General features: G+C 41.4%; 2 protein-coding genes and 2 long non-coding RNA genes across 56 annotated transcripts; 1 reads left to right on the forward strand and 3 right to left on the reverse strand.

The window, feature by feature from the left end:
* Positions 1–4,008: 4,008 nt before the first annotated feature.
* LOC102549772 (uncharacterized) lies at positions 4,009–6,740 on the reverse strand. The gene is given in 3 exon segments (NR_110714.1): positions 4,009–4,116; positions 5,195–5,315; positions 6,157–6,740. It is a non-coding gene; the product is annotated as an uncharacterized LOC102549772 (long non-coding RNA).
* A 17,077-nt stretch (positions 6,741–23,817) lies between these two features.
* On the reverse strand, positions 23,818–46,019 carry Meltf (melanotransferrin). Of its 3 annotated transcripts, none has more exons than XR_015632661.1 (17): positions 45,853–45,996; positions 44,482–44,636; positions 42,450–42,549; positions 40,524–40,706; positions 39,394–39,550; positions 38,208–38,275; positions 35,533–35,720; positions 34,778–34,958; positions 34,048–34,199; positions 32,429–32,525; positions 31,434–31,628; positions 30,585–30,741; positions 30,421–30,488; positions 28,541–28,728; positions 26,663–26,861; positions 25,930–26,122; positions 23,818–24,134 (listed from the first exon to the last, which is right to left on the reverse strand). XR_015632661.1 is itself a non-coding variant. In NM_001105872.3 (16 exon segments), coding segments are annotated over 16 exon segments (2,217 nt in total). In that variant the 5' UTR covers positions 45,902–46,019; the 3' UTR covers positions 24,179–26,042.
* Positions 34,909–37,282, forward strand: LOC120095672 (uncharacterized). Its single transcript, XR_015633533.1, has 3 exons — positions 34,909–34,971; positions 35,454–35,727; positions 36,368–37,282. It is a non-coding gene; the product is annotated as an uncharacterized LOC120095672 (long non-coding RNA).
* Positions 46,020–51,598: 5,579 nt separating the features above from the next.
* Positions 51,599–243,182, reverse strand: Dlg1 (discs large MAGUK scaffold protein 1). 51 transcript variants are annotated; one of them, XR_015632602.1, is made up of 28 exons: positions 242,241–242,423; positions 241,732–241,783; positions 240,919–241,050; positions 228,288–228,454; positions 179,538–179,702; positions 152,392–152,490; positions 142,104–142,157; positions 132,590–132,640; positions 130,088–130,212; positions 128,202–128,371; positions 126,332–126,468; positions 123,093–123,237; positions 114,257–114,377; positions 106,869–107,025; positions 97,971–98,073; positions 90,217–90,331; positions 88,309–88,485; positions 82,650–82,719; positions 78,407–78,506; positions 77,703–77,736; positions 70,777–70,818; positions 69,958–69,993; positions 68,464–68,514; positions 67,497–67,598; positions 67,001–67,173; positions 61,063–61,172; positions 56,383–56,474; positions 51,601–53,233 (listed from the first exon to the last, which is right to left on the reverse strand). XR_015632602.1 is itself a non-coding variant. In NM_012788.2 (27 exon segments), coding segments are annotated over 26 exon segments (2,739 nt in total). In that variant the 5' UTR covers positions 241,751–241,783; positions 242,241–242,659; the 3' UTR covers positions 51,599–53,126.
* Positions 243,183–250,412: the final 7,230 nt, after the last annotated feature.

The raw sequence follows: 250,412 nt of genomic DNA on the forward strand, positions 1-250,412 counted from the left end.
CTGAAATCCACCCCAGCACAGCTCTCTACCCAACTTGAAAGGCATCTGCAGTGTATAAAACACGGTGATCTGAGAGCCTAAGGTTATTTCCAAATAAAACTTAAGGTGCCCCTTATTGATAGAGCATGCATTTAGCATTCAAAAGGCTCTAGGTCGGGGGTTGGGGATTTAGCTCAGTGGTAGAGCGCTTGCCTAGCAAGTGCAAGGCCCTAGGTTCTGTCCTCAGCTCCGGAAAAAAGAAAAAAAAAAGGCTCTAGGTCCAATCCTATACACAGTATACACATGCATGCACATGCATGCACGAACACAGGGGCACACACACAGAACTTTAAATATACAGTATGTATTTATGAGAACCTGTTCTGGGATGTTTGTATTTGTAGGCAATGAGAGAACTTTAAAAATAAAGAGGAAAACAGGAAAATGAAAACATTTCTTTTAGGGCTGGAGAGACGGCTCAGCAGTTTAGAGAACTGGCTGCTCCTTCAGAGGACCCAGGTTTGGTTCTCAGCACCCGAATGGTGGCTCACCTGTCTATAACTCCAGTTCTGGGGATTTGATGCCATCTTCTGGCCTACGCAGGCCCTGCACACACTTGTGCATATACATGCAGGTATGCAGGACACCCATACTCAGACAATAAAAATAAAGTTAAAGAAAAACGTCACAGTGCCAGTCTGACGCAGATGAGGAGAGAAGTGGATGCATGAGAACTGGACTAGCAAAGGGGAAGCCCAAGGAAAGACCAGGGATGGGGACACGAGAGGAGCGCAAATTTGTGTGTGTGTGTGTGTGTGTGTGTGTGTGTGTGTGTGTGTGTATGTGTGTGTGTGTGTGCTGTCATATGTGCATGTGAGAGAGAGAGACAGAGATCACACACGGAAAAATTGCAGGGTAGAGAGACTCGAAACCTTTTATTTTAAAAAAGATTTATTTATTTTATGTATATGAGTACCCTGTAACTGTCTTCAGACACACCAGAAGAGGGCATCGGATCCCATTACAGATGGTTGTGAGCCACCACGTGGTTGCTGGGAATTGAATTCAGGATCTCTAACCACTGAACCATCTCTCCAGCCCTGCCCCCCACCTCCTGCTTTTGAAAACTTTTAAGACTTAATTTTTTTTAATATAATGACTCATTATGTAGTGCTGGCTATCCTCTGACTTACTATGTGGATCAGGCTGACCCCCCAACACAGAACGCACAGAGATCCATCTGTTTCTAACTCGTGAGTGCTGGGATTAAAGGCTCGTGACACTGCACCTGGCTCTACAGATTTTTTAAAAAGACTGAAAAGCAGATCAGAGCCCCAGGAATACTAATGTACAGCAAATAAGACAGATGAAAATAAGCCCGTACCCATTTCTTCATCAAACCCTCACCTCAGGGGTCAGGGGTCAAGGTGGAAGAGGAAGCAAAGAGATAGAGAAGCCGAGGGGAAGGCTGGCGCCAAAGAGCACCGTCACAAGACTGACCGAGACTGTGGCAACTCATACAAGGGCTGCACAGATTCAAGAAAGACCGGGGCCCAGCCCTGAAACCGGAAGTGGACGCGAGGCCCCACCCTAACCAGGAAGCTAGCTGCAATTGATACCTGGGGACAAGGCAAGTCAGGTTCTGTCAACAGGGACTCCCTGTACACCCACCACACTGCGGGGCAGGCCCATGCCCAGGGGTGGTCAGCCAACAAGACCCCACCTCAAGAACAAAACTTAAAAGGAGGAATTGCTGGGCAAATAAAGGCAGAGAGTGCATGCAAGTACCAAAGCCCTGTCAAAGACCAGCTTTGACACCAAAGGGTAAACTGAGGCAGGCAGCGAAGTGTGCCGGTGGTGTTTGGGATCAGTGCCGATGGCAGTGGACAGGCGTTGGTGCTGACGAGGACTGCTATGGCGGATGGTGATTAGAGAGAGAAAAGGGAGGAAACGCAAACATGCACACGTATACATATATACACATATACATAGAGTAGTTGAAACTCCAGCACCTTTACATAGACACATACATACATATATACATACATAATACATACATACATACATACACACACATACACATAGAATAGTTGGAGCTCCAGCACCTTTACAGACACACATACATAATACATACATAATACATACATATACATTCATACACACACACACACACACACACACACCCATGCGCGCGCACAGGAAAACACATACACATTCAAAGATGGTTGGAGCAAAGACTCCAAGAATTTCACATATACATATATACATATATGCACATATACACATATACATATATACCTGGTGGGTAGATGAAACAAAGTTTCAAACATTCTTACACAAACTTCATACATATGCACACACACATACATGTACACACATACACACATGTGTACACATATGCACACACATACATACATGCATGCACATATACATGTGTACACATATACATATAAACATATACGCATATACACATAGTTGATTTGTGGAACAATGTTCCAACAACTTTATTCTTTCTCCCATGGCTTATATATTCCAGCAAAATGTTTCAAGCAGTATAAAGTTATGATGTGATTACCTTCTAGATTTCTTCTAGTGAATGACTGTGAAAAAACACTATGTTCCCCAGTAATTTTATAAGAAATAACATTACTTAGTACAGGTAAAGAAAACAATTATTCCCAAGAACCCGTGTACATTCATAACTTAGCGCCTTGGTACAGATTAACAAAGTGTAGGCAAGCAAGACGGTTTTCTCAGTCAGTTTCCCTTACTGGGAGGCGGCAACTTTTGGTTACAAAGAAAGGGTTATTTTAATTATTTATCTTTAAAAGTAATCTAAGAATCCTAAAAGAATCACAAATCTAAACTTTTATATAAAAATCAGTCAGATCTACCTTAAATCCTCAGAACGCTCATCTACTCATCAGTAATCCCTAATTAATCACACCAGGGAGCTGAGGGCAAAATGGGAATAAGAAACCCATCATCACCTGTCCAGCCTCAGTGAGAGTCGAGTCAGCCAGTGCTGCCATTGCTCTTGTTTCCTGACCACAAAGGTCCCCATCTTAACTAACAAGAGGGTGCCTTTCTGAATTTCACATTGTTCCCTAAGATTTCTACATCAGAGCCAGTAGTAAAAACATCTCAACCTAGCTTCACTAACGATTTTATTCTTCCAAATGCTTTCTAAGGCTGGTGGTCACTGCTGACAATCTGTGTCTCTAAGTTCTTTCCTCAGATGGTGATTGAATCATTAATCAGCTCCGGCAGCAATACTGAGAGAGATCAGGCATTATCACTGTGATTGCCAGAGATACTGTCCAGTGAGGGGCTGGCAGTCCTTAGAGTTTTCACACAGTTCTTAGAGAAGAGGGAGGCGAGGGCAGCAAGCAGAGCATGAAGTCCTCTGGACACATGGTCCTCAGGGCCCTGCCATACTCAAGTGCTGTAACCTATCCTGGCTGTGCTGACCAGGGGGCTGCATTCCCTGAGTTCCAAAGCCGTTTATCACTCCTCCTGCAGAGTAAGAGGAAGCTTGGCATAGTAGCATTAAGGAGGAATCTGAGGCAGGAGGATCAAACTTCAAGCTCAGCCCAAGCTCTAAAACAATGCTTGTCTCAAAAATAGATAAATGTACACAGTGATTTTGTAGATAATATCACATTTCTCTGCCCAGGAGTTGGGAAATTTGCTGTATAACATAATAAAATCCCCCACTCCAAGCTGGTGGTGGTGACACACAGCTTTATTTCCAGCACATGAAGGGGTGCAGAGGCAGGGGGATCTCTGAGTTTGAGGCTAGCCTGGTCTACATAGTGAGTTCCAGAACAACCAGGACTACAAACAAAAAAACAAAACAAAACAAAAATGATCCACTCCAGTCAGGCCCAGGGTTTCACACCTCTAAGCTCAATCCCTCAGGAGGTAAAAGCAGCAGCCTTGAGGGCACAAGGCCAGCCTGGGCTATTGTACCTGTTACTTTTCTCTTGCCACGATAGAACACCATGACCAGGGAAATGTGTAGGAGGAAGGGTGTACTAGGCTTTTGGTTCCAAAGGGATGAGAATCCACCGTGCCGGGAGAAGGAGCCACCAAACAGAGGACACAGTAGCGGGAGCAGACGCTGGGTGCTGACGTCTTGAGCCAAAGCAGGAAGCAGAAGGATGAAGAGACAGCAAAGTAGGATTGACACCGTCTTTAAACTCTCAAAACCCTCCCCCAAGCAACTTACTTCCTCCAGCAGAGACATCACCTTCCCTACTTTCCTAAACAGTGTCACCAACTGGGGACCAGTTTCAAATGTCAGAGACTGGAGGACGCTTACCATTCAAACCGCCACTGCTGTGTAGCGAGACCCTGACTCACACAACAAAACTCCTGATGTCATTTGTACTGGGCTGATATTAAATGTATACATCAAGTCAGGGCTAATGGACATCCTGACAACCTAATGTGTATTCTGTATGTTTCGATTTCTTCTTTGGTAGAATTAGACTTTCTTTGGAAATATTTATTTTACGTCATGCGTGAGGGTTTTGCCTGCATTATGTACGTGCACTACGTGCCGCGTCTTTGGAAGTCAGAGGAAGGTGTCAGATCCCACGGAACTGGAGTTACAGACGGTTGTGAGCAGCCATGGGGGTGCCGAGCGTTAAACCCAGGCCCTCTGCAAGAGCGGCCAGTGAGTACTCTTAACCACAGAGACGCCTCTTCAGGCCTTCGGTGGAACTGTCACGTTTAATTCATAAGAATATTACATACATACATCTCATCGAGTTTATTCCTAATTGTTGAGCTTTGACGCTTTTGTTCTTCTTATCATGTAACGGACTTGAATTTTTCTTCCATCAGCGTTCTAATAAGGTGCTTTGTTTTGTTTTTTTCTTGTGAGACGAGGTCTTACTATGTAGCCCTACCCCTCCTGGAACTCACCGTGTGCTTAAAATCCCAGAGCTCTGCTGGCCTCAGCTTCCCTTTGCTGATATGAATGAAGCACCCTGCTGGTCTGATGTCTATAGTTAACACATTAAATCCCAAATTACTTTACTGAATTAGTTCATGTGTGTGTGCATGTGTGTGTGTGTGTTTTAAATTAGACCAGCGTAGTAGCATGCATACATATACACAACCCAATAAATGCATACATAAATACATAAATTAATTGTCAAAAGTAATTTTAAAGTGCTTTAAAAACAGAAGAAAGACCCATCTGTACCTGAGGTGCTATGGACTGTTGGTAAGGATGGTTAGTCTTCCTCTAAGGGTGTGGTCCGGCAGGCCTACCATGTTCTAGTGCATGGCCCCAGACTGATGACATGGGAAGCACAAACTGGACTCTGTAGGTTATAGAAGAAGGAGGAGGACGAGAAGGATGAGGAGGGGGAGGAGGGAAGGAAGGAGAAGGAAGGAGAAGGAAGGAAGGAAAACACACAAAGTTGAGATGAGAGAGGGAGCTCATGGGTGGGTCCGAGAGAAGCTAGGGGAGAAGTTGGGGGTGAATATAGTTAGGGTCTTGTTGCTATGAAGAGGTGCCATGACCAAGGTATGTCTTATGAGGGCAAACATCTAACTGGGGCTGGCTTACAGTTCAGAGGTTCAGTCCATCATCATCATGGCAGAAGCACACAGACACGATACAGAAGTCAAGAGGTCTACATCTGGATGTGCAGGCAGCAGGAAGAGAGAGAGAGAGAGAGACAGAGAGAGACAGAGAGAGACAGAGAGACAGAGAGAGAGACAGAGACAGAGAGAGACAGAGAGAGAGACAGAGACAGAGAGAGACAGAGAGAGAGACAGAGAGAGAAAGAGAGAGAGAAAGAGAAAAAGAGAGAGAGAGAGAAAGAGAGGAAGAGAGAGAGAGAGAGAGAGAGAGAGAGAGAGAGAGAGAGAGAGAGAGACAGACTAGGCCTGGCTTGAGTTTCTGAAACCTCAAAGCCCACCCCCAGAGACACACTTCCTCCAACAAGGCCACACCTCCTAACAGTGCCACCGCCTATGGGCCTATGGGGGGGCATTTTTATTCAAACCACCACAATGATCAAAACACATTCCATGCAATTCTCAAAAAAGAAAAAAAGAAAAATATATTGGGAAAAGGAGAGAAAAGAGAAGGAAGGACAGGGAGAGGAAGAAGGGAGAGAGGAACAAAGGAGACATAAAGGAGAAGAGAGACCTTACCTCTATTCAGTGAGTTTCCCATACTCCTGACTTTCCTGAGCTCTATACTTTCCCGCCCTGCCGTTCCAGCCAATGAACACACAAGGATAAAATGTTGTCACCTGAACTCATCTACTGCATGGCTTTGGATGACCTGACCCACATAGAAGGGTTCCATGGCTCCCCAGCAAACACTCATCTTGTTGCCATCTTCAAAGCATTGTGTTAGCCAGAGGCTCACACAGTCGGAAGTGATGCTCTGCGATCATCTTCACTTAATAATATGTACACAAGTGTTCCCCGGTCACCGTGACTTGAATGTCATTTCTTCTTAGCACCGGATGATATTCCATTGTCTGGAGAGATGGGTCGTCCATTCGTCAGCTAAAGGTGACCTGACTATTTACTGAGTGTTGGCAGTTTGGATAAAGTTATTCCAAACATGTTTGGTTGAGGTTTCGTGTGCTTTGAGATTTTGGTTCGTTTAAATAAGTGCCAAGGGGCATGGCTGCTGGATCATCCGGTCACAGGATGCTTACTTTGTGTGGAATTCCTGAGGGGAATGCCAGCCAGGCTGCGCCATTTTGCCTTCCTGCCAGCAACGATTGGGCCCTTCTGCTGCTGTTCATCCTCATCAGATTTTGAGGCTTTTCAATCCAAGTCCTTTGGGTTTTTCCAGGTATAAATGACGCCATCTGGTTAGAATTTTTGGTTTCTAGTATCTCTCACTTCTAGCTCCTGCCAAACCAGAAAAAAAAAAGGTTATATAATATCTGTAATGTGCTTATGTCTCCCTTGTTCATAGCCTTGGCCTGGAGAAATCTTTTATTTTGTGCCCATAAGGATGATGTTGGCTTTGATATTAAGATAAACGTATCTTATAATGAGAAATATATACTTACTCCTATGACGTGTCTATTGACAATAAACTGTTGAATTTTCTACAATCTATATAGAGAATAAAGTGGTGTGTGTGTGTGTGTGTGTGTGAGAGAGAGAGAGGGAGAGAGAGACAGAGACAGAGAGACAGAGAGACAGACAGAGCAGAGAGACAGACAGAGACAGACAGACAGACAGAGACAGAGAGACAGAGACAGAAAGACAGTGACAGAGAGACAAAGAGACAGAGAGAGAGAGAGAGAGAGAGAGAGAGAGAGAGAGAGAGAGAGAGAGCGAGCTCACATGGTGTATGTCTTTTGTGTGCACAGGCTCTTGGTGCAGGTATGTGCATGTGTGCATATAGAAGCCAGAGGCTGGCGTCAGACACTTCCCTCCATCCCTCTCCATGTACACAATTGCTTTCTTTTCTTTGCTTTTGAGACAGGGTTTCCCTCTGCAGCCCTGGCTGAACGGAACTCACTTTGTAGAACTGGCTGGCTTAAGATTCCTAGATCTGCCTTCCTGGGCCTCCTGAGTGCTGGGATCAAAGGTGTGGGCGACCACCGCTCAGCTATGGGTTTTAGTTTAGGACATGGTCTTACTGTGCAGTGACCTCTAGTTTCCAGGCCTCTTTCCTCTGTTTCCTGAGTGCTGGGATTACTGGTGTGTGTCATTATGCCGAGCTGGTAAGTTTCTTTGCTACTATGGTAAAACAAATGCACAATTTAAGAGTTCTAGCTAGATATATGAGGCTTAAAATGAGAATCAGCAGCATTAGATATACACAAGCGCATTAGTTTGAAGATCTGGAATGAGCCTTTCTCCACGGGAAGACTCGAGCAGCCAGCTCCGAGGGTTTCTCTAGGTCAGGCAGCCTCACTGTCGTCTTCTGTCAAGGAACCGACCTTCTCCTTCTTGTTGGAAGTCCCGCTCCCCTACCTTTGCCCTTCCCTTCTCAGTGGGCTCCCCTGCCTTTGCCCTTCCCTTCTCAGTGGCTGAGCTCCAAGACTGAGGCCTGAGGCAGAAGGCTGGCAGAGCCATGCGGCAGGCGTCTCCCACCCCTTCTTCCTCTCCTACAGTTGCACACGAAGGGGCAAAGGCCTGGAATCATGCCAGGCTCAGGAACAGCTGACCTTCAGGCTCAGGTCCATTGCAGTTTTCCTGCCTCATCTGGCTAAAATAATGGCCGCAGGTCCGGCTCCTCTTAGGGGGTCTGGGAGGAGTTGGGAGGGGTCAGACTGGGGGCGGGGTCATGTCCTAGCGCTACACCAGCTCTACCTGGGACCCTAAGTGAGCTGTCTTTTTCTGAGTTCTTTGGTTTCCCCATCCGCCATACACATTGTCACTTAGAGAAGTCCCACAGCTCAGTGTCCTGGAGGCAGATCACGCGACTCACCCTGGCCTTCGTGGGTCATCAGATCCCTGACAGCGTGCTGACGACTCAGCCCACAGGATCTGTGCAGAGAATGGCCCGCGGCTCTGACTGAACCACAGGGGAGTTTCCCTGCCTGGAGCACAGCTTTGCCAGCCCTCAGTTAGGCCAACTACAGCTTCTTTCGTTTGCCTGGTTCACAGGCTGCCAGCCACAGCAAACAGGACCAAATGTCCGGACATTGGGTTAGAGAAGGTTTTCTCTTTTGAAATCTGGGATGTTTTATTTCTTTTTTTCGTAAACCAGCTGGGACAAAGCATCTCTTCCTTCTTGGGCTAGTTTGACCTTTGTTTCTAGAATTGTAGACTCTTGTGCTTTAGACCAGGGCAAGCCTGTGTTTCGGTCTCCTCCGCAGCAAACCTTCCTGTATATCTGTGTCCATGGTTACAGCAGACTTCCTGGGAGATGGGCGGGCGAGCCGGATCTGTCCTAGGCGGAGTTGAAGACCCGAAGGAAGATGGGGGCCTGTTTTCTTGTTTTAATCATCAACAAAAGATTTCAATTAAGAGCATTCAAATTAATTGAATGACACCAAGCATTGATTAATCTTTCAATGAAAGATTTATTTATTTTTTCCTGCATGTGCATGCAGAAGTCAGAAGAAGGCATAGATGCCCCAGAACTGAAGGAACAGACGGTTGTATACCAACATATGGGTGCTGAGAACGAACCCTGTTCCTCTGCAAGAGCGTCAAGTACTGGTTAACTAAGCCATCTTGCTGGACCATATTTTTAAAATGTAAAAAACACATATGTATGTATTACATATGTATGCATATATGTATTTAGAATGTCCGTGTTCTCTTCTTCTATCATGTGGGTTTGGGGATTGGATGGTCAGGGTTAGCCAGAAGCACTTTACCTAACTAAATGATCTCACAGACTCTAAAAGCTATTAAAAATATTTATTTATTTAATATGTGTGGATATTTTGCCTGCATGTACATCTGTGCACTACAGTTGTGCCTGGTGTCTGGAGAGGGAGTAGGAGCCACTGGAACTTGAGTTATAACAGTTGTGTCACGTAGGTGCTGGGAATTGAACCCGGATCCTCTCGGAAGAGCAGCCAGTGCTCTGAACTACTCAGCCCACTCTCCAGCCCCTTCTAAAGCCACTCAATAACGCCCACCTTAATGGTTCTATCCATACCTTGATGTGATGGAGAACTGAGACATTCAGGTGCGTGTGCCCTTTATGGGACCTCACAACATTTAGTGTTTGTTGGAAGCCCGTCTCATAGTGGGTGAGCCTTGAGCTCACGACTGGCTCTGCCTGGCTGGGCTGGAGGACCTTGCTGGTCCTCACACATCACTGAGGACTAGATTTTTCTCATCATTAAAATGAGATTAACGGTAGTGTTTCCCTTTATCTCAGGAAAGAAGCTTGTATCACATAAGTGCTGTGACTGTTCCCGTAGTCCATGCCCCGTTCAATCAGCTCAGAAAACCAGATTCCCAGTGGGAGCGCCACAGGTCAGCTAGCCATCATCAATGAAGCGGGCTGTTCTCTTCTTATGACCACAAGGTGGCAGCATGGATCCGCTTCTGTGAGCGTTTCCTTCGCAAAGGCAGTTCTGGTGTCTGGCTGAATCTGCTCCCATGGCTGGTTTTTATAGGCCATTTCATACGTCTTTCCTAATGCGTGTCTGGTCTCCTGCCCTAGGCACCTTTTCCCTGTCTTTATGTCAATTAAACCCTGTCCCCTTTCTGTGGATTCACCAGTCGGTAGGATTCTTTCTTGTGCAGCCCTGGTTGCAGGGTGACCCAAAGACTCTTGGTATGGAGGGCTCTGGCCTGGAATCCTACCCAACCTGTAGCCAGCAGATCGTGCTGCCAGAGGCATGGGGGGACCCTTGCTAGGAGGGGAGAGCTAAAAAGACTGCACCCACAGAACCTATAGGGAGAGCCGACCATCGCTGAGGTTTGATCGGGTTTGATCCACATCCCGAGAGGTCTCCCATTTCTCAATGGAGCAGATTTCCCTGATTCCAGATATTTCTTATCAGACTCCAAGGACAAGCCGTGCCCAGGAGACCCTGACTTTCAGTCCCTGCTTCCTCGCGTCCCAGCATTGTGAAAGAAGTCGAGACACGTCAGGAAAATCTCAAATCATTAACAGGATTGCCCGGTAACCCTAAGAGTGGGGGTGACTCACCAGAAGGCTGGGCACATGGTCCTCAATAAAGAGCCCCTGGTTTGGCCCGAAGGTTAAATGTGCATTTGTGATGAGACAGCTACCTTTAGGGGACCGCCTGTCCCTTTCCTGCAGCGTGGCTGAAAACACGGAGCACTTTATGCACACACAGCTCTGCCACACCGGGGTTGCCTTCAAAGGCTCTTGTCATATATGAAGGCTCAGATAAGAGAGTTGGCTGCTCCTTGTTTGTCTGTGGGGAGGTCTCTGTTCACTTGTTCGCTGGCAGGAGGATTCTTTACCCTTCTAGGGTCCACTACATTTCAGTTCATAAGGCCCCTTTCCTATTTAAAATATTTTTAAAATTTCTTTTTTTTGAGATTATAATATAATTACATCATTTCCCCCTTTCTTTCTCCCTCCAAACCCTCCCATATACCCCTCTCTACTCTCTCTTTCAAATTAACAGGCTCCTTTTTCATTACACACACACACACACACACACACACACACACACACACACACACACACACACATTGCTAAATATATAGATAGATACAGCTGCTCAGTCCCTATAATGTTCCTCATTTGAATCTTCTCATTGGCATTGGATAACCAGTTGGTCTCCCACTCAGATTCCTTCCTTGCCTACAGGTCTCTGTGTAGGGTTGAGGCCTGGTGGTCTTTCCCCATCCACGTTGGAATGCCTGTAGATGCCATTCTTGCTCAGCTCTGGTTTGAGCAGCCATGATGGTGAGACTCAATGGGGGCAGGAGATAGAATCTCAGAGCAAACTCTCTGGTCTTCTGGTTCTTACAATCTTTCCTGCCTCTCTTCCACAGTGTTCCCTGAGGTTTTGTAGATGACTCTGTTGGGATTCTGTGGCTGCTCATCTAGGAGCCAAGAAAAGAAAAGCTCAGGCAATTGCCTTGTTTCCTTTAGGACATGAGGTCTTCCTGCATAGAGAGACAGCAGGCCTCGCTTCACAAGTGCTTATAGGGACAACAAGAAGGGGAGGCAGCTGGTACCCTGCCAGGCTCTCAAAGACAGCTTTTTAAAAAGTAACCTTAGCCAGGTATGGTGGCACACACCTTTGATCCAAACACTCTGGAGGCAGAGGCATGTGGGTCTCTGTGGGTTGGAGGTCAGTCAGGTTTACAGAGTTCCAGAGCCTCATAGTGAGACCCTATCTCAGAAATAATATCTCAATAAAATAGAGACAAAAGTCACCTTAGAGACATAAAATGGTTCAGCTGTGTGTAACGGCATAAATCTGTGACCTCAGACTCAGGAGGCAGAAGGATTGTAAAAGTACCTTTTATTATCCTGAAACTGTTGTCTCTAAACCTTACTGCCCCAGTCTGTTATCCTAGGCCTAGTCCTCGGAAGCTTCCAGACTCCTTTCGATCTTATCTAGGCCTAGAATGTTCTCAGCCTTTGAGACTTGCTGCTGAATAAGCTCACCCCTCCTAGTTCTTTCTGATTTCTGACTGATTCAACTCAGTCGTTCCAGCTCAAGTTTTCCAAGCTGACTGATTCAACCTGGCTTCTCCTGAATTGCTCTGCTTGGCCTCATACTAACTCTGGCAACTTGCTCTAAGCTTCTGACTCCTTCTCATCCTCTGGCTTGTTCTCTCTCAGCAAACTGGTCTCTACCACTGTCCCGGTAAAACTGCCCCTTCCTCTCTCCGGACTCTCCCTTAAGTAGCTTCCCTTTCCTCTCTCTTGGGCATATCTTATTCTGTCAAAGATTTCTTGGATTCGTCACTTTGCCACTCAATTAGACACCACTTTCAATCATGGCTGATTCCTTCTACAAACTAACTTTACCTTCATTGTTTGGGATTAAAGGCTGAGGGTGTGTCTGCATGTCAGCCAGAGAGATTGTAGGTGTGTGCTAAGGGCTCAGAAACACAACCTTGGGGTTCACAGCATGATCAAATATCCTGCAACAAAGAATTACAAATTTGAGGCTATCCCTGACTAGAGAGTGAACTTCAGGTCAGCTCGGACTATAGATTGAAATGCTGTCTCAAATATGAAACAAAAATATCACTGAAAGACCCCCGGAGTGGGGAGACCCTCACTCAAGTCTCGGGATGACGCAACCCCCCAAGAACTCACACAAGACCGTCCTTGTTGTAATCACATGAGGTTTATCGATAGCAACCAGTGCACTGGGGTCGAGACTCGTATCCCACGCAGGGGCAGTGGAGTTTGACCTCGAGAGGTTGGGAGAAGAGGTATTTAAAGGGAGAAACCACAACTCGAGGGGGCAGGGATGGCGTCATTGGAAAGTGTGTAGAATAACAGTGAAAAATCACAAGGAAGAACTCTCTGTCCCCCAAGATTGTTTCCTAGGAGAAGCTGTCTCCTACTTCTCAGATTGTTTAACTTCATGGTCCGATAGTTCCTAGGAGAAGTTGTTTCCTGCTTCTCAAGATTGTTCTCTAAGATTTATGGTCAGTTAGTTTCTGGGAGAAAGCTGTTGAGCTGGCCAATGTAATTATCCATTCTATAGCCCTAGGAGAGGCTTTTTGGAACATACAATTCTGGGGCCTAACCTGGTTTTTTCTTCTGCTCTAAACTTTGTGTCTAGGGGGGCAACTTTAAAACTTTTATCTTTCAATCACTACCAGCAGAGCGGTGTAATTTATCATACATATTACCAAATAAAAGGTCAGAGCTGGAAGACAGTGCAGTGTCTGCTTCAAAGGCCTGAGAACTTGGGTTCAGATCCTCGGCAGCCACAGAGGAAGCCAGCTCTGGCAGCTCATTGTGGCAGCAGACAAGCCTGAGACTACCACTGCAGTGGTGGCGAAGGGGAGACAGGCACCTTGGCCAGTTGGTCTATCTGAGTAAATCACCATCAGGTCCAGTGAGAGACTCTCAAAAATAATAAAATAAGCCAGGCAGGGGTGGCACATCCCTTTAATTCCAGCACTCAGGAGGCAGAGGCAGGGGGATCTCTGAGTTTGAGGCCAGCCTGGTCTACAGAGTGAGTACACGGAGAAACCCTGCCTCAAATTACAAAACACACACACACACACACACACACACACACACACACACACACTACCATCTATATGAATTGTAGAAAATTTAACGGTTTGTTATCAATAGACACTTCATAGGAGTCTTAAAAGGTTTCGAGTCTCTCTAACCTGCAATTTTTCCGTGTGTGATCTCTGTCTCTCACACACACGCACACGCACAGATGAGAGAGAGAGAGAGCGTGCGCACACACACACACACACACACACACACACACACACATTTGCACTCCTCTCGTGTCCCCATCCCTGGTCTTTCCTTGGGCTTCCCCTTTGCTAGTCCAGTTCTCATGCATCCACTTCTCTCCTCATCTGCGTCAGACTGGCACTGTGACGTTTTTCTTTAACTTTATTTTTATTGTCTGAGTATGGGTGTCCTGCATACCTGCATGTATATGCACAAGTGTGTGCAGGGCCTGCGTAGGCCAGAAGATGGCATCAAATCCCCAGAACTGGAGTTATAGACAGGTGAGCCACCATTCGGGTGCTGAGAACCAAACCTGGGTCCTCTGAAGGAGCAGCCAGTTCTCTAAACTGCTGAGCCGTCTCTCCAGCCCTAAAAGAAATGTTTTCATTTTCCTGTTTTCCTCTTTATTTTTAAAGTTCTCTCATTGCCTACAAATACAAACATCCCAGAACAGGTTCTCATAAATACGTACTGTATATTTAAAGTTCTATGTGTGTGTGCCCGTGTGTTTGCGCATGCGTGTGCATGCGTGTGTATACTGTGTATAGGATTGGACCTAGAGCCTTTTGAATGCTAAATGCATGCTCTACCAATAAGGGGCACCTTAAGTTTTATTTGGAAATAACCTTAGGCTCTCAGATCACCGTGTTTTTTTTTTTTTTTTTTTTTTTTTTTTTTTTTGGTCCTTTTTTTTGGAGCTGGGGACCGAACCCAGGGCCTTGAGCTTCCTAGGCAAGCGCTCTACCACTGAGCTAAATCCCCAACCCCCAGATCACCGTGTTTTATACACTGCAGATGCCTTCCAGGTTGGGTAGAGAGCTGTGCTGGGGTGGATTTCAGGTGAAGTATCCTTTAGTAACAGCAATGCCCCTGCAGTGAGGAAACTGGGGTAGGAGATCAGCAATGGCCCTTCTATAACAATTCCTCCCATAGACTTTAGAGAGGGGGTCTCTGAGGTTAGAGGGGAGGCGTCTCTGTAGCAGCAAGGGGACTTTGAGTTTCACAGATCAGCGAGGGTGCTACATGGGGTGCAACAGCATAATTTGGAAAGCCAGTCTTTTTGTCCCACTCTGCTCTTGGGACTGCTGCATGCTGGGAGTTCAGCAGTTCAGGGAGAGTCCTAGATGGATCCAAGACATGCCTGTTGTCTCCACAGAGGAGGCATCTGTGAGAGGACATTGTGAAGGGAGGAGAGGCTACAGCATAGTTTCATTTCACACTGACATCTCAGATAGCCATGGGATATCTATGACTAAACAAGAGAGAGAATGAGATTAATCTCCACATAACAGTGTATATCAGCTGAACATACACAGACACACATATACACAGACACACATAGACACACACATACACACAGACACAGAAATATACACTTAGACACACAGAAGCACACATACACAGACAGAAACTCGCATACACAGAGACCCACAGATATAGACACACAGAGACACAGATGCACACACAGACTACTTACACACTCAAAGACATAGACACACACACAGACACACACTGACATATCAACACACTTAGAGACAGACACACACACCACCCACACACGCACATACACAGGCACACATCGAAACACATGTTATGAAGATGTAGGGATTGCCCCAACCACAGTAGAATGGATGCCTGTGTTGGGACCCAGGAGGGACAGGAAATAGAAATGGGCTTAGGGGTGACGGGAAGAGAAGGACTCTGAAGGGCTGTAGGCTGCTCATAAACTGGGGCAGATGCTTCTCCTGCCTGAGCACCTGCCTTCCAGTCCATTGCCACGGCAATCTTTGCTGTCAGCAGAAAGGTTTGTATGTGTGACCCTGTCATGTGGCCTGTGGATAGCAAAGTCTTCCTGGGAACTGCAAGCAGCCGGGGGCCCAGAAGAGAAGCAGCTGCACACTCCCCTTTCTCACGGTGTCAGCTGTCCACCCAGCCCCGTCCAGGTCCCCCAAGTTGGAATCACTGTCTAGGAGAGACACAAGCCACCATGCAGATGCTGGTTCAGCTTAGCCTGTGCTTCTGGGATTTTTAAGCCCGAGGGGCTGGAGAGCTGGCACTGGCTGGTCTTTTGAGGACCTGGGTTTGATTCCAAACACCAACACGCTGGCTCACAGCTGTCTGCAACTTCCGTTCCAGAGGATGTGATGCCCTCTTGCGGCACCCATGGGTACTGCAAGCACAAACACAGACGCAGGCAAAGCACCCATCCGCATAAAATAAAAACTTAAATTTCAAAAGAAACAGGCTTGAATCCCATGAGCAAGGATTTCCAGATTATTCCAAACCTGGCCAGGGCACCAGGGGTTCCATGCTTCCCACCGTGCATGTAAATTCGCCCAGGGACCAGGAAGCCATGTCTTCAAAGACGATGGATAAATGGCGCCGAGGAGCTGGAAGCAGCAAGGAAACCATACTCAGGTTATACAGAACGAAAACGGAGAGAGACAGAAGCATCTGATGTCCGTGCTGTGGACACTGTCAAGTGTCCATCAACAGAGAAGGGAATTGCCCCACTAACCACCAGGGGAATGCAACCCCAAGCCACAGCGAGGTGCTGCCGTGCATCTGTTAGGAAGGGTCCCCTGCAGAAGACAGCAGGGACCGAGGGTGTGGCTCAGTGGCGAAGCAAACACCTGGGATGCGCACGCCCCGGGCTACCTTCGGGCTCGGCACTGCACAAAACCGAGCAAAGCAGAAAAACAGTCGTTGGCTGCAATGTGCAGAAACTGGGGACTTGGACAGTACTTGGGGACGAGGAACCGAGGAAGCACACGGATGCTGTGCAGAACAGTCTGGTGAGTTGTCAAGGAACCAAAATAGAATACTGTAGGAGCCGGCAATTCTACTTCTGAGCGTATGCAGCAAAGTTTTAAAGACAGGGACTGGAACAGATGTTCGTGGAGGGACGAGGGGGACAAGGGGGAGTACAGGAAAAGGCAGCTAAAATTAAGGGCCATTTGAGGGGTAGTGTGGGAACCTAATACAGTAGGAGTTTCCCAAAATACATACATATATGAAGGCGACCTACATGAAATCGCCAACTAGTGGGGGAGAAAGAGTGGCATCCGGTCATCTTTTGCCGCCAAATGAAGCTTCCGGGACCGAGAATGAGTTACATTTGACTGAGTTGTTGGCCACAGGGTCCCATGGGAACTCCCAAGCAACCCAGGCTGTTCCCAAGGCTCTAGGTTGCTCTCCACCAACTGACAGGAAGCCCTCTGCTGAAGACAACACCTACACAACTCACTGACCACAGAGTCAAGTTGGTGCCCGCCTGGAGCCTTCACCCCTACCGGACTGCGTTGCTGGTATCAGAAATGCACAGCGCAGGCTGACAAAGGAGAAACCAGGCTACAAACCCTTTGGTCTACAGTGCTGCCCTGCCTGCGAGCTATGCTGGGCCATGGTGTCACAAGCTTGTGGAGAAACCAACCCATGTCTGGCTGGGCTTAGGGTCCACTTTACAAGATGGAAGCCATACCCAGTGGTGCTTTGGTGACCAAGAACCTGAGACTAGACACCCCAGGGACCTAGGGTAAACCCACACACTACTGTTCTGTTAAGGCAGTGGTTCTCAACCTTCCTAACGCTGTGACCCTTTAATACAGCTCCTCATGCTGTGGTGACCCCCAACCATAAAATAAAATTATTTCATTGCTACTTCATAACAATGACTGTCATCAATTGTCCTTTGAGTAGACATCAGAGTTCCAGTTACAGTGTTCTTGGGGGATTCCTGGGTGTGAGAACTAGCGGTCTCTGCTTCTCTGTTTCTTGTGCCTTTTCTTGGGTTCTTTTCCTCCTGTTGGTTTTGCTCTCTTCTGACATATTCGTTTTGTGTTCTATCTTATTAGATTTTATTATTATTCCTCAGATGTCTGTTTTCTAATGAGAGGCAGTGCAAGAGACAAATCATGTTTTAAGTTTTAGTTGCTGTGCCTAAGAGATCCATCAGACAGAAGTGCGTCAGATCCGTAGGCCCCTTGCCCAAGGATAGACACTTCCTGAGATTGAGGAGGCGGCTGCTTGGGAGATAACAAGCCACGGGTTTTCACTTCCCTAAGCAAGTTGGTGTGACCGAACTGCACCAGTATGCAGGAGGGGAGGAATGCAAGGGTGCTTGCCCTTGATTGGACCTGACGGGAACCGTGGCGAATGGTGGGTTTTGCCCTTTTAAGTCCCTGCAAACCATGACTTGGGGTCATTTTCCTGGGAACCTAGGTATGAACTTGACTAGACTATAATCAACCAGGCCAGTGTTTAATTAGGGCTTAGTCGAAATCGGTTGAAGAATGGGGTAGTGGCCCTATTCCAGCTGGTGGAATTCACAACAGAGATGAGATGTATCCTGATGGGCAGGGAGGTGGAGAGGAACTGGGAGGGGGGAATGACCATAATCAGGATATAGTGAATAAAAAATTCTATTTGCAATAAAAGAGTATTTAGTCTTGTGAAGGAAGGAAAATCTAAGAAGACATTATGATTTGGGTGAACTTTGAAGACACTTCAGTTGCAACAACCTAGGACAAACAACTCCGCCTATACGATATGGGAGTAGGAAGTGACTGATGGTTGCCGGGGCCTGGAGAGGGATGGGGGCCATGCTGAGCGACCCTGTTAGAGCTCCAGCTGCAGGTGGAGTTGTAGAGACGGATGGTGTTGGCCCATACTTGGCAGTGGCGTTTGCCTCGCTGCCACAAAACTAAGTGGCTCAAATTGTAAACTTGATGTTATCTAAATTAGGAGAAATCAGGAAAGTAGCCCAGGAAGAGTGATTCCGCAGAGCAGGGGCGTGGCAGGACAGTCCCTGGTGAGGTCTAAGGAGAAACCCAGGCTGCAATGAAAATTAGGCAGGCTGGCCTTAAAGTCCGTAGCCTCTGATGGAGCTAGCAAAGGAAAAAGACACTGAAGCCTTCACGAGACAGGAGCCTTGGGACTTCCCTGGGTTGCTGCAGGAAGAAAGGCTGGGGAAGGAGGTGCAGATGTCTCAAGGCTGCCACACTCCCATGTCCCCGTCCCTGTATCCCCACAGTGCAGCTGGGAGCTTTGCTGAAAGCAGTAACCAGCTCAACCTCTAGGCCACAGTAGCTAGGGCAAGTGGCCCTTTTTAGTTCTGCAGGCCATTGGTTCCCATAGATACCCATGCTATGCTATGAGGTGACTGTGAGATGGCAGGCTCCCTCAGCCAGGAGGCTGAAGGCAGGGAGAGGGCTCTCTCTTCCTGGAACCCTGGGCAGGAGGGAAAGAGGACCTCTGGCTCCGCCAGCCTAGCGTGGCAGCCAGCTCAGGCTATGAAAAGTGTCCCGTGGAATCCTGTCCTTGAAGAGATCAGCTGGTGCCCAGCCCATCTGGAAAGGGCAGGGCCAGCCCTTCTGTTATCAGGGAAGAGCCTCCTGCTTCAGCAAATGTTCTCGAGGCCTCTTTGCTGTGGGGGCGCCTGCCTCAGTGGCCCCCAGATGATTGCGGAGATGGAGAAAGAACAGATAAGAGCGATTGCACCCGGACTTTGGCCACAGTGTCCTGAGGGCCGTCAGCAGTTATCATAGGCAGCCCTGCCGAGGATGCTGATTTCCCAGCAGCTCAAATCCCAGCTCCTGTCTTCCAGCCTCATTCAAACTCCGGAGAGCAGGAGAACACAACGTAGCTCCCTGCGGGAGGGGGAGGGGAGCGGGGAGGAGGTCACGCAGCTGGTAATTGGTGGTACTTTTCCTTGGGAAACGCCACAACCTCTGTTTACTTTCCAGCTCTGGATGGGTGACCTGGGTTCTAACAGCTAGCACCTGGTACCACAGGACATTGGAGCTGGAGAAAGCAGATGCAGGCTCTGCCCACGCTACCTCACAAAGCTGCCAGTATGGTCTTACACTGGCTCTAGGGTCAAGCTGCCTGTCTCAATCCTGACTTGTTAACTGACTGTGGGCAATGTATCACATCCACACCTCATACTTCTTTCGTGACATTGTTTTGGGAGCTAAATTGGCACTCACCAGTTGTGTCTAGTATGCCAAAGGCAAGCCTTTAAGTGTTAGACGGGCCTATATTTAACCCAGGCGTGTGCCAGCTCGGCACCACCACTGTTTCCAGCATTATGAACTTGCAGGTTGCTTCCCTTCCTGTAGGGGGCGCTGTGGGGCACAGCCCGGTGTTCTTCCGGGACTGAAGTCCCATTCTTCCAGCTGGCTGCTGGCAGTGGTGGTGGCCATTGATGGTGCCCTGCTGGGCTTTTCTTTGAGACTTGTCCTCTGCTGAAGGTCATGCCACCCCAAACCTGTATTTGATGGAGGGGTGTTATGTGGGGCAGGACAGCCAGGCGCTTTTGCTGAAGGTGGAGTTTTCTGGGCAAATCAACCTATGACAACTGGTACCAGGGAGGATTCTGGGAAAATGGGATAAAGTGGGTTCTGAAGCTCGATCATCTACTGGTCATCTGGCAATGAGGATGTCAGGCATGCAGCTGTGGCACCACTGTTAAAAACTCTTCAGAGTGTGGCACGGCTGGTGTGGTGGCTCACATCTGTAACCATAGCATTAGGAGGCTGAGGCAAGAGGACCTCAAGTTGGAGGACAGCCTGAACTACATAGCAAGACCTGGCTTCAGAAAAACAAACAAGCCAGTCATCTCCTTAGCACTGGGTTAGCAAAGGCAGGAGGATCCTCATCTATACAGTGAGTTAGAAACCAGAGTGGGCTACACAGTTAGACTCTCTCTCAACAAAAACAAACGAAAAAACCAAAAACCCCACAAACCAAACCAACCAAACAAAAGCCATCGGGAGAAGGCCCTGCTCGCTGTAACCTTGGTTTCCTGCAAGGCGAGGGGAGAGGACAAGCTATTAGGACACACTGGTTCATAAAAGTGTGTCACATAAAGCTGTGAGCTAGGAAGGTAGGGGAGGAGGGGTGCTGTACGTGAATAAGTCAGGTAAGGGGTGGGCTTGGGTGCTCTGGAGGTTTCTAGTGTCCCTGCCTCCTGTGTAATCTGATGCTGGCTTTTCCCAGCCTCTCCAAGGCCCATAGCTCGCTGCAGGTTGACAGAGGGCTCAGGACCACCAGCAGTTGCAGGGGAGTTGGGGTGTGTGTGTGTGTGTGTGTGTGTGTGTGTGTGTGTGTGTGTGTGTGTGCGTGAGTGTGTGTGTATGAGTGTGTGTGTGTGTGTGTGTGTGTGTGTGTGTGTGTGTGTGAGGGTTGGGACATAGCTCTGTTGATCTGCAGGGCCTTTGTGATTGTCTGGGCAGGCGAGGGCCCTCCTTCTCTCTGGAAGATTCCTTTCAACTAGCAGATGATTAGGGAGGAAGTGAAGGCCCTAAAGCCGGGGTTCTCAACTTCGCTATCGCTGTGACCCTTTAATACTCACGTGGTAACCCCCAACCACGGTAATTCTGCTACTGTTGTGGATTGTAGTGTAAATGTCTGACGTGCAGACTATCTGATATGTGACTCCTGTAAAAGGGTTGGTTGACCCCCAAAGAATTGAGATCCTCAACTCCCAGGAGTAGTGACTTCTTCAAGGACGCGAGTCCAGTGGCACAGCTGCTCGCACATCTGGGCTGAGTGGCTCCAGGTCTGGGCGCCTTCAGCAGAGTCAAGGCCCCTGTGGTTGTGGCCGTGGAGGCTCTGTTGTCATCTCTGTTAGAGCTTATTTGTCCATTCCAAAGCAAATGAACTCGTCCATTCGTTTGCAGCCGTGCTGGGCTCCTAGGAAGCCAGTACAGCCACTGGGCTATGGTCCTCAGCAATTTTTTTTTTTTTGTTCTTTTTTTCGGAGCTGGGGACCGAACCCAGGGACTTGCGCTTCCTAGGCAAGCGCTCTACCACTGAGCTAAATCCCCAACCCCGGTCCTCAGCAATTTTACTTTAACCGTTTTGCAATTCAAAACTTAAGAGTTTCGAGAAACTAAAAATAAAGTTTAAAGAAAGTTTCCCTTCGATCCCACCAACTAGAGAGTGTCGCTGTTAACAGTTTGGTGAACAGACTTCCAGACAGCATTGTGTGTGAGTGTGGGGACTTATGGTAATGGAATCACATACTGTTTCATAACCTGCTCTTTTTACTCAGCAGTATGTCGCAGGGATTTTCCCACCTCAGTGGAGGCAGCCCTACCCTTTACATAATGGCTGTAGACGTCCGAGGCAAAGGGAAGTGCCAGGGATGCATTTAGATGCTTTTAGAATTTGTTCCAAAATTATATAGTGAACAGTATACTGCTGTCATGGCCGCGAACCAAGCTGCTGTTTTAAGTGTATTTTAGCAGGCTGGTTATTTTTATTTATTTATTTATTTATTTATTTATTTATTTATTTATTTAAGTTTATTTACTCTGTGTGTGTGTGTGTAGTTGGAGGTGGATGAGGGAGGGCAGGAGTGTTATAGATACAACACTCATATTTGATATTCTTAGGAAACGAAATTATTAAATGACAACTAAAATTCTTCTAAAGTTTATAGCCTGTGATCTCCACTCAGTTTTCTTTGGCTTGAACTTAGCTGTCTGGTCAGACCTAGTATGTGTTTGACTGGAACTTTTGAGTACCTAGAACAGTAGTTCTCAACCTTCCTAATGCTGCCACCCTTTAACACAGTTCCCCAACCATAGAATTATTTCCATTGCTACTTTGTGACCATAATTTTTCTACCATTACAAAGTGTAACACAATTGTTTTTGGAGATGGATTTGTTGAAGGGGTCACTGCCCACAGGTTGAGAAATGCTTACTAGAACCTTGTGCATACTAGGCGAGTGTCCTACAATTGAATTTCCTTCTCAGCCCTAGCCAACCCTCATCACTTCTTTTTCTATACCGGGGAATGAACTTAAGGCCTTGAGGATCCAAGCGAGGGTTCTACCCAAGAGTTACACAAGCCCCTAGGGTTACTTTTACTTTTACATTTTGAACCAGGGTTTTCTTAATTATACAGACTGGCCTTGAACTTAATATACAATAGAGGCAGGTCTTGAACTTTCAAACTTTCTATCCCAGTCTTGCGAGTAAAACGGACTTACTGGCCTGTGTCAGCAGGCCTGACCAAGTGGATAGTTTAGCTGGGTATATGGCCATATACCAGACATAACCAAATTGTGAGGGCTGGAGTTAGTGGCTGGAGCGGGACAGGTCTATGCGGGCCCTGCTTTGCAGCTGACTTGTTGCTATCCACAGCTGAGTGATGCCATCTTCCAGTACATCTACACACACACACACACACACACACACACACACACACTCCCCAGGGATACTGCATAAGTCACAGTTCTCTCTTCAGGTTGTACTCAGCTTCTTACACAAGGGTCTTTGACTACTCATCCTCCGGACCAAAGAAACCCTATGCCCTACCAGGGCAGGAACCTGCTAAACAGCTCTGAATGAATGAATGAATGAATGTTGCCTCTAACTGCATTCTGCAGAGTGAAAAGTTTGCCAGAAATTCTGTTCCTATCCCAGATCTGTGGAACAAGCAGGGCACAGCAGCTTGTTTTGACAAGGCCTCCAGGTTATGCTACTGACAGACTCCAGAGTGTAGGATGCCCTGAAGTGCAATAACTTTCAGGTGGGAAACAGCTTCTGCATTTGGAGCAGCCGTTCTGAAGGCTGTCGGGGAAGAAGAGATTACCTGATTCTCTGTCCTTTAGTTCAGGCCATCCACGCTGTGAAGACTGAATTTTCCTGGTGTTGCTTGTTTTGAGACAGTCTGGCAATATACCCTTTGCTGGCCTCAAACTTCAATCATTTTCCTGACTGTATTACACGTGCCCAAATATGGATTGGGACTACACATATATGTCACCACACCCAGCTACATTGATATATATGTACCCTAGGCTGGCTGCAAACTCTAGCTCATCCTGCCTCAGCCTCCTGCTGAGGGAAGTGCAGTAGGGGCCCATAATTCATGAGAGAGAGGGGCACAGAGGTCAACCTGTATTTCAGCTCAGCCCAGGCCAGAAGTGCCCACTGTGAGGACTATGGGCCTCCTTCCCCACCAGTAAGTTAACAGCGAGCTCGCCAAACAAACGGTGTGGGAATTTATTTCGGAGACACAGGGCAGGGGCAGCAGGATGTTCTTATCCTCCTCTGCATCCAGTCCCCAGAGAAGCGGACACCCAAGAGACTGAGGGGGTGGTGGCAGCTGGCATGAGCCAGGGATGGGGACAGTTAAGGCATTGCGGGGGCCAGAGAACCGGTCCAGATGGGGAACCGAATGGAGGCCGGGATGGCTGGAGTGCAGAGTGGTCCCTGACTCTCGATCTCAGCCAACGGGGCTCTAAATGAAAATGCGTCATCGTGGGTGAGGCAGAGCAGGGCCTGAAGCAGGTAGGTTTCTGAGCATGGAAGAAAACAAGCTGAGTCAGGTGGCAGACAGTTTCTACCAGGATCCAAGCCTCTGCGTATGCAGGGATATTTGGCTTTATTTAAAAAGAAACCAATGTCTTTCTTTAGCACTAACACGGCAGTGGCCCATGGCAATCAGACGTCATTTACAGAGCGCTCTGGAAAAATCACACCTGGAAAGCACACGGTGCAGACATCACACTTTGGGCAGCACGGTCGCCCACACACAGTACACTTCTCACTGTGAAAGCCCTCAGCTCAGGGAAGAATGGATGGCTGTGTACTGAGAGGAGGGGCTTGCTCTCCGAAGCAGCATGGTGACCGGAGATTCCTCAGGACTGTGTGACTCTGGCTGGGACACTGGTGAGCCATGTACGGATCTGTCCCGGCACCCACAGGTGGGGGCGAGCCACTGGGAACCTGGCCTGTCATCAGCATCCTGAGGCCCCCCACACAGACCAAGACGAAAATAACTCCAGGCCCACGCTGCTTCCAGTGTGCTGACGAGGGCTGCTTGATCCTATTTCCTCCCCGTTTTATTTATTAGTTTTAAAGGAACACGATTTGGAGTAAGAGTTGGTAGCTTTGGAAAACTTTTTCTGGTTCTCGAGAGAACAATGGCAAAATGGTGGAGAAGAGGCTCTTCCCTAGGCCTTGGCTCTTACAGCTCTTGGGAACCAGGGACCCTCTCCAAAGATACAACCGGTCAACACGCAAGGTCAGGGGAAGACAGGGTTCTTCCCAATCCCTTGGCTCCGTGGTGTGTCCTAAAGCCCAGTTCATGAAAGGCTCTTATTTTGGGTTAACTCATGCTTCTTCAGACAAGCAGATATGCTCACACAGAGATAAGGGACGTGTGTCCATGTGCGTGCATGTGTGCGTGCATGTGCGCGTGCGCGCGTGCATGTGCCTGTGCATGTGTGTTGATTGTGGGAAGGGGTATATGAAGCAGAGAGAAAGGTAATGTTGAGATTGAGATCAGGAGAGCGAACGGTAGATTCTAGGCGACAGTTTCATTGTGCAGTGAGGTCCAGGCAGGGCAGGGCAAGTCCTGTTTGAGGCAGGAGCTGTTAAGCAGGATAGTTCTCTCCCTGCATCAAGTTCCTCACCCATTAACATTCTTACTAGGAGGGGCACTTCCGTCCTCTGAGGATTTTTGGAGACTTCACCCCCTCAGTACAGCTCTGGCTTTCCTCCCATCCCAGTCTGGCAAAATCTGTTGTCCAGTGGGCTGGGGTCCTTGGTTAGTGTCACAGAAGACAATGACAAAAGCTGATGTGCTCGGCAACCCTGCTCTTCCGAGGGCGTGGCCCGAGCCTTGGTGAGCAAGTGTCCACAGGAGAGTGCGTGGGGTGGGGCAGCAAGAGCAGGGGCTGCTGGCTGGTCAAGGAAGTTGGTGTTGCGCTCCTTCCTTGGCACTCCCCCAACCACGTGACCAGTTCAGAGGCTGGAAGCAGCTCCACGGTTGCCATGGCAACCAGCCTTCTCTCTCTCTCTCTCTCTCTCTCTCTCTCTCTCTCTCTCTCTCTCTCTCTCTCTCTCTCTCTCTCTCTCTCTCCCCTCCCCCAATCCCCCAGCCAGCCGGGAGGTTCCAGGTGGGAGGGAGGCACAGGTTCGCTGCAGGCGCCACCAGTGTGGGAGGAGTGACTGGGCTGCTCGCCAGTCGCCTCAGGTACTGAGGGCTCCGGCAGGTGGGAAGACTTGGCGTTAACAATCATCCTGATTCTAGAAATTTCTCTTTGGGTTAGAATCGCACATCGGAGGGTTGTGCGTGTGAATTCTCACCTTGCCTCTCGCATCGCATCTCGCGCTCTCCTGCAGGGTTAGCTGATTTCCTGGTTTCTTGGGTTGGATTCTGTAGCTTTTCCTGGGCAGGGCGTGGCCTGAAGCAGCCACCTTCAGAGAACTCGCGGGAGGAGGCCTGCAGCCAGGGCCAGCAGGAGCAGGGCCGGTGGGGGGACTCGGTGCACCGCGGCCCCTGGGGGTGGAGGGGTGGGGGGATGACAGGTAGTTAAGGCTGGAAGCACCGGGCCTGTGGGCGGCAGGCTTGGTGCTCACACACAGGCAGCGCTATTTCTGTGTACTCTGCTAGCTCCAGACTCCTTTCTACCCCGACAATCTTGCCTTTCCCTGGGTCTTTACATATGTATTCCCTTCCAAATTCTACTGCATGCATATTTATGTCGTTACCTCAGATCCACCAAAGACTATCATTTCAACTTTTATGTTCATGATCCCAGTCGATTCGGGTCCTCCCTCAATTATCTGCAAGCCTCCCTGTTTGGACCTGGGAGACTTCACCTTGACAGGTTGTTTTTTTTTTTTTTCTTCCCTCCTGGAGCTGAGGACCGAACCCACTGAGGTAAATCCCCAACCCCGACAGTTTTTGAAATAGGAACCTCTTCCTCTGCTTCACTCAGGCCTGGGATATCCTTCAACTTCCTCAGAGTTTTGATTCCAAACCCCTTCATCCCAACGATTCTGGGGTGTCCCAGGGCAAGCGCTGACACAGGCCTACCTGCACCCGAGCACTGCTGAGATAGCATCCCCTCCAGAGCAACCACGTAGTCAGGACCCAGCCAGTCCAGATACGTGGTTTTCTCCCGGACGGGCACTGCTCGGACCGTAGCATCTTTGAAAAGCAGATCTTGGCTGTGGTATTTGGAGGAGTCAAACATTTGGAAACCGTTCTTGTTGTGGTCGTCTCCAAATAGGTCCTGGAAACGTCAAAAAGCAACTGCTGTGTCTAGGCTTACAAAACCTCAGTGGGGTCCCAGAGAGCAAGCACTTCAGGGCTCCGAGTCTTTCAGTGGAAGCCACCCACTTAGCCTCTGTCATAAGGAGTCTGGGAAAAGATTTGCATGGAGGTGCCATCCAAAGACACCCAGAAATGTCCCACCGGACCAGTTCTTGAATAAAGAACTGAAGCAGGAGACATATATAGCAAGAAGGACATGGAAATGGGAGTCGGTGTGGACGCAAGGACTAAGGGCTTGGCTAGGCTTGCGCAGCCCGTCTCAGTCTTTTTGGCAATGCTTTCTCACCATTTTTATGGGCGTCCTTCCCAGAGAGCCAAAGCAAGTTCAGAGGCTTTTGTACTGTCACCAGGGAGTTGACAGTGTCATCTCTAAGCCCCCTCAGTGTCACAGGGGTGACGCCACTTCCTTCCCTGATGGGAATCCTTCCACCAAATGTGCTTTGGACAGCCCCAAACAGCCAGAGGGAGGAGCGACATAATACCAGAACATCTCCATAACGTAATACCCCCACACCGCCAAGCCAGGCGTGGCGGCCTGCTCCTACAGTCCCAGGGTGCAGGAAGCTGAGGCAGAAGGATTGAGAGTTGGAGGATATATCTATATCTATATCTTGGGATATAGATAACGCTGTGAACAAAGGTCGTCTAGAAAATATGCATAGCGTGTGCCCACCGTTAGGTAGTGATCAAGGGGAAAGGACGACGTGGCCATGGCCTTCATCCTTTTTGGAGGGGACTTGTAGGTTCTCCTGAACTCATCAACTCTTTCAGAAAAATATACACCCACACAGTATTCTTCCCCATTTAACTAGAGAGCGTGAGGGACCAGTCAGGGGAGCCATGGGGTTGAAGGAGTTGCTCCTAGAAGAGACTGACTCTGTCGGGAGAATGAGCAGAGCACGTATAATTTCAGTTTAGGAACAGTCCGGCGGCTCCGCTAGTCTATAGTCCTGGTGGCCAAAGGAGGTTGAATTCAGCCTAATCAATGGAGTTGAAAGGGGAGCCAGCAACATGGGGGATCTGAGAGACAGAGGAGATGGTGTTTCAAAGAGAAGGGGTTTGAGGCTCAGGAGAAGAGAGCTGTGGTGTGAGGTCAGGTGCAGTGAGGCCCTGGAAAGTGACCCTTGGATTCAGCAATGTGGGTCATGGTGCCCTTGACAAGAGCGTTTTCAGGGATGTAGTAAGGACTGTCTGGAGTGGTGCTATCCCCAAGAGACCGGGAGAAGAACCGATGGTCTAAGCATGGAGCCAGCTTAAGGAGTTTTACCTTCCAAGGGAGTGGAGGAAAAACTCCAGGGAGGGGCTCTGGGTTTGAGCTCCTGGGCCACCCACCAATAACAGCCGTGTCAAGGGGTGGGGTTGCAACTCTCAGAGATGCCAGGCCAGGAGGGTTAGTTGGCCGCATGTGGCTGGTGAAGCAGCTGTTTATATGTTGCTGAGAATGATGGCCCAGCTGAGAAGGAAAGTTAATGTTGTAGGAGACAGAGGGATGATTGCTGGGAGAATGTCCTGGCTGGAATGAAAACCAAACAATGCCCCCTAGCCTCCTCAGTTTCTTGTGAGTTCTGCTCCAGGTAGGCGGAAGCCACCTTGGGGCTTGGACCCGCCCCTCCCTGAAGTCACTGTGGCTTGGCTCACCTGGGCCTTGTCCAGAAGTCCGTACACAGTGAAGATGTTGGTGTCTGGATGAACCATGACAGCATGGGATGGCATTTGTGCCAGGTTGCAAGCTTGGAACTGGTCTACCTCAGCCCGTGCCCCATTGGGGCACAGTAGTTCATAGTCTTGCCACCTGAGGTGAGAAGCCCAGGGCTCAGGATTGTGACCTGAGGGACAGCATAGGGTGGGAAGAAGGGGGAGAGAAATTCATGAGAGCCTTCACTGGGACAAGGTGGTGATGTCTGGGCATATCCCAAGCTCTGTGGTTGAATGTGACACTGAGGACTCAGTATGACAGGCATGGGTTGCAGCCCCTGCCTATGACACAGGGTGGGGGTGAGGTGGGGGACTGTCACCTCCACTTTACAAAACTTTAGAGTTACAAAACCAGGGAGGGCTCTTAAGAAAATCGTTTTTGAGACAGGCTCTTGCAATATGGCCTAAGCTGGCCTCGAACTATGATCCTCCTGCCTCAGCCTGCAGAGTGCCAGATCTTGATCTCTTTATGGTTCCCTCCCCTCCCCCTGAGCAAGAATTCCTATCTGTGGCTTATGTATGCCCTTGAATCTAGGCACGGGGTGACTCTGAAAGCTAAGTTCTCAAAAGATAGAGGATGTGACATCAGCCATGTGTGTAAGGCACAGTCCCAAGGGCACTGTCTGTGAAGAAGCTCACTCTAACTCTTGGGTGGAGATGGAGACAGGAGTATGCATTTTCTTGCTGGGGACCGAACCCAGGGCTTTGCAGTTGCTAGGCAAGCGCTCTACCACTGAGTATACATTTTCAAGCAGCATGCGGTGATGTTGACGCTGATGACTGCTCTCAGCACTTCCCAAAAAGAGCTACTCCTGGGACTCAGTCACATCATCTTTGTCACTCAGTCTCCCTTTCCAGAGGGAATGCCAGGTGGGTCCCACATAGAGCCAAAGACACTAAAGGGCCCTGGGAGTCACGAGTGTCATGGCAGGTGATCTCCCACTGCCTTCTCCAACACACTACCAGGCTTGGGGAACCAGGCCAGCTCCCTTCTCTAGAGGGTGGGCTCTATGGTTCTGGGTGGGAGGTTGGGCAGGGAGGCCGGGTTATGTCTCTAGCTCTGTTGGGACCATGTCCTGTGACCTCAGTGACCTCTGAGCACTGCATATCAGATCTGAGTTTTAACTACTGAGTTTTCCCCTCAGTGTCTAATTCCTCCCTGCTCAGGGCTGCAGCTGTGCCCTTTGTGGTATCTCTGGAAAGACAGCATGAAGAAAGGGCAAAGACAACTGAGCGTGGGTTTTTGGAATGTCAAAGCCAGGGCACAGCAGGGCAGACAGAAGCGCTAACACTAAGGTGCTGTGGGCACAGACTCCAGCTTTAACACAGACGTGGCTTCTCCACTTGAGTGGGTGCGGGGTGGAAGCCGAGAGGTTCTGTATGTTTTGGGGGACCTGAATGTCTGGGCTTGGGAAGGTGACTGCAGGAAACCCAATCGTTTGTGTGATAAACCTGGTTGGGCCCTGCCTTGGGGAGACTTGAGTGGAGTTCCCTGCCCAGGGTGCTGACCTGCTTCTGACCAGTGATCAGAGGAGAGAGCCCACAGGTCTCAGGGCCCCGTAAATACCTGCAGACCCGCCGAGACGCAGGTGTCACACTGCAGCAGGACATGAATGTGAATTCTGTCCCCAAAATCTGTAAGAACAGACTGTGGCTCCTGGGGGGGCCCTGAGCTCATGGGGTTAGAGGGTTCCAGACTCAGTTTCTCTTGACTGCTGCTCAGACTCTAAACCCAGCAACACCCCATGCCTGGACTGCTCTGGAGGCCTCAACCCCTCACCCCCACTCTTGCTTTTTGCTCCAACCCAAGCTCCCTTGTGTACCATTTGTGTTCTCAAAGACAGTTGTGTGCTTGAGGAAGGCAACGTCCCCTGCATTCTCCACAAGGCACCTGTCACACAAGAGGGTAGGCTAGCCGTCAGAAGGACAGTCCTGCTGCAGGCCCAGGCTAGAAGACCACCTCTGTGCCACAGCTGCCACCAAGTACCTGAAGGCCCCACTGTAGCCGTAGTATCTCTCCTGGCTGCTGCCCACACACTTGTTGCGGCCCTTCTCATCTCCCACGCAGAGCGCGCACAGTGAGGAGGGGTAGTTCTTAGGGTTGTTTACAGGCACACAGCTGGCATTGAAGAACTCGCTCACCGCTGGGGCAGGGTGGAAAAGATGGGGTGAGGGATCAGTAGAAAGATGGCAGAGAGAAGAAGGAGATGGGCAGGCTGCGTCGCCATCCCCACCTTCCCACAGGCCTTGGCCTGAACTTCCTCAGGCATGGGGAAGTCATAATCTTATGATGTAGTCTCCCTATTAGAGCAACTGCCTGCTGTCGGGAGAGAGAATGGCCAATTCTAGTGCTTTCTGTGTGCTTCAAGATAAGAAAAACTGTTTATTTTTCTCTGAGTTATCAGCCAGGAGAGGTGTGTGGCCAGTCAACTCGAGGACCTCACTGGCTTTGGACTGTGAGAACTCGGGTAGAGCTTTGCGTGAGACGTGTGTGGTGGACAACTAGCAAACCTTTCTTATTCTATCCCTGTCTTAGCACTTAGATATTTGGGCACAATAGTGCATATCGAGCTACTTTCCAATGAGGTTTGTAGATGCCCCGGGGCTGCTAGGCATGGGGACAACCCAGGCCCATTCTTGTTGTTCAGTGTAAATGCTAGTTGGATTGAGGGAATGGAAATCATGAAGCTATGGGGGTGGGGATTTCTCCTAGGACCATGTCAAGAACAGGTGACCTGTTAGGGTTGTTTCACAAGGCCCCCAGCCCTCAGAGCTGACCACCTCCCCCATCTGATCCCAGAGAGCTTCAGGATCCGTGTCCCTCAGAGGGAGATACCTGTGAGCACATCACAGTCCTTGGGCCGGATGAAGCCCCGCTGGATGAGGGAGCCTATGGGCACCTCCCAGCCCGCAGGGCTGCCCAAGCCTGGGTGGCAGGAACGCTTGCTGCGAAGCTCATCCAGGGTGAAGGAGTAGGAGCTGTCCCGCCTCACCACAGCCACCACAAAGTAGGAATTACTCCTGTCCTCCTCTGCAGGGAGATGAACATCTTAAAAGGGACCCCTTATCAGAGCTCAATTCATGCCTCAAGTGTCCCCTCCTATTTGTTTGAGAGCTGTGCTGTCTCATCTTGGGGCTGCGTAAGCCCAGGCTGATGTCCCGGGGTCTCCAGGGGTCAGCTGGTGTCTCCACTCTTCACCTGGAACACCCCAGGAGCCCTCACCCATGGCCTTCCTCACACCCAGTTGCTATTTTTTTTTTTTTTCTGTGAGAGGAAAGCAGGCACAGCTGAGACCTGCAGACACATTCTCAAAGCCCGGAGATTTCTCATAGCCAAGCAGAAGGGACTAAATGTCCTAAGGTCTATCCGTAATAGGACAAAGTCAAGCCCAAACCACTGAGGTGTGAATGAGTTCACAAGCAGAGGGCTCCACACATCATGTCAGGGAGAGGGCAAGGTCACCCTTGCAAACTGTGGGGTGGTCTCTGTGTATAGCCTGGGTTGGCTAGTAAGAAGGGCTTTTAGAGTTGTTAAGGAGTTTGAAAGTTAGAAGACTATGACAGGGCTCTGCAAAGACTAGAACAATTCCTTGCCCCTGTCCAGAAAGTCTGTAGACGTTTTGAGTTATGCAAATTGCACAGATGGGTAACTAAGGCCTGGGGTGGGAGGGGCTGGCTTCTCAACAGAAGAGGCCTGGGGTGGGAGGGACTGGCTTCTCACCAGGAGGCTGGCAGAGTGCTCCAGACAGGCACTGAAGCCCAGTTGGAAGTTCTTAGACAGCTTTAGAGTTACAAAAGAATCAGCTACCAGGCAGGGACAGGTATACGCACCAGCATACAGCTCCCCAGCCGCCGGAACCAGGCCATATGCCTTTCCTGCCCTGTAAATGTCTTCGCCCCTCAGAGTCACAGCATCGATGTGCCCAGCCTGCAGGGAACAGAGGGAGGCCCAATATGGCAGGAATTCCTGAAGGTGGCAGGGCTCAGCCCTTATTGGGGAAAAAAGTGAGCCCAGCCTCTCTTCCTTTGGGAATCACTCCAGTTGGGAGAACTCCATTCTGTCCCTACCCTATCCCTTTCTGCATTTGTGAAGATGCCAGGCACAGCAGTTGCTGAAAGGCTAAGGGCAGCCAATACAGGTGGGGGCACCCAGCTCCCGGCAGCTTCTCCAGCTTTTCAAGCATGGCTGCTGAGATTTTCCTACATCCCTCCTTTGCACAGCACCGTTCTTGCCCTACTGTGTAGTCCCCAGGCCTGCGGTCTATCAGCACTCTTCTGTGGGTAGCACACTTCAGGGACAAAACACAGCTGCAATGGTGGACTGGCCCAGAGATTAAAAGATGACAGCCCTGGGGCCTCTGGATTCTCAGGAACAGACTGTACGAAGAAAAGGTGGCAGGCAACTCTTCTCTCAGAACACACTGGACCTCTCCCCCTCCAGGTCACCTACACCCCACCCCACTTGCTCATTCTAAAGCTGTTTGACCCTAGCCTGGGGGTTGTGTGGTAATAAAGCCACAAGTATGACAAACCACAAGAAAGGGGCCAGACTGGGGAAAGAGGGGTCCAGGCGCCCTGAGGGCACCCTGTAGCTGTGGTGTGGGCAACAGGTAGAGGCATTTGTCCCAGTGGGTGCATCTCTAAGGCTTTCTCCTCACTCAGAGAGGCTTTCTGACACCTTCTGTGATACCAGTGAGGACACAGAGGCTAAACCCGTAGACCCAGTCCCAGTCACTGTGTAATTCAGTGAGAGAAGTGGGCGCCCTACTGGACACCATCTGCAGAGCCTGGGATGCCGGAACTGAGGCTTGCTGGGCCTCTTGCTGGGTTTCTGAGGGTGGCTGGGAAGGCTCTGCTCCTCTCTCCACAGGTCTGGGTGCCTCCTGTCGATCGTGTGAAGGCTGTGCAAGGTGGCATTCAGAAAGAGCTACCCAGAGATAGACCAGTCTGCTGGGCATCAGGGAATAGACACCCTCTCCTCCCAGCCTCCCTTTGCCAGGAGAAAGAACTGAATGGGACGGAGCAAAGGCTAGAGTTTTCCTCGTGGGTTAGTGGGTGTCTTAGCAAGTGCTCGGGGAAAAGACCAAAATCAAACGCAGTGAAAAGTATTCTTTCTATCCCTTCATACGTAGGACTCATAGTCTTCCTAGATTCCTCTTAAATTCCTATTTTGTGCAGTAGATCTTCAAACACAGATCTATTTCTAAGTGTGAGTGGCCATGAGAAACGTCTAGCAAATGGTGATCCCCCATTCGCACCATGCATGGGGGAAACAGGTACAGAAGGGAGAAGTGACTTTCTTGGACCGAAGGTCTGTTCTCAGCCAGCTATGGTCTTTCCTCCTGCCTTCCTCTGTGAGTTTGCCATAGGAACCTCTCCAGCCCTGACCACAGAGGCATGAGAGGTGGGGATTATACAAGGTGCCCCCTCCCCAGCCCACAGCAGTGTACCTGGATCTGCTGCATGCAGTGCTCAGGGGACTCGGCTGACACACACTGGATCTCTGGCTTCAGACTCTGGCGGCTGAAGGCCACAGCCATATCGCCACACTTCTGGATCTCGGGCACCGACAACACACACCAGCGCAGGTAGTGGGGCAGCCCTGTGTAGGGTGCACACGGGGGCTAGTACATCAACAGGAAGCCTTTCAAATCAGGGCTCGGGGAAATTCTGGGTCTTCTTAGCCATGTGCCCAGGATATGTTATTCACCCATTTCCTTGTATGGAAAGCTGAGACACTTGAGGCAGACTGGCTGCTGTGTGTTGAACTCGGTCTCACATTCTATTTCCCTGGGTGTAGGTGGGAGATATGTAGGGATGAGGGCTGGAGGCAGGAAGCCCACTTATAGGCTACTGTAATAATCCAGGGACGAGATAACCCCTAAGCCCATAAGGTGAAGGAGGAGGAGTAGGAGGTTGTGGAATGAGAGCCGACAGCACACGATAGTTCTACAACAGGCTCCAAAGACCTGAAGAGCCTTGCAGGGTTCCACAGGCCTCACTGTAGGATTGCTTCCCCTCCACACCTCCAAGCAGCAAGGTAACAGGTTCTCCAGGGGCCACAGGGCACACAGCAGACTGCCTGGATAGGTGTTCTGCCCTAGCAAGCCTCATAGAGAATCCCACCATGTTAGGTCCAGGCAGAGACTCAGCGGCAGGGGAAGGCACAGGAAGACTCACGGTTGGGATCACAGAGCAGCCCCTTCATGGCATGCAGGTATTCCTGGCCCAGCCAGGACTCATAGTTCTGTGTGGCAATGGGCACGAGCTCTAGGGTGGAGTCTTTGAACAGCAAGTTCTTCTGGCCGTAGGCTTTGGAGCTGAACATCTGGAAGCTGCTGTCTTCATGGCTGAACAGAAGCTGCACATCAAGGGTAAAAACCAGGGTGGCGAGGCTGCTGCGGGCCACGTCCCTTCCTCCAGAGTCTATCACCTGTAACTCCTCCTTGTGACCTCAGGCCAGGTGCCCGCTCTGCTGCTTCTCCACAGGGCCTTCCCTGCTGCTGTGCTCTCTCCACCTCTACCTCATCAGCCCCCACCATTAGATCACAGGGCTTGTGGTCCAGATGTAGACGGTTGGAAGCCCCAGTGATGGCTGGGCAGTGGCTGGCATTGCAGGGTCTCTACAAAACGCTGTTCGCCACAGTCAGCCAATGGCACAGTTGCTCTCTTATTTGCTCATTAACTGTGGTTTTGATTCTCGGAGGCACACGTAGGAAGGGCTTCTACTGAGGGCTGCTGAGACTGAGGCAAGCCCACGCTCTGGCTATCCCCCTGCCCTGCCAGCTTGTAAAATACCCACCTCTCACGCTCTCACACTGACCTCGGCTGATGGCCTCATCTGGGTCTCTTCCAGACCGAGCCCTTTTGAACCTTGGTCCTGAGCCCTCACCCCGATGCCCCAGGGTTATTTAGAGCACAACTTTCCGCCTCACCTGGCCTTCGTTGAGCAGCCGGAATATGAGGCCTCCGTCCATGTCATCCCTGACCACCACAGCATGAGCAGGCACCTTGGCCAAGTGGCATCGTCTCCACTCAGTAATGTCAGCCCGGCTGCCGTCCCTGCAGAGTAGCTGGAAGTCCTGTGACATCAGGGCCTTGCCCCAGGAAGGCAGGGTTTTCCCTGGAAGGTAGGAACTGGGGAGTCAGCTCCTGCATTCATAGGGGTGGTGGTGGAAGGGGTCTGGAGGAGGCTGGGTATTTTGGTGGTGGGGACCTAGCACTCATTCGGGGAGCTGTACACCCCGCCTTTTCTGTATACGTTCTCCCTTTCTCCAGTTTATGTTAAGGTGGATTTGAGGGAGTGTGCCATAATACAGCCCACAAATATGGCTACCTAAGGATGGTAAGAGTAAGACTAGAGCTCCTTTGGATGAGAGAGTTAAATGTAGCAAAGAGGCAGGTTGTAGGGGCAGGGGGCCAGGGGCAGGGATCCAGGTTCGGGGGAGAGGGTGCATGGTGCAGGGGCAAGGGGTAGGTGTAGGTGTAGAGGAGAGGGTGCATGGTACAGGGTCAGGGTGCAGAAGGCACAGCAAATCACCTCTGACAGACTCTCCTCAGAGCTGTGGCCCCAAGGGAGAAGGGTAATCCCCCAAACTTTGCCCAAAGCTCCAAAGGTTACTATTTTGGTTTATTCTCCCTGATGGTCATTTTTCTAACCCACTCATGCTACAGTGTTGATTGAAAAACAAGGTAGAATATAAATTTTACATCTATCATGTGTGTGGGTATTTAGCATGTGTGTATGTCTATGTGTCACATGTGTACCAGGTACCCACGGAGGCCAGAAAAGGGCATCAGATCCCTGGAAGCAGAGTTATAGATCAACACGAGGCACCATGTGGGTGCTGGGAGTTAAACCCAGGTTCTCTGGAAGAGCAGTGATCTCTACGGTCCCTGAGACTCACTATGTAGCCTCGCTTGGTCTGGATCTTGCTATGTAGACCAAGCTGGGCTATAGTTCCTGAGTGATGGATTGAAGGCCTGCATCAGCCTGTCTGGCTTGGTTTCCTTCTTCTTTCTTTTTTGAATGCAGAAGTGCTGAGTGTTGGACAGTGTTTACATAATTGAACCTGGCATGTCTTTGGCCAATTATTTAAAACACAAAGAGAAGGAAGAGCAGGCCATGGTGGCAGCTGGACATGCCTACAACCCTAGCACTTGAGACCTGCCCTGGGAGGTTTATAACCTAGACTACACTTTGTCTGTCTGTTCGTTTTGTATGACTAACCTCCGAGTCTGTATTCAGGATATTTTGTTTTTGTAGGGCTGACAATTCTTTGTGCTTTAAGACCCCCCGTTTTAGGGCTGGAGAGGTGGCTCAGCGGTTAAGAGCACTGACTGAGGGGTTGGGGATTTAGCTCAGTGGTAGAGCGCTTGCCTAGGAAGCACAAGGCCCTGGGCTCGGTCCCCAGCTCCGAAAAAAAGAAAAAGGAAAAAAAAAATTAGCGATTTCCATTAACTGGTGAGCCATGATGAGGAATGGGATTACACTTGAGATAAATGGTTAATAGAAACAAAAAACAAGCAAAAACTTTGTAAGGTATTAATATGATCTCCAAAGTTAACTCTAACAGAAACAACATTCTACTAATCTGAAACTAATTCAACAGTTATACTTGTATGTGACCTGGTTCTTAAAGTACATCTAATTTAATAAAAAAATAAAAATAAATAAAAATAAAACTCTAGAGGCTGATAACTGTTTCAGCGGTTAAGAGCACTAGCTGCAGGGTTGGGGATTTAGCTCAGTGGTAGAGCGCTTGCCTAGGAAGCGCAAGGTCCTGGGTTCGGTCCCCAGCTCCGAAAAAAAGAACCAAAAAAAAAAAAAAAAACCAAAAAAACCAAAAAAAACAAAAAACAAAAACAAAAAAAAACCACTGACTGCTCCTCCAGAGTCCTGAGTTCAATTCCCAGCAACCACATGGTGGCTCACGACCATCTGTAATGGAATCTGATGCCCTCTTCTGGTGCGTCTGAGGACGGCTACAAGGTACTCATATATAATAAATTTAAAAAAAGACCCCCATTTTAGAAATAGACAAAACGACTCCCGAAACCCAGACAACCATAAAAACAAGAAATGCAACCAAAAGCAAAGAGGGTAAGGCTCGCACATGCTAACCAGGCAGAGTTGGTGGGAGAAAGCTAAATCTTGCCGCACATAATCTCAACTTGAGTTTAGGAGGGAAAGCTGCCTACTGATCTTCAGGTTCCACACCGAGGGACTGTTCCAGCTACGCAGGTAATCCTAGCACTTGCCTGCAATCCTCCTGCCTCGGCCACCCAAGGGCTGGGATTATAGTCACATGGCACTGTCTGCCTGAGAGTTCTAAAGGTCAGCTACTACAAAGTTAAAAATGAAACAAATAAGAGAAACCATATCAGAACAAACCATCTAAAGCAAGACTGTCCAGGGAAAGGACAGGCCACAGGGGAAAGGCCAGGAAGGGACAGGACAGCCTGCTCAATGCCACACAATTAGAGCAGAGCCTTGCTTGCCCGGACCAAGCAGGACTGCCGACGGTGAGACCGGCCTTAGCTCTGTTGGTAGACTGTGGGACTTGTCCAGAGTTCCCCAACCTGGGCAGCTGAGCCCGACCCTCCTCACCATCAGTGTTCTCCAACACTGTGCTGTGCTTCACGAAGGCCACATCACCGGCTCCTTCCGCCAGGCACCTGTGTAGGAGAAGCCGTGAGCCCGGGCGGGGCATGACTCCTGCTACTGCCGCTCCATCCCGCCTGACCCTGCTCCGGCCCTTCAATCCCTCCTAACTTCTACCCTGGGGGTTTGAGTAGCGCTGTAGGGGGTGACCCTAAGGGGTCTATTTTACAGTTCTGCAGTTCTGGGGCCTGCTCCCAGATGGTTGGCTGTGTGGCTTTGCCAGGTTGTAGACTCATCCTAGCCATCGTGTGTCCTGTGGGCCAGGAAGGCAGGCAGGGTGGGGCTTCTCTGAGGATTTGGGGTCTCTTACAGTCAGTGCAGGTTCCGTGCTGCCTCCCTTGGCCTCCTTTGGCAATCCAAAGTCCAGACAACCCAAGGTATTTAGAAGAGGATTCTGATACAGGGGACTGGACTAGAAGGCTTCTCATGCCGTACCCAAATATTCCAAGTTAAACAAAAAACGGCGACTTTCATATATTCTCCCAATATGGGAGGCAGGTTGGGAACTACTGGTTAATGGTACTTCTTGGGTCCCCACAGACAGAAAATTAGCAGACTGGACTGGCGTGGGGGTTGATATCAGAATGGAGGCCTTGGAGGGCACAAAGTAGAAGGGGCAGGGACATGGGGAAGCCAGGGACATGGGGAAGTAGTAAGGACTTCTGTGGTTAAAACCGTGTTTCCTGGCCACCAATAAGCCTCCCACCCTGGGTGTGGACTGACTGACTGCTACAGGGACTGGGAACCCTCCTGGAGACATGGGATTAGACACGAGCCCTTAAGACTCTTCAGTCATGGAAACTAATGTGCCTGTCAGGACCAGCATAGAGAAAGGCCAGCTCTGGTGTCCAGTAACATCTCACTGCCCTCCCGGATGCTCAGACATCAGAATGGGGCCCCAGGAGCAGCCTGAGATGGCTTTTTCCATTCTCCTTGGTCAGAGACTTCCCTTTACTAAATACACCAAACTTGTTGACTTTGTGAGCAAATTCAGCCTGGACCCTTCCTGTCTCATGTTTATAAACGAGCACAGTTCTGCACAAAGGGCTCTTTGATGCCCTGCAGCCCACAACCACTTCCCTGCACCCCTTAGCTTCTCTTGCTGCACCCTGCCTCCCCCAGGCCCCCTCACCGGAAGGCTCCGCTGTAGTCATAGTATCTCTCTAGGGGACTCTTGTCACACACATTGTGCCCAGAAGAGTCACCACGGCAGAGGCGACAGAGGGACTCGGAATGGCTGGTTTCTCCCGCTCCAGGGACACAGCTGCCCCCAAAATAATCGCCAACGGCTGTGGAAGGAGCAAAGAGAGGTCACTGACCCCACCCTGGAGAGTCAAGAACGGCATGAGCCCAGTCACCAACTTTCAGAGTCAAGTGAAGAAACTGGGAGACTGGGTCACATCAGTGTTCCCAGACTGGGACCTGGGTGGGGCCGTTGCTGTGGCTGAGAAATAAAAGAGTTTTCTCTAAATGTCTTCACAGGACAACTGAATGCGAACTGGATTCTGTTCTCACTGTAGAGTTCATTTTGAAACCAGGGGCCAGCAATCTTACCAAAAGACGGGGAGGGGTTGGAGAAGCCGCCTGGGCAGTTAAGCCTCTGAACTGCAATTTTCGTGGAGTTTGCTTTGTTTTCTCTTTCCTTCATTAATAAGGCTCCAGAAACACGTTTCCACAAATGCTTGCCCTCATGACTGGTAATTGGCCACCCTGAGAGGTTACGGATTTAGGATATCCCGGGTTGTCAGTTACACCATGGCTAAACCCACAGTCACTTGGGGCTTTTATGGGTGAATTCAGCAGCTTGTCTGGGTCCTGAAAATGTAGTTCTCTCCCGAGAGCTCGGGATACATGTCTAGACAGAAACCACCCTCAGCAGCCCACACCAGGTCGATCTCTTCTTGGTCCTGTTCCTATAACTGTGATTGGGTCTTGCACCAGGCTGTGTTGCTTGGGACAAGGGAATAAGCTAGCCTGAGTCCTGCTCTGTAGTAGCCAATCAGTAGAGTAGAGGGCGTGGCTTCGCTGGTGGCAGTCAAGGAGGCTCCTGAAGGAGGTGGGGCTTTGCAGGTTCCCAGGGGGCGGGGAGGGGGCGGGGGAGAGGAAGTGAGGGATGGAGGGAGGGAGGGAGAGACAGAGAGAGACAGAGACAGAGATATAGAGACAGAGAGAGAGAGACAGAGAGACAGAGACAGTCAGACAGACAGACAGACAGAGAGACAGAGAGAGGAGCTGGCTTCAAGCTGGTCCTGAAGTTCTCACCTTTGAGCACATCGCAGCCCATCACTGACAGATGGCCAGTCTCTACGAGGTAGCCGACAGGCACATTCCAGCCCACAGTCCGGTTAATGCCAGTGTGGCAGGACTTGACGCCCTTCAGGGTGTTGATGGTCACATTGGAATTCCTCCTGACCACAGCCACCGCATAATAGGAAGTCCCAATGTCTAGGAGGCAAGAAGTGAGGGGTGAGGACAGCAAGGGCTGTGGGAGACGGTCTTCAGTGGAAGTGTGTGTCTGCGTGCGCATGTGTGTGCATGCGTGTCTGTGCATGTACAGATGAACACGCACATGTGTGCTTGGTTTTCCATCACACAGCTGACAGGCAGGATCTATCTCATCTTACCACAAGATCCACCCCTACAACGCCCCTCCTCCTCCTCCTCCGCCTCATGAACTTGGAGAGAGACAAGTAATTCATTCGACCGCTCCCGTTTTCTTTCTCAAGCCATCTGGCCATAGCTGGGTCTCCATTTGCTCAAGTCAGGGGCGCCTTCGGTTCCCAGAAGCACTTAGGAGAACTTGGAGGTTTGAAGGAGGGAGGGGCACCGTGGTTCTGGAGAGAGGATGGCTGAGGGAGAAGCCCAAGGTGCTCCCCGCAGTAGGACAAACTATGTCAAGGTGCTAAGCAGTGGGGAGACACAGGGAGTGTGGTGTGACCTTAAGTCACTCAAGACCCCAAATAGCTCTCACTCTGTTGGTTCTGCAGCTGCACGAGACCCCGGGGCCGCTGTGGAGAAAGACCAATCAGAAAAGGCATAACAACTCCAGAGACTCTCCTCCTCCCTACCTCCTCTCTTACACACTGTGTGGTCATGGGACAATCAGAGCGCACTTGGGTTTGAGAAAATAAAGCGGCGGCCTCTCTTGTTAGTTTCTAGAGCCATCAAGGCCTCATCCAAGCTCTGCCCCATCAGGCTCCCCTCTGCCCTCCTCTGGAGGCTCCCTGGCACCTCTTTCTTTTGGCTTTTGTTCTTCATAGCCCTTGCCCTGTGAGGAACTGGGCTTTGGGGTGCATGTTGGGTCTCTAACTCTTGCCTTTGAATCAGGGCTTCCCAACCGGGGAACAGGTTAACCAGGGGACAGTAGGTGCTCAAAGGGGTGCCGAGCTAACCCCTATGCTAGGGGCCAGTGATCCAGGGCTGTTGGTGGCCTTCAAGGAAAGACTCCCTGTGCTGGACTATGTGCCACGGGACTGTCACAAATTCAATTAGCAACCAGCCGGAGGGTGAAGAGGCTGGGCAGAGGCTCCATTTGGGGTCAGTAAGGCAAAGAAATCAGGAGGCCTTAGGCTCATGGAGGTGAATCAGAGCTTTAGTGACAGTTCAGAGGCCTTTGCAAAGATGGGAGGGGCCCAGGAGCGCAGGAGAGGACTGCATCGCTGACCGCAGAGGCTGGGCCTTGGATGAGCTGAGGAAGACAGACAGAGCGGGTCCAGACAGAGGGTCTAGCATGGAAGGTACATCTGCTGTGAGACATGGGTTGGAGTGAGGAGCCTGCTCCAGCTGTGGTGTTCCTGCTGGGTTCTGCCCTCCCCCTCCCCCCTCCCCGCCCCCACAAGCTGCCTCTGACAGGGGCACTGAAGTAAGTGTATATCTGGGAGCCTTGGTCACCAGGCAACTGCCTATTGGATTCCACCTAACTCTGCCCCAGGCCGGGTACTGCCCCTTAGTAAGGACAAAAGCAGGGGTGGTATTGTCGGGCCACTCAGGGAAGACAAACTCAGCTTCCAAGTCCCTGGTTCCCCCACCTAAAGGCTCCAAGTGAGAACGAGGGGGCTCTCAGAAGGGTTTTCCGGCTGGACCCCCAGAAGTGTTCTATGGAGCTAATGACCAGCTAGGGCTTCAGGGTCACATGGCTGGCTGACTTCTGTGAGGGAACTTTGCTTCTTCCTGCCCCTGACCCCTTACCTTGGTCATAGACTTCACCCACCACTGGCTTCAGGCCATACTCCTTGCCAGCCTGATAGATGGCTCCTCCATCCAGGGTGATGGCATCCGCTTTTTGGTCCTAATGGAGAATGAAGGTAAGTCAGTCCACTCAGCCAGCACTCCGTGCGTGACACCCTTAGGCAGCCCAGAGCCCCTCAAGAAGCGTGGGAGGGCTACATGGCTCTCTTCATCTGGCCCAGGAGCCTGGCCTTGGCCCTACTCTAAGGGTCCAGGGCTTCCTTTATCAGGCCAAGAGCTCACGCTGCTGTGGTAACCTGTGCTCTTTAAGAAGTCAGCTGTGGGCTGGAGAGATGGCTCAGTGGTTAAGAGCGCTGACTGTTCTTCCAGAGGTCCTGAGTTCAATTCCCAGCAAGCACATGGTGGCTCACAACCATCTGTAATGGGATCTGATGCCCTCTTCTGAGAGTGACATTGTATTTACATACATATGTATTTACATACATAGAATAATACATAAAAAAAAAAACAAGTCAGTTGTTACAGGCTCATGACTGATGTGCCCAGTGAGGAACCAGTAGGTACAAAATGAAGCTATAGCAAAAAGTCGTCTCTTCACGGTGATGTTCTCAGCTTCTCGCCCCAGTCCCTAGCCAGTCTCCCGCCAAGATAGCTCATGAAGGAGAAAGCTGAGAGGAACTGTCACTCATTGCTGCCTTCTGCCCTCAGAGAGGGTTGGCCTCACTAGATGATTAGTTTGCAGAGGCCTCCCGGGGGCCAGACTGCAATGGAGACCTCAGTACCTGTTCCGTGGTGCCTACCGTTCGCCATCCCGTCCTGCTGAGAATGGTTAGTACTATTTTTTTTTTTTCTGGGACCTGAGGACCAAACCCAGGGCCTTGTGCTTGCTAGGCAAACGCTCTACCACTGAGCTAAATCCCCAAACCCCTTGGTTAATACTAACTTAACAGGTCTCCCATCACCCACACTTGCCTACCCATCTCAGTTTCTCAGGGCTCCGGAATGAGGGTCTCTTCTCCTGGACCTTACAAATCTCATTCTGGAAAGTTCCACGCAGTGAGCGACCACTATGGGACATGACGTCACTGTGTTGGCTAGTTTTTTTTTTTTTTTTGTTTGTTTGTTTTTTTAACTTGACACTAGCTAGTCATCTGAGAAGAGGAAAACTTTGCCATCAGATTGGCTTGTGGAGCATTTTCCTGATTGGTGGTTGATATGGAAGGGCCAGCCCAGTGTGGGCGGGGCCATCCCTGGGCTGGTGTCCTAGGTTGTATAAGAAGGCAAACTGAGCGAGGCCAAGAAGAGCAAGCTAGTAAGCCGCATTCCTCCATGGCGTCTGCTTTAGTTCCTGACACGAGGTTTCTGCCTTTAGCTGCTGCTCTGTCTTCCTTTCATAATGGACTGGAAGCTGTAAGCTTCCAGGTTGCTTTTGGTCATGGTGTTTATCGCAGCAGTAGAAAACCAAGCTAGGCCTGGGAGGTGGTGGCACATGCCTTTAATCCCAGCACTGAGGAGACAGAGGTGAGGGTGGGGGGTCTATCTCTGAGTTCAAGGCCAGCCTGGTCCACAGAGTACGTTTCAAGACAGACGGGGTTACAAAGAAAAAAATCCTGTCTTGAAACAAAAAATGAATAAATAAATAAATAAATAAATAAATAAATAAATAAATAAATGGAAAAGCCAGCAAGCAAGGACTGTCACTACGACTTGCTCTCTCCCCCACGAGGGGGTAGCATCCCTGTCCTCATCCTAGAAGGGCCATTGTGCAAGTGAAGTCCCACCAGGGGTTTTCTCCACTTCCTCCTTCCGCCCCTGGTGCCCATCTGGACTACAGCCCCTCCTCACCTCCCATTTGGCAGGAAAAGTTCAGGCGTTTGCTGCTAGGGAAACTCGGGAGGAGATTGTATCAGCCAACCCTGGCAGAGGAACGTGGCCTCTTTCCCAGTGAATAGGACCGTTGTGCATTCCTCCTGAGTCAGAGCCCTCTTGTCTGGGCCAGGAGTGGGGAACAGTCAGAAGGGAGAGGCCTCACCTTGATGAGCTGGACGCAGTGGTCAGTGGAGGTGCCCTGGACGCAGAGGAGGGAGGGCTGAATTCCAGCTCCCTGGAAAGCCTTGCTCATGTCCTTGCATTTCTGCTGTTCCGGGTCTGAGATGGTACACCACTGCATCTCCATCACACAGAGGACTGCGGGGCAGGACAGCGTTTCCTCATGTAGCCCGCCTACCCGCCATGCCACTGTGACCCCACCAGCCTGTATGGCCAGTCCCCTGACACACAGCCTTGCACTCCCAAGGCAAGGCAATCAGACAGAGGCAGGGTAAATCTGTGCTATGGGCTCCAACCACAGTGCATAGTTTTGCAGATGGGTGGCTCATACCCTAGCCCACCACAGGGCAGTGGAAAGTCCCTGTCGAAGAGTGAGCACTGTCCCCATGTCTCAACAGGGGGTGATGGCCAGCAAATTCCTGTCTCTTTCTCAATGGTGCTGTCCCAGATCCCACCCCAGCTGTGTCCCTGTCCCTCCACCTAAGAACTAGGCTTCATACAGAGGGAATAACTGTGGTGCCCTGACATCTGCGTTGGGGCAGAGTCAGAGGCCCCTGTGCGCAAGCAAGGGAGGCTGAGGGATGGGTAGGTGGTTCAGGTTTCTGCTCCTGTAACTGGTGATGTCAGGAGACTTATCAGGTCAGACCCCACCTTCAGTTAGAAGACAACGTATGCAGAGCTGGACACACAGGTCCTATGTGTAGGCTTCCTTTTGCTCCCCTTGACCTGACCAGGTCAGAGTCCTAGGGCGTGTCCCAGCAGGGGCCCAGAGAAAGGGGTTCCAGAGCTCCTCGGGGTTGGTGACTGCAGTCAGGACTTTCTGGAGGCCTATGCATCTGCAATTTGCCTTTGGGGCTGTATTTTCATCCGGGGCCAGGTCCTTTCTGCTAACAGCCTGCCTTCCATCTCCATCAAGGGTCAAACTGTAGCTGCCTCAGTCTGGCGACCACTTGGACATTCCACTGCCTTAATCCGCAATGGGGCTCAGAGCATTCAGTCCTTGCCCCCGAGGCTCCTCCCCTCCTCCTCCTCCTCCTCCTCCTCCTCCTCCTCCTCCTCCTCCTCCTCCTCCTCCCCCTCCTCCCCCTCCTCCCCCCTCCTCTTTTCCCTCCTCTACCATCAGGGTTGCCTGTGTCCTGTCCCCTAAGCTCCCTCCCACCTTCCATACCAGATTTCCCCTCCCCTCCAGGACTTCTTCCCTGACATCTGGCATGAGTTTTTGAGGCCTGGCTCAAGGCTGCCTCCTTTAAGAAGCCCGCCTTCGGGAAGTTGCACTGAGCCCTGGTAGGTGCGAGGGGACTGCAAGCATAGCACCACTGCTTTGCCCCATACCCTCCCTCAGGGACACTCTCACCAGTGCGCAGGGACAGGAGTAGCCAAAAAGTCACGCTCAGGAGCCTCATGGCAACGTTGGGTTGGCTGGGGTGCTGGCGGGTCCGTCCTGGCTTCCTCCTCCCTGGTCTCTTTGGCCCTTCACTATTTAAGCGCAGTCCTGGAAGAGTCCACGCCCCTCAACACACCCTGCACTGAACACCTAGGCTGACCAGCATGGCCTTGGCTTTCTCTCTGGCATCCCCTGCCTCCTCCGCCCCCTGCCGGCCGGTACAAGAGTTGCTGACCCGACTTAGCTATTCCCTGGCTTTCCGTCCTCAACAATTTGCCTTCCAGACCATCTTTTTCTCTGCTAGAGGACCCCAATGTCACATCCCTGCTGGACAGGGACAAATTCAGAATTGGAAGGAAAAGAAGTCGGAAGGTCAGAGTCTGAGCTTGGGGAAAGCTGGTCATCTGATTCACTGCCGCCTCCCTTCACACGCAATGCACACAGGATCTGGAGACTGGAGACTGGAGGATGGATCCAGGGTTTTGTAGACATTCTCGGAGACTCATCTCTTAGGTGACTCTAGACCATGTCAAATAGGCAGTTAACACTATTACAGAATTTCTCAGTGTGGGTGGTGACACTTTATAACTGTTAACAAGCTGCTGAGGGGAAAGTGATGAGACCAGCGTAGACTGGGACCAGGCTGCTTGCTCCCTGGGGCATTCCTGAGCAGCTGCAGTAGTGTGGTGAGGGCTAAGGCCTGACCAGGGATCTAGTCCTCTGTGTGTGTGTGTGTGTGTGTGTGTGTGTGTGTGTGTGTGTGTGTGTGTGTACGTGCGTGCACCTTTAGATATTTTTCATAATTTTATTTACTTTTCTCTGTGTCTTTGTGTTTGTGGAGGCCAGAGGACAACTTGTGGGAGTCAGTTCTCCCCTTACACCATGTGGATTCCGGGGATCAAACTCAGGTCATCAGGCTTGGCAGCAGTTGAGAGCACGGAGGTCCTTGTGCTCACTGAAAAGCACTAAGAGACCCAGGCATGTTAATCACACAGGGATGTCTCCTTAATGGGAGAGATAAAAATCAAATACCTGCATTCCATCCAGAAAGCTGAGAGTGGACTTTGTTAATGACCTGGTGACCGTTCTGCTATCTATGGAACACCTGAATTCCCCAGAATGACTATCCCAGACTCTTCTGGATGTCCTAGGCTGTTACCCATTCTTAGGGGAGATGTCACATGCACTTTATGGCCTGCTGACCTTTATGCTTCAGTCTGGCTCTCTAGGCCTTTTAGCCATAGAACCCACCCTCGTGTTCAAATGTACTTTGTAGAACGGTTTCTATGTAGTCACACCTTAAGCTATCTTGAACACATGGAATTGGACGGATGGGACTTGTTGCCTGGAAACCCTTTCCCACGTTGTACTGTGTTTAAATGTGCTGACAATGAGGCGCCTGGCATTAGACGCCCTGAAGTCTGAGTCAGGTTGGTGAAGTCGATTTGCACTGAGTGTTCACTCTTCTCTCTTCACACAGTTTTGTTCCCTGGATGGCACCATCCCCCACACTTCTGCTCATGGTTCAAGACCAGGTAGCCTAGATTTTGGCTAGGCAATCTCACAGAAGCATGGTCCCCGAGGTTCTGGGAATGGGAATTTACAGAGCTGGGAAGTGACGAATGAGTAGCCCTGTTACCATCACAACAGCTCTCAGTCCTGTTTTACTGGACTCGACCTCCAACGCTTCAATCAGCAGGGCACCATTCGACCTGCCCAAGTCTGTTATTGTTCTGCTGGTCTAGGCTGAGCGCAGAATGTCAGAGTGCTATGCCCTCTTGGTCCCTACTGCTACCTATGCTAAAATATCAAAGGATGTGTTAGAGGGACAGTTGGCGGAGAAAGATCCGTCCACCTACAAAGCCCCATCCAGCTGTAGATTTGCTCTGACCCTCCCTGCCCTCCTTCCTCATCTGGTGGCAGCTGGATCAGCCAGGGACAAACTGTGACCCCCTTGGTGGTTTAAAGGTCTGTTGCAATCATTGCCTGGGAGCCAAGATGGGTATGGGCCTGGATCACAGTGATGCCAGCAAGAAACGTAGGATGCTTGGGAATAGTTAGTAGCATTTGGTGACTGAAAAGTTGGGACACGTCGAAAGCACCTGTTTGAAGTTGAGGTCCCTGGAAGAGCATCTGTGGATGGGGCCATGGTTAGTCCCAGGGAGAGAAAAGCTGAATTAGTGTCAGGTAAAGCCGACCCAAACCAAGCATGAACGTTCAGAGAAATGGAGCTATCCTCAGAAAACTGTCTCTTCCAGTCTTAAATACCACTAGGGAAGTAGATATTTTTAATTAAACGACTCACAAGGTTTAGAAAATCTTTTTGTAGAGACTCCCACTGTGGGGCATATGGAGCGATCAGGCACACTGCTGTAGCTGCTCCATTCAGCCCAATTCCAGCCCAGAGAGTGGCTCAGAGATTAGATCACTCATCTTCCTTAGAGAAAGTTCCACCGTGCACTCATTAGCAACTTTCACATGGCAATTGTCTGGGAACTGACTTCCACGTATTTACATTACCTGTACAAGGTAATAATTTATGAGTTTTTGTTCATATTCCATATAGTTCTTTAGAAAAAATTTACAGTACAAACTGTTCAAACAAAACCTATTACTGACCACTTACTGTTTGAGGCAGAGGTTAAGTGTAAGTGCAAATGTCTGTGTTGGATAAATACTAAGATTCCCAAGGGTCAGTCCAGAGCCAAACTGAAAAACCAAAACAGAGGTGGCTGAGGACTGTGTCTGCAAACTGTACTGTTCGCCAGGGAGCCAGCTGATGAAAGGGTCCTTAAATACATGGCAGTTGAGTCCTAATGCTATAAATCATGTAGTAGAATATTTAAAACCCACAGGGTTACTACCCAAAGAAATCAGGCAACTAATATGTATGGGAAACAAGGTTTAACCATTGGAGTTTTTGAACTCCAACAAGTTTGCAAAAACAAATTTACTGAAAAACAAAACAAAACAAAACAAAACAAAAAAAACAACAAAACAGACCAGTCTCTCGGGAATGGTTTTCCTAGTGGGATGCCTTGTTGTTTGTTTGTTACTTTGACCACAGCCACCTTCTGGCATCTTTGGGAATTAGCTCCTGGATCCCTGTGGGGTACCGAAACGGAACAGAGCTGGGCGTTCCAGTAACCCAGGTGACCTGAGTGCTTTGGAAACTGAGCGATATGCAAATGCAGCACCACTTTCTTGGGACTTGGGCACCCACAGATTCTCCTGTATCTTGGAGGAACCCTCTCCTCAGATACTGAGGCAGGAAGTAGGAAAAGGGAACAATTGGCATTCACAGCCATGTTTCTGATAGCCACGGTGTGGCCTTCTGAAGGCATATGCATGCTTTTCACTGGAATTATTTCAATGTACTGACATTTTTTTCATGTGTGTGTGTTGTGAGCACAAGTGTGTTTGAACGTGTGTGGAAGCTCCTGCCGCTATGGAGGTCAGAGGTGGATGTTGGGAATCTCCCTCTGCACCCAGGCAGAGTGCCACTTTAGCCAAAGCTAACCACTTGTTCTAGGGATGTTGCTCCAGCCCTCACCGTCCTCTGGTCTTTCCCCAGTCCTCTGCTGACCACTTCTATTGGTTTATAGACACTAGGAAAACCAGTGTGAAACTCCACCATACTGGTACCTGCCCTGCAGGGTTTCAGTATTATCAAGCTGTCTGACCAGCTCTGCTCAGCAGACAATGTTTTGACAGTGTTCAGGTAACGATTTTCAAAGGAAGAACCGTGATCAACTGATGTGTAACTCACAAGGGAGTCGACGAGGTAGTGACTAGTACTGACGTATGAAAGGCTAATTTGATAGTTTCAGTGTATTCTACTCTACTGTCTGGGCCTTACTTGTTCAAGCATCAACAGTTCTGGAGAATTCGTTAGAAATATGGTTAGGAAACTGCAGGCATGAAACCCAGATCTCTTCCAGTTCTGTATTACAGGCTGAGTTAGAGGATAACCCACAGCGTCTCTGACTAGAAAGGTATTCTCAGACAGGAGGAAACGACCGACTCAACACTTGTAACAGTTGTAAACAATCTAACGTATCTAAGAAAGGTCCTCCACACCTGACGGGCAGCAGGCGGCACTCTGGTTACCAAGCAGGAGCACACAGGAGTGAAGAACCCAACACATGTCCGGTGTAAGAAGCTGACTATGCTGTGGACCCATTGCCGAGCCCTTGAACAGCTCTGCAGGGTGTCTAGGCTCCATCTCGGCTCCACTGGTCAGGTCCTTGCATAGAGCATGAGTGATACTAGGTTTCAGGAAACGAAGTGTACTCTGACCTAGTGCACCTCAGGGCTTACTGATCCCAAAGTTTCTCCATTTTAGGAAGTGCAAAGAAAGCAGCAGGCTTATACTGTGATGGCTGCCATCCAAACCCAGCCACCCACACATGGTCTCCTTCACCCTGCACTGGAGAGCTCTGGATGGAGAAGTGGTGTCCCCTACACTGGACCACACAATCGGACAGTCCTAATTTGAGTCAGGAAAGTGACTGCTATGAATATTTTCTCAACAGAGTATAATAAACTTGGCATTTACTTCAGTAATTCACGTCTGAGGATGGGACAAGAACCAGCATGGTAAGAAAACCATTGCAGGAGGCATCAGGTAAGGGGCTCTAACCCAGCTATGCTGAGTTGTAGAACTCTGGGTGACAAGACCTCTAGGCTTCTATTTCATGGCATACAACGTTACTAAGGAGATCGTTGGCTCTAATCAGAAAACAAATTTTGCTTAGTATTAAATCCCCCAAACTGCCATCCTTGGAGCTAAATATTCCAGTATTGAGCAGGGCTTGGAGGTCTGTGTCTCCTATTTACACAGAAGCCTGAGGCAGCTGCAGTCCAGGAAAGGAGCAGACAGGTAGTCAATCACAGTTTAAATCATCGCCCCTCAACCTAAGGACAGTATGAAACAGATTCAAATATGGAATATTTACGAATATATGAAACTCCGAGGCAAAGGAAGACACTTGTGAAGTCTCCAGAGTGTCTGAAGACACTCGTGTCACCACCATGTGACAGCGTGAGATCCACGTGTATTCAGAGTTCCTGTCAGCCACGTGCTCTCATCGCTAACTCTGGGTGTGGGGATTCCTACAGACACCAGTTTGCAATGTGTACCAGTGTGCCGTACCGAACAGGGGCTAAACAATGAAGCAGCACAGAATTACCAGAAAAACACATTATTTGGAGAGAGGCCGCTCTGAACTCCACACATCACTACTTTCCAGCCACGTCACGTCAGGTAATTCCATTTTAAGCCTTAGGGTGGGGCTAATGACATTTGGCTTTCTTCAAAATAATTGTAAAATCCTAACGTGAATACAGTAATTGCATGATTAATACTTATGCAACAATCTAGAAAACATTATGGATATATTTTCTTAAAAAATCTCTTAAAGACATCTGGAAAGAAATCCAGCACAACTTCTTTGCGTATGAGAGTGACACATCTTCACGATTCCCTCATGTTCAGTGTGGAGCACCGCCACACTGCAGAATGGCCTCGCTGGGCCTCACATCGTAGGTGGCTCATTTTTCTCCCTGAGTTTGTTTTTAGCAGTTTACTGCATCTCGTGTAAGAACTACATATACTGCCCATGTCTTTAAACCTAACTTGTCATGTAATGTGGTGAACCATCCCAATAAATGCCAGCTTATTTAAAAAAATCTCCAAAATTCAGACACATTAATATATGGATTTTACAATAAAGTTTATTAACTGTTCTCCTCTTTCTCATAAATGGAATGGATAATTCTTTACAAACCAGTACTCATTTAAGAAATTTTAAGGAGTTGCCAAAATCACATATTGAATAACAATTCCAAAGAGCAATGGGAAGCCAAATGATATTAATAATGGAGTAGAGGACTGACTTCTGAGGCATTCTAGTTCAGTGCAGCTATGCAAGATGAAGTGTTTGGGGAATCTCAAAAATGGAGTTTGTCTGTCTAGTAATAAAATGAGGAGAACTCGGAGGAAAGGCAGAGGACCCAAATCAAACTCCACAACAAGAACACAGCACTGACAGAAAACCTAGGAACCTCTGGAATTCTGTAGGAAAGAGGAGAACAGGCCTGGCGTCGACTCGCAATCCAATCTCCCTAGAGGCTCCTCCTCATCGCCACCATACACTTGCTTCAGTTCACATGATTAAGGACGGTAAGTCTCATCAATTAATATTTAATTTAAAAACCAAACAAAAAGTTAGAAGTAGGTGGCAAAAGAAAAATATATTTTAAATATATATATGTTTGTGTGTGCAACTATGTAAAGAAAATAATTCCCATAGTTACAGTTTAGTTAAAGAAAGTTTTATATATATTTATATATATTTTATTATAACAAAATAGGCAGTTATTGTGGGTAAAATAGTCATTAAAATCTGACCCCTCAGCATACATCAACATTTTAGGCTATGAATTGGGCTCCTTTCTGCTGCCATGACTGCTACACACCCACCAAAACGCCTTCCGTCTACAGATCTGTGTGTGAGGTGGGCTCTCTGCGCCTTGACAGAGCTGTGACCACAAAGTATACGGACAACTCGCTGAGTCACTCTCCACAGAGTGCAGAGGCCGACTGAAAACATTCTATGGTTATTCCTGGCAAGTGTCCCAGGGGAGGGCACACATGATAAAGGCCTGTCCTGAGTAACGAACAGCCCTCCTGAAATTATGAGTTAACTCAGACATTAATTCTGAAATAAATCCCTATTTTTCTTATGTTTTTAATGAAATAATTACTTTAAGAGCAGAAGTCAATTGAGGAAAGAACTTGAGAGCTAATACACTGGCCAAACCATGCTATTAGAGTTAAGCGTGCACAGTTGCTCAAGGTCCACTGAATCACTGATTAAAACCACTTCTCTTTCGTTGGTACTGAGATTGGAAAAGAATGTATACAAAGCTTTTCTGAAAATCTCTTAGAAGTTAACTTTCCCTTAAACATTAAGGAATTTTACAATTTTGCATCTCCCCAAACCCTAGATAGCTGGTCAGGCCATTCATCCATTCATCTTCAGTTCTGAAAAGTGGCCAGAAACCAATAGTAACACAGAGTAGTATAGATGACGCAACACGAAGGGACACAGATGTCAGAGACGGCACAACCGCCGACCGTGAGGAGGGGTCTGCGTCAGTGTGGAAGGAACGCTGAAGACAGACTCCAGAGCAGGGCAGAGAGATGAGACCATGGAAAAAAGAAAGAGCAACATCTGTCTTCATAATTTTTCTTTTGCTGGGACCCAGATGTAAGGACCAGACTGCTCTTCTATGATCTGCTTCACTTGATTGTAAATGTCCTCCAGCGTGTCTCCCTGGACAATAGCTGCAATGACAGAAAGTCAGAAGCGCCCATTAGTCGTCCTCCTTCTCCATCAACATTTCCCGTGAGGTGGGTGAAGGCAGTGTACTGTCTATAGCTACTGACCTCAAGTAAGACACGCCATCTGTATCTCAGTATTGGAAACTATTCAAACAACATTACAAAGTTTATTTCCTGCCTGAAATAATGTGTAAATAAAACCATAGCATGTGTCGTGATGCATACTTCACATTTTACAATTTGGAAGGCAGATGCAGGAAGATTATAAAGTCTAGGTCAGCCTGGGCTACACAGATTGATCCTTTTTCAAAAAACACACTAACAACAACAACAAAATGGTAACTAACTATTTGGATGACTGGATCTCTAGATCTGTAAGGCTCAAAGGGTTAGTTAATACAACTAAAAAGAACTCAGTATGGAGCCAGGCAGGTGCTTAGAGCAACTCAGCCCAGCACCCAGGAGCCAGGCAGATGTGTAAACCCGAGGCTGACAAGGTCTACATCCTAGAATGAAGACAAGCAGCAAGTGCGAGCAGGGTGAGAATCTGGGGTAAATGACAAATGGAGATGTTAAGTAAAATTTCCAAGTTGGTGAGTGAGGTTATGGATACCGTCAGGAGGAACATTTATGGACATAAAAAAAAGAGCTTCTATGTAGCTAAGAATGTCTGGGTAATCGTTTTAAGTTTTATAATGTTTACGAGTAATGTTCACTGTGAAAGCTCACATTTTGAACTACATATAGCTATCCTTTAATATCTGCGAAGACAGACATTTGGCCAATGCCAGTTTCGGTGACTGGGTCACAGTGCTAACAGGGTAGGCCGCAGTGGCAAACTGAATTATTCTGGGGAAGAGCAGCTGCAGTGGGAAAGACACACTGTTGACTACCACACTGTGCTTCTTCCTGGGTTGGAAGATCAGAGGTCAAGTCCAAGATACCTTAGCCATTACAAGCAACACCACTACATGAATGGTCCAGTCTGGTGTCATATACACTGCATGGCACAGAGAATGCAATGGTACTTCTCTGACATGCCTGCCTTAAACTAACCCAAATCTAAGGAGAGTCCACAAGAGAACTGGCCTTCTTGCTTAAAGAATGTCAAGGAGACGTAACTTGGCTTGGTGGCACATACCTTTAATCCCAGTGCTTGGGAGGCAGAAGCAGGTGGAACTCTTCTGTGAGTTTGAGGTCAGCCTGGTCTACAGAGTTCTAGGATGGCCACAGCCACACAGAGAACACCCCCCCCCCCCGCCCCCCATCCTAAGGTCAAGGTTGCCAGCGACTGACTAGTAGATAAGAACGGGCTTGACCAATGATGAGGCAGTCCAGTGCAACATGTATTCCTGGATTGGATCCTGTGAATATTTTTTTTTTTCCATCTTACTTTAACAACTGCCACTCCTGGAAAAGTCTGTATGAAAGGGTGAGATTACCCATGTTAAATTTCCTGAGTTTAATTAGCAAACACTCAAATCTCCTCTTTAAAGGAATTGCTAAAATCCTGAAATATTTAGAAGTAAAAGGTATCTATTTGTAACCTACTCTCAGATGTTTTAGAGATCAAATGTTAACATTTGGGAAATTTGGGTAAAAGCCATGTCCCCCTGCCCCACACAAGGTTTCTCTGTGTAGTCCTGGCTGTCAGAAACTCACTCTGTAGACTAGGCTGGCCTTGAATTCAGAGATCTGTCTACCTCTGCCTCCTGAGTGCTGGGATTAAAGACCTGTGCCATTTTGTTGTTCCGTTAATATTCTTATGGTTTCTCTCTAAGTGTGAAATAAAAAGATAGCTGCCCCCCCCCCCCCATTCAGCACATGGCTCATGTATCAGAGCACTTCCTGGAGCTCACGTGGTCATTATTTTCAATGAGGTCAGGCACAGTGTGCATATATGGTCCCAGCTACTCAGGGAGCAAATGTAGAGGGTCACTTGAGTCCAGGAGTTCAGGGCCACTTTGGCACAGTCAGAGCCTATCTTTTCTAGTTGTGCCTAAGCTGATATTACAGCAGCAGGCTAGCTGTTGACAGAACGAGGCTGTTGGTCACTCAGTCCCTCCAGCCCTCTGTGTGCTTGTCACCCTCTGTAGGTCATTCCTCTCATCTAGGGATTCCCAGTCCTACCCACTGTCATCTAAACAACTCTTGCTCATTCCCAGTCTACAGAAAGCACAGCGAGAGGTATAAGCCGACCATCTCCTCTCTGGGTATAGATCCAAATGGAGAGGAATCAGAGTCAATGAACACCTGCAGTTTTCTGTTTAACCTCATTACTCGCAAGAGACAAAGCAACGGAAACCACCTAAATGTTTGCCAACAAAGAAAATATCTAAATTCCTATACTGAGAACATTATCCAGCCATAAGAAGGAATTTGGTCATTTCTGACAACATAAATGAATACACAAGACCTTAAGCTACATTAAACCAGACACATAAAAATAATTCCGACATGGCTTCACTTCCCTGTGGGACCTAAAGTGCACCCCGAGGCAGGGAGCACAGTGATGGTCTCCAGAGACTGGGGGCGGGGAGTGGAATGGGATAAGATGATGGTGGTCAGAGGACAGATATTTCTTTTTCTAGGGGGAAATGTGCGTGGCCACAGCTCAGTGCAGCCTACTATGTGCAAGGTCCCAGTGCTGGAAAACCCAAGACCCTAAAAGAACAAATTTCTGGGTATCTAATGTACAGATGGTAATGACATTAACAAAAGCAGATGTCAAGTGACCTCACCAATACACACACACATAAACACAAGCACACAGAGCCACAGCAGGCAGGACCTGTAGCCATAGATGTACTTCTATGACTGCAGTGATCAACTCATGAGGTACACGCATCCTGCTGTGCACCCTGAATGCCTACGGAATCTGGCAGTTCTATCTTGGTAAGCCTGGGAAGAGTGGTAAGAATTTATAAAGGGTGAGAGAAAGCGAGCGCCTTCAACAAACTAGTGAAATCAACCTATTTTTCTCTGATCAGGAATCCTTCCCACGCACAACCCTAGGTACACTAAGATTCCCCATTACCAGCAGGCTGACCTCTGAGCTCCCCATAGGACAGAACCACAGATCTTACATGTTTGTTTTGCAAACTACAGGGCTAGTTATTGCCAGTAGCTGTGGACACAGCCAGTCCTCCCACCTGTGAAATGCTCAGTGAACTCCTGCTCCAGTCTCACTGCTCTCTCAAACGTTTTTCTGGCCTGTTCGTCTGTTAGGCGTTTATTCATTTCCCTATGAAAATAAATTTAGAAATAGATTAGTATACTGTAATACTCTTTGAAAAAAGATGTCAGGGGACATATAAGGCATAAAATAAGGAGCAGTTCAAGCCTGTGCAAAAACCATAGCTATCACTGGGAACAGATGCGGTCACTAGGCTGCTGCCTGACCCTCTAGGGACAACAGGACCGTGCCCCTCTACACTAGCTTAGAGCAACAAATGCATCCATCCGACAGTTTCCCTGTGCACTTCATGTTAAGATGTGATTCACAGATCTATATACCAATTTGTAGACCATAAATGGACACATTAAACAACCAATCAGAAAGCATAATTTGGGGAAAATGAAATCACCTAGTTTCCTTATCAGTGAAGTGGAGTGGGATGAGAAGAATGAAGAGAAAGACTTAATCTGGTGCCCTCTTCTGGTGTGTCTGAAGACAGCTACAGTGTACTCATATGCATAAAATAAATAAATCTTTAAAAAAAAAAAAAGCTTAACGTTCTCTCCTGAGGAAACCTTAGAACTTGGCTAGAGGAAATAAACCTGTTAAAAACAAGGAAGGAAATCTGATGTGGCATTAAAATATTGCTGGCAAAATGCCATATCCTCAGTGGGGATGCTTTTAATTTAGCAACTACTTTTATAATATATGATACATGTGACATTTACTTCCCAATAATCTGGGTATGTGTGGACAGAAGCAAGCCAAACGTAAGCTCAGTCCTCCTGCAGCTGATGGGTTGGTGGGAAGAGCTCGTCTCTGACTTATGAGACTTGGCAAGCTCGCACTACTTCAGCAGTAAGCATGGCACTCTGCATGGCTATGGCGTAGTGCCCTCTCAACCCTCAGGGTTCCCTGAGCACTGCTTGTAGGGAGATCTAGTGGCAATGAATTGCTTTTGTCAATCTGAGAACACTTTCATTTCCTTTTTAATTTTTTAATATTATTCTGTATGTGCATGGTAAATGGGCAAACACCACAGCGTTCATGTGGAGGGCAGAGGACAACTTTGTGAAGTTGGTTCTCTCTCTCCTCCTTCACATGGGCTCCAGTGATCAAATGCACATCAGCAGCGTATGCCGTGGGCTCCCTTCCCTCGTCCTCACTGGGTACATAGACAGGTTCTGCATTTGCAGGCTTTATTTCCTCTGGGCTTTTAATGTACCAATCCTGCCTTCGACCTCCAATGTTTCAGAAATGGATTCTGTTGATAATCTTACAGGAAGATCTCTTCTATGTGAGGAGTCATTTCTCATGCTGTGTACAGCACTGTCTTCAACATTCTGACCGTAACTCGGCTCAGTTAGGGCACCGCCATCTCTTATGCTTCGACTTTACTCAACATCTTGGATATTCATGACTTTTAAACAAAACCTGGGAAGTTTCTTCAAATAATCTCTGTCCCGGCTCACATTTTTAAATTCATAACATATGTTGACCTACTCAATGCCATCTCCCAGTTCCTTGAAGCTCTGTTAACTTTTCCCCAATGTTCCTCAGATTCGATAATTTCCATTGTTCTATCTGTAACTCTTGATGAGTCTTCTGCATGTTCAAGTTTGCCTCTGACTCTCCCTACTGAATTTACTTCAGTAACTTTTTTTTCCCCTTACATCCAGAACTAAAAAAAGAAAAGGAAAATTTTAATTACGTGTGTGTCTTTGTGTTATGGTGTTGGTATGTGTGCAGTGTGTGTGAAGGCCAGAAGAGGGCATGGGTCACTTAAGAGGAACCTGACTTGGATCCTCTCTGAGAGTAAGTAGTCTGTGCTCTTAGGGGTGAGCCATTGCTAGCCCCCCAGAACTCTAGTTTCTCTTTATCAATAATTTCAACTTGTTTAGATACACTTGAGTTCTCAACTTTGACCTTGCCTTTTAGTTCTTTTACATATCTTTGAGGTGTTATAGATATTATATAAGGACAGAAAGGATACTACCAGGGTGGAAGAGGGGCAACACAGATGAATATGAACATTGATTACATATGATATAAATGCATGAGAATGTTATATAGAAACCTGTTATTTCTTACTTAAAAACAACAAATTATACTAAAGTGGTTTTACAGTGTGTATTGAGTTTGACATCTGGTCTGTCTCAGGGAATTTATTTGAGTTTTCCTTTGAATGAACCATTTTTTGCTGTTTCTTTGTATACTTTTTGTTTTGTTAAAACTTCTTATTGGATTCTTATGGTTCAGCAACTCTACAGACTGGATTTAATTACTTATTGTTTTAGAGCATTTCTGTGCTGAGGCAGCTTGATATAAGCTGAAGATCTTACTCAGGGATTCTCTGAGACTATGCTTCTTCTCACCTTACTATACTTCCAAGTCAAAAACAGCAACAGCCGGCATGGCCACTGCTGGAAGGGTCTTCATCGTGTCCTTTGCAGCATCTTAGAGACAGAGGGCAGACCGCTGAAGAGGGGCATGCATGGCTGCTTGCTATGGGGCTAACAAAATGGGAGCTGACATCATGCCGAGAGCTGAAATTAACCTTTTAAACCAACCCTAGGAAGCTGTAAGGCGTCAAAAGACTTCAAAGTTCCAAAATAGGTTGAGCAGATGGATCTTGCCGGTGAAGCCATTGTGTAGGTGGGGCGGCTACTGGTGTGCTCCTTATTCAGGGATTCTCTCTGATGTAAGTCCAGCCTGTGTGATTCCTACACTCTTCGTTTATGCTGGACAAGTGCCCTACTCTGCACCTTTAGTCTCCTGATAGATTTTTTTTTTTTTTTTTGGTTCTTTTTTTCGGAGCTGGGGACCGAACCCAGGGCCTTGTGCTTCCTAGGTAAGCGCTCTACCACTGAGCTAAATCCCCAGCCCCGATAGATTTTTAAATATTAAATCAGCCTTATAATCTAGGAATAAACTCTGCTTGTGGTTATAATGTAAGACTTTCTTTCCTTTTGTCCTTTTCTAGTTGAAGTTTTTGAGGTGTAACCTTAAAAACATGGAAGTGTAGTAACTTACACGTATAGTTGACACTGTCACAAATCTGTGCACTTAGCACTCAGGTCTAACAGAGCACCAGTGCTCTGGGACTCAGTGTGCCATCCTCACGGCTAGATTGCATTTGGGTTTTGAAAGTGACGATCAAACTTGGAATTGTAGAGCATGCATACTTCTGAGATCTTTTACTTAAGTATACGACTCTTTTGTGTTTGTGCATAGATGGAACTGCTTGCAATTATTCTTGCAGAATGTTTCATTGTGAAAATGTTGTTATTGACGTATTTGTCTGGTGGTGGCTATTTAAATAGCACTTTTGCTGGCAAGGAAGTACTTAATACAAGCAAGCATTTCTGTTGTATGTATCTAGGAAGGAGAGTACTAGGCTAATCATAAATTCTGCATGTGTCAAGCTTTTGAAGCTACTAGAAAATAATCAATGTAGAGTCACTAAGTGACACTTGAAGACTGAGTTGTTTCAGATGCTCTGTATTCCTGTCAAAGATATCCTCTTTTTCCATTTTCACCCTCCTGATGCACGGGTTAGTAACATTATGACATCATGGCTTTCAATTGAAAGCCAGTACCACACAGTGTCCACGGCTGAATGTCTTCTAGGTCACCTGTGTCAGACCATAGTGACCTCTGACGTACACTGCTCTTCCTTTTTCATCCTGGTGTCACCATGCAAATGCTTGCTTTTGTTTCTTGGTCCTTCTTAATGCTTATTATATTTTCAAAGAACATCTTCACGTTGACTACTGTTCTATGCTGATTTGACATTATATTGATTTCTCTTCTGGTTTCTTTGAATTTATGGTTGACTTCCTACTTCTCTCCTTGCTTATTCTTTTCTGAGGCAGTGTCTCTCTCTCTGTAGTTGCAGCTGGTCTTGGATTCTCAGCAGGCCTGAGCTCCACAGGCCTAAGATCAGGGTTTGGCAACCGTATGTTTAGTGTCATGTTTATAGGTTATGTAACCTCCTTCACCAAAGACATGACACTAAGTTTGTCAGCTTTTATATGTAGTTCAAGACATTTATCAGTTTTTCTGTGATTTCTTTTTTAATCTATTCAGAAGTATGACGCTCAGTTCCTAATATATAAGCATTTGAGTCATACTTTTATTATTAATTTCCAGTTTAATTTGGCTATGGTCAGAGGACATCTGCTCTCAGTCATGTGAAAATTGTACTCCAGCAGACCTGTCCTACTTGTTTGTAATTGCATTTTTCTTTTCTTTTTTACTTAATTCTACTAAGAAAATTAAACTATATTCATGTATGCAAATGTATGTGTATGGTGGGCAGAGCGGCTTGCTCTGGCTCCTCCTCTTTTGCTGTGTGGATCCAGGCTATTGAACTCAGGTGTTCAGGCTTGGTGGCAAATGCCTTAATGGAGCCATCTCACGTCTTGTCAGCCAGGGAGCTACCATCCTCCTTTCTTTTTAATGGTTACCATATCGATGCACTGCCAATTCAATGAGTGATAACGATGATGTTGATGGTGGTTAATGTCACACGATGCCCTCTAGGATAAACACTACTATCTTCATTTTATAGATGGAGAGAATGAGGACAATTAGGTAACTCAAGGCTGGTTGATCTGCATTTAAAGGGGACATTCTAGACATTTACACTTACATGATATTTTCCATGGATTTGGGTTTAATAAAAATAGATATTGGATAGAGCTGTGCAATCTGCAACCTCTTGATGGCATTTCCAGACACATCAAGGATACAATGCTTGCCCTACAATAGAGACAATAAAGAAGACAATTAATAAGTGGGCCACATTGTTTCAATTATACCAAAGGAGTTTCCCATAGGTCACAATCTGAAAAGTGCTTCATTTAGATCCATTTTACTTCAAGCAAAATTGTCATTTACCAGTAAATTTCAGAAGGGAAATGAAATGAAGACAATGATTATGGATTTTTCCATTCTCAAAGCCAAAAAGAATTAAGATACAGGTCTCATATCCCTAATTTTTTTTTTTTTTTTTTTTTTTTTTTGGTTCTTTTTTTCGGAGCTGGGAACCGAACCCAGGGCCTTGCGCTTCCTAGGTAAGCGCTCTACCACTGAGCTAAATCCCCAGCCCCACATATCCCTAATTTTTATAGACCAACAACTTCTAAATGGGTGGCGAGATGCCTCAGCAGTTAAAAGTGTGCACTCTTCTTTCAGAGGATTTGCGTTTAGTTCATAGCCCCCATGTTGGGTAGCCACCTGCTACTGGTCAAACTATGGCTTCAGGGGATCCAACACCCTCTTCTAACCCCAATTGGCACCTTTACATATTCATGTGTACAGAGCCTCGCAACCCCCATGTATACATACATATAGGTTAAAATATACAAGTAAATCAAAGGGCATTAATGAACTTCATTCCATAAAACGGCACACCCAGCAGAAGGTGAAAAGATACATGGATTGTGGCCTGCCTTTTACTCAGTAAACCTGTAAGGCCTCACTACCACTATTCTTTAAAAACGTATTTTTATTTAAGTACATGACTGTAAGTGTCCAAGGAGACCAGAAGAGAACAATGGACTGTCTCTCTGGAGCTGGAGGTATAAGAAAGAGGCAGTTGTGGGCTACCTGATGTAGGTCCTTGGTGAGAGCAGTATACACTCTAAAGCACGGAGCCATCTTGCTAGTCCCTCAGTACCACTATGCCATGCTTCCAAGGCTCATTATAGTGGGGGTGGGGGACTGGAGGATGGGAGATACCATAAACTTCAATTTGGAAAACCCAATTCTGGATTTACATAACCTTTTTGACAAATCCACTGACACAAAAGATCATTTACATTTTATTAGAGCTGTGTATTTCCAAGATACTTAGAAAGGCATATAATGAAAATTAAGTTTTATTAGAATATTTAAAATCAGGTCCCTGGTCTCATAAAATACCTTGCAATTTAAAGACTAGAGTTTATGTTAAGAAATGATACTCAAAAAAAAAAAAAAAAAAAAAAAAGGGCTGGAGAGATGGCGCAGTGGTTAAGAGCACTGACTGCTCTTCCAAAGGTTCTGAGTTCAAATCCCATCACATGGTGGCTCACAACCATCTGAAGACAGCTACAGTGTACTTATAATAAATGAATAAATCTTTAAAAAATGATACTCAATTTAATAGGCATGTTTACAATAAAAATATTGCAAAAGACTCCAAACATACAAAAGAAAGTAAAGAAAATAATGTACTCACAGTATTAAAAAAAGTTGATAATTTTATTTTTTTATGTGTATGTGTGTGCATGGATGTAGGCGAGGGGCCGACATTAGGTATTTTCCTTAATTGAGCTCACCTTACTTCTTGAGATGTGGTCTCACTGCAGCTGAGTCTTGTTGCCTAGTGGACAGACTAGCTGTCAGTCACTCCTGGGGAGCTTCCTGTCTTTGCTTCCCAGGGCTGGGATTATAGGTGCACATCATCAACACGCTCCGCTTTATGTAGTGCTAGGGACCCAACGTCAGGTATTCATGTTTATGTGGCCAGACCTTGACGGACTGAGCTATCTCTCTAGCTGTGTTAGGCTAAGGACGGATTTAGTAGATAGGCTCACTGGAAGTGACTGAAGGGATTTCTGTGCATTTCTATTCCCTCCTCCCTCCTCTTTGCTTCCCCACTATGGACTGAAACCAGGAGCTAAGGCAAATGGTTCCCTGTTTTCCTTCACAGTGACAGAAAACTAACATGCTGGCCCCACTCTTCACACACACAGATCAGTTCTGTTAAACGGCAGAGATAATATTCCTTTGGTCTATATTTCCCAAAGATAATCAGTATAATTCTAGCTGGTCATCCTATGCTCCGTACTGAGCCAGCTGTTGCTGGCTGAGGTTGTGATCTAGAATATATATCTGATTTACTGACAATGTCCAAGTTGCCAGGAGCTGGGCAACTCAGTCCTTGTCATTCTAGGTCTTGGCATTTTACTGTTTTTTGTGTTGTGTTTGCATATTGAGCACGTGAACACAGAGGGCAGAGGCCAAAGCCCAGTGTTTTTGCTCCCTACCTTACTTGTTTTTTGACACAGGCTTTCTCTGTGTAGCCTTGGCTGTCCAGGAACTCTGTAGACCAGAATGGCCTTCAACTCACAAGAGATCCTAAAGTACTGGATTAGGATGTCCCCTACCCCACCCCACTCAACCCCATTTACTTTAGGATAAGCCTGCTCACTGACCCCTCATCACTGTACATGGACTCACCTGTGTCCACCCTGCTCAACCCAGCCTGCCTGGCTTTTACACCAGAGTACTGGGGATGGAACACAGGTCCCCATTCTAACCAAAAGCACTGCACTTTATCCTGTGAGCCAATTCTCTCTAGTCCTGACCTTGGCAACTTTGAAGAGTAGAGGTCATTCATTCATAAAGTATGCCTTATTTGGCTCAGCCTGCCTCTTGCCCATCAGAGGGCAAGTTACACATGTCTGGAACACCTCTCACAGGTATCCTGTTGTTAGAGCATTTTATCAACAAGGTATGTGATATTTATTTTTCCCATTTCTAGTGACATGATTACATGCAAACTTCTGTTAGTGCCTTTTTAACTATTTTCTGGGTAGATGCTTTCCTGGACTGTAAACAGTCTTGTTTCTCACAAAATCTCATTTATTAACTGTGTTATTTTAAGATATAATTTTCATGATCTCTTAATGTTCTTGCCTGAAATAATTATTATTTTTTTAAAGATTTATTTATTTATTTCAAGTATGTGGGTACACTGTAGCTGTCTTCAGATACACCAGAAGAGGGCATCAGATCCCATTACAGATGGTTGTGAGCCACCATGTGGTTGCTGGGAATTGAACTCAGGTCCTCTGGAAGAGCAGTCGGTGCTCTTAACCGCTGAGCCATCTCTCCAGCTCCCTGAAATAATTATTATCACGAGATTTTTTCAAGAAAGATTTCCCAACTCTGTCATTCCTTGGCCTTGATCAGCAGCAGACAGTACACTAAGTAAGGCTTCTCCTCCATCTTGTCATCCATGGCCTTGCTCACGCCTTCATGGACTACTTAATTTTTATGTAGCACTGTGTTTTCTAACCAGTTATTAACTTACTGACAATTAAATGTTACACTCTTTGACCCGCCTTCCTCGTCCTCTGTTAGTAACTAGTCTCACTGGTTCTGATTAGTCCTTCCTGAGTTTATACACAACTGAGTAAATGTGTTTTCTTATTCCTCCTTTTAAATACTAAGTCACAGATCCTCTGCATGTTGCACATCAATTCATAGATACGCCACTGTCATTTATTAACTGTAAAGAACAACAATTCATGGGTATTTCTGATTTTCAACCACTGTATCTTGGCATTGAATAGTTGACACTACCTCACACTGATTAAGGCCACAATGACAACGAATTTCCTATCACTGGAGTGTGTGTTTGGGAAACTCCCAGAGGTGAATGTCTCAGTGGAGGGCGGGAGTTTACCAGCTGCTGCCACGTTTCTTTCTGACCAGTGTTTTGCGGGCGCAGAGTTTTACCTTGATGAGCTCCAATCACCCTTTTCTTCTGTGGACTGTGCATTCAACATCTTTGTCTAATTTAGGGTCACCATTTTTCTTGATAAATTACTTATTTTTATTTTATTTTATGTGTAAGTGCCTGCATATATGTGTGTAGCATGTATGTATGTGTATCATATGTGTGCTTGCTGCCCTTGGGGACCAAAAGAAGGCCCCAGATTCCCTGAAACTGGAGTTATAGGTGGATGTGAGCTGTCAGATGTGCTGGAACTGAACTCAGGACCTGGAGCAGCCAGGACTCCTGACTCCAGTGCGCCAGCCTCTCCTCATGCTTTTTCTCAGAAAGCTTATAGTTTTAGAATTTAGACCTATGACTTACTCTTTGGTTAGATTTGTAAATAGTGTGAACTGAAGGTACTTAGTTGTTCTGGCATCACATGTTCAAATGCTATCTATCCCTTCACAGAATCTGTTCTTTTCTCCATATGACTGTGTGGGGGTCTAAATTACAGGATTACATTCTTTTTCTTGACTGAGACAGAGTCTTGATATGTTGAAAGTACTGGCCTTACTTCCTGGGTTCAAGCATCTTTTTGTTTTACCCCTGAATGGCTGACATTGCATGTGTACACCCAGTTAGGCTTGTTTCAGGGACTTCAGTGTGCAGCCCCTTTGGTCTGTAGGACTCTCTTTATACTGAGATGTTACTACTACTACTACTACTACTACTACTACTACTACTACTACTACTACTACTATTGTTGTTGTTGTTGTTGTATTAAGTAGTATGAGTCCCCCAACTTTGCTATTTTACAAAATTGTCTAGCTATTTGTGATGGTTTTAAACATCATTGCCAAATGTGGAATCACCTGAAGGAGGAGCCTCACCTGGGGAAATCAGGTTGGCTGTGGCCTGGCTATGGAGGGATCGTCTGTTAAATGAGATGGGAGGCACCGACTTGAATGTGGGTGGCACAGTCTTATGGACTGGGCCCTAAACTCTAGGAGAGGAAAGAAAGGCAGCAGGAAGCAAAGGTCTCGACCACGGACATGCTGTCATTAGGTGCTTTGACTTCCTGCCACTGAATCCCCATTGATTAAAGGATCATTGCAAGTATAAGCTAATTAAAGTCTTAAGATGCTTTGATCAGGGCACTTTATCACAGTGACAGAAATGACACCAGAACACTATTCTAGAATTTTTTACATAGAATTTTTTTTTCTTTTCTTTTTTTCTTTTTTTTCTTTTTTTTGGAGCTGGAGACCGAACCCAGGGCCTTGCACTTGCTAGGCAAACACTCTACCACTGAGCTAAATCCCCAACCCCTTACATAGAATTTATAATTATGATACAAATTTCTAAAAAAAATGTCTGTTGGGAATTCAGGGATGTCTGATATTTAAGTCGTATTTATTGGGACCTTGGTAAAATGTTAAGGCCTGGGTAACAGTTACCTGGCTAGCCTGCCATTATAAGGAAACTTTCTGCTATGTTTCTGCCATTATAGGAAACTTTCTAATGCCAAGATTGATTACATAGTCTGTTATGTTCTGTGACTTGGAAATCAGTCAGGACAGGAATCAGCAGAACGGTTTTGTACAGTTACCCACAAGAAGCTCGGACCTGAACCAACCACCCAGCAGCCCTTCCTGCACCTGTATATGAGCTTTTATGGTACTTGTCTTGATGAGCTGCCCCCGGGACGGACCTCTCTATAACAGAGACATCTGCACCAATATAAGAATCTATTTGGAACAAGACTTCCATTTTGAGTAGTGGTGAAGTAAAGTTTAAGTTCCAAGGATCTTCCTGGGATCTCTCTTTTCCTCAGGGACACGGTGACCTTAGCCAGGACAAGGCCTTAGGAAAACCATCCCCTGCTTTATGAATGCCCATAATCACCCCATTCTCAGACTTGACAAGCTGCTATTAGATGAACCTTTATAAGCCACCGAAAACCTAATATTTACTCAACTAAAGCAGTGGTGTTAATAAGCTATCAAGGCTATGTCAGCTGTATTATACTTTTTAATACAAATAAAGTTAAAAGCAGCCTTTATTAGAAACTCCACCTTGGGGGGGCTCCGGTGCTTACCTTCTCTGCTACTGCTCGCACAGATTGGACACTCGTTCCGTATAGATGGTTGTTATACTGGCCAGCTTCAATGAATTTATGCTCCTGGATATCTTTCTCCATCTGTTCTCTTGAAGTCACAAAATGGTAATCTCGTCCATCCACCTCATAGTCACGCTTTGGTCTAGTTGTATCTTCAATAAAAAAGAACTTGGGGAAGTGTTTAATATTTTTTTTTTTTCGGAGCTGGGGACCGAACCCAGGGCCTTGCGCTTCCTAGGTAAGCGCTCTACCACTGAGCTAAATCCCCAGCCCCGTGTTTAATATTTAAAAACAGGATAAATACATCTTCTACTTAATTCCTTTGAAAAGGTTTAACATAATACTTTTAAATCTAAGAAAGAGAATATTGAGGAAGGAGAAATAATAAAACAATTAACTGTAATCTTTAAAGCAGTTACATTCACTTCTAGCAAACACAGTGACAGAAAATGTTAAATAGTTTTGGGTTACTCACGAGGGACACAGGATCCAAATTTGTCAGGAAATTCTGAGATTAAGTCATCATTTACTCTGTCTTTCATAGGTCCTAATATGATGACTGGTCGGGTATAATTAACTACAAAAGTAAACATATTAAGAAGAATAAACACTTTACAAGCAGTGTATTTCAGCAGAGAACAAAACCATTCTGAACTGTTATTTAGAATCTCTTCTTTATTCTTTCTCTATATCATGTTCTCAACTAAGTACTACTTTGTAAAAAAATCCTTATTAAAATCTTGGAAGTCAAGTTATACTTAGCATCTTAGACATTTTAATAGATTGCTAATACCTCATTATAACTAGAAAACAAAGTATATTGTATTGATGGTTTCTGAAGTTAAAAACAAGCAAGCAGAGCAAAGGAGACAAAAACAACTAGGCACAGGAAGGGATGTGATCGATGCCACTGTGATCTAGAATGAGCTGCCCCACAAGTGCAGTGGGTCATGCTGAAGGAGGGAGATCACTGGGAAGAGTCGGACCAGTGCTGTGGTGGGAGGGATGGAAAGGTAGACACAGGATCTTGGGACACAATACCAGTAAAACTCAGCCAACATAAAATGACTTGGTTCTAATATTCTATAGGTTTAATATTTATATAGAAATTTTCTACATACATAGTTAAAAACAGCATAATTCTGATGTAATATTTTTGCATTTAATAGTCTAATTTTTCAAACTAAGCATATTTATTTTTATTTTGCATTAATTTATTTATAATAATTAACTTTCCTGTGTGTGACATGGTGTGTGTGTGTGTGTGTGTAGGTCAGAGGATAACTTGTGGGAGTTGGTTCTCTCTTTTTACAATGTCATTTCTAGGGTCAGAACCGAGGTCATCAGGTTTGGCAGTAAGTACTCTTATCCACTGAGCCATCTCACTGGCCCTGAAATAGACCTTTTAATAAGGTGATAAAATATCAACAAACTTCACAAACCTTCTTGCTGATTCACCGGCTCATACGATAAAACATATTCTTCTTGACCACCTATTGGAAAGTTAAAGCAAGGAAGAAATCTGTAAAGAGAGCTAATGCCAATGCAACCTGCTCCACAAACTCATCTATTCCTCATGTGTAAGACATTAGGACTCATCTATTCTTCATGTGTAAGACATTAGGACTTTCCGAGAAATAAACATAGTACACAGAAGGTACTTATGTCAGAGATATCCCTGGCAAGACTTAGAACACAAGGGGAAACTATTAAACCATAAAGGTAAATTTAATATAAGACAAATATACTATTTTTCCATAAGTTAATGTTATTATGTGCTTATTTATACATCACCAAATCCATTAAAATCTTCACTTCTGGCTGGAGATTTAACTTACTAGCAAGCTGCCTGAGTTTGATCCCTAGTACTTTAAAAAACAAACAACAAATCTGTCTCCCAATGGCAAAAAACCAAACCAACAACCCCCCCCCTTCATTTAGGCTCGAAAAAACTTTACTATAAATGGCTGGATGTGGGGCTGCTTGCTTAACATTCCAGCACGTGAGTCTCAGGCAAGAGGACTGGCATTTTGAGGTTGGCCTGGACCATGTAGTGAGACTCTGCTTTAAAAAAAAAATAAAATAAAAAAATCAGAAAAACCTAGTAGGTTGCTGAAGATACTGTTTCTGTTCCAATTGAGTATATTTATTTAAAGCTGTATTTATTTACAATTTTGTTTTGATCACAAAAGCACTTCAGAAGTTAAAGCGTCTTAAGTTAAAGGAACTTTGGAAATATTATGAAAAAACAAACCATCAACATGAAAAGATCTGAAACTGTGCTTTGAACATGTACTACAGAAAAGGTTCTCTTTATCACGTGTGTAATAACTCTACTACCGTGGGGCTGGGAAGGTTCCTGCACATCCCTAAGCGAGCAGCTGTTGGTGCTGGGTCTGTAACCGTGGCACAGACAGCTGTCTTTGCTTCATGGGCTGCTTTGCCTGTCTGTCTGTTTTTGTTTTTTAAATCACTAATGTATCATGGTGGCTCAGGCCTTTAATCCTAGCACTTGGAAGGAGGTCGAGGCAGGTGGATCTCTGAGTTTGAGTCCAGCCTGCTCAATGGAGAACTCCAGGACAGCCAGGGCTACACACTTAGTGTCTCACAAAACAAACAAAACAAAACAAAACTACTGATAGAAATGTGGTTTACAAACTACAGAAACATGCAGCTGGAGACTCCACAACTGAGGAACATGCAGACGGTGAGAGGAGACAGTATATACTTTCATGACCTCTTTGTGTTCTAGGCCGCCACCCAACTATCTACAGTGGATTCTGGTTATAAGCAAATAAAATGCTGAAATGAAAGAAATTATCCCCCACTCTTCCTCACATAGCTATCATGTAGAGAAAATATCCAACAAATGAATGAGGATTAAAAGTATATATTGCCAACATGAAATATCTGGGACTTGTAACAGGATTATTAACCTTTTGAGCAGCCATATTCATCTGTAATCAAGATTACTTTCATTTTAGACAGCAGTAAAAAAAGTTAAGAAAACAGTTTTAATTTTTAAGTTGCTACAATTGGTATTCACATGCTCTTCCCTCTTTCCATGCCCTGTTCTGTACAGTTTAATTAATATCAAGAACATAACGCTAAGCATCAAGGGAATAAACTGTACTGCTTTTTGAGCAATGGTTGCATAGAATAAAAAGAAAATAAACTAATAATGATTTAGTGTTACTAAAAAAATATCCTTTCAGTGTTTATATTAGAAAACAAAATTACTAAAGAAAATAGGAAAATACAGTTTATTCCCCAACAAATATTTACTTTTTATAAGGTACACATGAATCCATATACTAAATATAGTATACAAAAATAAGTTGGTAAGTAGGTTTGTTTTAATTTAAACCTTGAAATTAACCTTTCCGTATGTGGAATTGGAGGACCCTTTAGCCAAAATGCTTACAGCAAAAATGTTTCAGATTTAGAGTTTTATGCATTTAAAAATATCTACACCGCCATCCCTGGCTGAAGAATGCTGAACTGAAAAATTTGAAATATTAAATGTTACAAGACCTGAAGCCTTTACATCATCATACTGTGGCTTAAACTTTGTTTGGGCTTTGGGTTAGAGATTCTCAGCCTTTGGTGATTACCCCTTTCAAGTCTATAATCTTACCTACCTCATCCTGGTTTAACACTTTTAGGAATCTGAGTCATAGTTTTTAGAGAGTATCATTTAGGAAAAAGCTACTCCGTAATACTTAACAAAAGAACAAGTAGCATCAAACACTTACGGTAACTACTTTCGCTATCGCTGGCATTAGAAGTTACGTGCTCTGAAATTGAAGGAAAATGAAAAGAAAATAAAGAAAACAGTGTCATGAACTTAAAAGCTGATAAAAGCAAATTATCAAAATTAAACAAGATGGTATTATAAATGTTGACATATAAACCAAATATACCCACAGAATTTTTACAAAACATTTTAGATTTTCTATGAAAAAATTAATTTTTCAACTAAATTAACATGAATTGCCATGGGAAAATGCCTGTAGTAAAAGAAAATGCCTTTTGTTTCCAATATAGCTTATGAACAAAATTCTCAGCAAAAATCCAGGTAGAGTGTGGCACAGATACAATGTAATCTTGTATCATTCCAAACATACACATAAAATCTCCAAAGAGAAATAGAGTTGGTACCCAAGGGCTTCAATGCGCTTGCTTGCTTCCTGCTGGAAAAGGTGCTTTTGTGATTTACAAACTGGTCGGGTCTTACCAGAACATCTTTCCTCTCAGGCCTAGGTTTCAGAGGCCATCCAAAGCTCTGTAGATACAAACTGTCTCAAAAAAGTCATGACAAGGGAACCGGAGATGCTGAGTGAGGCTCCGTTCTAACAGGTCACAATTCCTTAGCAACTACCCTTTGACAACAAAGCAACTCCCCCAATACATATTAGTAAAAAGCTGCCTAACCTGGTCAAAAGTGGCCCCATTTCACTAACTTGATCATGAGAAACAGGCACTCACTCATCTCTCAATAATTATCTTCCTTGAATAAAAGAGCAAAAAATTTCATTCAGAAAAAAAGGAAAAAGGAAAACTTTCAAGGACAGAGGGAAACCCAATTTTCTAATGTTAGGGAGAAGGGAAGAACAACAACATTTCAGGGAGGAAGGTGTTGAGGCTAAGGTTGGTTGCGCCTGTTCTGGAAATCGACACCTCTGTTAGAAGGCAGAACAGACCTCATGAGAATGAGAAATAAACCGGAGATTCTCTAAAAACCACTGTGCATGTTCATGCGTGTGCGAGGCCAGTGGTCAGCAGCAAGTGTCTTCCGCCAGCTCCCCATCTTATTTCTGAGATGGTTTTCCACTAAGCCTGGAGCTCACTGACTGGGTAAGACCAGCCACGTCTGATGAGTTCCCCACTTTTACTCCTAAGGACTAGGGTTACTTCATCTCATTAGGCCTTCTTTGTTTTGTTTTTCCTTGTTTCCTCTTAAACATCAGGTCCCCATGTTTGTGAGAAAAACACTTTGTTTCCCAGCCTTAAGAATGCAGATGTCTCTTTAGTCACAGTTTACATTTTAAATAAAGCACTTACAACTTTTAAAACAGAATTAGGGGAGGGAAAGTTATTGCAAGTTACCTACCAAATGACCCCTCTCCCCCCATGTTCAAGGAACCCTAATAAAGTCAATGGGTTGTAAAAAGGGAACAAAAGACTATGAAAGAGAGACTTGTGGGAAGAAAAAAGGGTTCAGTGGGATCAGAGAAGATGATGGGGTGAAAATGTATATATGTAAAAAACTGCCAGGGAATAAAAGAGGAATTTGTAATGACTTTTTTTTTTTTTACAATTTAAGAAACTTCAACAAAATAATTATATCTAAAAATTAGAAATAGAATTGACAAGCACATGTAAAAACAGGTAAAGTTTACATTAATCTTTTCCTTTTTCCACTTTTCTGTGTGCATATGCATGTTTTACATGTGTGTGGCTGTGTATGCATGTGGAGGCCCCAAGTGGATGCTCTTCTGCCTGTTCAGTGTGAGATCAGACCTACAGCACACTGACACTGCTGGTCCCTCTTGCTTGCCCTGGGGACCCTGTTTTTGCCTTTAGAGGTTGGAATTACAGGCAGGCTGCCATACCCACCCAACAGTTACATGGGTCCTGGGGTTCGAACCATGCTTCTTATAGTTGTGGGGGCAACTGCTTAACCACTGAGCTAGCTCTTCAGCCCCCTCCCAATTTTTTGTCATGTTAGTATAATACAATACAATCATTTGAAATTCCCAAATGCTATTCAGTTTAACTTATAAATTCCAATTCACCTGTTATTTAGACATTTCAGTTTGCTTTAACTGTTTTTACAACGTTACTTCTATAGGTCCTCATTTATATCACCTTTTACCTATCCTGTTTTGCAGTGAGAGACAGGAGTGATTACTGCTGAGCTGGTGACTGTGAAGTAAGGAATGAATACTGCAGGGTTTATGTTTACTGTCCTACCATTCAACACATCTGACACACCGCACAATAAAATGTTACTATTCTCTATTTTATATTTTACTTACTCACCTCAAGCTCTTTAAAACTGCCAAAAGGTACACTGTAACAAACTTCTGTGTTCTTCACATTTTCTGTATGTGGTTTCTCTATAATAAAGCCTTGCTACACTCAGAGGGTAGGGTGGGCCTCAGACTAGGATAGGCACTGGTACTGCTTGAGCTTACAAGAAAGGAAGGTAAAGTACCTCTCCTCTACTTTGGGGCTGGGGCTGGGGTACAGCTCCGTGGTACTGTGCTTGCTTAACTAAGTGCCTGGGTCCAAGCCCCAGCTCTGCCTGAATAAAAACAAAACAAAACCTTGAATACAATTATCAAAGGAAGCTAGACAGCTGGTACATAGATTCAAAAGGGTTTAAACCGGATGTCAAAGGGAAGGCAAGGATACGAAGCAGCCAGAGCCATCTACTGGGGTTAGGCATGTGGATAAAGACACTCTAGAAAATTATTTGCCAGAGCCACGATCCCTAGATATCCAAGGAAGGCTGGTTCCTGGACTCCGCTGAGGTGTGTTGAAGTGTGAGATGTGACTGTCCCTTCATGGAACTTGGAGGATTCGCATGTATTTCCTGCTCTCCAAGTTCTTTCCTTCCTAGATAGAGCCTCACGGAGTGCAGGCTGGCCTGTAACAGGCAGCCAAGTCTGTCCTTAAACGCCATCTCATGGAGCCTCTAAGGTCCTGAATGCTGTAGGTAGGCACAAAGCAGCCCCCATATATTTTGATCATTTTCTGCTTCTATAATACCCAATATAGTGCAAATGATGGTTATGCTGTGTTGTTCAGAGTATGAGAAGGGAATTAAAGCCAGCTCAGTGTGCCGCTGGAGGTTGTGAGGTGAGTATTGGTAAATAAAGTGTCTTGGAAAGCCCGAGAATCTGTGAAATGCAGACACTGCAGGAGATGCCATTACTTCATGTCTGTTCATTTACTGCAGTGCTTTGCAAATTCAAGTTTCTCCCTAAATATTTTCAATCTGCAGTTGGTTCAACTCATAGATATGGAGACCATGCACATGGAGAGACGACTCTGTAGAGCTCAACAAATACATATGCACGACCTACAAAGTTCTCCCCTTCCTATACATTCCCCAAAAGAAAGGCATATATCTGAATATCAAAAGACGGGCACAAGAGTATTCAAAACATTATTTCAAAGTGCCAAGCACATTTTGTTTGCATATCTGAAATGTTATTCATCCTTATTTGCTGTGTGTACTGTGAGCATTGTCTATACCTTGTGTGTGGGCCAGGCTGATCTCCTCAGGCCTGTGATGCTCTTGCTTCTTCTGTCTTCCCAGGGCTAGGTTACAGGCATGGGCCACCATGCCTGGTTCTTATTATGACTTGCAAATGCCCTATAATTCTATACGGATAAATTATATTTCACTAACCATTTCCAAATTAAGACACTCCAGAATGGCTTCAATCTCCCCCTTTTTTGCTTTTGCTTCTAAAGAATGATAAAATTTATCTCCATCTCCAATTATATCCTGAGGATAATCTCCTTGAAGTGGATTTAATGAGTCGAGAGAGAGATTTTTTTGAGAAAAGATGCATTAATTTATCGTTGTACTCACAGCGCATTAAAAAGTTACTCTACAGAATGCTTCCATCACGAATGTGTCTCCAGAAAAAGGTAAAACATTACTTTGTATATGCTGACTACTGTGGAAACAGTATTCTTGAGTATACACACATGCTTGTTGTATCTACTTATGAGAATGGCTAGGGCTGCACTTGTGTCTTCTCCTAAAGGTTCAGAATTAAGGACCTGGCTCCAGCTTGGTGCAATCAGAAGTTAGTAGATACATCAGAAGTGCAGCCTAGGGGGCAGCTTTAGGTCACTGAAGGTGTGATCTTCAAGAATACAGTAGGACCCTTGCCTTTTCCAGGCCTTTTCTGAACTTTCTGGCACTAATAGGTGAACATCTCATTGAACTACTCATTGTACAATGATATGCTGCCTCACCACAAGTCTTCCAAACAACAGGCCAAGGGATCACGGATGGAACTTATAAGCGGAGTAAAAATGAACATTTGTCTTTAAAGCTGACTATCGTAGGGTTCTGTTGTTGTTGTTGTTGTCAGTATCAGAAAGGCAGCATACTTGTATTATCTCTTGTCCAGTTATCTAGTAGACAGTCGGTTTCTTACTGATCATAAGAAACATGTACTTGATGAAGATATATTCTTCCAGGTCTAGGGCTCTGTGTGAGGTACCTGATGCAAATTTAAGACCCCACATTGACCCTTACTCTAGGAACAAGTATTCTCTAAATCTTCTCTCTTTCCCATCGCCGCCTCCTCTTTCTCCTCTCTTTCCCACCTCTTGTATTTTTAAGATGCCTGGTGAACACAATTATTTCAAATGTAACCACATTTTACCTATCTTCTCAAACATTCCCTTCTGAGTAGGTATGCATATTTATTCTTTTTCCCCCCAAATCCTACATTGCCAATCCCAAGCAACTATTTGTAACACAAGTACAAGTGTGGCTTTGGCACTTGAGAGCTTTGCACAACTCTGTTTACATAAGAGGAAAGTAAACAGATACAAGAAACCTCTGTGGCTATATGGAGGAAGTTTTTGAGTTACTTTATACAATTGTAAAAACAGAAAACAAATGTTTTCAAACTGTGTTATCACTTTCCTTCTGAGCACCCGCCTACCTCTTACTGAGTTCTATCGCCTTTGGTCTGACTTTGAGTCAGCTTAGACACTAGGGAAGTGTCAGTAATGTCCTGCTGCACCCTTCTTCCAGAATTCCCTCTATCATAACAAGAAGCCTGCGATGCTTTATGTATCTGTCTTATGTGATAACCTCCTTCATACCCAGTTTTAGGATTCTACTGGTATTTTTCTGCTCCTTCAATATTTTCTGAATAAAACCTTGACCTTTAGGTTGCCAAGTTAATAAATTCTTTCAATTTCTGTCCTGTGAAATGAAGCAGGTACTCATAATTCAATGAGTTATACTGTGTAAAAAATTAAATCTTTACCCAAGTGACACTGCCTGATAACCTGTTATTTTTCATAAATTTTCCTTAAGGAAGTTTTCATTTCCAACTAGAGACACAGGGCAAGGTATAGTCATATATACCTGTAAAAATGGGATCCATAATTACATACAGCAGTGTCAATGAGATTCAAAGATTCCAAGTTGACTCATATAACCTTTAAAACATATCAACCTCAAGACAAACCCCAGAGCCCTGGTAATCTGTGGGGTATATTTTCTAGCTATTGAAGGTTTTCATTAATTTTTCCAAAATGTAAAACACTAAAAAGAAGGTACTGCTAGTGATAGGAATCTGTGGTTACTACCAATTGTATTTTTAATTAAAAAATTGCATACAATATATTTTGATCATGTTTTCCCCCTACTTCAAGGTCTCTCAGATCATTCCCATCTCCCTACCCACCCCACTAACAAAACACAAACATGAACGAGCACAGCCTGCCCAGAGCAGAGCGAGCACAGCCTGCCCGGTGGAGGCATGTTACACCAAGGCCACTCTCTTCAGCTTACTGCAGCCTATGGTGTTTAGATCAAAGTAAAAGTGTCTACCTAAAAAATGTAATATAATGTTTATTATTTAATGATATAATTCTTGGAAGGTTAACTAGCTAATTATCAATGAAACTACAAGAAAGTTTTCAAAATGCTTAATAAGTCAAATGAAATAAACAATTTAACAAAAAAATTTAGCCTGAATGTTTATTTCTACGAGTAGAGATCACCTAAATTAACTTAGTAATTTTTGATGACTTTTCAAACTTAAGCAATTAGAAAATATTCAAATTCAAAACAGCATGTCATAGCAAATCAGGCTGGCCTCGTACTCATCCTGTCAGGGATGGGGTCATGGCGCCTGCCGCCATGCTCAGCTCTTTCTCAGTTATTAAGAGTCTGTCTATGTATCAGAATCCACTAATCTTTATACGACGCTATCAGTTGAAAGTTGAGAACAGCAAAAACAGGAACAACAAATCCAAATCAATAACCTCTTGGCTGAGGGACACTTAATCAGTTAACTGTAGTGATTTAAACTTGTTTTTAAAAGGGAGACACAAAACTCCAGAGCTGTACATATCTATATTATATTAAGATGGACAGGTGATATTACTAAAAAAAACTTAAAAATTTGTACTTAAAAGAAATTTATACTAGAAAGTCTATACTTTTTTTTTTAAAGATTTATTTATTTATTATATATAAGTACACTGTAGCTGTCTTCAGATACATCAGAAGAGGGCATCAGATCTCTTTACAGGTGGTTGTGAGCCACCATGTGGTTGCTGGGAATTGAACTCATGACCTCTGGAAGAGCAGTCAGGCGCTCTTAACCGCTAATCTCTCCAGCCCTAGAAAGTCTATACTTAAAAACTGTCTAGCAAAAGTAACTACCAGAAAAATTATGAAATTCAAAACATAACTGGGTTCTCAAGTGGCATTCTAAAAGCGGAACATGAGAAAACCAAACTGGTGTCACAGAAGTAAAAGTCCCAAGCTTGTTCTAACATGGAAAGCCTGAAAGCCATCTAAAGCACACACCTCCTCATGCCAGCAAGGCACTGCTGTGAACCTCAAAATGTCCCTGAATAGGTAGGAGGCTAAAAATAACTTGGGAGTATTTTGATCACTTACTCAGGCCTTTTGATCCCATGTCGTCAGGGATCTCCTGTAGAAAGTAGTCCCCAGAGAGCAAGCAATAAAAAGATAATCAAAGAAAATAGTTGTCAGTGATGCACAGAATTGGTGCTACAGCAAGAGACAGTTCCAAGACCATTACAGGTACACACAGCCTACAAAGCATGGCTGTAGACTTTTCAAAGTTGAGAATGAACTACCAACTATAAATGGTATCTACAAAAAGGATGAAAACTGGAGCTTAGGGGTTAATTAGAAAAGGAAGGCAAAATTTCAGGCCATTTTGATATTTTACAAGCAAACTTTACATTATCTATATTTAATGATGAAAAAAGATAAAATGGAGCGATTCCAGATGACTTAATAGTATCAGAAACTGGCAGTACTATGCCTACAAACCAGGCACCTTCATGTTCCTCAGACATATTCTTTAATGGGTAAATGTTAAGTGCTTTTATGAACCCTTACTTCAAGGAATCTATTTTATGTTATAAACAGATAAATATGTGGTTCAAGAAATCCTAGGTGCCAGAAAGTTAAGACTGGCATGCAAATTAATTTGTGTGTATTAAATTTCCCTGGTGAAGAGAATCAGTAACCTGTTGCAGCTCTTGAAACTGTCTCCATGGTAACAGCCAACTGCAGGGCAGTAGGTCCCTCTACATTCTATTATCAGTTGACCAATGAATCCACATACTTACGGTCAGCATCACTTGTTTCCTGCTCACTCTGGTCCTTGTTCTTGTAGAAGGGAAATTTTCGGGAAAAGAGGTTCTTTTTACGCTTGTCATTGAATGACTGCTGAAGAAGAGAAGGAGGGGCAAAACAAAGGGGTGTCTACTTCTGTGTGCACAAAGGCCCAGCCTAGCAGCTATGGAAGCTGACTCCTGGGACCACAGACTGCATGCAGTTTGCATGAATTTTATACTGCTCACATGAAAAATTAACTTCTAATTCTGTATAAGGTTTTATAATTCTATTATTTTGCAAATGGTAAATATTAAAATTGTAGAGCACATTCAGTTTTATCTTAAAGAATAAATGCTACTTGACAAAAATGTTAAAAAGGGTTGGGTTAATCAGATTACTATTATAGTATAAACCAAGTTAATATTTATTTATATGACTGTATTTTTCTAGGAAATTTCCAAGGTGGAGTACTAGATAGGTGATACCACCCTATTTTTCACGTTACACTGCTGCTCCATTATCTTTTACGTATATCAAGCAGCAATCTTGACTTTACTTTGTCCTAATTATACACTGTCTTTTATGCCTTTCTTTGTGGCTACAATGAATTAACACAATAGCTAATCTTAACAAAGCCAACCTAAATAATTATGAGGACGTTCCTAATTACAAGCGTTTCTTTTTTTTCAAGAGAAAAAGGTAAGTGCTGAACTCTGTGACATACACATGGAAAGACATTTGTGTGGTCACTGACTGGAGCTCGTGAGGCACAAAGGACAATGACACTTACTGCAGAGGAAGAGCCCCTGCGCAATTCTTTTGTTCTGGGCTTTCTGAGCGGAAATGACCTTAAAATCTGGAGTGGGGATATATGGAAGGCAGTGCTAGAGATGGCACCCGCTTCACCATTAAGCCAAGTCACTAGCCACAAAGACAGAAACTGTGCTTTGATTGTCCAAGTTGCTCTGTGCCAGAAGATGTTACATCAGCCCTTTACCATCCACCATTTACTTCTCAGGGCTTCAGTTCCTGTTGGTCAGTCTGGCTTGGAAATAGAGTGAACTATCTCAGAAACGAACAATTCCCAAGTTTTAAGCTGCATGATTTTTAAAAGCTTGATATGAGTATCATGATGAAATCTTATGCTACACTGGCTCCAACCTACCCAGGATGTGAATTGTCTTTCTGCCCAGTGCATCTACTTTGTACACCCTACTGACTCAGGAGTGACTGGGTAGCCATCTTTGTTATCAGACTGACTGTCTTGGTATCAATGCGTTTATGTTTAAGCAAACATCATTTTATTTAATGAACCCAAAGCACAAGGGTAGCAATAATGGCTATTCTATTCTTATAATCACTGTTACTATTAATTGCATGTGCTAATTTATAAATTACATTTGTCACAGACATGCATCTATAGGAGAAATGCAGCATATATGGGTTTTGTCCCAGCCATGGCTTCAGGAACCCACTACAGTCTTGAAATGTACTTTTCTCAGGTAAGTGGGCATTACTGTGTGTCACTGGAAGCACACGAACACCAGTCTGTACTGTATGTCCTTGTTTATAAACCATGCGGTGTGAACACTTAGGGAATTATTATAAGTGAAGTTTGATGAGTAAATTCATAAACCAAACAGATTATCTCAGAACATGAAGGTCTGGAGGAAGCAGAAGAGAGAACTCTGAAGCAGGGGTAGGGCTGTGCTGCAGAGGGGCAGGGCTGCACAAAGCCTGGGTCGGCAGTTACTTTAGAAGCTGTCAAGTGCACCATGGGATTAAAAATACCTGCCTGAAGGTTGGGGATTTAGCTCAGTGGTAGAGCACTTGTCTAGCAAACGCAAGGCCCTGGGTTCGGTCCCCAGCTCCGAAAAATAGAAGAAAGAAAAAAAAAATACTTGCCTGAGTCTAAATTTTAGAAAGGAGAAAATTTAAGTTTTAGCTGGGAAAAAAGGTAATCTCTCTTTTTTGCATAAGAATCGCTGGCTTAAGCTTACAATTTTTTGATAGAATTGATTTCTATTTATTTTTGACAAAGGTTATTTATCTACCCTGTTTACTGGACATACAGTGGTCAGGGTCAGCTTCCTAGCACAACCAAAGAACATGAAGTTTAAAATGCTTTGATTACTGTTATCTTCCCAGTTAGCCAAAATGAGATATCTCAAGGACACTAATACAGGATAGAAAGATGTGTGTTAGTTTAGAAATGTATTAATTATACTAATTTAATATCACCCAGGTGGAAAACTTAGTAAAAGTGCAAATATAAGTAGCATAAGCAAACAGTTAAAAAAAAAGTGTATGGAAAATACAAACTGAAGAGCTTTTTAGAAAAACCTTTAGTTTTTCTGTATTTTCAATAAAAATTATTATCTTTAATTTTTTAGTATCATTAATGTCATGTTGTAAGAGTGCAATAAACACAAGAAATGATACAATGCCACAAATTCTATGTGTATTAAATGCTGAAAGCAGCATTTCGAAAATAGTCAAATGAGTGCTAAAAATGTTAATGAGGAGCTGAAATGTTAAAGGTCAGTATTGAAAAAAAGTCTGCAGATCGTCATGTAAGGAAAGGGAAGGAGGAAGGGAAAGTATTACGGAAAGAAATGCAGTTCTGTATCAATGGCAAGCGTATTTTTACCCCACTCAGTACCATGCAGACTTCTGGTGCTGTGTTAGAACACAGTGACTGTGTACAAAGTCGGTTACAGTCAACAAACAAAGACTAAGACTCAAATGTCGTTAATTAAGTTAACTTCTCACAGAATGAAAGGAAAGTTAAAACATGCATCCTTTTTTTACAATTCACTGATAGTTTACTATACTGACTTCTTTTTAAATACACATATAAAACAAGTACAGAAAACACTGTTATTTAATATCCTGAGTATTTACTTTGGATTTTTCTTCCAATAAGAATTTCTAATTTAAACATCACTTCAGATTATAAGGTGTAATTTTGATTCTGAATTTTATAGAAATTTATCATTTTCAAAAATTGAATTATATTAAATTCATCCAGACTTAATTTCTTTAGAGTACTAAAGCTTTAAGCACTAGATGCTTGGTGACATCTGATGTCCAGGGATGGTAGTATATAGGAAGTAACTGACTATAAATGTCTACTTCAAGTATAATGAAAAGCTTATAAAATCTGCTTTAGATAAAAAAAACCCCAAAGAGGGGTTGGGGATTTAGCTCAGCGGTAGAGCACTTGTCTAGCAAGCGCAAGGCCCTGGGTTCGGTCCCCAGCTCTGAAAAAAAAAAAGAAAAAAAAAAAAAACCCCAAAGATATAAACATTATGAAAACCATTTCAATACAGCGTGTGTAAAAGTTCTTTCTTCAGGCTCACTTAAGAACACTTCACTGCAGGAGGCTATGGGTAATGAGGAATTGTACAGTCGTCTACCTGAAACCTGTACTATCCTTCTGATCTATCAGCATGTTGTATTTTCACACATCCAAACAGATTTAAACTAAATGAAAAAAAATAAACCTCTAAATATTTAAGAAATTTGATACATTTCCCCCACTATCTATACAACTTCTTTTGACTTTCTTTATTCCCTGTTTATAGCTTCATGTTGATCTTAATGTCAAAAATTGGATTCTAGTAAGAAATTTATAAAGGGGATACAGAACAAAGACCTCTCTACATGGCTTCACCTTTAACAACTTGTAAACTTACACTATGACTTAAATTAAAAAACATCCCCAACCCCACACATCCAACCAACCCTCTCTAATGACAGGGTCTTACTATGGAACCCCAATACCCTGAGATTCACTATGCAGTCAGGCTGGCCTCAAGCTCACAGAAATCTGTCTGCCTCTGTCTCCTAACTGCCATGTGCCACCACTCCAGGCAGGTAATAATAGTTAATTAATTAAACTAGCTGCCCCATAATACATGCAATTACAAGCAGGCTTGTTCCATTGCCTATCTGCTTCTCTGTGGCTTGGGATTGTAAGTGTACATTATCAACTCAACAAACACAGTTAAGTTACACCACTGAAAGCTAAATTCATATCATTTATAAAAATAACATTGACCCAAAGTTACTAAGAATCTATCAAATGACATAATCTGAAAGGTCTGCAGAATAGGTACTTTGTAATTAGTGATGACACTATTCTAATCTGTGGCAAGAGCTGTTTATAGTTAATTATTATGTAAGTCTTCTCATTTTAACAATAGAGCCAAAATAAAAATTATGGAAATGTAAGAGATTTTGTATACTCACCCCTTTGTCTCCTCTTGTTTTAGAATTGAATTTGACTGTTTTTAATCGGGCTCGTTCTTTCTTCTCAACTCTGTCAAAGTACAGAAGGTTATTGTCTTTGTTACTGGAGACTGAACTCTAAGCCATATATATATATATATATATATATGTGTGTGTGTGTGTGTGTGTGTGTGTGAGTATGTATGTATATAATATAAGCCATATATATAAATATATATATAAATATATATATAAACATATTTTTTAGCATCGAGTCCTGATTTCTAGAATTTTTTTTCTTTTGTTTATAATTTGGAGTTTTACTATGTGTCTAAGACTAATGTGAAAACTTTGATTCAAAACCTTACCTTAGTCTTCGGAGTAGCTGGCTGGAATTTATAGGTCTACATTACTATTCCTAGTTAAAATATTTTTCTCTTAAAGATTTTTGTGTGTACATGTATAGAAAGGACAATGTTAGGTGTCTTCCTCATTTGTTACCTATCATTAGAAAAATACATTTAATTGTATGTATGTATGTATGTATGTATGTATGTATGTATGTATGTATGTATGTATGTATACGTATGCATTCATGCCTGCCTCCCTGCCTGTGTGTAAAAATGAACAAGTGTGTAGGTACCCAGGAAGGATAGAAAAGTTGGCTCCTCTGGGAACTAAAGTCACAAGCATACATGACGTAGATGTTGGGACCCAAACTTGACCCTCTGTAAGAGGCAACACATGCTTAACTATTGAGCCATCTCTTCAGTCTCTGTCCTACGTTTGTGAGGCAGGGCTTTCCACTGCATCTACAGTTTCCAGTTTGGACAAGCACACTCCAGAGAGCTTCCTGTCTCTGCTTCCCCCAGTGCTGGAATTCCTGGTATGCACTGTCCCGAACCTGACATTTTTATGTGGGCGTGACACTTGTGTGACACTTTACAGACCAAACCATCTCACCAGTCCTTAGTAAAGTCCAATACAATTAAGAGCCTTGCTTGACACCACTTATTCTAAAATTCCTTAAACTTGCAGATAAATGATATGACACTTTACTGTGAAGTAAGAAACCTCTGAAGATGTACCAAACCACAGCATACAAGTACACACTGACATGCACTCAGTTTCATAATTATACTAAAAACAGACATCATTTCTGACTTTAGTCAGTTTCCAGGGTTCGTTCTTTCTTTCTCTTTTCTTTCTTTCTTCTCCTTCCTTCCTTTCTTTTGTTTTTAAATACTACCTTAGCATAGAACACAAATGATGAAAATAAAGCTTGAGGAAGAAAGTAAATGTAGCAAAGTCAACAACTAGGATGTATATTGTATTATCCTGAAAAATTCTGCACCGTTCTGTAGCTCTGAAACATAGAACTATGTGGAAAAAAATTAAGTTAATGTCAATAATCTATATGTATAAAGATGTAATAGTCTACAAGTCAGAGTTGAAAAGTATTTTGGAAGGGAGACCACAGGTAACCTTCCTTATGTCTTTGAGGGTGAAAGGTAACTTTGGGAACAAGTTAACAGGTATCAGAAAGACTGAATCTTCTTGTATCTACATACTGAGCATGGAGGCCCATGCTCATAATCCCTAGATGCAAGAAGCCGAGGCAGGAAGATCATTGTGAGCTTGAGGTCAGTCTGTATGACAGAGTGAGTTCTACTTAGGTTGGACTACAGTCCTGTTTCTCAAAGAAACAATAAACAATAAAGGGTCACCTATTCAAACATGCAAATTAAAACCCCCCAACTCTATAGACACAGTGACATCAATCAGAATCCTGCAGATTTGGTTTCATATAAATTAAATTTTTTATAAATCTTTAATTTTCAGCTTTTAAGTATGACAGCATACTCCAGAAAAACCTACCAGAACAGCCTATTAAAACTATATAGCGAATGTTTTATTGTGGATACAACAGAATCTTTTTTTTTAAAGATTTATTTATTATATAAGTACACTGTAGTTGTCTTCAGACACACCAGAAGGCATTGGATCCCATTACAGATGGTTGTGAGCCACCATGTGGCTGCTGGCAATTGAACTCAGGACCTCTGGAAGAGCAGTCAGTGCTCTTGACCACTGAGCCATCTCTCCAGCCCAACAGAATCTTAATACTCATAGATTAAAGCCCTATGTTCTTTGCTATTCCAGAAGAATACTTGGGGGTCTACAGTATGAGTAATTTGTTAACTTGTTCTAGTATTTACTGAGGGTACCACTAAATTAGAATTAATTAAATAAATATTTACCATTCAAAAATGGACTTTTTTAATCATTGTCTTATTCAGTAAATAAATAGTATTTGTAAATGCTACCTGAAATAAAATCAAGAAGTGTGAGAATTGTAATTTTTAATGGTATTAGATTTCTGGATAAAAGACAGTTAAGAAAATATAAATTTTAAAAATATTCAAGAAAAAAATAAAGGTGCCTGAATCTCCCCGAAGCTGGTGGTTATGAACTGTGTCTACAGCCGACCAGGACACTATGGAAGGATGCCATGCCTTTCTTTAGTGTGCAGAAAAGGCTGGGCATTAGCCTAGACGGTCATTTGATGAGCCCTCTCAGGGCCAAGCTTTTGAGAAACAGAGAGAACGTGCACGTGGAATTGGTGCTGGCTGGGGTCAAATGAGTGCAGTGTAAAGATGAAGATTTTGAAGATTTTGCGTGTGTGTATGTGGGCACAAAATGATGAAGAGTATGGGTGACATCAAGTGGCAGTGAGTTAATGGGAGGGAGGCTCCCCATCACACACCCACAGCTTTTGGTCAAGGGGAAACCCAGGCCCTAAGCAGAGCAGCTGAAGGCTGCATTTTATCTCTGTTTTCCACAGGAAAGACTGCTTAATGAAAGCTTCTTCATGTGTGTATAAACAAAAAACTACTCTCTTACATATAAATATGTAAATGCAAATGTGTTGTGTCTTCCTCTGTATTTTATGGTAGAAACATAATATTCTGTAGTATTATTTATAAACTGGAGGACGGATAGACACTTCAAGATGTATTCTCCTGTGTTCATTCTTTCCACCCAACTCAGCATGTTTCTCACTGGTTGAGAGCACATGTAAAGACTTTGTAGGGTGTAAGGCCCCAAAGGACAAATTTTAGAAGCTACAACTTTGATATTTAAGATGTGGGGTTCCTACTGAATTAAGAAGGCAGAGAGGAGTTTCTGAATTAAAGCATATGATATTCTAATACAGGAAAGAATGCCAAAGGCTGCACTCCTAAAATAAGATTTTCCATCAAACATATGCTTATACAACAGATGGGTCTTGCTAAGTATACAGCTCTAGCTAACGACAGCTATACCCCTTCAATCGTAATTACAAATCCTGGCGATACTTTTTTTTTTTTTTTTTTTTAAAGTTGATATATTAGACTTTAATAACATGAGTTGGGAAAGCACATAGTATACGGTAGTTGATAACACATACACACAAAATAATAGTCTTAAAAGTTTATTCCACTAGGTTTGTCAAACCTTTTTAAAGTTATTTTCTAACTATTCCTAATTTTCTAATAGTTTCAGAAGTCAACTGCGCACACTGAATAATCTCAGAAAATAATATAATTGGAAATTTTTCAATAATCAACAGTAAAACTACTGGTAATTTTAGGTTTATGTCCTAGCAGTGTTTGCTTCATAATTCAATAAAAGTTACATATATCTACCTTGTGCTGTTTTGTCTCCATGTTACATCTTACTTATACTTTATCTAAATCTACATTGTTTTACTATGTAAGCCACTATTTATCTTTCCACAAACATGGGCATCAAATACATTCTAGACTGTCTGGTTACCTCTGTGCCTGCCTTCAACATGCCTGCAGCACCAGCAACATATAGGTTAGATCCCTTACCAGACCCCCAACTCCCCTGCCATCTGAGTCCTCCTGGGCATACCCAGCTACCCTGAGCTACAGTCTGTACCTCTGAGTTCCACTGTCCAGTCCAAGGCTGCCCATCAGAGGCCTGCTATACCAGGATCATCCAGAGACAACCAGATGGTTAATGGCCAGCATAAGAACACAATCAACAAAAGCCAAGGCAATGTGGCACCTTCAGAGCCCAGCTGCCTACTACAGCGAAACCTGGATATCCTAATACAACTAAGCACAAGAAAATTACTTTAAATTCAATCTTATAAAGATGATAGATCCTGGCGATACTTTAACATTGTTCTTGGGCCTAAGTAGTAGTTGAGGGATAGAATGGGTGTGTAGCATGCACAACGCCTGGGAGCTTGATCCCTAATAATGTGAATAAAGTATTTCTATGTCTGTGCTACAGAAGAGAGACAGATGTGATTTTGGAGTATTTCGATTAGAAGAAGTATAAACCCAACTCGTGGATGAACCTGATGCTGGATGAAGTGAGCGGCTGTAGGAGCCTGGGCATCACATCTGCTGGTTACCTTGACATGTCAGGTGAATGAGATAAGAAAGACAGGGAGCATATTACAGGAGTCTCCTTTCTCCTCCTCCTCCCTTTAAAAAAAAAGAACCTAATTTTTACTTTCTTTGCAGCCCCAGGGATTGAACCCAGGCTTCATGCATGCTGGGTAATCAAACCTAGTCCTCTAGAAGAGCAGCCAGTGCTTGCTCTTTTAACTGCTGAGCCACCTCTCTAGCCCCTCAAAGACAATCCAGTGAGGGTATTTCCTAGTTGGATCTTTGATTACTTTTCTGTTTGTTTGAGACAGAGTCTCAGAATGTAGCCTAGACTGGCCTGGAACTCACAGAGTGTATATGTTACCTCACCAGACTTTCCATTGGTTACATTTAAATGTGACAGAATTAAATGGTAATGAATCACACCCTGGAAGACAGAGCATAGAGTCACTATTCAAGAAAAGGTATTAATTAATTTATTCAGCTTTCTTAACTTTAAGGCTCAGACAGAAAGACATATTGAGAATTCAATGTCAGCCTGTGATACACAACAACACTATGTCTCAGAAAACAAAGCTGAGGAGATGGCTTGGTGAGTAAACAAAGCGCTTAATGCATAACTCGGATCCTCAGAACTGCAATCCCTGCAGTGCTCCTGTGGTGATGTGGAGACAGGAGGATGTCTGAAAGCTCACAGGACTAGCTAGCCTGATAGAAGCAATGGTAAACAAGAGACCCTGCTGCAGACAAAGTGGAAGACAAGGACTGGCACATGTGTGCAATTCACATGCGTGTCTATACACACATGCACACACTCACCCCCTCTATATTTTAATTTGTTACACATATTTTGATATGTACAGGTAAAACAATTTATAAACCATGCTAATTAATTTAACAAACCTCAATAACCTCTCACCTCATTCTTTTGATGGTGAAAAACTTAGGCACAATTTTCTTAGCAAATTTCAAGTACACATTCAGTCTTGTCACCTATGACTCACCACAGAAGCACTCTGGAATTTATTCTTTTATAACGGACACTACCTTATCTCCTGCCAACATCCTCCCATTCCTCTTCTCCCTCCCTCTTGTAACTCTAGTAACTGCCAGAATAGTTTACATTTCACATAGTGAGATACAGCATTTGGATTTCTGGGTATGGCTACCTCTGCTGAGCATCATGTTTCTACACAGCAAGGTAAAAGAAATGCCGAGTAAACAATTCATTATTAACGCCATATTTTGAGGTAGTAAGACAAACCATTTACCTGCGTTTACTAGGAATTACTCCAACTTCGTCACTCTCACCATCTGGGGTCACCTGTCTGGCCTGCCACCACTCGTCATCAGAAGCATTGATAACATGGAGAATATCTCCGAATTTGAAGTTCAACCCTTGACTGGGAAGGCCACTGTCTTTAGTCTTGTCGTAATCAAAAAGGGCTCTAGACTCAAGAAAAAAGTTCATAAGAAGTTGTTATTGTCATATTAATCAATTTTAAAAATTTATGGGACCCCAGAAATATATAATTTGTACAGACAAATTATTAGTATAGGATAAATAGGTTAGGCCTGATTTTACATTATACATAAGGCAGTAACAACAATAACAAAAGAAGTCACAGCAATCACTCTGAAATGGAAACAGTCTAAGTCTATTATTTACTGCTTTCAGTGTTTAGGACAGACTGCATGCTCGGTTATTTATTTGATAACTGGAAACTGCTGTATTGAATAAGAGTATGTATATGAATTGCTACGGGCACAAAACTCAGTCTTCTTGCCTCAGCCTCCTCAGTGCTGGGATGTCTGGCTTTTTTATCTTACTGCTTTCTTACTGTGTCATCTAGGAAATGAAACTGACATACGTGGTTCAGTCACCCTTTCTACTGGACAGTGACACAGAGGGCCTTAGAGCGGTGGTTTCAGTACTGGACCCAGCACTTCCTGGGATAAGCTGCCCTTGGCTTCCCTTGGCTTTGTCTTTCCTATTAGAAGGGGCTAACAATGAACACTGTAGAGTTGTTCTGAGGACTCCATCAGATTTAGTAGAGAGTGTAGGAGAAGTGTACTCCAGCCACCACAGAGGACTGCTTGAATCTGGTGCTTCTGGTGAGCTTTGCTAATATATTGACACTCCATCTCATGATACAGAATAAAAAAAATCAAAAAATTGGCACCCCAAATTTTATTAAATATAACAAATTATATTAGATTTGTAAATGTGAAATTATATAGCTATTCTAAAAATTAAAATGTAAACATTATTATCTACTTTGATTAGATATTTAGAAAAAAACCTCTCAGTCATAGATTAACTAGCTAGATATGCAAGTATATAAATTGGGTACTAATACAATGATTACTCTGCCAGCTAATTACTACTTCTACTTGTTTGCAAGTGTAGAATTAACATCAGTTTAAAAGTCATTATCAGTGAAAATTAAGTACAAATTGCCAAGTTATTTTTAAAAGATATTGTATTAATTTAATTTACAGCAGTAAAATATAAAGTATCTCAAAATTTGTTAAAAAGAAATTAGCTAATTAACATAATATTTAAACTTAATTAAGTCCAAATAAACTCTCTTAGAAGTTCTTGGACTGAAGTGCACTGGCCCTGCATGCACAAGGCCTTGAGATTCTTAGCCCTGGGAGTGGGGTGGGGTGGGGTGGGGGTGGAGAGGGAATACTGTGATCCCCAAGCACTTTCAGCAAACAAGTGAGGAGAGCCAAGGAGAACTGTGTCAGTCAGACTGGAATACTTAACAGTTATTCTTTTATCTTAATCTGAAAATTGAAAATTAAGGTTAAAATATTTCCATGTTACTCAACACTTTCATAGTATTATTTTTTATTTTGTTATTTTATGTGTAGGAGTATATGCAGGGAAATATGATCTAACCAAGTTCATATAGTCACTACTAAAACATTAACCTAAATTCTCTTTTGTAGCCCACATTTGTCTTTTTTTATACCACTATTAATTCAAAAGGTCACGTAATTTATGTTATTAAAATATTCCAACTCTTGAGAGTATGTCAGAAAATCACTCATGAAAATGTTCTTATTGGTTCTATAGTAAATCCAAGTCAGTCCCAGTAAACAAACAGACAAGCAAACAGAATCTGCTTACACAGCCCATTAAGTGATACCCCTTTCCAAGTGACACTTACCTGACATAGAGGGACCGCTTTTGGCTGGTTCGGAGAGACCCTGACCCTGAGCTGACACTGCTGTTCATCATCTGCTCCCGCAAGTCGTGAATTTTAGCTTCAAAACGACTGTACTCTGACGGGGGAAAAGAAATGAACTAAATACTACTAAAAACAAGCTTTTTTTTTCTCCCCTGGAGCTGGGGACCGAACCCAGGACCTTGCGCTCGCTAGGCAAGTGCCCTACCGCTGAGCTAAATCCCCAACCCCCAAAAACAAGCTTTTTAAAGATAAAATGTACACTCTACATAGTGTCTTAAAACTGACCAAGTAGGCTAGAAGTCTAAAAGAGTAATAAGCTACTAAGAAATTAGAACTGGTTGGTCGAGGAGATCTTTGTTCAAATCACATTTAAGACAACTCTATGAATCAACTAACTAGCAATTTTATATTATTTGGATATAAAATTTAAAATAGGAATTATTCCAGTTTTCAATTAAAAAATGAAATTTACAGTAATTAATGTCAGATGCTTTGATGGATGAAATTTTTCTTAAAACAGATAATCTTAAACGTAGAACTTATGTAGAGTTAATAACAATGGAAAAAAAGCCAAACCAGCCAATAGAAGGAAAATTACAAAATTATTTTCTAAATTTTAAATTGCTGAAATGACAAAAAAGCAATCAGAAGTATATTAATAAAATTTAAAAAAGCAGTAAAATTTTTTTGACAATGGCTATTTTAAACCATATCATTATGTTAAAGACTACTAAATCCCCTGAACTGTAAGCTGGGTCAGAAGCTGTGACTCACAACAGTACCTCTGTTTGATGACGTAAAGTGTCTTCTCATTTGTTTCTTCCTGATGTGTCTACAGACTGAGGCTATAATCCCCACAGAACCGACCTAGGCTTCCATTTGTCTTCTCACTAAGTCTAATGTTACTGCCTTTGACAAGGGGTGTCTGGTGGGTTAAATATGTATACATCTCTTAATTCTTAAAACAGAAAAAGCCTACTTATTTATTGTGTGTTGAGGGAGGTGTAGAGATCCCATGGACCTGTGTGGACCCAAGTTGTCAAGACAACTTGAGGACTGGCTCTCTCTCAACTGTGTGGATTAGGACTGATCTCAGACCATCAGGCTTGCTCAATCACTCACTAGCCCATTAAGCTTTCAATTAGTCATTTAACTAACATTAGTAAGGACTCCTACTTTATTTAGTATGCTATACTTAGTACTATTTCAGTAATTTGAAGCAGAAACTGTTTATTTGTGTGTCTTGTTCCATATTGGATTTTTTTTTTTTTTGGTTATGTTTCTATCATTGCTTGAGTATTTTACTTTTTGGCACAGAGTATGAGAAAATAACAATATTTTCCCTGCCTGAATCTGGAAGCCAGCCATCTGTTCAAAAAGCCTCGGTTTTTAAAGAGGAATACACCTAGATCAGAGGGCAAGTTCTAAGGACTATGAACGCTCATTACTGTTGGGGTGTGACTATGGTATCAGGGGTAAGGTGTATCAGATAGTTATATATGCACATAAAGATGTTAGATGTTCTGAAACTGAGTTCATACTAAATATTCAAACTAACCCAATCTCACAGAATACATACTTAGCTTTTTTCCTCTTTGTATTTAACTCATAAAGATAATGGGTAATGCCAGCCTTATATGCATATTCACTCTATGTTTTGAACACAACCAAGCGTCCGTTCTCATCAGTATTCACCACTTTTCTGAATGTGCTTAGTGCTCAAACTAGGACATAACCTGACAGGAAGCCCTTTTCATGGGCTAGGTCCAGTGGGTCACTACAGCACGCCTTGGCCCCCTACCCCTGAAGTGGGCCTTGCTCTCTTCTTTCTAATGGCTGTGGGACTTAAGTGATCAAGCTATGGAAGAGAAAGCTCTCTAGCTTCAATTCAAAAACCTTTCCCCAGTTTCCTTCTTCTCTTAGGAAATACTGGTCCAGATTAAATATAGTGGTCTATCATTTTCAGTACGTTTCTGATTCTACAACATAAATATGTTCTGTAAATACTAGTGTAACATCAGTTAATTATTTCAAGCATGTGTTTTCTGGCATGCACTTGTTGTTTGTAAAGAAATTATTTTGATTCTTATTTTTAGTTTTCAACCAGTTTTCTGTGTGATTCAGTCTCGAGCTGTTCATTTTTATCTAAAATTTAAGTTTCTAGAAAAAATTTTTTTTAAAAGATAGGGTTTCCTGTAGCCCAAGTTGCCATGGAAGGAGGAAAAAGGGGAGGGGGAGACAGAGAGACAGACAGACAGACACACGTGTGCACGCGCACACACACACAGCTTTCCCTAAAATTTTGGGTAAGTTTTTATTTATTTTTTTTGTTTGTTTTGTTTTGTTTTTTTTTTTTTTCTTTTTTTCAGAGCTGGGGACCGAACCCAGGGCCTTGCGCTTGCTAGGCAAGCGCTCTACCACTGAGCTAAATCCCCAACCCCAGTAAGTTTTTAATGGCTTCACCTTTCTATGGCTTCACCCTTCGAGACTGGAGCTTCCTTTTTTGTTATTTCTGCCAAGTGTTCAAAGATATGATCTAATAATGCTGAGATTCTCCTAGTTATCATGCATTTGTCCTACTATTTCAGGCCTCTGATGTCCTTTGGTCAGAGCACCCCAACAATCCCATTCAATTGGGATTTTCTCCCAGTAGTCCTCTCCGAGCGTGGGGTTTTAAATAGAAAGTGAGCTCAGTTGGCTGCTGAACGCATTGCACTCAGTATGCAGACTGCACAGACCTTGCACTGGGATTACCTTACCCCTACTTCATGGTCTCCTACTCGCCCTGCGCCTCTCCTGTTGCTTCGCCCTGTTCTGTGGGTGCCATCACAGGGGTTGGTAGCTCTTTATGGCTTGCTTACATCAGTGTTATTTTGAGACTTATGAAGAGTTACACCTAGTTTTGTTGTAGACTGTTAATAAATTTTAATTTCATTTGTCCTAATAATTTTGTAAGTGCAGAGAAGTTATGGAACACGCAGCATTAAATCTACCATTTCATTTTGCACATTCTAGTAGTACCATTGATTCTATGCTTCTGATATAACTATTGTGAGTGCACACACGTGCCATGACGTGTGTGAAGGTCTTCTCCTTTACCTGTGGGTTCTGGATTAAATCTGCAACTTGCACAATGAGTGCTTGGTGTGAGTGAGCCACTCTCCTGGGCTTCGCTTTTCCCTGTGTTGCTTATCTGGTTTTGGAATAGAGACTCAATATGTAGCCTAGGCTGACCTCAAACTTGCTATCTTCCTGCCCCAATGTTCCAAGCAGTAGAACCAAGTAGGCGCTATAGCCTGAGCTCCAACTGTTCTGTGCTTTTATGTTTTTTGCAATTAGCCAAAAAAAAAAAAAAAAAAAAAGAAAAAAAAAAGTGGGATTTTTCAATGTACATTACCTCTGTTTTAAAAATATTTTAGCATTGCGTATTTTTATAGGATTTACTCACTCACCCACCTACTCACCCACTCACTCGCTCACTCACCCACCCACTCACTCACTCACGGACTCACTCACCCACCCACTCACTCACCCACACACCCACCCACACACCCACCCACCCACTCACTCGCTCACTCACCCACTCACTCACCCACTCACCCACCGCTCAACCACTCACACACCCACTCACTCACTCACCCACTCACCCACTCACTCACGCACTCACTCACCCACCGCTCAACCACTCACACACCCACTCACCCACCGCTCAACCACTCACACACCCACTCACCCACTCACACACTCACCCACTCACACACCCACTCACTCACGCACCCACACACCCACTCACTCACTCACCCACTCACTCACCCACCCACTCACTCACTCACCCACTCACTCACTCACCCACTCACCCACCCACTCACGCACTCACCCACTCACTCACCCACTCACTCACTCACCCATTCACCCACTCACTCGCTCACTCACCCACTCACTCACCCACTCACCCACTCACCCACCCACTCACTCACTCACCCACTCACTCACCCACTCACTCACCCACTCACACGCTCACTCACCCACTCACTCACCCACTCACTCACCCACTCACTCGCCCACTCACTCGCTCACTCACCCACTCACTCACCCACTCACTCACCCACTCACCCACTCACTCACCCACTCACTCACTCACCCACTCACTCACTCACCCACTCACTCACCCACCCACTCACTCACTCACCCACTCACTCACCCACTCACTCACTCACTCACTCACCCACTCACTCGCTCACTCACCCACTCACTCACTCACACACTCACTCACTCACTCTATTGAGGACAGCTTTGAGCTCCTGATTCGTGTCTCTACCTTCCCAGTACTGGGACTATAGGGATATACAACTAACCCAGCCACAATTTTACTTTTAGCAGAAGACTATCTTTAACAATTAGTTGGCAAAGTCCCCTAAAATAGACCCACCCTGCTCTTGAAGCAGAGTGACTTACTGGCTCCAGGTTACCATCTTTTCATCATGGTTTGATAAGCCTTACATCTCTAAGAGCTCCACAATATTTAAAAACACGTTCACTACATTTCATGTAGGCACACTGTTAGTTCTCACTTTGAGGGACTCTGAGAAACCTTGGGCAATTTTAAACAAACAAACAAAAAAAGCACATTTTTATAGTGAGGCAGGAGAGCACTTTTTCTGATAAGTAGTAACAGTCTCAGATACTATCAAATATTTACGATTAGGGTGCTAGAGTGATTACTGACAAGTTCTTAAAAGTGTGATTTTTTTTGGGTCATTTTTATGTTTATGGTCCTCACTACTAAGAATTCCTTGTAATATTTTCTTTATGATCATTTCCCACACATTTCTCAATGTTACCTCTATTTTTTAAAAAGATTTGTTTATTTCATATATGTGGGAACACTGTCTCTGTCCTCAGACACACCAGAAGGGGGCATCAGATCTCATTACAGATGGTTGTGAGCCACCATGTGGTTGCTGGGAATTGAACTCAGGACCTCTGGGAGAGCAGTCAGTGCTCTTAACCGCTGAGCCATCTCTCCAGCCCTCAATGTTACTTTTTAATTTTCAATTTCCTTTACCTTGTGAAGATTACTCTCTTTCCTTTAGTTTCAATCAGTTCACAGCTGTCATCCCCTTTCCACCTTTTAACCACTCTGTATATGTTTCCTCACACTTTCTGGGGAGAACTCTGTCTCCTTTTAGGCTGTGTGCACACGGTTAGAAATCCATCAAACTCAGCAGAGTTGCTACTGGGAAAGAAGAGGCTAGGTGTCACACAGGAAATGTTCGCCAGCATTTCTGAAACTGCTGGACTAAGCCATTTTATTTCATATAAAATATTAAAGTTATTTGAAACAACTAAAATAGAATGTGCATGAGTATTGAGGAGAGATAATGTTTAATGCCACCCCATCCCCATTCTTACGTTAGGACCCACAAGTTTGGTATTCAGGAAATTTTGGAAAATACTAAACATATATAAGACAAACCCATATAAAGAAACCATATACTAAATAGTATTTGAATAACCAAACACAAAGAATTCTCTTTTATTCAAAACTTCCTTTTAAAATTGAGACTGAATAGTACTGTCTCTCAGCAGTCTTCAGATTAGCATTTCACCAGACTGCCCCTCTCAAACAAAAGAAAAGGATCAAGCTGAGAAATCACAAAAAAAGGAATAAAACCCAAAATAAGATTAAGAATCAGCACCAAAGGAGGAGGAGAAGGGAAATTCCTGGGGGCACTCGGTGACGACAGAGAAAGGCTGAGTGGCAGAGCGCCGGCTCCATCTGGCGTGTGTGCTAGGCTTAGGTAGGTCAATGGTCATAAGACTCAACTTGTATATGCTGCACTCCATCATAGCAACCCTCTCTGTGTTAGCAGAAAGTTTTTAGGAATGCATCAAATTGAAATTCCAAACATGTATTTATATTATAAAGGATTTTTAAGTAAAAGAATTAAATTAGAATATGATTACACCATTTCCTCTTCCTTTCCTTTCCTCCAACCCCTCCCATGTCCTCCTTTTACTTTCTGTAATTGATGGCTTCCTTTTATTATCCTCACACACAACACACAAATATAGTAATACAATCTGCTAATTATGTGTATATTGCATAGACATTTGTTTTCCTTTGAAAACATTGCCATTCTTGGCAGTTCTCTGAGAGTTCAAGGCCAGCCTGGTCTACAAAGCAAGTCCAGGACAGCCAGGGCTCTGTTACACAGAGACCCTGACTTGAAAAGCCAAAACAAACAAACAAACAAACAAACCCCAAAACACTGCCATTCAAATATTTTAGCCTTTCTCTCTGCTTTACTTTCCTATTGTACCCACTGAAGTGTCTGTGTCTGGGTTTGCCAGCTTACATTAATGTCTAACTCCACTCTTACACTTTTACTTTGTGGGTTTCTGTCCACATGAACTGTTAAGGAAGCTGAGGTTGAACTTCATGTCATATGTCCCTGCTGCCAAGCTACTCTGTGCTCTTTATTAATTATCTTCCTAAGAATAAGATGAATACGCAGGCTAGATACTTTTAAATTACTTGTTACTCTGAGTCAAATTTTGCTGGACCAATAAATTAGAGTAAATAAAATAGCTTGGAATTGTTTCTTTTCAATGCTAACTTACAGACTATTTCATTTAAAGCCTAAATTATAAAGCACTTCACTTTGCGCCTTCAGCCACCTCATTTCTCCTTCCTCGTCATGTTGTTTATGAACATGTTTCTATCCCTCGTCATGTTGTTTATGAACATGTTTCTATGTTTTCTTCTGGGTTCTCAAAGGCATCAATCTCACTGAGGCTCTACTGCCCACCTGGTATTGTTGATCCTACTGCAGGCTTACACATGCTCACTACGGGATTACCTCCAATTTTCCAGGATCACTTTCTTCCCCTAGGAATCTAGTCCAGTTACGCCATGATGCTTCACTGCCGACAAAGACAGTACACCACAAACTTTATTCTTCTGTTCTAAATAACAATAAAGGCTACTAGAAAGTATGAATTTGGTATTAATAAGTATAATTTAAAAGAAAAGAGTCTGAGTAACTTCATATCCTTGGGCAGCATTACTACTTTTACTTACAGTTTTTATTCCTCTTTCGAATCAATGAGTTAGTAAAAGGAATACTTAGATGTGGTAAACTGGAAGTCAGATTAAAAAGAAACTTGGAAATTAATTCAAATAATGGTACAATCTCAACAATTGGCAGATGAATGTTCTAATCCTAATGAAAAACACTACTGATCTCGAAAATGAATTGGTTTAGACTGGACAAATACTAAATTGACAAATAAAACAATACATAAAACAGATTAAATTAGAAATGAGACATCACTAAGAGCTAGGAGCTTAGCTCACACGGCAGAGTGCTTGCCTGTTATGAATAAAAAATTGTGACTTGATCTCCAGTACAGTATGAAAACAGGCTTGGTGGCATTCAACTACAATTCCAGCATCTGGGAGGTAGAGGCAGGGGGATCAGTTCAAAATTATCCTTAGAGCACACTGAGCTCAAGGACAACAAAGGCTACATGAAAGCTTGTTGTAGAGGAAAAAAAGTTTAAAAGGAAGACTTTAAGATCATTTTAAAAAATAACTAAGTTGAGGATTTAGCTCAGTGGTAGAGCGCTTGCCTAGCAAGCGCAAGGCCCTGGTGAACCCAGCTCCGAAAAAAAAAAAAAGTCAAAAATAACTAAAATGTGCAATATTAATAGGCAACAAAATGTCTTACCTTCAGGCCGATACTGTGCGACAATAGTGACAGCTTGGCCTGCGTTTTTTAATGCGGCAGCTGCTTGTTCATGACTTGCAGCTCTGAGGTCAACACTGTTTACCTGTAAATAAAATTAGATATTAATTTGAGAATAATAATCTTTGACTAGACATCACAGTGGCCCATCATGGAAGCAGGCACATATTAATTACGGTACCTTAATTGCTTAACTAGATCACTCAGTAAAACAATACGTAACTATTTCAAATAATCTGATTCACCAAAAACACTTTGTTTAATGGTAAGAGAAGTCAAGCATTTCCTCAGAAGGATGTCAGAGGCTGGCTACCCAGGTAATAACAAGTGTTATTATTCTGCATAATTCATTTTGCTAGCAACTCAAGCAATAGGAAGGAAGTGGATTTCTATTTATATTTAGCTCTCCAGTTCAACTCCGTTTCATTTCTTTCTTCCTCTCAGACCAAGACTTCTGTAACAGGAAAGCAACTGCTAAGCACAGTTCAGATTTTAGGGACCAATTTAACCAACAATAAATGTAAATACTCTCAGAAATAATTTTTAATAAAGGAACTTGCATTGGGTGCAATTTGATTCCTGAAGAACATTCCATTTTATTCTTACCTCTGAACCCCACTACTAACTCAGTTTATGCAGCAAGGCGTCACACCGTCAGAGATCACTCCCTTTCCTCTAAGACAAATGTGAACACTGGAACAGACATATTATTGAGGGCAATAAAGCCTTAATATTAAAAACTAAGAACCAACAACAATGAAGAGACCACAACTGTGTTTAGGACTTCCACTAACTATTACTGATCGGAGGCTGGAGAGACGGCTCAGCAGTTAAGAACACTTGCTGCTCTTCCAGAGGACCCAAGTTGGAGTCTCAGAAGCCGTGTCAGTGGGCTCTCGGTTCTAGTTCTAGGGAGGATCTGATGCTTACGGCTGCTGCAGGCACTTGTACTCTGCACATAGCCACATGCAGACACATACATGCCTACCCATATTACAAAATAAAAGCAAACCTTTAAAATTTAATTTTAGCCTTGTAAAGCTAAATGCAACCGAGTATGGCTAATAGAGAGTAACTCCAGCTGCAGGGGTTAACTTACCCTTTATAACAATACAACGTACTCTGCAAATTCCAATTGCCAGAATAAACTAGAGAAAAAGTCTAGAGAAAGATAAACTTTTATAGATTGTAGGAGACGAATTAAAGCTCTTTGGAGGGAGGGGAGCAGGTCTTACTCTGCAGTACAGGCTGCCCTGGAACTCACTCTGTAGCTCAGTTTGGATAAAACTGACCATCCTTCAGTCTCAGTTTCCTTAGTGCTGATTATAGCCTGACTCGAGAGGAAAAGTTCTACTGGGTAAAAGTGCTTGCTCGCAAACTCAATAACCTCAGTTTGGACTCTCGGAGCTCACATAAACACTAGTAGGTACAGTGGCACTCATGTTTATGGTCCCCATGAGCCAAACAGAAATGGGAAATGGAGAAGGGAGAATGTCTAGCTCACAGGTCAGTGAGCTTAAGAACAGCAGAGACCCTGCCACCACCTACATGGAAGGCCAGGCCTGACCCGAAGACTTGTGTTCTGACCACATGCCATGCTGCTTACACACACACACACACACACACACGCACACGCACACGCACGCGCACACAAGCACACACACAAGCACACACACAAGCACACACACGCACACGCACACACACACACACACACATCACACACACACACACACGCGCACACACACACACACACACGCACACGCACACACACGCGCACACAAGCACACACACAAGCACACAAGCACACACACAAGCACACACACGCACACGCACACACACACACACACATCACACACACACACAGTTTTTGACTACAGGCAGAAAACACATTCTATCTCTCTGACTTTTTGAGTATATTCAATAAACTATTTTTTTAAAAAAAAGTTTTAGCTTTTTTTGCTTGGAGAAGATTGGAACTCCATGTGGACTCAAAAATACACAATCTGCTGGACAAAAGTAAAATTACACTTTCTCAAATATTAGTTAATACTTCAGTGAAAGTATGATGTCTTATCAAGGTTTTCTTTGTTTGTTTTTTGAGACAGGGTCTTACTATGTAGTCTTGGCTAGCCTGGAGTTCACCATGTAGACCAAACTGGCTAGAACTCAGAGATCTACCTGCTTCTCTGCCTCCAGAGTGCTGGAATTAAAGGTGTGAGCCACCACACCTTGCTCAATGTTTTTTTCTTGTTTGTTTTAAAAAAAAAAAAAAACCCTATGTACTGAAAGACATATATACATATGTAAATAGCCTTAAATAAACTAAAAAAATTCAAACATTTTAAGCACTGGGAAATACTTCAAATACCGTAAAACATAAAAGTGCACAGTTGGGTGTTTTTTGAACACTGATGAGATATATAACTATCACAACTACCTAAGGCCAAAATACTTCCTTCACTCCAGAAAGAAACACAAATCAAAAACTGAAGCGGGGGCTACCCCAAAAGCAGCTGCCTGTCTGTGGGACAAACAAAACAACAAAATTCAAATGTGGTCAGTGGTCTTCTAGCTTTAAGAAAACCCACTAAGTCACTTTGAGCTCCCTTTGGCATAGATCCTAATCCTGTACATTTGAAGTAAGTGGGCTTCTAGACTCTCTGGCTCTCTCTTCCTGGTGTTTCTAACCGAAGGCTCATGCCTATGGCATGTTTGAGCACCTCGCCTACATGGGTCATCAGAGGCCACACAGGGGTCTTGTGTCCTCTGGAATAGGTGGGTGCTGGGAACTCAGGTCCTCCGGAAGAACAGCAAGTAGTCTTAATCACTAAGCCATTTTCCACTCTACTCTTAACTTTACGCTTAAGCATCTCACTGTTTTTGACAGTGACAGAAGGGATCAAACCTAGGGTGTCGCCTCATGCGTGTCCAGCAAGCCTTCTGTTTCTGCCCATCGGCTCAGCTCTCCACGCTCACCCTGCATGTGTAGTTCCTGGTGTGGAGCAGCTCTCTCCCATTGACTCCTGCTGGCTGATTGGCTCTCCTCCTTTTAACACAGAGGATTTGCTATTTGTCTTGGCTAAGTGCTTCAGAACAAAGCTGAATCAAGTGGGAAAAAGATGAAACACCTTTTTTTCTTCATTTAAGAGATAAACTTTTAGTTGTTCATTGTGAGTAGAAGCCACTGCTCTTTTTTTTTTTTTTTTTTTTTTTTAGCTACCAAGGTGAGGAATGTCCTTTGCATTTCTAGTTTCTTAAATGTTTTTAACCATGGAACGGAGCGGTCCTATTACAATCCTTTCTCCTGTTACTGGTTGATCATGTGGCTGTGTCATTTACTGTACTAGGATGGCTTCTAACTCTTTTTTCTCTGCAGAATCAACCATGCGTTCCTTGGATTAAGTCGTCTTAGGTACGCACATGACTTTATTTCTAGATCTAGCCTATTAGTTTGTTGAGGATCTTACAAATGATGTACCTTTCTTGTTCTAAGTATGGTCTCACAGACCAAGTTGGGAAATGTTATATTTCTTCTGATTTGCAAGAGTTTCTTAACTTTTTTAAGTTTGTCAGTGAAATTGTCTGGTTTTTGGCTTTTCTACTACAGTAGGCTTTTGATATTTCTTTTTTATCCCACATATACAATCCATATGCCATAAGATATATATTTATATTGGTATTAGGATCAAGTTCATGACTCTAATGAATGCTTTATCACAGTCAGAGCCCAAGCCTTTGATTGTCAGTGCCTTGGTGGCCTTGCTAGCTGCAGGCCACTTGGTTTATATGCTTCCATGGACATGGACAACGATGTATGTGATTGACAGCTATTATTTTAAGTATATAAGCAAATACATTTTCTTTTTAGTAACAACTTTTGTTTTAAAGTATACTTTCTTATTTGTGCTTTTGAATTTCATCCAATGAGGTACTTAAATATTTGTCCTGGAGTTTTTAGAATTTGTTGATTTTTGAAGTTTTTTTTTTTTCCCCTCATATTTTTCCTCTTGCACCTAAAGATTTTTCTCTTTTGCTTTAACAGTATTTCCCCGGAGAAGTCAACTAAACACTTACATTTCAATGTTACTGATGAATACTGCCAAACAGTGCTGTCTTCAAGCACACCTTAGGCTGAGCAACACTGTCCTGCACTCTCTCAAATTCTCAGTGCCAACACTGGGGAAGTCTTGAGTGAACTTGGCTGTGCTGCTGGTCTAACACATTTTGGTAATATTGTGTCAGTGACACGCTGGTCTCAGATGGGCTACTTAAAATCATCTATTTTTGCTCTGAAGTTTTCACACCAAAATCTAAGCAAATTAAAAATGTACTTTGACAGAAGGTATGAAGTGAAGAAGGTCCCAAGCTAATTTTATTCTCCTTACTAATTTGCCTGACAACACTTACCACCAATTTATCCTTATCACATTACAACTTTTTTTTTTTGGTTCTTTTTTTCGGAGCTGGGGACCGAACCCAGGGCCTTGCGCTTCCTAGGCAAGCGCTCTACCACTGAGCTAAATCCCCAACCCCACAACTTATTTTTAAAAAAACTAAACTACGGCATATCTTGAAAAATGCAGGGGAAAAAGCCCTATGACTAATTAAGATAGAAGGATCTAACAAACATATACCATCCCCATGAATCTAGAGTTAAAGAACATATATACTGTTTCCATTATCCACCCCAAGAGTTCTAATAGGCACTTTATAGTCAGTACAAATCAATAACAATCATCTTCCAAATTCTATTACCAGAAATTAGTGCTCATGATTACCCACACGGGGTACTGCACATTTGTGTGGGGTCTCTGTGTTTTGCTCAACCTGATACTTTCTTTTAGAGTGACGTGTTATTTTGTTGCATTTTCTTGAAGTGTAGTATTAAATGCTATAAGTATCTCACTATTCACTCAGTTACTTTCCTATTAACAGAAAGAGATCATTTCCAGATGTGAATCACTATGACTAAGCTGGCACAAACATTTCTGTGGATAAGTTTCCACAGCTCTTGGGCAAAGAGATAATAAGTTACCTGCATGTTTAAATCAATGGCTTTCACATCACTGTATGAGTTACAGTTTCCCCATTGCTCTTCTCCATTAAGTATTGCCCTTAATAATAATAATAATAATAATAAATTAATACCCTTTAGCCGTCCAATTCAGTGGGATATATATTTGAGATATCCCCAAATTCCTTGTTTACTGGTTCTGTAGCTTTGTGCTGTCAACTCTTAAATCTCCTTTAGTAAAATATCTAAGTCTGTTTTGTGAGTTAAAAAAAAAGGATTAGTGTTCTAGTTAGGGTTTCTGTTGCTGTTATGAAACATCATAACAATAGCAAGTTAGGAAAGGAAGGGTTTATTTGGCTTACACTTCCATATCATAATCCATCATTGAAGAAAGTTAGGAGAGAAATCAAACAAGGCAGGAACCTGGAGACGGAGCTGATAGAGGCCACAGAAGGTTGCTGCTTATTAGCTTGCTTCCCCTGGCTTGCTCAGCCTGCTTTCTCATAGAGCCCTGGACCACCAGCCAAGGGATGGCTCCCCTACAATGGGCTGGGCATGCCCCATCTATCATTAAATAAGAAAATGTCTTTTAGCTAGCCAGATCTTATGGAGGCACTTTCTCACTAGAAGTTCCCTCCTTTCAGATGACTCTAGCTTGTATCAAGTTGACATAAAACCAGGTAGCACAGTTATTTAAGCTCTTTATTGTGGATTATATATTTGTGTATTTGTGGGTACAAGTCTTTTGTGAGGTATTACTGAAGATATGTTTAGACCTCACACAGCTTGCCTACTTGTTTCCAAGTGGAGCCTTCTATTAGTGTCTTCTATGCTTTGCCCAAGAAATTGCTGCCTTGCCCAGATAGTTTTTCAACATTTTTCCCCCAGAAAGATCTGGCTTTAGGTTTTAACATTTGAGTCTAAATCTACCTAGGATTACTTTTTTTTTTTTTTAAACTTTCAGAGTAAGACTTATTGTGGCTCATGCTTTTAACTCTCTGTCCAATTGATCCACTGTCTTTTGTTAAACATTTTCTTCCTATGGGAGCATCTTTGTTCCCTCCTCTCTGTTTCACAGTTTAGCTGCAGAACTATGGCATTGTCAGAGAATACGCTGTTATAAAATCTGCTTTTGCTTTCTTACAAAGGTCCAGTCTCTTTGGAAATGTGCCTAAGATGCAAATGTAGTCTCTGACCTCTGTCACAAGTTTATTACTTTTGTCTTTATTTATATACTATTTAGTACTTGAACCTGTTGTTTGCTTGTTATATTACTAAAAGTCTTTCAAAGGCTGATTTTATGATGGTGGACTAGCAGCCTATCTTGTTGTGGTTGTATTTAAATTAGAATTCCCACGCCTTCCTCACAGGTTTGCCATTTTATGATAGTCTCTTATTGGACATATTCTGAGTTTGAGATAGATTTATGATTTAGATTAAGATATATGATTTTTTTTTTTTGAGCTGAGGACTTAACCCAGAGCCTTGTGCTTGCTAGGCAAGCGCTCTACCACTGAGCTAAATCCCCAACCCCTATATGATTCATCTATCTTAGGTCACTAGTGCTATACATTATTGAGATTTTATGTCATTTAAAAACATGAATCAATATGGAGACCTTTTTGAGTATAAATAAAGTCAGAAAATCTCTTTGAGGTGAAAAATGAATGTGGCTAGCACATGACAGAAGAAACATACCAGAAATGTAATATTCTTTTTATGCAGTTTTCAGACTTATCTTTCTTACTATCTGACTGAGCACCTGACATACTAAAGATTTATCAATATATTCCTGCATATAATCCTTTGAAGGTCTCATATAGTTCAAGGGCAGAGTCTAGTATAGAATGGATGATCACTTACAAAAAGAAATAGCCATCAAATTTTGTTTTAGTTGTTCTAGAACATTAGAGTAACCAGCTATATGACTATTTGGGTATTTGATATGTGGCAAGCAATAGTTTATTAAGGATTATATACAACCTTAGATATTAAAACATTAACATACGCAGTATTGCTAAAAAGAAATTACCTTTCTATGTTTAAAGGCAAATGCCTCAAAAGGCAGGGTTAATCAAGTAAGAATGGAGATTACTACAATATATTCTTAAAGATAAAGTAGGGCCTACTGAATAGGACTAAATCAGAGACGTCTCAAGAATCGCTGCTTCTGGGGTTGGGGATTTAGCTCAGTGGTAGAGCGCTTGCCTAGGAAGCGCAAGGCCCTGGGTTCGGTCCCCAGCTCCGAAAAAAAGAACCAAAAAAAAAAAAAAAAAAAAAAGAATCGCCGCTTCTACCTCAGTAATCAAAAAAACCTTCAGAGTGAGTTTATAAAAACCCGCGAGGGTACTGGACTTTAAAGAGACTTAAGCGAACTAATATCTAGAATGTCACAGGAAGACACCCATGGACACGCCCGTCCTTGGCAGAATGGTGAGGGAAGGAGGACCAAATGACAGTGGGAAGAAACCAGCTATCGCTTTACTCAATATTTTATTGTGTTCATGGAACAAAAACCACAAACAAACAAACCAGTAAACTGAGGCTGCAACGAAATGCAGCTCAGATACAGATGGTGTTCACAGAGCTTGGCTCCTGTAGCCTAGGGCATGAGCTATTCCCCATTCCTAGCACAGTCCCTGACACAGTTACTCTGTTCCTGAGTAACACAGTAGCTCAGGCTCAGTGCCTTCCCTGGGAATCATCCTATGTGTCCTACTCCATCTATTACGCTATCATCTATGACGCTATCATCTGTGACGCTACCATCTGTGACGCTACCATCTGTGACGCTATCATCTGTGACGCTACCATCTGTGACACTATCATCTATGACGCTATCCAGAGGAGCTCATGAGGTAAGACTGTAAGACATGCAGAGGTGGAAGAAGACCTAACCTGTCAGTCACCGCACGAAGAAGTAACCTCGATACTTAGGAAACCGAGACCAAAGGATACTCAGGAGTGGCTTGCCGTGCTGGACCACATCTGAGAGACCTTGCTACTAAAAATAATGATTATTATGATGGAATCATGACAGATGTAGAGACGATGTGAATATGAGTTTGGCATAAAAACTTCCCCCATCCCCCAAAAAAAAACAAACCAAAAAACAAACAAACAAACAAAAAAAAAAACAAACCAAAACCCACATGAAATTGCTAGGAAAAAAAATGAGAGATTTTATTTGAAAGACTTAGTAGTATAGTAAAATTAGCTGAAGAAAGAAATAGGAAATTTGAACCTAAGTCAAAACAAGTTTCCAAGCTGCAACTTACAGATAGGGGAAAACCGAATGTGAGGACAAAATAGACCACACATCATCGTCTGGGGACGGTTAGACTCGTGGAGTCTTCTACAGAGATACTAACAAAGACCTTCCAAGACCCATCCAGGAGATGCGGGAGGGCAAAGCAGGTAGGCGCACTTGTCAAGCAAGCTTGTTGTGCATTACTGGGTATGACTGGTGGTGAGCATGCATGGGTGGTGGCCAAAAGACAGTCTTCAGAAGTCAGTTCTTTCCACTCTGTCTTCAGGAGACAGCTCTGTGACTGAGATCTCCAAGGGTTACTCACTGTACTCCAGCTGGGGATGTAGCTGGCGGCAGAGCATTTACCTTATAGATATTATAGATATTATGCCCTAGCTTCAACCTGAGGACCACAAACAACAGTAACCACTGTACAACAATCAAGACATGCAGGACAGGTCAGCTTGGTACAAAAACAAAACCAAAGACACCCCAATAACAAGTCTGAACTCTACAATGCTTATCAGAAATATACTTTCAAGTTATTTTAAAATTCATTCCTAGTTATTAACAGGTCATAATAAAGATAATAAAAACATCCAAGTATTAGGCCTACCGATATAATGCGATCTCCTTTTCTGAGCTCTCCGCTTAGGTCAGCAGGTCCCCCAGCAAGGATGAAAGAGATAAAAATCCCTTCTCCATCTTCGCCTCCCACAATGTTGAAACCAAGTCCCGTTGAGCCACGATGAAGAACAACTTTTCTAGGTTCCCTAAAAATTAAGAAAAAAATTAAATATCTTATAAACTTTATGTAGGACCTGAACTTCACTAGGAGAGCATCCTTCTGGTGACTCCTATGACAGGAGGAAGTCCTACTGTGGGGCCGCGCTGAGCTTCAATTCAATGATCTAGTCTCAAATTCACCGCAACACCATCCAGTCAACTACGTACTGAGATGAGAAGCCTGTATCACTATACCAAGTTGATGTATCACCAAACAATACGCATAAGATAAATGAAAAAAGACAAAACAAAACCTAAATGTTACATAAAAACCTTATCAAGATGACAAGGGAAAGAAATAAAAGGAAAAAATCCAATTTTATATAAAAGCAAAAAAATTAATGGTTAAAAAAAAAAGCAAGCAAGCAAGCAAAACCACAGCATCACCACGTGAAAGTAAGAAATAATACAAATGGACGCGGGGAGAGCAGGGAGGGAGTAAATTTTATCAAAACACATTCTGTGCATATTGAAAGAATAAAAACCAGTATTAAAGGTAATACAAAGTAACATTTATTTAAAGGTTCTGTCAAGAAAATCTGACATGTATGCACTCCTGCCTGAGAAGTCAGCAACACCACTACTTCTTAGTTACAAAGACACCATTCAACTGGTCAGCAGAAACCACTGCCTTTTGCTAAGCAGAGGGCTTGACCCTTTCTGGCCTCTGACAAATGAAAATGCTTTGTCATTTTCCACAGAAAAAGAACACATTCCCACCCTCTTTTCTCATATCGCCCATCTTCATCAAATACATAACCCCTTAATGGAATCTCCTTACTGGCTTAGATATACTGCAATTATGGAATCTCCTTACTGGCTTAGATATACTGCAATTATGAAGGTCAAATGATGGGCGCCATGCAACCCTGGAATCTGCCCATCTGCAAACTTTTTAGGTAAAGAACTGCGCTTTAACATCTGGGTGTGACTGCATGCACCTGTGGCCCTGGCTCCCTGAAAGGTCAAAGCATGAGAATGACTTAGGATCAGGATCTGATAACACTCGGGCATCATAGACAACGCACTTCCAAACAAGAGCAGCAATAACAAAAGAATCTTTCATTTTACTTTTTCCTTGCACTGGCCTCTACATCTATGTGTGTTAGAGTGTTGGATCCTAGAACCCGAGTAGTTGTGAGATGGAGTTGGGTGCTGGGAACTGAATGAATGTAGGCCCTCTGAAAGAGTGCTTTTAACCACTGAGCTATCCTCTTTCCGCCCCAAACCAAACAGTTTCTGTTTTCTAAGTGTTTTGAGACAAGGCATCACAGTGGAGTTCTTGTCTGCTTGCCTCTGCCCTTGAGGTACTTGTGGTTAAGGCCAGCACTATTACCCCGCCGGTTTATGACTTCACATTCCCTTTCTCCCATACATCAAAACTCTCTGGCTTGTCTGTCTCCGTTGATAATTTTCACAACTCTCAGCATAGAAGAGGTATGTGAAAATCACTCACATCTATCTTCTGGTAAGATAATGGATGTGCCAGAGCAGATTCTTTTAAATTTGTTGGAATGGAGAATATCACTTGGCAGACATTACTCTTAAATAGAATAGAGCATATTTGGCAGGCAATTAAAAGTTTTAATATAAACTTTTTCTAAAACATAAAAGGAAACAATTGGGATCCAGCTATACCTCTCCTGGGCATATACCCAAAAGATGCTCCAACATATAACAAGGACACGTGCTCCACTATGTTCATAGCAGCCTTATTTATAATAGCCAGAAGTTGGAAAGAACCCAGATGTCCTTTCCAGAGGAATGGATACAGAAAATGTGGTACATCTACACAATGGAGTACTACTAAGGTATTAAAAACAATGACTTCATAAAATTCACAGGCAAATGAAATGGATGGAACTAGAAATTAACATCCTGAGTGAGGTAACCCAATGATAAAAGAACACATATAGTATGCACTCACTGATAAGTGGATATTATTAGCTCAAAAGCTCAGAATATCCAAGATATAGTTTAGAGACCACATGAAGCTCAAGAAGAAGGAAGACCAAAGTGTGAATGCTTCAGCCCTTCTTAGAAGTGGGAACAAAAATACTCACAGGAAAAAATACAGGGACAAAGAATGGAGCAGGTACTGAAGAAAAGGCCATCCAGAGACTGCCCCATCTGGGGATCCATCCATATGCAGCCACCAAACCCAGTCACTATGGCTGATGCCAACGAGTGCTTGCTGAGAGGAGCCTGATATAGCTATCTCCTGAGAGGCTCTGGCAGAGCCTTTCAGATACAGATGAGAATGCCTGCAACTAACCATTGGACTGAGCACGGGGACCCCAATGGAAGAGTGAGAGAAAGGACTGAAGGAGTGGAAGGGGTGTGCAATCCCATAGGAAGAACAACAATATCAACCAACCAGACCCCACCAGAGCTCCCAGGGCCTAAACCACCAACCAAAGAGTACACATGGAGCGACCCATGGCTCAGCCGCATATGTAGCAGAGGATGAGCCTTGTCAGGCATCAGTGAGAGGGGAGGGCCTTGGTTCTGTGGAGGCTTGTTTCCCCAGTGTGGGGGAATGCCAGGGTGGGGAGGTGGGAGGGAGTAGGTGGGAGGGGGGGTACCTTCATGGAGACAGGGGGTGGGGGATGGGATGGGGGGCCTCCAGAGGGCAAATGGGATAACATTTGAAATGTAAATAAAGAAAATATCCAATAAAAGAAAAAAAAGAAACAATTGGTTATAATCTTGAGAGTTAAATATGAATTTTAGTAATTGTATAATATGGTAAATCAATCCTCCAGAGGGCAAATGGGATAACATTTGAAATGTAAATAAAGAAAATATCCAATAAAAGAAAAAAAAGAAACAATTGGTTATAATCTTGAGAGTTAAATATGAATTTTAGTAATTGTATAATATGGTAAATCAATTTTGCTAACTCATTTATAGTATTTATGAATTATTTTTCTTATCAAAATGGGAAATTAAACAAAATGTAGGTGACATGTAGTGATTGTATTTTTTTTCCAAGTCAGGGTTTCTCTGTAGCACTAGCTGTCCTAGAACTCTCTGTAGACGAGGCTGGCTTCGAATTTAAAAGATTCTCCTGCCTCTGCTCTTGAGTACTCAGATTAAAGGCATGTGCCACCATTGCCAGGCTCTGACTGTAAAGTATGTTTGATGGTTCTGCACAAAGCTAACTCACAGAGAAGTTACATATGGTCTTGGAACTCCACCCAGGATATTTCCCAAGTAACTTGCTCACAGCATGAATAAAATTACATGAAAGTCAGTATTTACCATAGAATTATTTATAGTGAGAAATAAAATGTGGTTCGAAAGTGTGTGAATGGGCCTGCATGAACATACATTCTCTCTCTCTCTCTCTCTCTCTCTCTCTCTCTCTCTCTCTCTCTCTCTTTCTCTGATATACACACAGAACTACTACTCAGTTAAGAAAGATGAACAAAGATTTTATATATGCTAACTCATGAGTGAACCCTGAAAACACTGTGCTGTGAAATGTCAGTCACAAAAGACTTATCAAATGGTTCTACTTACATAACTTATCTAGATGAAGCAAATCACGGGACTGAAAATAGCCTCAAGTTATCAGGAGTCAGGAATAGAGTGGGTTCTGTGACTATGAAAAAGGTTTTGGAAATAGCCAGTACTAATAGCACATGTGGAATACAATGTACCTGAAATATACACTGTGTACATGACTAAAATTTAAATTTTAGGATATATACATATTTTATCACATAAAAACTAATAACATATGCTACAGATTATAATTATTAAGCCTCACATCTGACTTATTGCAGTGGTATAGTGGGTAGTCACATGTGCAGGTCTAAGCAAAGTCTCAGGTCACTCCTCAGGTGCTGTCTACCTTGTATACAGGATTTTCTCACTGGCTTGAACTAGTTCAGTGGGTGAAGCTGTTGGGCTTAACAGCCTTAGCAGTTCATCTGTTTCTGATTCCCCCATGCTGGGACTGCAAGTGTGCTACGAACACACTTTAAAATGTGGGCTTGGGGGTGTGTGTGTCAGCTGAGTCATTTGCCAGCTCCATCTGTAAACTAATATGTATAGAATCCATGGTATGTAAGTATTTGAATAAAACTACCTTTAAATTTTTTTATTTATTGTTGTGGTTGTTTTGTTTGTTTGTATTTGACACAAGATCTCACTCTGTAGACTAGACTGGCCCCTAACTCACAGAGATCCACCTGCCTCTGCCTCCCAAGTGCTGGGATTGAAGGCCTGCATCGTTCATGCCCAGCTTCTGAATTTTAGAACTGTTAACCGGATGCTGTGGTACTGAAGGGGAGCTGAGACTGTGAGACACACAACCTCTCAAGGAGTTTAGCTCAAACTATGGAGGACATACAATGTTTGGGCAAAGATTTCTGTGGTTTGTAATCTGGGCACAGGACCATATTTATCAAATGGGATTATACAATGGGCACCATTTTAAAATCTATTTAGTAACGGACCAACTGGGTTCACATTAGTATGGAAATAGGCAGGTCTGTTGTGTTCAATGTTCAACAGATACTGTCGATATGACATGCACAGAGCCTGGATGGGGCAGGAATGAAATTCAATTACAACTTACCTTTAATTTATAAAATGTGTAAAGATATTAAAGCTACACAGATCATTTTCCCTCTTCTAGAAATAGGCACCATTAGCAAGTAAAGCTAGAGAGCAGCTGAGGAGGGAGGATCACAAACAGCAAACACTACCAGCCCAACTAACGAGCATTGGCTTTGTTTCCAACCCTGCTGACTCAGTGACGAGATAAACGCTTCTGTACGGAGACATCACTGCTTCTTTCCCTTTTAAAGACGTATTTTCATTTTATATGTATGAGTGCTTGCCCTAATGCACGTTAAGTATACAACGTGTGCTTGGAGCTCACAGAGGTCGGAAGAGGCCATCAGATCCTCTAGAACTAGATGGAGTTAAAGGAGACTGTGAACCACCGCATGGGTACTGAGAACTGAGCCTAGATCCTCTACAAAAGCAGCAACTCCTTTTCAGCACTGAGCCATCTCTCCATCTCTAAGCCCAGTTTCTTCATCTATAGGTCCCAATCCTACATTGAGGGCGCGATGACTTGGAGGTGAGGAAAACTTTGGCAAAAGTAAAAGTAAAAGACTTTTGAATGCACAACAACTAAAAAGTTAATTCAAAATCAAATGTGTAATGAATTTCCATGTTTCTGGTAGCTGGGACCCACGTTGCATCATGGGATAACACTGCAGTCTTGCTTCTGAATATACTGCATGTGCATCCTGCACTGTACATGCTATACATACTACTAAAAATACTGCTTAAAAAATCTCATCCAAGATTTGAGACTGCTGTGCACTTGAAACCCAGTGCTCTTAGAGTTCTGCTCTTACAGAATCACAGTGCTTTTCTGACAGAAACAAAGATTTCAGTATTTTGCAATCATTCTTCTTTAGTTAATAAATATCAAAGTAGTGTTATCTTTGGATTGTATAGTATTAACTATTTGATTAAAAAACTGGTATTTGAATTGATAACTTGAGTTTCATAAAAACCAACAAGCCATTAAATAAATTCTGGCGTGAGCTCAGGACAGAATGTCCAGTCATTCCTGAGATGTCCTTAAACACAATTCCCTCATGTGCTGCATTTCCACGGACAGTTGTGTTCTCAGCAAGCAAAATGTTGACCAATGCTGAAAAATATTGAGAATACTCTATAGCCTGCAATATCAAACATTTAAACAAGATTTATTTATTTATTTTTAGTTAAATTTTAAAAATTACATTTATTCATTAATTATGGCCTGTGTTGGCGGGGGAGGGGAGTTATACACAAAGGCAGTCAAGGAAAAACTGGCTCTCTCGTTCTACCATGCTGGTTCCAGGAACTGAACTCAGGTTGTGAGGCTTGATGGCAGTTTCCATCACCTGCTAAGTCAATGTACTGGCACCAAGACTTAAATTCTTTACATTGTAAGCACATACATCTATCTGATTAGTATGGAGTCCTGATCTTTAATTTTTTTTTAAGGGTTACTTATCTTCACTTCATATGTGCTTTGCCTACATGTATGTCTGTGCACCATGTGCATGGAGTGCTGGAGGAGGATTCCCTTAAACTGGAGTTAAATGAACTTGTTAGCCGTAATGTGCTTGCTGGGAATTGAATCCAGTTCTTCCAGAAGGGCAAACAGTGCTTTTAACCACTGAGACCTCTTGCCCAGGTCTTTAATAGATGGCAAAAATTGTACGTACGGAAAAAAATATTTATCAATAAATGTTTGATGCATATATCTGGGAATCATATAAAATTTCTGCTGAGAAAGGGGTTGTGAAGAGAAAAAGCTTAGGAACTAAGGCTGGTGTTTATAGTCCTAATAAGAAAAGTCACAATTGGGGTTGGGGATTTAGCTCAGTGGTAAAGGCCCTGGGTTTGGTCCCCAGCTCTGAAAAAAAGAAAAAAGAAAAAAGAAAGAAAGAAAAAAAAAAAAAAAGAAAAAAAAAAAAAAGAAAAGTCACAGTTAAACACAAAAGTTCAAAGTCAAACAATAATGAAAGTAATAAAAATGTAACAGACATCACTGAGGACACATGTAACACTAAACGCTACAGTTAATATAAAATACTTGTAAAAATTACAAAGACCTAATTATATACAGTGTCTCATTACTACCATCAATAATGTAAAATACAGCTAAAATATTTCTACCTTATCAGAATCCTATGGCACTCCTTACACACAGACTCTAGTGTGGTTACTATTGTTAGATAAAAGCAAACTTTTGGTGTCAGAGTTTCAACAATATATATCAAGCAAAAAAAAAAAAAAAATCACTTGCTGATTTCTGGATTTCTAAACACAAACTAAAAGCTTGCTAGAATATTCTACGCCATGTATTGAAACAGTATACAAAGTTAGCTTAGTGGATGGACCAGTGTAATTTTTAGTTTAGCTTTATGTAAACTAGTTCCCCCCACCCCCTTTTTTCTTCCTGGCAGGGTTCTGTCTGTAACCTGGACTTGCCTTGAGCTCACACCTTCCCACTTCACCCTTGTCAGGGCTGGGACTACAGGCGCACGCTAGCACACCAAACTACTGAAACTAATTTTGGTATGACGACTTACCTCACCTCAAGAGGGTAAAAAGCAGTATTTTAGAAAAGAGTAGAAATTACTTAATATTAGCCCTAAAAGGCCTGGCTCTCTATATGAAGATGAAGTTCCTTACCTAGTGATCTCATCATCTCCAAGCACTGCTTTAGAAATGGGTGAGTATCTGGCTGGTGACGCTGGAGTCTGGCCCAAGTATGAAGACGGGCTAACATGGTTGTCAACAGACTGAGAAGAAGCTTCAAAATAAATTGAGAAAAAATATCAAAGGTGAACAACATAACTTAATACCACACTGTGAACTTTAAAGCAAAGGTAAATTTATTTTTGCTGCTTAGCATAATAGAATTTAATAAATTCTGTCATCTAGGATCGATGGTGCGAGCTCAGTTTTCAGGTAAACACTGGTTTTAACATTCAGATCAATGAAATCAATTTATTTCACTTGTACTCTTTCGAGAAAATACAACCACAAAGGAATTTCATGTAAGCTGATTTGCAAAATTAAATACAGGAAAGGTCAAAGATTGTCATAGAAAGAACTAAAATACGATGTCTAATAATAAAAATTTTAATAATAATTATTACTTTAATGTGTATAGCTGTTAGCCTGCATGTATGTTTGTGCACCTTGTGCAGGCCTATTGACTGTGGAGGTCAGGAGAAGGGGCCAGGTCCTCCAGGACTGGAGGGACAGTTTCTGAGCTGCCAGTGCTGTTAACCACTGAGTCATCTCTCTAGTCTAGTCAATTTTGCTAGGAAGTCATTTGGAGACTTAAAACAAGAAAAGAAAAGAAAAGAAAAGAAAAGAAAAGAAAAGAAAAGAAAAGAAAAGAAAAGAAAAAGAGAGTACACAGATTCATAATTTATCATGAATGGAGACCAGAGGTCTAAAAATATTTAAGAAAAGCCTTATATCAGTTCATAACTGTCATCCTAATCTGTGCCTATTTTTAATATTCCCACAAACAGTAGAAATCTGGTAAAAAGAAAATAACCTAAAAAGTAAAAATTATGTTTCACTCCTATAACAGTATCATATGCACACAGTTCTCTTGAAAACCTGTAGTTCAGAGGTAACTGCAGCGCTCCTGACCACACTTTACAAATACCCAGGAAGGAAACATTTTAGGTGGAGGCCCATGGGAAATACACAGACATGTGCAGAGGTCATTAGTTCAAACAACTATGGTGGCTGTGAAGCCAACTTTAAATGAAGAAATGAAGGGATCTGATAAAGGACAACTGAAAATAACCTGTAAAGTAAAAGGAGAAAATGCATTTTCTACTAAAAAGGAAGCGGCGTCTCTATAACATACAAAAGGAAGCGTGTTTGATGTCTCCTGGCAGTACAATCTAGGGCTGGTGGTGCGCAGACCCCGGCAAGCAATAATTCATAACTAGTTCCTAACTAAGCAAATCTTTTATATTTGTATCAAAACACTAGCTACTAACAGTTCTCTGCTTTAAAGCCCAAAGTCTTTCCTGGGTGATATATATGTTGATTGATTTTTGACCCTTAAAGGTTTTATTTTTCATGTTTGTACACAACAAAAATCTAAACTAAGAGTAACAACAGAACAAGTGAACATAAAATTCTAATAAATGCCAAAATTATAAAAAAGTAACTTTCCCCTGACAGATGAAAACTGCTCTGTTGGGCAGTAGGATCCTTAACCTACGTCAGTCTCTCTGACAGCAAGGGCTAAAAATTTATGTTCCTATCGATTAAGCCAAAGTTTGATTGTATAAAACATTGCTACCTCTTATACCTGAAAATCTTGTTTAAGAAGATCCCACAGAGAAATGATTGAACAAAGGAACCCAATTTATTATAAAATATCAAACATCAAAACCAATGGCCTAAGACCTGCCAGGTTTGCACAGGAAGAAGCAGACCGTGAAGTGAGAGTGAGAAGACACTAGGGCTGGCCCCTGAGTATAACAGAAAGAGTCTGCACTGGAAGGGAGAGGGCAGAAGCGCACGGCCATTTCAGAACTGTAGACAGGATGATGAGCCTGCTCGTTAGCAACAAGCACAGCTTCACTCCTGCAGACTGTGTTTCAGTCATCTCTATTCTGGTTGCCTTATCTAAGGTAGAAATATCGATTGTGCCTCCTCAATTAGTGCACTTCCATAGCCATCACTTCTTGTTCCCTTCCATATTCTTGTCAAAATTTTGTTCTATGTAGCAATCAACTGTCTCCTAACTTTGACATCTGTTCACTTACACACTCCCTCTTCCAGAAAATCCTTCGCCCCTAATCTTTGACAATCACCTCTTAAATCACATGTGGTCTAATTTGCTTTTCTGCAGAAGTAACAAATGACTATATGGATGCTCTCATATTTGCCGTTACTAAATGTAACTGAATCCTAAACTAAAATCTTCCCAACAACAACAAAAATTCCAAATATATACAGATGAAGTCATTGATAAATTACAGTATCAATGTAGTTTATCATGTTAACAGAAAAAAAACAACAGTCTGTAAATAAAATATTTATGCAATTTTAAAACTTAAAAACAAACCATAAATCAGAAGTAAAAATTAGCTGTATTAATCTGACAATGTGAATATGCAAAAGTCCTGGTAATATGCTGTTTTCCTAGAGTTGAGACTGTGGCAGTGATATGCATCATCTTTTCATTTTAAAATTTAATTATGTGTATGGGTGCTTTGCCTGCATATATGTGTGGGCACAGTGTATGTGCCTGATCCCTTAGAGGCCAGAAGGTGTCATATCCTCTGGAATTGGAGTCACAGATGGCTGCCGGCTGTGTGTGAGCTGGGAATTGCACCTGGGTCCCCTGAAGAAGTAGTCAGTGCTCTTAACTGCTGAGCCATCTGTCTAGTTCCTGACATCTCTTTTTAACAGTGACCCAGAAGTTCTATCAGTCAGCAACAAAGGAAACAACTGTTTTAAGAACAAGGAAAAAGGGGTTGGGGATTTAGCTCAGTGGTAGAGCGCTTGCCTAGCAAGCGCAAGGCCCTGGGTTCGGTCCTCAGCTCCGGAAAAAAAAAAAAAAAAAAAAAAAAAAAACAACAACAAGAAGGAAAAAACCCCTGAATTTTATATACAAATCACATCGTTGAATAAACTGGCCTTTACAAGACAATCTAAGGTACTTTTAATGAGCTTAGCAATACAGATTATACAATCAAAATAAAGAAGTTAATCATGTTTTTGTGAGTGAAAACTAGAAGCATTTAAAAAGCAGTATCATTTATAATAGTCTTAAGTATTGGTTATCAAGTATTTTGGACTAAATGTAACAAAAACAATTATAAAATCTCTATTATACTACAAAATATTGTGCAGATAAATTTTAAAAATATCTATGTAATTAAGACAAAGCTATCATTTATGGACTGGGTGAAAGTCAACTTTCACCTGTTGCAGAACAGCACAGTACCTTTCTATTCTCTTCATTCTTGGTTGTTCCAGCCACAGTCTTACTCTACAGCCAGGCTAGCTATGAATTAGAAATCTTCCTATATCAACCTAAGTGCTGAGATCATAGGAGCAAGATTATCAAGCTTAGCTTTTTTGTATCTTTGTGTGGTGCATGCACATGTTTTAAACCTGCACACGTGGGCATGACTGTGTGAGTGTGTGTGCATACAGAGGCTAGGAGACTGATACTGAGTCTTCCTCCACTTCACCACACCTCACTGAACCTAGAGGTAGCCAGCATGGTGACTGGCTAGCCCTCCTGTTTTGGCTTCCCCAGCACTGAGACTGCAGACACTGCTGCTGAGCTGGCTCTGACATGGCGCTCATAGTTGGATTTAGTACCGTATGCTTTTGTAACAAACACTTTTGCACTGAGCCATCTCCACAGCTCTAAGACTTATTTTTATTCTAAAAACCATCAAAGAACTTCAAAGAAGACTCAATATAATCTTGAAAAATAACAAAGTTGAAACAGAATACAAGCGGAAATCAACATGTATTATAAAGTTATGTCAACATAGATAATGTGCTTGTTGCCACAAAGATTGGTAAATATGACAACAGTTAGAACTAGAACCATACATATATTCTCTTAGTATATAATAAAATCACACACACACACACACACACACACACACACACACACACACACACGGCTGGGTGGTAGTGGTAACACATACCCAGCACTTGGGAGGCAGACACAGGTATACTCTGGGAGTTTGAAGTCACCCTGGTCTATAGAGTGAGTTTCAGGACCACTAAGGCTACACAGAGAATTCTTTTGTCTCAGAAAACAAAAACAAACTCACCAACATAATACAGTGCTAAAAATCATAATCTGTTTAAGAAATGGTGTTGGGTCACTGGGATATATGTTTGAAAAAAAAGTTACATATAAAAATTAGATCAAAACACTTAAGGCTTAGAGGTTACAGATAAAACTGTAAAGTTTCTAAAGTCCCTTCATAGGACTGTAGGATTTCAATGAGTTTTGAAATAATTAGTCACATAAAATGTTTTAGAGATGGTGTGAGCAGCAGCTGGCACAGGCGAGGAGAGCTGTGCTCAGGCTGCCTCCCTGCCTTCCTTTCATGACAGCCAATAGAAGGCTTTTTGATGCTTACGAGGGCTCGAGTTTGATATGCAAGATGCACAGATGCCATACAAATACTGCTGTACTGCGGCCCGTAGCATGGTGGACGGAGACAGGAACTCTAGCCGTGCATGGAGGCATTAGTATATTGTCATCAGCATGCAATGTTCCAGGAAGGGAAAATAGAATTGAAGAAATTTAGCATAAAACACTGAACACTTAATGACGCAGCTTGGGGTCCAAAACTTAATGTCTTGCCTCCAGTAATCAAACTCTATACTTCAGATGCTGGTGTGAAAATCAGTCTATCTATTGAGATCTTCAAGATAAAAAAGAATGTAAGGTTTTGAAGGGCCATCCAGATTTCATGAGTTTGGTATTCCATCCCAAAGAAAGCTATGAAATCAGAGGTCTAAGTGATGAGCTCAGATGCAGGGTTTGAGGCTTGAAATAAAAGCAGAAAAGTCATTTCCTCTTCATTTTCCTGGGACAAGAACTGAACACCCCGGATGCTGCTAAGTTGTGGATGTAAAGAATGAAGCGATAGGCTTTATGGTCTGGGCTCCAGAGACTACTCTGTCTCTTCAGTGAGAACAGGCCTACGCTTAAAGCACACCTGCAAAGTTGGTGCTCTTGCAGGCAATTATTAGATAAGTTAGCATCTCACTTTGTCTAGTTACCCTCAAGAGACTAAGCCTGTTCTCATGGAGCAATACTTACTTAAGTGAAATCAGTGAAATTTTGTTTGCAGCCACCAGTTATCCTGGAAAATGAGGTCAGTGACAGATTATCACGTAGGGCACTTAGCCTGGCCTCCCTGGCTTTGTAGCTACTGCATCTGGTTGTTCCCATTATGCACAGCTGAAGGCCATCACGAGTGTTGTTTAGGTTGATCAAAATATAATTTTTTCTGTGTTTTTGATCCTATACTTTGTATTTTCAGTAGACATTTTGACCAAGTCCTTATTTTTATACCAAATATACCATAAACTCTAGAAATAACTCAGTTGTCTCTTCTGTTAAGTAAAATAATGAAGGCTCAAAAATAATTGTTCAATTAATTAAAATTTAAAATTTAATTCAATAAAAACTACTGACAGGAAAAGTATAAAACAGAAACTCAGTGAAAACAGTTGTAATTTATTGAATTCATACTACCGACTTCAAACTACTAAACAAAAAACCATACCAACCGAAGAATGCAGGGTTGAGGAGATGGCTCAGTCAGTAAAGTGCTGGCCATACAAGTCTGAGGACCTGAGGATCTGAAGTTGGATCCCCACACATAAGGGAAGCATTGTGCATGTCTGCAACCAAAGCTTTTTGGAGCGAGTGACCAATGAGTCCCTGGAGTTCAGTGACCTGCCAGCCTAGACAAACTTGAGTTCCAGACTCAATGAGAACCTTCAAAAGGCAGGGTGCAAGAGTGACAGACACCTGTCATTGACTTCTAGCCTCACACATAAACCTTACATGCACATATGTGGGCGCCCAAACATAAAAATGTAAAACTTAATTTCGTGGCATAAAAGCAATAATCACAAAAGGTACTGAACATAATTAATTACCTAGAAAATACTCTCTGGTTTCTCCTTAGATAATATATAAATCTTTAGCCTTTTCTTATCACCAGGAAAAATAATGAATAAAGAATAGGGTGAAAATAATTACTTAATAATGCAATCCATAGGTATTAATATCCGTAATTAAAGAGTGGTGATTTCAAGGGTTGAAGATGCAAAAAAACCAGAATACAAAGTTTTTCAAGTCCTTCCTTTGCTAACTGGTTATGGCCATACCACCCTAAACTCACCTGATTTCATCAAATTCTTTGTAAACTGTTTAGCACTATCAAGACCACACACACACACACACACACACACACACACACACACACACACACACCAGCTCTGTAACACAGAAATGTCAACCTTAAGAGAAATGGGGTGCATAAATTCAAGAGAAATGTATAAGCTGAGCACGGTGGCACAGGTACATAATGAGAACCGAGAAGGCCAAGGCAGGAGGAGCATGAATTTGAGGTCAGCCTGGGCTACATGGCACAATTTTGTCTGAAACAAATAAAATGAAAATGGGATAAAATGAGGGCAAAGACAAAAACCACAAGAGAACAGGCAGGCGCAAAAGCATCCACAGCAGCTATATTCCTTACACATCCCAACTGCAAATGACCCAGCTGTGAGAGAAAATGCGCTGTACACGCATGTAACAGAATACTACAGAGCACTACATCAACAGAAAACAAATCACCAAACTGACAACTACACGGACCTCACACACATTTACAGTACGCAACAGCAACAGACTACAGTTAGACACAGACATTTAAGAACAAGGAGCAGTTCTAAAATATTTACATATGACAAAGTAACAAATACTACATATAGACATGATCTCTCTAAGAACAAGCAGATTTAATGCTATTTCTTCACTCCTGGCCAAGGGAGCCTCAGGCTTGCCTGGTACTTTTTCCTACTCATTCTCTTACTGAGGATTCTTTCCTCGACTTAGTTTACTTAATCTCCCAGAAGAGAACTCCCTTATCACTGTACTTTCAAATCTCCAGCTACATTCTGCATTGAAGGAACGTGAATGAAGAAGGCAGCTATTGGGAAGGAAGGATAAAGAACTGGAAGTACAAAAAGTATCATTAACAAACCACAGGACCTGAGATGAAAAACCCATTAGGAAAACCAAGCTATAAGGATGCAAAGAAATGAAGTTGGCCTGAAGGTCAAATGAGGTTCAATGCACAGAAAAGCAGTGACTGAAATAATGGTTGTGAATGACTTAAAACTGCTGTGGCCACTGAAGGGCTTGCCGATGACTGAAAAGGTCTGTGTGGGAAGTGCTTAGGTACTCAAGCTGAAGGAGAGGGCAGGAGAGAAAGCAAGATATCAAGACAGCAGAGAGCCACGGTTTACATGAGCTAGAGTGCTTTCCTTAACCTCTAAGAACAGCGATGTGAAGCAAAGCGGCAAGGAAGGTAGTGCAGCATTCATGAAGAAAGCCAGCAGGTCTGCACGGAGACCTGGAGACTTATACATGGAAGAAGCAGTTGAATGCAAGGTCTGGAACGGGCTTGAGGCGGCAAAAACTATGAAAAATAAATACAAATGCTTAAAAAACCCACAAAATGAATTCATGTGTTTCACTACTAAATAAATATAACTTATAAGTATATCCAAAATGTATAATTGCAATTGCCTAAGATGGGGAATAGTAATGAAATATAAAGTTGAGCTAGCCAAGGTGAACTACAATTTTCTTATCATGTCCTATTAGTTCACAGAACCAAGAACAAACAGTGAAGCGTCCATCAATCCTGTACAACAGACATCAGTTATTACTTACTGCTCTTCAGGGTTAGCGCTTCCACTTAAAAGATGCCAGGCCATTATCAAAAAAGAATTAATTTCATACAAATATTTTTTGTTTAATGCTTTCCTAGGTAATAACCTGGATATTTGTAATGTATATCTCATAAAAATTAGGACATCAACTATCAATTTGTGAAAAGCTGTCCCAAATGTGCACATGGCTGTCCTAAGGAGGCAGTATTCAAATTGAGACTGATGCTAGAATTGATAAGCTAGATTCTTTAAATTCAAGTAAATACATATGAAGTCTTTATGTAAAGTTTATGCACAAAACCAAGGACATGCAAGAATTTCAAGCAGTGACATGTTTTCTTTGTTAAAAAGAAGCATAAAGTCAAAGCCTAGTCAATAAGCCCACCAGAAGCATCAGACTTAGTTCCTTCACACACAGAATAAACTACTTGTTTATTTTTGTGCTCAAGCATATAGCATGAGCCTCCACTATCTCAAAAATACCTTTAGTTAATTGTTATTTACAGAAAAGCTTGAGAATCAAGGTGAAAACGATTTTTTTATGATGATTATGACTTAACAGAATAAAAAAATTCAGATTAAATTTGTGGTTCTCTTAGAATATTTATGTTTTAAAAAGAATTTATTTTGAATTTGTGTGCTGTGTGCTGTGTGCATGGATGCAAGGGCCTGAGGAACACAGAGGCGGGCAGTGAATCACTGCAGCTAGAGTTCCGGTGACTGTGAGCCACCTGAGGGCGCTGGGCACAAAAGTTGGAGCCTCTGGAGGAGCAGTGCGCTCTCCAACTGCTGAGCCATCTTCTCAGCCAGCTCTCTCCTTGCAGAGTCTGTACCCCAGACTGGCCTGAAGTTATGTCTGTAATGCTGGTCCTCATGTCTCCACCTCCCCAACACTGGGTCTATATGTGTAGAGTACTTTTATGATGTTTAATCTTTTTTTAATACACTGTATACTGGTAACATTATACAGAGCATATTTGTGAAAATAAAACACACGTAAGCAACCTTAAGCTAACAACACACTTACAATTAGTGATGTCGGGTGGTGCATAGCCATCATTTATATACATACTTGTTGGTTTTGCCACTTTCAAATAAACAAAATCAGATGTATTCTTTAAGGCAGTCACTGCTTCTTCATGAGTAACTTCTTCTAAACAGACACTGTTCACCTACAAGGAAATAACAAGAGATAATATTTGAAGATGCTTTTACATGCCTTTTGGTTTTTAGAAGGAAACAATTACCCAAATGATATGGGATATGAGAGAGTGATTCATGGAAAACCAAGACGTGTGGGAAATAAGATAACACATCTTTACTGTCTATGATACATGGAAATTGTTTTTACAGATTCTCATGAAATAGACAATTTTGATTCTAGCTTCCTTCCCCAGCCTCCACTTTCTCTCTAATTAATAGCGCATCTGCGCTATTGCAGAATTTAATTCTTTTAAGGAGAAACAGTGTTAAAACACAAACTAAAAGTAAACTACTTCTGTCAAGCGCTATCCTGTGTGTTGAAATCAGCACAAACGCCATGACTATTGGTTTGTGGGTTATGTTAACTTATTTAGTCTTAGATCTGTAACGTAAGAGCTGACAAATTACTCTGATAGATATACAAGGAAAGAAGATCTCAGAGTTTTAGACTTGGGCAAAAATTACCTGACATTTATCAAAGAGTCTTTCTTTTTTTGCAGTTTAAACAAGGAATTTTTGAGTATGTGCTAACGTAACAGGATGCACAAGGCCAATCTAAATCACCTTCATGACTAGAAGCTAGAGAGAGTAATGAGAAAGGAGAGAGAACTAGTGACAGTGACACAAAGACCAACACCAAGGCAAAGAGAAAAGTGAGGAATGATGAGGTCTGTGAAGTGCCAGGTTAAAGTCAGTAAAATGAAGCTTCGAGTTGGCCAATTTCGCATAGTTGTAAGAATAAAGGCTTTATTAACTTTTTTTGAGACAGGATTAAAAGTCTTGTTGCTTTTGAAAAAAATCAACACAGGTTGTTGGTTTCCTGCTAACGATGCTGGTTCTGGACAAACAATAAAGCGTTGTATATGTAAGATTAAAAAATAAAATTGATGACTCTGTGGGTAAAAGACTAGTTATACAACCTCGACAACCTGAGTTAGATCCCTAGACTCAAAAACAAACAAGAAACCACTCTGATGTGGTGATACACATCTGCAATCCCAGCATTCCTAAAGCTGGCGGCCGAAATGGGAGACTCAGTGGGACACCTGCCAGCCAGCCTGGAGTGCACGCAGCACAGCAGCAGAAACTCAGACAGACCCTGCCTCAAGAAGGTGAAGACAAACCTTGGAAGCTGTCCTCAGCCCTCCACACAGTAGTGGTACACAGGTACCTGCACTCCCACACATAGAGAATAAAGAATACATAGGAAAGTGAGAAATCTAATGGAAGGCTGTTTATGCTGGCTGGTGGGTATTTCTGGTGAAACTATCACTTGTAGCTTAGGGAAAGGCTGGCAATTATGCTATAAGACAAGAGGCGAGAGTAAAGACACTGTTCCCCATTGCCAAGTTGCTAATGTTGGGAGAAAAACGTTTTACAAGTGTCTAGAAAACAATAGGGTAGTAGCCTTAGTAATGTTACCAACAGAATACCCAATGAGCCCATAAGACCAATGCTTAAGTGGTCAATAAAACCTTTGTACAACAGAGCACACAGCAATTCTTCGTACTATAACTATTTATAGCACACTTCCCAAGTGGAAATGTCATAATTACTACTTACTATACTGCACTATTTTATGTCTTTACAAATGTCTCTGAGCCTTTGTCACTAGGCCTTGATGGTCAAGCACAGTGCTCTGGCCATTACTGCTGTCTTTCTGTCTCCTATCATTACCAGTGTGCTTAGCCTATTCTGTTTAGGACGGGGACAGATGATGGAGTCCATATTTGTGAAAGTGTTAACATATCTGACATGTTGGATTAGCTAGTTTTATGTCAAGTTGGCGTAAGCTAGATAGAGTCAACAGAGAGCAGGGAGCATCAATTGAGAAAAACACCTCCCTAAGATTCAGCTGTAAGGCATTTTCTCAATTAGTGTTCAATGTGGGAGGGTCCAGCCCATTGTGGATGGTGACATCCCTGGGCTGGTGGTCCTGGGTTCTATAAGAGAGCAGGCTGAACAAGTCAGTAAGCAGCACTCCTCTATGGCCTCTGCATCAGCTCCTGCCTCCTGGTTCCTGTCCTGCTTGTGTTCCTTTGGTGATAAACAGCATGTAGAATCCTAAGCTGAATTAACCCTTTGGTCCCCAACTTGCTTTTGGGTCATGGTGTTTCACTGAGCAACAGAAACCCTAAGACACATGTCTAGCTTTCTCTTCCCTTCATAGGACCTTCACCAGCACCTTAACTTTTCCTCAGATTTTATTTTCCTAGTGAGCATGAGGACTAAGTAAGGCCTACTTACTTGAACACTAAATAAACGGTGATACAGGCACCAACTTAAATCTTTCACGAAGGGTTTCAACCCTAGGAATATGGATCCATCACAGTACCACCATATTGAGTGAAAAAAGTATCTGTCGGGGCTGGGGATTTAGCTCAGTGGTAGAGCGCTTACCTAAGAATCACAAGGCCCTGGGTTCGGTCCCCAGCTCCGAAAAAAAGAACCAAAAAAAAAAAAAAAAAAAGTATCTGTCAAAAAACTACAGTCCAGCAGCCTCAGAAAAAGTTTCCAAATAAGATATTTATACTTATGCATGTGATTAAACATTTTTATTATTATTTTATATATACTGTGCATGTGTGTATGGGTCCTGTAAGAAGGAGCAATAAGCATTCTCAGCCACTGAGCATCCCTCCAGACCCTGTTTAAACAACATGAGATGAAAAGAGAAAGAGAAACACCACAAAAGTCTTGGTGTTCTTGTTTTGAGCAATGACTTCACTGGTTTTCCTTATGTTATAGATAGCTCAGTTAAAACAAAAGAGGGTCACACATGACCACACACTGCACTGTAAACTTAGACTGTGATTTAACAATAACAAGTCTGTGCATTTCTTTAACCAGGAAAGAGCGATAGGGAAGGAGTTAGGAGAGGAGACAGAGGAAGATGGAGAGGAAGAATCAAGATAAGTGTAGGGCTGTTAGAGGAAACGGTAGTAAGACCAAGAATCACTGCGGTTTGACGAGAGCTGGCTAGAATCCACTCACTCAGACTTCAATGGTTTCAGAATGGACAGCAGACATCAGAATGGCTTTCAGGACAGGACTTATACTCACTGCTAGAAGCTTGTCTCCAATCTGAAGTTTGCCGTCCTTGTGTGCTGCACCTCCTTCAATTATTTTGGTTACATAGATGCTGTTATCCCCAGGAATGTGCTGGTTTCCAACACCTCCAGCAATGCTGAACCCAAGACCTGTTGGAATACATTTGTTCAGATTCTCATCACGACGGTAAATTAAAGCCCAGAGGGAAAAGAATAACAATTAGAAGTGATCCTTCCATCCCACAGAAAATTATTTTACTTGTCTTTGCTTTTAAAACCTTAAGTTTACAGAGACCAGAGAGGGGCCAGTGTGAAGAGCACTGAGATTGCCACTGAGGTGTTCCCAGCACCCACACGACGGCTCAACCATCTGTGACTCCAGTTACAGGGCATCGAACACATTCTTCTTGCCTGGTACTCATGTGGTACACAGACATTTAAGCAAGCAAAACACTCATACACATAAAATCTAAATTATCTTTAAAACCTTAGATTTTTTTTATATAAATGCATTATTTTATAGTTACAGATACTCCCTTTTCTTTGGATTTCTTCTTAAAGTCTTCTGTAAATGGATTTGAAAATCAGCAGAAACATAAAATCATGCTTTATGTCTACTCCCATCATTTACTAATAACTTTAATATTTTCATAAGACTGAAAAGGAATAAAAATTGTGTTTATCCTAGGTAGAACATCAGGCTTTAAAATGTAGATACTTTCCCCTAATAGTCTTGAAGTGACAGTTTAAAATAAAATAACAATTTCTGCAGTTCTGAAATCCTGTTTCATTTCCAAATTCTCTGCTTTTTTTTTTTTTTTTTTTTTTTGGTGGAATCCTCCTTCCTCTAGGAAGTCAAGTACTAACTAGAATTAATATTTCTACTTATCCCATCAGTGTTTTCAAATTCAGAAATCAACTTCCCAGTCCTCACTAGAGGTAAGTGCCATGACACACACTATACTATCCTTTTTTAAATCTGACCTACACTCTATTAGAGTACTTTGTAGATAATCAAAAGTTGGTATAAACATTACGTATGATGTCAAGAGACAAGTGTTTAATAATAAAAGTCCTTAACAACAACAGCAACAACAACAGAAAAACCCAACTTAGCAGCAAAAAAAAAAAAAAAAAAAAAAAAAAAAAAAAGAGTCCTTAACAAAATGACATTAAAATGGCTACAAACAAATGTATCCTGACAGAGGGCTGGTAAGATGGCCCAATCCGCTTGCAAAGGTGCTTTTCTACCCAGCCTGACAACCTAAGATGAAGAGTCCTTAGGAATTCACGGGGAAAGAGAGAACTGACTCTTGCAAACTGTCCTGATTTCCACATGCACACCAGGGCAAAGCACTCCTTTCCCACCAAATAAATAAGATTAAAAAAATTTTAAAGTAAGTAGAGATTCTGTTCCCTATTGTTTAAAAGTATTAAGGACAGGTTCCCAAACACCAAGAGAGCCTGTCTCCAAAGGTAGATGAAAAGTGACTGAGGAACACACTCCCCAAGTGCATGCGTGGGTGTGCATACGGCACGCACACAAACACTACATACACACACCACCACACAGAACATATTCTTCTTCAATGTATATACACAACAGGTTATAAAATGGGAATTCCTATCAGACTGCAGGAGTACAGCCACTGCAACTGTACTGGAGACCGAGAGCAGTGTGAACAGCATGCTATGAACCAACCCAGAAGACAACGGCAGGACAATCTTAGAGTAGAGCAATGTTTCACTAATATTTCTTTCTTTTTTTTTCTTTTTCTTTTTTTCAGAGCTGGAGACTGAACCCAGAGCCTTGTGCTTGCTAGGCAAGCGCTCTACCACTGAGCTAAATCCCCAACCCCTCACTCATATTTCTTAATATGTACCTTTAGGGCCTTTAATAAGTTTTATTTCCATGATTTTTTCTGAGGCTGGCTTCCGCCTTTTCACATATAATCGCACTATCGATCCAGCTTCTTTCAATGCTTCAACTGCTTTGCTGTGGGTTACATCACGAACATCTGCTTCATTTACTCTCAGTATACAGTCATTTACCCTGATAGAAATGGAAAATATTAAGACATTAAGTACCAATTTTTCATTTTGATAAAAATTATTTATTCAAGAAAGTATAAATGAAGAAGTATATGTTAAATTCCAACATATAAGTTTCTCAAAAAACAGCAAAAGAAAAAAAATGAAAATAGATTATTTTAAAATATTAGTATATTTCCTATGTACAGATAATGATATGTGATAACATTAGCAAACATTTTACACTAACCACATGCTAGGTACTTCCTTGTATTTTAATCCTTAAAACAACTTGTACCAAGTTTTTTTTTTTTTTAAAAAACTATCTTAGACATGGAGAAAATGAGACATAATAAATTTTAATACAGTGCTCCCAAGGCTATAAATAAGTGACAGAACTCTATTTAAGAATAAAAAAAATGGGAGCTGGAGAGATGGCTCAGCAGTTAAGAGCACTGACTGCTCTTCCAGAGGACCTGAGTTCAATTCCCAGCAACCACATGGTGGCTCACAACCATCTGTAATGGGATCTGATGCTCTCTTCTGGTGTGCATGAAGACAGCTACAGTGTACTCATACATTAAAAATAAATAAATCTTTAAAAAAAAAGAAAAGAAAAATGAAGCTCAAGAACACTTAAGGTCAGTTAAGCTAGTTAGGTAAGAAGATAGTGTCAAAACTAATTAATTTAATTAATTTAATTAAGATGAAATTTTTGTTTTGTTCAAACTTCAGGTGTAGAACTAAAAAATTACTTCTTGAAATGTACATGAACTTAAAGATCATTTAATTCAGAGTTCTTTTATGTAAATAACAGAATTATTATTATTGACATGGTAAGTAAAAATAAAAATGTTTTGTTCCTATTCTTAACATTTTCAGCTTAGTTCTGGTCTTGGCTCTGACTGTCTGGTACTCCATTAGAAAAGAATGGTGGTCATTTCAAATTAGCAGAAAGAGAACAAAATACATTTAAGATATTAAAACTTGTCCTGACAAGTGTCTAATCTAGTTAATTTCGTAACGGTATCTCATACCCAAAGGAATGACAAGTACTTTGAATGTGTTCTTCAGTTAAACAGGAACCATATTAATTTTCACATAGGTTGCACAAACAAAAAGGCAGTAACGTAAGAAAGACTAGGAAGAAAAGGCATGGATGGTCTAATTCCTAACTGTTACGGCAGATCTCACTAGTATACTCTCTGCCATACCAGTGAGAAGTTCAGTTTAAAATCTAAAGAGCCACATAAAGTACTAAGAACCTTCACATAAAATGCTGATTTAATAGCTCATAAGATTATAAAATCCTTAGTTCCAACATGTCATTCTGTACTTACATATAAATACAAACGTAGACAACCAAAGAGATAGAAAAATGCCAGAATTTATGGTCCAAGGAAATAACAGTTTTGTAAAAGACAGTTTTCAAAATAGAACACTATATAAAACCTATGTAAGTTTGCTTCCCAAAACAGAAAATAAAAGTTTTGTGACTTTATTTGTAAACACCAAAGACATGACATCTATAAAACTTGTTACAGACATTTAAGCTATCAGAATGCATTATTCAGAGTATTATAATACCTAAGATAAAACTAAATTCCTTAAAGACAGAAACAATACAAAGAGCAAAATTATCTGAGAGTTGGTCATTTCACTGTAGCCTAGCATCCACCTCCTGTCTCCTTTATGTGTCAGTGCTGCCTTTTGTCAACGTCACACATTTAAGACATACCGCAATCTTCCATCCTGGGCAGCTGCTCCTCCCGTGATAATTTTGGTGATGAAAATACTTGAGTCATCTCCAATGTGTGGGTTGTCTGTACCTCCTGCAATGCTGAAACCAAGGCCTGAATTTCCCTAAGGACAGAGAGGAAAATTCCAGAATGTAAGATCTAAGCATTTAGCCTCTAGAACCCATCTGAGATAGGAACCACACCACACAAAGGAAATGAACAGGTAAGAGAAAGATTCTACACCAAATACACATGCTCTTCCTAAGGAGAGATGTCCTCAGAGGTATTTATTATTGCTTAGTGGGTGAGGCTGAAAAAAAAATGTACTGAGTTCTTCAGAGGCCTAGTTCTTAGTTCTCTTCTTACAATTATGTGTAATTTGTTAATTACTCTACCCACAGAGGTGACACTACAAATTTCCTTTAAAATGTATCTCATTCATGTTTGATAGAGCAAACCTCTCCCAAGAGACAAAGTGTGTGGTCTTTTGCTTAATTAACTAGTGTGTTAGAGAAACTGTAGCCCAGAGCACCTCAACCCCGAAGTAATCCTGGCCTTGGCCTCCTGAACCTGGGAAACAGGTGCCATTATGCCTCCTTTCTGAACAGGACAAACATTTTCACTTCTTTAAAAAGGAGCGAGGGCAGTGCTTTCTTCCGACCACTTAGCCAGGTGCTGACTTAAAAACAACCCAACTGGAGCCGACAAGTAACAGCAGCATCAAACTCTGAGATGTTTAACTAATATACCTGATCACCAAATGGTGTGTCCTACAAGCCAACCTGACGATTTATGTCAGTGGCTCTGCTGGTGGCAAGTGAGCTTTAACAACCGCCACCTACTTCTGTGCTTATTTTATTAACAGGAAGACTGAACTTCTAATATTTGCACACAAAAGAGGCTTTACTGCTTTTAAGTCTATAAAGAGAAATATTACTTTGAGCTAAGAAAAGATACTTAGGAATGTTTATTTTCTGCATGTAGCTTCCCACCAACTCAAATAAATAGGTATAGCTGATTTATTACTAACTATTCATACTCAGTAACTTAAAAATCCAATTTCCCACAATTTGTCCCAAATCCCAATATAATTAATTTTTTTAAAGGTTAAATTCTTTAAAGAATTAGTAGAACTTCAACATGAATAAAAGATTGTGGAAAGCTGCCAAGAAATTTAAGTATTCAAGTTTTCCAAGCAGTGGAAAATAAACAGTCCATAGACTGAATGTAAGAAACTTAGACGGCGGGGTTGGGGATTTAGCTCAGTGGTAGAGCGCTTGCCTAGCAAACGCAAGGCCCTGGGTTCGGTCCCCAGCTCCGAAAAAAGAAAAAAAAGAAAAAGAAAAAGAAAAAGAAAAAGAAAAAAAAACCTAGAGGGCACTGGGCGAGGATTAAGGGAGTGAGTCCATCAGCAGCGATGTCTTACGATGCCCATGAAAACATACGCCAGACCGACACTGAGCACGCTTGAATGTCACTGAGGAACCTGCTAGCCTGAGTGGGTGACCTGAAGTTAGCAGTTGACGATGAAGTTTACTACATGTGGGAAGACCCTTCAGTCCTACTCACTTTACTGGGCATCTGCTCTGGCTTCAAACTCAACAAAATACAATTATCTAAGATTTTAGTTCTTAAAATATAGATATTCTGGTACTTAGAAAAGTTGCTTTTGTAGAACATTTAATCATTTAATTCCCTGGAAGTGCTTGCCAGACAAAGGCAATGTTTCTAAAATAGACAGATGGACAGACAGACAGACACACACACACTTTCATTCACCTATACTAATGTGTGTGTGTGTGTGTGTGTGTGTGTGTGTATGTATGTATGTATGTATGTGAATTTGAGACAATCTTATGGAGTTCAAGCTGCCTTGAATTCACCACTGAACTTCTGATCCCCCTGCCACCTCTTAGGCACTGGGACTACAAGTCTGCCACAACCCAGATAGCATACTACTTTTTTAGAAAAATTAAAAAGAGAATTTCAACAAACTATAATAGTTTAGAGTACCATAAAGAGATAACTATATGGAGGGGGTTGGGGATTTAGCTCAGTGGTAGAGCGCTTGCCTTGTAAGCTCAAGGCCCTGGGTTCGGTCCTCAGCTCCGAAAAAAAGAAAAAAGAAAAAAAAAAAGAAAAAAAGAGAGAGATAACTATATGAAATGCTGTTTCCTGGAGGGAAAAACGAAAACACCTTAAAAACTAAGGAGTAAGAAACACGGACTTCAGGTAAACAAATACACGGTAACAAAGGCAGATGTAACCATAACATAACTGGAATTCTCTGTATCACCTTATGCTTCTTCTGTAAATCTACAAAAATTTAAAAGATATGGAAGAAAAAAAAGAAATAAAATGCCATGGCTAATTTTATGACCTGTGAACTTAAAAAAGAAAACATTTCATTTTTCTGGTTTTAAAAGACATTTCATCCTTGGATTCCATGATTGAACAAATATTTAAAAGTTCAAACAACAGATTAAGATAATAGATTTTACCCTTTCAAGTGTGATTTCCTCATATTCATAATCTGCATCAGTACCATTAACCTGGAAAGAAAAAAAATAGCTCAGAAACTCAGAATGACAATTCTGAAATGTCAAGATAATTCTACATGATTTATTAATGAAAACCTGTTAAACATGATGATTCAAAAACACAGCTCTAGTTTAGTGACTTTAGACAAGATTTATAAGGCATGGAAGAGGACAGATGTGACTATGCTATAGTATTATATCATGTGACTATGCTATAGCATTATATCATGACTTTCAAAGACAGGAGGCGTGCACTTAGCTTTTACTAGTTTGAGTGTTGGTAATGATTTCTGTGTATAGATGTCTATGTATAGATGAACCACGTGCACCCAACTGTCCCAGGAAGCCAGAGGAGAGAGTGAGTACATTGGATCTCGGTCATGGTAAGCTGACAAGTGGGTGCTGGGAACTGAACCTAGATCCTATGTATGCTCTTGACTGATAACCAATCCCTTATAGCCCCCATCTTTCTTGTCTTGATCCACATAGCCAATCAGCTGTCAGCTCTTTCTAATTTAAACATTTTAACTTCTGAAAAACTATCACTTCTTCATTCTCATTGTTATTACTTTGATTCAGGCCTTGTCTAAACTTCTTCTGGAACACTGCAAATGAATGTCATCTAGTCAATCAAACCTAGATTAGTGTTATCCACTTTTATATTTTAGTCAGACTAGTCTTTTAAAAGTCCAGGATGTTAACATATTTCTTTCAAAGCTTTCAGAAATTCTCCCTGCCTAAAACTTAAAGTCTGTGGCTTTAAAACCAAGGTTCTGTATGAACTAACCCCACTTACTGCTTGCTCCCATCTGAGACACAGCAAACATGTTCAGTTTATTCTCTAGTCTCTTTAGAGGCATTCTCATATTGAGTGCCCTTGAATCAGATTAGTCTAGGCTTAAACTCCTGCATTACAATCTCTAGTAACTGGGGGCTAGGCAATATACAAAATGTACGTCAGAAGAGTTATTTCTGAAAATGACTCCTATTTTCCATCCCACTCACTCTATGCTGACAGGGGATAAGTCTATTTCCCTTCCCCTAGAACAGTGAGACTGAGTGCTTCTGAGTCTTAGGTACTTGTAGTACATGGCTTTGCCTTGCAACTTAGCATTCCTTACAGCTTAGCAGATACAGTTTGAGGAAACTCAAATTGCTGATGACCAGACCCAAAGGATGGAAAACCAAGGTACTTAGCCCTTAGTCTTAGACTCATTTTTAACTGAGTAGAGCCAGTACCAACTGTCATTCAAGCTCGTGAGGTAAACTTAGACTTTCTAATCTTCACCAGTAACCCATCCAAAACTCTTGTCATTGGGACCCAGATAGTTATTAACCTGTGAGATTTATGAGAAACAATGAATAACTGTTTTTAAAAAATGATACCAGTGGAGCTGGAGAGATGGCTCAGCGGTTAAGAGAACTGGATGTTCCTCCAGAGGTCCTGAGTTCAATTCCCAACAACCACATGGTGGCTCACAACCATCTGTAATGGGATTCGATGCCCTCTTCTGGTGTGTCTGAAGACAGTGACAGTGTACTCACATACATAAAACTTTAAGCCTTATGTCTTAGAAAATGATACCAGCTTTTAGTGTGGTTTATTATACAATGACAGATAGCAGAACAACAAAGATCCCACAACCTCTCCCTGCCAAAACCCCATAAGCTCCTTTGCTCTCTTCACTATATGTAAGTTTAGTCCAGGTCTGTCCAGAAAGGAGATTTCTTTTGAGGGCATTTGAAATCCATGTCTACTTAAGAGATGTTAGGAGGAGGAGGAAAATAGAAAGACTACATTCCTCTTCCACAATCGTATGTAGAATTTTCATGGACCTATTCATACTCTCCAGACTCATCTATATATTTGACATAATATCATTGAGGAAAGGGAGAAGAAGGAAAAAGAGGGAGAGAAGAAATGGAGAAAATTGGTTGCACATGTTGTGGAGGGCTGAAGTTAGAAATAAAAGACTCAGCTATAGTTAGCATGTTCAATGGCTACTGAACGAACACGTTTATATTCAGAACACATGTTTATATTCAAATTTAAATTGATTAAAACTCAGTGCTATTGTGGCAGGTACATTTGTTGATATGATTTTATTGTATTTCCCTTACACCCTAAGGATAAAGCCCAGTAACTACAGTGAATGGTGTATTTTAGGTGCTTTGGACTCAGACAGAGTCTTCTTCTGTAAACTCTGTGTATTTTCTTTTTAGATGACTGATTGCTAGGCATTTCATACTTTTGTCATTATAATTTATGGATCCATCCTTTCAAGTGGTTACTGTTTACATCCTGGAATAATAAAATTATTGATAAATTAAAAAGTTATATACTTTTGGATACTGGTACAAAGGCCATAAAGAAACACAAAAAACTTAGCACATATACTCAATCCTTCACTGACACAGACTTAAATTTTCTAATTAGGAAAGTACTAATAAAATCAATCTAGGCAAATCCTAGCATGTTAAAAGTATATGACTTGGCCAAAGGAAGATAACAAAGATGCTTAAGTTATTAATATCCTATAGCTTAGGTTCAATTTAGTAATACCTTTTCCACAGAATAATATATTGGAATTCAAGATTTTACACATTAATATTCATAATTCATGGTTCATATTGCATAATCTGAATAACTAAACTTCAAAGTCTATATCACAAGCCAAGAATCTAAAATTAAAATGTAAAGAAAAGCAAAAGTTCTTCCTCGTGCAGAATTAATGTAACTAAATAAAAATCAATGCTGAAGAGTTTGCTTAAAATTTTCCCTAAATAATGACTAAGTTTGTAACTGTTCTTTGCTACTTTGTGAGTTCTTTTCCCCTATCCTTTACCCATCTTCCTGACCCCTGGTTTTACTCTCTGTCACTGGACAGGAGAGAGAAGAATAGGAGGAAAGGAGGGAAAAGGGGAGGGAGGAAAGGAAGGAGGAAGAAAGGGAGGGAGGGAGGGAGGGGGTTCCTTGAATCTAATTTATTTTATTTCTTTCTTGAGCGTAACTTCTAACAAACTCCATCCAACCTTCATGAACGACTCTGCCTCTCAGGGCCCAAGCATTTATACACCCTCTGAAAAGTTCCCAGAATTCCAAATGTCACACAATCGCAGAAACTTTCTAAAGCTAGCAAATCATCTCTCTGCCTAGAGCATGAGGCAAATCATAGTCAGCAACCCATATCCCCACACCTGGGATTTAAACAAAAGCATACAACATTTGTTTATTTTTTTAAACCAATAGTTCATTTTAAATACTCATAACTATCAACTATACTATATGGAAAAACTGAAGACTATTATGTAAGAAATTCATTAAATCTCAACTGAATGAATTTTGTTCTACATTTAGCCTTTAGGATTTGTTTTGAGAGAAAATTGTGACAGAAAAGATGAGAGTGATTTCAACAAATTCACTCTTTTACCTTTAACGGAACTTGTAAGAAATCTACATTTTTTGGTCCTTACTTTTGCCTTATATTAATATTTTTACTGTTTTATCTTTAAAATTTTGCATTTATTATCTGTGTGTGTAGGTACCATGCAGGTCAGAGGACAACTTGTGGGGAGCCGCAGTACAGTACTGGGGAATCAAACTCAGGTCTTTATGCTGAGAGACACAGACCTTTATCCACAAATCACCTTGCCAGCATAATTTTCCCTTTTCAAGGGCAGAAAATGGATGGAGAGAGAATGAAGTTCAGTGCCAGTGAGGCTGTGTCAATCTGTACTTAAAATTGAGTTTAATACACCATATTGGAAAACTGAAAGTTACTTCCAAAAAAAAGAATAAATAAGGATGTTTGGTTTTAGTACTTCTACTAAATACAGTAGTAAAAGTTCAAATGAGGACAATAAGTCACCCATAAGAAATAGCAGATATGTGCAGTAGAGAAAATTCAAAGGAATCCACACAACTATTGCAACTAATAATGAACTCAGCAAAGCTACAGGATAAAATATCACTATCTAAAATCTTATATTTTTATTTACCACCAAAAGGAAGTATACAGCTTATATACTAAAAATTATAAAACATCATTAAAAGAAGTCAAAAGAAACATTTTATAACAATTCTTTTTTTTTTTAAATGAGAGGTAAAATCATTCAATAAAGCAAGAACAGTAAGCAGCAAATTATATTCATCGGGAAAGAACAAAGGTTCTTTTCCCTACCCACACCCTACAAAAATGAAATCAAACTAGAGTTAACACCTAAATTTAAGAACTAAAGCTTCAAAAATAGTAGAAGAAAGCATAAATGTAAATCCTCATGATTGTGCATTAGGCAATATTTCCCAACTACCAAAGCTAACACCACCACCACCACCACCACCACCACCACCACCACCACCACCACCACCACCACCACCATAATTTGGACTTTGGTGTTTCAAAGGAGAGTATTAAGAAATTAAAATACTATCAAAAAATAGGAAAAAATTAAAAACCCTATATTCATAGAGGACTTGTCTACAGAGCACTTCAAAAGGTATTAAAGAACAAATAAAAATGGGCACAGGATCTAAATAAAAATCTCTCCCAAGATAAATGCCAATAAATACATGAAAGACATTTAATCTCACCAGTCATTAAGGAAATGTGAATCACAGCTGTTGTAAGGTATGGTATTACGAATACTGTAACAACAACCTGGCTAAAGAATAAGATTAGTGGTGATGTGGAAGAACTGGAAACCATTTCTTACTGGTGGGAAATAGAAAGTGGTATAGCTACTTTAAAAATTAACCTGTCAGTTTCTGAAATGTCAATACATTGATCATATGGCCCAGCAACTCCCTGTTGGCATGGAATGAAGCTCCAGGGCCACAGAACCTGCAAGAATAACGGCACCAGTTCTAGCTTTAACAGCCAAAATGGACACGACCCAGTGTTTCTGTGGTGAGCAGCTACGCAATGGCTACGTAAGAGCACATTATTTAGTAGTTAAAATGGGTGTATTAGGAGAGGTGGGGTATGCTCATTTTAGAGTGTTAGCCCGATATGCTTAAGGGCCTGGGTTTAATTCCCAGCACTGGGGATGGGATGAGAATTGGAGGTCCAGAACAAAAGTAACAAAAACGAAACCACAAAATTTATGCTTGTTATAACAAGGATAAACTTTGAAAGCACTGTGTTAAGTGAAAGAAGCCAGACCCCCACCCCCACCCCGCAAAAGACACAAGAGGCACAGTTATTTATATGAAAATTCCAGAACACACAAAACCCATAGTGACTTAAAGAGCCAAGGCATTAGGGAAGAGTGGGAAGAGACCTTCTGTGGGTACAAGGTTTCTTTTCAGTATGATGAAAATGCTCTACAGACAGTGGTGCTGACACACAATGGTAGGAGTAGATGAAACTCAGAGAATCATGGGTGGACTGTGTGTCATTTGGTGGCTACATGGAGAGAGAGATAGAAAGGCAGGTCCTTCCCCACATCCTAGGCTACTCTCCTATGCCTGGCTATGAGCACTGGGATTATAGGACAACATGCTACTAATGCTAGATCAGTACATTCAAACAATTAGGAGAAAGGGTAGCAACCACACGAGTACAAACCACAATAAGTTAATGGATTTCAAACAGCCTGTTAAAGATGACTGAGAGTTTATTAAGCCTTGTGCTGGCTGCTGAGAACACGAGGCAAAATACAGTGAGTTGCAGTACAGGAATGGAAGGAGGAGATGGGTTACAATACACATGTATCCTTCCTTGGTGAATTTTGCGGTGTCAGTGTAACTAGAAGTGTGTTCTGAACAAGAAAATCTCAGTCTCTTCCTTCTCTTCTCTTCTTCATGCACATGCTCTGGAAACTGCACATAGGGGCTTGCACGTATTTTTTTTCTTATTTTTAATTCAGTTCTCTAGCTAATATTAAGTGATCAGGATTAACAAGGTGATAATAAATGAGTTTTAAAAACACCTTGTAATATATCTAAAATCTCAAAACTAAACTCTTAAATCTTTTAACAGTTTAAAGTGTTTAACTTAGGGCTGGAGAGATGGCTCAGTGGTTAAGAGCACTGAGTGCTCTTCCAGAGGTCCTAAGTTCAGTTCCCAGCAACCACATGGTGGCTCACAACCATCTGTAATGGGATTCGATGCCCTCTTCTGGTGTGTCTGAAGACAACTAAAGTGTACTCACATAAAAATGATCATAGCTGGGCAGAAAAATTTACTACTTAATACTTATTTGGGAGCAAGAGAGGAGTTGAGACAAGATCCTACCATATAACTCTAGCTGTCTTAGAATTTGCTATACAGAAAATCCAGCTAGGCTCAATCCTTGAACTGAGTCCACCTGCTTCTACCTCCTCTGCTAGGAGTAAAGGCGTGCACCACTCCATCTAGCTACTACCTAACATTTTATACATTATTCTGTAAGAGCAGGGGTGACTCATTCCCTGGTAAATCTTGATTGGGGAACTGGAATTTGACTTACTTCCTTAAGATGAAAAAGCTATCGCATTAGTCCAAAGCTGAAATTTCCAACAAAAGGACATGAGAGTAAGACTGGGTTCTTAGCTAGCTTCTGGGGTGGTATATTTGGCTAGCTTTACTACCATTGCATAACTGCTAGGTTTGTTACCTACTCTGTCTAAAGACAATACATTTTACATAAAAATAAATCTGCTTTCCTTTTTGAAAACTAGAGATTTAAACAAAGATGGTCTATATGGTCAATATGGCCAATAAAAGCAAAACCTTAGGCACTCAGCCATCCTAAGCTTCCATAACTAGGAACACTGTATACATTGTGTTGCATTTCCCTTGAAGGGGAAAAGAGTGCTCTGTGACTCCCTCATGGGGAAAACAAATGTAAAGAAGTTTAAACATGAACCAAAATCACAGCCTTAGAATCTAACTGTACCTAGTTAAGGTGATGTGATGGTCTTCAAAGGCTCACATATATGAAAGCTAGGACACCAGTTGGTGGAACTCTTTTAGGAAGGACTATAAGGTGTGGCCTTGTTGGAAGAGGTGTGTCACTGGGATTGTGTTTGGAGGTTTCAAAAGCCACTCCCAGTTCCTGTGATTGTTACTATGTAAGCTCTCAAGTTACTGCTCAAGTGCTGTGTGCCTGACTGCCATCAAGCTCTCAATCATGGAGGTCACAGATTAACTTTTTGAAACCATAAACAAGTCCCCAGTAAATTCTTTCTTCCATAGTTGCCTTGGGAATGGTGTCTCTTTACAGATATAGAGAAATAATTAGGGCAGATGGATTGGCGCTTTGTGTGGGCATGTTCACATGTATGCAGGTACTCATGCTGGCATGATTTTGTAGAGGCCAGAGGACAATCCTGGGTGGTGGTCTTCAAATGTTATCTGCCTGGATTGTTGGGTTAAGGTCTTTACTGACCCGGAACTGCCAAGTTAGCCCCTTGGACCCTCCTATCTCTGCTGCTCCAGTGCTGGGATTACAAACACAGGATGATGCTGTTTTGGGACAGTGTCTCAGTGTGTTGTTAATTAGTTGGTATAAAACCATAGATGAGATCACAGAGATCTGTCTGCTTCTGGCCTTTCCAGTACTAGAATTAAGTGTGTCCCACTATGCTAACTCACCTGGCTTTATTTCACAACAGATTCAGGGTCTTAAGAACTCTTTTGATTGAACCATCTCCCAATCCTTGTTTTTGAAAGTGTCTCATTGTAGCTCAGGCTGGCCTCAAGTTCACAATCGCCCCACCTCAGCCATGAGTGCTAAAATTACAGATGTAGGCTAAACTATTAGATCCGCTGGCTACTAATATATCTTAAAAATGAATAAATTATATCTTGTCTTGAATCTTTCTATCACATCTCAAGTCACGGGGATTGTATAGAAGACCCTCAATATATCTTCCTTGGCATGAAAAATATTTTCAGTAGTATTCCATAAAAAGTTGAAACTGCAAGATTGTTGCTTGATATTTTAAAGTTCAGTGTGCTGGTATTTCCTCTAAAATGTGCATTTGTTTCCTTAATGATACTATAATTTTCTGTTAGATTTTTATAACCTATTAGCTAAAAGGGTTTAAAAATATACAATCACTGATTCTACTCCGAAACAAAGCATACTTCAAGAAAAAGAACTAGAGCAAGCGTGCCAAAAATATATTAACAAAGCACAAAACCTTGGGCTAGTGAGATGGTTCAGCAGGTACAGACACTTGCTGCCAAGGCTAAGGGCCTGTGTTCAGCTGCCTAATCCCTTAGAGCAGAAGGGTTAAAATGACTCTCACAATCCTGCAAATTGTCTATTGGCTTCCATGTAAAATTCCCCTCCCCTGCCTCTGTATCAGATAGATAAATGTCAGACACAGTCTCTCAAGTACAACGTTCTTCCCAAGTATTCGTTATCAGTGCAAGGGAAACACTGAATGGGTGAAGAGTTCTGAAGAGTGAAGAATCGCTCTCTCCCTCAGCTCCGCATTAAGTTTTCCAAGTGTTTTCAACCCCCCTCCCCGAATATGCTACACATCAGTATTTATACAAATACAAAATAAAATGCTTATTATATAGCTTGAAAATTAACTATAGATTTAAAAAATGGGTAAAAGGATTTCCTAAGACTATAAAAATGATACTCCACTAAAAATGAGCCCAACTGAAAGCACAGAGAGCACCCCTTCCACTAGATGTACAGGCGCCAGGCTGTTTGCCTCCAAAGTCATGGCTCTTTCAGAGGAACCTAGCTAGTAATCTTGAAAAACTGTATTTTTTAAGAAAGTAATTTTAGAGCTAAATAACAGCATTATAGCTAATTATTTCTTCATATGAATATACACAAACCAGCTTGCTAAAAAACCTAATGGTGCAATTAAAATTCTAAAATGACTGTGACTTATACAACTATTATACAAGCATTATATAAGTAACTACAAAAAAATTATTATGAGTTGGGGTAGAAAGATGGCTCAGAAGCTGAGATCACTGGCTGCTCTTCCTGAAGACTGGGTTCAATTGCCAGCACCCACAGGGCAGCCGGCAACTACTTGTAACTCCAGGTCAGGTGGGATCTTACATACCCTCTCCAGACATGGTGGACAGACATGCATCAAGCCACTCAAACATATGAAATAAAAATGAAACCCATCCTCTAAATTATTGAGTATGCAAAAGCAAGTTATTCATAAACTCACAATTAAGACAACTTATTGTTTAATTTACAATAGCAACCCAACAACAAGATAGTATAATTTCATTTATTACCAATTATGGATATGTTATACACTGTTAGAAACAAAAATTTTTTGAGACCAGGTTTCATGTCGCCCAGGCTTGCCTCAAACTCACCATGTAGCCCAGGCTGATCAATCTGCCTGTTTCCACAGCAGAATTACAAGTGTGCACCATCATGATGAAGGAGAAATTCTTAAGTAAAATTTATTATGGAAAACAATGCTGTGGTGTTTGTGACTACATCCCTTAACAACAAAAAGGGCAGAATTATTTAAGTCTGGTGGTGAACTAAAACTTACATAAGTTGGTGTCTCCAAGCTGTCTGTGTTGACCAGCACAGGAGGAGGATTTGCCTGTGAAGAGAGAATTGTAAAGTGTTAGTGTAGCAAGGAAACTAACGAGCTACATTACCACGTTCTAAATATTAACAGCGTAACAAAGACATGCTGTTAATTTTTCATTCTGTTTTTGTGAGACAAGAGCATTGTGCTGTAGCCCAGTCTGGGCTTGAACTTGTGATCCTTCTAACACAGCCTCCCAGGGGCTGTACTTCATTGGCTTGCCATTTCTAAAGTTACGCTTTTAATGACCTTTCTGCATATTAAACAATGCATTCAGGTGAGATACATTAATCAAGAGAATCAAATGAAGGGAATAAGGTATAACTAGTTATAACTGGGTTTGTTTCTGAGAATTTGTTATGTAAATGTATAAGCGTACAAATTTACATTTGTGTGACACACATGTGAACACATGCATGTGGAGGTCTGAAGTTAATGTCTGGAATGATCCTAGATTAGTCATCCTTAACATTTTTTGAAGTGCGCTCTCTCATTAAATCCCAGTCTCACTGATGTGGTTCCCTCGCTTTCTGCCTCCTAAATCCAGAAGGCCAGAATTACTGGCAGGATGCCACACCATCATGATTCTGATGGCTCTAGAGAGCTCAACTTTGGTGACCACAATCTTGCATGGCATCCTTTAACCACAAAGCCATCTCTTCTGCCTCTGATTCTATTTCTATCGAAACAGATACAAATATGAATTTAAAAAAAGTCCACCGTAGTCTTCCTTAAAGCTAATAAATATTCTTTAACAAAACAAAATTACTTTGCTGTATAGAAACACGGGTATTTTATTTCAAAGGATCCTATAAAATTTCCAATCATTTTATCAACCCAGGAAAAAAAAATTAGGGCTGGACAGATGGCACTGACTGCTCTCCCAGAGGTCCAGAGTTCAAATCCCAGCAACCACATGGTGGCTCACAACCGTCTGCAATGAGATCTGGTGCCCACTTCTGGTGTGTCTGAAGACAGCTACAGTGTACTTATATACATAAAATAAATAAGAAATCAGGAAAAAAAAAGAATCTCCTCAAAACAAACATAAAACTATCTGCCACACAGAGAAATCAGTCACAAATTTGGAGAAAATAGAAATATTTCTCCATGTAAAGACCCTAGATTTCTTTGGGCTGAAATTCCTGCTCTTTGCTGTTATTTTAGACTATTCACATAATAATAATTTTTTATAGCACACAAAACAAGTAAAACAATGAGCATCTATATAAGATTGAAATAAAAAAAACTGGTTTCCTGTTAAATTAAAATTCACTTTTTAACTGGATGATACTAAGGAATAAAATTAACTATCAAATCAAAACAAACTAGAAATGATAAATTCTTCTCAACATTATTTTTTCAGAATATTTAAAGATTTTTTTGTAAGAGTGCTAAATGAAAGATTTTAACTGAATAATAAAGAAGATTATCTTTTAAGTAAATTTCCAAAGAGAGATGCTTAAATGCTAATATTAATCCTGTAAAGAATTACACAGCGGGCTGGAGAGATGATGGCTCAGCAGTTAGGAGCACTGACTGCTTGCTCTTCCAGTGGTCCTGAGTTCAATTCCCAGCAACCACATAGTGGCTCACAACCATCTGTAATGCGATTCTATGATGCTTTCTTCTGGTGTGTCTGAAGACAGCTACAGTGTACTCTTCATATATATAAAATAAATAAATAAAATCTTAAAATAAAAAATACACAGCAATCTGAAGGCAGACAGATCTTTGTGTTCTAGGACAGCCAGGGCTATACAGAGAAACCTTGTCTGGAAAAAAACAAAAGAAAACAAACAAACAAACAAACACAATCTAACGACAAAAACCCAACTACACAGCACAGTTGTATGAAAACACATTGCAACAAAAGACAGTTTTCTTCCAAATATGTAACTGTGTTTTTGTTGTTTTGAGGCAGTCTCACTATTGCCCAAGAAGATCTGGAATTCTTCATGTAGTTCCAGGCTGGCCTCAAACTCATGGCAATTCTCCTACCTCAGTCTTCCAAATGCTAGAATTATAAGGATAAACCACCATGTCCAACTTTCTGTAAGTTACTTTAAAAAGCAAGTATTTGAGCCAGTGGGTCAGAGGCACCTCCTTGCACCACCCCCCCCCAACACACACACACAGCTGAGGTGGAGAATCTCAAGTTCAAGAACAGCCTGAGCTGCACACAAAATTCAAATGATACACTACTGTCAGCCAATGACCTATCTGAATGACCACATGATAAATAAGCATAACTCAGTTTCAGTTTGGGCTACAAGTACACAAGGAACCGTTTAAAATAACTTAGTAGTATTTTATCTACAAAGAAAACACGCACTACTACATGTCCAACCCTATACATACAGGCTAGCTTTGATGATTCCGTGATATCAGACATAATGAAAATCCTACCTATAAACTATTATCAAGCAAACTTAGGAATCTGAGACCTTTACATACAGTTAAAATGGCTCATTTCAGTGGCACAATGAGACTATTCACACCGACAAGTTTTACCTTACTCATGATACAGCTTTGCTGTAATCTGCCTGACCAATGTTAGAGAAGAAAGAAATGGCTACTTAAAGTTACAAAGGAAATTATATCCTTCAACAACTATGGAAAAAGCCATCTGGTTCCTTCTGCTTATCTGTATCAATCACATAATAGGTAGGTATTTAGGGAAATTTAATTTCCCTAAGTTATTAATATACTAACCATAATTATTGTTAACTACCTGCTAACAATTTGTCATCATTGTATATTTTGTCCTAATAATTTGTAACATTGATATACATACATAAAACAATTCAATCACATATTTATTTAAAAATTAAACAATGGAGAATAAGTTCTCTCTCTCTCTAAATATATATATTTACACATATATAATATATATGTAAAATTTAAAGAGTGACCATACCTGAAGGAAAACCTCAAAAACCATGAAACTAGAGGGGAAAAAAGCCATAAAAGTTCACATTAAGAATTAACTAAAAATTTAATCAGCATCTGGTATCCCTATCTATCGTGAATGAAGAAACACTAGCAGTTTGAAAGCACATGTCATAGTAGAGAGTAAGGTACTTTGGAATACTCAGCCCTAAGAGGGCTGCCTCCATACAATCCCTTCCCTTAGGGGTCAGAGAATCCCACACAAGAGAAGACAGAAAGAGTCTAAGAGCCGGAGGAGATGGAGGGCACCACCACCAAAAAAAAAAAGGGGGGGGGGGCTAAATCAAAAGCTTCTATGAACTCTCAGAGACTGAGGCAGTGTGCATAGGGCTTGCCAGAGTCTGCATCAGGTGTCCTGGGTGCATATTACAGCTTCTGGTTTCGTATTTTATATGGGATTCCTGCGAATGTAGAGAAGTGGGTCTGATTCTTATTCCTTCTCTTGGACTCTGTTTGGTCAAGTTTTAACGTGTATAATTTTTATTTGATATTATATTTTATTACTTAAAAATATAATTATAAAGAAAGAAAGTGCCATAAAAGGTCATTTGAATAAGAGCTTGCAAACATGAAGCTCAAATGGTGAAATGGTCTGACTATAAGTCATCTAGAGAGATGGTAAAATATAAGATGATATCAGTAAGAAGAAAATGAAAACCTCTATATTGATATGTATGTTACCTATCAACCTAAATATTTCTAATTTTATGTACTACAAGATACAGACATGGTACTGTTCTGTTTTTCCAATTCTATTGTATTGTAGTAACAGCAATGAATGAAGGAGCACGATTTGAGTGATCTGGAAGATATATACCCATAATGCAGACAGAGAAGCAGAGCGTCAAAGTTAAAGCTGCTCTGCCAGCAAAAATAAAGGCCAGGCCACTTCTCACAGACGACACGAAGGGCACCACAGAAAGGAAACTAGTCTTACAGCTGCAGTAAAAACTTAAGACGAAGTCCACACAGACTCTTGAGTGCTCCTCGTAAGTAAGGTTGCTCACTGCATGTTAGCTCTTCTCACCTTAAGGTTGTCAAGGTCTTATGTTGGCCAGAGTAGCCCCTTTTAGATAAGAAAAACCTACTTCCTACCTTGCACTTCCAAAGACACTATATGCCAAGACCTGGTCTAGGATCTCAACTTCATAGCTATTCAGCGACATTTGATTATATTAAACCATAATGAATACTAAAACTCTTTACCAAAGGATTGCATAAGGGTCTCAGAAGTAATATAAATAAAAACATCTCATAAACCATAGAAAACTGTACACAGTTATCTATCACTACTTAATAACAAATACAGCACTGTATATGTTTCAACATGGACAAGGAAGCCCCATCAATCTCTTAGAGGCTAGGGAAGGGGTACCCTTCCTATGGCAAATGATAGTCTAGAAAAAGGACTGACAGACGTAAAGAATCTGACCTCACAGTTAAAGACAATTAATTTTACTGATCTATTGAATGATTAATAAAGTATCTTGTAGTGACTGCTGCTATATTAAACTACAAAAATTCACAGAACTAATAATGCTGATAATGATGAAAAATGATACACAGTAAGAGAAGTTATAAAGTGGACGTAGTATAAGTTTTACCAACTAGTAGTATATCTAGGTAAAAGTATGAAACATCTTTGTACTATTTTGCAACTTTATAAGCCTGAAATAATTTGAAAATAAAGCCCAATACAAAATTAAAAAGTTTTCTAAGAAAATAATAAAAACTTTAGCCAAGTGTCAATATACAGTTACAAAGAAATTCATCCAGATAATATCACAGATGCTATTTTAAGATTACTCATAAAATGAAAATATATCGAGTTAAACAATACCACTGATCTAATAATTTAAGACTCAATTCTCCTAGGTACTGTAAAATTTGAAAGGTCTAGAGGTCGTAAGATGTTCTGCGGTAGACTAGACCTCTGGTGAAATTTCTTTCATACCACAATGAAATTAACTGCTAACTTTTCTCATATATAGTTGCTCTTGTAGGAAGTCAATTATGGTATTAGTATATACTTAAGTCTCCATGATCCACAAGGAGTATCTTTTGGGATGTTGTACAGGTACTTGAAAGAACTAGGTAGTAATATTGTAGAGTGTGTGTGTGTGTAGCATACCTATGAGGTTTAATCTATAAATTAATCACAGAAAGAGAATAAGAGTAATTAGTAAGAAATAGAACAAGTATAACACTATAGTAAAATAGAGGTTATGTAAAATTTGGCTCAATGGCTCCTAGCATTTTCCACTTAATATTTTTCAAATTTGACTGTAAATGAACTTCAGAAAACCAAATCTCAGGCAGAAAAAGGTATTAATGCAAATGATTGGAATAATTACCAGGAGGAAGAGGAAAAAGAGGTAGGGGAGGAGGGGGGAGAGGAAGAAGAGGAGGAAGAAGAAAAAGAAAGAAGGAAACCAAGTTATTGTAAAGTGTGTGTCCATGAGACCACACACACACACACACACACACACACACACACACACACACACACACACACACACAGAGGCATTGCAAGCACAGAAGGGGGAAAGAAAAAGGAGAATGGAAAGGGGGAGCAGGATGAGGTGTTGGTATTGTGTCTAAGCTCCACCCCCACAGCTACCTGGCAGCAGCCAGATATGCTCTGTCCCACAGTTGCCTAGCAACAGCCAGCTGTGCCTGACTATATAAGGGGCTGCTTGCCCCCCCCCACCCTCTCTTTGCTCTTTGTTCTTCCCTGATCTTCCCCTCTTCCCTATACCTTCTCTCCCCATCCTCCCTTCCCTCCACAAGCTCATGGCTAGCCTTTCCTCTCCTCTCCTCTTCTTCTCTCATTAAACCTTTCTATGTGGAACCATGTTGGCTTGGTGTGTTCTGTCTGGGCACGGGCTGAGATTTATACCCTAACAATGAGGGAGAGCGGGAGCAGAGAAGGAATGAGAATACATCCAAGAGCACAGTAGAGCAGAAGAATTCTGCCTAAACTTGAATTGCAGAACAGTGCTTCAAATTGACATAAACAAGTTTAAAGCATCTGTTCCGGCGTAGAAATATGCCTCTGGATTAAAAGACTAGAATGAAAGTGATGAGTGGTTGCCATCTTTGGCAGAAAGAACTATGTATGTATCATATGCTTTGGTTCATGTAGGAAACTGGAGCTCTGAAAAACCTGAGAAATTTCTTCCGCTCTCACATATCTGGAAATAAGTTTTCCTGAGGTGGGTTTAATTCAGACTATTATGTTCATGATGTTTTATTAATTTTATGTAGCCATTCAATGTATCTTACACTGTACCATTTGTTTTTAAAGTTCAAATGATAGGATCAACATACAAGCACTCTGTAAAATATAAAAGCATTCCACACAAAGAAAGAAAAACAACAAAAAGGTGTTTTGGGTTTTTGTGGTTTTCTGACCTGTCTGGAACTTGCTATATAGACCAGGCTGGCTTTGAACTCACTCTGAAGTATCTTCCTGCCTTTGCCTTCCCATTGCTAGTATTAAAAGAATGCACCATTTTGCCCATCTGACAATAAAATCTTTTAAAAAAAATCGGGGTTGGGGATTTAGCTCAGTGGTAGAGCGCTTGCCTAGGAAGCGCAAGGCCCTGGGTTCGGTCCCCAGCTCCGAAAAAAAGAACCAAAAAAAAAAAAATCATATATATCTATCTTCTTTCTTTCTTTGGGGTTATGACCTGACCCTCACAGTTACTATGAAATATGGTGACTGACTTCTCTCTTACAGGTAAGGGAGAAGCATAACATTCTGAAGTGTAACTTACTTGTGTGACAAAGACAGAACTAAACTCTGAATCTTTTGTCTTCTATTTCTGTGTTGAACAGTTTTAGGTCAATTTGACACAAACTAAAGTCATATGAGAGGGGGAGCCTCAATTGAGCAAATGTTTGCATAAGATGGCGCTACAGGCAAGCCTATAGGGCATTACCTTAGTTAGTGATTGATGGGAGAGCCCAGCCCACTGTGGGCGGGGCCATCCATGGGCTTCTATCAGAAAGCAGGTTGAGCAAGCCAGGAGGAGCAAGCCAGTAAGCAGCACCTTTCCATGGCCTCTGCATCAGCTCCTGCCTGCAGGTCTCTGACAATGTGGAAGTTTAGGCCAAATAAACCCTTTCTTCCCCAACTTGTTTGGTCATGGTTTATCACAGCAATACTAAACAGATTCTATTACATCCTGATGCCTCTAAAAGAACAAACTTAAGTTATACATTCTTTTAAAGATCTTTTTATACCACATTTTAAAGTGTTTACATTCTTTCATGATACATTTTGATCACCTTCTGTCCCCTCCCCAAGTTTTCCCATATCCTCCCCACCTCCTCAACTTAATGTGTCTCCCCTCCCTCTCTCAAAATAAACAAAACTTAACAAAACAAAAAGCCCAACAACCCAAGAAAACAAAATACCAGACAAAAAACACCAAACCATAACACCAACAACAGCAAAACCAGAAATCAATGGCATCCATTTTGTTAGTCAACTGCTTCTGAGTGTTGGACCTGCCCTGGAGTGTGGCTAATATACCCACTGTCACTACACTGGAGCAAACTTATTTTCTATCTCTCAACAGGTGTCACCTGCAAATAGCTTCTGGGACTTCATATCTACTTCTCTCTGCTGGGATTTTGTGTAGCCTGAATGTAATGTGAGTGATGTCACAGTCTCTGGATTCATATGGGCACCTAAGACAGTTTCCTTGGAATCATCCATTATCTCTGGCTTTTACAATTTTCTGCCTCCTCTTCAACACTGATCTCTGAGCCTCAAGGGGAGGGTTTGAGGAAGACATGCCATTTCAGGCCAAGTGTTTCCTGGTCTCTCATTTCTGCACGCTGTCCAGTTGTGTGTCTGTGCTAAACCCCATCTACTGAAGGAAGAAACTTCTCTGAGGAGGAGTTAACAATGACGATTTAATTTATTTTTCTTTAAGTGTGTGTGCTTTTGTGTGTATTTGTGAATCAAGTGCCTGTAGAGGCCATAAGAGAGTGTCAAATCCCCTGTAGCTGGAGTCACAGTGCCCAGGACTGAACTTGGGTCTTCTGTAAAAGCAGTATCTGCTTTTAATCATTGAGCCGGCCCTCTACTCTAAAGTACACATACCTTAAAAGAATATGCTTCAAACTTATTGGGAACACTTAGTGTTCTACCAATGTTTTACAATAAATGTGTTCATTTACTATGGAGGACAACCCTTACCTTGGAAAATGACAGCCTGCATCCCTATCATCTAAGGGCATCCATCAGCGGCGGTTAGAAAACAAACAGGGTATTCATGTTCTTGATACAGAGCCTCGTTGACCTTGTTTGTTTTGAGACAAGAGTCTCTAGGTAGTCCTGGCTGTTCTAGAGCTTGCTCTAGAGAACCTGACAGCTTTGAACTCAGAGATTCTTCTGCCTCTGCCTCCCCCAGCTCTGGGAACTAAAGGCGTGTAAGCCACCATGACTGGCCCCTCACTGACTTTTTTTTTTTTTTTTTTTTTTTTTTTTTTTTGGAAGCGGAGGACCAAACCCAGGGCCTTGTGCTTGCTAGGCAAGCGCTCTACCACTGAGCTAAATCCTCAACCCCCCCCCTCACTGACTTTTAAATTTGTTCATTTATTCTCTCTCTTCAAAAAAAGTTAAGTAGATAGTATGGGGGATTATGTGCAGGTACACCTTTTCTTTTTTTTTGCTGGGAAATGAAGTCAGGACTCAAAGCCATACCTCCTAATTAATCACTGAAGAATCTCTCAAGTCAGAACTACTATTCCAGTAATACAGATCTGCTAACAGAATGCTTCACTCCAAAGTGAACTATTACGTTACACGGCAGTAAGTGGTTGGACTGACTATAAACCTATTTATTTTTAACTCTAAGACTATGAGTAGTTACAGCTTACAATAATAGCAGGATGACACAGTGACACTGAGCAAAGTAAATGAAGGCAATCTAAAGAAAGGACAGCTTCCTAATTCAAACAGTGCAGAGCCTTGTACAAAACTTCAAGGGATTATAGCAAATTATTTTAAGATAAAAAGTGAAAGAAGCCAAGTAGAATAACCTTTGAGATCCCTTTTGGAACATGCCATACCACTAGACATTTACAAACACACTTATCTTTATCATGTTATAACAACTTAGATTGCTGATTGCTCACTCTCTGCAATATGGAAATAATATATATCTAGATTTATCTAGTCAACTCATGATGGCTTCATAATGAGTGAATTCTAAATGATTTCCACAAAATGTGAAGGCTCTACAGAAGTCATAGAATTAGTATTAGTCAGTCATTACATACTGAAGTGTCACTATAATACTAATGATTTATCCTGGAATCTCGCTCAATATGGCTATTCTGTTCTCGGCAGAGAGAAGCCCTAAAATGTGAGTGACCACAACTGTTCTCAGTTCCCTCTCAGTGGGGACTGTTAAGCTGTGATTACACTTACACACTATTGTTTGCCCTCCTAGATTTGTGTCACTCATCAATTTCAGCAAAAGTATCTATGAACACATTAAAATGTTACTGCAAGCCCTCAAGCTGAAGGTCATTAATGGTACACAATACACCCACTATTAGCTTATGCTGTGTAATACAACTGTGCTGTGAAGGCAATAAAGTATCAACAAACCACTTCCTGTAAACGGTAAGAGTCTAAAAATCAAAACTTATCAAATTCACTGATATTTAGCTATGGTTTTATTCTGTCACAGAACTAACAGAAGTTATGAAGATCGTGGAAATAGCTCCCAAAGACACAGAGCACCATGGCACACATCTATACGGGCACTCAGGAAGTGGCAGCAGCAGGACCACCAGGATCAAAGCTAACACAGACTACATGAGGCCTGTCCCTAAAACAGGAGCTTTCATATAATCGAGATACAACTTACTCTAGTAAATGTCAAGTGTTAACTAAGTAACAAAGGGCTGACTACTTCCCAAGGAGACAAATACACACTGACAAACAGTGCCATATCAAAGAATGGACTTGCCAAAGGAATAGGACCGTTAAATTTAAAATTACACTGATTTATAAAACTTTTAAAAAACACAGTTTCCCGTACAAAGGCATGTTAGCAAATCTCCAAGGACGCACTGCTCTGCGTTCAGAGTGCACTCCTCTTCACAGACTACCAAACAGAATGGCAAATGTTGAACCTATCGTAAATACCAACTGACGGCAAAGCAAATTAATATACTTAACAAAAAATACTTCGACAGTTTTAAAAGATACAAATAAAACATTGAAAGCAAATTAAATTGTTATAAAGAAAAAGAAAGCAGTAACAACCTGTGGTGTGGAGGGCAGGACGACAGGACTCTCAGCAGGGACTGGCAAGGCAGGGGTCACAGGGACAATGGGAGAGGAGGGAGGAACAGCTTCTGTGGGCTAAAATCATCAATGACAAAAATCAGGAAAAAACACCAAATAAAAGAAAAACAAACAGAAAGTTGTACCATAAAGATAAATTATAGTTCTCCCAAATAGTAAGTGACTACCTTATTAAGATATTACTTTAGTTAGTTAAATAATGAGACTGTCCTAATTATCCCAGCAACAATCATGGCATCAGTTTATAATGTCAGGGTCTACAATGAGGAAGGTCTGTCTGTTCTGTAAGAGGCATCAATAAAGACAATCACAGATACTTATGATGTGCTTGTTTTGTAGACAGGGTACTTTTCTAGCATCCAGAAGTTATTTGACTATTTCCACTTTTCACATTAAAATAAAAAATTATTAGTTTATTATACAAATAATGAGTTTACAAATCCAGAGAAAAATATTAAAAAGAAAATAATCCATCTATTAAAACTCTGCTACCAAGAACAATGATGTTCCTAATGTCTGCCTAATGTTTCTGTTAAGTCACTAACCCACTAACACTGGTTGCCTTCATGTGACAGAAATAATCTGGCAAAAGTGGAGGGGAAAGTTTAGGAAAAGTAATTTAACACTAAACATCCATAGTCTTTAAAACAAAAATGTCTGAGCTCTGACTTAGTTTAATTTACTCTCAAGAAACAACTTAAAAAAAAAACCATAAAACTTCTAAGGTTATTCTCTAGAACAGTGCTTATAACTGGGAAATTGTCTACTATCCTAAATATTCAAAGGTATCTTAAGTAACATTAACCACTAACATTAAATGTTCTAAAGCAATTAAAATAATCTATAATTGTTTATAATCAGATGCAATACTGCTTATAAATAAAATTTAAGAAAAACAGAAGAAAGGTTTGAAACATTAACTGATCAGGACTGAGGTTGTTCCCACTCTTGCTTTGATTCTGAATTTGATTCCTGCAACTGTTAACAATAAACGCATGGTGAGAGGGAGAGGATCTGTGCATTCCAACACAAAATAAATCATCTCTCATCAGCACATCTTTTGCAAGACAAAAAACAATGAACACGCTTTAAAGAGACTTTGACTCTCAGTAAGAATATATTAATTGTAAGGAGAGTCTCAGGACTCAGAGGGAGGGACCTTAGATGAAAGGCCCTACAGTGATGAGAGGGAACTTGTAGAGCCCACCTCAGCAGAAAAATGGCATCAAGTGAGGGGATGGAGTTGCCATCCCAAAGCAAAAACTCTGACTTGTAACTGTTCCTGTTTGAAAGAATTGCAGAAACAAAAATGGAGAAGAGGCTGAGAAAAAGGAGGTCCAGCGACAGGTCCAAGGCCTGACACTATTACTGAGGCTATGGAGTGCTCACAAAAAGAGGCCTACCATGACTGCCCTCCAAAAGACCCATCAAGCAGCTGAAAGAGTCAGAGGCAGATATTTGTACCCAACCAATGAGCAGAAGCTGCTGACCCCTCTGGTTGAATTAGGGAAAAGCTGGAAGAAGCTGAGGAGGAGGGCGACCCTGTAGGAGGACCAGAAGTCTCAATTAGCCTGGACACCTGAGATCTCTCAAACACTAGATCACCAACCAGGCAGCAGACACCAGCTGAGATGAGGCCCCTACACATAAACGGCAGGGGACTCCTGGGCCTGGCACAGTGAGAGAAAATGTACCTAACCCTCAAGAGACAGGAGGCACCAGGGAGTGGGGAGGTCTGGTGGGGACATCTTTGTGAAGACAGGGGTGAGGAGTAGCGGAGAGAGAGGTATGGGATGTGGAACAGTCAGAACCGGGAGGGGGTTAAAATCTGGAGGGTAAAAAAATTTTTTAAAAAAATTAACACTGATAAATGAACTAGAATTGCTAGACTCTGCTATTTGAATTTCTTATTTTCTTTTCCAACACATTTTTAGCCATTAGATTTAATGATGGAAAGAAAAAACAATCTCCCCTCCCCCAAAGAAGTAGAGAAGGGATGACATTTGCACAGCATTGTGATTATATACTTAATGTTATTAAACTATATACTTAAAAGGCTAAAATAAGGGGATGGAGAGATGGCTCAGGGATTAAAAGCACATACTATTCTTGCAGAGAACCTGGGTTCGATTCTCATTTACCCACAGAGGTGACTCCAGTTCCAGGGAAGCTGATTATCTTTTGCTGTAGGAAGCAGGTACATTGGCATACATCTAGGCAGAACACCCCACACACACACGTGTGTGTGTGTGTGTGTGTGTGTGTGTGTGAGTGAGGGGGGGCAGAGAGAGAGAGAGGTTTTTACGCTGTTACTTTATCACAATGGACAAAAGTACGCCATGAATTAAGAGGGTTCCTGACTGACTTGGGGCTTTAGCCATCATTTCTACATTTTCACTACAGAAAAGACTTCTGAATTTTATATTTGAAGCTTGGAATTAATAACTTAAATGGTAAGCAAGCACTTAAATCCCCTTTACTTAAATGCCTTTTCAAATGATCTATGACAAAGCACAGGGAAAGAATGAAATGGCTTTGAAGGAACTGTTGTTAGAACACCTGGATGTACACACTGTCCGATCAAATGAAAACGGATTCCTATTTTCAACCATACTGAGAGAAGTAAACAAAACAAAGGTTATAGAAGGTGATATGGTAAGATATCACTGCCTTTGCAGAGGAAGCAATTTCTTGAACAGAGAAGTACACATTGTTGGAACCAATGTTGGGTAAGGGATGCTATGAGCTGTGTGCAAGGAATGAGAAGAGGGGAACTGGGCCATACATAGGGTGTCATAGTTTGAATGAGCCAAGGAGTCAACATCAACATGGGGTCAGTGTGGGCACAGCATGAAGCTCAAGGACTCCAGTGGAGTACAAAAGCATCTGTAGGTGCTTGAGCAGGAAGGAAGGTGACAGCGATGGAGGGTTGCACCAAGGGAGATTTCACTCTGATTACAGGGGTCTAGAGAGGACAATGGGATCAAGATCTCTCATGTTAGAGAAAAGTAAAGTTGTCGATTATGAAGGGAGAGACATCAGCATGGAAGTACTGGTATAAACACCGTTTTCAACACATACAGAAATAAAAGCATAAATGCATTTCCTAGATTGGCCTCATGGAGAACAACTAGGAACACTTACAACCTCAAAGGCCTAGACATACACATATATATTTATATACATATACAAGTATATATATATACATACACACGCATACACACACATTAATTACACAGATCTTGATTTCTAAATACCCACACTGGAATAAGAAAACAAAAGAGAGGTCCTTAGAGAAATGGCTGGCTCCAGTGCTAGAATTCAGTAAGTCCAAGTAAGTACTTCCTGCCTTAGCATGAGTGCCCAGTAGAAAACAGTCGTCAAAGAGCCTAAGAGAAGCCTAAAGGGGAAACACCCGAGACTCACAATAATAGTTGTATTACATTAGTTAGTGTTCTTTTGCTGTGACATACCATGACCAAAAGAAACTTAAGGAAAAAGACATTTATTTCCTCTATGGTTCTGAGAGCTGGAGTCTACAATGACAGGAAGCAGTGACAGGCTGGCAGGAGCAGGAAGCTGGCCGATCTCATTTTTCATCCACACACAGACATTCAGAGACCCTCAAGTGGAATGAGGATACAAAGCCTCAAAGCCCCGCTAGTGACACCCTTCCTACAGCAAGGCTGTATCCACCTGAGCACTCCGCAATCTCCCCAAACAGTCACTGAAGAGCAACAGGGGCATAAAGCTCATACTGTATAAACACGAGAATTAATAAACACAATGCATTGCCTTGAAATAAAATGCTAACAGAAAGTACAGAAGAAGTGGTGGAATCACAAAAGCATCACCTGGCAGCCATCAGGTTTACTTTCAGACACAGTAGTGGATGCCTAAACTACTTCTTGGTGTTGCAAAGTCAATACTCGATGAACATCTGAATGGGATACACACACGAAAGACAATACTCCTCAAAACCCTAACCAGGATAAACTCTCTTAACCACCTGCTCGGAGCTGACATCACCAGTAACAGCACAGACTGAAGCTAAGTATATCCAAGAGGTGAACAGCAGCACTCACACTGCTGATTCTTCCTTTTTTTTTTTAATTAATCATTTTATTTGTTTATATTTCAAATGATATCCCCCTTCTCAGTTACCTCTCTACAACCCTCCCATCCCATCTCCATTCTCCCCGCAAACGCAATTAACTGGATCTAATCAGACAAACCCAAACTAAGAGATAATGCTACAAAATAACTGGCCATATTCATCAAATTGTGATAATTATGATCTTAAAATTATTGTACAATCTTTATAAGTAACTTTATTGTAGCATGGCTAATATAATCTATATATTTTAATTTTTATTGTGTATGAGTATTTTGGCTGCAAGTATGTGCGCCACATATATGCACTACCTGAAAGAGGACAAAGAGGGTGCCAGATCCCTTGGAACTAGAGTTACGAATGGACGTGAACTGCCGTGTGGGAATTGAACCAGGACCTTCTTGAAGAGCAGCCAATGCTCTCAAACCACAAAGCCATCCTTCTAGCCCCAACAGTACTTATTTAATGTATGCAATCTGAAGTGCTAACACATGAAGCTTATGAGCACAACGAAGACTGTGGATGTATCTACCATCTCAGAGTCCTGGTGTGTTTTGTTACTGTTCTAGTTGAGTTGTATCAATCCCTTGGTAATGATCTAGTAGGACCAAAGCAAGAGTTACAGTTCATGTGAAATTAGTCAAAGCTATACGGTCTCCTCAAATTCTAAAGCCAAGCACAACACCCACACCCCCCCCACACACACACACGTGCGCACGCACACACCAGTTGTTCCCCACATCCCTTATGACAAACCATTACCCTTTTTATGTTACATTTAAACTCCATGCACCCTTCTTTTTCAGAGCCTGTTCTGTTCTAGAATCTATTTTCTTTGGAAAGGATCTGTTTTAGTCAGGGTTTCTATTCCTGCACAAACATCATGACCAAGAAGCAATTGGGGAGGAATGGATTTATTCAGCTTACATTTCCACATTCCATCATCAAAGGAAGTATCTAAATACTGTTTCTTTTAAAAATCCTTAAAACGACCTATGACAACTTATCTCACAGTCTGTAAGCCACCTGGAGTTAAGAAGTCTGTGGAAGAACATGTGCCCCTACCTCTTCAGCATGCAAACGCTTATCCAAAAATGACCTATCAACAAATAAAATATCCAAGGCACAAATGATAAACAGTAACAAATCCATTTAAGTCACCTGAAACAAAAACACAGCCCTAAAAAACCTAATAATCAAATAAAAGTTGATGAGGAATGACAAATACTCGGTTTTACAAAATAGAGCAAGGCTATAAGGATCTGGGTACTTGTGAGCATGTGATGAAGTGCTTAGGAGCTGTGTGAGCGCTAAACTGGAAGATGTCAAAGACAACAATGCATCAGCCTGTATGTCTTAAACAATGAATTTAGGTTATTTTCAGAAGAGTGAATAACAGCATTTTAAAAGTTAACACTCTTTATAACCACATGTAGGAAACAATGACCCTTGTATCATTCTTGTCCTGCTCCATTTGTATCACTCGGTGAGATCAGTTCAATCAAAACCTGTTATTGTTTTTAAATATCTTGGTCTCATGACTAGCAACAGTCTCAGTTGTTTCTATCCATAGCAACACCACAGAATCATTAGCCTCTAAGGCTGCCTTTGGAGACTTGTTTCCATGACAACAGAGGTTATAATATTAACACTGTCTGAAGGAACACTGCAGAAAATTGTACATTTCTATAAAATAATTGGATATGTTATATGTTGTCAAGCACTTTTGAAAAAATATCACATTGGCAATTCCCTGAAAGATGTTTAAACTGATTTAACAAAATTGTACTAATTTTCTACATAGGTTTATTTTTTAATACTAATTTACGGTCTTTAATTTAGAAAACCTGCACCCAAGATGTAGATTCTTATGTAACTTGAAATATGTGCACACCCTCGTTATGACAATGCAGTACTGACCATCTCTTTTAGGCATTCAACTACATATACGTATTGTGGGCCTAGCATAACCTGACTGGCAGCATTGGTGAGAATGGGCACAAGCAGTCAGTTAAAAACTGTGAGTGTAGAGTTAATGTACCCTGGGAACCGATGGGATGTGAGGACTTAAAACTACTACCACAGCTAGACATGGTGGAGTGTGCCTCTGGCCTAGCACTTGGGAGGCAGAGACAGGAGTACCTTTTCTCTATGAGTTCCATGGTCTACATAAAATGATCTCAACAAAACAAAACAATTCCCACAATTGCAACTAAAACTTATTTCCTAGATAATAATCAGACTTGGACATAAAAGAGCTGTAGTGCCATCCAGATATTTATTTTTCTTGCTAATTACTTATTAATAATTAAGCCTTTCAGGACTGAAAGAGATTTGCTCAGTGGTTTAATACTTGCTTAACAAGCATGAAGCCCTGCATTTAAAATGCAAGTTTTCAGTAATCAAAAGATAAAACATAAAATCAAGAGATAAAATAACAAAAAAATGATTTTCAGAATGTAAAACTGTCAAGGTAAAACTACAATACCAAGAAGCTAATGTTTATATTTTATATTAACATGCTTCATATACTCAGTAAAATAAACTTAAGACTAACCAAAAAACATCAAGGTCTAAAAATATACTGTATTTTCAAGAAAACTTTGGTACCAGTATAGACAACAAAAGTAACCACAGCAGGCCACTGCTAGTGACTAAGGAGCTTGAATTTGTACATGGCACAGTTAGAATTCTTAATCCGGGTTCCTTGACCCTTTGTTTAAAGATCTACTATGCCATAATGAGGCGTGCTTCTGATTAAATGTCAAAGCAGCTACTTAAAAGAAAAAAAAAAGAACCAGGACAAAACCGCAAGCCTTTTGAATGTTTGCAGAGGATAAAATATAGCAAAGTAGATTTATACAAACTCCACTTGGGAATTACTGTATTCAAGAGAGGATCAATATCTGCAGGACAAAAAGGTGTTTTTCATGGTTTAATATTTTTCTTATGATTCAGACGCCCTTTGCCACTGTCACTGCAAACACATTACATCTTTAATATAAACTTGTTTAGCTAAAAAAAAAGTATTTCAACCATGTATGACAACCATGTCTGAGAAAAGTGTATAAAAGCAGACATATTTTTAAATAAACCATAAAAGATATCAAAATACAAACTTTTTTTAAAACTTAAAATAGCTATGAAAAACAGGAAAATAGATCTAGAATTAATTCTATTGTAGAAGCATGGATGCAAAACTTTATATTTACAAAGATAAGTTAGCTCATGAATTTATTATTTCTAGTTGCAAGAATTCATAAAATTAAGGTAAGATTCTGATCTCTTCATTAAGAAAAGATGTTACTTTATATTAACATTCCGCTAACAACCTTTAAAAGGATGATTCAGTCATCACTGCAAATTTAAAAGCGGAGCCTTAAAGACTGAATTTAAAGATATGGTTACATAATTAACATAGGGAGGCTATCAATTGCATATGTCTTTATTTTTGGTAATTTCACAACTGGCTGGATAAACACGCACCTCCATAGGCTTCCTTACTTACCAAGCTGAAGTAGGTCCTGAATGCTTAGTGATGGCAGCTGCTCTGTTCTCCTCACGACAATCCTAAGTGCCCAGTGGGTCAGGCTCTCCTAGCCTTCCAACATCGTGATCTCACATTCTCCCTCCACTTACACTTCAGTACACTGACTTGCTACTCCATACCTTTCCACTTGCTAGTTACTTTTCTTCCCAGAATGCTCTTGCTTAGAAAGCTACAGCCTCGAGTCTAGGAATTTTTCACTAACAGTGAAGGTAATATATAACACTCCACTGATATGTCTCATATTTGCTTTCCAAAATACTCTTAAAACAATTTCAAATTTAAAATCTTTTATTATAGTAGACGGTTTTACAAAGGATAGAGGATCCATTTTAATTTAAATTCCAGATTATAATCTCTAGTTATTTTCTGAAAACCACTTAAAAAACTTGTACTCTATAATAATCATTATGTTTTCAGCCTGATAGCTAAATTAATAGACAATCTCACAAATACTGATACCCCAAATCAAAACCCTGTTCAGAAATGGAAACAACCTGGTACTTTAAAAAAAATTTTTTTTAATTATTTTTATTTTATTCTTACAGGTGTTTTACCCGAGCATATGTTTATACACCACTTGGAAGCCTCGTGACCGAAGAGGCCGGAAGAGTATGCTGGATTCCCGGCAACTGAAACTACAGGTGGTTGTGAGCTGCCACGTGGGTCCTCTGAAAGAGCAGCCATGCTCCTAACTTTTGAGCCATATCTGCTAAAGATGCATGTAGTGACAATGTCTTTTAACAGTGTTAGGACTCCTTTTAAAATTCTATAGTTCTATGTTTGGAGAGATGGTTTGGTGGTGAAGAGCGCTGGCTGCTCCTTCCAAGCCTGGAGGCCAGTTTCCAGCATCCACATCATGAAGCTCACAATGTGAAGTAACTCCAGCTCCAGTTATCCAACATCCTCTGCAGGCCTTCACAATGACCTGAACACGTCTGGCATGTATACACACACACATATTAAAAAAAATCCCTGGTTGTCAGAAACGATGGTCAATTATGCAACCTTCCATAAGATACAACCACTGTCTTTGTTCACTAATTTCTATGTAACTGTAAAATGATCACATCAGGAGGTATACTTAAAAGTTTCTTTAACAAGGTGGTAATTATAGATTACTGCTTTCTACATGATCTGAACAATTACAATCATTTTTACCTTTCTCAAAAATTCTAAAATTATATAATAACATTGTTGGGGATTATAATATAGCAAAAGATCTTTTAACAAGTGTTTTAAATGATAAAGATTTAAGTTCATCACATGTAAAGTATAATACCTTACATACTTTTCCTTTTTTAATTTGATTTATATGTGAAAGTGTTCTGCTTTCGTTCATGTTAGTACACACATGTGCCTGGTGCCTGTGCTTTTCATGTTTTTGCTTTTGTCTTTTGAGACAGGATTTCTCTGTGTAGCCCAGCTGTCTTGGAACTTGTTATATAGACCAGGATGGCCTCGAACTCAAGAGATCTGCCTACTTCTGCCCCGTGAATGCTGGGAAGGGCACCACCACTGCTAGCTAGCCAGTGCTTTTGACTGTTGGTCCCCTACTCACATTTTTTTTTCTTAGAGGGTTTCTAACTACTTTGGCAATATACACACTTTATCTTACAAAATCTTTGGTGTAGATGTGCCAATTTTTAAGCCATAGGTCTACATAAAGTTTGTGAAAATAATAATGACCAAATCATATTTAAAAGCTCCTTTCTTCCTTTTAGTCATTATATGTTAAATGGAAATAAGCACCTTTATTTATAATGTTTATAAATACATTCACTATGCTAGGCTCTAGAAATATAAAAGAAAGTGTACATCTTTTATAGGACCAGCCCTATGTGCTTACAGTTCAGCAGATGACAATGAACAAAACTGTGTTAAAAACATGCAGTATAATTCTTAGAAGAGTAACACTGCTGGAAAATAAACAAAAGAGCCCAACTGGAAGCTAAAAAAGCCTGAAAACTCTGTAGATATGTGGTTCCATCCTTTTTCAGAGGTTTACTTTAAAACTGACTTTAAAAGTTAACTTTTAAAATTTACTCGAATATATTAAAATATATAAATGTGAAATGTATTTCTCTTAGCCTATTTGTCCTTGACAGAAGGGCCAACTATATCAAGACATTATATAGAAGCTGCACAGATGAAAACTTACATAAAAATTTTCCCATTTAGTTCTCCAGACTAAGCCAATCTAAATTTAAGATAACAAGTTTGTATTTTTTAATAGAATTTAATTTTCAAACCAGATTTAGGTTCACAGAAAACTGAATGTTGAGTACAGCAAGTTCTTGCATACCCTCGGCCCACATATGTGTCAGCCCACCCACGATCAACCCCCTGCACAGAGTGGTATATTTGTTACAGCAGATGAACCTATACCAACCCACAATCATCACAGAGTCTAATCTATGCTGAGTTCACTCTTGCTGTTGGACATTCAATCCTTTTCCAAGCATGCAATGGCATATATCCGCTATCACAGAACCACACAGAATAGTTTTGCTCTCTTCTTAAAAAATCCTAGGAACCACAGATTTTTTTACTTTTTGACTTCCCCAAATGTCACAGGATTGGGATAATGTGTATAAAGCCTTTTCAGATTGTTTTCTTTTCACTTAGTAATAAACATTTACTACTATTTCTTCCATGTGCTTCGTGGCTTAATCTTTTTTACTGCTGCATACTATGCCATTGCTCTATTCACCTACTGAAGTTCATCTTATTTGCTACTAGGTTTAGACAACGATAGGCAATTACAAACATCTATCTTCAGTTTTCTCTGCACCAATGTTTGCAATTAATTTGAAGAGATTCTAATGATTATCACTGCTGGGTTATACGGTCAATGATGTATTCTGTAAAAACTTCGATGCTGTAAACACATACTTTTGTGTAGTAGCTGTGATTTCCAAAGTCTCCTGCTGCACCAATAATTGGTTCCTAAATACTAAACACAGATAGGTGTGCTGTAAAAAGAGTAAGACAAATAGAAGTAGAACATATGTCCCTCAGTAGCACTCCTGTGAAAGGGTGAACATTTTCAAAGATGAGTCACGATATTAATCTTACAAAGCTCATGGCCTTGGATAAGGAACTAAGAAATAAATATTCTTGCCCACAGTAGTGTTTTATAACCAGGTAAACAGACTAATTCTACCCTTTTATCTTGGAAACTGCCCTACTCTTGATCAGACTCGGCACTGCTGCCACAGTTTTAAAAGGCTGCCTGTTTATTTGATATACATTCCAGTTTGGTGCGAAGGAACTGCATTACTAAATATAAACTACCCCCCAAAGATAAAGACTCTTCCTTCCTTCTTATCTGGACCAGCTTTATGAAAATGGATGGATAACGAGGTTGAACTCTAGGATACTCCAAGATGAAGATGTCTTGGTAGGAACACTGACACCAGTGGTCTAGATGTAAGTCAGAAGATAATTGGATATAAATAGGCAAGCACATGCCCATTTGCCTGGAAATGCGTATTTATACTGGTTGTCCCACTTTAGTTATTAATAGTACCCTCTCTCCATCTAAAGCCTATGAGAGTTACATAGACACCCCGACTGTGAGAAAACCAAAACATTTTCTCCCTGGGGATTTCTTCCTCTCTAGCGGGACAAGTAAGAAAGGAGTTATCAGGCAGAGGATCAGATCAATACTAAGTGGAGAGATTAAGACAGAAATAAGACAGGTAAAAATCTGCACTAGCTCTTCTGAGTACAGGTTGATTTGCCTGTTTCTCCCCTCATTGAGTAATTTTTTTGTTACTGTATTTGTTACGTTGCCAATAATGTTATGGAAGCTGAGGATTAGCATGACGGTAAATAGAGAATCCTACCTCCAGGGAACTGCCAGGCTAGTAACAGAACACACTCTGAACTGCACCTGTACTCATTCAGATGCACACATACACATGCACACACACACACACACACACACACACACACACACACACACACACACACTGAAAAATAAATATTTAAAGCCTTAAGTGTAAATAAAATTATAACAACAAAAATCAGTCTGTATGTGAAGACTGAAGAGAATTCTAACAGTAAAATGGGATTGAGGTCTACAGGAAAGGTATTACCCTGATAGGTGGCAGGGAAGGGAGCAGAGTGAGAAACCTAACCTAAACCAAAAGCCAACAGGATTCGCTCTTGTCTTGGAAGTGGAGCAAAAGTAAAGCAGGCAATTCCACAGGTTGTCTTTAGATTCTCAGCATACAAAACAACAGGAAATAGGTTAACCTCTCATGGGGCTGCCGTGTATGTAACTCAGTGACAGAGCACACTTATTAGTACGGGCAAGAATGTGTACTTTCTCTCCATCAAAGACCACAACAATAATAACAAAGAAGAAAATGAACAAATGAAAAATTTAAATGAAAACAAAGTCAATAATAATGATGATGAAAAAATGATTAAATTATCTTTTATGCTTAACGTAAGTGGAAATACTGGATAAATAGGAAACTATGGTTACAAAGCCTTGTGTAGAGGAATTAGCTCTGAGCTGAAGACAGAAATCTTGATGACGGCACAAGGCTGGACTGGACAAGAATCCGACACTGTACCTGGCAGCACGAAGAAAAAGGAAAGCGCTGCAAGGGAAATGAAGCCAGGAGAATGTCGGGAGCATCCAGGGGTCAGAGGTGAAAACCTTCAAGCCATCATCAGCTGTGTTACATCATCCACCTAGGAGGTCATGTGAAGAGAACAGCCAGCCAGTGGATGTGATAATGCACAGGGAGGTTTCAGTTGTTTACGTAGTGAGAGGTGTGTCAGCTCACGGAAATTAGCTAATAGACAGGAAAAGGAAAATGACAGTGAAGAAAAAAAGGTATCTGATGAGGCCTTGAATAATCGAACAGGAGACAAGGGTGAGCTTTAGGAACAGACATTCGCTTAACACAGAGGAAGATTATCAACTCAGAATGACGCAGGAGGCGGATACTGCGGGCTTAATGGGCAGCTTCCAGAGCTGGCGAAGAAGGCAAAGCTGCAGTTAAAGCACAGATGCTTCCGGTCAAGTGGTGGGAAGTGGAAGAGAGCTGGGATTATGAAAAAGTTTGAGCAAGGCAATGAGAGATGTTATGAGTGGCAACAGGCAGTAGAAAATCATTGGTCCCTGGGATCTTAGGATGAAAACTCATTGTAGTGAAAGTACTGAACGAGTGAGCTGAGGAGAAAAGTGTCAGTCACGGGAAACGCCTGCATCCGAGGTCTAAGTGATATGGTGAGTGGTGTCGAAAAGTCTTGAACACAATTATTTGAGTGGATTGTTCAAGTGACAGAAAACCCAAGATCCCTATGGGTAAAGTATCAAAGGCAGAAAAGTCAAGATTTTAGGTAGATTATCTTATATATATAAGATACTGAAAGTCACTAAGAATGATTATACAAACAGTGGGCAGAGCAAAGACATCAAGTCGGTGCTCAAATACTCTGCAAGTCCCAGATGCAGACGCCCAGAAAAGGAGAAAAATTAAATATTGACTGATGATGCCTGGGTCTTCCTGGTGGATGTTTTTAGAAGATGAATGATTGAGATTACAATACACAGGTTTCTTGTTTTGGTTTGGCTTTTCAAGACAGGGTTTCTCTGTGTAGCGTTGGCTGATCTGGAACTCACTCTTTGTAGACTAGGCTGGCCTTGAACTCAAGAGATCTGTTTGCCTCAGCCTCATGAGAACTGGGATTAAAGATGTGAGCCAACACTGGCCTGGCCCCAAAAGCAGTTTTTATGGTCATGAACAAAGAAGGAAAATGAAGTATAGTCACCCACAAACTAGTAATGACATCAACTGTTCTCTTGGTGCCATGGTGACTACCTACAGAGACAGGAAGAATGATGCGGTGAGGAAACAAAGGAAAGGAATGTTTGATACTGCTTATAAAGTTTAAAGTGCGTGCGTGCGCGCGCGCACACACACACACACATAATCTATTTAAAATAAAGACTAGTTGCAGTATGAAGTCTCTGAAGAAAAAAGTTATAGCAAGGTAAACCAATTCATGACAAATATATCTTAATAATAATTTAAAAGTTCCCTTTCTCAACTCACAATGTAAACTTCTGAGGCAAAACTAAATGAATCAAAATAGAATGTTAACATTCTTATCACTATTGGTAATGGGTGAATAGGTAAGGAAATCAGGAGGACAGGAGAAGAAAAGGCAAGACGAAGAAATGAGGTACTATGAAAGACTACAGACAGTTCTTCATGAAGACTGTGGTATATTAAGAATAACTTTCCAGGGAACTGAAACAGACGTTAATTCCACAAACATTTACTGAGCGCCCAGGTACTTGGTATCCTGTAGATCTTCATAATAATTTGGTTTCCTTCGCATTCAGACTATGATGACCTCCTAAAAGCTGCAGATATTCCATGGAACTTGGCACACAATCTTAGTTTTGAACATAAATCTTCTAAAAGACAAGCACTTAAAAAGAATCTGTAAGTAGAATTCCTTTTCACTTGTAGCAGGATGTGTCTGGGAATCAGAGTAGTTATTTGAGATAGTAATTAAAATTTAATTTAGTAACAACCCCCAATTTGGTAAAGTATAAAGGAAATTTAGACTAAAAGTTAAATCTTCCTATGAAATCTTTAAAAAGTTCATTTCAGATAACATCAAAACAGGAGATCCTGTTATTTATAAAATATATTCATAATAAGTACATAGGATATGCTCGACAAATTATGAAAGTTCATTCATCTACTTTGCTCCCTACAGCAACATGCAAATTCCTTTGGTGCTACAAAATAAAACTGCCACGCCTGAGTTATTATAAAAATGTACTCCAGTGTTAAATAAGGCACAATCATGTCTTGAGTTCTTTCTCAGTACCGCTATGTTTTATCATATAAAGCCCACTCCAATAAGTTTTAATTAACAACTTGAACATATAAATTATACAACTCATCCGTTAGAAAAGTTTATGAAAAGAAAAGTGAAATGTGATTACTCCAGGAAAAACATAAGTTTTTCCTCTGACATAGGACTCTCTACTTCCAGAGACAAAACACTAAGGTAATGAAAAGGCCAAGAGAAGCATCAGTTCAGAGGAACCATGTCTTTCTCCAGCATGTAGACACGACAGGGGTCAACTCTGGGGGAGAGGAACAATAGTCAATGGTGTAACAGGGGTTACAACAACAATTCTAGTGGATAGGTTCCTGTGTTCTAATTCTATGCTATCAATAGTTGTATGAATGAACTATTTATTGGTCTTTTCATGTGGATGTCCATAAAATAAACATCAAATATATCAATATGTATATACGTATGCATACAGTAGCTTACTTATAAAACCATAAAGATTAAGGTATCTTTTTACTGTTATGAAAATATTATTCCATAGTAATCTGTAATAACTAGTAGCACTAACCTTTACTCTTTTCATCCTTTTATGATCAGAAGCAGGAAAAAAAATGCTTATAGCAGTCAGTATTCAATTTAAGAGTCAATTGCCTTTCAGTAAGTTCTGGTTGGAAGGAGCCCTGGTGCCTACATATGTAATTTCATCTTAAGCATATAAGAAATAGGTAGAATTTCTGAATTTAGAAGTTGATATTTTACTACCAAGTAACCAAAACAAATAATCAGGTTGGAGGCTATATTTATATTTACTGTGATGGTTCTAATGAAGGAAGAAATAATCTTTAAAGAAAATTTATTTTTTATAGGCCCAAAAGCTCATCTATGCATCTGTACACATATTAAGAATTACTGATACCAAAGGAAAAACCATCCTCAATCTGTTCTTAGATTATTTTTTACCCTTTTATTTTCATTAGTTGATTGACTAGCTGCTAAAATATTATTTTAAAATATTAATACTTCCTTTTGTCTTCTTTTATACCAAATCACAAGCATTTTGTTCAACTGTTTATTTTGTCTCCTATATTCAATATTCATTTCCCCTTAAATCAGGGATTTTATGGGACTTTTCATTTTTGCAAGCATCTTTAAAATTTGAATGTGTTAAAAATATTCCATGACTATGCAATTCTACAAGTTTACTAATTTCAGATTATTCTCAGGCAATATATTTTTGTTAAATAGACTCATTAATTTCTTGAATAAATACATTTAATATAACTAAGATAAATATATATTAGCTAACTGTATTACATTTAATCTTCTCAAAACATTACAAATGAAAATATTTAAGCTACCTTTTATTTCTTACTATGCCTCCCTAAGATTATCTACGAGCATACAAAAGCTAAATAGGTAATTTTCTTTTGGTCAAACATCATTCTTCACAGCATTTAACACCATCTAAAAATAAGATGAGCATTAACTTGGATTTAACTCACATGTTAATGACTTTACATTTCTAGAGAAGCCATTTAGTAGAATAGGAGACTGTTTTGTTTAGTATTACATAACGTAAGGGAAAATGTTTTCCATTTCCCTTCTGTGCTAGAGACCTGCATAGATGGACTAAAACGTAAGATTTAAGTGCCAAGATAACAATACAGTAGACTCATTTTTAAAAGTAAATCTGCATTAGGACATCGTAGCAAAGCAAATATGAATATAAATATACTGAAAATAATTTCAACAAGTGTCATGTTACCTGGGTGGAGCTGGTGGCTACCGAGATGCAGTCAATAAAGCTGTGTCTTCGAGTGAAGAATGCAACTATCTGCTGCCAGCGTGAAGGCTCTGGCTCAGCCTGCAGCTCGTCTGACGAGCCCTTCTTTGCCCAGTGCTTCTGCTTAGGGCCTACTGAGCCATGGCTAGAGCTAGCATTGCCTCCTCGACTGGCGCGAGAGTACAGAAGTGTGTTGTTTCCGAAAATGTAATTCATCTCTGCAGCCCTGCAGGTGGTTGCCAGGCAGTCTGACTTCTCTACCAGCTGCTGAGTGGTGAATGATCGGTGAGAACTGCAGCTAGAATTACAGCAGCATCACTTGTAGATCAGGGAAATAAAAACCTTGAGAAATGATGCTCATTTTCTCTGCAGTTTCTTCCTATGACCGAGCCTGTATCTTCCTTCTGTACCTGTTAGCTGTATAGTGGCTGAGTTTATTTTTGCAGACAGAAAAAGACGACATAAGGTGGATTTCTTTCTCGTGATTATTTTTTCACCAGCGTCTGCAGGAACCAAAAGCTGTTCTTTTGTTAGCTGAGAACTAGACCCGGACTGAAATCCAGGAAGTAAGGTCGATTAGCAGGTAAAGAAGGATGTTATAAACACTGGGCTACCAGGACCCTTTGGGGATGACTGCTTTAACGCATTGGGTGGAGAAAGCCCGGGTTACTAAGTTTCAATCGGCATAGAGTAAAACCCAATGGCATCTTCACTGCTTACATAAATAATAAATATGAACTGAATTTTAAATAAAAGGTTTCTTTTGCTAACAGCTCTGATTGTTAAAGTAATTTCATTAAAAGAATATCTGCTATTCACAAATTTTGTAAATGTAAGAATGTAAGAATGTAAGAATTCACAAATGTAAGAATGAATCTTACATTATTTAGCACTGGTTTTCAAATTGTTTTTAAGATACCATGTGTGGAATTCTGAGGATCTAATATGTTTATAATATAGCAAAATCATTTTAATCTAATCATTTAAATTAATCATGTATTAATTTCTAATGCTTTAATTACTGAATCTAGAACAGATTAATCGGAAAAGTACATAAATGGCCACTGTAACTTTTATATTAAAAAGAACTGTTAAGAAGTAATCAGCACTGTCCTTCTAGTATATAATAATCATTAAAGTTACAAGATTATGAGTTTAAAATATACAAAAGAACACCAATGATTCCCTTTTTCCCCATAAAACACTGTATAAATACTACTCTGCTCATGAAGTAATGCTGCTTGATTTCTAATGAGCATTTTCAAAAAAAAATCAATATTTTTCCTGTATTTTTTTTATCATAGTAGTTAATCTTAGGATTGCCTGATGTTTAATATAAAATCTCTAAATGCTTCAGTGTGTGTGTGTATAAGCCACACGTACGCAAGTGACAAGGAAGGCCAGAAGAGGGCATCAGAGTATCAGTTCCTGGGAGCTGTAGCTGCAGGTGCTTGGAAACTGTCTGTTATGGATGCCTGAACTCCTCAGCTCAGATCCTCTGGAGGAATAGCACATGCTCCTAACCACTGAGACACCTCTCTAGCCCCCATGGAGTGCTGGTTAAAAAGCCCCCTAAGTAACTCTTAACACCCTCAAGTTTAAGAAGCAGATTCTGAGGTACAAGCCATGCTATGCTGTGTTAGTATATGTTACAATATATGTCCGTTGACAACGTATACATGAACAAAAGTGCTACTTGATAATAATGGAAACAATTCTTCGTCCTGTATGAATACATTATACACTCCAGGCCCAGTCACAGCATTTTTGAGATGTGGACAGAAATCTCTTATGTCTGTACTTCCAGGCAGGAGTGAAAGGTAACCTACTAGACACGGTATTACAGGCCACACCTTGAGTCCACTGCAAATCTGACTCAAGATGAAAAGATGTCTATACTATCTCATTGAAACCTTACCTAAGACATTCCCTAAAGAGCAGAGACCCATGTGGAATCCATTCTCAGGGATAAGACACCATCCCAGAGGGAGATTAGAGCAAAGGTCGGTGTTTATTTTCAAGGACTAGGAAACTAGCTTGCAAACTGTGGTTCTAAAGAGATTATTCTACTAATGTTCAATAAAGGAATATATGAAAACATTAATAGGTGATATAGATCTAAGAATCTTCTTTGAAGAAACAAATAAGACCTCCTAAAAAACAAAGTGATATTATGGTCCAGGAAGTTAATAACGAACTCATTAATACAGTCCATATAGAGATTATAGTCATTAGTTTGATTCCAAAATGTGTGTGTTTGTTTTGATTCCAAAACAAAACACTCTAGTTTCGATACAGGCCTTGATATTATGGATTATGACAAGGACACTGAAGACAAATACTAAATGCAAAGCCTCCTCCCTCAAATTGCAAACAGTATCAATACAGACACAAGAATAATCCTTCAGTGTACACAGACTCATCCTAGAAAGTCACAGAGCTTGGGTACAATTCAAAGTGGAGAGACCACTCCATTCCAAGTTTCTCCAAAGCCCAACTAAATATGTTATAATATAAAAAATCCCCATTCAATCTATTTACTATACAACTTCCTAATTCTCAAAAAGCTGCTCTACAAAAACAAATTTCTTGTTATCCAAAGAACAGAATTCTAGGCTCTAGATGGGTCACTGACTGCAGGACGGGTCACTGACTGCAGGACGGTGCATGCACACAGATCAGTGCAACACCAAACACTGTGACTGTCAGACCACAGCTGGGTCGAGGGATGCATTTGCTTTACAGGAGCCTCACTCTACAACAAAGCTGAGAGATTAACCCCACTACAACAAATTAAGTTCATTATAGAAAAATCTGGAAAGCTTGCTTGGAATCGTGAGTAAAAGTAATATGCTATCTAAAACAACCCACAAAAATAACTGCTCTTAACCTCTTAGGATTTACAGAAATTAACATTTTACACAGTTTCACTTTTCCTTTAAAATTATTTATTCATATGTTTTTGTGACTCTAGTCTGTCACATGTGTGCTGGTGCCTATGGAGGCCAGAATAGAGGGCTTTGGGTCCACTAGAACTGAAATTACAGGTGGTTGTATCACCTAATGTGGATACTGGGAACCAAACACAATTTCTCTGGAAAAGCACCAAGTGCTCCTAATTACTGAGCAATCTCTCCACTAGAATTCCACACTAGCATTCTAAACTCAACAACTAGAGAAAGCTTAATTTAGTGAAGCAAAGTACACATACACATACATGTGATGGCTACTCTTGGCAGTCAACTTAACTATATCTGGGATTGACGAAAGCCTAAACTGCTGGGCACAAGTGCAAGAAAATCTTCTTGACTAAGTCATTTGAAGTAGGAAGACCCATCTTCTGTGATAGCAGCCTATATAAAGGACATGGAAGAAGTAAGGTTTTGCTCTCTGTCTGCTTGCTCTCGCTTCTAACTGTCAAGTTCATTCCTTCACTGAAGGGCCTACTTCTTCAGGATTCTGATATGCACTCAAGACAAGCTGAGATGGTGAGCCATATGGACTGAACAACTATTGGATTCTTGGACTTTTGTCAGGAAACAGCTATTGTTAGAACAGCTGGACCATAGCTTTGTAAGATATCTGTCTATTGAGATAGATATATAATGTAAGACTTCTATGTAAGATATATGTTATATAACATATAAATACATCTATTCATTCTAGCAGTTCTGCTTCTCTAGAGAAACTAGACTAATACAATATGCATGTATGCACATGTATGTGCATGTGCACAGACACACATATTGAATCAATGTTTCACTATGTACCCCTAGCTGGAACTCCTGGAAGACCTTGAACTCATAAAGAGCTGCCTTCCTCTGTCCCTAGAATTAAAGTGTTGGGATTAAAGGTGTGCACCACTACACCCAGCAAAGTATATATTTAATGGTCATTATGCAATACTTGAACATCATAAGCTTGGGAGTGTAATAGACGTTTTATAATACAGAACATTTAACAAGAAGTAAAGATAGTTCAAAATTATACAGATAATAAGTCCTTGATTATTTGCAAACATATTTCCAAACTTACAAATAAACCCAGAAGCCTTTAAGTATAATTACAATACCACATATTAAGTAATCTTAGTGAACAAAGAATGCTATTTATTTAGAAAAGTGAGCAGACAGACAGACAGACAGACACAGACACACACACACACACACACACACACACACACACACACACACACACACACACCACTCTCATGTATGTAAATCCATTCTGTGTGGGCACCATCTAGTGGCCAAACTGTATACAAATTCTATGGTCTTAGTTTAATGCCACCCCAACAAGAAGTGGAAAATATGAAAAATTCTTGGTCTGAAGGAATGGCTCAGTTTAGGAGCATGTTCTATTCTTTCAGAGAATCCAAATTAGAGTCCTGGTGCTCACATCTGGTATTTTACCATTACCATAACTCCAGCTCCTGGAGATCCCTGGCTGTGTGTGTGAGCATGTGCGTAAGCGTCAGTCTGTCTCTGTCTCTGTCTGTGTGTGTGTGTGTGTGTGTGTGTGTGTGCGTGTGTGGTGTGTGCCTGTGTGTGTGCATGCATAACCTGACATAAGAACACATACATTTAAAATGAAAAGTCCAATGTCTATGTTCTATAGTTATAAAAATGAGCCAATTTCAAATTGTGTATTACTTATTTGAAACAGAAAGTATATTCCTATAGCATTCAGTAAAAGAAGGAAGTGTGTGACTGTGACTTCCTTTGCAATATCCTCACGACTGCTGTGTAAGATGTATGCAGGTAGGAGTGAACTGGTTTAGGGTCACCCTTCTTCATCTTCTCTTCAAGTTTCTTCTACGAATACTTGCATTGCTCATACAAGTTTAAATGACACTTTCCCCACCATTAAAGAAAATCATATGAATCATTTTGTTTACCCATGTCATTACAATTTCCCATGTATATGGCAAGTGCCCGCCTTTGTCATTTCACCTAACATTGGACCAATTTTAAGGCTGAGTTTGTGTTTATTTTACTTTCTGACTACTTTTCTTAGATCTTAACTCATTGTTTTAAGAGTTTTGTTGTTGTTGTTGTTTTGTTTTTTCCCCAGAGCTGGGGACCGAACCCAGGGCCTCAAGCGCTCTACCACTGAGCTAAATCCCCAACCCCGTTTTAAGAGTTTTGATACTATGGTTAATCCCTGAATTTATCCACTATGTCCTTTTAATTCATACCGGGATTGTTTTCTCAGCATTCTATTACTAAATTCTTTATTGAGACTTTCCCCAACACTACTAGCCAGAAAGTATCCTCTCCAGGTTTTTAAATTCGTACCCACCTCTCAGTCCTAAGTGCTGGGACTAAAGTCATCTGCCACTACCACCCAGCTAACCCTGGACTTACGTGTGAACTAAATAAACCATCCTGCAGGGTAAGATCTGCCCACGACTGAGCCAGTAGCAGATGACTGTTTGGGGTGGGGTGACCCAACTATTCTGTAATTGGATGAGACCTGCTCCAAAAGAGGGAATTCATAACTCAGAATGTAATTCTGGACAATAACCCCTGGCTACAAAGGCATAGGTCTTTTGTTTACCTACACTGACATAGTGTCAAACTATCTTCTATATACATTTTTATAACCATAGATAAATGCTATTACCTTCCATCAGAGAAGCTTCTCTTAGCAATGAACAGTGGTGAATGCAAGACTCTTGGCTGCTTACAGTGCTGAAAACAAGGAATACTTGTGTGGTCAGCCCTCAACAGGATGTCTGTTTTTCATTCTTTTTTATTATTGCATTTTTATTGTGTATATGTGTGTCATGGTGCATATGTGGAGCTCAGAGGGAAACTTACAGAAATTGGTTCCAGGTATCAAATTTGGGTCACAAGGCTTGGCAACAGCACCTTTACCCACTGAGTCATCTTGGTGGCTCTAAAGAAGGCCCTTATAACCCCCATCCAAAGTTCAAGGAATACTAAAGCAAAGGGCATGGAAACAAAGTAAAGGCCAGAAGATAGGGAAAAGGGTTGTAAAAATGCTGTCTCTTAGACAGGGCCCAGCTATTGCAAACAGGAACTCACAGATGCTGTGGTTATCTGCACTGGGCCCAGATAAGAGTGGACTTGTCAATAACCAACCAAGGATGGGGGAGGGAATCATTGAGGTCTGTCCGTACCTGATGAACTAATTAATTAGCTACTGATAAATTGGAGGACAGAAATCGCTGTCTTCACTTGTGTACCTACTAGTAATCCTGCTTCGTTCCACTGAATAATTCTAAACCCATGGTAGGTCAAAAAAAAACAAAATAAAAAGATACAAACATGGGAAAGGGACTTAAAGAGGAGAGAGGTGCCAACAAGGGTTAGGGGTTAGGAGTAATCAAAATGCAATATATAGCTGTGTGATACTGTCAAATAATAAACCCATTCTGGGTGGTACAAATTCCTTAAATGTTTTCGTTCATTACAAACCACAATACTGTAAAGATAGAAAAGGTCCCTGCATTGGCTTCTTTCTTTTAAAGAGGTTGTTAATCTCAATTAAACATGATATTTTATATAAGTTATACTTCACTGCTAAGTTCCTTATAACATTTATCCCTTTAGAAACTATCAATTTTAAGTTTTATAAATTTTTACTTTCTAATGAAAAGCTGAAGGAACTCAAATAATTTTACTTAATATTTTTATCTACTTTTACTCTATTTCATCCCTCAGACAAGTACTTCATAAGATAACCACCACAATAATCCATATAGAAAGGAAAAGCAGAAGAAATCCTCCAAACTATTTTTAAGTTGCAATTATATCAGAACACACTCTGTCAAATATCGAGAGCTTATTAAAATATTATTATAATTTTTACTCACTAATCTGACCTCTGGGAATCTACCTTAAAGAAATGGCCCCATACATCTTTATTTACAAAGATTTTTCAGTACATCATTATTCACCCTAATAAAAAAAAGGAAGCAGAAAGAACCCCTACCTGACCAGAGGCTACCAGAAGATAGGGTACCCAGCTGTGGACTTCCCCACTCTCTTGGTGCCCCTTCCCTTGGTGCTATCCCCAATGCCCCCTCCTCCTTCCTCATTGTGTCCCCGAATGCAACTTGGGCAGACACTTCCTGCCAGCTATCAGGCCACACCAGCCAGGAGACCAAAGAGGAATGGAAGCCAAGGAACAAAACATCTACCCAGCAAAGACAAACTCAGAAATTGATTCCTAGACCTAAAATCACTTCAAACCAGTGTTAAGAAAACAACTGACAACAGCCAAGACAATATGTCATCACCAGGGCCCAGTTATCCCACCATGTCAGGTCACAAATATTCCAATATAGCTAAAAGACAAGAAAAAGACTTTAAAACCAACTTTATGAAGATGATGTGGGTTTTAAAAAGGCAATGAACAAATTCTTCTTTAAAGGGGAGGGTGAGCAAGAAAGCCAGGATAAAACAAACAGTTGAAGGGAATGATGGAACTGTTAAAGATGAAAATGGAAAACAGAATGAGAACACAAAGTGAGGGAATTCTGGAAATCAAAAAAAAAAAAAATCTAGGTGAGGGAACAGGAACTACAGAATAGATAAAAGAGAGAATCTCAGTCGTCGAAGATACAATAGAAGAAATAAATATATCAGTCAAAGAAAATGTTAAATCTAAAAAATTCCTGACACAAAACATTCAGGAAATCTTTTACACTATGAAAAGACCAAGCCTAAAAATAATAGGAATACAAGAATTCCAGGTCAAAGACCCAGAATATATTTCCAACAAAAATCACAGAAGAAAATTTTCCTAACGTAAATAAGAAGATGCCTATAAAGGTTTAAGAAATGTACAGGATCCTAAGAGATTGGAGAATATAAAGTTCCCTGCCACATAATAATCAAGACACTAAAATACAGAGCAAAGAAATAATGTTAAAAGCTGCAAGGGAAAAAGAGCAAGTAACAAATAAAGGCACATCTATCAGAATTATTCCTGACTTCTCAATGGAGACTCTAAATGCCAGAAGGGCCTGGGCAGATATGCTACAGACTCTAAAAGATCACATATGCCAGCCCAGACTGCTATACTGAGCAAAATTCTCAATCACCACAGATGGAGAAAACGAAAAAAGATATTCCATCCTTGGCAATGGGTATCAGTCAGGGGCAGAGCAGGTGCCGTCCACTGTTCATCCTAGCTTGATGCCTGACTTGGTGGACAAAGCTGTCTTATGCCTAGGACTCATAAAAATCAAATCAAATCTAGACAGCATCATGCAGGAGGAGGAAGACAGGGAACTGGGACCGACATGCCACCCAGAACAGCCCTCTAGTGCACAGCACAGTGGTCAGTCAGCTCAGGGGAATGCCATACCTATGTGGTGGTCAGACAAGAGAGAAAGTGAAGTGGAGTGCCTGGAGCGTTATGGAGAGAGGAAACTGGAGCCCCAAAGCTGCAGAGGAGTAGCCTGTAATGAGTGGCCAGCCCTGCCATTTTGGGCCATGGTAAGGCCCTAGCCCAAGCCACCACTGAGTCCATGGCTACATACAGATGCAGGGGTCGGTGTTAATGTCCCTGACTCATATTACCAATAGAGAACATGAGGGCATGAGTGTGGGAGAGCTGACCCTGTCACTCCTCTGTGGGGTGGCACACGCGCAGAAGTGATGCTCCCACCTCTTAACACCTCCAACAATCAGAAAAGTTGCCGACAGGACCATGAGTTAAGGAGGACCTTGCAGGAATCAGGAGGCTGGGCCCTGCATCCTGACTGTACAGCACAGCAGAGTTGACTCTGGTGAGCCAGAGCACAGCTGAGCCAGCTCTGAGGGTGAGACTTGGGAGAGCTGGCCCCACCACTTTTCCACTGTAAGGTGGCATAGGTGGGGGGTGGGGGGTGGGGGGTGGGGGGTGTGATCGTCCCTTCCTCTCTTCAACAACAGCAGTAATTGGAAGAGCTAACCCTGAAGTCATGAGAGGGAGAAAGTTTGCCCTGCCCTCTCACTGGCTGTAGCACTCAGAAGAGGGGGAACTGCCTAGGCAATACAGTAGAGCTGACTCTGGAGGTGTGGGTGAGCTGGCCTGAGGGCCTGGGAGCAGGAGATCTGACCTTGCCTCCTGCCATTCGGCATTCGGTGGTCTAGTTGGAGCAGTGCTGGAGAGCTCTCCTTGGTGATGCTGATAAGGGAGAGTTGTCAGGCTGACCAGCAGCTATGGCCCAGGCCCAGATCTAGGGCCTGAATTGGTCCTCCCCAAAATCTCTATCATCTATTAATGGTTGGGACACATGAAAAGGTCAGTCCCACTGTTCCAAAGCTTCAGGATCTCCATGGCACAGGGCAACAACAGGGTAACCGGGAGTCTCAATGAGGATCCAATATTGATGGTGTCACAGATGCCAGGGATCTCAAATGAGATCAATGACTCACTGCAATGAACATTTGTAAATGAAGATCTGTGGACAGGTATGCACTGTGGGACACACTGTGATACATACTACAGCTGCCACAATGAGATGTTTTCTATGAGTTGGGTTTTGTTGTTGTTGTTGTTTGTTTTATTTTGGGAGGAGGTTGCAAGGGCAAAGAGCGGATATGAGGGGACAGGGAGATGAGCAGGACTGAGGCACATGGTGTGAAACTCAAAATGAATGAATAAAAAGTTTTAATAAAGTCAAATTTAAATATGTATCTACAAATCCAATCCTACAGAAGGTAGAAGGAAACTCCGACCCAAGGAGGTTAGTTATACCCATGAGAACACAGGAAACCAATCTCACACCAGTAAAACCAAAAGGGAGCACACACATGCATCCACTACCATAGCTGTCATCCTAGAGATGCAGGGATGCTTCAACAGGAAACCCAGTCAGTGTGAACACCATATACACAAGCTGGAAGGAGGAGACCTATAACCCTAGTAGCACTCAGAGGGCTGAGATAGGACTCCTCAAGATCCCAAGTCAGTTTGTATTACAGAAAAAAGAAAATAAATGGTCTTTAAACAAATACTTGGAATAAACAAAGGGTTGCTACCAGAATTGGGGGTCAGGGAGCAGAAAACAACAACAACAAAAAACAAATAAACAAACAAAAACCTATCTGGTCCAAATTATGATCCATAGGGGAAAAAAAAAAAAAAACAAGCAAAAACCCTATGTAGGCAAGTCACACACCATGACGCCTGGCTGATGAGTAAGTCTATCCCGGCCCAGTGATAAATGGGACATGTACATTCAAGTCACAATGAGATACCATTTCAAAATCAAGAGAAAATTAAGAACACCATGTATTTATGAGAATACAGACCAATTAAAGTCTTGAATCTTGCTTTTGAAAGTGAAGATTATACAAATATTATAAAGTATTTTGGCATCATTAATCAAGAGGGCAAGTATTTAGGTTGTCTCTGCTTTTATCTAGCAATAACCTGAAAATAATTCAATACCAATTAAGGGAGAGAAAAATTCTGAATGCCTATAAAACAAAAAAATCTAGATTGTGAAATCAAGTAATAAATTATAGAAATATGTTGCAGAAAAGTGCAAATTAATGTTCAAAATACACAAAACATTTATTTTAAGTCTAAATATGTAGAACTTTGAGAAAAGGTAAACATCAAAACAGGATTGTGACTGTTTATGAAAAGACACAACCAAGAAAATTCACATGCGAGAGTTCACAGATGTTAATCAAGTTTTTAAAAATGAATTTGAAATACCAATGAACAGCATGAAATTCTTTGAAATTATAAAAACTAAAACCAACCAGAGTGGGGAATTGATGTGAACTTGAACAAAAGCAGCATGAAAACCACAGCGGTAAGAGAAATAACAAACGGTTATACCCTACCTTTATGGGTGAGATATGAGAGTGAGAGACAAACCCGTGGACATTCTCAATCTCTGACAGGCTCTTCTCCGAGACGTGAACCAGCTCCGGACCCAGCACCTCATTTGGGACTTGCGGGGAAATCCGCTCTGAAGGCAGCACCTCTTCGTCCTGATACCGGTATTTCTGTGAAGAAAACTATTAAATATGAAGAAACCCCAAAACTAAAGGAATGTAACTTAAAAATGGTTTTTATAACTATTCAAATATTAAATATAAAAGTAATTACAATGTAAAAGTATTTAGTATCGCTTAATACATAACATTTGAGAAAAACAAGATTCCATTTTAAAGTTGTGATAAAGGTTTTTTGAAAAATTACAATAGAAACCTAAATATTAATTTGCCCGTTTCTTTCTTATCCAGTGCTAAAAGGAAGCTGTTTGAATGAAGTCAGCATGAAAATCTGCTTATTTAACTAAATTGGTCTGGTTCCTTGTCCAGTTAACTTGCATATAAAAGAAAATAAACCAGTCAGCCATTTCAATTTGGAACTAAACATTAGACCAGCAGAAAATAACATTTTCCTTTACCAAACAAAGTAATCTTAATCACTTGTGTGCACCTGGTTGGACACATACATGCCCGTGTGTGCGCGCACGTGCACACGCGCACTCATGTGTACACACAAACACACATACACACACACACACAACACACCTCTTTTCTACGCAATCTTTATTTGTTTGAGATGGGGGTCTCACTCTGTACCCCTGGCTGTCCTAGAACTCACTACACAGACCAAGCTGGCCTTCAACTCACAGAGACACAGAGATCCATCTGACCCCAGTGCTAGTATTAAAGGTGTGTTGGTCACACCCAGCCCTATGTAATGTATTTTTAAAAGACTAACCTTCAAAAACAAATTTACTTCACACCATAAAAAAAATAAATTATAGTAATAGAAACTGGAAAAGAAACATGGTGCATTTTTCAACCCAAGCTATGTCTGTTCTCTACAACAAGTCAATACAAAATAAAAGACTCTCAGATTACTCAAAAATAAACATAACAAGAAAAAAAATCAGTTATAACAGGAAAAGAAAAAGAACAATTCTCAAACTGGTCACTCTTAAAACTATTTGAGAAGAACAGGGAGCAAACACAAATAAGTACGTGCTTAATAAGCAGAAAGGAGTTAGCATGAGACTCAGCGTGAAAACTTCATCAGGTTATACTATGAGCCTTTCTGGACGGCAGTCTGGCAATGATTCAAAAGCTCTGAAAATGTTTCTCTGCCTAGTAATTCCACTTCTGGACATCAGCCTGAGGAACACTATCAAGGATACACTTGCAGAAGAATGAAACTAAATTTGTATTTCTCACCCTAGACACACACAGAGAGAGAGAGAGAGAGAGAGAGAGAGAGAGAGAGAGAGAGAGAGAGAGAGAGAGGGAGGGAGGGAGGGAGGGAGGGAGGGAGGGAGGGAGAGAGAGAGAGAGAGAGAGAGAGAGAGAGAGAGAGAAGCACTTTACAACAGCTTTAAAAAGATCTCCAACTTAAATGTCCATTCTCAGAGGAATGGCCAAAAGCAGTGCATGCGCACACGCACACCGAGAACTCGTGTTATAAAGGGAAGTTCTGTTTACAGAAAAATGAATGCACCTGGAGATAATCATTAGGTGAATAGAGTCAGCCTCAGAAGCATAAACGGTGCATGTTTTATGTCATTTGTGGGTTTCAGACTTCATGTAAATACTATGTAAACATGGTATGGAAGTAGGAAACAAAGGTGACAGTGTGGAGAGGGGAAGTATAGGGAAGGATGTTGCTGTATAGGAGAAATGCACTCCAAGAACATGATATACCTGTATGAAAATGTCTTTATGTTAGCCAGTATCATTTTCAGTGTAAAAACAGAGCAGAGCAACAACAAAAAGAAACAGTGTCAATACAGAACATAAATACTGGCCTAGCAAGATATGCCCCCAGTCCAACAGAGGTATGACTGCTGTCATCGACAGTAACCAACTGCTCCTCACTGGACTTAAAGTTTGCTTTACAAGATGGAACCTATGCCTCATACAGGTGTCCAGGCCACAGTCTCTAGGGAAGAACCTAATACTATTATCAATAAACCACAATGTTAAGTCCTTATTAGCATACACATACTCATCAGAGAATGTTCTTTTGTAGTATGTATGTAGATACATAACTCAGTTGAGAGGAAGTAAAATCTAAATACTCATGACTGATACAATACAAAGAAGAAGCCATATTTGCAACTTTAAAGGCACTCCATAACTGTACTTTTAGGAGAGATATATCCACAAGGACCCTGATTTTAGGGTAGTTTTAAAAAAACATTTTTTTGAAAGTACCTGTTAATAGATTCTCCCTGCCCCTGCCAAAAGAATTAAGTAAACTCATCATAGGGAATTCTATATAACTTAAATTAGGTTAAAAAATAGGAAATCTGAAGATAAAAAAGTCATATAGGAGGGTTGGGGATTTAGCTCAGCAGTAGAGCGCTTGCCTAGCAAGCGCAAGACCCTGGGTTCGGTCCCCAGCTCTGGGAAAAAAAAAAAAAAGTCATATAGGTACATAAGTAAAACTATAAATAAATACACAGCTTGAACATTTTAAAGCAAAAAAAAATATAGAATAAGTATATAGATGTGTGTATTCATGCCCATGAATGTAGATTAAAGGAATTAACAATAACAAATAAATTAGTTCATTCTGAAAGGTCAGATAGGTTGGGGATTTAGCTCAGTGGTAGAGCGCTTGCCTAGCAAGCGCAAGGCCCTGGGTTCAGTCCTCAGATTGGGGGGGGTGGGGCGCAGATAAATCACTTTAAATACTGTTTTCTAGCTACATTTTAATGTATATCTTTTCGCTTGATCGTTTTTTAATTATTCATTTTTAAGATTTGTTTATTTTTCATTTATATGTATTAAGTGTGAGTTGCCTGAATTTATCATGTTTGTAGTTCCCTCAGGGCCAGAGGAAGGAAATGGATCCTCTGGACTGCTGTCAGCTGCCATGTGGGTGCTAGGAACCCAACCTAGGTCCTCTTAACCACTAAGCCATCTAATGGTGTATTCTTTTATCACGAGACACAAATATCTAGTTATTTCTTTCTGTGATATTAGTTCCTCTTGATTATTAATGCTTGAAACAAAACACTCCTGAAAAAGGTCTGAGAAGTGATGACGAGCTAATCTTTTCACAACACATATAAAACCTACACTTCATCATTATTTGCTTATTTGCTAGCATGATACACATAGGAGTGACAGGAGAAATGCCTAAATGTTTCTTTCTCTGAGAAGATTTCAATACATACGAGTTGTTTACCTCCCTCTAAACATGACCCATATAGCCATAAATATCTCACCTTGCTCCCTACCCCCACTTCCAAATTTTCAAGCAGATCTTAATGTCATATGAAATTGCAAGGGACCAAGAATAGCCAAAACAAATCTTTGAACATCGGAATGAAGGAAAGTAACTCATACCTCCTGATTCTAAATGTCAATATAGAGATATTCACAAAAAGTGGGTTGGGGATGTAGGTCAATTAGTAACATCCTTCCCTAGCCTCCTGCCTTCATGAAGTAAGGTTCAATCCCCAGCACTGTGTAAACTGAGAGTGTCGGTGCACACCTGTAATCCCAGGAGCCTGAGCTGGAGACTCAGAAAAGGAACTGGAGCTGTAGAGATGGTTTAGTGGTTAAGAGTGCTTGCTGGACAATCGTGTGGACTAGAGTTTAGCTCCAGTATCAGTATCACAAGCAAAGCTTCTCACAAACATCTGAAACTCTGTCACCATGGGATCTGACACCCTCTTCTGACCTTAGTCCATGCTCACCATGCTCCAGCTGGCCAGAGTCCCTTCACCCATATCAATCATTAATCAAGAAAATGTCACCACAGACTTGCCTACAGGCCAATCTGATAGCCAATTCCTCAACTGACACTCTCTCTTCCCATATGACCTTGTGTCAACTGATAACAAAAACAAAACACACACACACACACACACAACAACAACAACAACAAAAAACAAAACCCCTATATTAAGAGTAAGTCTACATGTTATAAAACTGCATTTATAAGAAATGTTCACAATAGGCAAACCCATATATCCAGAAAATAGACATTTGCCCAGGACAGGGGACAGGAATCAACTGCTAGTGTCTATGAAACCTTTCTGTGCACAATGAAAACATTCTAGAATAAATGACAGAAGTTACAGGACCTTCTGTGCACAGAATGTATTCTCTACAAGGGTAAATCCACCTGGTGAGACTCTCAGTCTAGACTGCAGAGCACTTTCCCTTTCCTGGTGACACGGCGTAGCAACAGTTTTCATAGTTGCCTCTACTTCCTTTCATTTACCTTTGAATAGTCAGCAGCTGACAGTATAAACGAAGATACTGCCATGTGCTCTTATGATGGATGTGCCTACTATATATCACAAAATACTCCATGATACAATCCTTACTTAATAACTATATGGATGAAAATGCTGCATTTCTTTTTTGTCCTTAATTATTCACTCACCTTTCTTTGAATTTGAGTAAAATTTAGTGTTGACATGTGAAAACTTGAAAGTCTCAAATTATATAATCAAATTAATGATAGAGCATTTATTCATGTTCTGGTCAGTAGTTGTGCAATGTCCATGTTGTTATTGGAGGTGTATATCAAAGAATTACACACTCTTACGTGACTGTCTTTGAAAAGGCTGCTGTTATATTAGTATTTAATTATTTGTAAACTCAGCCTTAAGCTTGAGTGAGCTAACAAAGTCAATCAGCCAGACTGTTCGAATCTATACTGTGAGGTTTTTGTTTTCCTTCCAAGGAGGAAGGAGTAGTCCAGGCAACTATATGAGATAGGGACCTACTCCACCTAATGACCTTTAATTGAGAAAAAAAAAAAAAAAAAAACCAAACATCCAAAGCCCCATCAGAGTATTTAAGGCTATGAAGAAGACAAGGAAGGAGTCACTGAGCTACAGGAACGATAGCTCTTCGTGTGTGTGTGTGTGTGTGTGTGTGTGTGTGTGTGTGTGTTTGTGTGTGTGTGTGTGTGTGTGTGCGCGCGCGCGCGCACACGCACAAAGGCCAAGGGAGAGCATCCAATCTCCTACTCTGTCACTCTCCACCTTACTCTCTTGCCACAGGGCTCCAACTGAACCCAGAGCTAGGCTGGCAGCCAGCAAGGACCAGCGACTCTTGTCTCCACCTCTGCAGCCGCTGAGATCACAGATACCTGCACACGACAGCGCCCAGTTTTTCACCTCAGCGCAGGGATCTGAACTCCAGTCCTTCTGCTTGCACAGCAGGTGCTTTACCCACTGAGCCATCTCTCCAGTGCCATGAATGGTTTTTGAAAATCACATATTTACTGCAAAGCTATACTATTAATATGTATAAAATACCTACTAATCCATTTATAACCATAACTAAGCACCATGGTTACAGCTGAAATATAAAGATACCTTTTAAAGTATTTTTGTTATTAAGAATATACTCCAGAAAACTTGCTGTATGATTGTGAAGTACTCACACAGCTAACTTCCTAAGGGAATCTTAAGCTGTGATGTCTGCCTAGTCTGCTTTTAGCTGCTATGAGAAAACTGACCTAAACCAGCTTTGGTGTAGGAGGAATTTGGTTACACCTCCACACCACAGTCCATCACTGAGGGAAATCAGGGCAGGCACTCAAGCCAATTAGAGGCATGAGCGGTGCATGGTACATGACCAAAGATGAAACTGGTCATTTTGTACACAGTGGAGGCTGATGCTGTCAGGGACAACTGATTGGACAGTTCTGTGCTTCCCAAGCTCTATGTCAAACTACATTACTGTACGAGCAGGGTGGGCAGGAATTGATCTCAGGAAGCCTGGAACAACCAAACACCCCACTGTGATTTAGAGCTGCTGCTCCCGCCACTGCGCGCCACGGCCTCTACCAAAGCCCATGTAAGGAACTAGCTTCCAAAGAAAGGGCAGAAGAAAAACCATTTGGGAAAAATAAAGTGGAATTTTAAAAGTACATTACAGTTTAAGTATTATACTTATATGCTGGGAGAAAAGATTTACTTTCTATTATTCTTTCAGGCTGTCTCTGGTCAGCAAAATTTATAGGACTATTCACCTCTAAAAAGTAGGGTGCTTGTACACTTAACATTTTACCTGAATTTCTTTTACCACAAAGCTTTAAATAATAAGTTCTGAACTTATACGAACACATCAGTGAAAAATGTAATTCGTGTATTTGTAGTCTGTATATAGTCTCTTGTCAACATATAGTTTACTATTCCAACACTCTGGGAAAGCAGTCTTTAAAAATGCTAACGATAAAGTTAAGCCTCTCACGTGATGATACTAGTCAACCTACATTCTTTTTCACTTCCAACATTATTGAAGTATTTTTTATTATTCAAGTATAACTCAGATGCCCTTTCAAACTGTCTTTATTATACATGCCCATAAGACATTTTTAATACAATATTTTCTTCACTTTCCCGCTAGAGGGCCACCAAGAATCCTAAATGGCATTCTGTGCCTACCACAGAATGGATAAAAGTGATGAGGTTTTGAAGAGGGATTCAGCACTCACAGAGAATAATGGACTAACTGTGGAATTCCTCTTCTAAACCGCTTAGAATGATCCATCTGACGAGGACAGCCTTGTAGAGACACTTTATACAACCCACAACATATAATCAGCTTAAATTTTAAGAAGGAACTATTTCTACTGATTAACTTTTTACATTGAAAAACAATACTTTCAATAATTAACACCCCCCCTACAAACATCCCATTGTACACAACACTTGAAGAAAAGCCTAAAACCCAGAGAAACATAAATGTAGCCTGAGTGCTCCAAGCCAACAAAGGGACTTTCTGCTGGCTCACAATTAAACGCCCAACCAAAACAAACACATTAATAAAACGCTTCCTTATTAGCCATTTCTACTACCAATTTAAGATATACTCATATCATAAACTGGAAAGCTTCACAGTTCTTCAAAAACTAAAGAAAAATTATTTAAAATTATTTCTGGGGTAAGCAAGATTGCTCAGAACCTGGTGACCTGAGACCCTAAAACTCACAAAATAGGAGAACTGACTCCTGCAAACTGTCCTCTCACCATGACATGTAGATTAACACATATACTAGATCAACATATACAAGTTAAGAAATTAAGTATTTCTTTATATTTATCTCTTTGTATTTATATTATATCCAGAAATATGTTAGAAAGCTCTTCCTGTTTTCAACTGGTTTTAAATCACATAACATTTTTAATTGCAGATTTATGTAAATACATCACTTTAATTTTTTTATGAGTACAAGTGTTTTGAGCTCATGTTTGTATTTGTGCCTCTTTTGTCCCTAGCATGTGTGAAGGTTAGGAGAGGGTCAGATCCTTTGGAACTGGAGTTACAGAGGAGGACATCATGTAGGTACTGGAACCAAACCCAGTTGCTTTCTACAAGAACAAGTGCTCTTAGCTGCTGAGCCGTCTGCCCAACCCCAACACATCACTTCCTTATGCCGTTTAATAATGCTCTATCTCAGTGTTTCTTACCCTTCCTGATGCTGTGACCCTTTAATACAGTTCCTCATGTTTTTCTGACCCCCCCAACCACAGAATTATTTTCGTTGCTACTTCATAACTGTAATTTTGCAGTTATGAGTCATAACGTAAATATCTACATTTTTTCCCAGTGGTCTTAGGGAACCCTTGTGAAAGGGTCATTGTACCCTCGGGGGATTGTGACCTACAGGTTGAGAATGTTGTTCTATGTAAAGATTTTTTTTTTATGGCCAAAGTTTGAACCATGACTAAAGTAACATAACACTGATTTACAGATGGAAAAGGAGCATGCCTTCGTTGTTTTAGATGCAAGCTTTTTTCCCTCTATGTAACAAGATTAACTTGATTCTGAACTTTAAAAAGCCTATAATATTAGTTTAAATACTAAACCAACAGCCACTGAGTGTATCAAAATGTTATCAGAAGATATTCCCAGACCCATATATAAGTAAGAGTTTCCTATGTATTTAATTTTCCACAGGAGGAGAACATAAACATGAAGCGAATAATCCTGTATCAACAGAGAATAATGGCATGTCACACAAAGCTCTCATGAAAACGAGAGCTTGGGGCTAGAGAGTTGGCTCGGCTGTTGAAAATATTTGCTGCTCTGTAGGGCCACATTTATTTCCCAGCAAATACACAGGGAGACTCACAAGCACCTGCAACTTCAGCTCCAGGGGACTTAATGCGGTCTTTTGGCCTCTGAAGGCAGCTACACATATGGCATATACATAAATAAAAATAAAAGTTAATCTTTCTTTAATATTAATTTATTTGTTTGTTTGTTTTGTGAGTATGAGTGTTCTCTCAGCATGTATGTCTGTGCACCCCATATGCTTGGTGCCCACAGTCTATTAGATGATGCTGTGTCCCCTGGGACTAGAGTTATAGAGATGCTTGTGAACTGTCATGTGGGTGCTGGGAATTGACCTTGGACCTCTGGAAGAGCAGGTCTCTTAACCACAGAATCATCTCTCCAGCCCACAATATAATAATTAATCTAAATAAAATAAACAGCAGACTTTTCTTATATCTTGTCTGTGCTCAGAACAACTCTAGCGTCAAACACACAAAGTGGCAAAGAATTTCCTGACACAAATTAAAGTCACTTAGTCATCTTACCTGAATTATAATTATTTATCTTTACAAAGTAGTGTGCAAACTCACCTTCTGTTTGTGCAAACATTACGGGCAGTGCACTGCTAGTGTGTGTTACTCTACACTGCCTGATGCTAAGCACTTCAATCAACTCAGACTGAAATTCTAGAACAAGTTCTGGGCCAATGCTGCCAACATGCCTTGAACATATAAACCAAAGCAATCTCTCCAAAAGATTTGTTTTACATGTTACATTCTTCAGTTGTTTCCACCTCCACCTCATAGATCAGATCTGCATGCTATCATTGTGATTAAGATCCCAAAAGATGGCTTTTCGTTAATGTAAAAAAGGCTACTTCAATAAATTACAATCAAATTCCCAGATTGCAGCATGTCTTTGGCAAGGTCCTTAGATTAAGTTTAATCAAGCATGGGAGCCACCACATGCTCCACCCGCTACAGTCCTCCATAGGGGAGGTGCAATAGTAAGAGCTGCTGTGTTCAAATGCATGCTGCAAATTTAGGGCAAGAGCAAAATATTGCAAGAAAATGCACATTTTGTAAGAAATAAGCTCTAAGATTCTTGCATATAATACTCTCTTATTATACTACTAAACAGCTTGTGTGGTTTAAAATAGAGCTTTAATGAAAATACCTTAGTCACTTGTTTTCTTCTCTCTAGATTATTCAAGCAAGAACAACAAAAATCAATTATATGGCATAACTAAGCAGAATAATAAATTTAATGGTGAACAATAAAAAAGTTCAATGAGATAAAACATTTTTGAATACACAAACACAAATTCAGGGTCTGCTGGGAGTGTGGCTCAAGGACGGAGCACTTGCTTAGCATGTATGAGGCCCTGGGCCTGATCCCTAGTCCTGAAAAGTCAGTAATTAGGACAAATGTCACTAAACTGATTGTTATACACAAATACCATAGAGAAATAAAATTTCCCCAGATCCATGGATCTCATGGTAGCAAAATAATTGACTGCTAAACTTGTCTGTGACCTTGGCATTCATTCAACTTGCAACATGTACACATACAATGATGAGGAGGTGAGGAGGAAGGGGAGGAAGAAGAGGAAGAGGAAGAGGAGGAGGAAGAGGAAAAGGAGGAAGAGGAGGAGGAGGAAGAGGAGGAGGAGGAGGAGAAGGAAGAGGAGGAAGAAGAGGAGGAAGAAGAGGAAAAGGAGGAGGAGGTGGAGAAAAGAGAAAGAACAAAATGACAAGTTCTTGATCCTGACATTAAAAGCACAGGAACATTCAAAAGAGAGGGAGACAGACTATGGGAGTCATTTAAATCTCAACATGACTGCCTAAAAAGACCTGAATACCCACAACACCAGCTGACATCCCAACATGGATGGATGAGGGAAATTTCATAAGGTCTCAGCCCTAGATGAAGAACCACTGGCAATTAATGAGTTGTGATAGAATGAGAACTAGTCTTTTCAAGGGATGAGACCCTAAATGGCTATCCAATAGCAAGTTGTCAGCTCTAAAAACACAGTATGAACAACACTAAATGGGCCCAGCAGTTTTATAAACACAAACACAAACACAAACACACACACACACACACACACACACACACACACACACACACACAAATAAAATAATTAAAAAAGGGACCATGAATTTGTGGAGTGGGATACATGGGTGAAGAGGGAACGTTATATAAATATAGCACATAAATTCTAATTTAATACAAAAATATGTTTGGCTAATAACCATCCTAAAGCACTTCTAATGATTATTACTGACAGAAGGAATTGAGTTAGCCTATCACTTTCTAAAATTATGAAAGAACTAGCTTCCTGGTTTCGGGGCATTTTTGCAGCTGGGAGTATGTATAATCAAATGTGTATGTGTGTGTGCATGTTCTTGTGTGTACAAATATATGTGAAAGTCAGAGGTCAATCTTATGTCAGGACTCAGGTCCTTCTGAGCTTGTTTTTTTTAAAGTTCATAATATTTTATTACGTATTTGAGAATTTCACACATGTATACAATTTACTTTCATGTAACACTCCTAACTCTTATCCCTAGCTCATCCCACATCCACCCTTCACCTCCTTCCTGACTTCATAGTCTTTTTCTTTTCTTTTTTTTTTTTTTTTTGGTTCTTTTTTTTCGGAGCTGGGGACCGAACCCAGGGCCTTGCGCTTCCTAGGTAAGCGCTCTACCACTGAGCTAAATCCCCAACCCTGTCTTTTTCTTTTCTTAAAAACAACCCAAGACACCCAGAGGCAGCCTGTCCTCCAGGACTTCCAACAGATCTAGGATCACAGGTGAGACCCTAACTCCATCCCAATACCTGGTCTAACTGGGGACACCTCTCCCCCAGCCCCCACCCCCGACCCCAGACCCAGGGGATGCAGGCACTCCTGCACAGCCAGAGGCACATACTATGTGCCTGCCGGGGAAGCAGCCTATGCTCCACCCTCCCCAACCAACCCACACCCAGAGGCAGCCTGTTCTCCAGGACTTACAACAAATCCAGGATCACAGGTGAGACCCCAATACCCCTCCCACAATACCTGGCCTAACTGAAACCCTCCAGGACCCAGGGGACACAGGCACTCCTGCCCAGCCAGAGGCACACATTCCTTTCAGCATGCATTGGAGACCAGGAGCAGCCCTGGGCTCTGGATCTCCACCCACTCCACCCATACCCAGAGGCAGTGTATCCCCCAGGACTTGTAACACATCCAAGATCACAGAGACAGCAGGTCCTCCAAGAGTTTTGACAGAATCAGGATCACAGTATCACAGTAGGAACAGGCTCCAGTCAGAGACAGCAAAGACTGCTAACACCAGAGATACCAGATGGCAAAAGGCAAGCACAAGAACATAAGCAACAGAAACCAATGCTACTTGGCACCATCAGAACCCTGCTCTCCCACCATAGCATGCCCTGGATACCCTAACACAACTGAAAAGCAAGATTCAGATCTAAAATCCCATCTCACGATGATGATAGAGGACTTTAAGAAGGTCAAAACAGGGGTTGGGGATTTAGCTCAGTGGTAGAGCGCTTGCCTAGCAAACACAAGGCCCTGGGTTCGGTCCCCAGCTCCAGAAAAAAAAAAAAAAAAAAAAAAAAAAAAAAGGTCAAAATAACTCCCTTAAAGAAATACGGGACAACACAGGTAAATGAGTAGAAGCCCTTAAAGAGGAAACACATAAATCCCTTAATACAGGAAAACACAATCAAACAGGTGAAGGAACTGAACAACTGTCTAGGATCTAAAAATGGAAATAGAAACAATACAGAAATCACAAAGGGAGACAAACCTGGAGATGGAAAACCTAGGAAAGAGATCAGGAATCACAGATGCAAGCATGACCAACAGAATACAAGAAATAGAAGAGAGAATCTCAGGTGTAGAAGATACCATAGAAAACATCAACATAACAGTCAAAGAAAATACAAAATGCAAAAATCTCCTAACACAAAACATCCAGGAAATCCAGGACACAATGAAAAGACCAAATCTGAGAATAATAGGTATAAAAGAAAGTGAAGATTCCCAACTCAAAGGGCCATTAAACACTTCAACAAAATTATAGAAGAAAATGTCCCTAACCTAAAGAAAGAGATGACCATAAACATACAAGAATCCTACAGAAAGCCAAATAGATGGGACCAGAAAAGAAATTCCTCTCGTCAAATAATAATCAAAATACCAAGTGCACAGAACAAAAATAGAATATTAAATTGCTAAGGGAAAGGAAAAGGTCAAAAGTTACCATAGATAGAGAAACCAAGATTATTCCATGACAAAACCAAATTTAAAGAATATCTTTCCACAAATCCAGCCCTACAAAGGATAATACATGAAAAAACTCCACCACAAGGAGGGAAACTACACCCAAGAAAAAGCAAGAAATTAATCTCACAACAAACCCAAGGAGTCACACAGACATAATTCCACCTCTAACAACGAAAATAACAGCCATTGGTCCCTAACATCTTTTAAGAACAATGGGCTGGCTCAATTCCCCAATACAAAGACACAGACTAACAGACTGAACACATAAAGAGGACCCAGTATTTTGTTCATGCGGGGAACACACCTCAGTGACAAAGACAGACACTACCTGGGAGTAAAAGGTTGGAAAAAAAACTTTCCAAGCAAATGGCCCCAAGAAACAAGCTGGCATAGCCATTCTAATATCGAATAAAATTAACTTTCAACCAAAAGTTATCAAAAAAGATAAGGACACTTCATACACATCAAAGGAAAAAAAAATCTTCCAAGATAAACTTTCAATCCTGAGTATCTATGCCCCAAATGCATGGGCACCCACATTTGTAAAAGAAACATCACTAAAGCTCAAAGCACACATTGAACCTCACATAATATTAGTGGGAGACTTCAACACCCACTCCAACCAATGGACAGATCATGGAAACAGAAAATAAACAGAGACACAGCAAAACTACAGAACTTATGAACCAAATGGATTTAGAAATACACAGAACATTTCACCCTAAAAAGAAAAAAAAAAAAAAAAGCTTTCTTCTCAGCACCTCATGGTACCTTCTCCAAAATTGAACATATAATTGGACACAAAAAAAGCCTCAACCAATACAAGAAGATTGAAATAATCCCATGCACCCTATCAGACCACCATGGACTAAGGCTGGTCTTCAATAACAAAACAACAGAAATCCCACATACACATAGAAGTTGAATAATGCTTTATTCAATGATAACTTGGTCAGGGAAGTAATTAAGAAAGAAATTAAAGACTTTTTAGAATTTAACAAAAATGAAGGCACAATATACCCAAACTTATGGGACACAATGAAAGCAATGCTAAGAGGAAAAGTCACAGTTGTAAGTGCCTCCATAAAGAAATTGGAGAAAGCATACACTAGCAGCTTAACAGTTCGTCTGAAAGCTCTAGAGCAAAAAGAAGCATATACACCCAAGAGGAGTAGAGAGCAGTAAACTATCAAACTCAGGGCTGAAATCAACCAAAGAGAAACGAAGAGTCAACAAAGAATTACAAACACAAATACAAAGAATCAACAAAGCCAGGAGCTGGTTCTTTGAGAAAATCAACAAGACAGATAAACCCTTAGCCAGACTAACCAGAGGGCACAAAGATAGTACCCAAACCAACAAAATCAGAAATGAAAAGGGAAACTGAGGAAATTCAAAAAATCATCAGATCTCACTACAAAAGCCTATACTCAACAAAACTGGAAAAACTGGGTGAAATGGACAATTTTCTAGACAGATAGCTGGTACCAAAGTTAAATCAGGATCAGATAAACCTGATCAGATAAACCATCTAAACAGTCTCATAACCCCTAAAGAAACAGAAGCAGTCATTAATTCTCCCAACCAAAAGATGGGTTTAGTGCGGAATTCCATCAGACCTTCATAGAAAACCTCATAGCAATACGTTTCATTCAATCTATTCCACAAAAGAGAAGCAGAAGGACCACTACCTAACTCAATCTATGAAGCCACAGTTACGTCGATACCTAAACCACACAAAGACCCAACAAAGAAAGAGAACTTCAGACCAATTTCCCTTATGAATATCAATACAAAAATACTCAATAAAATTCTCGAAATCTGAATCCAAGTAGACATCAAAACGGTCATCCATTATGATGAAGTAGGCTTTATCCTAGGGATTCAGGGATGGTTCAATATATGGAAATCCATCAACGTAATCCACTATATAAACAAACAAAAATAAAAAAGCCACATGATCATCTCATTAGATGCTGAAAAGCCTTTGACAAATTACACTACCCCTTCATGTTAAAAGTCATCAGGGAAATGCAAATCAAAACGATCCTGAGATTCCACCGCACGCCAGCCAGCGCAGAGACCAAAAGACAGCCTTGCACTAGCCCCTGGCACCAACTATAACACTCTCTTCCATGATAGTCCCAGCGCTGAGTTAAACAGCTAGCACTCCCCCTAGTGCAGATGTCTCCTGTCTTTGAAGGAAACAGAAAATTAATGCCCTTCAAGTGAAAAGCACCCCTCCCCAAACACACACACACACACACACACACACACACACACCCACCCACCCACCCCACACACTCTTGAGCTGTGTATGGGAAAGAGACAACCAAGCATTCCCAGGCAGCTGTGATCAGCTCGCAAAAATGCACAAAATGAGTCATTTCTTCTCAGGCCAGAAAGGTCCTTTTCCACTTTATTGTCCCTCCTTGCAGTCTGAACAAGTGTTATCAGTTTGAAGGACAGCATTCCTTAACCCCTCACCCAATAAGGTAATGCCAAGGCTCGAAAGTCCCAGCTTGTGCACTTCCCATATATAAACCTGAGCAGGGAAAGTTGTGTCCCAAGTTCAGACTCGAATAGAGGCTCTTGTGTGTTTGCATCAGTGTTGTGATTTCTGGTGGTCTCTTAAGGTTCTCACAAATTGAACATAACACCAGAATGGCTAAGATCAAAACTCAGATGACAGCAGATGCTGGCAAGGATGTGGACAAAGTGGAACACTCCTCCATTGATGGTGGGATTGCAAGCTGGTACAACCACTCTGGAAATCAGTCTGGAGGTTCCTCAGAAAATTGGGCATAGTACTACCTGAGGACTAAGCTATACCACTCCTGGGCATATACCCAAGAGATGCTCCAACATACAACAAAGAAACATGCTCCACTATGTTCATAGCAGCCTTATTTATAATAGCCAGAAACTGGGAAGAACCCAGATGTCCCTCAACACACAAATGGATACAGAAAATGTGGTACATTTATACAATGGAGTACCACTCAGCTATTAAAAAGAATGACTTCATGAAATTCTTAGGCAAATGGATGGAACTAGAAAATATCATCCTGACTGAGGTAACCCAGTCACAAAAGAACACACACAGTATGCTGCATAGTATGCAGCATAATATCCACTGATAAGTGGATATTAGCCCAAAAGCTCAGATTATCCAGGATACAATTCACAGACCATATGAAGCTCAAGAAGAAGGAAGACCAAAGTGTGGATGCTTCAATCCTACTTAGAAGGAGGAACGAAATAGTTAAGGGAAGTAGAGGGAAGGAGGGATCTGGGAGAGTGAGAGTAGGGGTAGGATAAAAGGGGAGCAGGATCAGGTGTGGGATGAAACAGAAATTCAGAGGATCGGGAAATTGAATGTATAGCAGTGAGGCATGGGTAACTGGGTTAGCCACTAGGAAGTCCTGGATGCCAGGGAAGCAAGAGGTTCCAAGGACCCAAAGGGGATGACATTAACTAAAAAATCCAACACAGGGGAGATAGAACCTGTAGAGATCATATCCAGTGGATAGGCACAGATACATGGGGCCACCCAACCATCTCAAAAATTTTACCCAGAATTGTTTTTGTCTAAAGAAAATATAGGGACTGAATAGAGCAGAGACTGAAGGAAAGGCCATCAGAAACTGCCCTACCTAGTGATCCATTCCACCTACAGACACCAAACCCAGACACTATGGAATGATAACTAAAAGTCCATAACCTTGGACTCATTTCTCATTAACTTATTTCTTTTCTAATTCAACAATTTTATGACTAAAAGTACCAAAGTTAACAAAGGTTTTGTAGGCTGGTTCTCTCATTACTAGATAAATGGAATGTAATCTGTGGTCCATATTCATTTTATATTTGCCTAAGTGCAATGGCTTATTTTCCTGTAAAACCTCACTTAACATTGTATTTAGCTCATATAATCCAAATATCTCAAAGGTCAGGTTAAAAACCTTTACGTGTTTTTCATTTAATAAATAAGGCACACAATATCTAGATTTTAATTAATTTAATTAAATTTAATGTATCCATAGTATCATAATTAGAGAAAAGGGGTGTAAAATTAACTTTTATTCTCCTGTAGCAACTGTCATCTCAGAGGCTTACTGCCTCTGTCTGCTACCTTAGGCCTACTTCTGGAAGCTTCTAGCCTCCACAAAAGCTTATAAATATAAGCTCTTATAAGTCTCAGAAATATTTCAGCCCTTGAGACTTGCTGCTGAGTAAGCTCACCCTTTCTGGTTCTTTCTGAACTCTGGCTGGCTGGTTCAACTCAGCTGTTCTGGCCCAAACCCCTCTCCAGGCTGACTGGTTCAATCTAGCTTCTCTCAGCCTCTGAATGAACTGTTCTACTTGGCCTCAAACTAACTCTGCCAATCTGTTCTACTATTCCAGCTCCTTCTCATTCTTTGGCTTGTTCTCTCTTCAACCTGTCTCTGTAAATCTCTCCAAGTAAAACTGTCTCCGCCCCCACCCCCTGTACTGCTTCCTCTTGTGTTGCCCCCCCCCCATCCAGAGTTAGGCACATCCTATTCTGTCAGTATTTCTCTGCTTCATCACTTTGCCATTCAATTAGACATTACTTTCAAACATGGGAACTTCCTTCTACAAACTTTACTGTCATTGTTTGGGATTAAGGTATGCTAGGAGCTGAGCCACACCACAACTAGAAATAGTTTTTTTCAGTAAATAACACAATCTCGGGGTTCACAGTGTGATCAAATATCCTGCAACAAAGGGGAGTTCTGTCTGACTCTAGATTTCATTTTCAATGGCTAATAAATGCAAATAATGGTTAGATAGTTAAGTCAATTTTGAAATCTAAAGTATTTAACTATCCTTTCTTGTTGCCCGAATGACAATTTGAGGGCATAAGGCAGCCTTTTAAGATTATATATATATATATATATATATATATATATATATATATTTTTTTTTTTTTTTTTGGTTCTTTTTTTCGGAGCTGGGGACCGAACCCAGGGCCTTGCGCTTCCTAGGTAAGCGCTCTACCACTGAGCTAAATCCCCAGCCCCAAGATTATATTTTAAATTGTTGTTTTCCCGGTATTATGTCACAAAATTAAGAGAAATATAATTTGTATAAAGCACAACATTTAGATTAAATCACTACACTTAGAGCAGAAACTTGAATGTTAATGAATAAATTAATTTGGGCCTGGAAAGACAGCACCGGATGTTCTTGTAGAGGAGCTGAGTTCTATTCCCCAAACCCCTATGTGGCTCACAACTATCTGCAACTACAGTTCAAGGGAACCTGCTACTGTCTTCTAGCCTCTGCAGGAACTGCACATGTGTGCATGCGCGCGCGCGCATGCGCGCGCACACACACGATGCTGACAAAATATATACATGAAATAAAAGTAAACATTTAAAAAATAATAAATGAATTGAATTTTCACATTTGTCCAAATCCAAGACTAAAATACCTACTATGATATAGCATTATTCTTCTAATTGCTATATATATATATGTATATATATATATATAATGATTTATTTAACCATCTTATTGACGTAAACTTAACTTCAACAAGTGAGAGCTATCCTAACAGAACTGGTGACTTCCATGGTGACAGCTCAAATATGCAACAGTAATGAACAGCCACTGCTAACTTCAACAATTAGGAATTATCCTGGGCAGAAACTCCTAAAGATTCTCATCTGGGATTCAAATGGTTAATGAAATTAGAGAAACACTGCCATTTCTTTTAAATTTCATGAAGAATTAACAACAGAGACTATTACCTGTCTGTTACTGTGATGAAATGCTAGACAAAAGTAGCTTAAGAGTTTATGGGTTTCCAGTGTTTCCTGTTAACTCAGTATGGAATCCCAGGACAAGCAATAAATTGTACCACCATGTTTAGGATAAAGTTTCCTACCTCAATTAACCCAAGCTAAATAGTCCCCCATAAGCATGTCTGGAGACATGTTACCATGGTGATCTAAATCTGAAATTGACAAGATAAACCATCAGAACGCTACCCTTTGTCAGCTGGACATCCAAATGTAACACCTTTGAGCCAAAACACTTTCACCCTTGTGTCCACGGCTAATGGCCATCTCACAATGCAAACTGCAATAAATCTAAACCCCAGACTTTCCCACACCCCTTCCACAAAGGGCCAGGAGTGGGAGTGTCCATAGTTAGACACTTACTGCTCTTGCAGAGGACCTGAGTTTGATTCCCAGTACCCACATGAGGAAGCGCACAACTGCCTGTAATTCCAGCTCAGGGGATCCATACCCTCTCTTCTGGCCTTCACAAGAACCAGGCATGTAGGCACTCACACGTACACATGAAAATAAATCTTTTAAAGGAAGTCCAAAGTCCAAGTCTTATCCAAGATTCAAGGCAATCTCTTAATTGTGACCTTAAATGGAATCCTTGAACATATCCACCACAACTATGGGAAAGGGCTTTTTTCCTATGATAGTCAGTGAAAAACTACAAGCAAAGGAGCAGAAAACTGATCCAGTTTCAGGGGGTAAATTCGTCCTCCATAGGTACAGATTCAAAACTGCCAAGTGATAGTTAACAAAGGTTTTGAAACAGTCAGTAAAACTCCATGTGATTAAAAGCCAGACATTCCTCACACAGGATGCTGAAGTCAGTCTTATCTATATAGTGAAAGTGTTCCATTAAAACAAACTGGGGGACGTAGCTATACCTCTCTTGGGCATATACCCAAAAGATGCCCCAACATATAAAAAAGACACGTGCTCCACTATGTTCATTGCAGCCTTATTTATAATAGCCAGAAGCTGGAAAGAACCCAGATGCCCTTCAACAGAGGAATGGATACAGAAAATGTGGCACATCTACACAATGGAATATTACTCAGCTATCAAAAACAACGACTTTATGAAATTCGTAGGCAAATGGTTGGAACTGGAAAATATCATCCTGAGTGAGGTAACCCAATCACAGAAAAACACACATGGTATGCACTCATTGATAAGTGACTATTAGCCCAAATGCTTGAATTACCCTAGATGCACAGAACACATGAAACTCAAGAAGGATGACCAAAATGCAAATGCTTCACTCCTTCTTTAAAAGGGGAACAAGAATACCCTTGGGAGGGAATAGGAAGGCAAAGTTTAGAACAGAGGCAGAAGGAACACCCATTCAGAGCCTGCCCCCACATGTGGCCCATACATATACAGTCACCAAACTAGATAAGATGGATGAAGCAAAGAAGTGCAGGCTGACAGGAACCAGATGTAGATCTCTCCTGAGAGACACACCCAGAATACAGCAAATACATAGGCGAATGCCATCATTAAACCACTGAACTGAGAACAGGACCCCCGTTGAAGGAATCTTAGAAAGGACTGAAAGAGCTTGAAGGGGCTTGAGACCCCATATGAACAACAATGCCAACCAACCAGAGCTTCCAGGGACTAAGCCACTACCCAAAGACTTTACATGGACTGACCCTGGACTCCAACCTCATAGGTAGCAATGAATAGCCTAGTAAGGGCACCAGTGGAAGGGGAAGCCCTTGGTCCTGCCAAGACTGAACCCCCAGTGAACATGTTTGTTGGGGGGAGGGTGGTAATGGGGAGAGGATGGGGAGGGGAACACCCATAGAGAAGGGGAGGGGGAGGGGTTAGGGGGATGTTGGCCTGGAAACCGGGAAGGGGAATAACAATCGAAATGTAAATAAGAAATACTCAAGTTAATAAAGATGGGGGAAAAAAAAAAAACCAACCTGGGGAGAGGAAGCCTCTTTAATAAAAGAAAATTTCAGATAATCTATAATATAAGGGCTAAAAGATCACCCAAGTGGCAATATTTGAGTGAATAGTAAAATTATTATTCTTGATTTTTAAATGTCTTTTAACAGATAACTGTACAACACTGCAATTTTTAAATGACACCAAAGTGACCCTAATATCAACAATAATTCTTTTTAGATATACCACTAAAACATGATTCATGAATGAAAAACTGTTAAGATATATTTCATTAATATTATACTTCTCTGTAAAAAATAATACAGAATAAAATAAAAAACAAATTAGAAGCAAATACTAGAAAATTATCTGATAAAAAACTAATGATCAAAGTGTACAAAGAACTATTATAATTCATTAAGTATATATAAAAACAATACAAATGTATCAAACAAGCGAAAAAGAGAAAAGTAAGCTGTTCAACCCTGTACACTGTAAGGGCTTCTTAACACTGAAATGAGGTGCTGCTACCCGCCTAGTAGAATGACTAATATATAACATGAGAAAGATAAAAAAACTGGAACTCACTGCTCATAGAACACAAATTAAACTTGTGACTGGGTGGCCGGCAGAAATGAATACATGGCAAAGAGACTTGTGTGCCTCTGTCTTTGGTTATCAGACTATTCAAACAATGACTCCAAGAAATTAGAATTTCCCAGGAATCTCCTGAAGCACTGGGGGCAACTAAGAGGGAGAATTTGTCAGAGGAAGAACTTACCTCCAGGAGGAAGAATCCCAAACTAAGATGCTGTATATCATATCTAGAAAAGATCCTCAGAAATACAGACTGGGGTCACTTCATTATACAGACAATGGTTAAATCAAAGGGATAGACAAAACTGCTATTAGTAATTAAAAAAAATAAAACAAGAGCAAAGTCATTACCAAATTATAGTCAAGGCAAAAGAAAATTCAGAAAAACTGGTGAAATGGCAAAGCTAAATATCACAACAGCACATTAACGGACACCAAGAACTGAAGAACGACAGTGAGATGGATTCTAGAAACGACTACTAAAAGGTTGGAGACTAGGAGAAGTGATCATTAGCTCTGACAAGAGGGAAACTGTCAGCAATTTAATGGAACAGTTTAAAAGGAGTGTTAAGGATGGATTAAAGAGAACTTAAGAGTTATTCTGAGGCATGAAAGTGGTGACAAGCTGTGTAGAGAAATCTTTAAAGAAATAGAGCTATGATGGTTTTCAGAGAAGAATGGACAGACTAAACTGGGGATCCAAAGTTTTAAGTTGGGAAAGGGTATTTTTTATGCTGAAAGTTGGAGGAATTAGTAGCATGTATGTATATGTGCATCCACACAACACAAAATTCATCTATGTTTCAATAAATACACATGACCTAAAGGGAAATGTCTACATGTTTAATACACCAGCATTATGACTGTAACCTATCACATAAGTGTCAAGTGTGGAATTTCCTACAGGCGGGGTCATTTCGGGGCTCCAAGTTTTTTGTTTTTTTTGTTTTTTTTGTTTTTTTTTGGTTCTTTTTTTCGGAGCTGGGGACCGAACCCAGGGCCTTGCGCTTCCTAGGCAAGCGCTCTACCACTGAGCTAAATCCCCAGCCCCCCAAGTTTTTGTATTACAGAGAAATTCAGATCTTCGGATAAGAGCTGTTTACCCTGTATTACAGGTTTTTACTTTGGTTTATGACCTTATAAATTTCTCCTAAAAAATTTAAAGACCATTACATTTAAGGAAGCTGTTTAGTTAATTTATGCTTTGGGACATATTAACCATGAAGCTATTATCTGGATACTGAAACAAAAGGGGATGGGAAAAAGCTGTCAAAAAGCAACTGCTGTGTGCTACTGAGGGTTAAGTCAGTCTAAATTCTAAATAGTAAACTTTAATTCTCATGGCAACCAAAAAGAAAATAGATATGGAACAAACATTAAAGGGGGCCAAGAAGAAAATTTAAATATTCTATACAAAAATCAATCAAACACAGAAGAGAGAAGTGCAGGAAATGAAGAAAACAGCCATAAAATACCCAAGAAATAAATCACAAAGTGGGAGAAGATCCTTCAGAACTAGTAAATATAAATATAAATTTTTATTCTACAGTAACAACAAAAATAGTGACTAAAGAACATTTTTTAAAACATAGCATTCTTTAAGTATCTGTCTAAAACAGACCAACTTTCAAAACAAAGACATGCTGAAAGTAAAGAATGAAAATTGCTATTAGACACAAATAGTACCAAAAAGAGAACAGGGATGTCTCTCTCTATAGATAGATAGATAGATAGATAGATAGATAGATAGATAGATAGATAGATAGATAGAGATTAGATATAGATATATAGATATAGATATATAGATTAGATATATAGATAGATATAGATATATAGATTAGATATAGATAGATAGAAAATATAGATAGATATAGATATATTGCTTTTCCTAGCCCTGGCTGTCCTAGAAATCAGAGATCTGCCTGTCCTGCCCCGAGTGCTGGGATCAAAGGTGTGTGCCACCTTTGTTTCTTCAGACAAGGCTCTTCTATTTAGCCTTAGCTGGCCTTCCAATGCTGTCCTGGAATTAAAGGCATGTGGCACCATGCACTGCAGAATGTCAGTCAAAGAAAGAAAACAGAAGGCTTCAAATCAATAAATTTTGAGACAAGGGGCTGAAAATATGGCTCAGCAATTAAGAGTACTGGATTAAGAGCGCTGGATTAAGAGCGCTGGATTATTTAGGGACCCAGGTTCAATCTCCGGCACCTACATGGCAGCTCACAATTATCTCTAACTACAGTATCAGACACCCTCACACAGACAGGAAAAAAACAAAAACAAAAACAAAAACAAAAAACAATGCACATAAAATAAGATTAAATAATCTATTTTTAAAAAGGTTTGAGACAAAGGGATATTCCATGTTAATGCAGTTTCAATACAGGAAGATATAATTGTAAACATTTATGAACACAGTATCAAACTGTAAGGATCAAACACTGGTAGAACTGCAAAACAGACAGTTCTACAATAATAGCTAGAAAGTCATACTCCCTGTGAGTGAAACAACCAGGCTGAAGGTAAAGAAGGAAATAGTTCCCCTGCACTCAGGAGGAAGAGGCAGGGGCAGACAGATGTGTGACAGATGTGAGTATAGGCCAGCCTAGTCTGCACTGTGAGTTCCAAGCCTGCAAGGGATACACAGTCGATCCTAGAGAGAGAAAGAGACAAAGAGGGAGAGGGGAGGACAGGGGAGGAGATGGAAGAGGGGGAGAGGGAGAAAGGAAAAGAGAAGGAGGAAGGAGGGAGAGAGACGTGTGGAGGTTTTTTTTTTTTTTAAGTCTAAACCATAAAGGGGGAAAAAAAAAAAACTTAACTCCATTAAACCAGTAAAAACAAACAATGAAAAACCCCAGTGACCTACCTCCAATATTTCCAAAATATTAGGAAGGAGAGTACTTCCATATGCATTACCCATTAATAAAACAAAAATCTGATGTAATTCAAAAGACCATTGATGAATATTGATGTCAAAACCCTTAAAAAACTCTTTTCCTTGGAGTCTGGAGTAACTGATTACAAGGCTTCCTTGCCCCCTCAAATGAGTGTCCTAAAGTTCCTTTTATAAAATGATACAGTATATACATCTCCCATGATTAATAATACCTTCAAGTAATACTGTATTGTTTGAGGAATAAGAAGAAAGTCTATCCAAATTCAATACATGCAGTTTTCCTACCTCAAGTGTTTCTGAGTAACAGGTGGCTTTGAATCCCAGTGAAAACAACACTTATCTACAGAAACTATGGCATGACCAAAAACTTAACAAACCTCCCATTCTGTGAAAAGACTTAATACTGCTCAGATGTCAATACTTTCTAAGCCAATCTACATATACAAAGCAAACTCTATCAAAATGTCAGTGCCTTTTTTCAGTATAATATTAAAACCCACCCTAAAATTCATATAAAATCTCAAGGGATCCTAAACAATTATTAAAAGGAAAGTTTAAATTTTTCTTCATTATTTTTGTTTCTTTGATAAACACCATGATTAAAGCAAGTTAAGGAAGAGTTTGTTTTAGCTTAAGGTTCCAGAAGGTGAGTTCAGCATGGTAGGGAGCAAAGCAGGAGGAAGCAGACATGGTACCGGGAGCATCCTCAAATGCAAGCAGAAAGCAGAGAGCAAACTTGACCAAGGGGGAGTCCACCCTCAGTGGCAGAGGCCACACCTCCAAAATAAGGGACCTTTTAATTCAAATGATCACAGCTAAGGAGCTAGGGAAATGGAGAGTCAGTAAAGTGTCTGCCTCACATCCATGAGGACCTGAATGAGCTCAGATCCCTGGCACCCACATAATAGTGAGGTCTGGCCACTAGCATCTAAATCCCAGCAAGGGCTAGCGAGGCAGGCAGATCCCAGAGCTCACTGGCCAGCCAGTGAGCCAATTCTTGAATCTGGATTCATTGAGACCCTAATCAAAAGATAAGGAGAAGAGTAAATGATAAAGACTCCTAATGTCAGCCTCTGGCCTCCACACACATGTACGTACACATGAACATGCACCTACACACATCTACGACATACACACAGAGACAGAGAATCACACACACACACACACACACACACACACACACACACACACACAGAGAGAGAGAGAGAGAGAGAGAGAGAGAGAGAAACATACAGATAGAGACAGAAAGACACACAGAGAGACAAGGAGACAGAGAAAAACACACACACACACACACACACACACACACACCCCCACACACACACACACACACGGGGTGGGGGAACAAAGAGAGAGAGTCAGAAAGAGACAGTGAGAATAACTACCTGGTTTCAAAACTTTACAGTACTCAAAGCAGGATACTAAAGACAGGTATCTAAGTGTAATATAAAAAGCCCACCTTAACACCTTAAAGAGATAGTCAAATAATGTTTTACAAATGTGTCAAAATCATCCCATTAGAAAAGGCAGTCAACTTGCAGTAACAGAAAAACTATACTTGCATCTGTAACAAAATGAAGTTGGACCTTTACCTAATACCATGTAAAAAATTGACCACACAAATAACAAAGGGCCAGATATAAACCTAAACTATAAAATGCTGAGAACCTGTCAAGCTCCTTAGATGTGACAACAAGAATACAGTCAACAAAAGAAAAACAGACAAATTGGTTCTCAGGAAAATGTTAATTCATGCATCAAGATACTGTCAACATTGCAAAAAGCATATTGGGGGGGCAGAAGGGGATAGGTGAGCACAGAGGCACACACCTTTACTCCCAGCACTAAGGAGGCAGAGGCAGGCTGATCTCTTTGAGTTCTAGGTCACCTTGGCCTACATAGTGAGTTACAGACCATCGGAAGCGACCCTGCTTCCAAGACAATAAAAAGAACAGAAGAAGGCTGGAGAGATGGCTCAGTGGTAAGGGAAACTAACTGCTCTTCCAGAGGTCCCGAGTTCAAATGCCAGCAACCACATGGTGGCTCACAGCCACCTGTACTGAAGTCTGATGCCCTCTTCTGGTGTGTCTGAAGACAGCTACAGTGTACTCATATATAATAAATAAATAAATCTTTAAAATGAAAAGAACAGGACAAAGTATTTGCAAATGACACATCTAATAAAGGATTATTATCTAGGATATATGAAGAACTCGTGTACAAAAACTAAATCCAGATCCAAATCAAAATAGATTAAATGCATACGGCCTCATTTTTCTGTCAAGACACACTTCAGCAGCTCCATGATCATGACAAAGACTGCCAGTCAACCTCAGCACCCAGCCTGTCAACCTGGGAGAATTCTTGGCAACGACCTCGACACTAACAGCTGGGGTAGCCTGATCTGACCTACTGCTCAGTTCGCCAGTCTTTGTCTCCCATATTTATTTTATAGATAGTATAGGACTTAATAGTTTATTTTTTATACATTTTAAAGATTTATATGTAGAAGGCACTCCATAAAACAAAGCGAGAAGCAACTTTAAAATTACCCCTAACCTTTTCATCAGAGGTTAAACTGTACTCAACATAATTTTTAAAGAATTCTTTCCTATTAGATCTTAAAGATCTACATCTTTACTTAATACTAAATATTCAAAATATGAAATTTTGAAACATGAAAGTTCTGAAACTTTAAATGCCAGAAGACAAACTGAAACAATAACTATTTTTAACAAATCTTCATGTATGAGTTACTAATAAGTTATCAGTTGCAAGCTTTGAGACACACAAGCAGATCAATGCAAGAACTAGTTAAAGGTCACCACATGAAATGCAAAGCTATAACTAAGCAAAAGCTTGCTTTAGGACCAAAGCTTTTCCAAAGGCCAATATGAGAACAAACACTTCATGGAAACCAATATTACTTAACTGTAATAAAATAATCAAATTCTCACAACATTTTATATCATCAAAATGCAATCTAATAACAAATACTAAAAAACTCATGAACATTTCTGTGTGGCAGGTAAAGTATTAGCTAACAGTAGAGGGCAGCACTTCTATTCATTTTAACTTTGAAAACAATCTGAACTCGAGTTCACAACTCTTTCAAAGCTTCTGGCTGAAATGCAATTTTAATACAACCTATTACAAGTAAAATGCCCTAGTGTATATATGAAGACTTTGTCCATATAAATCAAAGTGGGTATTCATAATCTTCAAGCAGGTAAAACAAAAATAAAAATGATAGTATAATTTATAAGTCCCTGAGTACACCCTGGGACGACGACCAGTCATCCCAGCATGAAGGTACATCTTTTCTAGCCACAGTGGAGTCTTGCATGCTCACCCCCGGAAGAAGGACTCTGTCCTAACCCTAACCCTTTAGCAGTTGCAGATCTGGAACTGCCACAGACAGCCAGGCTTAGGGGGCTCTAAGATACAGAATCAAAGTGACAAAGAGCCGAGAGAGCACCAACAGGCATGAGTGGAAGCAACTTCGAGTCTCATGTCCTTTATCTGTCATTATTCTGAGTTCTAACTTGTTCTGATGGTGATTAAAAATCACCCACCACCCCAGCCATTTAAATAGCAAGGGACAGAAATTATAAAAGGAATTATTCAGAAAAGACTATTCTGTCCAGCCAGGAGGCTGCACATTTTCTATTTCTTAAAAGTAGCATTACCATGAGCCAATCATCGTTCACAATAATCTTGAAGAGGTTGTAAAGCAGAAAAACTGAAACCCAAAAGGAATACTGAGCAACTGGCCCCTCGATCGGTTCTGGACTGAACTTCAACAGTCTCAGAGCCTGAGCTTTCCTCGCCTAGACCTTGTAGGTGGACCTTTGTCCACCTAATCGGCACAGTATCTGTTTAGTAACTTAAGCAAAAACAGACACTCAAAGGCTAAAACGAATTTGAAAAGTGAGAGTGGCAGAATAAGAAAAAGGAAGCTTGGCTTATTCGTTTGGGATTCATTACAAAAGCTGACCAGACAATAAAGGCAGTATTTGAATGTAGATTCAGAAGATCCCAAAGACGGACCCATCCGAGCAGACATTAAAAATTAAGAAAAAGGTTAAATAAGAAATACCATATACCACTGGACTTGGTAGTACACATCTTTAATCCCAGATTAACATAGAGGCAGGCAGATCTCTGTAAGCCATTCAGGTCTACTTAGTAAGTTCTAGGCCAGGGCTAAATAGTGAGACCCTGTCACTAAAACCCAAAACCAAATAACAAAAACTGGAACGTTCAAAACAACCTAACCACTGTGTTTCAAATAAGGAATAATAATGAGTCCTTCCAAATATCAACAATTTAGTGGAAACACATTCAATATACATTATGGTGTTCAATTGAAAAGACAGTCTAAAGGTAATTTAACTTTGGGATAATAGTAGCATTTACCAACACAATAAAAATGTTATTATTTACATTAGAAATTCCTCACTGATAGGATCTTGATTATGCTCACATTTAGCAACAAGCTTATCATTTTAAGAAAAATAAAAACAAAAATATTGATTAAATAAATTATAAAACATCCAAACAATAAAATCATTTTAAATGCTACAGTAAAACATTCAATGATGTTAAGAATTTTCAAAATGGGGGTTGGGGATTTAGCTCAGTGGTAGAGCGCTTGCTTAGCAAGCGCAAGACCCTGGGTTCAGTCCCCAGCTCCAAAAAAAAAAAAAAAAAAAGAATTTTCAAAGTGCATTAAACACAAATATCCCATTCTCACCCATCTCCATTCCCTCAGCCACAACAAAGATACCAACTGCTTACAGAACACTTGCCTTCAACCTCTTATCAGAATTCCCAATACAACTGCTGGGTGTGACACAGCTCAGCAGCACAGCACCCTGATCAGCACTCATCTGACACCAGCAGAGTAAGCACCAGGAGGAAAGGACGTGAGGCTGGGTGCACTGGCACACACTTCTAATCCCAATAGTACAGAGGCAGAGGCAGGGGGTTCTCTGTGAGTTAGTGGAGGCCAGCTGTTTTGTACAGTGAGTTCCAGACCAGCCAGAACTACACGGCTGAGAACCTGCCTCAAAAACAAACGAACAAATTAAATTAAATTAAAAAATTTGTTTTAGTCAAAGAATAGATTTGGACCTAGTTAATTAGTAAAATCATGATGCAGGGTAAAAACAACTTGGGAGCAAACAGGTGAGATATGTCCTTACTCCTCTCACATACTGTGTCCTCTAACAAAAGCGACCCCCAAGGACTCCAGTTACAATCATCACCACCAGCTTCTCAAAACCGGAAAACCACAATGCTTTGTTTTAAAAATGTTTCACTTCGTGTGTGTGTGTGTGTGTGTGTGTGTGTGTGTGTGTGTGTGTACACATACCACGGAAAACTACAATGCTTTGTTTTAAAAATGTTTCACTTCGTGTGTGTGTGTGTGTGTGTGTGTGTGTGTGTGTGTGTGTGTGGTGTGTGTGTGTGTGTGTGTGTACACATACCACTGCATACACATGGAGATTAAGAATGACTTTCAGAATTAGTTCCCTCTTTCTACTGTGGGTTCTGGAGATCAAATTCAGGTGGTCAGGTTTGCATGACAAGCACTTTTACCTGCTGAGTCATCTCACTGGCCCTATAGAATCTTCTAGCTAATTCATATTAGTATTTGGAAAAATGTAGAAGAGATGAATTTACCTAGGTCTCCTGCCTCTCTGATTAGGCAAGAACATTCCCAAGGACGTCAGGCTATTTTTTTGGAGGGCCCTTCAACAGCAAAATGCTTAATGAATTAATAAGTAAGTTGAGTCCAAATTTTGGACAGAAAAATAAATGAATCTAGGGCTAATAGTACATGGACACCCAGAACTTGAGGTATATGCATGCAAGGTCAGTCCATGCTATACGAGACCCTTTCTGAAACAAAGAATAAGTAAGATTTAAGTAAGCAGGGCTCTAAAACACTCCGAAGCAATAAGACCATATATAAAACTTCAATCAGTAAAACACTATCAAGCTGGTTCATAAACAGACCAGTGAAACAGACAGACTCCTAGAAATAGACCCAACATGGGAATTTACTAGGTGCAAATTCAGTTCATTTGGGACTTTTAAAGAAATGACAAGAACAAATAGGTAATAATTTAGAAAAGATATTTTGGGGTTGGGGATTTAGCTCAGTGGTAGAGCGCTTGCCTAGCAAGCCCAAGGCCCTGGGTTCAGTCCCCAGCTCTGAAAAAAAGAAAAGAAGAAAAAAAAAAGATATTTTACTGAAAGGGGAGGGTAAAGAGTAAGACTGTGAGTAAAGATGCACGACACATTGTGAGGGGTGGAGACTGGCAGCTGACATGGGACAAAGGTTACTCTCTAATTAAAGGAGAAAGTTCTTACGAACTAGGAAAAAAAAAACCCACTCCTGCAAATAATACAGTATAATAAACCTTGTTTAAACTTAACTTATGTAACAATGCAAAGAAGTAAAAATCTGAAAACTCATTCTTTTGCTAATTTGCAGAAAAATATTTTCTCATACACTGCTAATAAGGATGCAAAATGGCACAGTTCCTATGGAGTTACTTAACAATAGGTACCAAAATTAAGTTACATTTTCCTCTCAACTAGCAATGCCACATATACAGACAAGGCCTTCATAAATACAAAATAACAGAGTTGCTTACTGAAGCCCTGGTTTAACAGTGAAACTAAGAATCATTCAGTTCACTGAGAATATTATTTGCAATTATTTCAGCTCATCTGTGTTGCTAGACCGTAATTCCACAGCCTAGGTAATTAGTAAAGAACTGAAATGCATTTCCTATGTGTATGGATGTTGGAGTGTAAGCACCAGAACACCTTCTAGACAGGCATCTAGGGGCAGGGCAGAAGGCACCCTTCAGAACACTAGCTATTCCTCTCTGGCTCACTGGGCTTCTTCAACCTCGAGCCTTTTCACCGCGGTACCAATCTCTCAGGCCAAAACACTCAGGACATAATCATTTCTCAACATCTACACATTACATGCACAAAGTTTTACCTGAATTTGGAGGGTGGCATTATCATTCAATCTTTTAAAGATCTAGAATTTTTCCCAAAATAGGTATGGATCTAAATTCCATTTTTGCTTAAATATAGTCACATACACACAGTCAAATTTATTTTTTTTTTTTAGTTATTAAGGAAAAGTTTCTAAGTAAAATCAGCAAAGGGTGAAAAGTCACATAAATGTAAAATACACTCTCAATTGTATAAGAGAAAAATAAAAACATTCTTTTTACTTGTATTGAGTCCTGAAAAAAGAGAACAAATAAAAAGTTTCTGAGCCTGATCCCCAGCACCAAAGGAAAAAGCCAGGCAAGGCAGTGTGCTCCTGTAACCCCAGCACTTGGGAGGCAGAAACAAGAATACTCCTTGGGTTTTGGCTAAAAGAGGATTAGGTTCTGTGAAATCTAGGCCTCAACATATGTGTACACATATACACGCATATACATACAAAAACAACAACTAAAGAGCCAGTTTCCCCTAGTAGAGAGAGAAGGAATAAAAATGAGACAGCGCTATACACTATGAGGATGATAGCAAGGTGGGTGGGTCTCACTCCAGTCCTGGCTGGCCTACAGCTAATAAAGTAGGGTAACCTTGAATGCAGTGATCTTCCTCCTGCCTCTGCTTCCTGAAGGCTGGGCCAATAGAGAAGCGCCATGCTGGTTATTGAAGTTACTTAGTGAGTTTTGATTCTGTATTTTTACATAGACAAAGTCTTGCCAAACCGCCCAGCCTATCCTAGAACTCGGAATTCTCCTGCCTCTACCACTCAGGAGCTGGGATTACAAGCATGTTGTTGTTTGCTTGCTTGGATTGAGCTTATTCCTCAAAAGTTATGTTTAAAAAAAGGACAGGAGCAGAAGTGAAAGAATATCAGCTGAGTTACAGGCCAATATTAATTAGATTAAAAACTGTGTTTCTTTGTAAAAACCAACTACATTTCAAGTGCTAGTAGAAACAACAGTGCCATTCTCAGAGTGGTTCCATCACTGCATGAAATTCTACTGGACAATGGTAAAGCTGCTGACATTCTGCATGCAGTTCAGAGACAGAAAGCACTAAAAGATTGTTTCCCAACTCTAGTATATTCCAGAAACAAATACAAACTCCACAGATTCGATGGATTGTTCCAGCATTTAAGTAAGGAGTAGCCCAGTAAGAAAGCAGATGTGCAGCTCAGTCTCCATGTGGACCCCACAACAACTGGAGCTGGGGCTACCTGACTGGCCTCAGGCAGAGAAGATGTGCCTAACACTGCGGAGTCTTGACGAGCCAGAGTAGGGGATAGCCAAGGAGTCCCACACTCTCAGGGGAGAGCGGAAGGGGAATGGGAAAAGAGACTCTGTGAGGGTGACCAGGAGGGAGGGGCATCAGCTGGAGTATCAATCAATCAATCAATCAATCAATCAATCAATCAGTCAGTCAGTCAGCCAGTCAACAAGGAATGGGGCTGAAGAGATGGCTCAGCAGTTAAAAGCACTGGCTGCTCTTCTAGAGGACTCGGGTTCAATTCCCAGCACCCATATGGCAGCTTACACCTGTCTCTAATTCCATTTTCAGGGTATCAGACACCCTCATACAGACATACATACAGACAAAACATCAATGAACATAAAATGAAAATAAATTATGTTTTTAAAAAAAAAGACAAAAACAAGTAGAAACAACAGGAAAACCTACTTTCTGGATCCTTCTGAATTTATTATAAAAAGGATACAGAATGATAATTCATTTTTAATAGTGTAGCTTATATGTGTGACGGTTTTGCCTGCAAGTAAGACTATATCCTACTTGTGTGCTCGGTGTCCACTGAAGCCAACAAAGGTTATTGGCTCTCCCAGAACCGCAGTTATATTCCACTGTGAGCACCATATGGGTGCTGGGAACTGAAGCCAGATCCTTGCAAGAACAGCCAGAGTTCTTACCACTAAGCTACTTCGCCAGCCCCAATAAAATATAGGACAGTTTTCTGAAATAGCTGTAAGTGCATTACAAAGTAAAGTGATCTTTTAGGCCTCAAGTTTGGGTAATCTGGACCAAAGCTACACCCATAACAAATATTTACTGAGTACCTATTATAGATTGAACACCTGGGCAAGCAGATATACCATGGAAAACAAAACATTGCTTTCAGGATACTTTGAACACAACAGTACTAAAGAACATAAGTGCACATGTGGTCTACTATGTGCGAGAGGAAGGGGGTACAATCTTACAGTAGCAGCAGAACTAAGTAGTAGAGGTCTGATGCAGCCATCCACAAACGAATTGGAAGGGTAAGCTCTGAGGTCACGAGTTGGAAACCGCTATGACATATACCCCAAAGATGAAAGAAACACCTTAGAAGAACTGGAAAAAGCCCTTTTAACAGAGAGTAATGGAAACATGTAGTGTAGTTCTTAAAGCAAAAGTATTGCCTATTCTTTAATTGGGAATTAAACCAACCAACCCAACAAACAAACAAACAAACATCAAAACTGTCCTTACAGCACCTAACATGAGCTACTAGATAGAGCTGAGACTACAACTGAGACTGGAGATGGTTCAGCAGTTAAGAGTACTGACTGAGCTTCCAGGGAATCTAGGTTCGATTCCCAGCACCTCCATTATTAACAAGTGTCTGTAATTCCAGTTCTACAGTATCCCATACCCTCTTTTGGCCTACTTGGGCACTGTGTGTGCACATCACACACACACACACTCGCATATATATGCAACGGCACTGAGTGTGAACAACTCTTGAGCTGGAGAGCTGAGTTTCTCCTTCCCAGTGTTAAAGACTTAGATACAACGTTTCTCTTTTTTCCACTTCTACTCTCTGCCATCTACCCGTCTATTAAATGATCCTAGGAAGACACAGAGAAGAGCTTTTCTAATTACATGATCAAAAATTACTGTAACCAAAGGTGGAAAAAGATATGGTCTTACAAGGAATTCTCATACTGCATTGTACCTGTTAGCTCCCCTCTCTTCTTCCCTCCCAGTTACTGATCAGGTAAAACCTCCATAATAAAGAAGGCAGACACCTTGAGCCGCAGTTTACACACGGCATTTTACTGCTACTATAAACAAAAAAGCTATTTAGCAAGATTTCCAAAGTACTCCTTAGACTAGTGCGGTAACAACTTCCCTACAGTGATAATGAACCTGGTAAAACTATAGCTCTCAGCCTAGTCCCAAATACTACCTCCACACTGATATGTTTATAAAATCACTAGTTAAGAAGCTAAAAACTCTCAAAAGAGAAAACTAAACTGTTTTCAAAGACATAATATGAGAGACACACAAGAAAATATTGTACCCATGCTGATTAAATAACATATAATCTATATTATGATAAGTAAAAATAACCAGAAACGCTATAAGTGCTCTTTTCCCCTGAAAAGTGTTTAAACCCAAAATGACTTTTTTTTTTTTTTAATTCAAGGCAGAAGCATGCTTTCAAACCTACTACATTTCTGTTTCAAATGGATTAATCAGGGTTGGGTATGTAGCTCAGAGGTGAACACTTGCCTGACATATTCATGGTCCTGGGTCTAATTCCCTGCTCAGTTCCTTTTAAGGACTGTATTAATCAGAAGAGGAATGTAGGGCTATTTATGACTGTCTTAAATTAGTAAATGCCAATTATACTGCTGTAGATGGAGGCCAAGACTTAGCAGTTCAATAAGTGAACATTTAGTCATCCCATCTCACAACCTAGTCATTTGAAAGGATTTAAAATAACAGTCTTCATTGTGAAGAGCATATAGTTATTATAGTTATGGGGGGATAAAAAGCTCATCATTGCTCTAGCTCAGCCCACATGCCTGTTCTTAAGGGTATCCATGGTAGCAATGATGCAACATGCCTACCTAGTTCACTGTGCCTACACAAGTGGGAGAAAGGAGAGGCGGGTGACGAAAAAAATTTTACTTGAGGTATTTAGTATTAACACGATAGAATTATAGCAACTACACTGTCAGATTTTATACACCATAACACTCCCCAAAAATCTGAAAGGACCCTAGAAAGGAAAACAAAAAGGGGAAGGGAGCATGCACAAAGTCTTTAGTGGAGGAGGAAAAAATTTTGCTCATCTTGCTATAGCAACTGATTAAAAATGTTCAAAGGGTTTATTTCTAATCATAGAATAATTCTAATTTAGCATTTTCAAAACTACAAATGTTTTTCCAACCTACATATTTTCCTATTTTTGTTTTCATGGTTACATAATAACTTATAAATATTTTAAGGTGAATGATTATATCCAACAGTTTTTAAGCAATAAAAACCGTTCTCTTCTGTTTAAAAAAGCTGAATGCAAAAATAAATCTAATTTTGTCAAATTAAGACTAAAGAGAGATATCAAATAACTTTGCTATAATATTGGAAGCAAAAAATTAAACTAAATGAAACTACACAAGGTAATTCACAAGAGAAAGCCAAACACAGATATAAAAAAAAAAAAGGAAAACACAAACAAATCAAAGTCCTGCACGGCAGTGGAGGACAGGCCGTCTCATGGGCGCACTGGTGTCTGACCGCGGGCGTTACCTGAACCAAAGCTCTGTATGCAACAAAAACAGAAACAAACACCAAGATGCCATCATTTCCGAACACTTTTCTTCTGAGAACTAATTCATTACACAGAAGTAGTAATATCTTGCTTTCAGAAATACTTATTCTTTTATCACTTATCATAATCTTAAAGTCTCAACAATTATATTTAAAAATCACTATATGACATTAACATGTAGAGACAAAAACCAAAATGGGTACTTCCTGTCTCGAAAACCCAAACCTAAAGTTTAAATGTAAGCACTGAATGTATAACCCAAGCAGCCTGCTTGGACACGGAGTGAGATGTGCTGCACCGGGACAGAAGCAGAGCAGCCTTAAAGCTTCAGGAAGTGCCTGAGCACGTCAGGGTCCGCAGTCCAGACCCAGCTCTACCCAGCAACACATCAAGAACCCGACTGTCTAAAACAGAGTTCAGAAACTGTTTGCAAAATGAACTACCCCTTGCAGCTAACATGACATGCCCAAGTGGAAGAGGAGAGCTCAGGACCTGAGAGCTGAGCACATCAAGGCTTTCCAGATCTGTGCTGGGGGGAAGCTGCCTGTAAATCTCAGAGGAAAAAATAATCCCTTTAACACACTATTTTTAATCTACTTGAAATACATTTCAAAGTATTGCCTTTGCTAACTATGCATTACATAGATTCAAGATCTGTTTTCAAACATCTAACAATGGTTATCTTAAAAAATGAACACAGAAAATCATACCATATCTTACCTTTGTGGTTACAATGCACAGGCAATCCATTATTCTACCATTACAATAGTTTATACACTAAGCAGAACTAGTCAAAATGCCTATTTCAACAACGACAACAAAACTTTAAATAAAGTTGTTAGATAAAATCATAGATGAAAAGTTATGACTGTGCCAAGATCTCACCAGGATCCATTCTTAGAGCTAGCAATTTTTCTACTATCTGAAATATAAGAAGCCAGAATGCATCACGTGCCCTACAATCTTCTTTATGTAATCTGTGTCTGAAGAACTTGAAATTATCCAACAGAACACTGTGGAACTTGGCGGGTTGATTCCGTGAGAGCCCACTGCTGCTTCAGACGCTACCTCATTAATCCCTCTCTTCAGGGTACGTTGCCAGGGAGTCATCTGATAAAATGCCCCACAAGAAGGTTTCCCCCACACAAATTTAAATCTGTTTCTCCTTGTTTGCTACAGTTTGGATATTCAAAGAACAGCCAAAAATTAATAAAGAATCTCTAGAAAAATGCAAGCAAACATTTCTCCCACCAAGCCGTCTCAGCAGCTGCAGCCGTGAAGTGATGACTTTCTCGGCAGTAATGAATGGAATATTCCAAGTGTTATTTTTGAGAAGGGGAGCGGGAAGAACAAAGCAATCATGTAAAGTATCATTAAAACTTCCACTTTCTCTCTTTACCAAAATAAATAACATTTTATCAGGGAAGACATTGTCACTTTATTGTATTACTAAATCCACTTCACCCAATTCCTTGTACCTCAGGTAGAGGGAGGGAGCACTACAGAGAGGCAGTTACAACTGTAATTTCAAACTCCTCAGTAAGCATTTTTTTAACCTAGAATTCACCTAACTTTTTAAATGGTGTCTGTCCCTCAAGATCATTAAGCACAGAGCTGGAGAGGCTCACAGAGAAGAGAAGGGCACAGAGAAGCCATGTGCTTTTCCCTTTCATAAGCATTTGACTCCCCTAGGAGAGCACACAGCAAGGAAGAGCACTGTCTGCAATTTTGGTCCCTTCAATAAATTTATCATTTTCTAAAGCAAAATGATTGTTTTAAAACAATGAAGGCAATATTCAAGTACTGACAGGGCATTGTATTTTGAGAAGAATTTACTGGTTTCTTTCTTAGTGTTCTGAAATTTCTCTCATGAAACTTTAAGATACCAGGAATAGTCCTGCCCAGAAAGGGAAGATCTTCCTCAGTGTGGCAGACCTCCTTACAGCAGATGTGAGACAATCCCTATAGCCAATCAGAAATGTGGTTGAACCCATTAATGAGCTATATAACCAGTCCTTTTCTTTCCAGGTGGGGGTTGGGGGGCAACTCAGTTTTCCTTTTTATAAAACACACAGTGGTACTAAGAGTCCTTCCCTGGGGTTGGGGATTTAGCTCAGTGGTAGAGCGCTTGCCCAGGAAGCGCAAGGCCCTGGGTTCGGTCCCCAGCTCCGGAAAAAAGAACCAAAAAAAAAAAAGTCCTTCCCTTACTTCTGCCATAATTTTTATACTCAATAGACTCTAAGTTCCAACCAGGGCAAAAATGCAAGAATGTTCCTGTACCTACTATTCCATCCTCATCACCTATGGATTCGATATCGTGCCCACAGTTTAAGCAACCCTCAGTATGTGTTGATGACTGAATACCCTTTCTTCCTCTCTCTCTCTCTCTCTCTCTCTCTCTCTCTCTCTCTCTCTCTTTCTTTCTTTTTTCTTTTCTTTTTTTCGGAGCTGGGGACTGAACCCAGGGCCTTGCGCTTGCTAGGCAAGTGCTCTACCACTGAGCTAAATCCCCAACCCTGAATACCCTTTCTAATTGGAGACAATTACAAAACTGAAAATCTGAATTGATTTTGAAAATGAGAGCTCATTTCCCCAAGAAAACCTCTGAAATACCTTTGCCAACTAAACTTATATGATATAGAATAGCCAAAAAGCCAAGCTTAAATTCGAGTCAGCTTGATATATATTTAACAACAATCACATTTTAGGAAATAATTTTAGTTGGAATCTTTATTTTCATCTTAGACATTAGAGTCATCCATATAACTAAACCACTCATGAATAATCAAATTTGGGCTGGAAAGATGGCTCAGTTGATGAAGTGCTTGCGTTGTAAGCATAAGGACCTAAGTTTAATGCTTGGAACACACATTTAATTATGAGCTGCCAGGTGTGCAGCTCATCTTTGAAGCTCCAGGGCTGGGGAAGCAGAGACAAGGTAGATCTCTGGGGCTGGATGGCTGGCCAGCTAGCTTAGCCTACATCAGCACATTCCAGGCCAATGAAAGACCCTGTCTCAAAAACAAAGGTATACAGCTAGTGAGTAACTATACCAAAGATTGTTCTCTGGCCTCGACACACAAGTTCATGTGTTCCTGCACACATTCCTCCAACACATGCATCTACACACACACACACACACACACACACACACACACACACACACACACACACACACCTTGACTTTAAACAGCAATTTTATAGAATCTAGGTTTCATGAGATGTTGCTTTTTTTTTTTAATTAAAATGTCACCTGACCATTTATCCAATTTCCTACTAGTACCCATTTTAAGTACACCTATTATCCCTATTTGGATAGTAGTTGAATATTTGCAGTATCTATGATGTAATCAGTTAACGGTATTAACTTTTTAATGTACTTATTTATCTTTCAACAAAGTGTGAATGTAGCATATCAAACTCAGGAATGATCATTTAATATGATTAAATTCTGTATTTACTCCACCTATCAACACCCAAACGGCACTGACTGGGGCATTTTAAATCAATGTGTTCCTTTCTATGTCATTTGCTCTTTGAAATGATTTAGAAGCTACCCTGTAATATGAACAACTTTAAAAAAGACCTAAATATAAGCATCTGGGGATAATAATAACCTCATCTAACATTTACACATATGAGATTCTCAGCACCCCTTCAAAGTACCAGTGGATCCTACATAAGCAACTGCTTTTAACTATGACCAATAATAGGGAACAAAATGACCCACCTTGAACAACTAACACAACAGCTCTGGACAAATATAAAGGAATAATTTTCAAGTACTGAGAGAGGCAGTTTAGAGCAATGAACCACTATGAGGAAAACAAGATGAGCCCTGTAATTGTCCAGCCAAAGTTTTGAGGCAACAGCAAAGAAAGAGAAAAACTAAACTCAGACCAGTAATATGTGAGGAGACCTGAACGAAAACTCAGTATGACCAAGGTGTTCAAAATTCATGGTATTAGTAAGCAGAAGAAACAGAACCGCACACGAAGAGCTCCAAAGATGGGCAGGGCTCCCCTCAAGTCCTTAGCTCTGATCATTTTGATCAGCAGAGACATAAATTTGAGGCTAAGAGCCAGGAGGTAGAGTGTAAGTCCCCAGAATTCACACAGTACCAAGAATAGAACAATTCCTAATAGGCAGAATACCAGCCAGGACTAAGAGAATGGCCACAATCTGGGGACAAAATTAGCCTTACACTAAAGGTTCTCCAGTATTCAAGGGAAAAGAAGCTTAAAAGTATAACAGATTTAATTTTTTTCCCCAGTAAATTCACTATGTATCAAGGCAAAGCTCAAGAATACTTCAAGGAGTAAAATAATCTATACTTACAAAGGGTTAAAATTCACAAATGTCTGTCAAACTTATTAAAATAAGCAGGCAAAGGTAAAAAGCAGGAAAAGGAAAGAAGAGTCTTACAAGAGTCAGAAATGACAAAACTAATATATAAACGCATTTTAAAAGAACCAATTTAATGGTTCTGCTCCAAAATGTTCATGTAGAAAAAACAAAAACAACAACAACAACAAAAAAAAATGACCATATTATAAGATGTGGAAAATAAAATTAAAAAAAAAAAAAGAACCAAATTGAACTTCTAGAGATCATTAAAATATCTGAATTGAAAACTTTTCTGAACAGAATTAGTGATATTACATTTGATAAACTTTAAGACATAGAAACTGTCCAAAATGATGGGGGGGGGGGGGTAAGGAATCAAAACACTGGAGAGCTGAGGAGATGAATCTACTCAAACTGATTTATATGTAATTAGAATCCCTTTCCCCGTGTGTGTGTGTGTGTGTGTGTGTGTGTGTGTGTGTGAGAGAGAGAGAGAGAGAGAGAGATAGGTAGATAGGTAGATATAGATATATGTACACACACACACACACACACACACACACACACACACACACACACACTCACACACACTCACACTCCCTCACGCGCTCCAGTCCTCATTTCTAGGTTTTGAGACCAGGTCTCACTAAACTGTCCATAGTGGCTCTGAATACTCTGTAGACCAGTCAAGCCCTAACACTTTATCTATCTGTCTGTCTGTCTGTCTGTCTGTCCACTTTATCTATCAATTGATTGATCGATCTATCGATCTACCTACCTACTTACCTACCTTAGTGTATGGGTTCGTGTCTCTCTCTCTCTCTCTCTCTCTCTCTCTCTCTCTCTCTCTCTCTCTCTCTCTCCCCCTCCCTCCCTCCCTATCTATCTTAGTGTATGGGTTCGTATTGGTTTCTTAGCTGTGTCCCACCTGTGTGTGTGTGTCAGAGAATTAAGATTCCTGAGACTGGAGTTACAGACAGTTGTCAGCTGTCACATGTGTGCTGGGGGATTGAACCTAGGTCCTCTAAGAAGAGCAGTCAGTGTTCTTAACCACTGAGCCATCGTGTCTCCAGCCTCTGCGCTTGTAACATTCTTGTCTCTGACAAGAGTAGTTAGGATTATGTAGTAGTTATGTTACTAGATCCCTGTCAGCAGATGAAAATTTCCAATGTGAGTAAAAACTATAAGCCTACTTACTCAAACTCAATGAATCCTAAGTGTGCATACACATATACATAGGATTCACTTTGTGTGTACACACATGCACGCATGCACACATGAGCATGAGCTAATTTTTCTGTGGCTATTAAGGCTTTTCCAAAACAAAATTTTAAAGAGACATAAAAAGGGCCCAAATTAATTATAAAATATGGGACCCAAAAAAAAGTCACCAAGTAGCAAACTTGGTTATCTGCCTGACTCTACCTTTCAAGAAGAAAACAGTACTAAGAGCTATCTATCGGCACACAGACATTAGTTTGTACCAAGAAATGGGTCAAAATTTCACATTAAAGGTTTTGAACTGACCCATCAAGGTACATATGTTGCAACTATAATTTGAAGGATTGCACAAAATTTTGTACCATTCTGAAAATTGCAATATGGATCATATAAGCATGAAAACCAAAATAAAAGTGTCTGATAACAACAATAACAACAACTGCACAGGCCAGATGGTGGTTGTGTAAGCTTTTAATCCTGGAACCCAGGAGGCGGAGGATCTCTGTGAGTATAAGACTAGCCTGGTCTACAGAGTGAGTTCCAGGATAACCAGGGCTACACAGAGAAACTATGTCTTGAAAAGCAATATGTGTGTGTGTGTGTGTGTGTGTGTGTGTGTGTGTGTGTGTGTATGTATATATGTATACACACATATATGTATATATATTATATATATGTTATATATATATAATATATATACAGCAGAAACTCTTGAGTGATCTTGAAACCAGAAAACACTTTGCATTAATCATAAATTGGGCTATATTAAACCCTGAACATTAAAAAACAGAAGTGCTGGGCATGGTAACATATACCTTTAATCTCAGGGCCAAGAGGCAGAGACAGACAATCTTTGTGAGTTCAAGAGCAGCCTGGTCTACATAGAGAGCTCAGCAATGTCTCCAAAAAAAAAAACAAAACAAAAAAAAAAAAAAACACAACAACAGACAAGTCTAAGAATTTGAGAAAGTATTTTCAATATATGTATTTGACAAGGGAACTAGACACAGATAGAAATCTTGTCAATCAAAATGAACAACTAGGGCTTAAGAGTTATCTCAGCAGTTTCGAGCATGTGCCACTCTTGCAGAGGACCCAGTTCCGAGTCCCAGTAACCTACATAGTGGCTCACTGCCAGCAATCAGTAACTTCACTTCCAGGAGTCTGGTACCTCCCGACCTCTGTGGGCATCAAGCATAAATGTTGTGCATATACATGCATGCAGGCTAAACAAATACATACACCCGAGATTTAAAAAGAAGATCTGACATGTAAATGTTCTTGTCACTTGTTAACCTCATTAATGACAGGAAAGCTAACGTCAATCAATCAGCACAATCTCTGCACCCCCTATGCATGGAGCAGCTTTCTCCTATGTGTTTGTGACTGTTCTGCCCCCAAAAAGGCTGGTTTAAAAAAAGTAAGATGGAAGAGATTAGCTTCCCACAGCACTCAGTCAGGTAATTACACTGCTAGGACGACCTCTGAGGAGACGGAACAGAACCACAGAGCAGCAGTACTGAAGAGGACTAGTATGTACTCTCTCACACAATAAACCTCAGTCGTCTTCACACCTGATGGAATCAAACCTGCCTCATTCTCTGAACAGAGACACTCTGACGACGGAATAATGTCTGGTAAACTGAAAACACAGTAACACTGAAAATGCAGTGAGTGACCACATGGCTGAGCAGCAGGGGTGGTATGCTGCCACTGCCTAGCATCCAGAGGTAAGTCTTGGGGGCAGAGCTACAGCTCAGTGGTGTCAGAGCCCCTGGAAATGGAGTCCCTGATAGTGATGAGCCATTGTGTGGGTACTGGAAAAGATCAAAATTCAAAATGTGGTTTCTACTGAATTCTACCACTTTCACACCATCATAAAGTCAAAATACAGTAAGTAAAATCAAGTTGAAAAACAGCTATAGTAGACATACAGAATTTATATTTGTTTATTTTAGCTGAATATATTTTAGCTTAAAAATTTTTAGCTTAAAATAGCTACAGTAAAGTGTTTTACTTTAAATTTTTTATTTTATTTTGTGTGTGCATGTATATGCATGCAAACCTGAGCACAATGCCGCAGCACACATGTCCAATCAGTGGATGACTGTGCAAGCCAGTTCTCTCTCTCTCTACCATGTTAGTTCTGAGAAGCCGCCTTTATCTGTGTCACTGACACAGGATGCTTTTTTTTTTCTTTTTTTTTTTTTTTTTGGTTCTTTTTTTCGGAGCTGGGGACCGAACCCAGGGCCTTGCGCTTCCTAGGTAAGCACTCTACCACTGAGCTAAATCCCCAGCCCCACACAGGATGCTTTTAACCCAGCTCCTTGCATTCAGGCTGCCTCCTCTCTTGTATTTATTAATATTACACAGAATACTCCAATGAGCGCTTCTTTAATTATTTTATGAGAAAATAAATCTGTAGCACATACTGGCCACAGGACTGTATATTGTTGTCTCAAAATTATCGAGCAAGTGTACTCTCCTCTGCCGACCACATAAGTGTCTGTTTACTCACTGGCCTTAGTGAACTAGTTACTTGAAACCACTCCTTGTCAGTTTAGTTTGCACTAAAGTTCATGTCAGGTTTACCGCTCTGTATTTCCTACAAGCTGTTCACTCACATCTTTGGTCACATCCATATTGACTGCTGACAGTATTCTGTGTTTCTTGAGCTGAAATACTTACAAATAAAGAAAGCTAGTCCTATGCGCTATGTGAAAATTGTTCTCGGGGTTGGGGATTTAGCTCAGTGGTAGAGCGCTTGCCTAGCAAGCGCAAGGCCCTGAGTTCAGTCCCCAGCTCTGAAAAAAAGAAAAAAAAATTGTTCTCTTTCATTGATTCGTTGGTTAGCTGGATGCTGGTGCTGATGCTGTTGTTGTTTTGGGAGGTGGGCTCACCCACTCTATAGCCCAGGTTGGCCTCAAACACAAAATACTCCTGCCTTAACGTCCAGAACACTGGGATCAGAGGCAAGTACACCACACTCAGCAAAGATACAAGAAAGTTCTATAATAAAAATCCAACCAAAGGTGAAGACCACAAAAAAATCCTACAGTCACCATCCTTGATCTTTAGAGATCAGACATCGGGCTTCATACTTACCACAAAGGTACTAACCACTAAGGCACCGTCCCCCAACTTTAAAGTCAGACTAAGGATGGAACCCAAGGCCTCATATACACTAGCACTGAGCTAGCTATTCAGCCAGCCCTCGACTTCTTTCTCAGTTTATTTTTTTTTAAAGATTTATTTTATTTATTATATATAAGTACACTGTAACTGTCTTCAGATACACCAGAAGAGGGCATCGGATCTCTTTACAGATGGTTATGAGCCACCATGTGGTTGCTGGGAATTGAACTCATGACCTCTGGAAGAACAGTCGGGTGTTCTTAACCACTGAGCCATCTCTCCAGCCCTCAGTTTATTTTTTTAACAGAATTTAAGTTCCCCAGTTTACTTATCATCCTGAGCCTGAACCTCCACTGTGGTTGCTTCTTTGTTTCATAACCTTAGAAAAGGTTTCCTTTAGCCAGAGATAATGTCTCATGCCGCCTTCAACCCCAGCACTCCAGAGGAAGACACAGATCTCTTAGTTTGAGGCTAACCTGGCCTACAGAAACAGTCAGAGCTACATAGAGAAACCCTGTCTTGAAACTCAAAACAGAAAAAAAGGTTCCTTTTATCCTAAAGGCATAGAAAAGTCTGTTCTTATGGTCTCATTTTCAACCAGCCATTGGTTCTTCCAGCCACTTAAAACGAGACACTAGAACAGAACAGTAGATTCTTTCTGTAATCATAGCTCAGTAAATTAGGCAATGTCTCCTACTTCACCTTCCTTTCTTTACAATCATATACTCTTCTCAAAGTAACTCAACAGAACTACTTTTATTAAAACAAAATGCCTCTTTAAAAAAACTGAATAAAAATACAACAAAGGAAAGGGGGGAGGCGGGCAATGCAGGCCAACAGAGAACTGCCTAGAACACACAGGCAAACCACCCCAACTGACCATTAACACTGGGGTGGGCAGGGGTGGGGTAAGGTGAGAGAGCCTTGCCTCCAAAAGTTTATAAAGATTATGCAAACATCCCACTAGGCTGTGTTCAAAATAAAAGGTGACATAAAAAAGCCACTAAGAAAATAAGACATCACTTAAAAAATAAACTATATTGAATTTAATTTTACTACATTAGAAAAAAAAAGTAACAAAGTCAGAAGGCTAAAGAAAAAGAATTCGGCAAGATTTACATCTGTTATCAACTGTAAATAAATATAACAAAGAAAACTGGACAGATGCCTTAAACTGCAAAGATTTAGAGAAAACAGACAAGTACTTGCAGAAACTTATCAATGTCAAATACTTTTTGCAAAAACAAACATTAAGTAAAGGAGGCAAGCCCATGTTGTATGACATTTTTGTCAAAAAAAAAAAAAAAAAAAAAGAAAGAAAGAAAGATGGCCTACCCAAGAGTTGGTGTACAAGTACAATACGTCAAGTCTTGTATAAAGCAAACTAACCTTATGATTTCCGGGTTATCACTCAATTTGTAGTTTAACAGAAGTGTCTTTTTGCATTTGTTTGAAATTGGGTTAGTGTGCTCCAAAGTCTTTTCAAACAAAAACACGACTGAAACAAGAGATCAAGTTAATCATCACCTAGCCAAGTGTCCTATCCAAACACAGCAAGAATGGATAATAAGGGAATGCATTTTCTACTGAAATACTCCCCAAAATAATTAAATCTCCAAACATTTCCAGTGCTCATAATTGTCTGTCAGTATGTTTTAAACCATGTACATCTTCAGACTAACATCTGTCAAGTTATTTGCTACAGAAACAGTAGTTCCTAAAAGCCAACGTCACATGTCTGGCATATACATTTTCCCCATTAAAAAATAATCTAGGAGTTGATGGATGTACCCCGATGCTCCCTTAGAGTCCACCATGAATGAGCATGGATTTTAAACACTGCTTGAGCATTTGCCACAGGGAACACCACGTGATCCTATTCTCATACATTTTCCAAACTGATCACATCTGACATTTTTTTATTTAAATGTTCTCACTCTTCGTTCGCTTGAGCCGTCAGCATGTCTAGACAGTGAAGAAATGGCAAAGAAACTAGGGTTGTATAGCATTCTAGATATCAGTATTTCACTTATTTGTAAAAATAGAAATGTATTCTTTCCCCCTCCATGTTGGTAATCAAACCTAAGAGGCCTCGTGTATGCCATGAAGTTACCTTCATTACTAAGTACTAAGCTCTAATTTCTACTGTCCCTTCCATGTTGATGGAACTCAGCACATTTGTTCTGGTTAGTCTGGTTAGTCTGGTTAGTCTGGTTAGTTTGTGTGTGGAGTAACCACACACAAACCAGAGTTAGCGGAAAGAAGCAAACCTCAACTGAGAAAACGTCTCCCTACCATCCAGTTGTAGAGTATTTTCTTGAACAGTGATTGATGGGGGATGGCCCAGCCCACTGTGGATGGTGCCACCCCTAAGCTAGTGGTCCTGGTTTCTATAAGAAAGCAGGCCGAGCAAGCCCATGGGAAGCAAGCCAGTAAGCAGTGTCCCTCCATGGCACCTCCCTCCAGGTTCCTGCCCTGCTTGAGTTCCTGTCCTGACTTCCTTTGGTAATAAAACAATATGGAAGTGTAAGCCAAATAAACCCTTTCCTCCCCAACTTGGTTTTTGGTCATGGTGTTTCATCATAGCAATAACAACCCTGACAAAGACAACACTGTTGATCTTTCTTTACAGAAATCTATATGGAGACAATCTATATGGAGATAAAAGTTCATTTTTTTAACTTAATGAGTAGTCATTCCCACTGATTGTACTGAATCCACTATTTTAAAGTAATCTATAAAGGGGGGCTGGTGAGATGGCTTTGTGATTAGGAGTGTTTACTGTTCTTACAGGACTGGAGCTCAGTTCCCAGCACCAACATGGTGACTCACAACTACCCGTAACTCCAGTTCCAAACCTTTCTGACCTCCTCAGGCACAAGGCATGTGTGTGATACACACAATGATTCATTAGCATACAATAGAAAAAATAGTAGGAAACATGAACTCAATGCTCTTTAACCTTTGAGACTTTTTTTTTTCAAAACACAAACCTTTTGGGGTTGGGGATTTAGCTCAGTGGTAAAGTGCTTGCCTAGCAAGCGCAAGGCCCTGGGTTCGGTCCCCAGCTCCGAAAAAAAGAAAAAAAAGAAGAAGAAAAAAAAAAAACAAAAACAAAACACAAACCTTTTAATCTATGTCTAAGACAATAAATAGGCAAACTGTAACTAGGGTTTGGAGAATTGGCTCAGTAATTAAGAGCACTTACTGCTCTTGCAGAGGACCTGGGTTCAATTCCCAGCAACCACAAGATGACTTATTACTGTCTGTATCTCAACCCCCAGGGAACTGTATGTTCTCATCTGACCAGCTCAGACACTAAACTAGGCATGTATGTGGCTCACATACAAACATAAAGGCAAATGCACATACATATAAAATAATTAATCTAGAAAGCTCTGTCTAGGTTTATCATGAGAATAATTTATATAAAAGAGAAGTATATGCCTCACATTCTAGAGTCTAGGAAGCCTAGAGTCTAGGCATGAGCTCTGGTAAGGGACATCTTGCTTCACTCTCACAGGTAGAGGGCAGACCTAAACTTTGCCATAAGGCTTCTTTTATAAGGACCACTTGTGACAAGCGAGCCCTCCGGTCCTCTCCACTTCTGGGGGTAAGGGTTGATTCAGAGCCTGGCACATGCCAGACAACTTAGTTTGGAAGCAGTAACAGTAACTACAGACATTTTTAAACTGCTTTTGAAATAGACCACAGGATGAACTCTCATTATAGCAAACAATGTATCAACTAAAGAGGATGGTAAAACAAAGTATCCAAGAAAAAAGTAATTTTTAAAAAGAGAGAGAAAAAAAGAAATAAGAATACATACACAGAGAATTGTATAAGATTCTATCAGGGTTACTAAGAGAACTATAAATTCAATGTTAAAAGTTTTGATATCCAAAGATAGACTTGTGAAAACTAGCTAGCCTTAAGCTGGGTCAATCATTTTCTTTTAGATTTCTTTCTTTTTTATTTTTCAGCTTTAAAATGTAGGAGAGGGATTATATGTGCTCAATCATACCACTCTAAAATGCTAGTTATGAAACAACATATTAAATAAAAAAGAAAGTGAAAACTTGGGACTCTTCATTCCCATGTGCTACACAGCTCCCCCCTTCTCTCCTATTACTCATCAAACAGAAGCTGATTCAATTTTCCAGGCACAGTCTAGTGCTAACAGAGGGGCTAGAATCAAATTCAGAGACAACCACTTTTAAATGACTAATGCTTCTCAGGCAAAACCCTCACTACAAAATGACACACCATCTCCAACTCTACTAGCAACAATATAGCACAGCCGAAAAAGACACCACCCATTACCAAACAGCGTTAAAACTCAAAGAAGTTAGCAGTTTTAACTAGAAAACTGTAAAAGCTAATGCTGGCTGGAAGGACTGCTAGTCGTCAATGAGTTCTAATGCAACCGGTTCTTCAAGTCAATCAACAGAGAATTCTTAACGTAAGTAAGGTCTCAGAGCCACAATTATAGTCTTTCTTTAGTCAAGAACACCAAGCAAAGTCATCTTTCAAACTACAGTGGCCATGTTAATAATTATACAAATGGAGCTTTTTAGGTCTACTATCAAGACACCAATATCCTAAAACAAGTATTTCAGACCTCCAACAGGTTAAAAATTTCAAGACAGAACCAAGATTCTTGACTTTTTAAAAATATTTCAATTCTATCCTCTACCTCATTATTATTTTCAAAGTAAGACCCATCTTAAAAAGGAAGGTGGTCACTTTATGGGAACTCTCTCACCTCTACTGGAGGGCTAAGGCCGCCGGGCAGGCTCTCTGAAGTCACAGCAGCACTTGAAAGGCTGCCACTCTCCCAAGGATTCCCGGGTTGGACCGGTTCACACTGCTTTGAATGATCCACACATTTTGGATTATCAAGTAAGGTCACTTCATAAAATTCTTGAATGTCTAGAGATGAAGAAAACAATTTCAAAAGCATGAAAAACTATGCAATGTTAAAACAGCATAATTTGAAGGCCACTTTTGACTATTAGGAAAATAAGTCCAGTTCTACCACACACTTCTTTTCCCCTCAAGACAGGGTTTCTCTGTGTAACAGCCCTGGCTGCCCTGTAACACTGTGTAATCCAGGCTAGTTTCAAACTCACAGAGAAGCGCCAGCCTATACCTGTCAAGTGCTGGAATCAAAGGCGTGTGCCACCAACTACGGTTCAACAGCGTACTTTTAACTTTAACAGGTTTTTCCTCACTTCATTATGCCACAACTGCATCACAACCTACAAGGAACCATATAAAGTCTTAGAAACTTTATACTTCAAAAGTTGCTTATTTTGAGAGATGGCTCAGTTAAGACTGCCCAGTGCTCTTACAAAGGACTTCAGTTGGGTTCCCGGCATCCATGCAAGGGAGGGCACCACTGCCTGAAACTTCAGCCCCAGGGTACCCAATGCCCTCTCGTGGTCTCTGAAGGCACCTCCACATAAGCCTACACACAATGCACATGTTCAAAAATATCTAAACAGTTAAGGTGCCATGGACTGGGGAGGGGTTAAATGGTGGAAGGGACAGTGGCATTTTTCTTAGATTGGTAGGTTACCCATGTTCCCTCCAGTAGATGGCCCATGCCCATGCACTTAAGGGTAGCCCTAATTAGACTCAGAAGGTCATTAAAAACTGTACTTGAAATGAAGGTGGAAAGTAGATATGAGAGAAGAGTCTAGGGGAACTAAATGGGAAATCATAGGGTAAATATGATCAAAATACACTATAAATGTGTAAATGTGTAAAATTTTCAAACAAATATTTTTTAAAAAGTGCTGTGTCAAAATCCTCTTATCAATTAACTACAAAAAATTACTCTCTGATAATGTTTATTGTGAACTGTGTAAGAACTGAGCATAATAAAATACCTAGCATGCCAGCATATAATATACTCTTCTTTTGGTTCTTTTTTTCAGAACTGGGGACCGAACCCAGGGCCTTGTGCTTCCTAGGCAAGCGCTCTACCACTGAGCTAAATCCCCAACCCCTAATATACTCTTAATAAATAGTGGTTAATATCATTATTATAAATTGTTCAAATGAATCATTATCGATATTTTACATCTTTGTTATCTCTATTCAGACTGAGAATTAAATCCTCATATAGTTTTAACTGTCCTAACCAAAGTGAAACACATTTTTAAAACCAAAGAACTAGAACATTTCCAACTCTGTAGTCTGCAAATCTAAGAGGAAATGAGAAACAATCACTTAAAAGTTGATAAAAAGTATGAAAGAAACCATTTATTCAGACTAGCACAGCATAATTTAAAAGATAAAATTACTTTGCCCCCAGCTGGAGTTCAGGACTTTACTGTACTAACAGCATTAGCAGTGGCTAGTCACACAGCTCAGTAACACTGAGTGACAATTACCCCATGATTAGACTTCACACTGGGAGGCCCCTACCGGCATAATTTAGAATTTGTTAGGGAGAGGGAACTGTTTAACAGCCAATATGGGCATTATCCTGAATAAATCACGAATAACTATAAATAGCATTTCGAGTAACTTTTATTTCTTGTTTCTTACTATTTTAAAAGTATCATTTATGCTCCTTAAAACCGTACTTCATTGAGCCAAGGAGAGAGCTCAGCAGGTAACGGTGCTTGTCACCAAACCTGAGGCCAATCCCTAGGACGCACATAGTGGAAAGAACTGACTCCTACAAGTTGTCCTAAGGTTTCCACATTCAAACTGTGGCACTTGCATACCCATACACAATTATAATAAGTGAAATGTAATAAAATATTTTTGAAACCCCACATTCACAAGACAGTAGGGACAAAGTAGTTCTGTTTGCAGTTTTAACCAGCAGAACTTAAAAAAAAACAAAAAACAAAAAACAAGTAAAGTACTAATTAAAAACTAATGTTTATACACTGACGATGAAATCCACCCATCTGAGGAGCTGTTAAAGTTATCACTGGTGGGGGTTGGGGATTTAGCTCAGTGGTAGAGCGCTTGCCTAGGAAGCGCAAGGCCCTGGGTTCGGTCCCCAGCTCCGAAAAATAGAACCAAAAAAAAAAAAAAAAAAAAAAGTTATCACTGGTGGAGAGCTGGCTCAATGGCTAGGCTGGCTCTTGCAGAGGACTGGGGTTTGGTTCCCAGTACCCACGTGGTGCCCTGTGACCACCCTCAAGCTCAGTCGCAGGGGTCCAGCATCCACTGCCCTCCTTCTGGCTTCTTCAGACCTCGGGCAAATACGCAGATGCTGATAAAAAATTCTTACACATAAAATGAAGACACTGTCTGTTTTTTAAAGAATATTACCTAAGAAAACTGGATATGAGAGAATGTTATGGACCCGAAATCACTGCACAAAGCTGACACAGCCATCATGAAGCCAAGACTCAAAATCACTGTCTCTCCCATCAGGCATCCTCACCAAAATTACTTAGCTTCAACCTCCATCAAGTCTTCAGAACTAATTCTAGTTCACAGGAAATACAGCAGCAAATAAAAGTCAAAAAACACCCTAAAGCAAACCATTAAACAACACCCAAACTGGACACCTCATGTTCTTAGAAAGCCAGCTCACAAGTAGGAGAAGAAATGACTTACAGACTACTCTGAATTTTGTACAAAAGAACTGAGGAGAGAACCAACTGCAGAGCTCGAGTCTGAATTACCAGTGAGTCACTAGTGAATTACTAGTGAATTACCGATGAATCACTAGTGATGTAGGGTGGGGTAGGCAGATATAAGCAGCAATGCAAAAAGGTAGGGAAATATGAACTGCCTTCCAGAACATACTAAGGAATATCTGTAATAGAAGTAACATGTGGAATATTTAATATATACTAACTAGTTAGTAAGACTGTCTTTTCTTTAAAATTCTGTGTGTGGTGCATTTGCCTGCAAGTGTCTGTGCATAAGCATGCAGTGCCCTTGGAGGCAAGAAGAGAGGTCAGACCTCCTGGGTCTGGAGTTCTCATCTGTTGTGGGTGGTGGAGATTGAGCCTGGGTCCTCTAAAGAGTGGCTACTTCTCTCAACCGCTGAGCCACTGCCCTAGCCCCTCAAACAGCTCTTCCTAATTTGTTCTATTTAAACTCCTACAGCTGAAGAATAAAATACCAATCCTGTTTTAGTTGTATCAGGATTAATACAAAATGAGCTGAGTTAAAACCACTTAGAGTGTCTATTATAAACAAAACAAAAAATAAAAAGCAAGTATTAACAGGATATGAAGAAAGTAGACCCCTTCTTCACTACTCATGAACAAACATGTAAATGGTAGAAACTGCTACTGAAAATGGAAGGGTCGCTTCTAAAAATACTAAAACCCAGGATTACCCTGTGGTCCAGCAATCCCGCTCCCTCATATACATACAAAAAAAAAAAAAAAGACTGAACCAGACTGACAGACATGTATACTACTGATGACTAAGGTGTAAGGGCTGAAAGGTGAAGATACACTATCCCTCAAGACTGAGTGAATAAATCAAGTACAATATGTATGTACGAAGAAATATAATCTATCCTTTAAAGGGAATAAGGCCTTAATATATTTTATATGGAAGGATAAATCTTGAAAATATCTTTAAATGAAATAAGCCAGACATAAAAGGACAAATATGATATTCATTCCATCTGTATGAAGTATCCAAAACACCAAATTCAGAGGCAAAAAGTGAAATGCTCACTAGGAGTAGAGGTGAGGAGCCTTGTAAAACAGGCATGAGGTGCTGGCTATGAGGGGTTTTGTTTGTTTGCTTGTTAATGGAGACATAATTACTGATCAAAAAAGGAATTCCAGCTTGAGTTGAAAATAATTAAAAATTAAGATGCTAAATTTTATACTATGTATACTTTCCCACAAAGCAATAAGTAAATAAAAACAGAAGAGTTTTAGGATGAAGAATGTTGACAGCTTGATCACAAGAAGGCAGGCTCTGAAATGCTACCTTATGGGCATGGCATGGCTGTGGTACACGTGAACTCCTAACAGGTAGCTGCCGGTGCACACACAGGGCTTATACACAGCAAGCCAGTAAACAGTCACAGAAAAGGAAGGGACTCATGGTCCACCTCAAGGAGCTAATGATCGTAGAAGTGCTGGGAAAGGGAAGTGACTATCTTAACAACATAGTCACTGGTAAACTACCATGTTCACACCCTGGTTAAGGGTGGAGGGTCGCAGGGCTAAACCAAACAACCATCTGTAATTCCATCGCCAAGGGCTCTGATGCCCTCTGTGGACTCTGTGGGTACCAGGTATGCTTATGGTGTATACACATGAAGACAAACACCCATACACGTAAAAACTAATAAAAATTAGTAACAATAGATATATTTTAAAACCCAACATCAAAAATGTCTTTGAAAGAATGAGAAAACTGAAGGGTGAGGGTTAAGTGTAGGGTATAACATCAGAGATAGAGTGCTTACCTAGCACATACAAAGCCCGAGGTTTAGTGGTTTAGCGTGTGGTTGGTGTGTGTGTGTGTGTGTGTGTGTGTGTGTGTGTGTGCCGCACATGTGTGTGTGTGCACACACACACACCCACTTCCTGCTGTGCCTCACTATGCAGAGTGTTCTAAACAAGTCAATTACTTCATCTGGTGTTCAACTAAAGTAACTGAAACGTTATGCCACTAGAGGAAAAAAAAAGTATAGTCATGGTTTATTAACTAGATACATTTTTCACCTTATATAATAAATTTATATCTTTTCAAGATTTACTTGGGTTATTTCTGTGTGTGCGTGCCTGTGCATGTTTGAGTGTGTGCATCAGAATGTAAATGTGTACCCATGAATGCAAACCCACCCCCCCTGAGGACGGAGGTACAGGTACTTGAGCGCCTGATATCTCCAGCCTGTCCTTACGTGCCAACCTTAATCAGTTCTCACACAGCAAACAGCTTTAATGTTCTGTTTAAGATGCTTTACAAAAATCAAAGTATCTCTACAAATACAGAGAATAACATTTACTTGTATTTTACAAAAACTATACTTGTCTAACGTTAAATGTTTTAGGTAGAACATGTACTATCCTTAGGACAGACTCCATCTTGGAGGGCTACAGGGAATACATCTAGAGAGCAGGACGGCAGTGGAATACAAGCTGCCATTGCAGAAGGAAATCATCTATCAGCTCATCTGACAGAGCCAAAGACACTCAGCATACTTCTAAATCAGAGACCCTCAGCATACTTCTAAATCAGAGATACTCAGAGCACACCGTAAAGATACTCAGCACACTTCTAAATCAGAGCACACCGTAAAAGACACTCAGCACACTTCTAAATCAGAGCACACCGTAAAAGCCTCTTGGATGCCCAAAGAAATACCTAACATAATTTCAAGATTACGACCAATTTATATTTCGCACACTGGAAACTCAGTAGGTGTTGATGTAGTACATAAAAATAAGTTATCTCCATTCTTCAAACATCACTTGGCAAACATGAATATTCCTTTTAAAGGTATATGGCTGTTACTCATAAGGTGGACCTGAAGTGCTAAAGAAATGAGACACATCATAAAGACACAGAGTCAGCTTGAGAAGGGCACCCCTGAGCTAAACCTGAGACCATCTACACATCAAAAGCATTAGGATGGTAAAAATGAAAACCACTGAAAGAAACAAGACTTCTGCAAAGTGCACAGCAGATGAACAGAGAGGGCTTCTGACTATAATAAAATACCAAGAGTTAACTGGGAAACACAAGGAAGTTGCTATTAGGTAACTATCACTTTTCAACAAGCACAGTAACAATTACTTCAAACAAGAATCATTTATGATTTTACTCAAGAGTAACATATGTAAACGGTTCACATATGCTTTTAAAGGAAAAGCTACTAGAAAGAAGAGAAATAAGACAACATATAATCAGGTGATCAAAATTAATGTTACCAAGGAAGGGAAGATGATGCTGCATACTTCTGGGTATACAGAATCCTAACCCAAGAATACAAAATCTGAATGTAATTGCAAACATCAGAGAAACCCCAAATGAAAAACATTATATAACAGCATAAGAGAGGAGCTGGAGAGACGGCCCAGCAGTTAGGAGCACTGGCTGCTCTTCCAGAGGACCCAATATGGCAGCTCCAAGTGTCTGTAAATCTAGTTCAAGGGGATCTGATGCCTTCCTCTGGTCTCCATGGGCACTGTAAACATGTAGTACACATGCATACATGCAGGCAAAACACTATTAACTTACAAAATAAAAATAATCTTTTTTAAAGGAGATAACATTATTAAAAAAATGTCAATGTTGGAGCTTCTTGGGACACAGAAAGACTTCAGGCTCAGGGTCTGCCTGGGCTGCAAGGCAAGCTCAGGGTCCATCCTGGGCAACATAGCAAGACACTGTTTATAAAAGAAAATTTAAAAATAAAGTTTTAAAAGTGCCATGGCTCAGAAGTAAAACTGTTTACTTAGCACAGAGAGAGAGAGACGGATATCATAAAGTCAAGAGAGAAGGGCCCTAGACAGATGCGATGACGGAATGCCCAGTTCCCATCTCCGTCCTACACGGAGGAAAGACGGTCATCTTACAGAGAAGAAATAGCTTAGAAATAGTCAGACACTTTTACAGCTCAACTGGGGTAAGCAAATAAACAACTCAATTGAATCAAAACCAGTACATGCAAAGTCAAGAGAAATTCTGTGAATTCCAGTCTAATCCATCTCTTACGTTTCCCTGTTCAACTTCCAGACACACTTAAAAATACAAGTTAGTAACAGGTTGAAATGTAACTTCTGTTACAGTAAGAAAAAACACAATTTTAACATCTTACCTACAGAGTGTAAGCTCTCAAATCCTGATTATAAAATCAATTTACTATAAACATTTTCCTTGAAAATAATACCTTAAAAATAAATTAAAAACCACCAACCCTACAGGCCAGCATGTCTTAAACTTGCTATTATGCTTATTACATTTAATGTAATATAATGATAAGGATATTGTAATTAAAGAAGTAGAAGTTCTGGATTCAAATTAGAATTCAATTTTACACTACACAAGTTAGTATCAGAAGGTTCATGGGTAAAACTAGTTATTTCTTAGTGCCTCAAACTTCTAATCTGTAAAGTGGTTTGGCCATCTCAGTGTTAAATATACCTCATAGGACCGAGGACTAAATGAAATGCAGCCATTATCACTTTACATGACCCTCAGCAATACAGTTGTCATGGGTTATATGAAGTCCTTGCTAGGAAAAAACAAACAAAGCTTCAATTAAAAAGAAACAGAGGGGGTTGGGAATTTAGCTCAGTGGTAGAGCGCTTGCCTAGCAAGCGCAAGGCCCTGGGTTCGGTCCTCAGCTCCAAAAAAAAAAAAAAAAAAAAAGAAACAGAGAACCTAAACATACTTTTTTCCTCCATAGACATAAAAATGATGAAGAGGAAGGAAGAAAGAAGGTCAAAATCACTAAAGCTATCGTGAGATAACAGCTCACACTTACACAGATGTCCACCATCACAAACACAAGAGTAGCAAACAGTGACAAGAATAAAGAGAAAAGCATGCTACCCTACTGGTGGGAACAAGATCTGTGAAGAAATTAGTAATAGAACTACCAGACAACCCAGGAGCCCCAGGATGTCCTGGGAACAGATACAACCAAAGGAGATAAAAATCACCATCCTGTAAAGATATCTATGTGCCCATGTCCACGGCAGCATACTCATAGTTCATAAGACAGGAAAACAATTTAAATCTTTGTAATGTTCCAGAAGCTTTAAAGATGTACTGGGTGTGCACACACATATACATTCACACATACAAATTCATTCTTTAATAAAAGTTTCATCTATCACAACATGAACGACCTAGAGACACTGTGCTAACTAAAATAAGCTGGACACATACAAACACTGCCTGGCTTCACCTTGGTGTGGAATGCTTAAGGAAGAATGAAAAGTATGTCCTTCGTATGCAAGATGACACGTTAACTGCTTCACTATGTCGTACTTTACTATTGATCCCTATATCTCATGACATCATTTTGTAAACCTCAAATATACACATTAAAATCTAACTTATAAATAAGGTTCACTATAGCCTCTCCACATGGTTACCCTGGCCCCGATCTGTGTAGCTCCTAACCTTGGCCTGAGGTTTCTTTTTACAGTGGGCAGTAGTTAATGCAGAGGTCCCCTGATCCAAGTGCTCTGGTAAGTATGAACGCTCAGAGATCACTATAAGCAGGTCCTCCCACCAAGGCTCAAGGAACTCGGCAGAGATGGGGTAGAAAGGAGGAGGGTGAGCAATGTGAGACGCTGGCTTTGAACTGGCCAGTGCACATGAACCCTTAGCACCTGAGACTGCCTGCACAAGAGCAAGCAGTACGAATCCCAGTATGGATGGCTGAGGGGTTCAAGACCCCACAACCTGCTGAAAAGGCTGCTAGGGGAGAATCATTCTCTTCATGTGTGTGGCCAATGGCAAGCTGCCCATACATATAAGCAGTACTAATTAGACTCAGCGAAATTAAAAAACAAAACAAAACAAAAAAAAAAAAAAAAAAAACATGAAGTTGGGATACTCCAGGAGAAGTTGAGGGGTGGGGTGGGGGGTATAAACTGTAGATATTTTAAAAATAAAAATAATTAAAAAATAAAAAAATGGCACTGTAGCCCAAAGGTAGAGTGCTTATTCAGCATTGTTTAATCTCTTAATGCCTTCCCTTAAATAAAATTAAAGCCTGCTATTTATTGCAGATAATAAAAAAGCATACCAATAAAACAGAAACATGCAAACCACATGACTACATTTACCCACGGACTTAAAGACAGATCTTGAAATCAGAATCCTGACTACAAAGAAAGCCATGTGCTAAGAAACAGCTACAGGGGTAGACTTGGTAGGAAATCTCCAGACTCCCAGGGTCACTCTGAATCCCAGTCACCCTAAAATCTGAGTATCTGGGTTCTGATACAATCAAATTATGTTGAGTCTATCTATCCCCAAGCTTTCAAATGTAATATTGGATATGGGAATAGAAAACGTGTTACATTTTCATAGACGTTCTGAATGAATGACAAAAGAATACTACTTTCTATTTATACAAAAACCATCACCAGATATGTTTCAGACTAAATTCTAAACAAATGTGCAAATAATGTGTTTTGTTGATGTAATTTTAAATATTTATTCTAAAGAAAACACTTAGCTGAAGCCAGGCATGTTAGCACATACCTTTAATCCCACCTAGGAGACAGGTAGAGTTTGTGGCCAGCCTGGTCTATATTTTGGAGTACCAGGCCAGTCAAAGTTTCATAGTGAGACCTTGTCTTAAAAAAAAAAAAAAGAAAAAGAAAAAGAAAAGAAAAGAAAAAAAGAAAGTAAAAACTTAGCTGAAACTCAAATTTGACTGCTTTTCAAGAATTTTCAAAGTTTTGAATTATTATTCAATATTACTACTCAAGTACCAGAACATTTTCTACATCTTATTAAATTGTAAATATTGTCGATTATAAGCTGCATCACTATTTCATGTGCCAGCAGAAGAAATAATAATAATCATAATAATAATAAAATAATAATAATAACACAAACAGACTTTAAACCCACAACCAAACAACCAATTCACAACAGCATACATAAACAGATGTGATTGCTCACATCTGAACTGCAGCACTCAGGAGCCTAGCTGCCGGCTACACAGAAGAGAAAGCGGGGCAGGGAATGGGGATAGCATTTATAAGATACTGCCCACATCCAGACACTTTTTAAAATTTTAAAACAGGGTCCAGTGAGATAGTTCAGGACATAAAAGCACTTGACACCAACTCTGATGATCTGAGTTCAATTCCCAGATCATCCGTGATGGGAGGAGAAAATGAACTCCTAAAAGTTGTTCTCTAGTCAACACAAGCATCACATGTGTGCTTATACACATAAGTGCACATACATACACATTCTCTCTCTCAATATAATAAAAATAAAATTTTAAGCAGTATTACAGAACAGATACAATGTAGCCTGTCCTTTCAAATAACCCCAAAGTATCAAAAAGCCAATGCATATACCAACTGGGGGGAAAGACTTAACATTTCCATAACACCAAACCCTACAGACTCATATAAACTTTTATCTCATGAAAATAGTCAATACTAACTTATTTCAAAATCAACAAATAATAATAATGAAATTACACTCAGTGTATAACATGCCTCCCTGCTCCACCCCCCAAAAAAACAAAAACAAAACAAAAAAACCCTACAAACTGGTAATTCACTAAAACCTAAGAAAACTGAGTTCCAAACGACTGTCGATAACTGCCAGATGGCTTTTTGTCAGCTCTGGTCATTGAGACAAATGTCTCCTTTAAATCTGGATGTTCATTCACATGCTACCACTGAAGGAAGAGCACCCTGTCCACCATTTCTCAGTATAAACATGGACAGAATGGACTGGTTTTTAACACAGGATGGTTTACCAGCTAAATAGCACACTGAAAAGCTATTTAAAGTGTAAAGAACAAGATCTTAAAGTTTCAGAATGAGAAGCAAACTAGAGAAATATTTTGTGGTGTTGCTCTGTTTTATTTTGAGACAAGGTCAATGTAGCTCAGACTCCTCTTATGCCCACTATTTAGCCATGTTGGACTGGAATTCGTGATCCTCCTGCCTCAGCTTCATGTGCTAAAATAATAATACGTACCAAGAATGACTGCATTAGTGCAGCAGTGTCCACTTAGTAATAATGCCCAAACCAACCCTGTCTATTCCGACATGCTTAACGTCCAGTGACTTCTACTCCACTAAGTCCGATACCGCTTAACTTTAATATTAAACAACGAGTAAGCCCAAATAACAAAGTCCGTAACTAACAATATTATAAAGACAGATAAAATTCTCTAGTACAAACTTAAATAGATTATCAAAATTTAACTATGCATATGAATAAATATTCAAAACAGGCCAGAGGACTATGCAACAACGGCCTCAAAGCAGAGCAAGTCCAACCATAACATGGTAAGGGTCGAGTCTATTTAGTTTTCTCAGGTTACAGCTTTCCCTTACAGTCAGACTGCAGTCCATATGCACATGTGTATGCAGATGAGGACATACAAGTCATGCTAGGGTTTTCCCTAATGTGTCTCTATTAAATAAAAATTTCTAGGTTTAATGTTATCTAGAAAACTACATAACTAAAATATTGTTTTTCTCTTCCTCATTGGCTGGGTTTTTCCTCCAAGGAACCAAGGTGATGACCTATTGGGACCTTAAAGGTAATGGCCTGGAAAACAAGTGCAAATGTGTCCTCTCACATTGTGAAAATGCTGATAATCTCTGAGGATGGGTGGGTGACACTGGCAGTTCACCCTCTCCCCACCCTTAATGCATGTCTTTAAGTCTGTAGTAACACTAAACTCTAAAAAGTTATAAGGTCTACCAAGCCTGTACAAGGCTAAAGAGCATCAATAGAGCAATAAGTTATCTGACAAGGCACACATTGACAACAGTGTTCAAATCACACCAGTAATCAATCTATCAGCACACACGTGTGTGAGGCCTATCCGCTGGGAAGTTACTGAGAAAATGGACATAATGAGAGAAAGCATAGGTCTTATTTGAACGTGTTAGACAGTCCTTACTTAATTTTTTTTAATCTTACTATTGAACCTGGAGGCAATAAACCACCTGGTTCAGTAGTCAGGTGAGAAAAACAGAAATTTCATTTTTAAAAGAACCTGCTGTCTTTAAAAGTCTTAAAAGCCCACTCTTCACTTACTCGCCCACAGTCTACAGTTACTAACCAGCCTAAACTGGATGAATGGGCTCTCTGATATTTAATCACTAACCGTGTCAGGAACTAGTCAGGACTTTGGACTACTTGTCCAACTCTTTAAAACAACGAACTATCTCATATTTAAGATACAGGTAGGTAAGAATAAGACTGTTACAATGCTATCTGTAGAATAAGATAATTATTAGACATCACCTCTGAGATCATTCTCCAGGTCTAAAACTCATACTATAGGAATGTCAAATTTAACAGAGGTGTATATCAAAGAGATGACTGCTCTCCAACACAGCAGAACCCTTCAAATATCTTCAAGGATTCCAGAGAAATACAAGTCAACTACAGAAACACCAACAATAGTTCAGGAACCATTGATGTTCCTAAAACATTTCTACAACTTGTCCATCTTTCAATAGGTAACTCTAAAACTTGAAACGGTATTCTCAGAGGGCACAGAAATAACCATACCAGTAAGTTTTTTCTGGTAATTAAATACCTTTAGAAGCAACAGTGGCCTACTGCAAAACATAAGCACAGTAGAGATGTTCCAAGTTAATGGCCGTCCCCGGAGAGCCAAGCACATTGTCATTCTAAGTTTCACATGACAGAGAAGCACCATGCATTAGTACAGTGGTCACAAGTAAAACAGTTTTAATTCTCACCTATTAAAGCCTGAAAGAGGTTGCTCTGAAATATGCTAATAACCCGCTCTATGGAACTCCTGAGCTGTCTGTCTTCGGTTTGGCTTAGTTTCGACCGATATTCTTCCAACAGATGCAATGCTCTCTGGGTATCTGAAAAGACAAGTACGGTGAAAATTTCATGTATATATTTAGGGTCTGTGTCTGCATGCATACTTACAAGAAAGTGCTACATGCTACGTCTACAAGACATCTAAAGAGTTCCCCAGAGCCTCCAAGTCAAGTGGGGTCAGCGCTACAACCATATTCCATTCCCTGCTAAGACGAAAATACTTTAAAGGCTTTATATCACACTAGAGGAAGGAGAAAGTAGTGGCTGTGGACTGACAGCCTCCAATACTTAAAGACCATCTAATTAAACTGGTAACAACTTGGTTTTAGAATGCCTAATAGACAAGAACAAGTTATCTCCAACTTGGTCCTATAACCAAATTTTAAGTTTTTAAACATCGGTTCTTAGCTACTCTCAGTTGTTCACAAAATAGTGGTGCTATGAATGAAAAGTGAAATACTGAAGCAACGAAGTTTTTAAAAAGACATGGCAGGGGGCTGATTGATTGCTTCAGTAATCACTACAGATGTGGAGAAGGTGTGTGCAGCGAACTAGGTGTTTCCACCCTCTGAAATGATGTGGAGCTTAGATACCGTAAGGAATAAAGGCGAGAGCCTGCTGATTCATCAAAGTCACACAATCCTTTTAAAAACAGTAACCACAACACTGATGTATGTTACAGCCAGTGACAGCCACAAAACAGTTCCAAAATAAATTCTCACCTTGCTTCCGGACCGGCATTTTTTCCCAGAAGCAGGAAGAAGGCACACACACCTTTACAAACACAAAACAGGAAGAAAAACTTGAACTAAGGCAAAGAACTGAACCGTGGATCCATTCGTTCCCCCCCCCCAAACCCCCCACCCCCGTCCCAAACTCTCAACTAGGAAAAACTCCAACCTTGGAGGAACTGCCCACCTTTCAAAGTTTTCCCAAGTGAAAAGCAGGAGCCTCAACCCCCCCAGCAGTGTCAGCCAAGGCAGAAAGCCGGTTCTCGGGGGTCGCTATGCCCCCTACAGATTAAGATCGGACCCAAGCCCGCTTCGGAATGTTCCTCCAGAGCTTCCCCCTCCGCAAAGAGCACCTGAAGAGGAGCAGCCGGGCCGCCGCCGCGGCGTGCTTGCCACGCTCCCCACCTGCTGCCGCCCGCCGGCCCGTGTCCAGCCGCGCAGCGCCCAGCCAAGCGCCGGGTTGCTCCCCCGGCCCGCTCCGGCCCCCTCCTCTCGCTTGCCTGGCTCCTCGCTCGCCTCCTCCCGGCGGCGACTCCAGCAGGGGCCGGACCGGACAGCCGCCGCTCTGTGCGCCGCCCTCGCGCCGCTCATGCACCCCTCCGCGGCCTCCACACCTGCGGCTCCGCCGCAAAGTTCCCGCGAGCGGCGAACGCGGGCGCCCCGGGTGCGCTCCGGCCAGACTCGGAGCAGCTCCCCGCCCGGCCCCGCTCCACGTACCCCGCCCCGCCCCGACTCGAGCTCAGCTGAGGGGGTGAGGGGACGGGGGAGGAGCTCCTCTCGGCGGCCGCACCCCCGCGCCGCTCTCTCCGCCTCGGCCGCCGCCGCCTGCCCTCTCGCCGCCGCTCGCGGCCCCGCTCGCCCGCTCGCCTCCGGGCCGCCCCACCCCCGGAACCTCGCCTCCTTCCGCGCCCCCAGTCGCTCTCCCCCTAAACTTTCCGCCAAGATGGCGGCCCTGGAGCTGGCCTGCCGCGCGCCCACGTGACTGCTTTCCCGACGCCCTCAGCCAATGAGAAGTGAGGAGGCGGCTCGCTCGGAGCCCGGGGCTCCGGGCGCTGCTACCTAGGGGTTGGCAAAGGGAGGAGGGCTGGGAGGGGGTTGGAGTAGTGGAAGGAGGGACCCTTCAGCATCCAGAGGGAAGCGCCTTGCTGAGAGGCGCTCCAGTCGAAGTGGCTCTAAGGACAAAGGAGTTGGCACGCGCTCTACAGGTGGTCCGAAGTGTCTTTGGGACAGCTAGCCTGCCCGTCGCCCTAGCCCACCCAGGGTGGCCTGCAGTTCTGAACTAGCGCGCTGGACTCGAGATGATGGAGACTGAAACAGAGAAGTGACCTCACCTGCGCCAGATCCAAGAAACAAGCTCCAGACACCCCTTAACCTCACTGAACACGTGCTGGCCAACTTCAAGGCTGGAAGAGTACCTGGCACGCCCGGGGTGGATCCCCAACAGGGAAAAAGGAGTTTGTGCAGGCTGCGCCGGTCACCCACGTTAAGGGGCGGAGAAAGAAGGGACTTCGGAGGGGAAGGGGTAATCTGCGTCTTCCACTTTTGACTGGTTTTTAAAGTATTCGTTTGTCCAAAAAGGTTTGAGGAGTTTCATTAAGGACCGGATGTAAAACGGAGACTGATTAGTTTGGTAAACGTTTGAGGGTTTCAGGGGACTTTTAGGTGTAAGTGGTTAACTCCTAATATGAGCCGTTTAATGATGAAATTTTTCATTCATTTATGCCTGCATTCATCTGTGCGTTCATGAATGTGTCCCTGCCCAGTGATGCTCCCAAGAGTTACCCATCTTATGGAGGACCCTTTAAGAAACTCACCTGTCTACCTGGTGGTGGTAGCACAGGACTTTAATCCCAGGATGCTAAGGCAACCTAATCTTTTTGAGTTCCAGGCCAACCTGGGTTACAGTGAGTTCCAGGACAGCCAGGGCTAGACAGAGAAGAAACCCTGTCTTAGGTAAAAGACAAACAAAAAAAGCCTCTCACCTGTAGCTACCTCAGAGACTGAACTACTGCCAGCCCTCACAGCTAGTTTAAATTTCAAGCTCCTCAAAGCAGAGCAAACAGTCCCAAGGGACCCTTGCTCTAGAGTTGAGGCTGCAGCTTGAGGAAGGGGACAGTTCTCCGAGTCACTGCCCAGCTCACTGAGCGGCTTTTAAGCAATAGGAACTTCTCTGCTCCATAGCCCAGGAAAATTTTTCCAAAGTCGTCAGAAGTTATTGAGGCAGAACCAGAAAGGCAGAGACCCATATGTGTCAAACCTTAAGGCTGGATCCGCTTGGATCCAGCTTGGAGATGGTTCACTTGGTTCTTGCCTCCGAGCTGGATGCCCTGAATTCCATTCCTGGGATCCACATGGTCGAAGGCGAGAGGGACCCCCCCCCCACCGCCATGCACTATACACATTTAAAATCAATCCATCAATCAGTAAACTATGGGGGAGTTGTTTGGGGTTTTTTTGTTGTTGTTTTGTTTTGTTTTGCAATAAACCTGACAGGCCTTTCCTGTGTCCTTGACAATGGAAAAGTCAGAGGTGGAACCTTGCACGGTAACCACATAACTCAGGTATGCTAATGACTGGGTTTCACTTTTGGATTGTACCTTAGAATCCTGACTTTCGAGAACCTTAGGACTTTAGAGCTCACGTATACCTACTTTCAATTTGAGGTGGAGAACCAGGTCCAGAAAGGGAAAGAAAAGGTTCCCTAAGTCATCTAAGCGGATCCATGGCCAGAGCGCACAGCGCAGCTCTCCTAGCTCTAATCCTGGGCTCGTTCCTCCCTGAGTCTGAACAAGCATGTTGGCAGCACACTTTTTGGGTCGTTGCATTAGGCATACTGGGATCTTGATCAGTGGTAACAGCCACCCTGCATAGAGGAGAGCAAACAGGGATGGCTCCTGAAAGAAAGGGATCTTACTAGATAAGTGGAGGTTATTTAACAGTGAAAATGTCTATTGGCGTTGTGTCATTGTCAAGACTTCCCTGGCACGCTGCCGAGGCAATGACTCCAATAAGGAAGCATTCTTAACCACTGTCTCTCTGGTCTGCATGGAACCCTTTTAAGAATAAAGTTTCTTAGTACAACAATGCCAAGCAACCAGAGCTTCCAGGGACTAAGCCACTACCTAAATACTATACATGGACTGAGCCTGGACTCTGACCCCATAGGTAGCAATGAATATCCTAGTAAGAGCACCAGTGGAAGGGGAAGCCCTGGGTCCTGCTAAGACTGAACCCCCAGTGAACTAGACTATGGGGGGAGGGCGGCAATGGGGGGAGGGTTGGGAGGGGAACACCCATAAGGAAGGGGAGGGTGGAGGGGGATGTTTGCCCGGAAACCGGGAAAGGGAATAACACTTGAAATGTATATAAGAAATACTCAAGTTAATAAAAAAAAAAAAAAAAAAAGAATAAAGTTTCTTGGAACTCAGGGTTGGAGGGAAGGTTGTCCTCTCCCTTGCTTCCACTCTGTTCATATTGTTAAATTGCTAGGAAAGGGAATAGGGGTAGAAATAGTAGCAAGATCCAAACTGTGCTCTCGAGGAGCCCCATAGCAAATGGATGAGGTTCAGGGAGCTCTTGCCAGGGGACCTTGAAGATTACAATCGAAAAGTGTGTTGGTCCTCCTAATGTCATCCTAATCCTGCAGTTTTTCAGCAGTGTATAAATGAACCTAGCACTTGTTCTTCCTTGAAAGGCTAGGACAGATCCAGCTAGAATGTGAGGGGACTTTTACTTCATTTCTGTCCCTCTATGTTAGCTACTTAGTGCTATATAACAAGTTCCTTGATGCTTGGGAATTTAAAAGTGGGACAGGAATTTAGGGGTCCCTTAGTTGGTGGCTCTGGTTTAGGATTTTAAGAAATTGCAATCATTTGAAGGCTTTAATTGAGGCCAAGGAGGTTCTGGGAAGCTGTCAGGGTTGAGGAAAGGTTCTCAGGACATAACCCTGGCTGGCTTGGGACTTTCTGTGGAGGTCAGGCTGGCTTCCAACTTGTTGAAATGCTTTGGGTTTTCACCTCCCAAGCACTGGGATTACAAGTGTACACCACCATACACTGTCGTGAGGCTCTTTCAGCATGGGTAATTCACATGGCTGTTGGCAGGAGGCCTCCGTTTTTCACAGTGAAACCTCTCTAACTCACTGCTTGAGTATCTTCATGACACAGAGACTGACTTTCCCCGGGACAAATGGTCCAAGAGGGCTAGGAGGAACCACAGTATTTCTCATGTCCTAGTTGCAGAAGAAACATTGTTTTGGTGCATTCCGGTTACTTAAAACTAGCCGATTTATGAACAAGAGTTTTATCACAGCACTGGGGGAGTCTACAAGTAGTGACAACCAATTCCTCCACATCAGTGGCTCTCAGCCTTCCTAACGCTGCAACCCTTTAATATAGTTTCTCATGTTGTGGTGACCCTAAGCGTAAAATCATTTTCATTGCTACTTCATAACTGTAATTGTGCCACTGTTATGAATTGTAATGCAAACATCTGCATTTCCTGATGGTCTTAGGAGATCCACAGGTTGAGAATTGCTGCTCTAAATGGTGTCCTTTTTTCTGCACCTTCATGGAAAGGGAGACAAACAGGCTCCCTAAGACCTCTTTAATGAGGGCAGAAATCCCATTTATAAGGGCTGACTTAATATCTCCTTCCAAAAGCAGGTATTCAAGAGCATGACCTGAGGGAAAGGTATCAGGAACCTGGTAGGAGCTGACTCATATCAGAGCATTCAAAGCAGTGATGTCCATACTTTCCAATTAGCTTTTATTTTCACAAACTCTGCCCTACATTTTGCACTTAAATGCATATGGCCCCATATATAACCTCATGACTTCTCCAAGCTCCTCATTAAAAATATACATGCACATGTGCATACCCACAAATCTTAAATAAAAGAAGAAAACAGAGGTTGAATCTGCCCACAAAATTTTCAAGTTAACTTTTCTGTTGTATAGTTTAAAAGCCTTAGGAGTCAAAAGACCACAAAGACAGACCAAACTTCCCATTCTGATACTGATATGTCAGAGATTTGATCTCAAGGAACATTGACTTTCAGGTTCAAACCTTCTTTCCCAGCCCAGGCTACCTTTGCAGCTCTGCATCTAACTTTTCCTTCCTGCCCCCCCCCCCAAGCCCCAGCCTGTCTTCAGCAAAGCTGTACAGATCCTGCCAGACTCTACGGCAGTGTTAGCTCTCAGGCCGGCAGAGTAGCTGTATACTGGCTGTGCCAAGACAACGCAAAAAGAGAAGGATGTGATGCTGTCAAAAAGGCTATGTCAGCTTGCATTGTAAGAGAGACAGGGAAAGTGGCCACAGATAGTGTCTCGAGCACACTATGCCAGAAACATAAGCGGACGTGTCTTTGTCTTTCCATAGTGTCAGAATTTATTGAATAATAATAAATTCACAAAGTCCTGCTGTTTCAATGGCAGCCGGTTGTCATTTAAGAGCAGCTGGCTAAAGCGATGTTGTAGCTTCTTTTATTCCAGTTGTAGTTACTAATACTTTCATATCTCCTGGCACACAGTAAATCTCTCTGTATGCATATATGGAGATTACAGAATGGATACAAGCCAAAGAGGCTACAGCTGAGATTAGGAGGTTTCAGATCAGAAGTGGGCTGGGGTAGAGTCGGCATTGATAAGATAATGAACTGATGGGCTCCAGGAGGGAGCCTTGGGGATCAGGGTTGGGAGCAGTGCTGCAAGAGTTCAATCACTAGGAAAAGTCAGGAGCAGGAAATCAAAAATTCAGGTCCAAAAGGGCAAACAGATGGACTGGCAAGAAGTCCAGGAGTCTGCACAGGCAGCAGAAAACTGAACTGAGCCAAAGCTCCAGAAGCCAAGGAGCCCTTGCTCCTCATCCTTCCTCCTTTTTCACCCCCACCCCTGACACACACACACACACACACACACACACACACACACACACACACACACACACCAGGTATCAGGTTACTGTGGAGCCATGCCATTAAAGGGTTAGGCTTTATTGGTGAAGGTGGGGAAGTCAAACCTTTCCGTGGTCTGGCATGTCTGATAAGTTCTTGAGCCCGGTTTCCCTGGTAAAGTTTTAATATGCCCATAGGAACCTCCAGTCTCAGACTATCCCAATCAAACTTATAGGCTGGTTCTCTACTCTAAGGAAGAAGTCACTTAACAGTTTGTGATGGATGGGTGGTGGTGACAAATGGTGCAGTTCCACACAAGAGCTTCCGTGATCCTTCTATTCAAAATGGAGCTGGGCACAACGGTGCACAACTGTCACAGCCCATCAAGCAGAGGCAGAGGCAGGTGCGAGACCAGCGAGGGCTGAACATCGAGACCCTGTCTAAAAAAATAAAAATGTTTTAAGGGGGCTGGAGAGATGACTCAGTGGTTAAGAGCACTGACTGCTCTTCCAGAGGTCCTGAGTTCAAATCCCAGCAACCACATGGTGGCTCACAACCATCTGTAACGGGATCTGATGCCCTCTTCTGGTGTATCTGAAGACAGTACAGCGTGCTTATATATAATAAATCTTTTAAAAAAAATTTTTTTTTAAAGATTTATTTATTTAATGTATAAGACCACACTGTCCTTTATACACCAGAAGAGGGCATCGGATCTCATTACAGATGGTTGTGAGCCACCATGTGGTTGCTGGGAATTGAACTCAGGACCTTTGGAAGAGCAGTCAGTGCTCTTAACCACTGAGCCATCTCTCCAGCCCTAAAAAAAATTTTTTTTTAAAAAACAACAAAAAATGGAGTCTCGTAGGGTGACTCATGGCATGGCCTTTAAAAAAAGAAAGTGTTTTATACAATATAGAACAACCGAGGGTAGAGCATAGTCTCATCTCAGCAGACAGTAGGACTGTCTGAGGCCAGGGAGGCGTATCTTGGCAGCACACATTTAGAGTGATTTTTAAAAACTAAGGTCTAGGAAAAAGAGTGTAACCAGAGCAGTTGCACCTGTGAAACCTTATTTCAGGGGGAAAAAAAAATTATTCGGTCTAAGGCCATTTCACTGGGGAAAGAAAGAGCATCCAGAGCTTGCCTTCAGCCTTCGGCAGGCTCAGTCTCCCTGCCCGGGGAGCAGAAGTTTAAACAGTGGCTGAGCTGTACTGATACTGCAAGTTCTTCCTTAATGTGGTTGGTCTAACGCTCCGAAATTCCACGGACTTTCTCATGAGCAAGATGCTGAATGCATTCAGCAGGGCTTCCTTGATAAAAAGTTGCAGGCAGGACAGAGGACTGACCGTCTGCGGCTACAGCTCTGAGCCATTGCAACTTCAGTCCCAGCTGAGTACCAAAATGCTATTAGAACCATGTTCTCTACCTCAAAAATCCAGTCTACCCAGTTCAGATGATGCCAACTCTGGCGTCATTCTCATGAATAATGTTCTGATTTCACTTTTTTTTTCCCTGTGAGAAAATAGCCTGACAAAAAGAAGAAGAAGAAAAAAAAAAAACTTAGATCCCATGAGGACTAATTACCGGGTTTACAATTTCAGAGAAGTCAAGGCAGGACCTTGAAAGAGCTAGTCACATCCAGTCAAGGCAGGAGCTTGAAGGAATCTAGTCGCATCCAGTCAAGAGCAGAGAATGAGCACCTGCTTATTACTTTTGTTAGCACTCGGCCCCCTCTCTACCCTTAAGAAACCAGAGATCCCGGACCGGCAAGGTACCACCCAGGGTGAGCTGGGTCTTCCCACAACGATGAACAACAGACAATCTCTCACAGATGTTACCACAGGGCTACCTGATAACCGCAATCCCTTGCTGAGAATCATTTCGGAGGTGATCCTAGATTGTATCAATAACTACAGAATTATCAGAATAAAAACTACACAGTGAAACTATTTTAAATTCCCTTTAGAGTGTGGACAACTGTCCCTCTTCAATGGGTGCTCAGGCTCTGAAGTCAAGCTTTTCAAATGGAGGCTCACCAAGCTTCTACATACAATGGTATGCCCTTGGACTCTATATTAATCTGTATCCCTTATACCCGGACAGCACTCTATATTGTGTTAGGAAGTAGACTTAACTTTCTGTTGTACTCTCCCGCGTTACAGAGGAGAGCACTAAGGACGAAAGGTTACCCTAGGACAGCATAGCTAGCCGGTTAGTCTACATTTCCTCGCCTCTATTTGACCTCTCTGTAAGTTAAAAGCAAAATCAAAAAGTGTATCTATAGATACTCCTATCTATAGTATAGCTAGTATACAAAATCTAAAGAGGAACAGAGATGGATAGAAAGACAGAAACTAAAAGAGGTAGAGAAAATAGAAAGAGGCTAAGAGACTTAGGTAAAATAAAACACACAGCCCGAGGCAGAGAGGCAGGGGCAGGGGCAGAGGCAGAGACAGAGAGGCAGAGGCAGGGGCAGAGAGGCAGAGGCAGGGGCAGAGGGGCAGAGGCAGGGGCAGAGAGGCAGAGGCAGGGGCAGGGGCAGGGGCAGAGGCAGAGGCAGAGGCAGAGACAGAGGCAGAAGCAGCAGATCTTTCTGAGTTTGAGGCCAATCTGGCCTACACGATGAGACCCTTCTCAAAAACAAAAACAAAAAGCCCAACAAAACAAAAAAACAAAAACAGGTAACAGGCGAACCTGTTGTATGTTTATAATATATCTCAACATTTATGAACTATCTCAACCATGGAGACAATTTTAATGGAACAGGAAATAGGAA

This window comes from Rattus norvegicus, chromosome 11 (genome assembly GCF_021556685.1).
Source record: "Rattus norvegicus strain SHRSP/BbbUtx chromosome 11, alternate assembly SHRSP_T2T, whole genome shotgun sequence".
Classification (NCBI taxonomy): domain Eukaryota; kingdom Metazoa; phylum Chordata; class Mammalia; order Rodentia; family Muridae; genus Rattus; species Rattus norvegicus.

Excerpts from the sequence above, each read along its gene's own strand:
- Dlg1 (XM_087575482.1), bottom strand. The coding sequence starts at position 242,331 with ATGAGCGGCGCGAGGGCGGCGCACAGAGCGGCGGCTGTCCGGTCCGGC. Across the intron at positions 114,378-123,092 it reads ACCACCCGACATCACTAATT|CTTCTTCTCAGTCTGTTGAC; the intron begins GTAAGTGTGTTG and ends TTTATTTTGAAG. Across the intron at positions 67,174-67,496 it reads ATTTGGATCCTGTGTCCCTC|ATACAACTAGACCAAAGCGT; the intron begins GTGAGTAACCCA and ends TTTTTATTGAAG.